The 267,263-nt window shown below is 35.8% G+C and overlaps 8 protein-coding genes and 3 non-coding genes across 21 annotated transcripts; 5 read left to right on the top strand and 6 right to left on the bottom strand.

Annotated features, from left to right (window-relative positions):
- The first annotated feature begins 2,311 nt into the window (after positions 1-2,311).
- LOC121430052 (monocarboxylate transporter 12-B-like) lies at positions 2,312-12,441 on the top strand. Its single transcript, XM_041627326.1, has 5 exons — positions 2,312-2,736; positions 6,893-7,140; positions 7,597-7,740; positions 8,798-9,784; positions 10,342-12,441. The coding sequence occupies exons 2-5, from the start codon at positions 6,933-6,935 to the stop codon at positions 10,656-10,658; spliced, it is 1,656 nt and encodes a 551-aa protein (XP_041483260.1). The 5' UTR covers positions 2,312-2,736; positions 6,893-6,932; the 3' UTR covers positions 10,659-12,441.
- A 5,697-nt stretch (positions 12,442-18,138) lies between these two features.
- LOC121430039 (ADP-ribosyl cyclase/cyclic ADP-ribose hydrolase-like) lies at positions 18,139-42,969 on the bottom strand. The gene is made up of 8 exons (XM_041627309.1): positions 42,792-42,969; positions 38,925-39,382; positions 27,379-27,508; positions 25,060-25,290; positions 24,136-24,215; positions 23,217-23,309; positions 20,355-20,441; positions 18,139-18,481 (listed from the first exon to the last, which is right to left on the bottom strand). Exons 2-8 carry the CDS (start codon positions 39,164-39,166, stop codon positions 18,277-18,279), a joined length of 1,068 nt encoding a protein of 355 aa, XP_041483243.1. The 5' UTR covers positions 39,167-39,382; positions 42,792-42,969; the 3' UTR covers positions 18,139-18,276.
- Positions 42,970-48,935: 5,966 nt separating this feature from the next.
- LOC121429819 (serine/Arginine-related protein 53-like) lies at positions 48,936-68,056 on the bottom strand. The gene is made up of 9 exons (XM_041627059.1): positions 67,950-68,056; positions 61,977-62,249; positions 61,165-61,323; positions 59,419-59,590; positions 58,364-58,415; positions 56,657-56,713; positions 55,876-55,982; positions 55,075-55,224; positions 48,936-49,973 (listed from the first exon to the last, which is right to left on the bottom strand). The coding sequence occupies exons 2-9, from the start codon at positions 62,231-62,233 to the stop codon at positions 49,851-49,853; spliced, it is 1,077 nt and encodes a 358-aa protein (XP_041482993.1). The 5' UTR covers positions 62,234-62,249; positions 67,950-68,056; the 3' UTR covers positions 48,936-49,850.
- A 2,952-nt stretch (positions 68,057-71,008) lies between these two features.
- Positions 71,009-75,693, top strand: LOC121430215 (peroxynitrite isomerase THAP4-like). The gene is made up of 6 exons (XM_041627493.1): positions 71,009-71,046; positions 71,558-71,620; positions 72,670-72,820; positions 73,210-73,319; positions 74,019-74,122; positions 74,710-75,693. Exons 1-6 carry the CDS (start codon positions 71,031-71,033, stop codon positions 74,830-74,832), a joined length of 567 nt encoding a protein of 188 aa, XP_041483427.1. The 5' UTR covers positions 71,009-71,030; the 3' UTR covers positions 74,833-75,693.
- Positions 75,694-78,566: 2,873 nt separating this feature from the next.
- On the top strand, positions 78,567-84,844 carry LOC121430048 (peroxynitrite isomerase THAP4-like). Its single transcript, XM_041627318.1, has 5 exons — positions 78,567-78,809; positions 80,202-80,352; positions 81,401-81,507; positions 82,690-82,793; positions 84,626-84,844. The coding sequence occupies exons 1-5, from the start codon at positions 78,803-78,805 to the stop codon at positions 84,752-84,754; spliced, it is 498 nt and encodes a 165-aa protein (XP_041483252.1). The 5' UTR covers positions 78,567-78,802; the 3' UTR covers positions 84,755-84,844.
- Positions 84,845-90,192: 5,348 nt separating this feature from the next.
- TRNAL-UAA lies at positions 90,193-90,266 on the bottom strand. The gene has a single exon. It is a non-coding gene; the product is annotated as a tRNA-Leu (tRNA).
- Positions 90,267-93,607: 3,341 nt separating this feature from the next.
- Positions 93,608-93,680, bottom strand: TRNAI-UAU. Its single transcript has one exon. It is a non-coding gene; the product is annotated as a tRNA-Ile (tRNA).
- A 4,362-nt stretch (positions 93,681-98,042) lies between these two features.
- Positions 98,043-98,116, top strand: TRNAI-UAU. The gene has a single exon. It is a non-coding gene; the product is annotated as a tRNA-Ile (tRNA).
- Positions 98,117-102,758: 4,642 nt separating this feature from the next.
- LOC121430098 (putative uncharacterized protein CXorf58) lies at positions 102,759-112,785 on the bottom strand. The gene is made up of 10 exons (XM_041627372.1): positions 112,520-112,785; positions 110,802-110,933; positions 110,111-110,210; positions 109,401-109,495; positions 108,581-108,692; positions 107,811-107,942; positions 107,174-107,249; positions 105,907-106,060; positions 104,512-104,650; positions 102,759-103,043 (listed from the first exon to the last, which is right to left on the bottom strand). Exons 2-10 carry the CDS (start codon positions 110,930-110,932, stop codon positions 102,828-102,830), a joined length of 1,155 nt encoding a protein of 384 aa, XP_041483306.1. The 5' UTR covers position 110,933; positions 112,520-112,785; the 3' UTR covers positions 102,759-102,827.
- A 157-nt stretch (positions 112,786-112,942) lies between these two features.
- Positions 112,943-129,383, top strand: LOC121429757 (intraflagellar transport protein 80 homolog). Its single transcript, XM_041626960.1, has 18 exons — positions 112,943-113,027; positions 115,358-115,469; positions 116,253-116,477; positions 117,008-117,187; positions 118,038-118,147; positions 118,629-118,856; positions 119,565-119,689; positions 120,887-121,060; positions 121,750-121,824; positions 122,321-122,369; positions 123,111-123,287; positions 124,034-124,169; positions 125,603-125,744; positions 126,163-126,334; positions 126,863-126,952; positions 127,477-127,649; positions 128,063-128,186; positions 128,517-129,383. The coding sequence occupies exons 2-18, from the start codon at positions 115,433-115,435 to the stop codon at positions 128,586-128,588; spliced, it is 2,289 nt and encodes a 762-aa protein (XP_041482894.1). The 5' UTR covers positions 112,943-113,027; positions 115,358-115,432; the 3' UTR covers positions 128,589-129,383.
- Positions 129,384-132,313: 2,930 nt separating this feature from the next.
- Positions 132,314-211,324, bottom strand: LOC121429542 (muscleblind-like protein 3). Of its 11 annotated transcripts, none has more exons than XM_041626604.1 (10): positions 211,146-211,324; positions 186,836-187,060; positions 178,508-178,681; positions 171,076-171,162; positions 162,850-163,068; positions 156,808-157,038; positions 150,973-151,150; positions 148,074-148,171; positions 147,093-147,180; positions 132,314-139,849 (listed from the first exon to the last, which is right to left on the bottom strand). In XM_041626604.1, exons 1-10 carry the CDS (start codon positions 211,209-211,211, stop codon positions 139,308-139,310), a joined length of 1,908 nt encoding a protein of 635 aa, XP_041482538.1. In that variant the 5' UTR covers positions 211,212-211,324; the 3' UTR covers positions 132,314-139,307. The 11 variants fall into 11 exon arrangements, with proteins under 11 accessions (XP_041482538.1, XP_041482536.1, XP_041482537.1 ...); XM_041626602.1 differs by lacking the exon at positions 211,146-211,324 and adding an exon at positions 201,841-202,089; XM_041626603.1 differs by lacking the exon at positions 211,146-211,324 and adding an exon at positions 201,841-202,089 and having other exon boundaries at positions 150,973-151,147.
- Between the last annotated feature and the right edge of the window lie 55,939 nt (positions 211,325-267,263).

The raw sequence follows: 267,263 nt of genomic DNA, 5'->3' as shown, positions 1-267,263 counted from the left end.
CTTGCACGATTTCCTGAGAACTTTTCTTTCCTTTCTTTCTTTTACTTTTCGAACTGACATAGATTGAACAAGAAATTATTTTATTTTGAAAAAAAAGGAAAGCAAATTTACAAGGCAACAATAGTCAAAAATGACTAGTTTGCCTATTCAAAATAACAACAACAACAACAACAACTCCTTTGGCAAGGCGTTAATCCACACTTTGCCACTCTCCACCCAGGTGTTAAATGGGTACCTGGTAGGATGTGAAAGCCTATATGTAGTATGCCTATAGCAATTGAGTCTTGGAACTCTTGTTGAAATGCTCCCCAGGGAGTAGAGAAGGTGCACACATTGTATGCGGGCATGCAAGGATCCGATGACCGGGGTAATGATATGTCTGTAAAGCGCTTAGAGACGTCGTTCCGATGTATTAAGCGCTATATAAATGCGGAATATTATTATTATTATTATACAAATTTATAACAACAATTTACTCAATAATAATCAATACGGATTCAGGAAATTTCACTTTACTAAATTTATGGACTTAATAAGGCTTTTGTCGCCGTTTATCATAATAAACTTTACCATGACGAGATTCGTGGTACTCCCTTGGACTGGTTCCGTAGTTATCTTTCCTTTAGAAGCCAATGTACACTTTTTGATGATACCAAATCAACTATATTGTCAATTACATGCGGTGTGCCACATGACTCCATTTTTGGCCCTCTTCTTTTTTTAAATAAATTTATGTCAATGATATATCTAATGTTTCAACTTAAAAAATATATATATATATATTGTTTGCAGATGACCCAAATATTTGTTTGCTCCCACTCCAACTTAAATAATCTTGTTTACAATAATGCAGAATTGCCCAAATTATCAAATTGATTTAAATGCAACAAATTGTCGCTGAATTTGGGTAAGACCAATTTCATTCATTTGATAGCCGTGCTCACATTGAAGAAATTAGCATTTCATTTCATTAAATATAGTCAGTATTATGATCCAACAAACTAAAAGTACAAAATTCTTAGGAATTCATATTGATGAGTGCCTTTCTTGGCAAGAGCATGATACATGACCTTCGTCAAGATTTGTCTTGATACATTGGTGTTATGTGCCGTTTGAACCACTTCGTATTTTGTTTCTAATCTACAATTCATTCATTCACTCGAGGATTTCATATTGCAATACAGCATGGGCCAACAAGAAAGTAACTGCAGATTGCATTTCAGACTACAATCCAAACTGGGTCTGGATATTTTGACCAAACTGATCCATCAGTTTGTAAATTGAAAACATTGGAAGTTACTGATATTCATAAAGTGCTAATTGCAATTTGTATGTATCATTCAAATAAAAACTAGTTACCTTTATCATTTTGTGATGATTTTACTTTGAATATATAGACATTCATAGCTATCCAACCTTACATTCATCTGGTTTTCATTTATCCACTCCCAGAAGTGTCTTAGCCCATAAATCAATAAATAATGCAGGACCTAACATTTGTAATTCACTACCTTTCAAAATACGAATTTGTAACAATATTTTATCATTCCAGAAGAATATGAAGGATTTTTAATCTCACCAAATGCTGTAAATGATATTTCTCTAATTACTCTAATTACTGAGTTGCATGGAAGATGTCCATATCTTATCATGCGATAGGGGCATTAATTTTAGTATTGGTATTCAGTTAATTTCTGTTGTGTTTTTGTGATGGCTTATTTCGAGCCATGTTTTCGTTACATACGATGTTATTTAAGAGACTCTGCACTTCAAACTTTTTTGTTGTTGATTGCTTATATATTTCCTACTGTGTAGGACCTATTGTTATCAATGTAGCATTATATTCTGTCAATTTATTTCTTGTTATGCATGGTGAAAAATAAAATAAAACAAACAAAAAACTTATTCTACTTCTACTTATTATGATATTAACAACATTAAAAAAAAAACAATACGATGAAACTAATTGGATGGGGGATAGGGGATTGCATGAGCAAGGCATGCATATCCTCCATTGCAACCTGGAAAATTTTGTCTCCTGGCCTTTGACTCTGCTGGTATCCAGCCAGCTAGTAGCGCAATACTCTATTCACAAATCAAAGCTCAAACGAATGCCGATTTATTGAATATAATATCATTATTATAAGACTGCTTCTTTTTATACCCTGAAATCGAAGTTCTGAAACGGAAAGTTTAACCCTGGCCTAACAGTGCATTTTATGTGTGAGTGCGCGTTTGTGTGTATGCCTACTTGTGTGCACACACACACACAAACTCACCCATCCCTACTTGCTGTCTGTGCTCTGTTGAACCATTCAAGGCGAATCGTGATCAGGCCACAGTGTCTGATTTTTTTTCGCTGAACGATAATGAATACATGCACCAGCAAGCATAGTTCACCAATAACTATTTCTGAAGTATCATCCATAGTGTGTGTTGAATATGTTTGAAACTAATCAACGTCTTCAAACATTTGGTGGTAGGCCTACTAAATGGTGGATCCGAAGCTACAAACCTCATCACGTGACCAGTAAAAAAAGCTGCATTTCGCGAACGTGAAATCTGCTTCATGAAATGTCGGCCTACAGTTTGAACTAATGCACCGAGTACATCACGCCGCATGTATCATAAACTGTGCACAGTCTATTCAGAAACGAATACTGCCGTTTTAAATCTATATAATATGCAGAAAGGACAGGAGCAGATTTTGGATGGCATCGTAGCTGGTTTGAAACGGTAAGTTCACAAGATGGTGGGAGTTGAAAGTCATTTACTACAGCTAGAGCTCAAATAATGTTTAGAAGTATAGGGAGTGTTGACCCTCTCTTTCTCTCTCCCTCATTAGCATGCATGCACAGCTATACGTACTATATACTCCGAAAAGACACGGATTTGTTTCGATTTAGCATTAATATACCGGCGGTTGATATATGCATGATGATGGATATAGTTTAATCCTCGTTCATATAAAATCAACCAATTTGTAGGTTAAACACATTCTGAATGTTTACTAAGTAATTGATCTAGAATTATCAAAGGTATGTCAGTGTAGCATATTAACACCGATAATACCAGACCCCTTGAACTTGTCCTTCGCTTCCGTTCCATTCTTTCTCCCACTATTTTACTGTCGCATCGTTACATATATTTCACATAAGCGAAACTATTACCAAGGAGCTTCAAACCATGGACCTATTACCTCGTAATAGGTCCATGTTCAAACAGAAGCTCCTTGCTATTACTATGCTTTCTGGCTAATGTTCTGCCTTGTGGCATGTTTGTTGCTGAAAATTTGTATTATTATTTTTTTTAAATTATATTTGGCAGAATATCAAAAAAGTCAAATACAATGATAACAAATAATTGTTACAATAATACAGTAACACAAAAATAATAAAACACCTGGATTCACCTGGATGAGCTGCCAGGCATTGGGCAAAGTTAACCAAATAACTATAGTCCGCGGACCGCCCTAACCCATACCCCATCATTTCATTCCTTTGTTAAATTCCGTCATTACATTTATTATTTTATCAGTGTTTAGGGGTTTTCATTTTAAACTTTTCATTTCGATTACATTTTTTTATTTCAATATTTTTTACTAACCTTTGATTTATTATAACTTTCAATTCATGAGTCATAACCTTTTTATGGCAAGGCTGTTTATGCCTTTGTGTTATTAAAAAACTGAGAATGAAATAAGAAAGCTACAGCCCTGTATTTCAAACACTTACTCATGTCATTCTCTCGATCCCTATCCTACCCCTCCCTAAATACATGAATAGAAACTTCATTTATTTTACTTCTAATGAAAAAAATGCCTTATTATCAAACGTTTATCCTGGATAAACAAGTGCATTAATATAGGTTCAAAATGGTACATCAAGACCTCACAGTCGACTTTCTGTCAGAATCGCTTTATTCACGATCGATACTCACCCAGCTTAATTTCCTCTCAGACACCTTCTCTATCTAACCGTCTGTCTTGTGATGACGTCACAAGAAAGCGAAAGAAATTAAAATTGTCTCTCACAAGCAGACGCAAAAAAAGACGGGGCAATAGAAAAAAGCTATACACATCTGGCAATGGACGAGGGTACTCGGATATACGAAACCGGTTTATTTGCTCAACTTTGGAAATGCATTATAATGAAGCGTACGTGTTGCCATGAATGGACGAATATCAGTAAAATATGTTCATCTTTCTATGTCTGCTCATTTTCCTTATGGCCATCAAATGCGACATCAAATGTATTCATTTTACCCAATTAATGAGTTCACCGAGTCTAACATTGATTTTGTGAACATTAATGGTAGCCTATGTAATTTCATGATATACATCTTTCCTCTTTTCACCTTCTTCAGCTAGTAGGAGAAGTCGAAAAGAGAGAGGACCGATGTATTGGTTGTGAGTGAGTGTAGGGGTCTCCAAATAAATAACTCCTGACGTCCAGATCTAGACTAGTTCTTGAGCGAAAACATCGTATTATGATGATTATTTTTTTATAGAACCATCAAATAATATATTTCAAAAAATATTGCCATCCATTTAAACCCGCCAGTGCTCTCATTGCTGGGCATGGCAAACAAGTAAGAATCGTGATATGATTATTTATTACAGGAACTAGACCAAGGGACGTCCACAAACGTTCGTCCATTGTGTAGCCTAAGGTGGTAAATATTGTATAAAGGGGCCTTGAATAGTCCGTGGTTGACATGTATGAATTGAAAATACAACGCAGCAGAATTCCAGACTTTATTATAACATGGCTTTGCATTATGCAGAGCAATAGGGAACGACCGAGCTGAGGGCAATGGACATTTAGAGAAATGACACATTTTGAAACTTTATTTGAATGCAGGCTATCAAATATGGCATACATGTATATACTTTTGATTCTGGGGCCATTCCAATAATTTATGGGGATAGGATATGGGTCCATTTCGTCAGGAAAAAGAAGGTTCTGACATACACAGTAAAGGGAAGCAAAGGCTATATCAACATTACTAAACCTTACAAATTAAAAAGAAGCGTCAACAGGGGAGCGAATCATGAAAGTTCCATATACATGGATGATCATGCATTTAAAATCAAGGAAAGTTGTCAGATCATATCTTACAAAGAGTTACGATTGATCCCACCAACCGCAAATAATCGAAATCCATCAATGACATTTTTTTTCTTTAGGAAATTTGCACAATGTCCTTTGAAAACAAAGAGAAGCATACTGAATTCATTTGTTTTGTCGACAAAACAGTAACTGTATGAATATACATCACATCTAGAAAATATTTTGAACAATCATGTATTTTAGATGTTGGCATTGCTGACATTCCATAGTTGTAGTTGATTGGATCAAATATAACTCTTTGTAAGCAGGGCTCTGACAGCTTGTTGAACAGAAATGTTGATGAAATTCTCCTATGGTCACCACCTCAGATAGAAGGGACGTACTTTTCACGAAAGCGAGATATTTACCATTTTAACAATGGAGGAGGCATATTCCCAGGTGTTCCCCGGTTCTTTCATGTATATAATTATGTCTTGCTTAGTTATACTCATTTTGCACAGTGAGTGTGCGATTGGTGTTCTGTTGACAATATCAAACACGCTCGGTTTTTTTAGGAGGAATTTGGATGACCTCGTACAAGAGGGCAATCTGTTTGACCTTTTCGTACAGTTGGTGCCCCTTCCAATTATGGAGCGTATACATCAAAGTCAAAGTCAGTTCTTAGTGGAAGAGTCATTATTTTTTACCAGCCCTGTCAATCTACCATTTGTTGGTGTAAAACCTAATTCCTATTTCGAATGAACTGTGTATCTCCATAGAAAGGATTGGTACAATAAATTGGTGTTTTCGCGGTGTTTTCGGGGAATACGTTCTAGCAGAAAATATTAGTAGTTGTTGAAAAAAAAATAATTCCAAACTTCAGTGCCAACCCTTTACCAAACGATGTCCGAAATCGTGTTTCTGATGATCATGATGTTTATATTTTCAAATTAAACAGCTTTCTTCTGAACACTATTGTTTTACCCAATCCAATATGATTTTATAGTAAGCTTGTTTAACCTTCATGATTTTTCTGGTTGTGTATTACTTCATTTCCTTTGTCTAGTATTCTTTTACCAAATGACTGTATTTTTTAAAATCTGTATAAATTATAATCCTATAGTTCATCATGACCAATTTTAGCAGCCTACAAAGTCTGTTCTTTTTTCATTTAGACCCCCTTTGCTGGCTTGTTTTTCATTCGGATCATGACCGCCATCGGCATAATATATTTATACATGAATGTCATTGTAAGTTGATTGAACCATGGAGGTAGTAAAAATAAAGAAGAAAGTTAGTAACGGGAGAGATGGCGCTTTGGTTGTTTAACTACGTTGTCAGCTGTAATGTTCATACGATCGTGAAATTAGAATTGATTCACCATTTATTGCTTGATTTTTATTTGATATCATTTTTTGTTCTCTTCTGCATAATATTCAAATAATTCGGATATCAAACTGTCATAGTATTATAAATTCGAATGGTTTTGGCATTAATCATAGATAAAGTGTACTAAATTATCATTCAACACACACACACAATGATCCACTACCAACATATTACAACATTTACAATTAGCAGGAGGATTGTCATCATAACCAGAATGCTTGAGGAAAAATGACAACACCAGAGCCAGCGTTGTGTCATTTAACACCGAGTTATCTGAGTCTGTGGCCAAATTTGACCATTATAATATTGCATACCTCTAGGACAAAAAATACTAAATTCGCCAGAATCCATGGAAGTGATATCCATCTAACACATCTTATGCCAGGCGATATGCCTTGTGAAGTTTATTCTCACCTATTCATGACTTGCTTTTAATCTGTCCCTATCCACAGACTGTGAAACCCGTCAGCTAAACAGCTACTAGCTACCATAATGGACCTGAAGTGTAGCGTATGTCGACCCTCCCTTACTCAATGGCGGTGGCTCATCTTGGTTGCAGCCCATCTTTGTCTCCTGTTCGTTGATGGTATCTCCAACTGCACGGGAATATTCATTGTCCACTGGCAACATCACTTCCAAGCATCCACGGCAGAGCTGAGCACGGTTCTTAGCATACAGATGGGAGCTTATCACTTTGCAGGTAATTCATCTTATTACCAAAAAGGAGATCGGTCCTCAATGAGTCATTTTGATTTTATGTGATCAATAAGAGGTGTGAATTCGGTTGTTTCAGCGATAAGTGATCCCTTTGAAAGTCTTCAAATTAACCCAACTAGAAAAATGTAACCTCGAACTTGCTAACGCTACAACATAATCCAAGCTCATCAGTGTTGGCACTTGCAAAAAAGGCCTGTTACGTCTCTGAATATTTTGACGATGGACGATGGCGATGAATATGGTGAATATGTTGTTCGTGCATTAGCAAATAGTCGAACTACCCTCGTCATCTCTCATCATATTCACCACAACTTACGGACTTGGTAGAATTGTGAATATTTCAGATGAAATTATTTGTCAAAACTAATGATCTTTCTTCCTGAAAGAACCAGCACATTTGGCACTGTAATTACAAAGAAACCATTATCTTTTTGTATAGGGGCAATTTCTGGAGCAGCCATTCACAAACTTGGTGCTCGTGCTGTTACTGTTATCAGCGGTGTCATCAGTACCACAGGTCTTATTCTGAGCAGTGTGGCGCCCTCTCCGTGGGTCCTATACGTGACCGCTGGACTTCTTGCAGGTGAGTTCTCGCTCCGTTCTTCTCAATCTACACGCTAATTTGCCCTATATCCAGTAAGTCAGTCATTCACTCCGTCGTCCGACCAATCAATCAATCGATGGATGAATCAATCAAGTCAGTTTGAAATCAGAATGTAGTCATTCAAGAATACTTAATATGTCGGACAACCAATCAGTCAATACATTAATCGCTCAATGAATCAACCAATTCATTACGCTGTTCTCATGGTATCTACATGTATAGAATATGACTTTAAATAGAAAACCAACCAATCAATCATTTCTGACATTCGGTCTCTTTTTTATCGTTAATTTTTCTTCATCAAGAAAGATTCAATTGATCGACCTACATAAACATCACAAAATATTGTTCATTGATTCATTTTCCATGTTGCATTTGATGATACCCTGGGGAGGATTTCACTAAACAAATTGTGATTTTCAGTGACCATTGATATTAGATTGCGAACTCCTTACATGTAGTCGACTTGATCAGAACATATTCATCACTGAAAATCATAGACATATTTTTAATTTCATGAAACTTTCGAGGTTGATCAGCTGACTCAGCTTGGACATAAATTGGCAGTGGATGTCACGATTTCAGGATAGCGTTTTATCAATATTTTTGTCCGACAAGATGCCGATCTGACTAGTCTACAAATGTAGAATCACATCTGCAGTGTGTGTACCACAGCTGATTTAAGGAGTCTGCATAGCAGACTAGGTCTACTGTGGCTGAAATAGCTCGCTTCGCTCGCCCTTTCAGGCTGGTTTGCAAACCAGCAACAGCGCGCTACGCGCGCTGAGATCCCGACTCACGAGCCATTCAGAGTCTGCATAGCAGACGAGATCTGACAACCTTCCACTTACAATGTTATCTGTCGGATAAAACAGGACTTATCGGATAAAACGTCTGACAAGCCCTTTCATGAAATGCTTCCCAGAGATCATCGTGCCAGTGTTCTATTGTCTCGCCTTGAATACAGCAGCAGCCAAAACTTTAATTTTCATTTAATTCATGCCCAACTTACCTCATGTTTCTACGTCCTTTACAGGTGTTGGTTACGGCTCTGCACTCAATGCTATCACAGTCTGCATCGCTGAATACTTCACCAAATACTACGGAATTGCTCAGAGCATTACGAGCGCAGGCTCAGCAGTGGGCATAGTTGTGATGCCACCCTTAACCCAGTACCTGACGACAGAATACGGCTGGAGAGGAGCGTATCTCGTGCTTGCTGGATTGCTGGCCAACTCTCTGGTCTGCGGCATGTTGCTTCGTCCCGTCTCGAGTTTCCCACTCGAAGTCGATAAGCATGACCGTATCCCAACAGAAGAGGGCGCTTTAAAGAAAGACGTAATGACTCAGTTTGAAGGAACTGATGACGAGGATGGTGATAAAGATGATGACGGCATTAACCGGGCGGATTTGGACAATTCATTATCACCACTCAAGCGAACTGAAAATGATAGCGAAATAACAGACAGGAGGCTTACGAGTCAGTCCCATCAGGACGAGTACCAAAGGTTGAACAAAAAACGCACTTCTCGTCTGCAGAGTCTGGGAGGAGTGACCGGAGCCTCGCTCTTGACCAAGAACTACCGCTTTAGTCTTGTTGTGTTCGTCACATTCTTCGCTGGTCTCTGCATGGCTGCCGTCATGACGCATCTTGTACTGAGCGTGGTGGATCGAGGGATCAGCGAACAAGCCGCATCCTTTTTGTTGTCTTTCTTTGGGATCGGAAATCTTATCGGGAAAATCATATCGGCTTTCGTACTGGGCAGAAAAGTGATCAGCGCCACCAAGTTATTTGGTATCGCCCTCTTTGGTTGGGGAATCTCGACCATGTTGCTTCGAGCTCCGACGACGTACTCTTGGTTTATCGTAGGAGCGCTATCAGTTGGAACCTTTAGCGGTATAGACATATGCACGGCAGCAATTGTCCTCAAGGAGGTAGTCGGAGTCGTAAAATTAGGTCGAGCCTTTGGAGTTTTGATGGTCTTCACTGGCACAGGATGTCTTATTGGGCCTGTCCTAGGAGGTAAGTTTAGATGTTGGCCCGTATTCTGATGTTAGGTTTAATCTAAACTCTGGCCTGAAGGTGTTGTTTAAGTATGGATAGCCACTTACTGTTACATTAATCTCGTAATACAGTAGAGGTGCAGTGTATCTGCCCATTTGATGCTCACATAATTCATAAAGGATGATTAACAAAGCCGTCTTGAAATAAATGAAAGAAACAAACTATGTTATGTGAACATAATTATTACTGACATTGTTGCCTTCCCATAATTTTAGCACAGAGTTAAACAAGGGTGTAGGTGAAACATGTCACTATCTTGAAATGCTTGTTAACATGTTTACAAATGTAGTCTTTACTTGAGATTTCGGGTTGGTATTTAAGTATCCATAATCATTCATTCATAGCAGTGTACTCGATTGCATTTGATACGTCATCGTGTTTGTTACTTTTTAAATAGATTCTCGAATGGGACTGTTATTTTGATAGATTTTAAATCTAAAAGAAAGAGTGATTTTAAATTTCCTGTTAGAGTCGGCGCATGCTGGGAACTCAATCAAATATTTCTTTTTTCCAAGGTTGGATATATGATCGCACCAAAAGCTTCGATATATCTTTCTTCTTGTTTGGAGCACTTCTCGCCACATCCTCATTTTCTCTCCTCCTGTTTGGAAAACTGAAGAAACTTGAAGAGCGCCATCAGCGGCGATTAGGGAATCGGACGATTTCTCCAGAGGGTGATGTTGAGTGCGATGAGGTTGAGAGGTTGAGGAGGAAGGACAGTAAGGTTCAGTGGAATGAAGGTTCAAAACCCGACAGAAACGTGGAGGTTGCTACTCTGAATGGAAATGTTGATGGAGATATTGACAAGAAGACGTGGGAATCCCAAATGTGACACGTTTTATCAATTACATGAACAGGGAGATCTTTATCTCCCCGACAGAAAATATTGAGTTGCTATATCATAAACCCATATGCATTCCAAATTCTACATTCTTTACGACCAAAATGTGCATGAGCAATATGACCAATGGCATAACGCTACTCGTTATTGAATTATATCAACATGATCATCAATAATTCTAACGTTTTTTTATTCGCACCTTTTGAGAAAACAATACAAAGTTTTGTTATCAAAACATAATTTACAAGACAAGTAAACTCAGAAATATATTTAAGAGAACAGGAAGATAATGATTAGGGAATATATTCAAATTAGCGATCAGAAAGAAGGATGATAGGACACAACATCCCGTGGCTAAATTGAAATGAGATTCAGTGAGGTCCATTTTTTTTTGTTAGACCCAAATGTACTGCAAATGTACAGATATATGGCGAAGTAAATTGGAAAATAAAAAAATATATATATACACAATTGTACATTTCTGAATGTAACCCATTATAGCATTGGTGGTGGTCCGCAAAGTCGGGGGGGGGGGGTGTCACTCTCCCAATTTTCGATTTTGTACAGAAGCGTATGGGAGAGGGTCGTTTTGCCACCCTCCCTCCCTCCCCCCCCCCCCCCCCCCCTCAAGATGAACAAAAAAATCTGACGATAATTTCCGGAATAATATGTTCGCATAAGGCGTGTTGACAGAAATCTCCAATGAAATAGCTGAAACGAACTGTAGTATGTCTTGTTGTCATTGTTGTGTCATGTTAATTCAACAATCGTATTTAATTTATAGATAAATGTAAACAAACACATAAATTAAAAAATCGGTGAAAGTATAAAACGAAAAGCTTAAATTTGTGAGTCATGATTATTCACTCAAACCCTAAGCACGTTTTTTATACTGGTCTGAACTAGCCCATGACCGGGGGTCCAGTCTCCTTGAAATGTCATGCATGTCTTTCTGTTTTGCGATGAAAAAAAATCATCCTATTCATTCATTCATCCATCCATCCATCTATTCATTCATTCATTTTCCTTTTTTAGTCATCCTCATTTCACGTCTTTATTCCCTTCGTCCTTCTTCATCCAAAACTCCATCTATAAATTCTGACGATTCTCTTCAACCCCTGTTCTTCGTATCTCTGATTCCTTTTCCACGCCACCCTAGATATGTCGCTTGTCGACTTGGATATTTTACTGGTAAGAAGGCATAAATGCTTGTTGGTACAAGACGAATGACTGAATGTCATCCACATGATCCAAGAGACCTGGTTCGTGAGATAAATGCCTTGCAAAGAACACCTCTAAGCCTACTTATTAGTAAGCAACCAGAGGACCCACGACTTAAGACCCTCCAAGGGACCATTATTATACAAAGACAAACGCCTTACCAACCGGGCGTATTAGCAACAATTCGATTTTCAGTTTGCTCAAATTCTCTTTATCTGTATCATTAATACTACAAAACATAAACTCAGCAAGCGAGACAACAGCAACATTCTACTGGCCCCTATAATTTTAATCTTTTCATAAATGATAAATATAGACATTTACGAACATAATAAAATGAATGGCCAGACAGAACTATATTTTAACAGAGTATATCTTGATAAAATCATTTAGCATTTAGGAACCCGACACCATAAATAGAGTAATTCATTCTAAATAATGATACAAATCGATTTCATATTTACATAATGATTACGTGCGATCCAGCTGCTTTGCGTTACCTGTAAACAAATACACAATCACGTTCAATAATCTTAAAACGTTAAAATATAAGCAGGCATTGGCACCCTGAGACCCACTTTTTTTTCGTTGAAATGTTCTTTGTCATTGTTGATTAACTTTTCTTTTTGATAGGAAACATTCCTCGTGGTTAATCCTAGGTCAGCCCTTTCCAGTTGGAGACAACACAGTGTGATCACAGTATGTTCACAGTGTGATGACAGTGTGTTCATAGTGTGTTCACAGGTGTTCATAGTGTGTTCACTGTGTGTTCATAGTGTGTTCATAGTGTGTTCACAGGTGTTCATAGTGTGTTCATAGTGTGTTCACAGTTGTGTTCATAGTGTGTTCACAGTGTGACCACAGTGTGTTCACATAGTGGACTATGTAAAATTTTTTACACTGTTACAATGCTCAAATTCAACAGTGTGGATGGTATTTTCCCACTGTGGACACCTCGTCAGTGTGACTGTTCAAAGCGTGTTCACGCGGTCGACTACGTGAATATGTGATTTACACTACTGAAATAATGCTGAAATCTAACAGCGTAAAGGTAATTTCACATTGTATTCCATACTGTGAACATACTATGGCACACGCTGTGAGACACTGTTCTTTCCAGTAGGGCTGGTGAGGCCATTTTTCAATGCAGAATACACAACTATATGAAGGTACAACAACTACTTTATCTAAAATTTCACTTAATGATATCAATAATAAAACCATACTAAAACACTGCAAAAACACCGGTGTTGATTTAACACCGGCCCGGTATCTTTATCGGTTCACACCAGAGAAACATTGGAACAACCCCTGTTAATAATCAGTTAAACAGTTAATAACCATATTCGTTTTACAATAATTGGTGTTGCTTATATATTGGTGTTAGCCTAACGCCAAACCGGTGTTGTTTGAACACCTCTCTGGTGTGGACCGAGATACCAGGTTGGTGTTAAATTAACACCGGAGTTTTTGCAGTGTACGAACGAAATGCGAACCATGCATTTAATTAACCTATTGTAAACTACCAATATAATATTAAAAAGTTAAAAGCCATAAAACCTTATAAAACTAACATTAAAATTATCATTGTCCACTTACAGGAAATATATATCTACTGTTTTACTTCCAAACTATATACAGTTAAAACTAAGAAAATTTATGATTCAATATTATTATTACTGTCCAGTTACAGGTAATTCATGCATTATTTTGCTTCCTAATTTTGTCCCGACGGTTTCACTATATAGGCCCAAAGTATGATTTTTCACCGGTGTTTAACACCTATTCAATGTAGCCGCATGAGCTAGTTGCCACGTGAGAGCTTCAACAATTTTCTACAAACTTCTATTCTTTGTAATGTTTTATGTTAAACATGATACTTTTCAGTCACCGAACTTCATGAGTATCCCGTCGGCCTGATTTTTAACATACCACATGCATGATTTAAAAAACACACTTTCCGGCTCATTACGTTCACCTCATAGATAATTCTTCTTAGAACTAATGCCCTTTTTTTAGTATTACACATACACTCAAAGATTAGCCTTCTATATCAATGACAACACATATGATCATTGGTCATGTATATCTGTAGATTGCTGAAATGAATATTTTCAATGTGTGAGTTTTTGGTAACTCCCGTATAGGAACTCGGCAGGACAGCATTTTTTTGCTGGTAAACGCCAAGCTGGTATATAACCAATTAACCTGGAAACATTTTACGTCTAGGTTAATCAGTCATAGTTGCTGATGTAATAGACGACAGATATCATCACTCTTGAGCCTTTTTATCAAAGTGGAGACAATGGCAGAGTTGGAATTCGAACTCACAACCTTGCGATTATGAGTCCAACGCTCTAACCACTGGACCACACGACCCGTGTGTGTGTTGTGCGTGTGTGGGGGGGAGGGGTGAATTAACAGTCGAATGAAATAATATGCTCTAATTTGTTGGAAAATATAATGTATGTGGTCATCATTGCTAGGCCTGGAATCATAAAATAACAAACCGTACAAAAATGGAAATACATACACATCATGTTGCAGAATACGAAAACGAATGATTCCTAAATACGATTTAATTTTCGTAGAAAGCTTATTTGTCAGAACATACAAAACATTTCACCTGAATGCTATAGTACGTCATTGTAACGTCATCGTTGTGTGTGTGTGTAAAATGTACAGACAATCACGGTAAATATTACCATTTAACGTTACATATATATAATACAAATTGAATCAAAAAAATTATCTAGATATTGACCTGGTTACCTAACATACGATATATATCACTCATAAAGACAGCCAATAACAGAATCACTAAAAATCAACAGACACTCAAATTGTGCAAAATAGATTTTTCTTTCACCTCAGAATTTTCGTGCATGTACAGTGCAAAAAACACCTGAAGTTCATGTTAAAAATGACATTTTATAAAAGGGCCTTTACCCAAAGGCCCTTTTTAAAATTCTAATTATATTTAATATAATTTCAAACAATTTTGCACGAAGAACTGTCGTCATTTAAGTTGAAACAATCAACAGCGAAGTCATGTATTATCATGATTATAGTGAATCAATTCAACAATGTTTGTCTTGTCCCGTTCACAAAGATGTGTATTATATACTTGTTTTAATCCCAAGCGAACAATTTTTATAACAAGTTGATTATCAGCCAGTAGAATCGAATAATTTCCGCAGTTTTAAACTGTCGTTACCCTGATGGAAAGAACAGAGTGTCGCACAGTCTGGCCACAATGGCCCGTATTCTGAAGAGTTAGACCATGGTCTAACTTTGCGCTAAAATTATGGAAAGCCAACAATATTTTTTAAATATTTTTTAACATGGCATGTTTCTCATTTTACTGTGCTCTTTCCTACTTCTTTCATGATGAAGATAATCTTATTTATCGTTCTCAGATAGTTAAGAATGAGTTAAGGGTCAAATGAGCTTGAGCCTTGATATTTATGCCACAGTTGGCCATCCATAGTTAGACCGCAACTTTAAGCCAGAGTTTAAATTAAACCCGACTTTAGAATATGGGCCATTGTGGTGGACTATGTAAAAATATTATTCACACTGTTAAACTGCTTGCTTTCCACACTGTGAAGATATTTTCACACAGTCGAAATATCACACTGTTAAAATGCTTGATTTCCACAGTGTGAAGATATTTTCACACAGTCGAAATATTATTCTCAGTGTTAAAATGCTTGATTTCCACAGTGTGAAGATATTTTCACACAGTCGAAATATTATTCTCAGTGTTAAAATGCTTGATTTCCACAGTGTGAAGATATTTTTACACAGTCGAAATATTATTCTCAGTGTTGAAATGCTTGATTTCCACAGTGTGAAGATATTTTCACACAGTCGAAATATTTTTCTCAGTGTTAAAATTCTTGATTTCCACAGTGTGAAGATATTTTCACACTGTGGACACCTCGACAGTGTGACTGTTCACAGCGCATTTACATGGCTGTTGAAATGCTCGGATTCAACAGTGTGAAAGTGATTTCACATTGGGTTTCACACCGTGAACACACTGTGGGGGGCAATGTTCTTTCCAGTAGGGCAACTTTGACTTGAAATAGAGTCAGTTGGGAGTCAAGACCATTCCGAGTTAAAGTGACTGGGATTCCAAAGTAATTTTGCTCTTAATGGCAAAAGGAAAATGACTCAACACATGTCAGAGTAACCTGGGACATCAGTCACTTTGACTCGAATCAGAATTGACTCCCTACTTGACTGTGCTCTATTTGACTCCGCAAAACTTGATTCTGTATCAAGAACTCGCTGAGCATACTGAAACAAAAAATCCCAATAGCTCAATCAAGATTATATTAGAAATATGATGAAATATGTCATTCTTACATCGAGTATTAATTAACATTTTGATACGATAGGCCTACTATTACACTGCGAAAACTCTGGTGTTGATTTAACACCAGCCCGGAATCTATATATGTCCACACCAGAGAAGTGTTAAACAACATTAGTTTCGTTTTGGTCTAACACCAGATAGGTGTTTGTACAACACCAATAAGTATTAAAACAGCATCGACTTTTTCCAAACTGGTGTCGTTTCAATATTTCTCTGGTGTGGACATAGATTCCGGGCTGGTGTCAAATCAACACCGGAGTTTCCGCAGTGTATGTTACATTGACTCGGTACATCGATGTGCGTATGTGTGTCAATGTGTTTGAGTTGTGAGGGTGGGGTGATAAAAAATCCTAATTCCATTTCATTAATGTCTGGTAGGATTTGGATTATCTACATTTTGTTTTGATGTAAAAGTCAATGAATATCATTTATGCAGGTATTAAACAGACAGTATAACATTCACAATGTCCGGTATATTGTCTAGTGATTCTGTTGACAAGCCTTTGCAACGTTACGACAAATGTCTACCAAATACCTAAAAAAATCACGTTATAATGTCTGAGCTATTTTGACGCCTAAGAAAACTGGGGAATCAGTTGAGTTTAATCAGTAAAAGTAAAAAAATATGATGATACATTTATGAATTTCAAAACAACAACAAAATGCATTGGATTTCTACAAGAATTCATGTTTTTAAGCCATTTGGGGTCTGGCATGCTCTAACGACATGTTCCGTAATTCAGAACAGCAAACACGGGGGTCGAAAAGTGGTCTCGTAATTCAGCTTTGAAAGGCTTGCTGAGAGAAAAAAAGTCACGGCCCTGTGTGTGGCGACCTTTCCGCGTTACAGATTTTTCGCGAAAATGTCGAGGGGGGCGGCGGTGCACCAGTTTCGTTTTGGTCTAACACCAGATAGGTGTTTATACAACATTAGTATTTGAACAGCATCGGGTTGATTCCAAACTGGTGTTGTTTCAATACTTCTCTGGTGTGGACTTATATAGATTCCGGGCTGGAGTTAAATCAACACTGGAGTTTTTGCAGAGTGGGGTTAATCTGCCCCAGTCTTATGGGATAAACAATCAATTAGATTTACTTGAACTTGCTTGCTTTAATACTGCCGATTTTATACTACACTACGAATCGAGGTGTTGATTGGTGTAGAGGGTAACACAGGTCATTCTACTCCAGTGTGAAGTTTTTGGTGTTATTTCAACACCAGTTTACTTTGACATACTTAGGTGCTAGATTCAATCTCTAGGGTGTAATACACCTTAAAGGAGAATGAAACCATTGGAACAAGATAGCTTGTGTGAAAACAGAAAAATCAAAGAAACAGATCAACAAAAGTTTGAGAAAAATCGGACAAATAATGAGAAAGTTATGAGCATTTGAATATTGCAATCACTAATGCTATGGAGATCCTCACATTGGCAATGCGACAAGGATGTGTGATGTCACTGATGAACAACTTTCCCTTTTGTGGACTATAAAATACCCTCAAAATGTCTCTTTTTGCTTTTTCTTACGATAATACAAACTCTTTATCCATTATGTATTCTTAAAAAATATGTATTACATGCCCTCATGTAGAAAGAACACATGATCTATGGATAGATGTGATAAAAGAGGCAATTCAAGTGAAATATATACTAAAGTAATGGGGAGAGTTGTTCATCAGTGACATCACACATCTTTGTCGCATTGCCAATTTGCTATCTCCATAGCAATAGTGATCGCAATATTCAAATGCTCATAACTTTCTCATTATTTGTCCGATTTTTCTCAAACTTTCTTTATTCCTATTCTTAGATTTTTCTGTTTCTACACAAGCCTATTTGTTCCAAAGGTTTCATTCCCCTTTAAGGTATGGTCAACAATGGGACACTTGACCGTGTTAACACCTCAGAATTTACAGTGTATAATCCAATAATGATCTGATACTCTACAGATTGGCACATCCTGTACAACCAATGACTAACAACCAATAAAATCAAATTAATGTTACGTGTAGTGTAAAATATTGTGTATAATATAAATAGAAATCACTATAAATGCATGGCAACCAACTCCTATCGTGCTCCGCGTTCGCGATGCTGAACCTGTGGTTAACGGGAGGGCGACATCTGTTGGCGATTCGAGGATATCTTTTTGGAGAAGGCACTCTTCCGATTCGATCTCATCTGTGCAGAGCAAATGCAGTACATCCCTATTCAAACAAACGAAGAGATAAAATACAGAGATGAATGATATGTTAATACATAAGGTTGTGTAGTTCCAAGATAAATGGAAATAGATTCAACAAGCGAGATGAGACAATATCTTGCAGGTCCATGATGCATTTAAATTACATTGCTACCATTGTACAATAGGCACACGTTATGTTATGATAAATAATAAAGAAATAAATTATGCACTGGATCTTTCCTAATGTCTAGAAGTAATCCTTTGAAAAGAAAACGAATGTAACTTTTTTTTATTTCTTACGAAGTTTGGAAGAATAAAAAAGCATAAAAAAGACACCGAGCGTTCACCCAGTTCACCAGTACATAAAATTTATGTCAAATAAAGGAAGATTTATACTTGATGGTTCATTGGTGATTTCATATCGAGATGGGAGGGATTTTTTTCACTTGTTCTACAATCTGTTGGTTTATTTATCAGATAGTCTAGTAGCCACATTTGCTAGACCCATAGAACTATGCTAGGACCCAATTGGTCTAAACGCCGCTTGGTTTACACTTAAGTCAGTCTTATAGTAACTTAAGCTCTCTCTCTCTCTATATATATATATGTCTATTGCATGATTTTATTTCTACATCGTCTACTAATTATGTTGTTCATGGCCGTACATAGATTATTTTTCCTGGCAGGGGAGGGGGACAAGACCCATATTTTTTTCGAAGAAATTCGGAAGCGAGGGAGCTAAGCAACTAAACTTGTCAGTGGGGCGCTTTTTTCATTTTCTAAAGTGAAAAATTGCAGGATTTCTTGCATACTTTGGAGAATTTTGTGAAAAGTTTCAGTAAAAAATGTACATATTTAAAGATATTTAAAATTTGGGGGGAGGGGCAACTGCCCCTTGCCCCCCCCCCTCCCGCTGCGTACGGCCATGATGTTGCACTCTGCCAAATGTAAATTATGTGTATTCATAAGCAGTCTTATATAGACCAACTGGATATATGAGACAAATGGTCATAGCCCATGGTATGGTAAATGGACCAAATAACGATCAGGCCAAATGTTAAGAAGACGAACTGGTTGTAGACGAACTCGAACTAGACCATGAAGAACGATAGAGGAGCGAATATATAGCAAGTGGAAATTCATTGAAAGGTCAAAATTCTATATAGGCAGCTGAATTTTACTTATTGAAAAGAATCGTATATACGAGCTTTAGGTTTGGTACGAAAATCCAACAGAAATGTCAAAATAAATCCTGATTATTTACAGCTGTAGTGAATCGAAAGAGTTGAGATTGTGCCTCCAGGAAAATTATCATCACTTTAAAGTAATTTCTTTCCATTATATTTCTGTTATGGAATCAATAATCGTGTATCCATGGCAACTAAGAAATCGATTGCACAACAGATGAGGATCCATTTACAATGGAAATAGGCAATCCTCACATGAAATATGAATACGTGTGCTGAATCGTACGAAGATCAATGCAAGTTTACACAGAGGTCATTGAAAATATATTGTTGACCAGATTTGGCAAGTACGTTCAGCAGATAAATAACTGTATAAATTATGAAACAGTTATCTCGCGCTTATTTAGTTCTTATTTTCATCATCATTTCTTCTCACCTTATTTCCTTGTAATTCGATTCGAATTCATCATATTTGAAATAGATCGCTACAGTTAAATTATTTCATTTTTCTCCTGATTTCGATGTTATTTAGCCACATTTCATTTTATATTCGTTCTAGTTTTTCTTCTTTTTTTTTGGAGCGATTCCACCTCTGAGTGTACGTGTGGGAGGGTTATTTCCGTTCTCTGAATGTATTCAAAGTCTTTATATTGACGACTTGACGTGACCGGAAATTTGTCTTAATGAAGTAATTGCGTAATAACTTACCTTGGTTGATCATGACATGTGTATGAAATACCACTCTGCGTTAAGATAGTAGTGAGTTGTTGAATAGACGATGAACTGCAATTATCCCTGTTTTGAAAAAAAAAAGAAACTATAAATTTGCTTGAAATTTATTTCTGCGTTCCACATGTTCAACATAATACAACATAATCAATTATTACATAGATTTTACATATATATACATTTTAGACACACGTATCATTTACAATCTCTTTCTGAATATAAAAAAGTATATGAAAAATATTCAGAACGCAGGAGACCGTCGTCATGAGCGACCTGCTTGATGTTGACGATCATTGAAAACTAAATTACTGATAAATCATCAGCCAAATTAATCAAGATCACCTGGAATATATCCATTTAATATACTTGTGAACAAAGAATACACAAAATAAGAATAACCTTTTCAGGCGTCCTTAAAAGATTCCTTAATGAAATTTGCGAACACTTGTGCAGATGAAATTGATGTTCCCAAAAGCCACCCTCCCCTTTTATAAAGGGGAACGATCTGACTAATAAGTATGTGAGTATTGGCTGTGTGCTACTCTAAAATGTGTCTTTAAATTCAATCTTAATGTGTATATTAATAATATTGAGGATGAATTGCCCATAATTGTACATATCTGTATATACTTTAAGATCACAAACGAAGTATGAATGTAAAACTAAACGGCTTCATTAAATATTTTTTAAGCTTCAACAAACCTTAATGATTACTTTGGGCTAAAAGTTATCAATGCCGTAGTTCTCTTCAATATTTTTATTAATCTTTTTAATAAAATGCAATCAATTTAATTTGTTTTACTCTTTGCAACCACTGCATGAAAACTTTCGAAGGAACTCGAAAGCGAAGCGACCGAGCTTGCCTGGGTGTACATTTTCAGTGAAACTGTAGGATACGGTGCACAACACTTTGGTGTTGATTTAACACCAGCCCGGAATCTATATATGTCCATACCAGAGAAGTGTTAAACAACACCTGTTTTGTTTTGGTCTAACACCAGAAAGGTGTTTATACATCACCAATAAGTATTAAAACAGCATCGGTTGATTCCAAACTGGTGTCGTTTTCAATCCTTCTCTGGTGTGGACAAATATAGATTCCGGGCTGTCGTTAAATCAACACCGAATTTTTTGCCGTGTGGTATATTTTATGAAAATTTTCACCCAAATATGGAAATTTTCATTTTTTCGGGGGGGGTGTAACTGCTCCTGCCCTGGTGAGTACGGCCATGGATTGAACCATTATTCTATTCTAATTCGATTTAAAACTAGCTATAAAATCTTCCGAATAGAATCATATCGTGATACCCGATACAAACTTGTTTGTCTCGCGGAGAAGACAATATCATGGAATGTAAATTCTCTTTAAATTCATGATTGTTTCCAATTATGGATCTCTTGTAAATATTGTGATTGTTTTGAGATTGATCTTATTCATCAATAAAACATAAATGTAAAGAAGATCATGGAAGCAAAAAACGTGATGCACGCGAACATAACTGAATATTCTGGGGGAAAATAAAAATGACTGCTTCCTTTATTGGGCAAGCGTTTGACTCCCCACATCAACAATTCTGATTGATCACTGATACAGGTCCGGGGAAATACAGTATTAATTATTCATATTTTCTTTAATCATATATAAATGTGTCTGTTTATCTACTTGACTATAATGGATGTTTTTACCCACAATGACCCATCTGGGAGTTATTATACATTGTATACGCTAAACGTCTCCTCTATATTCGATTTTGTTTTCAATTTTCATGCTAGCCCGAGGCACCTTTCATTAATTCTAATATATTCATCCAGACGATGCTCATCAGACTTAGAAATTCAAAGCTTTTCCACAGTGGTTTCTTCGAATTTGAAAAGGGTGATCGAAAAATAAAACAAAATCTGAACAGAAACGAAATGTGAAACGCGGAGAGGGAGAGGGACTAGACGGGAAGAGGGTTAGGAGAGGGGGGGGAATGGAGGAAAGGGAGGGGGGAAGGAAGAGGATCAGGGGCGCGTTTCATGAAAGGACTTGTCAAACGTTTTATCCGACAAGTCCCATTTTATCCGACAGTTACCATATGAACAGTGCCTCTCAGCCAATCAAAATCATGGAAAGATGTCAGATCTGACAACTTGTCGGACGAAAATGTTGATGAAACGCTCCCCTGATGGGGTAGAGGGGAGGCCGGGAGAGGGTAGAGGTGTAGGGCGGAAGGTATATATGATTTGGAGATAAGAGAGAAGAGGTGTAGAGAGAAGTGGGCGGTCATTATATTGAAAAAAGGACATTTTAAAAGACATAAACATGACCTACGACTGATCTTTACCAAAAAAAAATAATAAAAAACACACATGACGCTGCTGGGCTGATAAATCATCGTACTGCAAAAATTCCGGTGTTGATTTAACACCAGCCCGGAATCTAGTATGTTCACACCAGAGAAGTATTGAAACAACACAGGTTTGATATAAAACCGATGCTAACTAACTGGTGTTGTATAAACACCTATCTGGTGTTAGACCAAAAGGAAACAGGTGTTGTTAAACACTTCGCTGGTGAGGACATATATAGATTCCGGGCTGGTCTTAAATCAACACCAGAGTTTTTGCAGTGTATCCCAACATGGGTAGCAAAGTTATTTTGCTTCGAAAGAGTTCTTCACAGGTATCAGGACTCACATAATGTCCATGTATAATTACATCTCACATCTCTCAATATCTCGCATGTTTTAGCATTGATTTACATTCTTGGGTGATTCTAATCTTGGATGCTGTTGATCGATCCGTGGGCGATTTTCCAGGTGTCTATACTCTCATTAAAATACATTTCTCTTGACTTACCCTGGTTCTTGATTAACCATTGTTATGAGGTAAATGTTCACATTTTCCACGGCGTCTGGTCGCATGTTGTTTAGCTCGAACTGAGCAAAGTAGCTATAATTAAATAATGTATCAAGAAGAGGTGATTGAACGTTAAATCATTAAAAAAGATAATCCTATCACCTTACTCTTCCTATTTGCTATCCGGAAAGAGGCGCAAGGAACATAAATTATCCGTGATTTCAACTTCAAATTGCTCAAGCCATGGACGGATAAGCAGCAAATGGGGGGGGGGGGTGAACAGTTCGTTCGCTCTCTTGTCTTGTGCAGTCTTTTGTAAATTTAATGTATTTTTGTTCCACAAGAAAGAAAAACTCCCCGGGCCAAAAAAAATATATATAATGTAAGGGCATGACAAATAAATCGCCTCATGAAATATTCTTAAGGTTATCTGTTTTAATTGATCTTCATCTTTTACACATTACAGATAACTCCTGTTTTGCCCAATGTTAAGATGGAAAAGAAATTGTCAAATCTTAAACTACAAACATTAGTGTAGAGGCAATAAACTTTTTTCATAAAGTATTACCAATCAATAGATACCATAGAAATAATGCGTACTAAGTTAAGTAACTGGTTTTAACTGGTTGTGATTGTAGGGAAAAAGAGAGGGGGAGATAGAAAATAAGAGGAAGAAAAGGAAGAAGAAGAAAAAGAAGAAGAAAAATGAAGAAGAATTAAGAAGAAAAAGAAGAAGAAGAAGAATTAAGAAGAAGAAGAAAAAAAAAGAAGAAGAATTAAGAAGAAGAAGAAAAAGAAGAAGGATAACAAAAATAAAGAGGAGGAGGAGAAAGATGAAGGAGAAGAAGAAGAGGAAGGTGAACAATGAAATAGAACTATTTTTCATTGCCCCCCCCCCCGAAATAAGAACAATAATTACCTATTTTCATTTTGAAAGGCACCACCCTCACGGTTGCTGTCAAAGAGAACACGAACATGCCCCTTTGCTTGCTTTGCAAACTAGATCATGATAAGAAACAAACGATAATCAGGAATTAAATAGGGATAAGGTGTAGCATTTAAGAGGGTGAATAAATAGAATACGGAGAAGAGAAACAGTAGTGTTTGCCCTTTGACCAGAGATAGATAATTTATGGAGCACATTCAATTCATTTGAATTCTGTTCATTTATTTATACATGCTTCCATCTTCAACACAGAGATAAAGAAACCTGAAAATACGAATAATTGCAAACAATAGATGGGTGGATTTAAAGTAGGGTACACTTTTGTGAAAAAAAACTCCGGTGTTGATTTACCACTAGCCCGAACTCTATATAATTATGTCCAGACCAGAGAAGTATTGAAACAACACCAGGGGGTGTTTCATGAAAGGACTTGTCGGACGTTTTATCCGGCAAGCCCCATTTTATCCAACAATTACCACAGGAACAGTAACTCTCAGCCAATCAAAATCATGGAAAGATGTCAGATCTGACAACTGTCGGATGAAAATATTGATGAAACGCCCGCCTGGTTGGAATCACACTGATGCTGTTTTAAAACAAATTGGTGTTGTATAAATACCTATCTGGTGTTAGACCAAATTGGTGTTGTTTAACACTTTTCTGGCGTGGGCATACTCCGGGCTGCGTGGTGATAAATCAACACCGTATAGTTTTAGCAGTGTACATCAATCATAATATTGACCACGGGAAGGGAATGCTAAAACTAGACAAACGAGGGGAAAAATAATGGTATGATGAAAACACATCAAGGAATAAGAGAATTGTGAATATTTAAAAGTTTTAACAATAACATTTTTAAAAATGACAAAATCAGGTAATACTGGAAATTCAACTCACATATACAGAAGCCTCCGCCCAGAATGCATCAACACATCCGGTTGCGAACCCACATTCATCCGGTCCAGGACAAGAGTCGTACCTGAAACCCGTTTCATCCTCCTGCCCACAGAACTTCAGATTATTAATCAGGTATCCAACAAGTGTGTATTCCAGTGACCACGCCCTTCTTCCTTCTTTGGCATAGGCGTGTACGGTGTCGTAAATGCCCCAACCATCCCAGAAATTAGACTGTAAAAGAATGTTATATCAATTTGTAAAGATATGCATGCTTTAATAAATCACTTATTCAATGACATTCGGTCCGGCGACAATTGCTCCACTATATCAACACACTCATCGAATGAGTAACTCCATCCCAGGAACTCCAACACCATATCCGACCCTAAACTTACACAGCAAAAACTGTGGTGTTAACCGGTGTGCATAGAGGACCACACCAGTTATTCAACACCGGTGTTAAATTGGTGGTGTTAGTTTTACACCTATAGGTGTTATTACAACACCTATGGTAGTTCCATTTACACTCTTTGGTGTTATGTTCAATCTTTAGGGTGTTATTTTAACATCCCAGGGTGTGGTCCTCTATTAACACCAAGTGGTGTCAGTTTTAACACCGCAGTTTTTACAGTGTATGCAGGCTTTAATGAATCACTTATTCAATGACATTCGCTCCGCCGACAATTGCTCCGCTATATCAACACACTCATCGAATGAGTAACTCCAAACCAGGATTAACACCATACCCTACCCTAAACCTAACCCTAATATAAAATCCTATTGCAACACACACAAAACAAAGCCCGGAGCCATTGTCTCTGGAGCAAATGCACTGTAAAAACTGTGGTGTTAAAACTTACACCAATTGGTGTTAATAGAGGATCACACCCCGAGGTGTTAAAATTACACCCTAGAGATTGAACATAACACCAAAGAGTGTAAATGTAACAACCAAAGGTGTTGTAATAACACCTGTAGGTGTAAAACTAACACCACCAATTTAACACCGGTGAGAAATAACTGGTGTGGTCCTCTATGTACACCGGTTAACACCACAGTTTTTGCTGTGTGTCGTCTAACCGGGATGGACGATCCGAATGCACTTCCAAATTATACATGTATATATAGGATATCCATCCTAGTGTCTGAATATATTATTTTAATTCTCAAGAAGTCCTTAAAAGGTAATTATAATTCTATTCCGTTTCTTTCTACCGTAATCTAATTTGGATTTTTAGATAGAAAGGAACACTTTGGTCAGACATTGTTCTGTTATTCTATTTGGCTGAATTCCCCTGTTATACTGCATGCATATAACTCCAAACTGTATTCTGTAACAAAGAGAAGAGAATTGACGGATGTAATATTCTTCAAATAATGCTTGAAAGAATTATTCAGAATGCAAACAGGCTCTACCTTTCACTGAACTCAAAGTCATAGACCCGTATTCTGAAGCCGGGTTTAACTTAAACTCAGGTTTAAAGTTGTGGTTTAAGTATAGGAGGCCAAAAGTATCAACATTTTTATTAAGTTATATGCTTCTTATGTTTACTGTGCTCTTTCCTGATTCATCGATGGTGAATACAATCATCTATTTATACTTCCTACACATTTATGAATGATTTGAGTGCCAAATGAGCTGAAATATGATGTCTGTACCATGAGTTGGCTATCCATACTCAAACCACAATTTAAACCTGAGTTTAAGTAAAATCCGACTTCAGAATACGGGCCATGGGGTTGGGTTATGCTAAGTAGTGTGTTTGTGCATCCTGTGTACTGAGTTAAAATGATTTTACACTCATTTTTTTTTATTGTTTTTTGCCTATGTTATTGTATATAAGTCAAGACTTTGCTGCAAGACCGCAACGTCGCTGTAGACATTAATGATTAAATGTACAATCGAACCCTTTTACACCTAGTTTTTTGTGAAAATAAAACGTATATGTCATTCTATTTTTAATTGAATGCAATGCAATACGAAATAATATTTTCCTGATAGTTCTGAAAGCAACCAGTTCCACCAGTCGACCTTTAAACCAGTGCACATATACAAATTACCTTTCTCCAAAATTTCTTCAAATTATAACTGTCTCCAGGGGCCCGTTGCGGAAAGAGTTGCGTTTAAACGCAAGTCAAAAAATCAATCGCAAGTCCCAAATGCGCGCTGTTGATTGGTTGAATCTTTGGGTTGAATATCAAGTTGCGCATGATTTTTTAGAGTTGCGATTGATTGCACCTTTTTCTGCAACGGGCCCCAGTTGTTACTAATTTCAAGACGGTGTAATTTCAACGGTTATAATAATGACTATTCCATACCTTATTGGCGGGTATAGTAATGGCGGTTGCATTGACGAATTCTTCATACATCGTTTGATTCACATCACACGCTTCATGGTATTTGAAAGCTTGAGAAAACAGCTCCCATAGCTGTGTGCAGTTCTTCATCCTACGGTAAAAAAGAACATACATTTCTGTAAAGAGTAACAATGCACAATTTGAAAGTTTGAGAAAACAGCTCCCATAGCTGTGTGCAGTTCTTCATCCTACGGTAAAAAAGAACATACATTTCTGTAAAGAGTAACAATGCACAATTTGAAAGTTTGAGAAAACAGCTCCCATAGCTGTGTGCAGTTCTTCATCCTACGGTTAAAAACAAACATATGTAAATAGTAATGATGCACGAAAATAATTTGTTTGTTTGTTTGCATTTATTTCCGCGTTCAAAAACACAATACAAAATTATTTATAATTACAATATACAAAATAATTCACAATATAAACAATGTGGTAATATTATATAATAAATACAAAAAAGGATGTGAGTATAAATTATTCTTTTATAAATGTAAAGATATATATATAATGCAATAAATGAACGCAGGAGACCGTCATCGTGAGCGACTAGGCTTGAACTGATGGCGGCCTCAATAATGATAATAATAATAATATCAATAATAATAATAAATAATAACAATAATAACACTGAAAATAATAATAATGATAATAATAATAACAATAATAACAATAATAATAATAATTTCACTTCTCTTCATTTCATTTAATTTTACTTCACTTTATTCATGAAATAAAAATTAATTTAACAAGGATATCACACTGTCAAAGATGTTTGCAGTCTGCATACATAAAAATCGCTTACAAAGGTATCAAACTATAAAGGTAGAAATATTGAAAACAACAACAACGAAACAATTGTGATACTGAGGCATTGTTTCTTGTGAGGTGAAGTTGTCGTATTGCCATGATTGCATGATCTACAACACACCAATTCTTGTGAAAATGCGAGTCAAATCTTAATGGACAGTTTAAAGTTTTTTGTCTAAAGTAGATGGTCCGGGATAGCAGATCGTCCCAAGATTTGGACCGGACGAATAAATTGCAAATATGTTACTTGTCCTATTTTTTATCAAACATTCACCAATAATTTTCGAATGCTTCTGCTTTTTAAAGAACAAATCACCCAACAAAAAATAAAACGAGAAAAATCCAACAAGCATAACACTGAAAATGTCATCAAAATCGGATGTAAGCTAAAAGTTATGACACTTTAGAGTTTCGCTTGATTTTACAAAACAGTTGTATGCACATCCTGGTCGGTATGCAAATGAGGAGACTGATGACGTCATCCACTCCTATTTCTTTTGTATTTTATCATAATTATGAAATATTCAAATTTTCTCCTCGTTATCATGTGAAACAAAATTTTATTCCTCCCTGAACATGTGGTATTACCATTGTCTGAACGGTATTTTAGGGTTCAGTCAAGGCCCTTATTGTCAAATCTGCAGGAATTCTAAATAGTGTATAATTCAAACTATAAAAAGCAAACGAAATAGTAAGTGAAGGTCATCATCGACTCTCTCATTTGCATATCACTGAGTTGTGCATATAACTGTTTTGTTAAAAATACTGTCAATAATATCATGGGTTATTCTCCACAGGCAGCACCCCCCCCCCCTTACCCCCACCCTCAGGTATTCTGGAAGACTTGTAAAAATGGATAAATGTAACCAAAATTACCTTCATTTGGCATTTTGTAGGGAAACTTTTTTTTTGCTTTTCAACTTTACATCAGCTCCCGCAATGGAAAAATCGTCAGTCCTAGGGTCCTGTGTTGTTTAGAATTCGAATCCGTAAAATTTTATTCGTGCATGTGCCCGCATCGATAAAACAAGTGCTCACAAGAGATGGATGATTTTACGAGATGAGATAAAGGTTTGAATTTCAAGAGATAAATTTAACGGTCATATTTACTAAACTGACAAGTCATCAATTGAATAATCTTTCTCGGCGCCACGAATCACTACTTAAAGTGTGTGTGGGTATGGACCTGGTGTGGGTGAGTGTGAGTGTGTGGAGTGTGTGTATGCGTTGGTGTGTGTTCATGAGTTTAGGGAAGGGTTAGTATATATGTGAGTGGGCAAGGGCGAGTGTGCGTGCGTCGTGTGTGTGTCAGGGTGTGGGGGTGAGTGACGTGGTGCCATGGACATAGGTTTGGTAAATGCATTGTAGGCAACAATGGGAAACAACTTGAAACAACACACCATGGCGCATGTCACTTTAATTCTTCCTTGTTACTCATGTACTCACACCAAATACCAGTTTATGTTCATACTATCATTCAGAAATCCGTTTGTAATATACACGTATGGGCCCCACTCTTACGTATTTACGCATTTGCTTATGTTTACACCTCTACTGTGCTCTACAATGTGAATGTTCACAGTGTCTTCACACTCACAGTGGACTATGCGAAATTGTAACTCAAACTATTAAGATGCTCTAATTTAACATTATGAAGTGTTCACATTGTGCCTCACTGTGTCAACCCACCGTGGGCACAATACATTAGGTTGTTTTCACTACTACTTTGAGGAAACTCTCTAGAACGCATCGATTCCTATGAAAATACAATTAAAATCACAAATCATTGCTGAGAGGCTTTTGTTGTAATTTGTTGGACTGGGAGAGTAGATCACCCGAAGATTTGCGCCGGACGAACAACTGCAAATATGTCGTTGTCCAGAGTCAAGAGATTCCGATGCTGTCCCGGTCGCGTCCCGGTCCACCAACTATCGATAAAAGCCTCTCAGCCCTCCATAGTGATTTGACTTGCATTTTCAAAGAAATTGGTGCGTTGTAGAGAGTATCCCCGTAGTAAATGCGAAAAGTCCCGGATTCTTTCCAGCAGAATACGCCCACATGTTTTCCACAAAGTCACGTCTGCTCTTCGACCACGCCCTTATGTCAGATTGACTGAATGCGCAGACCTTATTCCTATTTCCGTAATCACCTTTGTCAAGAGAAATCTACGTACTTCATTCAGTATAAATTGTCAGATACAACATTTTATTGGTGTAGTTCTGCCTGGAAAGGGGTGAGCCAAATCGTGACAATTTATTGGAATCAAGCCCCAACAGGTAGCCTTTGGTCAAGTCCTCGCGCGCTGCTCGTCTGCCGATTCAGGGTTTGTACATACATTTACAAAGACAAATACTTAATTCAATTAGATTTTGTTGGCCGGCGATGTCATCATGGTTATCTCATTTAACTCATTTCAACATGTATAAAGAACGATCAAACTGAAATAGCTCAAGAAGTGTTTGAAATTCGCACCGGCACCATCTTTGCGAACGTTTATGAATTCAAAATCATAAATGTGTAATCACTTACAGGATATGGTCAGTGTTTTCGGGGGTTTTTTTAAACTTCTTTTGAATAATTATGGAAATGTGATATACTTTGAAATCTTATATTTACCATTTACTGAAATGTATCATCTGTCTGACAAACAATCATCGGAACAACAGCTCGTTTTTGTTCCACTTTCATAACTATAAACTGTGTGGTCAATACCGTGTTACTTATCCCTTTCCCAACACAATATGAATTATAATTACGTAAAAAAAAGAAGAAAATGAAGAAAAAAAATACCCATATAGGTCACATAAAGGTCACACATCCACTCACCAATCACTGAGACAATAACCGTTTTGAACCATATCCTATAAGTGTTACATAAATTAAGTTTTTTATAAAAAATGATGGAATAAAATTAATGAAAAGATTGAAAAAAAAGATAAAGTTTAAAAAAATATATATTGTAGAAAGTAATAAATAAACACAGAAGCATGTTATCTGAAATTCGACGTTTAAAGAGCAAATAATGTGTGCCGATAAATAAAATTTGAAATGGTATTTAAGGCGAAAATTGAACGATCAGTAAGTCGTCGCTAAATTAAATGTCAACTTTGGGCCATTCATTTGAACAAAATTCTCTCTAAAAAAATGGAATTTCTACCACATTTAAAGGAATGATATAAAACGGATTTGAATGCTGAATAAATGAAAATGAACCATGTGTGCAGAGGGTGGGCAAAAATCTTTCGAATCTGAACGTCCATTCATAAAGATTAGATGCAACTCTGATGAAATTGGACGGGAAAACCTATAATAAATCAATTGTGGAGAAAATAACCAGCCAATTTTATAGTCTCGACCCAACCTCAATTCTCTTTTGAAATTAGGTCGACCTTATAACAAAAGGGCAGCGAGTCGTAGTGGTGTGATAAGATACTACAACAGATCTTCAAAAATGAGTCCCAATGGTCGTTTTTGTAGACTTAATTTACTGCAGAAACCCTTGACGAAAATCTGTTTTAATCGTTTAGCCCACATTTGCAGTAACTTGAAGAGCAAACGACTGGGCGACATTATTTACGACAGATTGGAACCCACCGACAGCAGAAATGCTTTTCAATTTTGATCAGAATCGGACGATTTCTTTCAGAGGACAATTCTGATATGATGTATCATGTTTTGATGAATTTTTCTAGAAATTAGCAATATTTACTCTATTGTTTAGTAGGAGAATTATTTCCATATAAAACGAATAATTATTTTGATATGTTTTATCGTGTTTTTAATAAATTTAGCATAGCATTTACGGACACGTTGATCTCATATTGCTGATTTTATCAGAACTGTGTTGACGTCAGGTTTGGCTATCCCCTTTCTATTCAAAATGACATTGTCAAAGCGTATGCCCTTTAAAGACACAGCATATAAGCCGAACAAGTACATTTGGGACGTAGACAATATTAATTTTTTGCGGTCACTGGTTTGTAAATCAATTTCCTATAACTTGTCGTATCTTGTAAACGGAACACGAGAATGTCACCGAATATGGAATCGAATGCAACAAGATTGAGTGTTGTCCTGGCGATCATATAGGCCTACCCTATAAACAGGATACATACAATTACAAATAATTCCTCCCCTGAAGACCGTTACCCGTCTTTCTATCTATCTATCTATCTATCTATCTTTCTATCTTTCTATCTATCTATCTAAATATCTCTCTCTCTCTATCGATCTATCTATCATTCTATCTATCTATCTATCTCTCTATCTATCGATCTTTCTATCTATCTATCTATCTATCTTTATCTATCTATCTATCTATCTGTCTGTCTATCTATCTATCTATCTATCTATCTGTCTGTCTGTCTGTCTATCTATCTATCTATCTATCTATCATTTTAATGACAATGCTTATATTCGAGTGATTCAATATAATCGACCGCATTGCTTCTAATAAAATCGTTCTATTACCTTATTATACATGCAGTATTCCACACACAAAAACACTCACCCACTCTCTTATATTTCTCCCACCTACCCACCCACACATACACATGTACGCGTAGAGATAATAGTCCTCGAAATACACCATCCCGGTTCTCATGGGCTATCATGCGAAGAAATTTCGATACATTTATCGTATTTTCGTTAGTTACATCTGGCGAATAAAATCAATCAACCAATCAGGTTATCTCGACGTTCACATTTGCCAACCTCGATCATCTTCTTTTCTTATTCTCAGTGCTTTTCATTACCCATTTCTAAGGTTTCCTTTCCCTTAATTTTCCCTCTCTCGCTCCACTCTCTAAAATTCGAGTAAATAATTCACTCAAAGAAGGGAGTGAATTAATTCACTATATAGAGACTTGATGTTGAAGGATGTCACTTTAAAATCTTCTCCAAATTGAGTGATCCTGAGCGTCACTATCAAATGGAATGAGAATCGAGTGAAAATTCACAATTTTTTTTTAGAGGGAGTACACATATCTTAGCATTCAATATTTATTTCTAACATACAATTTAACAAGAGAATTTGGGGTGTTATTGCGCTCACTCTAAATTGAATGATCGATACCTATAACCATTTCTGGGGCCCGGGAATGATTTTCTAAAAAGTTGTGCTGTTTTGTGAAGGAAAAAATGACAAACTCCCCCCCCAAAAAAAAAAAATAATAATAATAATAATAATAATGATAATAGTAATAATAATAATAAGGGGAAAAATAAGGAAAATAAAAAATATGTAAAAATAAAAATAAAATAAAAATAAAGGGAAAAGTTTTACACTCCAGAAAATCGATAAAAAAGAGGTTTTCATTCCCAAATGGAGGTGATTTTTTCAACAAGATTTTGAAAAGCCCCAAAAAGTTTTTACTCCCAAATAAGGGGGATTTAGGAAATAAAGATTTGAATAAAGGTTGGTTTGGCAAACCCATTCAAAAAGGAATACATGATACCGGGCTATGTGTTAACTTGATATACGAAATGTAAATGATAGCGGATACCAACCAACTTTCCAGGTGGTGCTTCAGCGCTACCCCGACACCCCCCCCCCCCCTTTCCCCAGGGCCATGCTAAACAGGGGATTAGGTTTCTATATCCCTCCTATCCGACCGATACTATTTCGCCATGAGCCGGCCTTTTATCTTTAATTACTGCAGAGAACCCCTTGTGTAATATGCATACAATTACCTTAATAACAACAAGAAAAGTTATTCATCAAGCACACATGTATCCCCTAAATACCCTTTGTACAAATGCGAGCAATTCATTTTTTGGTGGATCTGATGTTTTGTTGACCTATTTCTTGTTGACGTTCTTACTCTTAGCTGGTAAAAGAAAAAAATATATATATTACCGGGGTACCCTTTCCTTTTGGAGAGAGAAAACACGAAAAACAAGTACAAAAAAGAGGGACCGCAATGTATTATTATGCTGGTAGTAATATAATACTCGAACTTGCCTGCAACGGTTTTCATCTGTGTAATAATAAATAACTGTTAGTATAACTGTATAGTTAACGACATTGACTGAGATGTAGAAGAGGGATTACAACAAATAACGGGGGATAATGTGTGGCAAAGTAGAGGAGGGGAGCAGGAGTTGTGAGGGAGGGGGGTAAGAAGGGGAGTATACTCTGTACAGAATGCAGGGGCCGCGAAACGTTTTTCAAAGTGGAGAGGGGGGCTAACCACGCAAAAAACCACAATCATATGATCATTTTCACGTTTTTGTACACGGTTGGGGGATGAAGCCCCCAGCCCCCCCCCCCCCCCATCCCCCCGCTTCTGCAGCCCCTAGGATGTTTCTGACGTGTTCATGATTATTGTATACCTATTCTCCTTCCCAGGTTATTAAAAATAACACATGAGCTATCTCATGTACAGATACAAGATATCATCATGTAAGCCAGGGTCACACCAAAACCGAATTCTCCCGAATAAATTCGAACCGATTTTAGCCAAATTTGACCTAATTTGAATGGTTTCGGTTGATTCGAATGTTCCCGAATCCTTCCTGAATTTTCTCGCATTTGCGGAGGGAGAACAGAATACTCCCGAAACCAACCGAACGTGTATTCGGATGGATTCGCAGCTGAATCGGTCCCGGTGTAACCCTAGCTTTACAACCAAAGTTTTAGGTTCTTTATTCCGAAACTTCCTTTGTCCGAATGTTTGCTAATCCTAATAGGTTTGTTGATTATAAAAGGAAATCAATATTTTACACCTCCTCTCCCAACACACACAAAGACATTTCCACTGAGTCATTCCACAAAAAATACATGAATCGATTGTGTAAAATGAATCATGCTCACCATTTACTTGTTAAATTCATTTTAGTTATAACAATAAGAATTCGGTGGACGTTAGTATTATGAGATGAGAGAGTACATTGACATCAACCTGCAGTTGGCCAAAGTAAAAGTTTGACCATGAATATTTCTTCATCCCTTATTTAACACTATCATGGTTAATAATTCTGAAAAGGGGGCAATGCTTGATATACAATTTTTACAACTTACGAATTTTTAAAAATCGAATTGAGATATTGTTTTCTTTTAAACTTGCAAAGAAATCAAATGTCGCTTTAACTCGTGTTATGAAAGGGGGAGGAAGTTTTCTTTGAAGCTACAAGAAAATCAGATGTTAAAGTTGTAACTTTTTAAAAATCTGAAAAAGAGGCCTAACGTTTAAGTTCTTTTTAAATTACGAGGAAACTGAATATTACGCCGTCGAAATTTTTCAACCGAGAATTAAGACAATGTTTCCTTTTCAATATACAAGGAAGTCAAATTTAACAACCATCGAAGAGTTTTATCTCATATTCTGAAATGAGGCATTGTTTCCTTTTTAAACTTACAAGGAAATCAACTTTTACAACCATGGAAAGTTTTGACTTAAATTCTAAACAGCGGATGAACATTTCTTCCCAAATTTACAAGTATATAAACTTTTACGACCATCGAAAGTTTCAGTTCAAATTCTGAAGACGCAACATTTCCTTTTAAATTTACAAGGATATCAAATTTTACATCACTCGGAAACCCTTTTAACTCAAATTCTGAAAAGAGGCAATGTTTCTTCCTCGATATACAAGGAAATTGTATTTTATCGATTTTCAGGTAAATACTGTATCTATCACTCACATTGACCCCTGAATATAAAAAAATAATACGCGGAACTGTTTTTGATAGTGGAAGGCTGAGCTAAAAGTAGGGGGGGGGGGGCTGGCCATGCCAAAACTGAAAATCACAGATGATAATTTTTACGGGGTTTTCGTACACGGTTTGGAAAAAAGGGGGCTGAAGTCCACCCAGCCCCCCCCCCCTCCGGTTCCGCGGCTCCTGCTCATAATTCATAAAAACTAGACGTTTTCAAATCCCTTAATAAGCAGGTGCCTCAATATTCTAATAATTGTTTGAACCTCTACACCCCTAGCTGGCTGGAATGTACGAGCCTCCAGTGACACATTCCGTATTAAATAAAACAAAACATGAAAAATGCCTGGAGACAGGACTTAACTGATTCAAAATATTGGAATAGGTAACCTCTGACCCGGGCCTCTGACACTCAGTTTATTACCATTTGTCTCTTGTTGTTTTTAAAAAGGGACTAAAAACATTTATATTTTCCGATCAAGATTTTAGGACTTGAAGATTTTATTCAGCATCGTATAAATACTTATGCCTAATTTCATGAATCAAACACGACTTTTGTAAGAATACAGGCATTTTGACGATCATTGATACATTTTGGATTTCAAATCAATAAAAATAACTTGAAACTTGATACACTCTACTGGTGATGTAATCATCAAAAATTTTGAGAGGCCGGACATGGCGAATGGGGCAAAATTTCTGCAAAATTTTATATTTCTAATGCAAACTCTAATTTTGTGAAAGATTTTTTATATAGTTTTCAGAAAAAAAATATTTCACCCTTTCCTCTTCTTTATTATTTTACTGGATATTTTTTCTCGGTCGTGAATAGTTTGGGGGTCCATAACCACAAGCTCCCCCCCCCCCCAGTACTGTTTACAATTTACAGTTTAAGTATGAAACAACTGTTTTAATAACACGTCCAAAAGTATAATTTAGAGGAAAACAAATAGTTATTGTAATTCAGTAATAGAGCATGCATATTGTGATATTAGGGATTCAAGGAATATTCAAGAAGATAAATATCCACTTGTTTAAAGTAAAAAGGGAAGTAATGGTGTCATATAAGCAATGGTTTTATTGGAACTTCCCTTCTATTCCGTCACGCTCATCATCAGTAAGGGTATTTATTTGTTCTAATGAGTCATACTATCATTACCTTATGTCCTTTTCTTTTCTGAAAAGTTACTTTTGTTCTTTGTTAGTGCCCAGTTTCCTTTATCAAATGTGTATCGCATTTTTTTTTTTTGGGGGGGATTATTGAGACATTCACTTGCATCGATCGCTCGCAAAATTATTAGATGACGTAATATTTAGAGACATTTTTAATCTCTTTATCCCCCTCCTCTTCCTTATAAAGACGTTATTCGACAGTATGCAATTTACAGTCTTTTGAGAATTAACCTTCCTGGCTTCGCTCGCTCTCACATCGGTTTATCAAGTTTGATGTGTTAATAGTACTTCATGCCATATCAAAATATCAATAAAGAAACGTAAATGGGCTTGATTTTGGCCCGGATGGGGGGTAGAATTTCAGCTCAATATTTTGCTCTCACTCGACCCCCTCCCGACTGAACGAACTCGAATGCCACTAATAGGACTAAGACCATGCTTTAAAATGTAATGAAGCCTATCAGATGTCCTCTTTTCATGCTTTTTTTTTTTTAATTATGTGTTTTATTGGTATTCAAAATCACATATAATCACAATATTTACAGGTAATTGGAATGATTTGAAACAGTTCAAAAGCAGTAAAATCACAAAACAAAGATGAAATAAAAAAATAAATGGAAAAATTATTCTCTCCTTTTTTCCCCTCTTTTTCGTGTTATTTTAATCTGTATAATCTTCCTGTTAAACTTACTCTCCTCATAGTTATACATCAATGATGATTAAGATTAATAGGTAGAATTGGGGTAGTCCCTCTTTTCATGCTTGTGGAGGCCCTAGCGGCTGCCTTTCGACAATTATGATAACGAGCGAAGCGAGGGATTCCCGAACTCGAAAAGCGAGCTAAAATGAAAAGGTGAAAGAAGTGACAGATATGAGCCGCGTCATATCTATAGTCAACCCTGACATTTTACAAGGAGCTATGGCGATCGCATTACTGAGATATATCAATATACTACTGGAAAAAATATGACATTAAAATTGCAGATATGATATCTAAAATCTGACTGCACTTTTATAAGTAAATCATAAGTTTCAGCTGACGATTTATACCACTAGATATAGAGGGGCCGGGTAGAGGAACAGTGGCGAGGATAGTGGCGAGGATGGAGGCGTATGGTCGTCATTCTAATCGTCCTCCCGCGTTTAAGGTAAATTTCTTTGCGTCTGTGTGTGCCTTAATCTATACTACTACTACTACTACTACTCAGTGGCGTACCTGGGATTTTCCACAGGGGGACAAAACCGGGGGGGGGGCAAAAAAGGTCTTCAATCAAAAAGCTCTTCTGTCGTACCCGAAAAAAAAAATTGACACGCAAAAAAAGAAAAGAAAAAAAAAGGTTTTGCATTCAAAAAGCTCTTCAATCGTAAGCGACCAAAATTGGACAAGCAAAAAAAGTCTTCAAGCTCGTCATGGAGGGGGGGGCAGGGATATGTCTTTTGTATGGGTTGTGACTCGTCAGGGGGCAGACTGCCCCCTCTGCCCCCCCCCCCCCCCCCCGTAGGTACGCTAGTGCTAGTACTACTTCTACTACTACTATTACTACTGCTGCTGCTGCTGTTACTACTACGACTACTACTATTACTACTACTACTACTACTACTATTACTACTACTACTACTACTACTACTACTACTACTACTACTACTACTATTACTACTACTACTACTGTTAAAGATCATCAGTGATGGCATATAAAATAGCATATATTATAACTAAAAGTAGGTTGAAAAGTTGAAAAAATCGGTCTATCACAAATTTCATGAAAATTATTATCTTCTTTTGCTAAGATACAAGTGCAAAACTTGACTTTTTACAAGAATAACAAAAACAACGTTCATATAATAAAACAAAAAGATTATCATTACAAACCTCAGTTCGTTGAGGTCGACTGTGGGGTTGACTTTCCCAGCCTTGAAATCCGCACATCTCCCGATGAATATCTCCCGCAAGTCAGGATCGGTTCCGGCGTCGCTATAGTTCACCCGTTGTACCGTGGTCGTACCTGCCGCCATCATCCTACCCGTGCCCGGGTATCCAATGATCGACATCATTACGACAACGGCCGCGATGTCGACCAAGATCACTCTCCCCGTGCGTTCCGTATATGTCATGTTGACAACTGTCTGAGAATAGCCGCGTCCGGTTAGTTTAGCCAGAGTAAGTCCGTAGAAGCGCTTGTACGCTAATCCCCTATAACCTATATTCCTTCGCTGATGATTAACCGATACAATTCTTCACAATGATTATTCTTTCCGTTCATTGAGTAATAGAAGGCTGAGGACACGGTTAGGACGACCAAGGTGTTTATCACTTCATCCTGATCAAAGCTTGAAGGATGAAAAGCAAATCCTTTATGAGTGAGAGAGAGAGAGAAGGAGCCGATTAATTCAATAAGTTCTTCTTCAAATCTGTGACAAGAGTGTGTTGAGATATATTTATCATGAAGTTCGTATGAAAAGCGGGAGAGTTGCTGGTAGCTGTAAACACGGTAGTTGACAAGCAAATCAATGGATAATGTTGACCTAAGCCTGAAGCAATCTTAAAAGATCATGAGGTTATATTTTCTACGGAAACTTTAAAGCGCGATTGTCTGCATGAAGAGATGGCCACGAAGGTGAATTATATTTTCATCTTGTCAAATACAGTTGCCTTGAATTTGTCAGGCCGACTTATAAATTTGCTGTTATTTTTTATTAGTATCATTGTTTGTATTTGTTGTAGGTACTAGGCGCTTCCCCGTCAGGCCGAAATAGCCTTAAATTGAATATCATGGATAATACAATGAACCCTAGGAACTACAACCTGCTAATCGCGTCGACTTAATAAGCAAATCAGCTTAGCTTAATAAAAGTTTTTTTTTAATGTATTTGTGTTTCGACTTGATAAGCTTATTTGTCGACACGATATATCTTGCCATGGCACCATAATTGAGCGCCTCGGGGTAGACTGATTTTGAATTTGATTGATAGATGGTGATATTAATGCCTATAATTATTATTATTATCATCATTATCATTATTATCATCATCATTATTATCATCATCATTATTATTATTATTATTATTGTGATTATCATCAGTAGTAGTAGTAATATTATATCATTATAATTTCAAAGATATGCAACCTTTTCGCATACGGCTGTTCAAAGTGGGGTATATACATCCCATGCACGAAGCAGGTTGATTTATAAAAAAAACTATTAATTAAGGACCCATTTCACAAAGAGTTATAGGCTACAATTTGTGTAGCTTTGCCATTATATTGCAACTACCATGGTAACAGGGCTCAGCAGCCAATCAAAATCAAGGTTACCATGATAGTTGCCATAATGGCAAAGTTACATTTGTATCTCTTTATGAAACGGGCCGCAGGTCAAGATGATACACTTTGACACTGATTTATCTCGCCTGCTTGAAGTATGGGTCTGGAATGGTGCTTGATTACATCCGTATCGCTGCCATCCTTCCGCATCTATGCCCATCCCGGGCGATAATGACCTATTTCCATCGATATTCCTTCTAAATGCTGATTGGGAAATGCCTTACCTTGACCGAACGTGCTTTTGGTTGTCTCATACCTATATCAGTGTTGGACGGCACTGTTGGACCTTATATTTTGTCCTTTACATTTTTTTTGTATCGGCCCCAAGTGTTTTCTCTTTAATGTTTGATATTTATACAGTATATTTCTTCAGACTCAACGACTTGGGGTCGCTAAAGGGGGGGGGGGGTGTAGGGGCAACCACCCCTGTCATCTTATTTTTTTATAGTAAAAAGGGAAAACATGAGAGAAAAAGATAGAGGATGAAAAAGAAGAAAGAGAAGGAAAATGTTTAAATGACCTTTGTAATTCAACTGAGATGAGTAACAAAAAAAATACCTTTGTGCATGCCGCCCCTGCCTACCAATATTGTAAAAGGAAGTCTTCAAGAGGAATGTGAGATCATAGTCAGGCGAAAAGGCTAATGGTCATATGATGATTGCAATGTTGATATTCACAATATAATTGGCATGATTGAAGGATTGCCGCCTTATGATAATAGTCCGCCCACTTAACATAAAAAGCACAGTGAATGATTGTGAGGCCGGGGGCCCCGGGGGGGGTGGGGGGCGGGGAACACTTCCATTGACGTGTGGGTACCATGCGCGACCATGCTGGGGTCTCGAAAAGCACCCTAACCAAGTATTTTCCATATTCTGAAAATGCACCCCTTAACAAGTATTGGCGTTTGAAACCCTACCCTTAACAAGTATTGGAAACAAAAGCATTCCCTGAATTAAACCCTAAACAAGTTCAGGGATATTTTAATATGTCACGGTCGTCGGTTTTACCCTGTATGGTTTTACCTTTACCTACATCATTGGGTTTAGTACGGCCCCACCTCCCACAAATCGGACTCTAAACACGTAGTGTTGACTGTTTGGGCAAGGGTACATCCTTTATAAAACATTTTAGTCTTAATTTTTTTTATACCCTCGCAAATTTGACCCCAAACACGTAAAGCTTTCCTAGCAAAATGGATACCTTTTTTTTTCAATATTTCAGTGTTTTTGCACGTTACGTACCCAACGTGCCCTATCTTGAAAAAGACATCCCTTTTACGTGTTTCTTTGGTCGTGCATGGTATCCACTCGTCAATGCAAGTGCCCCCCCCCCGGGTTGTGAGGCGGATTCCTACAATCATTGATCGCATTGATCATTGTGTATGATCAATCAAAAAAATTAGCCTTAGCGTCATGTTAAATGGTATGATGTTTGAAATTTTAAATAACTCTGAGTGAGCGAGGCGAGAGAGCAAAATCCTTTGACCTTTATGTTACAAAAAATATAAATTTAGGAATGATTTTGACGTAATATTCAGAGAATGATATGATCATGTTGTGCTAAGAGAACCAAGAATAAAGAAGGAACACGGAAGAGGAAGATGAATTTTGAGTGTGACCAGGAAGAAGGAAATGTCATTAACAAGACAATGGAGAATGATAATTGGAGACTGATAACAAGGACCGAACATAATGGACCGTCACGAACGGGACGGTCGTGGGTTCGATCCCCCAGCCGAGTCATGCCTAAAACTTTGGACCTTCCGTCTTCTTGTCTGGCGTTCAATGTTTTAGAATGGAGAAGGGTAACAGTAGCTTTTTTGTTATGCAGGACAGTTTCTTAGAGCTGAAGTGGCTACCCTGAGTATATAAGAATTGTTAATTAACAACTCGACTCTAGGACAAAGATCAAATGGGTATGATCAATGAATCACATGTGGACAAAAAAGGGCTCAAAGTTTAACCATCACTCTGGGCAACATATACACAATCTATTGGTTAAAATCTGTCCAATTTGGGTAATAAATTTACTATATATACATATATTTTACCCAACACAGTGGACAGTATGTTACCCAACATTTTAATTGTGCATTCTGAAGTTTTGAGAGATGAGGGAGTTCGATGGCAATACGATTATATAATCCTTTGGTTAAAAAGTGTTTTCTCGACCAAACTTAACAAGTGCACAAATTATATCAATGAAAGAAAAACAAGTGACGTCATAAACATGCATGCAAATTGATAATGTAAAAAAAAATATTAACGTGAATGATGAAAGGTGAAACCACATATATGATTGCGATTTCCAAGAAGATGAACTTGATATTTTCTTGACTTGTTGGTCATATGAATTAACATCATTCGTTTCGTGGTGTAGCTCGTATTTTAAGCAAACACAGTGCGTACTTACCTGAAGCAGTATGGTATCCGATATCAATAAAACATGAACAGAACATACAAGAATGTTTACATCTCTTGAAAACGTTGCTGCGCATCGAAAGTAGTAGTTTCGCAACGCCAAGTCTTTGCCTGAATCGTGAGAGAGCTAGCTACTTTTAAAAGCAACGAAAACTGGAGAGAGAAAAAATGAAGACAATCTGACTAATGTTTGAAAAACCGGGGGGCATGCAAATGTAGACAGTGTGTGTGTATTTGTGCAAGCATTTGTAAAGAATCAACCTTTCAACGTTGCCTTTGTACTTTGTAGTTTTGATTAATAATATCATGTTAGAATGTGGACTTCGCTTTTGTGTACATAATAAAGGCAGTGGTCTTCGGGGCTCGGTATATTTCACGTATAAGGACTTAAAGATTGCACGATTCAAAACATGAAACCCCCACCCCCATATTATTCTTATGCGTGCCGTTTTCTATAAGATAACTGTACCGAGTTTTAATAAAATCAAATGCACTTCCCATCATCCCGTTCCAAAGGTCTTCGATTTCAAAAGAGGGGGCACACCTCTGTTTTAATGACTTTTACATTACAAGTTTTAATTTTGCTTCTCAAAGGGGGGCTGTGCCCCCTCCCACCCTGGATCCGCCGGTGTTTATAACCCAGCCTCTTCCGTCCCTTTCTTTCCTTAAAGCATCCAGGTAACTGCATGGGGTTCTTTTTTGGCACTGTAACCTTCTTCCTGTTATATTGGTAGCTAGTAACTATTGCCTTTAATATTGTGTACTAGTGCCCCCCCCCCAGATTTAGCTTTCCTTCTGTATTGGACTTTTTCAAATGCAATAGCTCCCCCCTCCCCCTCATTTTCTCTCTCTCTTTCCCTCTCGATCTTGCCTCGATCCATATCCTCCCTCTCCTTTTCAGACTAAAGTATCCCCCCCAAAAAAAAAAATCTAAACAAAATATTATAATTTCTTCAATTTAGAATCACCATTATGCCCTTCGGCTTGGCAAATGTTGACCTAAATTTGCCATGTATATACTGTATAGTCTAGTCCCGTAATATTACTATTTTCCCAATTGTCTGAAAAGTTTCCAGATATAATTTTCAGAGAATAGTTACAAGGCACTCTTAAAAACACAAATAAAGCTTTTATTATCATTATTAATTTTGTAAAAGGTGAAAACGTGAATAAATCATGCATTATTATATTGTTCAATGAAATGACTGAAGCTATAAACCAGAATTTCCTTTTAATATCAGCTCTTAATTTATTCTAAAAATCCCTTCGTAAACTCAATCAATCTTTATTCATTCATTCAAAAGAAAAATTACAGTACAAAAACAATTCAATATTTCGTACCTTGCAAAATTAAAAGAAATAGTCACGGCTTACGAGGCATAATGCATGTTCGTCTATTCTTTTTACCCATCATAATATATACCCTTTCAGCGATACCATTAACTTACTGCCATATTTCTTCGTATTCATACACGCACAAAAACTTGTTTCTAGAAATTCGTAAAATATCGCGTCAAATTGGCTGTTAAAAGTTGCTTTAAGCCTATAACTGAGGCCCGCATCAGTGTGTCACGAAGACATTTGATTGATCTTCACCACTTCCAATTAAGTTCCAGTAAATTCCATTTAAGGACCGTTTTATAGTTCTGGTAAATCCCCCAACATTGATTGTCACTATTCAAATTAATGACTAGCTTAAAAGTGTGTTTCCTAAAACGGTTGTGTAATGATATAAAGTGAAAATGTATTTTTACTGAATATTTGGCAATTTGACATCAAATTGTTATCGGGAGCCCGATCAATATGGAATATTGGCATAAATTATGTTTTTTTTATAAACCCTGCTATAAAGCATACAGGCTGAACATTTCAGGATACAATCTTTGAAATTGCTTTCAAATATCAAATGTAAGGAATTTGTAAATTAAATGTTCGAAGAGTTTTTTTTAAACTGAAAATTAAAATTTTACAGAAAGGGGGCGCTAGATTACAAACGAGAAATATAACGGCTAAAACAAGAATTAAAATGACCATGACCACCTTACACGTTTAATGCAAGATGATGCCAGAGTACATTATTTATAATTAACCCTTTACAAAAGCTTTAAAGGGGCTAAACTTCGATGAGCCGAGTGGCACGAGAGCCCTTGTAATTCTTGATTTTCGAATCACCTATAACCAATCTTATAATCTTTTTTTATATCTATATAACGTGAATGAATTTCCATTAGACGGAGTGCACGTTTGCCTACTCTTTTAATATATTGCAGAATTCTTCTGAAACGTTATGAAAACTGATTTTCTGCCAATCACACTGAATAAATATTTTATAAGTAACGGAATATAAAGAAATATTAGCAAATATATACCATTCATGCAAGACACAGACAGGTGCAAAAAGTCAATATCGCCTCACACCCTTCCATCTTTTTTTTTAATTCTTTAAATTAAGTTAACACCTTCGAAGTGAAATATACAAATAGAAAGGTCATGATCTGATGATAGGGATAACAATGCACAACACGAATCTCCTTCTTGACCAAGGAATATGTCGAATTCTATCTCATGATGGGCACTATCTTCTCCTATTGTTCTGCGAAACGATTTTATAAAAAAAATAAATAACGCCATTGTTTGTCCATGATTGCTCAATAGAGTTGAGTAAGAATCAGAGCGAAAAGGCGATTATGCTACATATACCCTGATGGCGTCAGGAATTTCACAAGAGAAATGGTACCCCCTCCCCGTCATTGAGAGAATTACTCGACCCTATTTAATAAATAGCCCCCTTTCTCTGTAAAAGGCAGATTTTCCTGCACTAATTCCCATTTCTCTCTATTTTTCCCTCTTCTTATCTCCGAAAATTCTGATTTCTTCCCGCCATATCTGTCCTAGTTCCTTTTTCATTTCATAAAATTATTCTTCATGAAAAGCACTTCTGGTTCTACCGGTACTACGTTACACCCGGTATCCCCTCACATCTCCCTCTGTCACGATCGATGCATCTGTCCATCAACTATTTAATCTCTGACTCGACCTCATCTTCCTTTCTATCCTAATTTCTCCTACCAACCTTTTCTTTGAGATGAAATATGGCTTTCGTCCTACAAAGATTACATCCCATCCATTCTCTGTCATGTTTCATCCATCTTTTAAAGATCCATGTATTCATCTCCCCCCCCCTGTTCATTCTCGCTTCCTTGTTTTCGGCCTATCCCTATACCCCACCTACATATACTTCAGAAAAACATCTTTCTTCCTTTCTCTCTGGATCCATCTTCATCTTTCATTCCGCCATAATAAACCACCCCCCCCCCCCCTCCTCTCTCATTTTCATTTAAAAATTTCATTTCATTAAAATCTCATTTCTCTTACCCATCTCTCTCAATTTCATCTCAGAAATTTGACAATCGGCAATGTGGGGACGTGTGTGTTTGTCTCACACACAAAAAAAAATGGGATTTAATCCTCCCATTGGTCTCATTTTCAGATATCATAGGCATAGTTCACTAATTGGGGACTCTTTGCTACCATTCTACACACACACAACTTCAGTTTAAATTGGTTTACTTTCTATTCCTCTAATGCTAACTTATCTACTATCATTTGGTCTACCATCAGTTCGTCCAATATCCACAGCCACATGGTCTAATTGCCAATTTGTCCACTCACCATTTCATCTAATAACCAGTTGGTCCAATAGCCATTTAGTCCATATACCATTAAGTCTAATTGGACTCAGTGTTAATTGTGCAAATTGAATCAAAATGTAGTGGACATTAGACCAACTGGTCATGAGACGAAGTGGTCAAAGACGAAGTGATGATTGGACCAAACAGTAATATCGGACCAAATGTTTGTCAGACGAAATGTTGGACGGAATGGCATTAGACTAAATGAAAGTAGACCAAGTGGTGAGTGGACGAGTTGGGAGTAGAAGAGTTGGCAATTTACTGTTTAATAGACCGAACAGGGACTTTTACAAATCAATAGTTCACATGATGAGTTTAACTTCATAAAACTTTTTGAAAATCAAATGAAAAATTGATTGCCATGTTTATCTGGAACAGGAAAGTCTCCATTGAAGGGGGAAGTCCCTGTTGAAGGGTAAAATCAATGTAAGAAAATGTCGCCAGAATTAGGTAGCTACAAACTCACATACATCCCCAAACCCTTATGTTCTCTCTCTTTCTTTCTAACCCCCCCACACACACACCCACATACACCCTCACACCCACACACACGCATACACACAAATAACCTGCCCCCATTCCCCCTCTCTCATTCTGGAAATCCTAATGAAATGGGGAAAAAAAATCAAATTTTCCTAGATATCAACATTCATCACCAACACCAAATATTCTTTTTCACTTGACACAAAACCTGAAATAACATTTCAAATAAGACCTACGTAGCATGAGTTATTTTTATTTAATACACATTGGAGAATAACATCAGAGACAATGGAAACTGGCTTGCTGTTGAAAGAGTTGCAATTAAATTCAACCCTAGAAAACAAACGCAACTCGATTTATCTACTAATCATGGGTGGAAATAAGACTTGTGCTTGATATTTTTTAATGTCAAGTCCACAGAAAAAAAATGTTGATTGAATCAATACAGAAAATCAAAAAGGCATAATGCTGAAAATTTCAACAAAATCTAATGTACAATAGCAAAGTTATGACATTTCAAAGTTTTGTAAGTTCAAATTTTTCACAAAACAGGTATATGAACAACTCAGTGACAAGCAAATGAGAGTTGATGATGTCCCTCACTAATTCTTTTGTGTTTTAATGTTTGAATTATACAATATTTTAATTTTTCTATCTTCACTCAAATCATCTTTTCTTTGTGGTGGTCTTGTGGACTTGTCGTTTAAAGGTCAATTCCACCCCAGAAAAGTGTTGATTTGAATAAATAGAGAAACATCAAACAAGCATAACACTTAAAATTTCATCAAAAGGTATGTGAAATAAGAAAGTTATGGAATTTCAAAGTTTTGATTATTTTTCATAAAACAGTGATGCGCACAACTCAGTGACATGCAAATGAGCCAGTCGATGATGTCCCTCACTCCCTATTTCTTTTGTTTTTTATTGTTTGAATTGTATAATTTTTCATTTTTCAAATATTTGACAATAAGGACCGACTTGACTGAACCATATAGTATCAAACAATGCTAGTTACACATGTTCAGGGAGAAATTAATTGCTGTTTCACTTGACAATGAGAAAAATATTTCATATAATAAAATACAAAAGAAATAGTGAGTGGATGACGTCATCATTCTCCTCATTAGCAAACCGACCCAAATGTGAATAGAGCTGTTTTGTGAAATTAAGCAAAACTTTTAAATGTCATAACTTTCTTATTTTACATCCGATTTTGATGAAATTTTCAGTGTTATGCTATTTGGATTTTTCTCTTTTCATTCAAATCAACTTTTTGTTGGGGCGGACTTGTCCTTTAAGTTGTATTCAAACTCAAATTTTTCTACGATGAGTGAATTACATTTAGATTTTTCACATTGCGATTTAATGATGATCAAACACAGCTTAATCCACATGGGCCCGTATTCTGAAGTCGGGTTTAACTTAAAATCAGGTTTAAGTATGGAGAGCCAATTTTTACATAAATCATTAACAGTATAGACATAATATTTCACCTCATTTGGCTCTCAAATCATTCATAATTATAAAAACATGATTTTCTTCACCATCGATGAATCAGGAAAGAGCACAGCAAACATACAAAACATACAACTTGGTAAAATTTTTGACACTTTTGGCTTTCCATAATTTTAGCACAGAGTTATACCATAATCAAATTTAAACCTGACTTCAGAAAATGGGCTATGGTCTACTTCTAGATTAATTTAACGCCATCATGTTCTTGGTCTACTATCAAGCTGGTCCAATTGTCACTTAGTCCAGACAACACTTGATCTTGTGCTCCCATGGGCTAAATGTCATTTAGTCTAATGCCCAGACGGTCTAATTTAGACTTGTCTATTTACTTTTTGCATTTTGTCACTTAAAAAAATACATGATAGTATCTTCATGATGGTCACATGGTTTATTATGTCAATCCGACTATTTTTGTAACAACAAAACCATCTTTTTTAGAGAATTCAAGAAGCGATCTTCGTCACAGTCAAGAACCATCTCACTTACAAAAAACCCAGCCCATTAGGTTTTGAATTGTCTGACTTGTCAAACAGCGAGTTGAGTCATGCAGCAATCATCATAATTCACAGATAAATATTTCCCTCTATGAGCTATATATTGACATCACTAAATCCGCAGCGGTTTCAGTCTTCCGTCTAATGATGATGGATATACACTCCGTAAAACATAACCCAAACATTGCAGCTCATGTCATGGTAGGCCGAGTTTACTTTGACAGGTCATGATGTCCCTTTCAGTAGCTCATTATATCCTCCCGTCTAGTGACGACTGATTTACCATGTAGGATGTGCCCTTGAAACGATGCAGCACATCTCATAGCATGTTGATTCATAATCATATCATTTGAAAGCAGACAAGAGCAGTTGATAACTTTGACCTATTCTCTGACTGAGCTCCACTCTCTCTCTACTCAGATGTCACCTCTACGCAATGACCTCGAGCAGTTCTGATAGTCATTTTTGGTGGTTCCAGTGTTATAAATATGCACATCTAAAACTCTTTCATGGGTTCGCACAACCTGCCAATGTTCACGACACGAGGTGTTGTGGCTCAGTGGACAGGTCTCCAGACTTCTAACCACAAGGCCCGGGATTCAAATCCAACCACAGCAACTGCAACCTTTGTCGATGTATTTATCTACATTTGCCGCTCCCCTCCCATGTGTAGTACATGGGATTACAGTATGCATGCTCAAGCGTCCAATAACGGAACATGTAACTGCACTTAAATCCAGGGCAACAGCACGCAGTACTTACAAACTTTGTATTTGGCTGAAAGTGCTTCATGAATGTTGCATCTTATTATTTTTGTTAATAAAATGTTTTTAATATCCTGACCTTCCATCATTGAAGAAAAATATTTCAGGACCTTACAATGTTCAAGATATTCTTATACCGAGCTGGATTCGCCTGTAGCCGCTCTCTCCTCATCTCCTGAAGTTTTTTAATCCACCTTTCTTCCTTTTCTTCAGAACTTGCTGATATCTGTTGTTCAGAAGAAACAGATGTGTAACTTTTATATATGTCATCATTCATTATTTATCAGCTAATTTGTTTCTGTCATACAATCAATCATGGTCGTTATCATTAGTTTTACTGACAGTTGTGTCATCCTTATCATCATCACAATCCTTGTCATTATTATTTCCTTCTTTAATTACTCATCATCATCACCATCATCATCATCCCAGTCATCATCATCATCATAGTCATCATCACCATCATCATCATCATCATTATAATCATCACCATCATCATCACCACCATAATCACCACCATCACCATTATCATCATCATCATCATCACCACCACCATCATCACCACCATCAACATCCCAAGTATTATACAATTCTTTGTATCATTTGAATATTTTTTCGCATTCTTTATCTCTCTTCATCACAATTGTAATTTGCTATTTGTTGCTTCACTATTAAAGCAAAAAAAAATAGAGTGACTTGAAACCATAGTATTTCCCTTGGTAAATACAGTGAAACCTTTCTACAAAGACCACTCAAGACAGATGATAAAAGGGGTCATTAATGAAGCAGGTGGCCTTTATGAACTGGCTCCTTTAATGCACATTTCAATGGGAAATTCTACAAAGGAAACAAATTTGTGGTCTTTTTACACAGATGGTCCTACACAGATGATCCCTAAAGCAGGTTTGCATGTACAAACCACTGATTTTCCATATTTAAATGGCAACATAAACATGATTAAAAAATGCAGATATAAATTATAAAAAACAAACGATTAAATTAAACGCCTTTCAAATCATGATTCAGAAGGAAATCTAAACGTCGAAAAAGATGCGTCTGTAAACACAATCAACTATGATTTTATGACCTACAACATCGCAAATATAATATTAACACGATTGAGTTTTGAAACGTCTTTAAATTTGCTCTCGCAGTGAAAGCCTACACAGAAAGGTGACAGAAATGACCTCTCTTGTGATGGGTAAAATCGTGCATTAAAGCTGTGCTAACACAAGGGGAATATTTAAAGACAATTGAAAAATTAAACCAACTTTATATTTTGATACTGATCAGTTCACTTTTCAGGCACTTCCTATTCCATTTGTTGAATTTTTTTTAAATATGAAGAAAAAGAAAGGCAAGGAACAAGACAAAGAAATGGAAATGGGTAAAATATGATAGTACTAATAGTACTATGACAATAATTACTACAATGATATTACTATGTCAAATTCTAACACCAAATTAGATTTTCATCATAAAAATTCCAAAAATTTTGCAACATTTTATAAATTTGTCCACATACATTTATGCCATGTTATGCCCAGTGCCCCCTCAAAATTACTGACTCATAATGTCACTGATTTCCACTTCCAATTTGCAAACTCTTTCCCCTTCTATTTTTTTCTTTTAAAGATCAAAATTTTCAAAATCGTGCAACTGACATTTATTTACCAGCAAGAAAGTGACAGATTATCTCATTCATTTTGTTCAATACTTGATCTATGACATATTCTATGAAACTTTATAACAGTGTGACTTTTATTATCACTTCAGTATGCAGCAACAAAAAACTGTAAATAAATAATTGCTAGGGTCGTTTATAAAGGGTGCTAAAGTCAATGAATGCCATAATATGTTGATGTTTTACATATATGTTTTGGAGGTACATGTACCAGATATCCAAAACAAGAAACAAGGTTTTTGAGGTTTGCTTGTTTTTATTGTTGTGACAGTTTTTGTTGTTTTGTTTGGTTTTTATATCTTCTTTTTTGGGGGGGCGCTTTTAGTATTTTTCCCGCTATTACCCTTCTTTTGGTTAAAAATAACAATATGTGCACAGTAGAGAAGAACTGTAGGACTTTCAAGGGCAAAGGTATACCAGTTACTGATTGAGCCACCCTAGTATTAAAGGAAAATGAAAATCCATATTTTATTGTCAAAAATAGAAATCTGAAATAGAAATTTTCAAAAAATTGATTTTGCCCAATTGATTGTGGGACCAGCAGCCACTATGCACCACCAGATCAATGTTGCTCTATCACTGGGCTATAAAATATTGGTCAGATTTGCTTTTAAAAACGGTGCTTGCTTTAGAATGTAATGACATTTAATAATCTATTACGTCCACCTATTTCCCCTCTCCATGCTCTCTCTTTCTCTCATCTTTAAAATCAGATACGGATATGATAAACAGTTGTATTTGACAATGTGCTGACGCAAATATACCTCGTATTGATTTGTAATGGATATTTTTATTCTGTCTCTCTTATTGCTGAAACTGACAGACTTAATACACGTGGGAAGATGAATGAATGAACAGTGACTCACAATGAAACTATGAATCCATTTCAAAGTTCAAACACATCACACCCCTATTTGCACATCTTGCAATTCTTTACTTCTCAAATAATAAAAATAAATCACAGATAATGGTATACATGTAGAATAGATTAGTCATAATTTTGTGAATTCAAAAACAAATGCTGCAGCCACTGGAAAGATATCATATTTTCTCAAATTTTAAGACCGAACCAGAACTAAAAGTGAAATTTACCATGTATAAGAAAGGTTGTCATTACATACTGTAGGTCTGTACTCTGTATATCATATACATGTACAAGACTGATTGATAACTTTCCTGATTTCCAGATTAAGTTCAATCTTTTTTACTTCCTGAGGTCAAGAAAGAGCAGCTCAAAAGAAGCAGAACAGGAGTCCATGTACATGTACAATAGCATCGAACAAGACATGTTCAAATTCAAGCTTATTTTCATTTCCATTAAATGCATAACCAAGTACAAATCAAACGTAATTACAAATAAACTATAGCTGAATCATAAAAAAATTGTATTATACTAATAACAAAAGCTGGTATGGAAATGAGGGGATCCACTAAGAAATAGCTGTATTACAAAAAGTTGCAATTTATATGATCAATCCTGACGATGGTAAAACCAGTATAAACCTAGCACCTGTATGTAAAATGCATGTCTGTTCCATTTAGTAGAGGTGACACTGTGGATAAGCTAAGAAGCATGAGGTTCAGGGTTCAAATCCCACTGCAGCACCCATGATGTCTTTTGGCATTTTTCATTTTTATATTATCTTACTACTTTTACTTCTATTCTCTTTCTACTCCATTTTCTGGTAACTTGATGGCTTTTGATATATTTTGTGCATAACAATCTATGTCATAAATATTTATTCCATTCCACATTTTTCCACTCAAAGTAACAACTTTTTCACAATAGGAACCTAATTTTCTACAAGCTCTGCTTGTTATTTAAGCTCCTCAGTTTTATGACATTTTGTAGTGCACCTTGTTAAATACTTATGTTAGATAGTTAATTTGATCGTCATACACTATGTTTATGAATACATTTATGTTATTTGTTTTAAAAGAGGAATAAATGAAAATAAACATTTTTCTATATTTGCCACTACACATTCAGGTGAATGTTTCATAAAGCTGTTCATAAAGTTACACACAACTTGTGTATGACCGGAACATAATGTTAGGTGCTAAGTCTGCTACATAGGGATATTACGTGTGGCACAAGAAAGGGTCACCCGGGGCCCATTGCAGAAAGAGTTGCAATCAATCGCAACTCTAAAAATCATGCGCAACTTGATTTTCAACCAATCAACAGCGCGCATTTGGGACTTGCAATTGATTTTTTGGCTTGCGTTTAAACGCAACTCTTTCTGCAACGGGTCCCAGTAGTGTGTAAAATCTTTTGTAACCGGACAAACAGCTTTATGAAACACCCACCTAGTAAATGGATGGCCTATAGGAAGAAATTCCTTGAATGCTTGAGTGCCAGATCAGAGTAGACCTAAGAAGGGCCTCCTGGAAAGAGCTTCTGGGACTAAAGTAGCTACCCAGGGTAAAATATATTGATAACATCTATAAAATAAAATCTATATAACATCCATTCACACTTTCTTTTTTTTTGTCACTTTTTCTTTTCCTGCTTCACAAACATGCACATTCTTTCTCGATATCTTTCCACCCTCTCTCTCTCTCTCTCTCTCTAGATATATCTCTCCATCTCTTTCTCTACCTCTCTCTAACAAAACTATAAGCACTCTGACCAAACCAGTGGTCAGAGCAATGATCTCATAATCGCGAGGTTGTGGGTTTGAATCCCCTCTCTGCGATTGTCTCCACTTTTATAAAAATGCCTTGGAATAATTTCTGTTGTCAATAAGGTCAGCCATTATTAACCTAGACATAAAATATTTCCTAGGTTATAAACCAGCTTGGCATTTACCAGCAAAATGCTCTCCTGCCGAGTTCCTAAGGGAATTACCATAAACAGAAACAGAAACTTCTACACATGTTCGCTCTAACATGATATGACCATAACTGACGCGAAATCGCCATTGATTCCATTATTTGCGACAAATTCCAATCACCATTATCACCAACACCATCATTGCAATTATCTTCATAATAATCACCATCATCACCTGACAAAGAAAGAGCACAGCATCTTTTACTTCATTTTTCTAATCCTTGTTTTTTACTTCTCCCTCATCATCATTCATCATCATCATCGTAATCACCATCACCACCACCATCATCATCATCACCACCACCATCATCATCATCACCAGCACCATCATCACTATCATCATAATCACCATCATCATCACCACCACCAACACCACCATCACCATAATCATCATCATCACCACCACCATCATCCTCATCACCACCATTATCATCATCACCACCACCATCATCCTCATCACCATAATCATCATCATCACCACCACCATCATCCTCACCACCACCATCATCGTCATCACCCCACCACCATCATCATCATCATCACCACCACCATCATCATCATCACCACCACCACCATCATCATCATCACCACCATCATCATCATCACCACCACCACCATCATCGTCATCACCCCACCACCATCATCGTCATCACCCCACCACCATCATCGTCATCACCCCACCACCATCATCATCACCACCATCATCATCATCACCACGACCACCTGGACCACATCCATCACCATCATCATCGTCACCACCACCACCATCATCACCATCACAAATACAGATACATATTTTGTACTCACCGCTTGGCTAGTAAAGGTCTTTGTTTTGTAGCGAGGTCCTCTTGTAAAAGCTTGCTTGGATACCGTCACTTCTGTTCCATCCAATGAAGAACCAAATATAGCACTATCGTGTGATGCTTCAAACGTCATTCCTTGTGGAGTTTCTTTAGTCTGTAAAATATGCAAACACATATTGCTAAAAGTCAATGATTGATGAAAATCATGTACAACATTTATTGGTGCTCAATACAATGTTTCTAAGCATTGCAAACTATTACTTTAACCAAGCTATAATGCAGTAACCCTGATCAGGTGATCAAGCATTCAAGGAATTTACTTCATACCAGGTACCCACTTAGTACATTTGGCTGGAGAGTGGCAATGTTGATAAATGCCTTGCCAAGGATGCAAGTACTGTGGAGGGATTTGAACACGGGACCTCTACTGAGCTACATGCACAACACCCCTACACAAAACATGCCATAGATAAACGGAGGGGGGGGGGGGTCACCAGCATAAGACCTCGTCTACTCATATATGTAGTTCTTTGATTATTTAATACCAAAGGTGGAACATTGAATTTTAATTTATGATTTATTCATTCAATTTCTTTTTTTCTTTGGGGGGTGCAAAAAATATGTAAAATGCTCGGAATCAAACATGCATGAAACGGAAAGAGCAATTCAATTGAATTTTGGGCATTTTTAATTTTAAAGTGATGGTTAAGATGCACTATTTATATGAATTTTTTCATTTTATAAATAATATCATTAAACATTGCAAATCATTGAATGCTTCAAACATTGATGTACATGTACTTACCTTGACATCGCTGACAGATGAAGAAAAGTTCTTTGGATGAAAGCTATCCTTCTCCAACTTGTCAAGAATCTTTTGCCTCTTCAGTTCTTCTGCTGGCGTTAGGTTTTCTACAACATACAACACAATTGATACAATCATGATCATTCATCAATTTTTGTTAGAATTCTTGAGACACTGTTGGAAGAGTGAACTAAACAATTCAAAATTAATTCAAAATAGCATATGTCACCATGGCAACAAGCCAACCAGCAAAATTTTTTGTGCACTGTGACAAACGCGTGCATCAGCATTGGAAATTTTTTAATATACATCGTAAACAAGCGTAATTTATACAGCAAATCTGCATAAACCAAGGGTTCAACCGATGTTTTCAAAACCACCTTTGTGAATTTGGGCCAATGGGTTTAACCCATGTGATAGTAGACTATCCTAGAACACCTACTGGCTTGTAGACCAAGAAAATATATTCCCAATAAGCGGCAATCTTCTTGGTTCCATGACTTCAACCTTGAGTTTAACACTACACCCTACCCTACACCTGCTTTGCTCTAAATTCCACACACTTCAACCTTGAGTTTAACACTACACCCTACCCTACACCTGCTTTGCTCTAAATTCCACACACTAATCAAATTACCAACTTCAACCATGGGTTTAACACTATATCCTACCTTATTTCTAACATAAAACCCTATTGCCACCCTTACCCTAACCCTACATCTTAGATGAAATTAAGCCCAGAACAATTGTTGCAGGCAAAAATGTGTCAGTGTCTTCTTACCTGGTTTAGCAACCTGTGGAAGAACACCTTGTCCTCTTAGTTTGGCGTCAGCAGAAGCTGAAAATCAAGGAGATAAAAATATAAAAAACTCTTGGGAGCATGTCATGGAAGGACTTGTCGGACGTTTTTTCAGACAAGTCCTGTTTTGTGTGACAGTTACCCTAGCAATACAGATATTTAGCGAATCAAAATCAAGGAAAGTTGTCAGATCTGACAACTTGTCGGACAGAAATATTGGTGAAACGCTCCCCTGAATTCCAAGCCATTTGAAGTTGAAAATGTTACACGTTGTAGCTCAGCTGGCAGAAAGGCAGCAGGATGCATTTGGGCAGCAATTGGCAAGTCCTTTGCGGCTGGCATAAAAGCATGTGCTACACAGAATTTACAGTGCATGAGAGCGTTAACGCCTTTCTACCGGATCAAAAGGGACAGGAATTGATGCACTCACAAATCCTACATCCTTCTGTCAGGCAGGCAACAAAATTTTGTGATGATATTACTTTTGGAAGAAGCAAGAGGCGGAGATTACAAGAGTTTTATGGAGGATGGAGGGTGAACTGAATCATGTGAAGTGCAGGGAAGGGGTAGGGCCGAATGTGATTGTGAATCCACACACAGAGTAGGCAAGTGAGCGAGTTAATTATGATACAAACTATCTGACATAACATAACAGAATGCACAATGAGCCCATGGCATCAGCAGCTCACTCATTCACAAACGACTGTAATACAGTACGTCCCCCAAAAAAGGAAACCAGTTTTCAGAAATAGATATCACAATGATTAAATATGGTGTACCTATAAATTTGTTACTAGTGGGAAGAGTGGAATATCATCTCTCCTTTGAAACCAACAGCTTAGCAAATCGTTCCACGCATGGTAAATTACAAACAATAAATATTTAGGCATATCAGAAACGATTTGCACAGAAACTCATGAGTGAACCTGAATCCACTCTCATTTCAGGGATCACTGAGAGAATCCTAACAAAGAATACAAAAGAAATGCTAAAGAGCCAATTGTAGTATATAAGCACGGTCGTCATATTTTGAACCAAGCTTTTCCCATTTTTCTGCACAACCTGGTTTTGACATCAAAATTTCAAACTCGTCTTGCTCATCAATGCGTGAAGTGTTCGTCTCATGTTAGGTATCAAATTAAAGAGGAATAATTGAATTATATGATTATGTAAATGAAATATTAATTTGCCTTTGAAGAAAAAAAATATGGGAATCCTGGTTTCCTTTTTTCTGGGATGCACTGTACAACATTGGTTAAAGAATCACAAAGTATATGTACATTTGTCATATTTCCTCATTTCATATGTTACACACACTCCACAATAAAATCTCATAATTCACATTACACAAAAAACAGTGAGCGTATGACATCATCGTCTCACATTTGCATTCCAACCCTGTTGAGCCACAAATAACTTTTTGGTGAAATTGAAAAAATGAAAATATGCACTGTACGTCATAATTTCCTTTTCTTACATCAACATTTGATGAAATTTTCAGTGTTACAACTGCTTGCTCTTTCTCTATTTATTCAAATCAACTAGCTCTTGAAATTAATAGATCAAGCTTTTGATGAAGGCTGCCCGAAAGTGCATTTTAGAGTGCAGTTTTCAATTGCTTTCTGATGATGCGGATAACAAATATTGTACCAAGCAAAAGTGAATGCTGATGACAATATTTCCACATACCTGCAGCTTCAAGAGCCTTCTGCATCTTAACTTTAATGCTCTCTGCTGGGTTCTGAAAGGACATAAATATAAATTATATAAATACATATTTAACATAACATCTACAGGCATCCAACATCAACCCAGCTTTATGATTGGTAAAAAGTCTATCACATCACATGGTAATATTATTCTCTAAATGGTTTTTTTTTTTACCTATTCCGAGAGCATGTCTTTAACTCTAACTCTATTGACTTTATCAAATTACCGATAAAAATTTTCATTATTTAAAGAATGAGAGAAAATTGACATTTATTTTGAACAGGACTATCCCTCTGCTATAGTTTTACGAAGCGTCCTATAGCACACGTGGGTAAAAAACCAGAACTAGATGTTGCAAATATACATCAAGTGATTTCATGAACTGGCATAAACCGTGGTTTTATGATGCTTAAAACTACACGCATGATCCATACTCTTTCAGGAAGTGATCTGAGTCCACCTCCCCTTGTTTTTCATAAAAAATAATGTTACTGAACTGCCTAGGTGTGCTTCATTTCAAATATTGACAAAATAAATTTGAAATGTCAACCAAATTTTGCTTATTACAAAATTATAGAATTTATGCTTTAAGCTGGTAAAAATAAAGCTGTGATTTCCTTAAGAGCACAAAGTTATGAGCATTGGAAACACATCCAAACTTTGAACTAGATTATTTCAAAATCATGTTTGGAGACCAGCCAAGGTTTAATCTGGCTGGTAAAATCACTGAGGACATATAACACAATTTTGTCATCTTTAATTTGAAAAAAGAATGAACTCCAGTATGAATACAACTGGGGAGTGTTTCATCAAAACATTTTGTCCAACAAGTTGTCAGATCTGACAAACTTTCCTTGATGTTTATTGGCCGAGAAGTACAGTGACTATGGTCTCTGTCAGATAAAGTAGATGTTTTCGCATAAAACATCTTACAGGTCCCTGTATGAAATGCTCTAAAGAACCTGGCCGTTTAAATTTGTATTAGAAGAATTTTTGTCATTGATATGAACTGTTGAGAAGGAAAAAAACCTCACCATGCTTGTTGAAGCATCACCATTGCTTTCAGCAGAGCCCTTTGAAAGATCATCCTTCTTAGAATGGCTGGACCCACGGCTACTCCGTTTCTCCTTTGAGCGACTTCTTGAGCGTCTCCTATCTCCTGACCAAGATCTTGACCTTGACCTAGAATATGACCTTGATGACGACCTTCAGCAAGAAGTATACATCAAAATTTACATAAGTTTGTGTTTACATAAAAGTAAATCGAAGGCGAAAAATGGGTATTGTGGTAAACTTACATGCAACGTGAGGGTAAAAGGCATTTCTTACTGAACTGAGTTCTTATAATAATTTACTAATAATCAATTATATTTTGCATCTTTCTTTGGTTATGATTCAAAAGAAGACAAAATATACATCTCAATTACGGACATGATTTGCTAAACATAATTATAAAAGAAAATATACAACATGAACTGGTGAAAAAATCATTTTAAAGATATGATTTTTTTATTTCTCTCTTCGAATCAAACTTCATATATTTTAATACTGATATCACAAAGAATTTCTTTTATTATGGAAACAGTGCAATATTAACAGGAAAATATTGTAAACTTACAAAAATAAAATTCCACTTTTATTTAGCACTGAAATGAAGTCTTTATCATTTCCTCATCATCAGATTATGTTTAACCAATATTAATATTATACAATGAAAGTTGGGTAGGCCTGAATATTCAATTACGAGCCACCAAGCTCAAATGGCCAAAATAATAATAATATCCTCAAGGTAACCCACATCCAAGAGGCAATGTATTAATTGATGTCCACCCCACTAAGTCTAAGTCTGCCTTTTCTACAAATCGGTTGTATTCCAATAATTAAACCTTGTTTACCTCTGGTCTAATTAATAATATTAGCCCACATTTGTATGGAATGCTAGAATATATTATAATTCTCACATATTATACATTAGAAATTGTAACAAATAACTCATTAAAATTTAATGTATACTCATATAATCCCATTCTTCTCATTTTACAACTCATACTCTTTGATTTTTTTGTGGCAGAAATGAAATAGGTGTATTCGTAATTTGTGAATGACATAACAATTGGCATTTCATAGAAGTGGTGGCAGCTCTTCAAAAAGCTCTTTCACTTTTCTTGTTGCCTTCTCAATCTTTCCATAATTGTTACTTTGTATTTATTTTCTAATATTTTATGGAAAATGCCTAATAAGTAATTTAATCTAGGGTTACCTAACCAAGGATTAACTACACCGCCGTCATAATTACACTCCATATTCTAAAGTCCAATTTAACTTTGGCAAATTTTAGCAGTTTATGCCAAAATGATGGAAAGCCAATAATGCCAAAATTTTGTTTAAATGGTTTAATGGTTAAAGCATCGGAATCATAATCGCAAGGTTGTGAGTTCAAATCCCAGCTAGGCCATAGTCTCCATTTTGATAAAAAGGCCCAAGAGTGATATCTGTCGTCTATTACTTCAGCCACTATGACTGATTAACCTAGACGTAAAATGTTTCCAAGGTAATTGATTAGATACCAGCTTGGCGTTTACCAGCAAAAGTGCTGTCCTGCAGAGTTCTTACAAGAGTTACCATAAACAGAAACAGAAATATTTTGAAGGTCAAATGTGCTGAAAATTTTTCATCAGTTCTCCCCCATTTTTGTAATAATTGGCTTTCCATAGTTGAAGCACAACTTAGACCAGAGCTTAAATTAAACCAGAGTTTGATTAAAACTGATCATGGCTTACCTGTGCCTAGACCTACTTCTTGATCGACTTCTCCTGGACCTTTTCTTGCTCGATCTAGAATAGTCCCGATCTCTTGAGCGACTTCTTGATCGGGAGCTGGAGTAACGTCTTGAAGATTTATGGCTTCTTGAACTACGCTCACGAGATCTGCTGCGATTTCTAGAATATGATCAATTTGAAAGATAAAAATCTTGGCTTAATAAAAGTGTTAATCTAATACTCATGTAATCATTATAAATTCCGTAGAAGCTGTTATGTTTGCGAAGATTTTATTTTCACGGCTTTCATGATTTGCCAATCAGCCACAAATTTATACAACGCACAAAAATATTGACACATTTAGTAACAAGTGCCAATGTCCCCAAAAGCAAAGCTTTGCTATTGCAAACATCCTGTGCGGTGGAAAACTTCAGATATGCTCCTATATATGTACAGAAAATATGGTTGAAAAAGAAGTTAGTAATTCAAAAAGTTAGCAAGAATTTAACTTATTTATTTCTAAAACAAAATCAGAGTAAGCTGTTTCCTTTCAATATTTATTTACTCACTATAATATTACTATGTATTTCCATGAAATAATTTAATTGTATTGTCATCTGATTGGCTCAATACACAGGTTTATTGGCAGCTATTTGCATACTCATTGATATTCATAAGTCACATAACCATAATTTAGGGAACTTCTGTTCACATCATTCTACATTTTTGCACTGTGTTTTTGACCAATTAGATTATGGGTACAATTCATTTTGATCAATACACATCATTTATGTTACGAGGATCTCCCAATAGTTTACGTAAATTACACTAACCTTGATCTATCTTTATCCTTTGATTTCTTTTTGTCCTTATGCCTTCTTGAAGACTTTTCCCTTCTGTCATCATAGCGTGAACGGGACCTAGATCTAGACCTAGACCTTGAACGTCTGGATCTGGATCTAGACCTTGAACGTCTGGACCTTGAACGAGACCTGGACCTCCTGCGAGATCTACTGTAGTCGGTGTCTTCACTAGAAGACGATCTGGATCTTGATCGCCGTTCACGCTTGCGCTTCTTCTTGCTACCCATCGAGATGTCCTACAACCTGGATTTTAAAAAGAAAAAATATCATGATGGGAAATTTTCACGTTACATACAGATCAGATAGCAGCTGAATTTCATATCTATTGAAAGACTAAGCCCACCTGTACATAATATATTTCAACCTGAATCAACATTCTTTTAAAGAAGAAGTTTTAACTTGACATGTTGAATCGCAAAACACATATAAGACATGTTACTGTCTCTAGACTAGTCCTTTTGTTTTAAGAAACACTTGGAAAAAAAGAAATATGATACTTGATACTTGACTAGTATATAGTTAGTACACTGCATATCGAAAACCTCGTTTGAAACTAACCACTTTGCATCCATTAAGAATTATTAATCGTTACATGAGGGTAAGTACATGTAGACAAGATACTTGGCGTCATGAACCAAGCAGTCCTAAAATGGAATACTCATGTAAAAGAAATTATCAAAAAATTTAACAAAAAAATATTCATGCTACATAGATTAAAAACCTACAACGTACATGTGCCTGTTTTCAATTATCTCGATTTGATGATTGTCTATCGTAATTTTAGAATGTTAATTATTTTTTGTATGTACTTCAAATGTGATGTTACTATGCCAATTGTATCATAATTGTAAATATGAAATTGAAAGTGGAAAATAAAATAATTGAATTGAATTGATTACTGTTTATATTGGCTAAATGAATGAATGTAAACATCTGTAAGATACATCCCATCTTCTCATAATAAATATCTGGGTTTTGTAATGTACCGGTATATTGCTTAAAAATGTAATCAATAATGTATAAATGTAAGAAATGAAGTTCTAGCCAATTTACATAATTTGGGTTTAGAATTTTTTACAGGGAAAGTAGAAATCTCAGGAGTTTTGCCCATCCTATACGCAGGGCGTGACAAACCCGCTTGCCCGGGGCAAGTGAAAATGATGTGCGGGCAAGTATTTCTCAAAGTCAATTGCCCAGTCGGGCAAGTGGTTGTTTTGGAAATAAAATATCAGTAGACCCTCCAAATTTCAATATCTTTTGGATAATCACAACTATCTCTCAAAGTCAGACTATATCAAACAAGTAAAAAAACAGTTGAAACTGATGTAAAATCAGCGCCAATTACCAATAATTTATTGCCAGGTACCTTGTTCGAAAAAACCATGCCATCGCATCTTATACAAATAATGCATGCAGCCGAGTGCGTTAGTGGAAATGCAGAGCACGCAAGGTTTCTTTAGATAGGTGCCGTACTGTGCTTGAGCCACTGGCAGCGAGTGTCCAGTGTGCACCATCTGAAGAAACCGAGCTTTCTATGCATTTGCTTTTACGCACGACAGAGCAAGTGCATTATTTGTTTTATAAAATAGCAACACAGAAACAAATTCTTAAAAAGATACAGTACAGTTTTGTTGGACTTCTCCCGGGACTTCTACAGCACTTGTTTGCTTGAGCATGCAATGTCAATTTTCGTTGCGCACCTTTTGCACTGCCGTGTGCATGCAGTGCACAAAAAAGTTGGATGTCATGTGACGCGTATTGGCCAATCGCGATGCTTGAAATAATACACCTATTTTATAATACGTTCTATGTGTGGCTAAAATTTCACATTTTGCAAAAATTCATGAATTGGCCATCTACATGTATTTTCCATACTACCTTGAAATTGTTTGATTTAGTTGTAAACTACTGCAAAAAGGAAGAATATTCAGCTCTTTCTTGACTCTAATTTCTGATGTTACACTCGGTAAATGTTTTTTATTATTGTGGTCCCACATGTAGACTTTCATGATGACCAAGTGTAAAACGATCAAAACGATTAAACGATACGATCAATGATCAATGCTGCAACACCATGACAAAAAAAAACCCATGAAATTCTACATGCCGGACTACAATATAAAAGATATTGACCGAGTGTAACATCATAAAATGATGAAGAAAAGACAAGAGAGAGATGAATATTCTTAATTTTCTTGATAGTTTGTAATTAAAAAAAAAATTCAAGGAAATATGGAAAATAAATGACCATTTCATGATGTAAAATGTGAAATTTTGGCCACTCCCCTCTGAATTTTTTTTTTTTTACATCGTAAAATTATATTTTTCAGAGTCAATAAAGAGCTAAATATTTTTCACTGGCTGTCTTTATAGTTTCCAACTAAATCAAAACAATTCTAAGGAAATATGGCAAACAGATAACCATTTCATGGATTTAAAGATGCAAAATATGAAATTTTAGCAACTTTTGGTGAAGGTTTTTTTTTAACCTTAAATTAAGCCCCATTTATAAATAGCGAAAAAATTTCAAAATAAACGTAATGACTCAGGCCTATGTTGCTGAAAATATACTTTCAAATGTGTGTTCTTTTATACTACATGATTCTCAATTATTGTTATTTTGTATGACCTTTAAAAATAATAGTGCCGTCATAATAAAAAAAATTATACAAGTGGAATGCCTCTGGCCGTCTCACCTGCATCACGCGATTCCACATAGCAGCATTGCTGACTTTGAAAACTACTATAACTCGCACAAGATGTTCAGTGATACTTGGTTACTCTTATTTCCAAGTTTTATGAACTAGACCAACATACTTTCAAAGTTATGATGGTAATTCAACAAATACCCCCATTCGGCCAAAGTTTATTGACCCTAAATGACCTTTGACCTTGATCATGTGACCTGAAACTTGCACAGGATGTTCAGTGATACTTCATTACTATTATGTCCAAGTTTCATGAATCAGATCCAAAAACTTTTAAAGTTTTGATTGTAATTCAATAGATACCCCCAATTGGCCAAAGTTCATTGACCCCAAATGACCTTTGACCTTGGTCATGTGACGTGAAACTCATGCAGGATGTTTGGTGATACTTGATTAACATTATGTCCAAGTTTCATGAACTAGGTCCATATACTTTGTAAGTTATGATGTCATTTCAAAAAACTTAACCTCAGGTTAAGATTTGATGTTGACACCGTCACCGCCTCCGCCGCAGTCGGAAAAGCGGCGCCTATAGTCTCACTCTGCTACGCAGGTGAGACAAAAACAAATAGGGCAAGCGGTTTTTCTATCGGGCAAGCAATTTTTTTTTGTAAAGGCCTGCTATACTCACATAATAATGATAATAGCCAATTTTCATAGAGCGCTTTTCCCAGAATAGCTCAAAGATTACCCTGGTCATTGGATTCATTTCAATCCCGCACGAAAAATGCACAATTTCCCCTCCCCAGGGAGCATTCATCGCAACCTCAATATGGCGCTGGCAAAATCAAACATACAATATCTTTCGCATCTTACCGGATACAATCCCTGTACAGGTACAATCCCTGGCTAAGTGGAGGGTAAGCAGACATTGTGAATGATTTTACTCTCTAACTTAGGAGCCTCCTGGCTAGTCTAACCGTGATTGGTTCCATAGACATTGTTTTTCACAGCACCAGTAGAGGTGCTGGTCAGAAAAATGGGATCGTCCCAGTTTACAGGGACTGTCTCAGTTTTCAAAGATTTCTCCACACAAGAAATCTAGGAAAGTTCAGTCATCTGTCAAGTGCTGACACCAATCATAAGAATCCCTGTTCAATTACGAAAACTTTTCTAGGCTAAAAAATACCCATTAATTATTCCTGCATTCACACCACCCTGAAATTTCTGATCACAAAATACCTGGAACTGACTAACTTTGAGGCGGTCTGAAACCATCAAATGTAAACATATCAGGTTTCATAACAAGATTATTGGAAGACGGCAAGTTGTGAAAAATAGACGGTGAACTGGGGGGAATTGGGGATCACTGAGGCTATTTTCAGAGCTCTCCAAGACTCCATTCCCGTAGTTACTGTTTATGTCCTGCAGGGATAAGTGAAAATAAAAACTGTCCTCATAAACTAGGATAATCTCAATTTATCAAGACATATTTTGTCTTGGTTTATGACTCAGTAATTTCAAGTAATTTTCATTTTTTTTGAGGACTTGAAAATTATTTTCATGTGTTTTTAATGACAAAGAGCTTTCTAAATTTTGTGGTCCTAAATTGTATGGTGGTGGATCGTAAATACTTTTATGAATTCAATCATATCAAACACATTATTCTCATAAAATTCACCAAACTTTCACCATAAATACAAAATTAATCTAGGTCTACCTACAAAATAAAATTGTTAAAAAATTTTGCCGAAATCGTTTTTCCTTTTTAGCTTCTAATCAGACCCCTCTTCGCACATGAAATATTTTGGTCACTTGAAAAAGGTATTGTATTGCTGAACGTGTGTTTTCTATGGGAAAAGTGAGAAAACCAAAAAAAAATAACTGATGATGAGCTATTTTGACCATATTTTCTAATTTTTAAGAAAATACTTTTATTATTGAATTGAAAATGTGTTTTTGACCATTTTCATCATCCTACTAATCAAGTTCCTTTTGGAAGGAGGTTGCAAAGTTTTGAACATATGAAATTATTATTTATCTAATTTTTCAGACGCGTACGATGTGCACGTTCGGTAATCACAAGGCCGGTCGGTACAATGGCTGTGTTTGGTGTTGAGAACAAGAAATGTCTCCTGAACCGATCTCCAACAACGAGCGGAGTTCAGAGGAGCGATACCTATCACGTTATCGATAGCCTACATCTATGATGTCCCACCTGTGTGATTCACTGCTGATCATCTCAAATTTATGCGAGAAATTCTCGACGACGAAAGTGAAATCGGAAAGAAATTGCAATCAAATATCGTAGAGAATGCAAATATTAAAACAACTACAATAATCAGAAAGCATAAAGATTATTTTTCATCAAAATGTATAAAACTCAAATGATTCACGCTAATCTTAAATTTTACTGGGATGTTTTTCATCGTATTCGCTGCCTGTTCGTGAGCTACAGTTCATCAACGCCAACACCAAACTTGAAATCACGATTTTCCCAATCCTTAACGTTAGAGGTTGGTGTTGTTGAATATAGAAATTACACATAGATCGTCAACATGACAACACCAGCTGTATTGAATAGTATTGCTCGGTTCAGCAGACGACATTCATAGAAAATTTCAACACCAGCGTAAACACAAAACTTCCGGAAATATGTCATATTTTCCGAGGTAAATCCCAACACCAGCATGATTTCAAGTACGGCGATGTGGATGATGTTGGTGTTGTCACAACACCAACACCAGATTTCAACACTGTATACTATTATTGAAAGCACCCAGGCCAGGAGCTGATTACACGAAAGGGTCTTTGCAAGGACCGTCTTTCGTGTCGCCCATCTTTTATGATGCGCCATGTGAAACTCATTTTAGATAAATCATCTGCAAACATATTTCATTCGTCCGTTAAAATAAACAAAATATTTGTTTATAAAATGATGTGATACATCATGAAATTGTATAAAATTTGATTTAAAAGCAAGCTAACGAATCTTATTCTTTATCATAAATTTAAGAAACACCCCCGCTTATAGCGTATCATAAAAGATGGGCGACACGAAAGACGGTCCTTGGAAAGACCCTTTCGTGCAATCGGCCCCAGGCCCATTCACTCACTGGGCTCGGACTCCGAGCACTCACTCAATCATGATCACACCAAAACCTATGAATGGGACTGGGCTGAAGCATGAATTAGCATCGAGCCAAGCTAAACCCAAGTTACAAAACGTATCATGAGAAAAAAAAGAATAATGACACTCACTTTGGGTAAAGAACAGTAAAGCAAACAAACTTACAGTGTTACGTTGAAAGAGTGAAATTCCAGTTTTAACTTATTTCCAGTATCATCAGTCTCTCTCTCTGACTCTGATCTGTCCCTGTCTCTGACTCGACTCGGCGCTGCACAAAACATGCTTAAGCGCCATCTCCGACAAAAACAATTATGCGAAATTTAATATATGATTTTTTTCCATTTCTGGAAGTGATATCCCGAGTGAAATTCTTTTTTCGTATAATCTCACGTTATTATTCTGTCAGCGCATAGAAGTCACTAATTTCAATACATTTCAAAGTGAGAATTCCGGTTTTATCTCCTTTCAGTCCGATCATGTCTAACATAATAGTTCCATAAAAAGTTATGATATTTGGAGGGGGTCTGTTTTTATTTTTTTTTATTTATGTATTTATTGGTATAAAATCAATCTCAAATCAATCAAAATATTTACAAGTGATCCATAATTGGAAACAATCATATACATGTACATAATTATACAAAAAAGGGGGATGGTTGTGGCAGAATAAAAGAAGCATTACAAAATAAATATTGTTCAGGCATGAATGACATCAAGACATATAGTAAAAGTTATAATCAAGGGTATAGGGATAAACATACAAGTACATGTTACATTCTAGTATGATCAAAAGATGGTCCTATAAAATTACAAGGGGGTTCAAATCTCAAAACGCCATTTCTTAATATGAGTAGACAGTTTGTGATTCTTCTTTGCTAAAAAAATATTCTATTTCTTTCTGTTTCTTAACAAAGGATTTAAATTTAACAATATTAGGGAGACTATTATTGAATTTGCAGATATAAATATGATATTTCAATAACAAAAATTAATATGTAACAAACCTGTCAGTACAAATCCCAAATACTTTTTCGAAACTGGTTACATTGAAGGTAACATTACTTTTCTGGATTATCAAGGTAATGAGGTCCTGCCAGTGTTTTTATTTATTTTTTAGCATACGGTATTGAATGTTGCAAAACCAATTACCTTTCTTACCTTTTTCCCTTACCCCTTATTTTCTTTCCTTTTCCCCCTCCTCGATTTATTTTTCTTTAGTGAGCCCAAAATTCACCGGGGACAGGGGCCCTGCCTGCATGGAGCCTCACTTCTCAAAGTCATTATTATAAAGCGCCACAAAATTTGATGGAAATGTAGGGAACTAGTTTGTACATCATTCAAGTTTATTGCAGTTTTGTTTGTTCATATCAGTTTTGGTTACAAGTTCATTACTTTTAAGCCAAAGTTCACAGAGTTCTTTAACCCCTCTCATTTTCAGGTCATTTGCTCTCCTCCAGAATAACCCTAATTTACTTTCCCTTTTTCTTCAGTCTCCATCAGCATTCTTGCCTTTTATCCTCATTTATCTTTGTTATTCCCATCTCCTTTGTTAACCTCATCCATTATTCATTCCTTGCATCCCACACTTGACCATTCCTTTTGTTATATCAAATTCCTTTATCTCTTGGTCCTCTCAGCTATGTTAATTACTCCCCTCCTCTCTCTTGGTTGACTGAATCATGAATATTCATGTTGTAAGACTCCTTATGTGTGATTGGTTCTTATTCATGACGATGCGTTACTTCTGTTATTGTCATCTTCCAAGTTAATTAGAAAGAAATCTAGTACCTTGTGCAAAGAAATCCTAGAGAAGAAATGAAGAATAATTTATGCCCTGCCGTCCAAGCTCAGGCAGTTGAGCACAGACCTTCAAACCAGCAACATCTACCTCTTCATCTGTTCTTGTTCTGTGTTGGAAGAACCCGCGTATACTTAGAGCTAATAAAATATAAAATATAGCTCCTACAGAAATAATTCAACATCAATTATTTTAATAAACCTGATCTGATTCCATTGCCCATTGTCCCTAGCTACCTGGCTTTAGATTCTAGGTATAGGCCTATTTTCGGGTATTCACCTCACCAGAAACATGCATCTTGAACTGACATCGGCTGCGAAACAGTAAGTTGCACCATATACCGGAAGGGGAGACCACGAGAGTTTGTACGAGGGGAAATCCCCTTGCTCACGTGTGTAAGTACACGGTGTGTCATAAAAAAATACTCTGTTTTATACCATGGAGTGCGTCGAGAACTGTCATTACAAGAGGTCTCTACCTTATAATGGCAGTGACTCTTTATACCCCATTAATTTTCTATGTCTATATACAAGCTTTGTTTCGACTAAATTGCTACATTATCTTGCTTTCGAAAGTCGATCATCTCATGTAAAAAAAAAATAATAATGAAAATAAAAATGATAACGATAATAATGCACCCTTGTTTCATCATGATAGATAGTGTGGCATCAAAACACACCTTTATATGCCTATAATCTTTGTTTATCACTCTTGCTTAATCAGTTTATTTCTTTCCAAAATACGATAAACTTAAAATCATTTGAGACAGCAAAGTCAGCTAAGAAAATAAGTTTTTAGATATGGACCAAAATAATATAGGATGAGAGAACTGATACGAACTCAATCTTTGCCGAATTGTTATACTCTAAAATGTTTCCACTTTTTTTAAAAGTCTACTAAATCTAGTCTATGGCCAACAATAAAACCGGAAAGAAATTCAATTAAGGGAACACATTATTAAACCAACAGAAACATCACTTTTGTTAAAATACAATGTGTGAAAAATGCACAGAAAGTGAGAAAAGTTATAACTTCGCAGGTCAAATATAGTCACCCATTTTTTAATAGTTCTTTTTCATTTTCACTCACACGCCCCGGAACGGTTTTGAAAGTGGGGGGGGGGGGGCTGACCATGCCAAAAAAAAACACAGTCAGGTGGTCAATTTTTACGTTTTTGTACACGGTTTTGGAAAAAGAAAGTGGGGGCTGAAGACCCCCCCCCCCCAGCCCCTCAGTTCTGCGGCACTTGTATTAGAAACTATAAATGCCCCAAACTATAACAGACTCCATGCACTGGAGTCTGTCTGCAGAATATTGTCGAACTTTGTACTGTGAATCAATGTTTATCGGCCTGTTTAGTCTATACATGTTTGGATGTTCAAAGGCCTTATAATACTCAATGTATACTACTAGTGTCTCCCTATACTTTGACTGGTTGGATAAAGATCATGTCCACTGGAGTTAGTAAGTTGTGGTATAGTCTAATATGGTAATGATAGCATTAAGCTTTTTCATTGTGGGCTGTTGTTGTACTTGTTCTTGTTTTTGCTGTTGTTATTGTTGTTTAGCTTGTTTTGCCTTACATTTAATTTACAATTCAAATTTCTATATAAATTAGATATAAGCCTGCCTTTGTGTCAGGTACTTGTTGTAGTAGAAACTAAACAATGGGGTTTATTTGAATTAAAAAAACACTATACGATACGTTCTGCGGGGTCACAGTTCATATTAATCTCATTTAATTACCACATGAGTCTAGATATTAACACACAAAAAAATAGCTAATTTTACTCTCTGAAAATATTTTGTACAGACAGTACAATGTTCATAAGGATTAATTAGGCTCATCTTTAATTATTCTCCCAAAGATAGTAACTCTTTTCCAAGAAATGTGTTTGCCATTGATGATGTGAAGCACGTTCGCGGAGCAAGACTTGTTGTTATAGTTTTATTGTTTTGTTGCCTTTTTCTACAGGAGGAAAGGTTCTTCTGAAATATTTTCCTGGTAATTTCCTCCTAACAAGACGACATGGAACAGGTATGTACATACCAGGGTAGATCTAGCTGCCAGCGCCCCCCCCCCTGGATTTTTCACACCGTGAAATTAGGGGTAGAAATGGCAGCGTTTTAATGAAAATAAAAAAAAATTCACCCCCTTTTTGACATCTGATCATCGTTGACCTGGTTTTTATTCCTGTGTCATACCTTTATACACCATGACTACTTAAGAGGGAATTAAAGGGGACGTTCACCCTGAGAAAAAGTTTATTGTAAAAATAGCAGAAAAAATAATAAAAAATATTTCCGAAGGTTTGAGATAAATTCATCAAATAATTAAAAAGTTATTAGAATTTCAATTATTTGATTTGTGACGTCATATGCGAGCAGCATTCCTACATAGCGAATGGTAAAAAAAATCGATGTTATTCCATTTTTGCAGAAAATTGAGAATGGTTTTCACTGTACCTTTTGTATATCAATAGACAAATCATTTCACACCCGATCATGAATAGAAAACAAAATTAAGTTATCAGGAACCATAAAAAATTTAAAATTCATGCATTTTATATTACATAACACATGGGGCAGCTGCTCGTTATGACGTCACAAATCCAAAACTTTGAACTCTAATAACTTATTTACTCTTTAACGGATTTTCCTCAAACCTTCACCAATATTTTTCTGCTACTTTTACAACAAAGTTTTCTTCAGGGTGAACTTCCCCTTTAAATGGGTTCCATGACATTTGCTCCGCTCTACATTCCACATACTAATTGAATGGCCAACTTCAGGGGCCGCGGAACGGTTTTGAAATTGGAGGGGGGGGGGGGGCTGAGCCGAACGTGGTGGGCTGACCAGGCAAATAAATCACAATCGTTTTACTCTTTAATGTTTATTTGAATAAATATTAACCACACGCAGCCATTCCTGAATATTCCCAGTAATATAGCTTTCCTGATCTGCCGAACAGTATAAAGGTCGATCATTAATGTGAAATTTAATTACCTTTTTCATTTCTCTTGGGGGATTAACAAGTCGCAGCATTATAAAAAAATACATCATAGTATTCCGTTTAAATGTTTATAGTACCTCTTCATGGAGCCATCCAGCAGCTCTCGTGGTTACTAGGGATATGGGAGTCTGAGACAGCCAAGGGATTCTTTCCAACAATCAAACAATTTGAATACAAAGAGACATTGGAGTTTACTCATGTTGGACAACCTATTCTGAATTTCAGGTAACGCACAACTTGTTTATTTCTTTCATCAACTGTTTGAACATGCAATACAAAAGAAAGAAAGATGATATATATGCAGAGGCCGGAGAACGATTTAAAAAAATTAGAACATAAGCCAACTTAAATTTGAGACTGACTGTATAAAATGACAATTTGATGACCATTTTCACGAAGTCTTGTAGACGTTCACTGAAAACAGCAGGGAGTGAAGCCCCCACCTCTCTCATTCTTTGATTGTGTTCACAATTACAAAATAAGCTAAGACCATTCTTTGAGATCAGTATAAAATTTAGATTGCGCTACGCGCTCGGATTCTTCTATTTATATCGAGATAGGTATCCTGTTCACGAGTATACAAACAGTGCTTTTGTCCGTCTTTCTTTTTTCAGGTCGAGAGCTTTCAGTATACCTGAAAATGAACCAAAGCATGCAGAGAATGGTTTTCTGAGGATTAATATTGAGAAAAATCTTGTTTCTTTTATGGTAGCTATGAACATTGGTAAGCTTCATTGGTTCTTATTCTCATTTAGATTTTGATGTATTATGGAAAACCTCATATTAATACCAAAATCTCAAACTTCAATTCGAACATGGTATATTATCTTAACATTCTATGCCTATCCTTATAAATTAGAATTATTTCTTTTGATTGCCCTGATGCTCTTGATGTCAATTTCATGAGAAGGGTCATCTGTTAAAGGCAAGATATTCACAATTTCACTAAAATGAAAGAATTTAATGTCCTGTTTGATATAAACTGTCTTGTGTTGACCATAAATGCATGTATACGGGGTCCATAATTTGGTTTTCAACTTGTAAGAACTTTTTGGAAGCAGTTCCATCGTTGAAAAGTAAAAGATTAGAACCACCTCTTTCTTTTGAAAATGTAAATGTACTTTTATCGACACACCATCTCCTGATTTTATAGAATCTGTGATTTACCCCTGTCATGCAAGGTTATGGCATAGAAGAAATTGTGACACCAAAGAAAATTATTTTTATCTCAGTTATCATGTATTTATTTCCTCATGAGTAAAATCGACGGACATTCACGAAAAACATGACAATGTGTGTAAGAATATCCTTGATTAAAACCGAAAACGCAACAGCTCCAATATGACAGTGGATGATCCAAGGGTTGACATAATATTATATAAAAATGTGTACACAAAATAATTACAATTATTTTATCTTTCAGGCATTGTTGAGATATCGGAAGGGAAATTAGTTGACTCTGAGCTCCATCTTGAATCCATAGGACTGCATCACATGTCTCATACAAGTCTACCCATCACTACAAAGGTAGGTTAAAATTTTTCAAAGGGAGAGAGAGGGGGAGATAAATTCATGGCCAGGGACTTCAGAAATTACAATGAAATTTACCGTTTACCCCTCTCTCAAGGAGGGATGGGCGACGCTACTACAGGAGGGAACTGGCCTAATTGGCGCCCCCAGGTTCCTATGGTTATTTGTAATTTGTACAATGACATTGATTTGCACAAGGCCATGATGAAGTTGTTTGGGTTTGTGTGGTTGTTTGGTTTGTATCATTTTCAGCTTTTTGATTATTTATTCGCATTCAAATTTACCGTAGCCAAATCTCCTACTGACTAAATACTACTAGGCTCTAACTAAAAATATATATAAATACACTAATCTTGATTGAAGTTGCAGAGAAGGCCTGTATAAAGTGGATCATTGTAACGAGGAATATTTTGTAGATGAAAGCATAAGATATAATTGCTGTAGATATGGTAGAGAAGATGGCTTTAAATGAGTCGATTTAGATTATCATCACATTTTATTTGATAAAGAAGGTCTTGATGGGATATCATTGAAACTATATTGAAAATGCTCTATTGATAACTTTTATTCTTTTAATTTGTTAGGTAACTCGGACATTCAATCTGATTGATAACGCGACACTGGAACAAAACGTTTCCATGGCAACAGTCTCAACACCAACGTTGACACCTCACCTGAGCGTTAGATACAAAAAAGTACTGAAATAGGAATACTTTTAACAAAAACAATATCTATTGCGAGAACTATATAACTTGAGCTTGTGATGGATGGACTTTATCTGAGGCTACACACACACACCATTTGAACCCTAATGAATCACTTGTACCAACCTTTAGGGGTGTAATCTTGCACCCTAAGTGGCGAAAGGTGAAAAAATGCACCTTTTTATCATTAAATGCACCAAGAAATGCTCGCTCGCACCCTAATAGGTGCAAATGTGAACCTGTTAAGGTGCATAGTACCTGACATTAAAAAGGGTTCAAATTTGAACCTTTATCACATTGTTCAATTTCGCACCCTATAGGGTAATCTAAATGTACCTTCAAATGAGCATAATTACACTCATTAGCACCCCTTTGGGTGCAGCTATTGTACCAACCCGGAGGGTTCAAATTTGATTCCTATTTCTTAGTGTGCAAAATAACTTTAAGTTCTATAATCATTATCGTTATTACAATTATTATCTAAATTACTTCCATTTTGTTGTTGTTGCTTATTCGCTTTATTTTGGTATTTTGTAGATTATGTTTTTAAGTTCGTTTTCCGTCCGTCTCTTGTATATAGGTTATGTGAATTAGCATTGGAACTAAGTTTAGGGACTTGCCTTTTTTACAAGTTCTGTTTTCTTGGCAAGTCCCTCCGTTTATTTAATTTATCTTCAATATTTGTTATGAAATGTCATAGAACTGTGTGTATTATTTTGAGTTTGTATTATTTTGGACATGTATTTACACTGTTACTTCGATTATATCATTTTTTGAACTGAAATAGATAAATCTAAATCCCCGGGGGGCACTTCCATTCACGAGTGGATACCATGCGCGACCATGGGGTTTCGAAAAGCACCCTAAACATGTAATTTCCATATTCTGAAAATGCACCCCTTAACAAGTATTGGCGTGTGAAACCCTACCCTTAACAAGTATTGAAAACAAAACGATACTCTTGGCGAATGTTCCCTGAAATGAACCCCTAAACAAGTACAGGAATATTTTATTGTAACGGGTCCTTCGGTCGTCGGCTTTACCTTATTTGGTTTAGTACGATCCCACCTTCTACACCTCGCGCAAATCGGACTCTAAACACGAAGTGTTGGGGCAAAAATGACATCCTTTATAAAACATTTTAATTTTGTTTTATCATCCCCGCAAATTCGACCCTAAACACGTAATTTTCCGAGCGAAATAGATACCCTTTTTTCATTATTTTTGTGTTTTTGACACCCTTATCACGTTACGTACGTAACGTGCTCTATCGTGAAAAAGACATCCTTTTAAGTTACGTGTTTTTTTGGTCGCGCATGGTATCCACTCGTCAATGTAAGTGGCCCCCCCGGGTCTAAATCTAAATAAAATTCTTTACTGTTGATATCTCCTTACTCATTTTTTTTTTTTTTTTTTTTTGGGGGGGGGGGCTGTATCGTGCCTTCGCATGCCCCCCCCCCAACTATCATTACAAGTTAAGGTGAATGGAAAACATGCTCTCGTATGATCCTAAACAAGTAATCGCCCTTCGATATGTTAGATTGCCATAAACATGATAAACCAGTATGATATTATCTTTCCCTTCCCTTTAACGCCGTTTTAATGGGTACTCCGGGCTGAAACTATATCTAAATGATAAAGTAAAATTCACAGAGCGAAATGCTGAAAATTTAGTAAAATCTGATTACAATAACCAAGCTATCGTATTTTCAATTTTAGCAATATTTTATGAAAACAGTTATATCATGTATATGCACGTTGTCACGAATAATCATAAGGTGGGTTGATAATGTCACATCCCCACTTTCCCTTTTTATTTATATACATGAAATCAATTTCTCTACTTTGCATACATGACTGTGTAAATGATGTGTCTCCCTTATAATAAAACAAGTTGCAACAATGAATAAATAAAATCAGATGAATCCAATTGTTTTATTTTGGGGGGTGGTAAAAATGAATAAACATAATTTAATGTAACAAAATACAAAAAAAAGTGGGAATATGACATCAGTTTGCTCACTGAATATTCATGAAAACATGCATAGAATATTCATGAAAACATGCATAGAAATGTTTCACCAGAATAATGCAAATCTTTATAATGCCATAACTTTGTTATTCCCCGTCAGATATTGATCAAGCTTGTATTTGTCCGATTTGTTTTCATCTGTTCAAATCATTATTTGGAGAGCTTTATTCTTTCGACAAGTTGGCCTATACTTGTGCACCCTTTTTCTTACTAGTAGTTCGATCAGGTTATATATCCGATTTTTGTTCTGGGACTGCAGTAGTTTTTTTTATAGTTCTCATATATAATATAAGATTTGGTGTGTTATTCGCTTTATGTATTTGTTTACTTAATACATAAATACGTTGAAAATAATCATTTTTTTCTCAAGAACTTGTCATTAGTAGCTGTATAACTCAAGTTGAAATATGTTGCTTTTTTATGTACTCTCTTGCCATAATTTATGCAGAAATAAAACCACTATTTTATAAAAACTAAAGAAACTCAATACTGTAAGTTAGCCAGTCTATATGTCTTCATAATTATCCTTCCTAACACGTGCTTGGTTCGAAGTTTGTGTCCGAGGTGGCCGTTTCATAAAGGTGTTCGTCAGTTAAGAGTGACTTTATACGACTGGTTAATTTCTTACGCGCTAAATACTCGTCAATGACAATTTAGAGATAAAATCATCTATACCACAAGAAAGGATTACCAGTCATTCTTAAAGTCACAGCTTTATAAAACACCCACCTGTTTCCGAACGTGTAGGCCTATACTGCGCTTACCTTCTGAGTTCTGATTTATATTATTATTAATGCAAATATTTTGAACTACAAAAATCGACACTCCGAAGTGCAGTCACTATACATGCAGCTCTGTAAGTGCTTGATGGGCCCTTAATGGGATTTCACCCTTTTATTGAAATAGCAGAAACAAATATTGACGAAGGTTTGAGAAAAATCTATCAAAGAATAATATAGTCATCATTTTAATTATTTGATTTGTGACGTCATATGCGACGTCACAGCTTACATATCGTATGTTAAAAAAAAACAAATCAGTGGCATGTCATTTTCTCAGAAAATTTAAAATGCTTTTTACTGTACCATCAGTTTTTCAATAGACAAATTATTTCAGACCCGTTTCTAAAAAGAAAACAAAAACAAGTCATCACGAAATGTAAATTTATGCCATCAGCTGCTCGTTTATGACGTCAAAAATAAAAAAAAATGACATTCTAATAACTTTCTAAATTTTTAATATATTTTCCTCAAACCTTCATCTATCTTTTTACAACAAACTTTTCTTCAGGGTGAACTTCCCCTTTACTTAGCACTTCGTTATTTAGAGAAGGGTCTATAACCACCTCATCTCCTCATCCACATGACCCAGGCAAGTCCCCGCAAAAGAAACTTATGGAAGAAAAGAAAAAGGACATTAAAATCTGCCGAAAACCAATGACGCAACACAACGCTATTCCTCTCTGGTTCATTATAAGGCGAGAGAGAATTTAGGTTAATGTTTTTTTTTTTTACTCTCTTACGCCAAGCTATTACCCCCACTCCTGTCATTCAATTGAGGAAAAATAACACAAAATTTAGGTAATCTAGCTCCCACCATCGCACTCCGACCCCACCCAACCCCTCCCTCAGGACTACCCTGCCACCGCCGTTGAAACGAGTGTGTTACTAGTATTCAATCCTGTTGCTGACCTGGGAATCTAATACTAGTAAGCCACTTTGGGCGACAGGAACTCGGTGGGAAGCTCGCCGCGCCGCGCCGGCCGAGGCTCAGGGCGAGGTCGGTCTGTAGCTAGGCTTCGGTACATCGGTAAACAACGTGCAGCTCAGTCGAGATTCGAGGCGCAATACATTTGGATCGGTTAATTGCGTTGAACAACACAACTTTACAAGCATCGTTGCCTTAATTTGACATTTGGAAGTAATAATTTTTATTTTCATCATGTCTGGTAAGTTTATAGAAGGAAGTAAGACCGAAAATAAAAAGAAAACAATGGATGGATCATGATGGATCAGATGTCGGTGAGAGGTTTGAGACTGCCTTTTCTACGGTATGTGACGTAGAGAGATCGGCTGTAGATATGATATGAGTGTGTTCATGATGGATGGTGCAGGTGTTTGGTGTTTATTTGTACATAATGAACACTCATTCAAGGAACAAGGTTTTGATGTAACCTTGTTCTCAGTTACATCTCCATGTGTAGCAAAATAAGGGCAGCAATGTTTGGCTTATTTTCTCTTTTTCTTTGGGACAATTGCTTGATTTTTTTACACTGACTGAGTCTGTTTTCATTACAGCTATTCATCATATAACTTGGCTCTTAAGTAAATTTGGTTCTTTAAATTATTTTTTCTTAATTAAAAATAGAGATTGAAAAATGAAAATTTTCTTACTATATTACTTTCCACCAATAGAGGGCGTACACAAAAATATGCTCAAAATTCAAGTTTTTGAGCGCTCTGGTGAATACAAAAATTATTTCCTAGTTACTAATGAAAAATAAATTGCAACTGTATGGAAATTAGTCATTTTGGTCACAAAAGTGTTATTTTAATGATTTTTTAAAGTGTGTGCTGTGTACAGCATTGGCATACCGTCCATAGTCCTACCTGTAGATTCCCCCCAGGGAGGGTGGTTGCAGTGAACAAGTGCATATGAGAATGAACTGTGGAGCGTTTCATCAATATTTTTATCCGACAAGTTGTCAGATCTGACATCTTTCCATGATTTTGATTGGCTGAGAGGCGCTGTTGCTATAGTAACTGTCCGATAAAATAGGACTTGTCGGATAAAACGTCTGACAAGTCCTTTCATGAAACGCTCCCCAGATATAATTTTATTTTGCTGTACAAAATACAGACAAGTGTTCCTAGGTCCTCCCTAGGTCTACTGAAAATATTGAAGAAAATTCTTCAACATTTACAGACCTGATTGACATTTATAGCCTTATTTTGTTATTTCATTCAAGTTTTTTTTTGTCTAGATCAAACACTTTGTGAAATTTTCATCAAGAAATTTAAGTTATACAGTAATATAAATTTCCTTTTTTAGGGGGAGATTAAATCTGTTATTATTATCATCATTATTTCTTCTTCTCTATTCCTCCTCCCCTCCTAGCTCCCCCTCTTTCTCCTCCCCCCTCCTCCCTCTTCCCCTCCGCCTTCCCCTCCTCCCCCTTCTCCTCCTACTCCTACCCCTCCTCTCCCTCCTAGCTCCCCCTCGCCCCTCCCCCTCCTCCTCTTCCATTATTGAAGTTGAACTTTGTCACATTTATAATCTAAAATAAATTTTTCGTCTGTTTTGCATGCTGATATTTGTGTTGGGTATTTTATCCTTGTAGCGCCCCTTCACGATGCATTGCAGCAGCTCTCGTGGTTACTAGGGACATGGGAGTCCGAGACAGCAAAAGGATTCTTTCCAACAATCAAACCATTTGAGTACAAAGAAACCTTGGAGTTCACTCATGTTGGACAACCAGTACTGAATTTTAGGTAAGGTCCGGTCTTCGTGTAGAACCAGAGCTACCAAGTCTCACGCATTATGCGTGAGACTCAAGCATTTTGGACTCTTTTTCATCCCCTCATATCTCTGTCTCACGCAACTCTCACAGACTATCCCCATATACTTTGTACACAATGTCTGTGATCTCACTCAGATTCACAGAAAATCTCACGCATAGCTGGTCTTTGAACTTGGCATCTCTGTAGAACGTGTATGTAATATGCTATCTAGATGTGATATCGTCATTGTCCCGCTTCAAAAGACTTTCTATAATAACAAATGCACAAATTCAATAACATTAACAAGTTTACTATCGGCCAGTCAGGTTGAATAATTTCAGGAGCTATTTAACTGTTAATTGCAAACTTGTCATAACAAGTTTTATGCAACGGGCCACAGGCCTTGCAGACATACTCCACACGAAGAAGAGCAGGTGCATTGTGAAAAATGAATGATGAGGCTACGAAAGAGCATCTAATAGCGAGAATATGGTATTATACGTCTATATACGTTAAATTCAAGTCAATGTTCCATAGAGCTGTGTGTATACGGGTAGTTACAAAAATCCAATATCAGTATGATGCAATTTCTTTTCAATTGGGCTTACCTAGCAAAGCATTAATGCTCCATGTTGGTACCCCATTGAAACCAGGTTACCAAACTCTATCAATGGCTCTGCCCAAAACTATACAATTCTTTGGTTCTAAGTCAGCTGCATAGGGATACAACATTTAGAATGAAAAAGGATCACCAGTCTTACCTAAATTCACTCATGCAATTGTATAGTTTAATAACAGTACAGTGAAATCTGTCTATAGTGACCACCCATGGGAAATAAGATGTGGCCTTTATAGATTGGTGGCTGCTATAGACAGCTTCTTATACACACAATATGCCTCCATGGAAATCAGTTTTAGTGGTGACTAATAGGCAGGTGACTACTATCACAGGTTTGACTGTATTTTATCATAAATTAGAATATTAAGATATTCAAAATAGATGTTTCCTCAACCATATCCTCATTGTTTTATCTTTCAGATTCAGTTCCTTTACTCCTGATAATGTTCCAAAGCACCGAGACAGTGGTTTCTTAAGAGTGAAAATGGGAACCAATCAGGTTGCTTTTATTTCCGCTCAAAATGTTGGTAAGTTTTAATTGAATGAATTTATTGAATTTCCACAATCAAAATAAAAGTGTACAAAGTAAGCATATTATAATGCTTGGTTGGAGAGATTGAATTAAACCCTTGTTATAATGCTCCTTAGGGAGTAGAAAGTGGAGAAATTTGAAGACTATTGCTTCCTGAGAGTTACCATGGAAATTGATGATCATATTGATCAGGTTGCTTTTATTTCCGCTCAAAATGTTGTTAAGTGGTTGGAGAGATTGAATTAAACCCTTGTTATAATGTTCCCCGGGGAGTAGAAAGTGGATAAGGTTTAAGACTGTTGCTTCCTGAGAGTTACCATGGATATTGATAATCATATTGATCAGGTCTCTTTTATTTCCGTTCAAAATATTGCCTCCAAAACTTAGCAAGGTTTCTCGGAATGCTGTAAAATAAAATTTATTATGATATTGTCTGTTCACTTCCTTTCATTTTCATTGAAATAGACATTATAGTTCAAAGGATTATGTATTTTTTGTTGTTGTGCAAATTTAAACAATGAAGTCCTATTGTAAAAAATAGTTTATACCATCCTGGCATTTATTAATTTTTGTGTGTGGATCCTTTGGGCTAGAAGAGATCACTTATTTGAACATAAATTACATGAATTATATTCTCATTATTTTGAAAAATAACTTCACCTAGTTAATTATGATAATAATAATGGTTATTTATATGCGCTATACACAAAAAGTAGGACAAAGCTTATTAAATAACAAAAAAGTATAGAATTATTTACATGTATATTTTAGAAATGCCTTATTTGGTAAATATTTTTTACTTCATGCTTGCCACCAGAGCTATATTATTTTTATGCTTAAACTGGCTATATCCAGGCATGGACGCTAGACATAGCTGTCAATCGTATCTCATTTAATGGCAAGCTTTCGGCCAGTACGACCTTCATCTGGCCTATATGTATTGAAACAAACAGAACAAATAGAGTTGTAATAACAAAGTAAATAAAGGGTAACAAAAATACAGAATAGAAGGGTAACAGTAAAATAAAAAAAGAGAGGGTAATGAATTAAACGAGATGGTTGAGTACAATAGAAAACAATTTTGGTAACTTAAATTGTGAAGAAAGACAAGGTATTTACCGGCAAAGGAGATTAACTAGGGTTTCTTGGCATCTGTATTTATTTGATACCCATACAGGTATTGTAGAGATAGAGGAAGGTAGCGTAAATGGAAATGAACTTCAGCTTGAATCTACCGGTATCCTTCATGCATCCTTTGCCTCTTTACCCCATACAACAAAGGTAAGTGTATAACCAAGAGTACTATTCCACAGGTAGAGGGTGGCGAGGCCACACCCTCCCCACCTGATGATTTTTAAAGTAGTGAAGAAAAAATTAACAATCAAGAAAGGGAGGTAAAAGTGGAAGAGTATCAAAATGATTGGTCTTGGTCATAAAGTTCTATGATACCTGTTGAAAAAAACTCACCTATGGGTCATCTACCCCCCCCCCCCTGACCTCTCTATTAGGATACTGTGCCAGACTGGTTTTGTGAAGTCTGTTCTCAATTAGGTTTAAAAAATGTATTTTCTGATCATCTTTTAAAAAAACGTTTTTAGATAAAACTTAAGTTCTGTTATACTTATACATACTTATGAATTTCTGATAAGGAAATTCAGAATTTAGGAATAGCAGGTTCTAGACTTTAATGTAGTTCAAAGTCAGTTTCAATACTTATATTACTTGATATTTTTTAGAAAATTGATTTCGTGTATTGGTTTTTGTCTCACCTGCGAAGCAAAGTGAGACTATAGGCGCCGCTTTTCCGACGACGGCGGCGGCGGCGGCGTCAACATCAAATCTTAACCTGAGGTTAAGTTTTTGAAATGACGTCATAACTTAGAAAGTATATGGACCTAGTTAATAAAACTTGGCCATAACGTTAATCAAGTATTACTGAACATCCTATTAGAGTTTCATGTCACATGACCAAGGTCAAAGGTCATTTAGGGTCAATGAACTTAGACCATGTTGGAGGAATCAACATCGAAATCTTAACCTGAGGTTAAGTTTTTGAAATGTCATCATAACTTAGAAAATGTATGGACCTAGTTCATGAAACTTGGACATAAGGTTAATCAAGTATCACTGAACATCCTGCATGAGTTTCACGTCACATGACCAAGGTCAAAGGTCATTTAGGGTCAATGAACTTTGGCCGAATTGGGGATATCTGTTGAATTCCCATCATAACTTTGAAAGTTTATGGATCTGATTCATGAAACTTGGACATAATAGTAATTAAGCATCACTGAAAATTTTGTGCAAGTTTCAGGTCTCATGCTTAAGGTCAAAGGTCATTTAGGGTCAATGAACTTTGGCCGAATCGGGGTATCTGTTGAATTACCATCATAACTTTGAAAGTTTATTGGTCTAGTTCATTAAACTTGGACATTAGAGTAATCAAGTATCACTGAACATCCTGTGCGCGTTTCAGGTCACATGACCACGGTCAAAGGTCAATGAACTTTGGCCGAATTGGGTGTATCTGTTGAATTACCATCATAACTTTGAAAGTTTATGGATCTGATTCATGAAACTTGTACATAAGAGTAATCAAGTATCACTGAATATCCTGTTCGAGTTTCAGGTCACATGATCAAGGTCAAAGGTCATGTAAGGTCAATGAACTTTTGCCATGTTGGGGTTTTTTGTTGAATAACCATCATATCTCTGTAAGTTTATTGGTCTAGTTCATAAAAAGTGGACATAAGAGTTACCATGTATCACTGAACATCTTGTGCGAGTTAGAGTAGTATTCAAAGTCAGCACTGCTGCTATATTGAACCGCGTGATGCAGGTGAGACGGCCAGAGGCATTCCACTTGTTCCAGAGATCAGACCCTTTTTTTCATTTGTATCTATGATGACAGTTCTGGTCAAAGTCATGGATATGCAGATTGAATTTATTGAATTTAATAGAGTAACATGCCAAATGTGTATTGATTTCATGGAAAAAATGAAAACCTGTGTTGAATAAGCATTAGTTCTGTAATATAACATTACCTTAACTTTTCATTAATGTTAATAAGTTAATATGCATCTCATCGCGTGTGTGCGGTTCTTGCTTTCCAGATTGCAAGGACGTTCAAACTAATCGATCCGTCTACTTTGGAACAGACTGTTTCTATGGCAACAACTACCACTCCAGAAATGAAACCACATTTGAGTGTTCGATACAAAAAAATTTCAAGCAATCTTTGAGTTCAGAGAGAAACATCTGCTTATTAGCTTTTAAGAAACTAGTAAGAGTACATATATGTAATTCAAAGATTATAATATGCTTGTATGAAGTTCAATGTGCAAAAATCTTCAGAAAAGGAAGAAGCAGTTTAGCTCAAAGTAGGAAAAGAAGAATTAGTCATTAAACGCCAGTGTCCAATCAAGTTCATCATTATATGGGCACTTTGTTCAAAATACTGACCAGGGGCCCATTGCAGAAAATGTTGCAATCAAACGCAACTAAAAACAATCTTGCACTACTTGAGTTTTAGCCAATGAAGCACCTGTATTCATGACTCGTGCTTGATATTTTGACTTGCGTTTGAAGGCAACTCTTTCTGCAACAGGCCCCTTGAACCAATCGTTCTTTCATATTTGCAATTAATCGTAGACATTTATGTTACAAGGCCTAGTGGGTGTTTCGTAAAGCTGTTCGTAAGTTAAGAGCGATTTTAAGAATGACTGGTGATCCTTTCTTACGCGCTGAATAATCACCAACATATAATGGTGAAGATTATTCACCACAAGAAAGGATCGCAATTCGTTCTTAAAGTCGCTCTTAACTTACGAACAGCTTTATGAAACGGGCCCCTTATTTTAATCCCATGAATTGGGTTGTAACCAGTCTGGTCTATGATCATTATTCTGCTGGTGAGTGAGGGGAGATTAAAAAAGTAAACAGGGCGCAAAAAAAATTTTTTTTTTTTTTTGTTGAAATGGCAATCGTGTTGATCATGTTATGAAATGATATAAGAAATTTACACTGAATTTGTTTTTGGTATTTATGTCGGCACAATTTAGATTATAATTTTTTGTCTACACTGTGGTTGTCTTCTTAAAGGGTAGTTAATTAAGCATATATAGTAAAAGTATATATAGTAAAAGTAGTTAAAAATACATGTATTATAGTAAGAGTAGTTAAGAATGTAATTTTTGTCTATGTTCAACATTTGAAAATTTTGTTGGTATTGAGAGTAACACTATATTTTGTTTGAATCACAATTATATTTCTGCTATTTTTGTTCATCTTTTCTCACAATTGCCAATTTAATTTTTTCCCTGTATTAATGTGAATTCGTCATTTTGCCACTGCTCACTGTAAGGGGTACCTTGGACATTATTTTCTTCGATATACTGTGTGAGTAAAAAAAACTTGACAACTCACAAATCCACAATTTAAGGGGAAAATGTGTCATAAACACATAATTGTTGTGAATGAGAGTATGTTCTTTCAAACAATTTGATACCATAATATGTGCTAATATGTGTTAATGCTTAGATATTCTGTAGGTGTTCTTTGCAGCAATATACATTTTTTTGCGCCAAAGTGGGGCATGACTGCAATGAATGAATCCAGATGTCAATAATGCCATAATCCTACAAAGTTTGCATTTAAATCCCTTTCAAAACACCTTTCCAATAATTAACATCATATTTGGTTAATAAAAAGCCTTTTAGTATCAATTTTCAAGTTGATTTTATTGAAAAGGGATAATTTGCAAGTATGTTTACTAACTCATGTAGGATTATGACATCATTGGTACCTTGATTCATTCATTGCAGTCATGTCTGTCTTTGGCGCAAATCAAAATTTATATCACTGCAAAGAATAATTACTGATTATCCAAGCGTAAAGGCATACCACATAAATACAGTATCAAAATATTTGAGAAGATACTCTTTCCAGCCGCATATATTGAATATGCGTTAATGACATATTTTTCACTTAAACTGAGGATTTTTGAGGTGTCAAGTTTTTTTTTACTCACACGGTATATGTATTTCAAAACAGGCTGAAGTGGTTACATGAGTCTATCCTGAAATACCTATAACCTACATGTAATGTCTTCTCATAGGGCAACTATATGGGCTTCATGTTTCTGTCCATACATAATTGGTTAGAAATTAAGTATGTGTACCAGCTAAGACAGTTGGAACATTTCATTGTAATGACATGAAAATCTGTTCCCAATAATCACAAAAGGGTATTTCACTCTGAAATTAAATTGATGGTAAGAAATAATAGAATAACATTATACATGCAAGACAGTTGAAATACCATCAAAGTCAAATAAAAAATTATGAAAGTTATATTATTTTTGTGGAATGGGTTTATGTAATAATGCCTGTTAGTAACTAATTTGATGACACAGACTGACCTTTGTCTTAAAAATGTTTTAATTTTGAATGAAATATGCAATATTTTTCTTTATGTTTTCATATAGTTTTCATAGATGTGCATTAATAATCTCTTCCCCTCGCATCAGCAAGTAAGGCTTTAAACATTCCACGAAAATCAAGAATATTGTTTAAGCAGATAATCAAAACATTTTTATTTCATTTCATGGGATAGAAAAAGCGTGAGATTTGTTATCTAATGTAAATTAAATTTACTGTTTTGCTTGATTAATTTTTTCTTTATTTTTATTTTTTAATGAAATTGAAATCAATCTAACACACCCCCCCCCCCTCAATATAAATTTGTTTCTGTAAGCTGTTAGTATCATTTATTACTTGAATACATTAAGCATATTTGTTATGTTCTGATATGCAAGTGATGCTCTGTTGTGGAATCATAGATGCTTTGTCATATTCTGGGGGAAGGCGTAGACTTTGTGATCTGCCCACCATTTATTTACATGATCGATACACTCTTAAAAAAGGTTGGGCAAAAAAAACCCAGTTTTTAACCAGTCACTGGGCAACATACTGCCCACACAACTATTTGTTAAAATCTGTCAAATTTGGTAATAAAAGCTAACAATTCGGTAATAAATTTGCTCAATTCGATAATAATTACCAAGAATATATATATTTTTTAATAACATATATTACCCAACACAGTTCACAGTATGTTGTCCAATATTTTAAGTGTATATATGACTATTAAAGGGGAATCCAACCCAAATAAAAACTTGTTTTTATGAGGAAAAGAAAAATCAGACAATTTGATAGGTGAAAGTTTGAACAATATTGGACAAACAACAAGAAAGTTATGAATTTTTAAAAGTTGTAAATATTGGTAATCACTATACCCATGAAGACTTCAAATTTGCCGCATATAGGATGTCATAGTGATGTAAAGCAAGGACTACTCTTCCATGTACTCTAATACATGTTATGGCTAAAATGTCATTTTTCCCAAAAGTTTTATTTCAAATTGTATTTTTCTTTCATGAGGACATAAAACAATATACTACATGTGTTAAGATCACTGTCACAGGGGAATGGGTTCTTAAATGAAAACCACAAATCCCTGATAATAAAGTACATGGCCTATGAGAAAGTTGTCCTTGCCCCTTGTCATAATTTACTAACTCAGTTGCTAATTTGAAATCTACATAGTATTAGTGATCTCAATTTTAAAGCAGCTATAACTTTCTTATTGCTTGTTCGATTTCTTTCAAACTTTTACCATTCTGTTTGATCTATTTTTCTCCTGGCCAACACAACATTTTATGGCCATGGCTGGATTCCCCTTAAAACATATCATTATACATTACCTTATTTCCTTACTTTAATCTGGAAATTATGTCAAATACACACTGCTTTGTGCATTTACAATACAGCCGTATCTCTGCCATTGTATTAAATTTGCTGTAAAGTAATCAGATTACTGAAGTATTGACGTTTTTATGTTCTTTTGTCTTTTGGTGTAAATTCAGCTTCATGAATTTGATTGAAAGCCCTTTCAAAAAGAGATGAGACAAAGGCGAACAAGCGATGACAAAATGAATATGAGATTAAAAGGAGCAATGAGAGAAGCAATTTTTTTTTGTTGCAAAACTATTATCCACAAACGAATCGATCTCTTAATGAGCACTCCCCTGCAACATTCCCTGACAAGCGTCTTAAAAGAAATGAGGTATTCAAAATGGAGAGAGTGTTCTCCGCCCGCTTGCCATGCAGAATTTGTCTTTCAATATTCACTTTAAAAAATGAAGTGCTAATTCAGCTCTTAAAGAGCGTGTATAGTGACTGCACTTCGGAGTGCTGATTTTTCTAAAATCAGCACATTTTAGAAAAATCAGCACTCCGAAGTGCAGTCACCATAGTGACTATACACGCTCTTTAAGAGCTGAATTAGCACTTCATTTTTTAGAGTGTTGTTAGGTTTTCATTCAATATGTTTGTTTTATTTTCATTCTTTATAACTATGTAATGCACTTTGTACCTTTCCAAGAAAAGGCGGTATAGAAATGTTGTTGTTATTATCATTATTATTATTATTGATATCGTCATCATCGTCATCATCATCACCATCATTATTATCACCGGCGAGTTGATGGGAAGGAAGAGGAACGTGTGTGTATTTGTGTCCAAGAATATTATGCTGATGACCCCTACCCCCCCCCCCCTCCTCCTCGCCCAACCCTTTTTCCTGAAAAAGGACATGGAGGCACCGGGGATCGAACCCGAGACCATCCGATCTTCAGTCGAACGCTCTGCCTACTGAGCTATACCCCCAAATATTATTTATCACGTTTCTTATTGGTAACATTCATTGATTACATTACTATTTTCAAATGGGAACTATTTTAACCGCAGTTTGCTCAAAGGACAAGTCCACCCCAAAAAGCTGATTTTATGATAAAAAGAGAAAAATCCCAAAAGCATACAACACTGGAAATTTCATCAAAATCAAATGTAAAATACGAAAGTTGTGACATTTTTAGATTTCACTCAATTCCACACAACAGTTATATGCACAACCCAATCGGTATGAAAATGAGGGGACTGGTGACGTCATCAAATCACTATTTCTTTTGTGTTTTATTACATAAAAATATGAAATATATTTTTCCTCATTTGTCTTGTGAAACAAAGTTTTATTCCTCCCTGAACATGTGGAACTCCCACTGCTTTATCAGTTCATGTTTCAGTCAAGTTGGTTATTACTGTCTGTCAAATTTGTAAAAATTGAAATATTGTATAATTAAAAAAAAAGGAAATATTGAGTGAGGGACATAATCGACTCTCTGATTTGCATGTCTCTGAGTTGTGCAGATAACGGATTTGTTAAAAATAAGCAGAAATTTAAAATATCATAACTTTCGTATTTTACATCGGATTTTGATGACATTTTAGCGTTATATTTTTTTTATTTTTCTCTATTGATTTAAAATCAACATTTTGGGGTCGGGTTGACCTTTAAAATAAGATTTACACATGCGCAGTAATAAAAGAAGAAACAAAGCAAAAAATTGATAGCATTTTGGTGAGATCATGGACCCTAGAATATTCTTTCTCACCGCTTCAGTTTCAATTATTTTTTTTCCACGTCATCTACCAAGATGAGAATAAGATAAAATAGAAAGATACTATCCAAAAAGACCTCGGATCTAAACATCATTTTATCAGTATTATTGCCTTTTATTTTGGGGCAGGCGGTAATAATGTCTGGAAAAAAAATCTTAGTTTGGAGGTATTGGGATTCGAAACCCAAGACCTTTCGATTTTAAGTCGAACGCTCTACCAACTGAGCTATACCCCCTCAACACATTTTTATGAAGAATTAAGTCCATAATATTCCATGTGGGGCCGATGCATGGGTTTCAAAAAGAACATTTCGCAATATCCTCTGTTTCTATAGTAACATGATAGAAAGTTAGTAACAGTTTTCAACTTCGGGTAGGAAAGTTACGAGAAAGGTTAAAGGTATTGTTTAACTTTGTGAGCAGCCGATTTAAACAATTCTCAAACCAAGATGAAACATGTGTACAAGTGCATGTATTAGAACTAATAAACCCTGAAAACAACCATTATTGAGAATAAAAAGCTAAAACTACAAGGCAAACCCCGATTTTGTAAATAGGCGTCTAATAGACACCTAAATAGTACACATAAGTGTATGGGATGAAATTAAGATGGTGTTTCCGGTCACTTTATATTTCAATTTTTGAAGCACTAAATAATCATTTTCGAACGCAATTTTTTCTGGGCTTCATTTTTGTAACATATCACAGACACAGGTGACAAGTGTGACCTTCTAGCTCAGATTTTTTAAAAGTCAAACCAATGTTAACCAATCACTTTAAACCATGTTGGTAGGTAGGGGAGGGATTGTGACATGACATTTAGTTAGTAAATGTGATAAAAAGAAATAAAAGAAGATTGATTGATTATGACAAGCGACACCTCTTCTTCAATTACAGACAATGACACTTTCTGTCAATTATGTTGTAAACCATCTCATTCATAAAGGTGGAACGAAGGAAGCATGTAATTATAGGCCAATCTCAATCCTTCCAATTCTATCAAAGGTTTTAGAAAAAATAGTATTTAATCAACTTTATGAATATCTAAATAGTAATGGAATAATTAACAAGTATCAATCAGGATTTAGGCCTCTTCACTCTACAACCACGGCACTTTTAAATGTAACTGATGACTGGCTTAAAAGCATCGAAGATGGACATATCGTGATTGCTGTAATGCTGGATTTTAGAAAAGCTTTCGACACAGTAGATCACGATCTCCTCCTTCAAAAACTGAAAAACTATGGCATTCAAGATCGCCCTCTACGATGGTTTGCCAGTTATCTGGAAAATAGATCACAAGCAACGTGTATAAATGGCAAAGTATCTGAGTTTTCAGCTTTAAAATGCGGTATCCCTCAAGGGTCAATACTAGGCCCCCTAATGTTTGTACTTTATATTAACAGCCTACCCGAAGGACTCAGATATTGTAAGGTGAGCATGTATGCTGACGATACCGTCTTGTATCTGTCTGGTAGTAATGTTTCTGTCATGATAAATCAAATTAATAAAGATCTGGAATATGTAAGGCAATGGCTCGTCCTTAATAAATTAAGTTTGAATGTAAACAAAACCGAATATATTGTACTCGGTACAAGACAAAGATTACAAAAAATTGAAGATGAGAATATTGATATCAATATAAGTGGAAATTCTTTGAAACGAGTGCAATCATGTAAACATCTCGGAGTTATAATTGACGAAAATCTCACATGGCGAGGTCATATTGAACTATTGCAGAAAAAAACTAATTCAGGATTACATATGTTAAGAAGTATAAGAAATATAGTAGACAAAGAGTCACTAAAAATGGTTTACAATGCATTGGTATTTTCTCACCTAAACTACTGTAACGTAATATGGGCAAATTGTGGAAAAACGCTGTTAAACATCTTACAAAGAATTCAAAACCGAGGTGCCCGCTTAATAAACAACACTCCTTGGTTTTCATCAGGAAAGGAGAACCTTGACCTACTTAACTGGGAACCTATTGTTAAAAAGTTAGAAAATGATACTGCAATAATTATGTATAAAGTTATGACAAAACAAGTGCCTCCGTACATAAGTGAAAAGTTTAAATTTCGAACAACTATTTACAACACGAGACAAAGTAACATGTGTGTTGATGTGCCTCGCCCCAAAACTGAATCTGGTAAACGTAGGTTTTTGTATAGAGGTGCTCAGATATGGAATTCACTTACTGAGGATACTCAGAAGTCTTCAAGTATTGGTATTTTCAAGTCTAAATTAGCTAATTAGTAATATAGAATATGTTTCGAACTGAATCATGTCAAAGAAAGTTTATGAAACTGTTTAAATAAAAATGATATGGTGGCATTTTGTTGCAGTAAAATCATTTGAATGGCCTTTCAGATAACATTGAACATTCTATTGATTGTAATTCAGATGAAAACAACAACTCTGTGTATTGTAGAACGGGATGGAATATGTGCACTAACTTTTTACTATTTACTATTTACTATTTACTATTCATTAAAAATATTTAATATCCTTATAATATTATATTATTCCTCTCATATATATTTTCACCAGTCAAATCGTTTGTTTTTGTTATTTCATAAAGATTTATTTTATTCTGTTTTACATTACTTTCTATTTATTCGTATTATATTATTCATTTCATATATACGTTCATCAGTCAAACCGTCTGTTTTTGTTATTTTTTATAAGAATTCTTTTATTCTGTTTTTACATTACTTGCAATTTTGTCTTATTATATTATTTTTGAGTTTTTCATACATTTTAATCCGTATTATACCTCCTCTATTTTAATAATTTAATAAGTTTGTGCATCTCACTTTACTGCAGTAATTTGTTTTTATAACTTACATGTTATCATGGTATTAGGCATATTTAAGTAAGCCTTATATATTTATTTTATTGATGACATAAATTATAGTTCTATGCTTTTTATTTATTCATATTTCCTTAGATAATCTTAAATACGTTGCAATTTTGTAGCTTAACGAAATTTATAATTGTATGTTTTCATTTTACATATACATAATTTGATTTTACTTTTCATTTTTCCTTTATCATTGTGTCATCGGTAATTCCTATTTTCATTGGGTTCTGTATAATATGTATCTCTATTGTCATGCATGTTTTATGTATTTGTTATTTTGCACGGCCCCTTTGTAAACCAGCCTAGTAGCTGAACAGGGCTTTTACCGTCAATAAATAAATGAATCAAATCAAATCAAATCAAATTCAATTATAAATAGTGAACCTTTAGAATAGTGAACGTCATCACTATTGAACCTTTTTCTCATATTATGAATAGAGACACTTAACTTGGGTTATTGACCCCTTTCCCTTATTAATCATCAACGACCTTATTTTTTTATTATGAATAGTGGTTCTCATTTTAGTATTATGAATAGTGACCATTAATAGTCATTATGCCGAACAAGTGGATGATGTGGGGGGGGGGGAGGAGAGAGTATATGTGTGTGGGGGAAGGGGATTGTCCAAGAAAACTATTTCTGTGCCCCTCTACCAATTTCCAACACCCCCTCTCCCTTCCAGCCCGGCAACCCCTTTCTGAAAAAGGACATGGAGGCACCGGGGATCGAACCCGAGACCTTCCGATTATAAGTCGGACGCTCTGCCTACTGAGCCATACCCCCATTTATCAAAAGAATATTTCTAAATCGTAATATTCATAGATAAATTGACGTTACAATTTCCTGAGGGAAGTTTTCTTTGAAGCACGCATGCGCAGTGGATATTCATAGGGGATTTTCCTCTTTTTTTTCAAACGGCGGCAAGCTAATTGGGAAACACCCTCAATCCAGCTAAGCATAAGTATCACCCTTTCATTACCCTCTATTTTCCGTTCAATCTTATTCAATCAATCCATTCTTTGATATTGAATCATCATGAATCTATTAAATCTTTTTTTTTCAAACCTCGTGCGGTATCATGATCACCACTTCGTTAAAGGGGAATCCAGCCTTGACCATAAAATGTTATGTTGGGAAGGAGAAAAATAAACTAAACAGAATGGTGAAAGTTTGAAAGAAATCGGACAAGCAATGAGAAAGTTATAGCTGCTTTAAAATTGAGATCACTACTACTATGTAGATTTCAAATTGGCAACTATGTATGTAAATTATGACAAGGGGCAAGGACAACTTTCTCATAGGCCATGTACTTTATTATCAGGGATTTGTGGTTTTCTCCTAAGTACCCATTACCCTGGGGCAGTAATCTAAATATAACCCAGGTAGTATATTGTAGTATGTCCTCATGAAAGAAAAATATAATTTGAAATAAAACTTTTGGGAAAATGACATTTTAGCCATAATATGTATTGGAGTACATGGAAGAGTAGTCCTTGCCTTACATCACTATGACATCCCATATGCAGCCAATTTGAAGTCTCCATGGGTATAGTGATTACCAATATTTACAACTTTTAAAAATTCATAGCTTTCTTGTTGTTTGTCCAATTTTGTTCAAACTTTCACCCATCAACTTGTCTGATTTTTCTTTTCCTTATAAAAACAAGTTTTATTTGGGTTGGATTCCCCTTTAACATGTAGAGGAAGGCGGGGTAAGTTGTGACACTTTTTGCATTTTGCATGTTAGAATCGATATGACTAATAATATTGTAGAAATAAGTACCTTGCCTTTAAATTTGATTCTTGGGAAATATTTTTCACCTATATATAACTTTCTACCCCCACACTGAAATTCATTGTGACCTTTGAAAAAAACGATGTCAAATGGCTCAACTTGCCCCATATGTGGGGGTAAGTTTTGCCACCTTTCATGGGGTAAGTTGAGCCACAAAAACTATGTACAAAATGTATGCAGGAAAAAGCAGCATGTCAATTTTTTATTTCAAGTCTTTTCACTTGCTAATTCTCTATAAATACTAACATCCTCTAAAAGTAAAAGAACTGTCATGTGAATTTACACCTTTCTGCCTGCATATCAATGGCTTTTCAAGCTTTTTTTTTATACATATTTTTCATTCTTATTACCGTAAGAATTACCATGGCTCAACTTGCCCCATGTTGACTGGCTCAAAGTACCCCAGTCCGAACTTAATGCGATATTTTTCACATCCACACATTTCTTATGCATCCATCATTTAAAAGACTATGACAAGAATGAAGATCCATACCTGGACTAACAATATTGTTCTTATTTCTTTATTATATTTAAAGACGTGTGTGGGTAAAAAGCACTCCTCTATTTTACACCCTTTTTTACTTTTTGGCTGAAATTTGTATTTTCCGTCTAAAAAATATTTTTTGTTTCAAAGTCGAAAACAATATGGTTGGGTAAAGGGTTATGTAATGGGCAGGCGCGTACGCAGGATTTTTGAAAGGGGGGGGGGGGTTCGAGCTGATTTTTTTTTTAAATCTCCCGCCCAGTCTCTAAAAAGTGATGAGCGGGGGGGGGGTGGGGAATCCGCCCTCTTTTTTCCTTTTTCCTTACAATTTCTTGCGTCATACATTATTATGTAGGGGTACCAGACCGACCTCTGGGGAGACAAGCAAAAAAAAAAAAAAAAAAAAGGAAACGAAAGGGGGGGGGGTTGAACCCCCTAAACCCCCCTGCGTAAGCGCCTGGTAATGGGTAATCAATACATGACACCACCACAATGTCTGACTCATTCATTATAGGCCTGGGCTGGTGGCTCAACTTGCCCCTATGCTCAACTTACCCCGCCTTCCCCTATACCCATGATTGTTCACAATTTTGTACAAAATTGAAAGCATGCTTGCAAGCAAAAAATTATATACTATAGTATACGATTTTTAAGTTTACGCTTTTTGACCTTGTATTCAAAATATGACAAGGGATCTCCTTGTCATTTTAAGGGCATACATAATACATTCTGTTCCAACTGGTTCTAATGGACCATTAACATATTCGATCTAGTTTGAAATAAAATTGAAGATGGACAAACTTTTAAGAGACGATCGATAAATAGGAGTGAAATGCCGCAGATAGTGTAATAGAGAGGGGAAGAGAGTAACGAGGAAAAGGAAATAAAATTAAGAGAGAGGATATGAAATCAGATGAACTAAGACGAAGAGGGGAACGAGACTATATATCTAAAAGACACCAGATATAAAATTTCAATATTACCGGCAAATTAATTACTTTTAAAGGGGAAGTTCACCCTGAAGAAAACTTTGTTGTAAAAATAGCAGAAAAAATAGTAAAAAATATCGGTGAAGGTTTGAAGAAATCCGTTAAAGAGTAAGAAAGTTATTAGAGTTCAAAGTTTTGGATTTGTGACGTCATAAACGAGCAGCTGCCCCATGTGTTATGTAATATAAAATGCATGAATTTCAAATTTTGTATGGTTCCTGATGACTTAATTTTCTTTTCTATTCATGATCGGGTGTGAAATGATTTGTCTATTGATATACTAAAGGTACAGTGAAAACCGTTTTCAATTTTCTGAGAAAATGACATTTCATTGTTTTTTTTTACCATTCGCTATGTAGGAATGCTGCTCGCATATGACGTCACAAATCAAATAATTGAAATTCTAATAACTTTTTGATTATTTGATGAATGTTTCTCAAACCTTCGGCAATATTTTTTATTATTTTTTCTACTATTTTTACAATAAACTTTTTGTCAAGGTGAACTTCCCCTTTAAATTATCTTTAATTCCAGCGGGCAACTACCCGTATTTTCTTTTTTTCCTACAGTAAACCATAATAGCTTCATGGTACAACTGTTCTCCATTCCATATTCCTTTCATGTGCCTCTATTTGTATAATTTGCTTTATATTATAATGATTAATATTGTGAATTTTTGTCGTGAAACAACTAACTTTTTACATTTTATATAGAATGCAATTAATTATCTGTTCGTTCTTGTTTGGTTTATTTTCCTCCCTATGCTTCAACTTCTTTGCTTCAATAAAATTCTTTCATTTTCCTCAACTTTCTTCTACTGCTGTATATATCCTTTATTTTTCAAGCATACCTTTCTTTTACTTTTCTTACCTACTCACACTTTGCGTCTTTCTTCCAATTTCTTCTTATCCCTCATTCAAATCCTTCCCACCTCTCCACCTCTTTTTCTCATACTCTTTGTATTTATGCTATACTCTAGCAACCATTGGTTTTGAATTGTACTTGGTGTACATTAGTTATTTATTATCAATATTATCATTGATATGTAAGTGTGTACTCAAATTTGAGCCAATGTAAACTTCATGTATTTTAGCCTTTGGGTTGTGATTTTTTTTAATAAACACAATTGTACTACTAGAATCTACTACAATAGATGCTTGATAAATGATGATTTAAAAAAAAATCCTATTTTGGAGGTATTGGGATTCGAAACCCCAAAAATTTTGATCGCATTATACCTAAACTGAGATGGCCCTCAACACAATTGCATAGTCATAATGTACAATATCCGTTGTTGAGTCCGATGTGCGGGGTATTCAACAAAACATTTCGCAATATCCTCTGTTTCTATGGTAACATGATAATGAAAATTAGTAATAATTTCAGCTTTGGGTCTGAAAGTTATGAGAATGATTACACCAGGCTAGGGGATATGCGTGAAAATATGCAAGTATAGCTCGAATATCGAACTTCGAAGAGATGAGAAAAGAGAGAATAAAACAAAGCTCTATACCCCGCACCCCCCCCCCCTCTCTCTCTCCCTCTCTCCCTCTCACACCCTCACAAACACACCCTCTCTCCATCATTCATCTTCATTCATTTAATAATGAGTGTTGGAAAGAGAAAGATAAATATCCACACCAAACCCTCAATTTTTATTATGATTCTATCAAGAGAAGGGCGCAATTAATTTATCATTATCATAAAAGAAATATTGGTCTATTAATACTTCCTGGACAAAACAGACTTTATGTAACGCATGCGTAAAACTGCTTATGCAAAATACATTGTTCACTTCACGAAATAACAAAATTCCCCATCACCTTGTAATCGTGTATAAAGTTATAACTTTCTTCAGAAATCATTAACATGATTGTGGGGGTATAGCTCAGTGGCAGAGCGACTGACTTATAATCGGAAATGGTCTTGGGTTCGAATCCCAGTGCCTCCATGTGGGATTTTTTTCATGTAATTTCATGTATTTCTCGGTTGGCCTGCAAAGTGGAATTTCATTAATATTGTAAATAATGAAAAATTGAAAAACATCAAGAATAAAGCAAAGGTGTGATTCATGCGATCTAGCACAGTTAGCGCAATGAACAAAAGGGGGGGGGGCAGACATGGCGCATGGGGAAAAATTTAGGGACATTTCATGTAAATCCATAGTATAGGCCAAAATTAAAGTGACGGATACTGACCGCAATTCAATAGTATATATCACAACAAAACTATTCCAACAACCATCGAAATAATCGTAATATCCATTTGATTGTCAACACCAAAACTGATAGATGGTAGTATATATTGGATGCCCCCAATTTGTTAATTTTCATGTCGTTATATTGTTATCACCCTCCCCCTGCCGTGATCAGATTTATGCCTCTGATCGTAATATCAACTTCTGACAATTTGCATGGTTTTTTTTTTTGTAAAGTGACAATCTTATTTTGACCAATTTAACTTTATTTGCAAAGAATTCATTTGTCTTCTCCGGGCCTGCCTACTGGAACTCTCTGCCTCAAGATTTTAAAGAATCCCCTAATATACATATTTTTAAACGCAAACTGAAAAAAATGTTAATTTTGCAATACTCGTTGCAAGCAGGTCATGCTGAATAACTTTTTTTTTCTTTCTTTATATTCTCGGCGTTAATGTATATGTGTATTGTATGCTTTCATATTATGTACATATACATGTATAATTTGTTATTGCTTTTTTCTTTTTTAAATCGCAATTAGCCAAAGTACCTGCTCCTGCTGCCCGCTTTCTTTCTACGTCATGTGCACTGCACTTCTCTATCCCTCCCCTCTTCTTCCCCTAACCCCCCCCCCCCTTCCACCTTAATGCTGTTTGTATTTATTTGTAAACAAAAGCTCTACATATCATTACGACTCAGTGTTTTTTGTGTGTAATGAAACTAAGTTTATTTAGGGTCTTGCCTTTTGTACAAGCTTGGCTTTTTCGGCAAGACCCTCCGTTTTACTTTCAAATACAAATGTCATATTAGGTTTTTTTTTATTTGTTAAATCATGTTCCTTAAGTCTAAGATTATGTTATATATATTTATTATGTTTTGCAGTATTTTCGACCTTATCATGTTATATTTATCATTCTTATGTTGTGAAACGGAAATCAATAAAATCAAATCAAATCAAACTTATGATGTAAAAATTGACTTTTCATCTCTTCTCTTCTTTATCTGTCTATCTCTACATCCTCACGCCCTCCAACCCCTCTCTAGCTTCTACGCCTCTTTCCCTCTCCCTTCCCCAATCTTTCTCTATTTTCATCTCTTCTCTTCCTTCTTTGTCTATCTCTCCCCTCTCCCTCTCCCTCCAACTCCCCTCTCTAGCTTCTACACCTCTCCCTTTCTAAATTCCCCAAATCTAGGTCTTCTCTTGTTCTCTCTCCGCTATACCTTCTTTTTACCTCTTTCCAGTCACCCCAACTCTCCACCTTCGCCAAACTAGGTCTCCTCTCTTCTCTCTCCCTCTCTGAAGTCCCCAATCTAGGTCTTCTCTTGTTCTCTCTCCACTATACCTTCTTTTTACCTCTTTCCAGTCACCCCATCTCGACACCTTCGCCAAACTAGGTCTCCTCTCTTCTCCATCTCTTTCTATCTCTCCCTTCTCTCTCTCTCTCCCCCTCTCCGACACCCTCTCTAGCTTCTACACCTCTATCTCTCTAAATTCCCCAATCTAGGTCTTCTCTTGTTCTCTCTCCGCTATACCTTCTTTTTACCTCTTTCCATCAGTCAACCCATCTTTCCACTTTCGCCAAACTAGGTCTCCTCTTTTCTCCATCTCTTTTTATCTCTCCCTCTCCCTCCAACTCCCCTCTCTAGTTTCTACACCTCTCTCTCTCTAAATTCCCCAAACCTAGGTCTTCTCTTGTTCTCTCTCCGCTATACCTTCTTTTTACCTCTTTCCAGTCACCCCATCTCTCCACCTTCGCCAAACTAGGTCTCCTCTCTTCTCCGTCTCTTTTCATCTCTCTCTCTTTCTCCGACCCCATCTATAGCTTCTACATCTCTCTCACCCCCTTCCTTCAGCAATCTAGGCTTCTTCTCTCTGTATTTTCTCTTCTCCCTCTCTACACACACTCCCTTTCTTTAGCATATGGGCCATTTTTCAAAACGAAAATCTTGAACTATGGGATAGACTGACATAATATCATATTTCTACCCTCCCCCCTTTCTCCTTGTTTTGTTTTGTTTGCTTGTTTTGGGGTTTTGGGACTTATTTCATTTTTTTATTGGGGGGGGAGGGGAAGGAAAAGTGCTCTAACCCCCTCCCCAATGCCGATTACTGTGGCAAATCCTACCCATATATCCCAGTAAAATTCTATCAGCTCAGTATATTCAAGATCTTTCTGCCTTTAGTAATAAATGACATTTTCCTCACTAGTAAATGCTCAATTATTTCGGAAAAGGAAAATAACTGTTTGAATAAAATCTTTATTTTTTTTATTGTGTGGTATATGGTTTGATCTAGACCTTTTTCTCTTTCATCTTCTATTCAATAAGGCATCAAAACTCTTCTGCCAGGTTGCATAGATTCACATTGAAAAAACAGGTGTGATTTGCATTCATTTTAGTGAAAAAAGGAACAACAAAAGGCATTATCAAACATACATAATGAAAATATATAAAATATGAAAACAGATTTATGATATATGCTATATACAGAATATACATCATACACACTCATATAGAACTTCTGAATAAATTTGAATATGTATACAATGTACAAGTAATTGAATTTCAATAAGCAAACATAAAGTCAGCATTCGGTGTATCCGCTTATAGGACTGCATCTGCTTGTTCTCGATATATTTTAGAAAAATATTCCATGCCTCTGTTAATGATCACCTCTGTTATTGATCACTGTTCTGCTCTGAAATTGAATTTGATCATTCTTTGTATTTGTTTCAATTTTAAATTGATCAAGAGAGAAAATAAACAGTTAATTTCCTTTCACTTTTGATCCATGTGTTTAGCAAAACAAGTCGATCCTACCTACAAAAATCTATAAAAAAAAAAAAGGAAATGTATCTATATTGCTAAGGGATGTTTCTGCTATGATACCTGATTAAATTACACGCATACTTTCAAGTATTATACAAAAATGAGAACCAAGAGGTTGTTTCATAAATTTGTTCAATACATTACCACATCGGTGTTTTGGAATCATTTCTAATCATAATGGGTGACTTCAAGTTCAGTGTTGACCTTTTGGTGTTGGTGTTAGGTCAATTTTACATGAGTATAACACCAAACATAAAATGGAAATGGTCCTGAAAAGTTACTCACTAGGTGTTGAGGTGTTAATACAGTGATCTGGATTACTTCTGTAAACTAAGAATAGCTTTTGGAGCTAGGAAGCACAGATCTATCTATAAATTGTGCTTTCAACACCAACACCAAGACCGGACTTGAAATCAGTTATCACCCATTGTCTAAAGGTGAAATACAGTGATGTGGATTAACACTTAAACAATAAACTCACATCGCTAGTGAAACGTTATTTGCTACAATTTAACCCTTATTCAATAAAGAAGGGGCGGGGGGGGGGGGGGGGGTGGAATTCGACCCCCCTTCAACAAATTTCGTCACTACAACGTCACACAATCTATTTAGTTTTGGAGGTCGGGCTTTATGTTAGGCTCAACGTGCAGATTTTCCATGAGAGCAAATGTCATGATAGTGAACCCATGCATAACTTTATATTATGGAAAATCTACAAAAGAACCTCCCAAGTTTATACACTTTGAAACAGGGGGGTGTTTCACAAAGATTTAAGTATGACTTAGAGTCGCACTTAAATGTCTAGTTGCGCGCAGTATAAAAGGCATGACAGCATTGGTCAGATCATGCCAAGAGGACGCGCACTATACTGAGTATTGATCAATAAGATTGCGCGTTGCATATCATGTACGCGTCGTCATTTAAGTCATGCTTAAATCTTTGTGAAACACCCCCCAGGTCTGGTAATGTATGGTAATGTTATATTTTTTTTTCATTTTAAATACTTACAATTAGCACTGGAGATGTTGAAGGAATCAAAATGAGGGAGGGAAAAGGAGTCTTAATCATGCATATGAATGATAAGAAACAAAATAATCAAAAGAAATATACAGGGGGCAGGGGATCCAGATGCAGGCTTTTAGATTATATAACAGGTCCAACAAGCAATGAGGAACACCATCTCTCCTCCCCTTTAAAAACAAGTTCTGTCCTGTCACTTCATTTACATGTATGCCTCAAAAAAAAATAAAGAGAGGATAAACATACATAGCTCACTTTAATCATTCAGTTGGGCATATTAGTCCGTAATTTAGTCCTTCAGTCATTTTTTTTTCTAATGCATTCTATTCATTTATCAATCTAGCTTTTCAGTTCAGTTTTCAATTCAACATTACTCTAGAAGGGTACAGGAACAAAGTATCTACATAAACTGTCCAGTTTCATCTATCAGCAGTTTATTCATCAAAATCTACACACATTATTTGGTGGCCAAAGACTCGGCATGCATCAATCATATAGTACATTTTCAGGACATTCAAATATAGTATAGATCCCTTGTATCTTCTGCCCTTACAAGTAACATTGCTGATACTTCATATGATTCTCTCTAGGTCATTTTCATCTGAATATATCGCGGTCATGATGGCGTGAGACCTATATCGTCCACTGATAGATTCTGCGTCCAGGTATACAGCTTATCGGCTTCATCCTCCCACTCCTCTACCTCACCGTCAAAGGCATCTCCATAGTTGCCATGGTGATCAAGATGACGAGGAGTCGGAGAGGACTGATCGTTGTCTGGGCCGGGTAATCTCTCTGTGCGAGCGGTGTTCTGTGGTACCATGTCTGGATCCTGCAAGAGGTCATGTTAAATCATTACAATAATGTAATCTAATTCAATCTCTTGGACTATAAGGGACTATAGAAGAAAGTCAGGCCTCACTCATCATTTCAGCCCATTTCCAGTCAGATTATTTTGCCCTTTAACCTCTATGTCTTAGACCATTTACCTATATATAGTTAATAATCATAATAATATGCAACATTTATATAGCGCTTAATACAAATGTTTCTAATGTAGAGGTGCTGTGGATCAGTGGATAAGTCTCCGGACTTTGAATCACAAGATCCGGGTTCAAATCCAACCACAGCACTCGCATCCTTTGGCAAGGACTTTATCTACATTTGCCACTCTCTATTCTCCAGGTGTAGTAAATGTTCGAGCGTCTGATCAGGAAAGCCGTGCTAAAGCCGGGGTAATAGTATGCAGCGCTTAGAAACTTTTGTATAGTTCAACTCTCTTTCTAGATGTAATGGAAATGGACCATATGGAACAAATGGTAGAAAAGATGGCAATATGGCAAATAGGCAAGTTTTAGTGAAATGACGATCAGCCTGAGTGTGTATTTCACCAAGTAATGATCGGTCCAAACAGAAGTACACTAAAGTGATATCTGTATGCACATTGGTCTATGTGATCATTGAATAATGGATAAACTGTTTAAGGCTTGGTCCCACTGCACTTATGGATGCAGAGGATGTAAAACGGAAAAGATTCTTGCCATCCGTTGGAAAATGTTATGTATCCGTTGTGAATTCTTTGCATATACGTGTTTCATACGCTCTATATACATCGAGTATCCGTCCACTGTGATTTAATTGTTTGCCTATTTTGTTCATTGTCTGGAGCAGTTGATGATAGAGCCATCCCAAAAATTTTGCTTGTCCGCTGTATCCGTTATGATACCTCGAGCAAAGTTCATGCAGGCTCCACTGCACTTCACTACCGCTACACTACGCTCCACCTTCGTATTACTCACGGCCGATTTAAAAACATTGCATGCATACTCACGGCCGATTTCAAAACATCGCATGCGATCGGTTGCGCCGATCACATGCGATGTTTTGAAATCGGCCATGAGTAATACATGTGAGGAAATTGATACTGGCCCAAAGTCACCAATTTTGAGGATAACCGGAGGATGGACATGGAGTGAAATACAGGTGTAGAGTAAGATATTAAGTTATTTATCTTTCTCGTTATATTTTTTTCTTTAATTTTTACAATAAACATGACTTCCATCCCACCTTTGTGACTCAGAATATCCGATCGAGTTCACCGTCCCGAAGTTCGGGTAGGTGGAGCGTAGTGTAGCGGTAGTGAAGTGGAGTGGAGCCTGCACGAACTTTGAATGAGGTACCGTTATGAGTACTTTTTATGTCCGTCGGCCAGTGGGATTAGCCATATAAGCTGGACATTAGACCAAATGGCAATGGTCCAACTGGTATTGGACCGAACTCTATAAACCGATGTGACCCACCTCAGTAGGAGACATATACATCTTCCTCATCTTTGATGCCCGTTGTCTAGCCTGCCGAGAACGTCTTGAAGTCACTCCAGGAGATGGACCACGAGAGGGCGCTACACTCCCAGATGGGATGGGGCTCAAGAGAGGGGTCCTGGAATGACAAATAAATCATAATGGATGCATAGGAAAGTTATTGAATTGTTCATATCATATATTACAAGTTATTTAGAAATAAGAGGTGTATTGGCTAAGAGTCAATGCTGAAAGGTGTGAAAAACATAGCATCATTATCCTTATTTCACTGCAAATAATTGACTATTGGCTAATGTAGCGCTAAATCCCAACTCACTCGTACCAAGTATACACCCCCTTCTTACAAAGCTTTCTCCTTTAGAGGGTCACAAAGCCACTAATGCCCAACACCTAAATATTAAAGGTTGGTCTGTAGACATAAATATTCCTTTGTGATTGATAACGGTCTATAAAACCCCAAACGCTGACATGCACACATGCATACAAATGTCATACAGTAGTGTTTGAAAAACAAGGAAAACAAGTCACTATGATGACCTTACAACAATTCTCGTACTGACAAACCGAGTCTTACAAATAAGGTGCGAAACTCCCACATTAGGGACTCCTGCTCATCCCCCCAAAATCTCCTTCTCACGTCTGTATCCTCATATACAGTTGAGGCTAAAAGTTTACATGGAATCTAGTGAAATTTGTTCTCTTGCCAAACATCGTAAAATTTACTATATCTTCAGAAATATAAATACTACCATGACAAATTTGGTATCAAATGAAAGAGCATATTAAGCTCTTTCATATGATTGGGATGCTGTTGGGGTTAAAGTAGATTTCAGGTGGAATTTTCTTTGGAGAAAAAAAGTAATATTCGTGCCAAATGTATTCTATTGTTTGTTATCACATTTTCAAACATTGTTTCATAGAAATATATAAATTATGATTTATATTACATTTTCTATCATGATATGTAACCACAGAACAAATAGAATAATCTGAAATGTTTCTGTTGAGAAGTAACTAGCGCAAATATGAAATGTTTTTGTCAAGTTTTTATTTTAAATTTGTCTAAAATATGAAGCTATTGGGGGGAAAATGACACCTAAATATTTTTCAGCTCCTGATGACAAAGCAAAGTGATGAAGGGGCATGACATACTCATTTGTTTGATATCAAATTCATCATGATAGCACAAATATTCTATAAGATTCAGTAAATTTTATATTTGGCAAGGGTCAACTTTTCTTTGAATTTCCTGGCCTCAACTCTACATAATTAACAATACATGGTGATCTCACACAAGGTTCCCTTGCCTAAAATCTCATGCATCACTGCATTTTAACTTGGCATCTCTGATTCTTACAGAAGATTGATTCGTACCTTAGTTTTGAGATGAGCTTGATGTGTTTCAGCTGCTCCTCCTGAGTCAGAGGCCTGGTTGTAAGAAGAGGAATCTCAGGTCTCAAACGATCAGATATTGAACCACGATTCAGGTAATCAATGATGTCATAGAGAATGGTCGTCCTCGGAAGAACTGTAGAATGAGTGAGATAAGAATGAATGAAAATCTCACATAAAATCCACAAAAGGTTTAGCAATTCTGGCATGAAGGCTCAATGGGTGATTTCAAGTCCGGAGTTGGCATTGGTGTTGAAATTTTGATTGCTTCCCCTAGCTCCAAAATCTATTCTGAGTTTGTAAAACTGACCCAGACCACATTATTGACATCTCAAAAACTAGTGACTTTTCAGGACCATCTTCATTTTATGTTTGGTGTCATACTCGTGTAAAATTTGACCTAACACCAACACCAATACGTCAACACTGACCTTGAAATTACCCAATCAGATGACTGCTCGATCGTCTCATGAATGGGAGATAATGGGTTTGATCCCTGGACGAATCATGCTAATGACATTAAAATTGGGACCCACTGCCTTTTAACCGGCCACTCGGCATTTTCGAATGGAGAAGGGTAATAACAGACCTGCCAACCTCTGGGAATGAAATATTGTATTCTGTGATAAAAAAGTGTACTTTCCCCCAAAAAGTGTATTTCATAATAAAATGTGTGGCGCACCCGCCCATCGCGGCACTCAAGCTGCATGCAAGCTAAAATGCGCACTGCTCTTGCAGATGAAAAAAAAAACAAGTTACCTGAAATTACATTGATCTAATTACCATGTTTGTGTAAGTTTATGAAATAGAGACATATAGAGATGATTTTTCTCAATAAATTACGATTTTACAAAAAACATATTTTTTTAAAGAAAAAAAACCTACTGCCGTATTTGATTGGAAAAAACATACTAAATATGCCAAAAACATACTGGTTGGCAGGTCTGTAATAATAACACACTATGTTACACAGGGCCCACAGGGAGAACAGTTCATTATGTCTCCCCTTTGTCAATAAGGTTATTATCATATTAGTATTATTTGACAGCAATTGGAAACATGGACCTGGCCACAGAGGATTATCTATTGTTGCTGGGGGTGCTGTGACAATGCTCAGCACTCCCAAGTAACAATAGAATAATCTTCTGTGGACAATGCCCTGATTGGAACCCTGTGCACTTTGTCTAAAGACTTCTCCACAGGTCCGCAACCCATCTACAGGGTTATGAGGTTTTTATGAAACTCTTACCATTTAGATCCAACTTTCTCCACAGATTCTCTCTTCCTCCCATATATGCAGGCATCTCATCCAGGTTGCTAATATACTATAACATAAGAGAGAAAAACATTTCTAGGTGATCCGGATCATTTGTTACTACACACTAGCATGATAGGATCAGTAACAGTTTGGGACTCTTTAAAACTTGTTATTGCTTACTCAAACTACAAAAGGTTGTAAGATACCAAATTTATTGCATCTGAAGAAGGTAAAATTATCAGTATTTAATTATCAATCACTTCAAAATTACCAAATAGGGATTTTTAAGTAAGTATGCTGTCTTTAACTGAGATTAATATCAGAGTCTTAAGATGCAGCTCTTTGTGTTTAACAGACAATATGACCTGAGAAGTGCTAATGAAAACAAATAATATAAATTTAACATTTATTGGCATCCATATATAAAATATGTAGTTTCCACTTTTCTCCAATTTTTATTATTCATTCCTGTACATATTGTATACACATCATTTTTTTTATGCTGAAAGAATATAAAATTTAACTGAAATATGAAGTCCACAATGGCAGATGGTAGAAAGCAAGGAAAATCCCTACTCTTTACCCAATTTGTGCATCATTTCAAAGCAAAATATGGTAAGATTATTACCTGCATATAGTCTTTAACAGTAGTTACATCGATCTCATCTGTGATCTTATCTCTTTCGTGCTGACAAGTGTCTGCTATCATCTGATCATAAAATTTGCGATGACCCATCTCCCTGCATGCATCAACTGATGCCTGAAAAATAAAATATAAGATAAACATTTAAAAAAAATAACTACAAATAACAAAGAGGAAAATACCCCCCACCTGATAGAAATATAAAAAGGAATTAGAAATTAGGTTAAAGACTATAGGGTTCTATTGCCTTTGACATTAAAAATAACTTTAATCTTAGCATTGATTCTATATTCAGACTGGGGGAGACATTGCAATAAACTTGCAGTTACTTGCAGGTCAATACGTGCCACAATAAATAAACAAATCTTTAAATTGTGAATTGCAATTGATCGCTAGTCCCCCTTTTGCTATAGAAGAATAATTGACTTATCTACATAAAATTGTTCTATCCATTGATAATTTGAAATTAACAATCACAATTAATTACAAATATTTATCAATCAATTAAAAATTTCCAAAAACACTCCCTAAAGCACAGTCACAGAGTGCATGGGGCAATATAAATTATACCTTAAATGAGATGAAGTGTCATATTATTCATTGAGAAAATAATGAAAGATTGTTTGTTTAAAAATATAGTAAGCTTTCTTTTTTCAAAAAAATAAATCACATAAAAAAGAAATACTGTTGAATCTCGTGTTTCTTGATTTTAAGTGTCAGTGCATAAAAAAACCAAAGGTTAATCATTAACTTACATCTGATGCTGGCTTGATGATTTTCTTTCCACTGAAATACTTGAGTCCACGGCCTTCAGTGTGCGTGAAGATTTTGAATAAAATCACAGGTGGAAATTCTGAGCCTGCAAATCTTTAATAATCAAATGAAAAAAAAAACATTGGTTGATACTTGATTTGACAATAATGCTTTTATAATTCAAATGAGTGAGTTCAGACTTCAATGATAGTCCCTCATCAAGATAAAAGTTTCTGAACTTATGAATGTATGAATATGTGTATGATGAGGGGGGGGGGCATCAGCTACACTCTGCTGGAAGGCCAACTTTGTATATATATTCACAAGAGTAAAAAAAATATATATGCCTGTCCATTTTTTTTTCAAATTTAATGTACAAGTTATGAACATCTCAAAACAATAGTATTTTGTTTGGCTGAAAGAGGGGAGAAACATGTTTACATTTATAATTGAAATGATAACCTCATAAGAATCCTTGCATTATTTTAGTTGCTTCGCTTCAATTTAAGGCTGGTGCTAAGCCTAAATTGTTTACCTTTACAGCCAATCACAGCTTGTCGTGTCCATTGTCTCTTTCATTTCATTTATTGTTTTACTCTATCATTCTGGTCATTCATGCCATTTTACTCTGATGAGTGCATATCAAAAAGCTTAAGTACATGTATATCCGTTTTTTAAGGCTGTTTTACGAAATGATAACTTCTTCAACACAACCCAAAAAGCAACTGCAAGAAAAGATTGAACAATTCATTTGCAGTATAAATCAAAGGCAAAAATAATTCGTTTGAAGTATGACTTGGTCATCATTTCAGAGTTACTTACCTGAAACGCACCCTGGCTTTCATACTTTTGTCTTTCAGCAAGTGTGCTTCATTAGGAGCAACTTTCCTCAGAATTTCATACGTCATGGAATGTTCCTATATTGAAAAGGAGAAAATATATGAAGTAAAATTAAATGTGATACGGGGATAAACCTATTTGTTAAGCTATTCAAATGACAGATGTGATCAGTACCATTAAACCACAGAACAATTGCAATTTGGAACTCATCAACGTTTTTGTATCTATGAATTCATGTCACTTTACTTTACAAGTTTTATTCAGTTTCTGTCTGTGACACATATTTTCTCCAATAATCTTTCAAATATTTTTAATCAAACTGAATAACTGAGATTTAGGTCAGAATGGTAAAATGTCAGATTTTGTCTTTTATGTAAAGGAGTAATAGAATACTTTTGTCTGTTGAAATGTGGATGCACCACTCAATCTCAAAACAATATTTTTGTGGCTTACCAATAATTTGAAATAAGATTTAAAACTATATCTGCACTACATCCTTATCCAAATGTCGATTATGTACATGTATATTCTTTATCTAATTTCTCCTAAATTTTAAACACATTAGTTGTCTTATTAACATTGCAATTTACTGCTTTTAAACTGTTTATAAACTTTCAGAAAGTCATCACATTATATATGCTGGATATATAGCCCTTGAAAAAAATTACATCATGTATTTTATGTATACTTACTGCTGCACATACTGCATGTTTGAGAAGTTTGAACATCTGTTTATCCCTGTAGGAACACCAGCATCTTTCTATTGATCTTGCTGCTAATAGATGTGTCAACCTTTCATATAACATACAAACAAGAAAACAAACAAATTAACTATTTTCACTTGAGCATAGTGACAACGTACATACTGTATATGAAAAGAATAGCTGTATTAGTCTACTTTACTCAAGTACATTTCCATGACTTTGTGGAGATGGTGGGGATCAGTGGATTAGTCCATAGAATTTAAACCACAAGGTCAAGGATTCAAAGCATATCATGTCTTTTGGTTATACATTTGTCTATATTTGCCACTCTCTTGAGAGAGATCGGAAAGAGTTCCATACGCACCCCCACTAAAATTGAAAGAAAAATATGGAGATTTAAAATAATTTATCTCGCCCTAATCTACATCATGTAGAACACATATGATGATAGAGAGTACCCTGTAAAAAGATTTGCAGTATTTTGAGGGATAAGGATTTGGGGTACAAAAATAGTATTTTCAGCTTTCTCCAAGAATATAAAATGAATTTGAGAAAAAAAAACATTTTCCGTAAAACCTGCAGTATGGTTACCTTATAAAAAAAAAAAGTACTGCAAGAAGGTACAATATGCATCAAGGGAGCAATTAATGTATAGAGAACATACTCTTCTTAAACTTACTCTTCATTTTTTTCTGGTACTGCAGCTTGTTTATTTGCACGTTTCTCAGCTGATCCTGTGACACTGCCGCTGTGTTGACTCGGTAAGGTCACATTAATTGTTGATCGGCTTGAACTCCTGACAGGATCCATTCTGACAAAAGAACAAATAGAATAATACTTCATTTTATTGGATTTCATTTACCTACATGTAGCATCCATGAAAACACATGGACAGGACAAATTGCGCAATTTGCGTGCTGTCACCAAGCGAAAGACAATGAAATCAAGATGGTGACATACACCTGTCTTTTCCTAATATTTTTTTTTAAATAAATTATTTGAAAATGAAATGAATATCGTAGAAATGTCTGAAATGAAGTTGTATCTCATCTACTAGACCAAAAGCTTCAGTCTCTGTATTTTGGTTGTTCCGTTGAACTGCGTTGGCTCACTCACCAATACATGGGAATGATAATAAAATGTCAGAAATTGTTGAATAAATCCCCAGAAACGACGATTATTCCTGTCTACCCATCTACATGATATAGGGCTGGATCTTTTAAGGAAAGTAACAAGTTAGAAATCTTGGGGGCGAAAGTTTCAGGGTTTCGACGGTACACGCAGATGAATTGGAAGGAATCCCTGACCAAATTTTGATCATAACCGGAGGATGGACACGGAGTGAAATATGGGTGAAGACTGAAGAGTAGTAAACTTTCTATGAACAAGGTTATATAATAACCTTGTTCATAGAATGAGTGTCCCTGACCCCCGGTGGGGTCACTCAATATGACTTGGGGACCGCATGACCGTTACCAAAATCGCGGGAAAAGGGGTCAATTTCACGGAACGTCCGCGGACAGAACACTCCTCGAAGTAGTGAAAATAGGGGTGCTCACCGTCCCTCGATCTGATGGAAATAGGGGTCAGGAAAAAGGGGAGAACGATTACGGGAAGTAAAATCCGTCGCCGAGTCACATCATGCTCTGTATCTTTATATGGACAACTCTACATTTATTTTTACAAAGAATTCTACTTTTCTTATTTTTCAAGAAAAATAAAGTTCTTTTGGATTATTGTATCAGTATGACATGGCTCTTGGTCATGTTTAAGCACTGAGCACTCTGACGCCTGTGTTGCAATTTCCTCTGAGGAAAGGGTGTAAATGCCCTGTCCTTGAAATACGGTAAATAGGGGTAAATTTGCGAAATGGGCAAAAGTGTCCTTACAATCTTATAATTAGGGGTGTTTCAAGGTACCATTTTACCGCAATTTTGTCCTTGTTTTGCGTGAAAATAGGGGGGTAAATTTCACAAAATGTCCTTGAAATTGACTGCAATAGGGGGTCACTTGCATTTGTGGTAACGGTCATACGTGTCCCCCTCTGCGGCTGAGTGACCCCACCGGGCACTGACCCTGGCTCAGTTGAGAGTAAGCTGTCAGTTAGTAAGCATACGTTAGTATGCTTACTAGTCTCAGCAGATTGGGTGGCGGCATAGCCCTAATATAATTCAAATAGACCTAACGTTAGCATTAATACAGGTAAAGTTAGATCTCTAACTTAACCTTTGTCGTTAACGTTTATAATTAATACTAAAAAATAATAGGCCTAACTTAGGGCCTGAGCCTATTTCATCGGTCTACCACTTGGCTTAACTTAGTAAATACTAGTAATTATGATTGACTTCTTCTTTATCTTTGTTTAGTTTCTCATAAATATGACTAATGTCTAATTACCTTAAATTAATCACAGACTCGGTAACACTCCCAACTTGAGAATCTTAATAAAATTATGAATCAAAGAGACGGGAACTCGGGAAAGGAAGGAAAACACACCGCCGCGGCCACTGAGCTGCCCTTGATCTGGCTTCATCGGGTGTTTAGAATAGCGTGTCGGGGAAGCTCCCCGCTGCTCCACCTTCAATTCCCGCTGGGTCCCTCCAATTCGGGGCGCAATCGACCCAATCTTGTTGATATGTCAAGCATTGCAGCAATGTGTTAAGTTTCAGGATCATTTATATTGTTAAAATTTTCATTAGTAAGATACAAAAAATTAATAAATTTATTTAATTCAGATAAGATATTATTAAGAATAAAAATTTCAAATACAATCCAAAATTATATATTTTAGATGAAGTATTAAGAATAATAATTTAATTTGCACATGCGCAGTTAATGCATTCCATTTTCTGCTTCACTTTCGCCGTTTCTTGGGACGCTGTTTAATCTTTCTCACATAGAAACGGTAAGTTTACAAGGTCTTTTTTAATATTATTCGATTTGTATAGTTGTACAATAATATCATTAATGTAAAACAATTGGTTTTCGTTTAAAATTATATAGTTTGCTAAATATAAATAGATTAGATTTGAAGTTTGCCAGATCCGTCTATCCAATACATACAGCCAAGTACAGTCCCATTCGTTTATTTTGGTGTGTGGCGTATGACTGATAACTTTGCAATTGAAAAGGCAAATAGAACTACAATAGGTCTATTTGTAACTTGAACCCAAGCTAGATCTGAAAGAAATATATATCATTGTTATTTATTGATTGTGTCCCTTGTGGTCCCTTGCTGAAAAATTGTAACCTACCCGCTGCATTTGATTATATGGCAGTGAGTCCAAACTTTGCGCGTGTCCTAGAGGCTAGACCAAAAGCTTCAGTCTCTGTATTTTGGTTGTTCCGCTGAACTGCGTTGGCTCCACTCACCATACATAGACTGAAAAGCTGCGGGGTCCGTGGCTACAGACAACGTATAGTGAACTAGCGTTTTATAGATCGCGATTTAAAACTGTTTTTTGAGTGAAAATTATGACGTACATTAACAAGGAAATACAAACAATTTAAGTAATTGCATACCTTGGACCGGAGATATAAAAAAAAATCCACTGGATGATTGAGAAATCTGTCATCTAAGCCATTTTCTCCTGACCTGACGGTTTATCTTACAAGTTGCCATCTTGAATGACGTCATTATCGCTAATGTCTCGATATATCGCGATTATAACTATTATCGTTTGTCTTCGTGAGTGTATCATATCGTATTATTGCCTTGCTGGTGGAATGCAATATCGATATCACATTCGTACATTGTTGACGCCCTCTCCGTTCGTTTGTAAATATTTCATAGTTTGGCTGCCATTTCGACCTGTTTTCCTGGGTCGTACTCAACTAAACATCGGTAAAGTATCATTTTCATGCATTTTCATCTATATCGTTTAAATAATCTGAAAATATAAGAATAAAATATTTCGTATATTTAGTTTTCACATCCTTAGATTGTAACTTCGATGTGAAATATTACACCAAAGTTTGGACTCTGGTCGGACAAAGGTGCTGGTGTTATAACGAATGGGAGCCCACACGGACACTTTACCGTCGGTAAATGGGGATTACAGTAAAATGTCAGAAATTGTTGAATAAATCCCCAGAAACGACGGTTATTCCTGTCTACGCGTGTCCATACTTCGCGGACGGTCATTATCTAAAAAACTAGCCAATATCCTTAAAATCTGGCATCATCAACGTGAAAAGCAACCTAAAATTACCCTTTGGTGAAAGTTTCTTTAGGATGAGTTCAGTATTTATGAAAATATTGGCAAAAGATCGGCAAATTTGTCACCGCTAGCGCCCGTTTTGAACTAATCAACAAGCATCACGATATCACCATTTTGCAAGCAGAAATCATCAAAAATGTGAGTTAAATGTGGTACTAACCGATTCTATAGCATTTTGCCATCAATCTGATATAAATACTTCACTTTTTGAGCTTGAGTTTTTGTTTAAATCTCCACAAAAGCTTTGGTGCGCGAAGTTAGGTCACACTTTTTCTGAACGGTTTTCCAGCACAGCGCACATTCGCTGATCGGAATAGAATTTTGAGATCGCGATACCGGCGAGCCCCTTGACCTACTTTACATTTTCGTCCATGATTTTATAGTTAACGATATTGCCGTCAATGTGGTAACTATTTCTTTGATTGGTTTTGCATGAATTATGAATATTTTGTTAAAAAAAATAAGCCTGATGATTATTTTTGAAAAGTGCGTGAAGTTTGGACACCCCATCATACTACCTTCCCTTGGGCAATGTTTGTGCAGGCTCCACTCCACTACCGCTACACTATGCTTCACCTACCCGAACTTCAGGACGGTGAACTTGATCGGATATTCTGAGTGACAAAGGTGGGATCAAAAAGTGGTTTATTGTAAAAATTGAAAAAAAATACGAGAAAGAAAAAAAGCTTCATTTCTTACTCTTCACCTGTATATATTTCACTCCGTGTCCATCCTCAGGCTCTGGTTATCCTCAAAATTGGTGATTTTGGGCCAGTATCTTCACCTCACACGTATTATTCACGGCCGATTTCAAAACATCACATGCGATCGATCACACTTTATATAAATCGTTTTTTTCCTTATCGGTTATGTTTTTCATTTGTTTTTTTTTACTTTTTGAGATATGAGGGTTTAAGAGCCCACCAACAATATGGTAACATGCACTCAAAACAAAGAAACGTTGCAGATATTTATGTGATTGATGAATTAGCTGTTTTATTTTTTTTCTAAACAGATATCAAGAGCAGCCAACGAGAATCAGGATAGCAGGAGATAAATACTGGTATAAAGAGAAGAAGGGAATGCAGTCATGAGGCTAAAGACTTCACTTCCAAAAGAACCTAAGCATATCCTTTGTTATAAAACATGACATGATTACTATGCACTGGATAATTAATTTTTAGTAGGAACAATCCATCTGAAACATAGATAGAAAATTAAAATGTGAAATTAGATGAAGTAAAAAAGAAATACAAACACATTTTGTTATATTCTTTGTTTTCATATTTCTGTCATACTTTACCCTGTACATGTATATTAACATTATAGAAATACTCAGCATTGTATTACCAGTACTATCTTTGAACGGCTAAGATTGTAATGAGTGTTCTAATTTTTTTTAAGTTTTGATTAATGGTAGTTTTTGTCTGCGAGTGAATTAAAATTTCTCATTTGCCAAAATTATACCCTACACAAGTTTTTTGGTTAGAGATTGATTCTGATCTTTCCTTTTTAAAACTCATCTTTCCTATTCAAATCTCAGATCTGATTCTACAATTAAATGGATCATCACAGTTTATATTACAATGATACCCCCTTCAATTGCTGTATCACAGTCTCAAAAGGATAAGGTATCAATTTTTTTAATTTCAGCGCTATTGAATGAGTCACCCTTAATTCTTAATAACCATGTGGTCATATTCCATATCTAGGTAGAAATAAATATCTGAACAATTTACTCAGCTGATATTAACACTACTGTAAGATACTCTTTCATGATTAATGCAGTTGGTACATTACATGTAGATTATTCTAAACCCATTTTGATATCCAGAAAATGTGACATTGAGAAAATAAGGAAATGAAATCGAACAGTGATTTTCAAATGTTTTTCCTTGACGGCCCTGCACATTCTGAGCTGGTGAGTTGCGTTGCCTGGACAACATCCGAAGAGCTGTACTCGTGCAGTGATGACCATCAAATCTTACGCTGGAACCTCCTGTCTGATGAGACTAGCAGTCTAGCCAAACTACCCAATGATATCTATGCTACAGACATTCATTTCTTTCCCAGGGGACTGGGAGGAAAGACTAAGCAGTCCCAATCAGATGTGTTTGTGTTGACATCAACTGACGGTAAGTTGTGTTAATTTATAAGTTAAGAATAAACTCAACGTAAAAAAAATAGAAATGTTTTACATGGCTTTGCAGTCCATATTGCTCCTTACATATCTGTGATATAAGACAGGTTATTACAATGAAATGTGTCATACATCTTTTCCTTTGATTAATCTGTACACATAATATTGTGATTTTCTTCAAGACCAGAAATTCATGAGATTTTACAAACTCTGTTTACTGTTTATTCTTTTTGTACAAGAACAGTACATCAGAATGTAGATGTTTTGTGATTGTTAAATTGCAAAATTTACTAAATTATAAATGCAACAGAATATTCATTTTGAGTATATTAGTGCTTAATTCCCCCTCCATGAGAAGGAAACATCTTTTACTTTAAAATGTAATAATTTGGAAAATTGTCTAGTGATAATTCTTTTAATAATTATCTGTTAATTTAAGATACACTTTACATGAGTAATTATTTTCATAAAGGAACTAGCAGTATGTTCTAATGCTGACAAATCTCATACCATTTGTCCCACCAGGTAAATACCATTTGATATCCAAGTCTGGTAGAGTAGAGAAATCTGTAGATGCGCACAGAGGGGCTGTGCTGTCTGGGAGGTGGAGCTACGATGGTACTGCCATGGCAACAGCAGGTGAAGACGGTCAGGTCAAGATATGGTCTCGTAGTGGAATGTTGCGCTCAACTCTTGCACAAACAGGTTAGTCCGGCGACAATTGCTCCTGGCTTAAAATATGTCATCTAAGATATTAGGAAATGGTTGGGTTGCAATAGGGTATTATGTTAGGTTTAAGATAGAGTATAGTGTTAAATCAAGGGTTGAAATTGGTAATTTGGTTAGTGTGTGGAATTTACAGTGGATCAATTGTCACTGGAGCAGTGTGGATATTACAGATGTGGGCGAGAAGGAGGTTTATGCCAGATACCAATTCATCTTTTGTTGGGTATAAATTGTCCTACCAGGGGGCCATTTCATAAAGCTGTTCGTAGGTTAAGAGTGACTTTAAGAACAACTGGTGATCCTTTCTTACATGCTAAACCATCGCCTAGGGTGTATACCATTTACCAAAAGAGAGGATCACCAGTTGTTCTTAAAGTCGTTCTTACGAACAGCTTTATGAAACACCCAACAGATCTCATTTAATAATTACTGTATGAAAATAGTTTCACAACTCAAATTGGTCTATACTTGTATTGTTTAATTTGTCTCTGAATTCAACTTCATGTGGGGGAGTTGTGGTCTAGTGGTTATGACTATCGTTTTTCAATCAGAGGGACTTGAGATCGATTCCATGCCATGTCATGCTTTCCTTCCGCAAGAAATTTACCCACATTGTGCTGTACTCAACCCAGATGAGGTGAATGGGTACCCAGTATGAGGAAGTTCCTTGTGTGTCTAGGCAGCCTAGCTAAAGCTGGGTAATGATAATAGCAGGGTCTGCTTGGAGAACAGATTTTGGAACTGAAGTGGCTACCGTGTGTAAATATGCCTTTTTTATAATTATTATGTAAATGTAAAATGTTTTCAATATTTTTTCATTCATGAACAGGTTCAGCTGTATATTCAATATGCTGGTCACCTGACTCTGATCAGGTGCTAATAACCAATGGTAAACAGCTCATTATCAAGTCACTTCAGGCCAATGCTAAACCACTTCAGGTATGGTATCTTAAAAAGCTCTTTTCACTAAATTCCCAAAAGGTTGTTCACATTTGTACTTTGTTACTACATTATATGAATGTAGTTACGGTGTGGATGATATGAATATAAAAAAAAATGAAAAAGTTTATTATTAGATTTAGTTTGCTATTTTATATGGGTCAGATTCCTGACCGAACTAAAATAGTGACTGCATAATTTTCCATTTAGTATAAATTAAAAAACAATTTCTCATTCACGAAACAGGCTAAAAATTTCATGATATACCATTTTTTTAATAGTATTGGTATGATATGATATGCGATCACTGAATTTGTAAGATTTGTATTCGAATTGTTGTTTTTCTAAAAAAATGAAACCATTGCTTGTACATTGTACAACAAAACAATGATTATGTGAATAAAAGAGATTTATATTTGATTTCCTTGAATTCTACATTTGTATTTCTTATCTATATAAAATCTCTTTGTTTTTCTACCAGTGGAAAGCCCATGATGGTGTCATCCTAAAGGTTGATTGGAATCCAGTTAATAACCTTATCCTGTCCGGTGGTGAAGACTGCAAGTATCGTGTCTGGGATTCCTACGGTCGTCAGCTCTATAGCTCCCATGCTCATGACTATCCCATTGTGTCTGTAGCGTGGGCTCCAGATGGAGAGCTCTTTGCTGTCGGCTCTTTCAACACCCTGAGGTTGTGTGATAAGAGTGGGGTCAGTAGCTTTTTTAATTATACAATCGCCACCAAGCATCATAGATACAAACTGAAAATATGACTCAGAATGTCCTAATCTGAAGCACACTGCTCAATTTTAAGAAAATAGAGTTAAATGTCGTACCTTTTTTTCACATTTACCCCCCCCCCCCCTCCACACACGCTCTTTGTATGATCACAAGGTTTAGCACCACTGATGACAACACTATTAAACATTTTTTTGTTCTGTCAGAAAAAAACAAACTCTCAAGTTCTTAACTATATATCAACTTGAAATGAAGAATGGTATATTGAGAATAATTTGTGACGGAAGTAATATTTAACCTTTTTTCATCAGAGTAAGATACTGATGCAAATTTGATATAAAGAATGTAGAAAAAGTGTTAAAATTACTTACTTGTACACATAAAAAAAGTGGGGCTACATTCCTGAAGTTTCACTGAAATACTTTCTTGTTATTCTTACTCTTTGGCTGTGAGAACTTGACGACATATATGGGATTTACCCATTGGATTTGTCTTACAATTTGTGGAATTCCCTTTGGAATGAAAATCAGAAATGAGATGATATTGTGATAATTAAAAAAGAAACATTTGAAAATTATACACAGAGATGAATTATATCTACATGTATGCATTGAGTTCCTTTGTAAACATTTTGAACAAAATATAATGTCTTGTTTTATTCAATTGATTTACTGTTGCAGTGGTCTTACGCCTTGGAGAAACCCAACACTGGTAGTATCTTTCATATAGCATGGAGCGGAGATGGTACACAGGTTGCAGGGGCTTGTGGGAATGGTCATGTGATCTTCTCTCATGTTATCGAAAGGTTAGTCTCGCAAATTTCCTTTTATTAAAATTACACAGTGAAGTCATTTTAATGTGTGTTATCTGGACTGGGACCCATTTCAGAAAGAGTTACAATAAAATGCAACTCAAATATCAAATAATTCAATTTTCACCAAGTCAGAAGCTTTTTCTTCGGACGTGCATTATACCTCTTCCCACTGTCTTGCGATCCTTAAAGGTCAAGTCCACCTCAGAAAAATGCTGATTTGAATCAATAGAGAAAAATCAGACAAGCACAATGCTGAAAATTTCATCAAAATCGGATGTAAAATAAGAAAGTTTTGACATTTCAAAGTTTTGCTTATTTTCAACAAAATAGTTATATGAACGAGCCAGTTACATCCAAAAGAGAGAGTTGATGATGTCACTCACTATTTCTTTTGTTTTTTATTGTTTGAATTAAACAATATTTCAATTTTTACGAATTTGATGATTAGGACCTCCTTGCCTGAAGCACAAAATGTTAAAATAATGGAACTCCACGTGTTCAGGGAGGAATGAAACTTCATTTCATATGACAATGACGAGAAAATAAAAATATTTCAGATTTCATATAATAAAATACAAAAGAAATAGTGAGTGAGTGATGTCATCAACTCTCTCATTTGGATGTTACTGGCTCGTTCATATAGCTATTTTGTTGAAAATAAGCAAAACTTTAAAATGCCATAACTATTTTATCTTACATCCGATTTTGATGAAATTTTCAGTGATATGCTTGTTTAATTTTTCTCTTTTTATTCAAATCAAGTTTTTTGTTGGGGCGGACTTGTCCTTTAACGATACTCCCGATTGTCCTTTCATAACTTATCGCAAATATTTTTTAACTTTTCATAATTTTTGTATGATCAATACAATTGCAAATACTGATCTGATATGATCTGATTAATCACTAGGAATACTCTATGATTAAGATAGCTGTTTCAATCATGGCTAAAATCGTTACAGTGGGACTAGGTACAATGTATTAAATAGAAGTTCTTTTCGCAATGGGCCCCTGAGTTGATCCCTAGCTAGTTTTCTGAAAATATTTTCAGAGGAAAATGTCTGGGGACATGCTTGAAGAAGTAAGCTAGAGAATTTTCAAACTTCACATAATGTAAATGGATATTCTTGGTCAAAGGAATATCATTAACATGTCATAAATATCTATTCAATTATTTTACTTTCTATACAGGCGGTTGGAATGGAAGAACTTTGAGGTCGTTGTCACTTCAAATAAGTCGATCAGTGTCCGTAATGTCACAAATGATGCCAAAGAGAAGCTTGAATTCAGAGATCGTATCATCAAGACTGCCTTATCATATGAACACCTTGTGGTAGCCACTGCTTCACAGTGCTACGTTTACAGGTATGTTATTGTTAAATGAAAATTTACTTTTTTATATACATGTCATATATATGTAAAAAAAATGATTTACTTAAAAAAATCATTACAATGTAATGATTTTAGAAGATTATTTTCTGGTGACTAATGTTTTTCATTTCTTAAAAATGTATCTCATATCAGGGGCTCATTGCAGGAGGATTTGCAATCAAATGCAACTCTAAAAAAGAAACGTAACTTGATTTTTTGTTGCGATCAACTATTCAGAATCTCTTATTTTGGATCGGCGCTTGATTCTTTTGTTGCGATCAAATGTAACAGTTCCAGGAGATGTATAAGCCTGTTTTGTAGAGTATTGGATGCAATCAGGGCCCAACAATACAAAGGTTTGTGATTGATTGCAAATAATGAAAAAAATAATTCTGATTGGTTCCCAGTCACTTTTTTGAACATCAACAATTATTTTGATGGGCTATTGTCGTTTGGCAAATGATTGAAATCCTTTATGTAGCAGAGTCCTGGTAACCTGGGTTCAGAAACAAGTCAATGTGCTTCTGCTGTTTTATAGAAAGTTTACAAGAAATTTATCTTCTTGTGGTTCCCTCAGAAAGAACATAAAAGCTCTTGTTCCTCTGTTTGCCTTCTTAGCAGTCTGGTAAAACCGTCTCCGACCTTATAATAATTTTTTTTATCATTATATCTTCTCTCACCAGCACCAAGAATTGGAATACCCCAATGATATTTGATCTGAAGGAAGGCACTGTAACACTCATTGTACTAGCTGAGAAGTAAGTCAGACAATTAACTGTCAGGATGATTAATTTATCCTGTTTTGTTCATTAGTGTTTTACAAAAATCAGTCAGATATAAATAATACAACACATTTTGCAATGTCAACTTAATTACACTGATTGGAAATGTGTAAAAGAATATTCAAGTTCGACATAAGCCAACGGGAACTTCTTGCACTTAGAAGCATGTGCTTGCATTAAAGCAGAATTCTATCTGACATGAATTTGAATTTAGGTTTCATGTTTGATGTTTACCTCTTGGTGTTTGGCTGATATTTGCATCAGCGCAGCAATTGAAGTATTACTGATCTTGGGACAAGGCTCTCTTGATGATGAGCTATCAATGTTGTGATTTTTACCATGTTTGTAAACTCAGTTTGGAAGTTGAAGCTAGGGAAGGACAATCTGAATTGTGCATCCAACACCAACGCCAGTACCATCTTCAACCTTTAAATTAACCCCTGTCACAATGATTTCTATTATTTATCTTCAGGCATTTTGGAATCGTAGATGCTGCTGGACTTCATCTTTATACTTATGAGGTATGGTGAAAACTATGAGCTGTAGGGTTGCACTTAGATGGTTGTATGTACTGATACCTGATGACGTATTTCCAACATATACTCGCAAAAAAGGATATATAAAGTGATGTTGTAAATGATATAAACACACTATCTCTTTTTTTGGGGGGGGATGGCTTAAAGGTCACTAAGGTTTTTCTTAAAAATGCACTTTAGTGGGGATTACTTTTTGGGGTGATAATTCCCTTTTGGGGTTGCACAAGGTTGGCAGCTTTGCATGGGGATATAATTTCATAAAATTATCCACCTTTATGTCCATCTGACTTCTATTTTTCTCCAGTTTTACTTCACTTTATGAACTATTCAAGATATAATGTAAGAGCACTACACCTTTCATATGAAGCACAAAGCATAGACTAATCCATACAGACAGGTTCCACGTATATAGGGTGTCTGATATACATGTCATGGAATCACCCATTAGTAGTTCAAAAATCAATAAATGTCTGATATGAACAAGTTTCAGTACTCTTTAAGAAAGCAAATACACATAGGGAATGAGGGATCATGATTTCAAGCACAAAATGTAATTTGGCTGCATCCTCTCAATGTAATTTCCACAACGCTCTCAATTTTCGACCAATTACTCTCTGGCTCTTCGTTGATACAATGATTGGGATAGATCAGGATTTCAGATCATGATAGTGAAAAAGACCCTTTCAATTTATTGTAAAACATGTGCCTCATTTCTCTATTGCGTAGGGTCGACTGATCTCATCCCCCAAGTTTGCTGGGATGCGTGCAGACACATTGAGTTCATTGACATTGTCCATCTGCGCTGACACCGTAGCCATCAGGGATAAGACCGATGAGAAGTTGGTTCATCTGTTTGAAGCCAACACAGGCAAGCCACTGGAAAGCAAACCATTAGCACACAAGGTATGTCATGTAGCATTTCATAAGTAGAACATTGCAAACAATAGTACTGTGTTTGCCTCACCAGTGACTGACTAGAATACTCCCCAGGGAGTGGAGGATGTGCACAAATTGTGTGCGGGAATGACTGATTTAATCCGATGACCAGAGTAATAATATATTTGTAAAGCGCTTAGACACGTCTTTCCGATGTATTAAGCGCTATATTAAAGTGGATTGTTATTATTAGCACTTCATAATGCATTATTGATCATTGTAAATAAGGCAAATGTACCATCACTTCAGGCTTCTTCAGATAGTGCACAACAAAGCTCATCAACACATTTGTCTAAAAGTTGATGGGACGTGAGATTTCAGGGAAAATTGTCACTGGGGCAAAGAATTGTTGACTTATCCAATTCTTTTCAAATGTATTAAGCAAATATCAAAAATAAATTAGAGCAAAATGATCACTTCAGTATGAATCTGCTGCAATCATCATCTGCCACCATTCAAAAAATGATAATAGAATCATTCTGACATTGCAATCATTATGATGTCATGAGTTTTTCTTGCAAAATTGAACAGATCTTAGTATGTCTGTGTTTTTTAGCATAAGTGAGACTACATCTCACTATAAAAATGTTGCTGAACTTTTTCACATTATATCGGAAAAATGTTCAAAAATCAAATTGAGATGTGAGACTTTACGCCAATGGCATTATAAAAGTTGATTGCTCTGTTCATCATTGTGTTTGTTTTTGTTTCAGCTTGAGGTAATGGAGATAGCCCTTGACCAGCAAGGTCCAGCCGCTGACCGTCATCTGGCCATAGTGGACAAGAACAGAGATCTATATCTCGCAACTGTCCGCAACTTTGGCAAGCCAGCCAAGATCATCAAACTAGGTTTGTTTTATTCAATAGATACAACGTTTTTGTAAAATAAGATGTTTTTATGTTACTCTCATCATGACAGAGTTTCATAATGCTTTGGATGTATATAAAAAACCAAATTTGTTTCTCAGTTCTTCACAAAGAAATGAATCCAAAATATTCTTATGTTTTTGTCTCACCTGCGAAGCAGAGTGAGACTATAGGCGCCGCTTTTCCGACGGCGGCGGCGGCGTCAACATCAAATCTTAACCTGAGGTTAAGTTTTTGAAATGACGTCATAACTTATAAAGTATATGGACCTAGTTAATAAAACATGGCCATAAGGTTAATCAAGTATTACTGAACATCCTATTAGAGTTTCATGTCACATGACCAAGGTCAAAGGTCATTTAGGGTCAATGAACTTAGACCATGTTGGAGGGATCAACATCGAAATCTTAACCTGAGGTTAAGTTTTTGAAATGTCATCATAACTTAGAAAATATATGGACCTAGTTCATGAAACTTGGACATAAGGTTAATCAAGTATCGCTGAACATCCTGCACGAGTTTCACGTCACATGACCAAGGTCAAAGGTCATTTAGGGTCAATGAACTTTGGCCGAATTGCAGATATCTGTTGAATTCCCATCATAACTTTGAAATTTTATGGATCTGATTCATGAAACTTGGACATAATAGTAATCAAGCATCACTGAACATTTTGTGCAAGTTTCAGGTCTCATGATTAAGGTCAAAGGTCATTTAGGGTCAATGAACTTTGGCCGAATTGGGGGTATCTGTTGAATAACCATCATAACTTTGAAAGTTTATTGGTCTAGTTCATTAAACTTGGACATTATAGTAATCAAGTATCTCTGAACATCCTGTGCGCGTTTCAGGTCACATGACCAAGGTCAAAGGTCAATGAACTTTGGCCGAACTGGGTGTATCTGTTGAATTACCATCATAACTTTGAAAGTTTATGGATCTGATTCATGAAACTTGTACATAAGAGTAATCAAGTATCACTGAACATCCTGTGCGAGTTTCAGGTCACATGATCAAGGTCACAGGTCATGTAAGGTCAATGAACTTTGGACATGTTGGGGTTTTTTGTTGAATAACCATCATATCTCTGTAAGTTTATTGGTCTAGTTCATAAAAAGTGGACATAAGAGTAACCATGTATCGCTGAACATCTTGTGCCAGTTAGAGTAGTATTCAAAGTCAGCACTGCTGCTATATTGAACCGCGTGATGCAGGTGAGACGGCCAGAGGCATTCCACTTGTTTATGATTTTAATACAATTGTATATTTGACTTTATATATTCATGAATGATACAAGTGTTGAAGTCATCAAGGTTCAATTTTTGCCCATATTCTTAGGAACAACTTATCCCCTCAGCATTTTATACTTTTATTTTTTGCATTCATTTGTTTGATATTTTGTTATTTCTTTGTAGGTAACATGGTAACCAGCTTTGCCTGGAATGATACGACCAATGTGTTAGTGGCCCTCCAGGATGGTAAATTCACTATCTGGTATTATCCTAATGCTGTCTACGTTGATAAAGATCAGCTGCCATTCTTTGTCAAGGATGCTAGGTAAGGATGACCTCTGCAAACTCTGCCTTTCTTTTTTGTTCTATTCTATATTTGTTTTACTACACCTTGATGCAATTAATGATATTTCGAAACATACCCCCATTTATACACCTTATGCATTTGGTGTAGTAATCTCATAGCGCCCTCTCTCAGAGGCTATAGGAATATGTGTAAACAGAGTTGTCATGTATGCACCATCTGCAGATCACCAATGCACATAAGACAACGACTTCAGCCTCTAATGACGTGCAGCGCCTAGAGACGTTTTTATTAAAGGCTATATAAATTTTGCATATTTTTATCATACATACTGTAAATTAACACCTAATATTTCAGAGGAGTATCTTAATTATATCAATGTTAATTGATATATTGATATATGATATGACCCTAATTTCCTTCCATCTTTAATTTTCAGTGACTTTGGTAAGAATCCAACTATAGTAGACTTCATTGGTACCCATGTGACCATCAGGAGGGCAGATGGAGCGTTGATCGGTACCACGGTGTCCCCCTACCCCGCCATGATGCATGAACTGGTGGGAAGCAAGAGATGGGAGGATGCCGTCAGGCTTTGCAGATTTGTCAAGGTGAGATGAAGATCTAATGCTTGATTTGGTGATGACAGTGGTTGTGGTTCTAAATGGTGGTGATGATTGTTTCTGTGGTAGTTGTGGTGCCGGTCATGATGATGATGACGATGATACTTTGATGATGGTGATGGTTGTTGTGATGTCAGTGGAGTTAATGATAATGATGGTGATGATAATCATTACAAGATAATGATGAGGATGATTGTTATTATGAGATGATAAGAATGATTATGGTAAAGATGGCGGTGGTGATGATGTTGATAGTGATGGAGATAATGATGGTGGTAATGGTGATGGTAATAATGATGATGATGATGATGACATTGGAGTAAAAATACAATTAGAATGATAATGATTAGTGATGATAGAGTTAATGCTACTGCAGCATTTGCTGCTGGATAAGATGGTCATCATGATAGTGATAAAGTATTGACCTTTTTCTGAATGATTATCATATATATGCCATTGGCATATGATCCAGAATAACATTTTTTGTTTATTTTGTTATACTTTCCTTTCTACTAGGATGATGCCCTATGGAGTTGTCTTGCTACCATGGCAGCCTATGATAAAGAGCTTGGTACTGCTGAAATAGCATATGCTGCATTAGACGCTGTAAGTACAAAACAATTGTTTGATCAATTTTCTCTTTTTTGTAATTATTAGATGAAGCATATACAAATGTAATATCCTTGTGACTAATTACTCAGACTTCATCTTTTAAGCAAAATAGCAGTAGTGTATATAATTTTAATTTATGAATAATTATTATGTGTGCATCCTTCAATGCCACATCATTCTAAACCCCAGGTTTCACTTCTCCAATGTGAACTTCTGTGCTAGTCTGCAAAATGCCTTGTGTTCAGAATTGTGGCTCTAGACACTATCTCTAAAGCTGACAGGAATGAAACCATTATGTAATATTTCAATACTTGTGTGTGTACAAGATAAAGATCTAGCTTTAATACTTGGATGCAGCACTTAGCAACTATTATCGACCTTGCCAATACTGAGTGTTTGTTTGAGTGGATACCATCCAACTTTATTTCTAGTGCAATAGATGTAGAATCTAACGTTATAGTAAACACCAACTTCACTCATATGAATCTATGACCCTTCTTGACCTTTGTTAACCTCAGGTTGACAAGGTGCAGTACATCCAACACATCAAGGAGCTGCCTTTGAAGGATGTCCGCAATGCAGAGATGGCGTTGTTCTGTGGTAGCCCTCAAGATGCGGAAGGAATCCTCCTCCAGGCCAACCTCACCTTCAGAGCAATCCTCATGAACATTGAACTCTATAACTGGGATAGGTAAGAAGAATTTAGGTACCTTAGCAAAAGTGGCATCCACAGCCTTATAGCATTCAGGATTTTTCCAGATCCTGAACTTTTTTTTCCTATTCCAACATTAGAGGTTTGGAAGAGAAAAGATGTTGAATGGGAATCCCTCTACGAGACAGGTCATTAATCCCCATTTTAACAAATTTCTTACAGAGGCTGGGAATTCATCCATTGTTTGGGTTGATTAATAGATAAATTCCTGTTTTCTAAGCTTTCAAGTTCAATAACCTCTCTTGGACCATGAAATCCTTAAAAAAGGGAAAAGTCTTCAACAAAGAAGAAATTTCAAATATTGTTAAGTAATAATTTTCAGGTACATGTTATGAAAGTGTATCATGAGATTGTGCAAAATGTGATTGTTTTTCTTGTCTTTGTATGTTCAGAGCCTTGGAGTTGGCAGTCAAGTACAAGACTCATGTCGACACTGTCCTTGCATATCGCCAGCAGTTTCTTGATAGCTTTGAGAAGAAGGAAACTAGCAAGCGATTCTTGCAGTACTCTCAAGGGGTAAGTCTGTCATCTCAAACCAAGCCTGTAGGACAAGAGTTTTGTTTATGTACGCACGTAAAATGCAATGTTGGGGGTATTGCAAGAGACTTTGCAAGTTTGCAATCAGTCATAAATTTCTATTGCAACTTTGTTGTGGAAAGCTCAAATCAATATACAGCAAATGAATCCATACCTTGAATTGCATGAAGCAGCAACTAGTAGCAACTTTACAAGTTAACTGCTTGATTTATTACAAACTCTTTGGCACGAATTAGTTTATACAGATATCACTTATTTAAGCACTACAAATTGTTAAAGTATTATTTCCCTCTTTTTCTTTTGTTTTAGGTGGATGTAAACTGGGAAAACATCCAGGCCAAGATTGAGATGGAATATCAGAAAGAGAGAGGAGGAAAATAGACTTAATGAATATATTGCACAGATCCTTGGTTATCCTCAAGAGGCCTTGATTATTATAAGCTCTATTTATATCTTTATACATGAAGGTGAACATCTTGAACCAAACCTTGAAAAGCCTGTAGAATATGGCCAGCAACCCCCCCCCCCCCCTTATTTCTTTGATGAGAGGGGTAGTTTCACAAAGATTTATGTATGACTTCAATCTTTAATCACAATTAAATGTCAATGCGTATGTGATATGCAACACGCAATCTTATTGATTAATACACAGTAGTAGTCGTCCTCTTGACATGATCTGACCAATGCAGTCATGCCTTTTATACCGCATGCAACGCGGCATTTGAGTGCGACTTTAAGTCATACATAAATCTTTGTGAAACACCCCCCTGGAAATAGTGAAGGCTACATTTTGACTGCATGTTTTCAAAAATCCATCTAGTTTCATTTAATCATTAAGTGATGTAGTAGTGATTTACCTTACTGTTTAGAATAACTAGAATTTTGTGAAGAAACCAGAAGATCAATGGCTTTAGGGCCTCTGGAGGGACTTGGTGTAAGGGTGAGTAACCATTAAGAACATTGATGTGGCTTCAAAATGTGGTGCTTTAATATATCAAAGCTCTAAGGAGTCCCCCCCTGTGGAACAACCAGGGGGGGGGGGCTGTCCATAAAGCTCTTCGTAAGTGCAGAGTGATTTTAAGAACAACTGGTGATCCTTTCTTGTGGTAAATGATATTCTCCATCAAATTTCACTGGTGATTACTTAGCACGTAAGAAAGGTTCACCAGTCGTTCTTAAATTTAAATAAACTGGGCTTTTTCGACGCCTAAGAAGACTGGGGGGGGGGGCTGATTTGAAAGTAAAAAGTCTGTGAGCCACGGGGTCAAAAAAATTTGTGCGGCGGATTTATCGCGAAAAATGTCGAGGGGGGGCTGAATCAGCCCCCCCCCCAGTCTTTTTAGGGTTAACTTACAAACAGCTACATGAAACAACCACCAGAGTAAATTGGGAGTCTGAATTTGGAAGGGTGGAAGTGGAGGGGGGGTGAGCATCACAAGGATTGGTTGCGCCAACCAAATCTGATATATTACATGTACCATTGCACGGTATTTTACTTCCTGACTTACTGTTATTACTGGCACATACTGCTTTTAAAACTAAACATTTTGATGCATTACATACCGGTAATAATTAAATTCAAATTTGAATACCTCCACTACCCCCTTATACACACACACACAAAAGAAATCAATCAATCAAGTGGTTCTTTTAGAAAAAATAAAAATTTCCCCCAAAAAAGTCAGGAGTTGAAGGCTGAAAGGTCCTGATGGTAGTATCTTTTTTCCAAGTTGAGTCATGCTACTTGAATTTGTTTTAATTTTCAAAATGGTATTGAAACAAACTTGATCACCTAGTTTGTGACATATCGTCGCACGCACCACGAGCCGTCCTCTCTGCACAGATACAGTGCGCTATCGTGCCTCGCGATTTCACCACAAACCGTCCTCTCTGTTACGATGCCCACTGTGGCGTAAATATTTCACTTCAAGAAAATGTAAAGATACGGGATGAAACTTTGGAACCTGAATTTTTTAACGAAGACACTGGTAAATAATTTGCTCTCCTTGTAGGTGCACTTATTGCTGGTTTTGAAAAACCTTTTTTTTAAATGCATTTTCTGCAAAACTCAATTTTGCATTGAAGTGTGCAGAGAGGACGGTTTGTGGTGCGTGCGACAATGTTCTAATTCATGTGTGGTACTAATACAGTAGTACTCTCTTATTTTTCCTTTATTTATCTACTTCAGAAAATCTAAATCAAGTCATGTATGTGATTATACTAATACAAAGCTTCATATACATGTAATTACATTTTTATTTCTTGACTCCCAACGCAAAAGAGTATAAGGTTTGCATACTGTATTCATTCTCACAATGAAATAAATTCCATTCACTTATTAGTAGAGCTAAGAGCATAAAGTCAGATTTTTTATCTTACATATTTTGATGTATGTATATATATTTGTATTATATGTATTATATATGTGTGTATATGACAAAGAATAAATAATTACCGGTAGTCACAGCAAGATCTTCAAGAAAGATTATTTCCATATAACGTAGAGGATGATGATTTAAATGGTTGTTTTAATAGTGGTGGTAGTGAAGATAATGTTTGGATAAGAATGGTGGGAAAATTGATGGTTTGGATGGTGATGTTGGGCAAGTTGATGGGGATTGGTGATGGCAGGCTGGACGATGGTTTGGTTGGTGGTGATGGATGAGATGTTGGTTTGGGTAGTGATGGTGATTTGAATGATGGTTTAGGTAGTGATGGTGGTCAAAATGATGATGAAGATGGTGATGTTGGGCAAGTTGATGGTTTGGGTAGATCAGGTGATAGTGGTTTAGATGATGTTCTGGTTGGTGATGCCAGTCTGGATGGTTTAGGTGATGATGGTAATGGTGAAAACATTTTTTGGATAAGATGGTGGTTTAGATGATGGTCTGGTTTGGTGATGGCAGTCTGGACGATGGGTTGGTTGGTGGTAGATTAAATGTTGGTTTGGGTAGTGATGGTGGTCAAAATGATGATGAAGATGGTGATGTTGGGCAAGTTGATGGATTGGGTAGATCAGGGGATAGTGGTTTAGATGATGGTCTGGGTTGGTGATGACAGTCTGGATGATGGTTTGGGTGATGGTGATAATTTGTTGGATAAGATGGTGGTTTAGATGATGGTCTGGGTTGGTGATGGCAGTCTGGACGATGGGTTGGTTGGTGGTGGTGGATTAGATGTTGGTTTGGATGTGATGGTGGTCAACATGATGATTAGATGGTGATGGCAGTCTGGATGAGGGTTTGGGTGATGGGGGCAATTGTCTGAATTGGTGGTGTTGGTAAAGATGATGGTTTCTAGATGAGATGTTGGTTTAGATGATGGTTTTGGTGGTGCTGTTTGTTTAAATGATGGTTCGGGTGATAGGAATTTCAATGGAGGTCAGTTGGTTTGGATGGTGCTGGTGGTTAACACAATGGTGCAGATGGTATTGATTGTGGTTAATTTTGGAAGGTCATAGTAGTGGTTTTGGTGTTAGAATGATGCTTTGGGTGATAATAGCAGTATTGGTGGGAGGGTATGTTATGTCATCAATCACCCCTGCTCTTTGTCCCCCATATAACCTTATTCTTTTTTTTCAACATCTTGTTTCTCTTTCTCTCACACACACTCTCTCTCTTTCTCTTACCTATATTCCTCTCTTTATTTCTCAGTTTCTCTTCCCCTCTCTCTCCTTCCCTCTCTCACCCTCTCCCTCACATACGCAAGTACAAATATGCGCATACACTCTTTCTATTTCTTTCTATCTAATCAAATCAAGACATTAAGAAATAAACCTGGACAAGTGTTTTAATATTTTCATAGTATCTGATCGATGTCGTTTAATGTGGTATTAATTCTCAAAACCACAGTTCTTTACGGTGAAGACACACAGCAAAAAAGACGAAACACACACAAGCACTTCTGTAGGATTTTCTTTCATTCTTTCAGTTTGATTAATCATGATTTGGCAAAGCAGTTTTATGAGTGGGGAAAAAAAGAGGGGAAAAGACACAGTACACAAACAGCAGGCAACCTAAGATTTAGCGCGAACTGAGAATTGTTTCCCGGAACATTTCTCCCATTGTGAACCAAAGAAAGCAGGCATGCAAGATTTTTCGTGTAAGTCCGCATGTGAAATTGTTTTGAACATATTTCACAATTATTTACATTTGATAGAAGGAAAAAGCAGCGCAGATATGCAATCAGAAAGCAAAAGCGATTGTGTGTTGACCCGTCTGAGCATGAGCTGTGAGTGTTTTCACCAGACAGTTTCGTGCTTACAAAAAAAGTATTAAACCTTTGAGCTACATATTCCTGTAGTGGATCAAGACAAGTACTTCAAATACTACAAACTGGGTAAATATCAAACAATATTTCTTCTTCACTCTGTACCCATGAAGAATAATTTGGAATTCACTATTTTTCTACAAAAAAATGTAACGCTACTTACAATTAAAAATTGATGTTCCAAACTAGCAGTTTCTACATTGCAATTGAAAATTCCCCTAGGATTTCCATGTAGTAAAATGACAAGTAAATTAATAAATTCCGAGTTGATTATGTTGAATCGGTAAGTAAATTTCATTGAGCTTATGTGTTCTTATTATATTGCCAAAATGGTTCATATCCATGACAACCATTGAATCTTCCTGCTCTTATGTGATATAAGTTTCTAAACTGATATTCTTATTGAACATGAGAGAGATATTTTATAGTATCAAAATGAGGAGATTTCAACAAAACCACACTGACATTCAGCTAAGGTTACATAATCTTAAGAATTATATTAAGTACAATCATATCAATATACAATTAACACCATGATTCTTATAATTAAAAAATTCAAAAGGAAAAAAATGTCATATCTCACATAAAAATATATCCTCCGAAATTTAAATCCAGTTCATGACTTATGAATTTTATGATACAAAAATTGAATCTCGCTATACAGATTAGGGTAAAAAATCAGAATATTGAATTACATCAGTTTTGATTAAGTACAAGATTTAAACAAGTCAATAATCAAGTTATTAAAATTTGAAAAATAAAGTATTTCAACAGTATTTCAAACCGACTGAAGAGTTACTAATAATGATACTACTACATGTACAAAATTCAGAGTTCTCGTATATGTAAGTAAGTGAGAACTATACACTAAACTACCACTAGTGCTGTTACATCGGTGACACAATCACTGATTTATATATTCTATGGGAACATTTATTTTTAAAGGACTGTTAATTTGCCAAAATTTCACAATAATCAATGCCGATTGTAACAGTTTGAAAATCTCTGTTTGTCTTGTCTTTCCGTTAATGCCCACAATCATTATTATATTTATTATTATGGCATTTGACTCTCAAAATGTGGTATTTTTTGCTCTGGAAAATTATCCCCCACCTTTATTGGTGTCATTTGAATACCAACTCATTTACCTATAATTAACCAGAATCAAAGCTCATTCTGTGATGTTTATAAATGCTTGTTGTGATTTACGACTATATTTCAATATTGTTAAGTTTCCATGACAACCGTTCCATAGTACTGTTCTTCTTCCTAGATGTTTCTTCCTCTCGTTTCCTTGGGAAATATAACAATCTGCTTCCTGCTCGCAAAATTTCAGATGTCAATCAAGAAAATTACTTCAAGACTTTTGGCACAGTTGATCAATAACCTTTAATAATTTCATGATTAATATTTTTTTCAAAAGTAGAATTATGATTAATTTCTCTTAAAGTCACTTTGACATCATCAAGTTTTCCTATCCGGAATCCCACATGTATTACACTTTTAAATTACCAACATGAAATGAAGTACACTACCAACCTATCCATAATTCCCTATTATGGTTAACCAAACCTGTTTTCATTGTAAAAGGGGTTCTTTGACGATTCAGGCAAAAGCAGCAATAGCAGCAGCAGCAGATACTACAGGACGTTACAAAAAATGTGCCACACTTGTGTCAACACACAACATGGACATCACGACAGACACAAGATATAGAGGGTCACCATAGCCAAGATGTGATCTTATTCGATCGCGCGAATGGCATTCCTCTTTAAAAAACATTCAGGTTCATGATTGAATGGGATATTGAAGACCCTTCTACCACTTTATCGGCTTTCCAGCAAGTTTTGTTTTAATTCATTTCCATTTCCAAGAGGTAATTCAAAAGAAGCCCATTATTACCGCATGCTTGCGCTGATTTTTTTTTGTTTGCATCCTAAGTTTTCTTCTTTTTTTTTTTTAAATGTCTGGTCTTGGACCCATGCGCTAGCATACAATACTGAGGTTTGCTCCTTCCTCTTCATCTCATATAAAATGATGTACTACAAGAAAGTTGGTCTTGAAAATGGAAACTATCCATTCCTCTCCCCCATTCCCTCTCAGCGATGATCAGAGCGATGATCAGAGTTTGAGACGCAATGAGGGAGAGAATCGATCAGACTCTTTGTAACTCCTACTTTCCTAAAACATCGCTAAAATTTGGTTCTTTACGTGGAATAGTATTTTCCTGTATTCACAATTGATTTTTTTTAGTCTCTCTGAGACTTGTACATAATGAATCAAAAAACTTTTCAGATTTCATATACAATGTAAACATCACACATTAAAGACATCATATCTAGTATTCATAAAACTTCTTTAAAAGATACAACTTACCATAAGGATAACTACCATCATGATACAAATAACAATGTTTCTTATTATCATACAATAGATTTACCATTTAATAGACTACATAAACAGGATAATAAGAGTGTGTTCTCGCTACAGAATGGAAAAAAATAAAGACCAAGTGCTTTTCACAAAGGTTTGACCCTTTTTAACCTCTGACCTCATGTCAAAAGTCACTTCCTGTAAACAAGGTGATAAATGGAGTCCAAAGTGCACCATCTCTGCTATGTTCAATAGCCATCTTGGGGTGAAGACGATAACATCAAATCACACTTCTATTTAATTTCATTGTATACATAAATATGTGGCATAGAACAATGCATTATGGGTATAGTTTACTTTCTCTTTTCATCTTCTTTTCCTTTACTTTTGAATTAGACCATGGTTTGAGGAAAAGCTTCAAATTTCTGTCATCTTTAAACAGACTTCCCAAACAGCAGTGTATGAAAATACCTCCACAAATATTGAACACTTTAAATGCATTTATTTCTTCTTTTTTTTGCATCAATTCTACCTCCCACTTCCTTCATTCTCTTCCCATTTTCTCTACATAGTGCAAGTGCATAATATGGATCATATATTATCATCTCCTCAAACCCCAAGACACTATATAACATGGCATCCTATTGGCCAATCACTTACATGTAAAATTCCTATTAAATGTACATCGACTTGTCGGAATTCAACAAAACTTTTGAAAAGGTATGAGCTATATTGAATTTCATATAGGAAAAAAAATCACAATATTTTCTATACACACTAAGGGGAAATGTCAAAAATAAAAAACTTACACACAAAAATCAAAACTTTTCCAATAAAAAGAAGAAATGACCAAAAGAAAAAGGAAACTAAAAAATACCATCTCACAAAATGTACAATATTTTTGGAGAAAAAGAAATGAATCCGTGGAAATACAATTTCAATGACAACAAAATCATCTAAAAAAAAATCACTCAAAATTTGTTGTTCACTAAAAGAATATAAAAAGTCAACCATGTTTTCTTATAAACAGTACTTAAAATATAGAATCACAAATCTATTCGTAGGATAAAACATCCATTTAACAGCTAACATTTCAGACACTGATAATTTCAGTTTGAACATTTTTTTATATACTTTTTTTGTGGGTTTTCCTATTTTTTTTCAAACATTTTTTTGTTTTCATCATCACTTTGAAATTTCTGAGTACTTTGGTATGATTTATCTCTGATATACACACAAGCATTGCGTACTAGACTTTCAAAGCTACATATTATATGCTAATAAACTTCTCTATTGCCATACGGACCTCCAGTCCTATATGCTACATATATCCAAAGTGTTACCGTATATCAGCAATTGTGCCCAATTTAATCAACAGGCACATTTATCTATGAATACATTATGCTCTGCACCATGACTAGAGCAAGTTTGGTTTTTCACAAAAAACCTTTGCGTAGAACAGTGCATCAAGAAATGACATACATGACCATTATGTATGTACATTTTGCTTCCATAAAAATAATAACAATAACATAAGTAGTTCTATTGGATTGAGCTAAGGTTGACAAAAAGAGCCACTGATTGACAAGGGCTTTTCTTGGATAAATTGTTAAAATGGGTGAAATGTATAAGAAATAAAAAAACAAATGCAATTCATTATTATTATCATTATGAATGAAATATTAAAATGAACTTCTGTCCGATACCAGACAAATGTTAAAATTTGTGTTTGCATTAAAACGAAAAAAAAAACCTATTGAATTAAAAATTGTTTTAAATTATATTAAAGGGATCACTGGCAATCTTCTTCCATATCAGATAGGATTTGGTAAATGGGGGAATATTGTTCATTGCAAATTAATGTTTTCTGTAGAGGAAATAATAAAACACATATGAATCAAGACTTCCTGGAATGTTAGAGGAACTGTAAAAAGAAAATTCAAAAGGAAAAAAATGAGACCAGACTTTGTCTGCTTTGGGGGACAAAAGGGGGATATGCCTCCATTGCAATTTGGAAAATGAACTTCAAGCACAAAATAAAGTTGGGTTATGAAAGCTATATTTTATTTGAAAAGCTCATTTCATTGAACACCTTTTGGATTTTGGGGTTTTTTAAAGCAAAGCAAAAGTCATTTCATAAAACAAAGCTTAGAACTACTTTGTATGCATTCAAGCATAAGCTGCAAGCTTTAAGCAAACATTTTTTTTAAATATATATCATTCATTACCAAATTCAAGGCCTTAGTCTACTGATCCAACATGCACACCCACACCACTATCACTTTAACCTGAATTGAAAATGATTATCTATAAAGCCAGTTATTATATTCAAGCATTATATGTACTATAAATGCATTAGCATAGGAAGATCATGACTTGTATTTACCTTATTTCTTTTCTAATTGTCTCATCTAGGACACCTTAAGGCAAAAAATTGCTCCAGTGCAGCGGGTGCATTATTTCAGGTTATTCAGCAATAAAAAAAATATGGTACATTTTTAAACAATCTCTGACTGGTTTAGTTTGGCAAGATCTTTAAAATTTTAGTGTATTAAGTACAAATTACAATGTGAATAAAAAGAAGATGTAATTTCTGTGCATCTTTCTTGTAAGTAAAGTGCAAGCGGTAATATAAGGAAAATAAAACAATAAAAAATATGGATTGTCTGTTCTTCTGTGCAATAAGTATACATTGATTGATTAAACAAGGCAGATTGTCACTTTTAAAATGACAGAGAATATGCCAAACATGATATCTATTATCATATATTTACAAAAAATTAGTAATGAGTTGTACCATCAAGAACTATGAACATGTTTATGTAATTCAAGATTACCATCGCAAAAAAGTTTCAATACAATAAAAAAATGATACATCATTTATGTACAATACCACTTTATTTACAATTATCATTGTTGGAAATAGGAGAGCAATTTCAGAGATTATGAGATAATTGTTGATAATAAGGGGTGAGTTGATAATATTCAATATCAAATTGTGAGATGCAGATCCCGATTGGCAATTTGAAAAAAAAAATGGCAAATCAAATAACAGCATTGGCAGAATGTCGTAATCAAATATCTCAATTTAAAAATTCTGTCTGTTCTTCTCTTGAAAAGGGACTTTTACGACAATGAGACTTAAATTTCCAGTTTCTGACTCAACATTGAGAATTCTTTCAATTTCTAAAGGAAACGGAATAGTTGTTTAACAACCCACACAACACCGCATCTATCGATACCCATCTACCAGTACTCCTACTTCTATCATTTCTAAGCAGTTTATCTTCAATCAAAGCTCAAAGTAGGAGCAAGCTTGCTCATTGACATGCACATTTCATCTCTGACCACTAGCCGTCACCTACATTTACGATTCCATAATCACTCATTGGTCTTAACATTCCTAAAGCGAAATCAAACATCAATGCTTTTGATTTTCAGCTTGGATGCAGCTTTCATGGAAGCAAGTATTCGGCCAGCCATTTTGACTACACAGACGCGATCATGATTGCTTGCTACATTTAGATTGCAAAATAGGCTCTCAAGGAATGGTATTCGAGCATGAGTGCAGTTTGGATTTCGTTTCCAAGACTTTGATGAATGCAAACATATAAATGGACAAGCAAGCTTTATACCTTTTATATATATATATATATAAACTTCAAAGGTGCAAACACATACAGCCTTTTACCGTCACATCGATGTTACATGCCCCGTTTGACAAGCCTTCCTAAACATTCAACAGCTATGATGATGATGATATACGAGCAAAATTTGTGTGTAAATAAGATGTGATATAATGCCAGGCAAAAGAAAACATACAGCATGGAACACAACACATGGGACTATACAAAGAAAAGGGTGACAGAGAGAGAGAGGGGTGTGTACAGAGGATAGTTCTATCAAATAATAATACAAGGGATGTATCTTTTGAATATCCATCTCGGAAATTCTTTGGATTACCATAAGAAGTGTTTGAGGGTGTATTAAGTGCAGTATTACATCAAGAGTAATCGCAAAAAGGGAATATTTAAGTAATGTTCATATACTATAATATTTAGTAATATGTTATTTCTCTTAACAAATTTTAAGGGATATTCAAATTCAAATATATAGGAAGATAATTTAAATGTTGAGGATAGGATATAAACTTTTTTCAATAATACATCTGAAGTGCATTCAAATTCTCAACAGGAATATAGAGAAAGGGAGTTGAATGAACAGGATTTAAGAGAAGTAGAATGACAATTTTAAAAGTCAAATGTAGACAGGGGGATTTAGAATTGAACAAAAAAGAACAAGGATATTGGTTTCCCAGATTTTGGAATGATTGTGTAGAACAAAAGAAAAGAACAGAAAAGGAATTGATTGTCTAATTTTGATCATGCTCAACAGCTTTTGTACTCATTATCTGAGTCTACTTCATCTACGTTTTTGATCTTATGTCTTTTTTTCTTTTTAAGGCAAGACTTGTGCCGGGTAGCCATTGCTTAAAGCTATGGGCATGACTGTGGATGCGGGATGTTGGTGATGATGGTGGTGGTGGTGGAGGTATGGGTTGGTTGCGGCGTTGGCCGCGGCAGCTGCAGCAGCCGCCGCAGCCGAAGCCGCTGAGAAAGGGAGAGGTTGCGGCTGAAGTGGTTGTGGCGGCAAGACATTGGCGGCAGCGGTAGCGGCAGCAGCAGGAGCACTAGCATTTGTTGTAGCGGCGGCGGCTGTGCTGTTGATGGTGCCCGTGGGCGTGCTGGAAGCCGTGTAGTGGGGACCAGGAGGGGCTGCCGTGCTACCAGCCATGTAGGTGTTTGCTGATGAGGAGGAGGAGGAGCAAGCAGAAGATGCAGAGGAAGAGGTTGCCATGGTAACGTGCGTAGTAGCAGTAGTAGTAGTAGTAGCAGGAGGATGAGTAGGAGCGTGATAGTACTTGCAGGTGGCGCGGAGGCATTTCCCCCGTACCGCATCACGGCACATCGTGACCTTCCCGTCCACTACTTCTATATAATCTGTGAGAAATGGAGGAACGAATAGCTAATTATCACCACAATCTAATCATGAAGCAAGTTATGGGCATGATGGTATCTCTAAAGGGAAAAGAGGAATCTCAACTAAATGGTACAGAATGGGTGCAAAACAATGATTTTTTTTTTGCATTTTTTTTTCTTTTGCATTAACTCTAATGACGGATTGCTGCAAAGCAAAATGAAAAGATACATTCACTACAAACACATAGGATGATCATATTCAAAAATGGGATATAATCAGTATCCTAAAAATATATATTATTGTCTAAGGAAATGAGAATTACAAGTTGTTTAAAAATGTTTCTCACAACAAGCCAGGAAATATTCTTTTAATCTTTAAGCATTATTTGATGACAAAGAATTTGCAATTTAAGACATTGGAATTGGAATTAATCATGAATGAAATAAATACGAATTCCAAATGCTAACAAGAATGGAAGAAGACGTGCCAGAATCAATTTTAAAATTCTTCTTCTTAAAATTCTTCCGAGGGAGGAATACTCGTGCTTCAGTGCTGTGAAGTGAATTAATGGATTAAATATCAAGGTATAAGATGATTATTCATGTATTCTAGTGAGGTCTTGTCACAGATGGATAAATAATGAATTGGTAAGGTCATTAAATATAAATATATTAAAAAGACACACAAAAGTTCCATAGCAATTACCCAGGGTGCTTTTCATATTCAAATGAGAAATTAGCATAATTACATATCCTTTCATTGAATTTTCAAATGTCATCAACCATAAAACAGAGAGCTGCTCGATTTTGTTTAACATAAATTTAAGAAACTTTGTCATAGAAAGAGTCAGCTTCTCTGAATCTTGATAAATATCTAAAATTGACAAATGTAGTCAACGGGTTATGTAGGGATTTTGAAGAATAAAACCCAGGTAATAAGTTAAGGAACCTTCGCGAATACAAAGCTGAAAACTTAAATAACCTTTAGATATTATATTCAAAATATTATGATTGATCATTATGAATATAATCATGATTAGGAATAAATCGCTTCAGTGGTTAGTGCAGAAAGTAAAACAGAATACGGTCACACAAACAGGAGTTAATATGACGGCATTGATTTAAAGTACACAACAAAAACAATACAAGGTACAACAAAATCCTCAACCTGCACACGAATCATGGCAGAAAATAATAAAAAAAGAAAATTTTACAAATGAATAGAGAGGAATAAAATTGTTTTCTTGGTAAAAACACAGTCAGAACAGCTGCGATGAAGGAAGAGAAAAAAAAATCTAAAAGAATATATTTGGCAAATACAAACAGTGATGTCCCATATATCCAATACAGAGCTCCGTTAATACATTGCAAATCTACTGCCCCTCCCGCCCCCCTCCCCCCACCTCCCTGCAGCTACTATTTACACAAATGCACGTTAATAAACCGCTGCTTATGCTTGCTTCCGACATGAATGGCCACTAGATGATAAACCCATTAATAATCCATTTATCATATATGTTTTGAAATATTTCATTGACATCATACATTTAAAGTCTACATAGTGACAAGTTGTTGTATATAATTTTTTTTCTCATTCTTGGAACAATAAAAAACTAATTAAGATAAATTGTCATTCAATATCTCAAACAGTTCATGCTATCTAGTTAAAAATCAATTCAGGCTAATTCTATTGATGAGTCTTCCTTTTAAAATCCTTATTTGGCACAGTCATAATACAATAATGGACACTTTAAAAGGCATATCCTAATTCCTATTAACAAACAATATTCAATTCCTACTTCTTAACATTTTATATTAAAAACTCTACAACATGTTAAATACTGGTCCAACAACACTACATTTACAAATGATCTGTTTGGTTACCAACACAGATACACATTCAGCAAAAAAAAATATTCAGAGTTTTTTTTTATATTTCAGATCAATATTTCCAGACTATTTCAGATCTATTTCTACTTAGCAATGTCATGGCCAACAAACCCTTGATGTTGTAACTTTTACATTTCTGTTACATTTTAGTTACTATCACAAGTTTCGCATATGAATCTGACTGATATGGTTATCAAAAATTCATTGTTTCTTCGAGCTTTTATACATCTGTCATAGATTTCTCAACAAGAGATTGTTTAAAGGGGATCTTGCCATCATATAATTGTTAAAAAGAAAGCTCGTAAGTTAAGTGTTTCCATGGCAAGATTTTTTGCAATCTATTTCTTTTATTCACAGGGCTGAAATATAAAACCATTTTCAAACAAGTTCAAATCAGTCTTTACAATCTTTATATAAATATATGTTGTGTTTTAATCATTTGTTTAAAATGGTGAATATTTAGCAAGACGTTGTTGTTCTAATATACCACAATTATTAACCTCAACATATAAACAACAGAAGGTACTTTGTCTTGCTGTTGTTAAAGAATATTCTCAAGAATATATGGATTTTTTTTTATTTTGAGACTAATAAGATACAGATGAAATAATATTCAAGAACTTTGTTGACTGGGATAAGACTATAGCAGCATTTCCTTGCATAAAAGTGTATGTTTACAGTGAGGGTGAAAATGACATTACTCGGTAACAAAATAAGAATGGCAAATTGTAAGTAAATTTAAAATGCGCACATTTTTTTCTTTTTTATCTATTTCATGCACATATGCTTGTAGTCATGCAAAGCAATTTTCAAAATAAAACGCTGTGATATAAAAACATAAAAAAAATCAGCTTTGTTCCTAGAACCACTTTCAAAAGCGTGTTTATGTTTTTGCGAGCGTGATTGCTGTTTTCATTTATGCTTAATGCAGGCAAAAAAAAATTGATTTCAAAGAATGTTTAGAATACTGTGCTTTTAAAAATCATCCTCATAAACCTGAACAGAAATTGGTCCATCATTTTTGAAAGTGACAATTAAAAATCACCCATAGCTTAAGATAAAATGTATTTTCCCATCTGCATGGGAACCATTCATTTACCAAACCAATTTACATGATGCCAAATTTTTTACTATGTGTCACAGAAACACTGCAGTTGCTTTATGGTTGAAGGAGGAAAGCTACACATTTCGCTGCACGGTATCTGCAAAGTTTTAAAACAAATCATTCAGCATTTTTTCTTTCTAAAGCAGCTACCAGCCGAGGCCAAATATGATAGCGCTACATTTCTGTTAAATACTGACATCCATATTCATTGAAATACTTGAAATACTTTGCATAAATACCAATACAGAATTTTGAATGACATCATCTTCAACAAAGTATGAAATATTATATCACACACTTTAAATCTTTCTTCCTTGTAATACCACAATTTGGCTGCATTCGTGTTCAGGTTATTAGCCGAACATGAACTGGGGTGTAAAAAAAATCTCCCTTTCCAACAATCTTTGAGAAGAGAGCTTGTAGTAGATACATGTACTAAGAATAATACCTTGTTTCGTTCATACATATACAGTATAATAATTAGACCGACCCAAGTCTTGACATAGTAAACACAGGACAGGTATGAAAGATTCATCAGACTATGACCATATCACATGACCCTAATGTAGAACAGAATTTAAAAATCTCACACATCTCGTGGCTATGAATTCGTTGTGTCTATCTGGTGGTTTATGTCTTCCAGACAATGCAGATGGGACTGTTGCACGACGATTCATCCAAACTATTTCCCATCTGCAAGCCTGATAAGAGACTAAGATTAGAGAGGAATACCTCGGATTCTTCTTTCTCTCTCCCTCTCTTTGTCTCTGGAAGCGCTGACATCATTTGGTTTGTTTCATCTTTGCTTTTTTCAAAGAAATTCCTGTTTCATCTCTGAGAAGGGAACGAACCGTCTTGGTTACCCTTGTAAAGTCAGTTTCTGATGATGGTGCTCAGTATCACTGCGTATATGAAAGCACCACACGAAATGAGAGATACTTTGGTTTCAAAAGACTTCCCGTCTCAATGAATATATCTGTAATCTTTCGTTCCCATTGAAAAACGGTTTGGAACCGCGGCTGAGGATATGAAGAACAGCACAGAGTGTCCGTTCAACAGGTGGGTTTCACCGAGTCTGTCCTCGTGATCGATGTCCAATGCATGGCTTTCAAGTTCTCATCAGTTGCCGTGACAACTGAAATTCTCTCCTCGACACACAAGTAACCAAGGTAACTAAAAACCATCACGACATGAATATATGTATAAGGTGATGAAAATGAAAAGAATATGGTGTACTACTAAGATCCATGTTCTATCCAGTCCCGCTCGTCTCCTCGATGCAGCTTTCTAGAGTTTGTCGGAGTGGTCAAATCCACTCCTTATTTGGCACGGTAATAACGAGATGACAATCAGAACGGACGGCAAATTCAGTTTCTCACCAAGAATGACTAAAATCTATTAAAAAAAACTCTTTCTCCACTGCCAGATTTGTCCTTTTTAGTTTCTGCTCAATCTTGCTTCCAGTGTCCATTTCAACCTTGGCACTTGATCATCACAATTGCACTTAATGTATTTTTTCATTATCTTGTTTTCCATTTGGTAACATTGAAAAAATCAGAAGCTGCTATATAAAGTGCATCACTTTCAATTCAAACCTATTCATCTCCATAGTAACAAACAAACAAAAATATAGAATAAGACAGAGATAAATACATTCAGCAACAGTAGCTCCCGAATCATTGACCAGGCTAAAACTTTGCTACTTGTAACACTTGTCTTTCTTTCAATATATGACTTTCCTATATCTTTCATACATGATCTCTTTACATCATTAGCCATCCTGGCATCTACAAAGAATCCTTATTTCTTACATTTCTTCTTAAAGAAGAAAAAAAAATAACAATGACATTAATATGTTTTTTGGAATGAAATACTTTGCACTCGTCTTAAAAACATCATCCCAAGATGGAAATCACTTCCATCAAAAATCCTACGACAAACTTTGGACTACTTTGAGGTTGTTCCGCAATGTGACATCGTGGAACAACCTGGCTCTACATTTTTTTGGCTGGTGGCATCTTTGGAGCAATTCTGTTGTCAAATACTGGAGATCCCCTGTGGGGGGAGGTTGGGCAGCTGCACCGCCGGTGATACCATGGCTGCCAGCGCAGACGATGCGGGCGGCGGATGGTAGAATTTACATCGTTGCCGCGTGCATCTGTTCTGAACTGCGTAGCGACATAAGGTGACTTTGCCGTCTATGATTTCAACGTAATCTATTGGGACCGGACGGAATTTTAACGCAGACAGGAAGGGATGGGAAGGAGAGAAGTAACAACAAGTCGTAGAGATTAATCAAAACAGAAATCAACTCAAAACATAATAGACAATCCAATTAACTGAATGAGAAATAACTAGTTTGAAAAGATATGAAAAAGGAAAAATAAAATGTGAAATCATATCATAAACAAATGATAGTTTGTTACACAAGTCTAAGTTAAAAATAGAACAAAACAAGAAATATTAAAGATACATGCAGTATTGCAGAGGCGAAGATTAAAATTGACATGAAAATATCTGAATGATTATTAACAAATGGTATATACTCATTAAATAGAAAAAAGAATATAAATATTAGGTTCCAACGTAGAGAGAGAGAGAGAGATGAATTTTGAAATATCACCAAAGAATAAAAAGATAAGAGAGTTACAAATATCAAATGAATCCAACTTCACAGTAACAAATTGTCATGATAACTCTCAATGTATAGATTAAATTGATTGAATGGAAGGATAGGAAAGACCATAGTGGAATGAACAATTTAAAACTGAATTTGGAAGGCCTCCATTCATTTTGTTTATGAGATATTTTCATCTTGAAAACAGTAGAATTTATATATATGTAGGTATAGAAAGAGAAGAAAGGGACAAAGGACACAAAAAGACACTCCATTGTGCTAAAATGCACATAACAACATAATCACAAAAACACAGTACACACAGGGTTTAAGAAACAAATTCAGACTCAGAGGAAAGAATTTCTAAACATAATTTAAGATCAAATTAATAGTAAATGATAAACAACCGTTTTGAACACTAAACATTGTCAGTTACAAAGTATGTATTTTGGGTTAGGTGATGTGGCATAAATGATACATAATTAATATTTCAGTTTTTCTTATAAACAACTTTAACATGGGAAGGAATAAAAATTTGATCCGAATTTTTCCTAAATGGATCACAGTGTTGAGTTTTGACGACCGATTCGTTCAAATGTTTGATCAAAGAATGTTGTACCAGTAATCAAAATAAATCACTACAATCAAAGAGAACAATCTCCTTAACCTAATGATTTGTGTTTACCATTCCAAACCAGTACAAAAATGGGTACATGACAAAATGATTGGACGTATGTGTACCCATTTTCAGTAAACATGATATTCCTTTATATCTATGAAGAATCCTCCAACTAGCTTCAGAGCAAAACACATATTCTATCATAATTAGCAAGTTTCCTATGGGTTAAGAGTATTTTATGTGTAAAAAAATGCCAATTTTACGATGATATTTATCATTATAATCCCCAATGAAGTAAGATGATTGAAAATCTGAGAAATGACTGTTTTGCTATGAATATTGCATCTGGTCAAACTGCCCCGTATGGTCCTTAGTATGAACATGTGTTCTTTTGTGAGTTGTTTCTGCTCAATTCGACTTGAGAATACATATTAATTAACATAGCCCTTAGTAGGAAAATGTCTTCTTTTATGAGTTTTATCTGGTCAAAATGCCTCTATAATACATATTAATTAATGAATATTTTATCTTTTATGAGTTGTATTTGGTAAAGATACTGTGAGAATATGCATCATGATTAATTAATATGGTAGTAGTATGAATATGTGTTAATGCGATCATGCACTGGTACTAGTAACCCAATGATAACACCAAAGGTGTTGATTTACGACATCTGAGGTGTAAACCTATAAGACCAAAGGTGTAAACCTATGGCAACATAAGAGGTGTAAACTTATGGTAATACCAGAGGTGTAAACATATGACAAGACCAAAGGTGTAAACCTATGGTAACACCAGAGGTATAAATCTATGAAAACACCAGAGGTATAAAGCTATGAAAACACCAAAGATATAAACTTATAGATAAAAACACCAGAGGTATAAACCTATGGTATGACCAGATCTATGAAAAAAAAAACAAAGGTGTAAACCTATGATGACACCAGAGGTGTAAACGTATGAAAACACCAGAAGTCCAGACCAATAACACCTAAGTTGTAAACCTATGATAAGACCAGAGGTGTCGACCTACCTTCTGTAACGTGAGCATACTTGCAACTTGGTCTTTTGCAGCTACCTGACTTGAAGTCTCTGCAGACTGGAATGGTCTCATTAGATTGCTGCAAGGAGGAACGAATGAATGAAGTGATAGAACGTAGGAAAGGACAGAGTGAAAGGAATCAGATTGAGAAGAAAAATAATGAGGTAGGCAATTATGTAAGAAGAAAGGATACAATAGCAGTGAATGATATAAAGTTTAAAGAAATAGGAAATGAGGTGAAAGGAAAAAAAATGTTGTTTAAGAACATGCTTATGACTTTGACTCCTTGGTATTTTAAACAGTTAAAGTAATGATGCACAAAGTGTCTTTTTCTGCGAGACAAAATAAATGAAATGGTATTTGGAATAAAATTGGAAGACAATTTTATTTAAAATGTTTTTTTTTAATAATCAAATCAAGAAAACAAATCTACGAGTAAATTTCCCAAGATGATAGGCAAGATATACTACAAGTATCTCATGAAATTCTAGGCTATCATATAAATATTCCTTCCTTTATACTGTACATGTGGATTTTTTTTGAAAGACTTATTGGGCACTTCAATAAGGACATTGATTTAATCACTAACCAACAACAAAATTTAATAAACAATCAATTTCATCAACATAAAAGAATAGTTTAATAATGTCCACTAAATACCATATATCTTATATATTTTCAAAATTGCATCAGTATGATAATCTTTGCAAATAGCAGCTTTCAGCAAGTGAATGTACAGTTTTTTTTTTAATGTAGCAAGAAAATAAAATTATTTTGGATGCAGCCACAGCCAATTATACTTTGTCTTCAGAGATTCAACAAAAAAATAATATCAATAATAGGAAACTACAGGAACTCTGCTTTTTCTAAAATTACTTCCAGAATTTGGAGATGTGTTTGTTGGAAAAGTAAGGGAGAATAGGAATAGAAAAGGACAAATTGCTGTTACATCGGATGCAACATATACTCAACTGGATGTCTGGTGGGATGTACCTGCGTTGGCATTATGGGAGCGAAGAGCGGGATACTTTGTCCGGGGCCTGGCGGAGCCATGGAAGGCATGACTGGGACTGTATAGCAGCAGGTACACACAATACAGCAGTAATATGAACCATACATAGTGAAGGATGCAGTAGGTACCATCATTATCAATGACAATGGAGACAATAGTGGGCAACAGTGGGATGGTACCAGTGGATGCATAGTTTCAATGGTGGTGGCAGCAGTGGGATAATACCAGTAGTGGTGGTTGCATAGTTTCAGTGGTGGTGGCAGCAGTGGGATAACACCAGTAGTGGTGGTGTAGTTTCAATGGTGGTGGCGGCAGTGGGATAATACCAGTAGTGGTGGTTCCAGAGTTTCAATGGTGGTGGCAGCAGTGGGATAATACCAGTAGTGGTGGTATTCGTGGTGGTGGTTGCATAATTTCAGTGGTGGTGACAGCGGTAGGATAATATCAGCAGTGGTGGTGTTGGAGGTTGCATAGTTTCAATGGTGGTGGCAATAGTAGGATTGAAACGATGGTAGAGTTTGCACCATACCAATAATGGTGGCAGCAGTGGGATAGTCCAGCAGTGGTGGAGGTGGTTGTATAGTTTCAATAGTGGTGGCAGCAGTGGGATTTTACCAGTGGTGATGGTGGTGGTTGCATGGCACCAACAGTGGTGGCAGCAGTGGAATGTGACCGGGAGTGCCCAACATAGTTGCGATGATAGAGAGTCAGCAGCAGTTTTGTGGTAGCATTCATACAACAGCCACATTGCGGTAGCAGCAGCCAGATGTCCACAATTTTTGTGAGGGCAAACAATGCAGAACAGATTATTTTTTAGTTGATTGGTTGGTTCATGGCAGCCATTTTGTAGCATTCACCACAGCAATTTCATTTAGGCAGGAACAACAGGACCAAACAGATCAACATACATGAGAGGAAAAGAGGAGAATTGAATGGAACAAAATTAGAGAAAATTCATTCAAAATGAGTACCAGAATTTTAATCCATTTTAGAAAAGAGAAAAGAGGTAACCCCAAAAAAGAAAAGGAGATCGATAGAAAAAATTGACCATGATCGGAATGGAAATGGAATAAGTTAAGGATTGCCACTTTGATAATTTTGTAAAGATCATCATTTCAATAGTTTGATATTCCCAGTGCAAAGAGCAAATATTCTTTAAGTTTGGCAATGGAAATGATGCTATCATTTTAGCCAGAAAATTCAATTTTTATAATGAGAAACATATCATTCAAAGATTAGCAAATTGGCAGCATTCATGCATTTCATTTTATGCAAATTTGAATGTGCATATATATATATATTAATAGCAAAAAGGCAAGAGCATTATGTTGCTGATATGAAATATACCTCAAATATATGTGTTGATTTGAAAAGAATAACAGATAAACAAGAAGAGTTCATCGGGTAAGGAATAAGATTTTATTAAAAAAAAATCAAATGGCCAAATCATTGGATAGGAATAAGGTTGGGGGCAAATATGAAAGGTAAAGAAAACAAATAAAACAACAAAGTCAGCAACAATTGTATAACATTAAACAGCTTTCTAATATTTACGCATATAAAAGAGACTAATCATTTATGAGAATACAGAAGAATATATTTAAAAATGACCAATGCAAAGTAGATGATCATAATAGACATATTGATTTATCCTCTGTGTAAAGTTAATCTCATGTTATAATGATTTCAAAGTAAGAATCAATGAGATATATTTTGAACTAACATTGTTGACTGAGGGCTAGGGTCATTCAAATCAAATCAGGTCAACAGATAATCATCTTGAACACCAGAAAAGATAAAAAACAAAAAACAAATTTCAATGTCATACTCATATTTCAGTCTTCCCCAATAGGAGAAATAAAATGAATACGGTAACTATAGCTGAAGTTGAAGTTCATTATGATAGTGGCATTTTCAAAATAGCTGCTAGGAGATAAATTAATGTATGAGATTGTGCATTTTCTATCATACATTTTGAAATTGCCGATTTAAAAAAATAACATCCACTCATTAATTCATATTATTTTGAGTATCTGTTCTGGTTAACCCTTGTGGGCGAGCTTTGAGTATTTTTTAATGAATTCATATATATATATTTTCATTTTTGGGAGGGTGCACTTTTTACCGTCGATAGATCTTCTCCTATGATGAAGGCCAGGTATGTATGACTCATTGCACAAAAGATTTAACAAGTGAAGTAAATACAGCATTCAGCTGACAAAAAAGCTTGGCATTTTACATCTTCTTGCAGCTTTGATTTGATTTTGGCACAGTGGGTACTACATTAAGCATGCTTAGTTAGTGTAACTACCAGCCATAACAATAATTCAACACTGCTTTTCAAATTCTTTACTTTCATTTCGATTATTTTTAAAATGCGCATTTATAAAACTATGAAAACCCCAATGGGGATAGCACCTAAAATGTTTCCAGAAGAATTTCAGACCAGGGTAGAATATGATTTGATGACCAATCAAAGATAAAAATCCATACGACAAATGAAAAATGTATTGAATGTGGTTTTGCATTCAGAAGGCACTGGATACATGCAATTACAAACACTAATCTAAAGGGGGAAAATTTGAATTTTGATACTAAGACATCTGGAACAGATTTAATTTTTTTAAGAGGGGGGGATCAGCGTTAATCTAAAATTATTTCCTATTTCTTGTCATGACTGGATAACATAAGCTCTATCTTGGCTTCTCTGTACCACTGAATCTTTCACTATCACCAACCAGTTTGTATTTTCTAAGGGGAATAATTACTGGAGCTTGCCAAAGACCAGGATCATGCAGAGTGTGTTTGAACCTACATCCTACTAGACGATGATGTACCTGACCACATGGCCATACTTACATGGCGTTGGCACTACTGGTGTGGGTTGATGTGATGTCATCATAGCTGGTCCAAGCTGGGGGTGGTATGGGAACTGTGAAGGCGAGAAGATATTCATCATGTGCCCCGTCCCTTGGTGACCTAAGCTACCGGCAGTTATCTTCTTTGGAGGAGGTGGAGCCAGCCCGGATAGAGTCTGCTGGATGGTGAGAAAACAAAACAGAAAATAGGGGGGCGATGGGGGCAGGGATGAGGGTGGCCATAACAAATGGGAGGGGGAGGAGGGGATTGTTTATATTTGGAAGGGGATTCAAAGGTAGAGTTAATGTAGAGGTCAGCCAAGGAGATTTTCATGGGATGTGTACGTACGTGTGAGCCAAGGAAAAAGAGATAATTGAAGTAAAAAGAAGGGAATATATGGAAGTAAAGTGCCATTATATGTATGGCAAGTTTGATAGAGGATAGAGAAGGGGGGGGAGCGGTAATTGGTTGGGAAGGGTGTGGTTCATTATTGGAATAGGGGTGCATTATTGGGGAAGGGAGGACAAGTACAGGAGGGTCATCAAATCATAAAAGCAGAGTATGGGGTAACAGGTAGACAGAGGTAAGACATTGGAAGGATTTATTGGAGGGGATAACAAAGGATCGCGGAGGATAAGGGAAGGAAAGAAAAAAATACAATACAATCAGAAAATTGCAAATCTACATAGCATGACAATCAAATACCTTATCTACCTCCTAACTAAATGATCACATCTCGTTTAAATTTACATTGGGATCATGAAAAGACTAGTGCTAAGTATTATTCAGCTGCTTACAATTTGATATACTTGTACAGCATACAAGGTGCACCTAGTTTGGTAAGTGAATAAAGTATTTGCATAGATATTTTGCTCAATTTTCAATTGCCATCTAACATTTGAAATAGACAAGGGAAATGAATCGAAAGGGTGTCGTCATAATGAAAGAGTAATTCAGTCAAGTGTTGGATATATTTGATATTCATCTAACCCTGCTAGCCAACAGAGCTTCGTGATTGATTTCAAAGGTGGATATTTTTTACTATAAAACTTTAAAAGCAGATATCTACCATGCACATACTTGGGAATAAAAACAAATAAAAGCAATATATTGAGTGAATAAGGCCATTAAGAGAGTTAGCGATATCATAAATAACAAACAAACGAAGACTATGACTTTACTCTAAGCTGATGAAGGATTTGAAATGATTAAAAATACATGGTACACATTCTTATCTTAAAATCTAGGCAAATCTACTGCATTCTACAATAATTGTTTCAGTTACAAATATGCCCTTAACTATTGATCTCAAATACAAAGAATCAATTACATTTGTTTTCTTCTAAAAATGACTTTAATACGGGAGAATGCATTTAAATCTGATAGCATGCATTTAAAACTATAACATTTACAAAGAATATGTTTAGTCCAATTGTTTTCTTCATTTTCATTTTACAAAGCAAGATGGATGAAACTCTTGCCTTTTTTGAGTGAATTTCTTTTTTGCCCCTTTCTAATGCTCAAATTACTTAGCATGATAAGTTTCTTTTTTTGAACCCTATGCAGCATTCCCAGTTTTAGACAATTTGGAATCTCTAAAAAGCGTGAAGATTTGAGGAAAAACATTTCCCAGGCATACTGCTTTATCGGAAGCGTGCAAATATCAGATGGAAGGAAAAAAATCATAAAACGCACCATTCACCGTGTGATATAGGACAACTATGACAGAGATACAAATTTTCTCACCATGCTAGATATTTATATGCTGAACTAATAAAAATAGAAATTGAACACATACAGGCATCATAAATGGTCAATCTTGGTTTGATTTCTTGCTTGTTTTGGTGATCCGAAAATTGACTAAATGACAGAAAACAATTGGGCCATGCCTTCAAAATTGTTTGTAAAATGCATAAGCAAACAAACAACACAGTAGTGAAAATAGAAGGTACCAGTATTGCGTCGTCAGCGGGGTCCCGCGGACGCTTCAGGCTCGGTGTATCGGGCGTGGTCGGAAGCTTATTAGTATGCGCAGCACATGATGGTTTTGGGCCAATGGGAGAGTGTGTAGCAATGGCCATGGGTACAGGCAGTCAATAACATAAACAGCAAGCACAGCAGCATTGCATTGTGGGTGGAAAAAAACAAAAGAAGCAAGAAGGGTGGAAATCAGTAAAAAATGTCGTCTCATGCAAGAAATACATTTCCTCCTCATAGCTCTTCATTTTTATTTCATTTTGATCTTTTTTTTAAAAAAGATGGCTCCAGACGGCTAGCTAAAGAAAGATTGGAAATAATCATACTGTGAGGGGGGCACACAACTAAAAATGGTGTGCACTTCATTCACTGCCATCTAGGCACTCAAACCTACAGATCTAAATGTCAAGGATGATGGATAGAAAGAAAGAAAAAAAAGAGAATAGATAGAAAGAAGATGAAAGGAAGAAAGAAGAGGTAGAGAAAGAAAGAAAGAATAAAAGGAAGAATACAAAAGAAAGAATGATAGATAGAGAGAAGATGAAAGGAAGAAAGAAGAGATAGAGAAAGAATAAAAGGAAGAAACCAAAAAAGAAAGAAAGACAAAAGAAAGAAAGAAAAAAAAAGAAAGACAGAAGGGAAATAATAAAATGGAAGATAAGAAAACAGAGATGGATAGAATGAAGGCAGGAAGAAAATCAGGTAATGGCACAAAGAATATTCAGAACGTCAAGATCTTTATCAAGACGAAGAAGTAAATACAGAATAAGAACTAGGGCAATGTTTAGTTTACACAAGAGGGTAGGAATAGAGAAAGATCGAATGAGAAATGTACAGAGTGACTCAGAAAAATGAGAAAAGTTTGAACTACAGGTAGACCATCGAGTGTATGTGTCACATGACCATGCTTAACAGGGTGCTCCATAACAAATGCGATTCGATGCAATGGTAGTGTGTTGTTTATGAAATGAGAATATAGATATGAGCTAAACCACATTGACTACACATGAATGTCACAAAGTTTTATTATTAAAATGCTGCAATATGTATTCATAATGACCAAGCCGGTTCTGCTTTGTTAGATCTGGCACTTATAATGTGCTGCAACTAATTCACATTTTTCTCTCGACTAACTTTTCGCCACAACTATATATTCTAATCCTTTAATAACTTGAGTTATTTCTTCTTCTTTTACCCCTCCCCCTTTCTCTCTTACCCCAAGTTTTTGCCTCATTCACCTCTCTGTAATCCTTAACATCTCTTAACCCACGTCATATCCATCTCTCTTTATCTTTTGCTATTCCCTCCTTCATTTCACCACTTCCCCCCTTTTTTCTCTCTCAATCTTTTTCCCCCCCCCCCCCCAACTTCCTCAATAATTTACAACTTCTTCCTCAAGTGGGCGAGCCATTAGGCTAAATACATCCATTTAATGAATTAGTATATAATTTATTCATGTATTTGCAGTGCACTTTGGTGTCCTTTCCCTCATACCTATCATACTAAACACTATCCTCTTTCACAATCAGAAAGGCACTATTATATTATATTGCCCTTTTGACAATGCAGATATAACACTCCCATGCCCTGTCCCTTTAATATATAAAGCAGAAGCATAACCCAGTGTGGGTGACAGAGAAATACAGTGAGGAATTTCTTTTCTTAATTTCACCTTAGCTATATTTTGATGAAACTGCATGCATAAATACAGGGGGGAAATCAATTTTGATATCTAAATAAGAAGACTGAGATTTTATGTAATTTTTTTTAAATTGCTCTTTTTCCTTTTTTTCCAAATAGGGTTTCATTTCTTTGTCAAAATACTGTATATTGCAAAATAATGGCCAGTCAATAATTGTGTACTGCATTTCTGTCAAACAGTTCAATTTTAAAATTTGTTAAATCAAGGAATGAGATGATTTAAATTTTCTGAATGTAATTCTGATAGATTGCAATGTTATAGCAAAATTTTCAAAGGAGTTAGAAACTCCTAAAGCATAATATGCTCACCAGTCGATACCAAATTTTGATATAGATGCTTGAATACCCCACGTTGCCAAACTCGCAGCTCATACACATAATCTACGCCACCAGCTTACAGTTACAGGCAATTTGAATTTGCAGCAATACGCAGAATGAAACATATAGAATGAAAGAATTTTAGCAGGAATTTGGCGCACTTTAAGATCCCATATAGTCTGTTAGCTGTCCATAAGATATCATAAAGGCAACCCCAAATGCCAGTAAGATGCCTAGATGTTAAATGACTTTATTTCCAAGTGTTAGAATTTGCTTATTTATAATGTTAAGAGGGAAGGAAGCGGTGATGATCCACAAATCATATATCAAAGAACTACATGTATATAGATTGATACGGTGTTAATTAGAACAAGGAAAACCTAGTTAAAATGTATTTTCAGTAATAAATATCTACTAAAAAAAATGATATTTAAGTAACGAATTAACATTTAGATATTTCACGATTACCCAATGATTATTGCGAATAATCAACTACCGTGATGATATCATATTAAAAACATATCTAAGAGAAATTTAATGAAAATATTTCAATGATAACAATAACTTTATTTCAAAACTATCACTCATAACATTGATTTAAAACTAGGTGCTTCCTCTTATAATCAGAGGTATTCCTTTATAAGCAGAGCTGATATTTAAGCTATTTAAAGTCTACTGTTAATTTTTTTCTAACGAATATGAAATGATCATGGACTCAGCGTACATAGGTCATCATCTTGCAAACAGTACTCAATCAATGTTATAAGCACACACACCTACAAACAACATAACTCAATCAATCTCACTCGCACGACTCTTTTCAAGAGTCACTTCATTAAATAGAGATTCGAGCGGTGGATGACAACAAATATATATATATAACTGGGTGCCTTCATTTCAACAGCTTATACCTTTTGTAACATAATATTTCACTGGTTTCCATGAGGAATGCTTTCCACTTTTCATGCAATGACAAAGAGTTGACAGTGTCAGACTTTCACGATCATATGAAGATTTGTTGACAGTCAGGTAGTCCCTCTGAACAGGAGCGGCTTTTGATCATGCAATCCCTCTATGATGTCAGTTAATGGAATGGTCCAGTCTAGTTTCATGCATAGGGAGGTATACAGTGGGATGAATATCCGACTGTACCACTGTTACTAGAAGGGGGAGTGAAATCTTTTTTTTTTCTTTGTTTTTTTTTAGAGTGGACTTTATTTGTTTTTAGGGAGAGGACGCAATGAGACTAAAGATTTGAGACTAATCTTACAAATGCAAGCCAACAAATACCTAAAAATATGTGAAGCGAGGCATTCCTTTTTTAATTTCCTTATATGGTGTGATGTTTGGAAATATCACATGACTATGGTTTAACTCAACTAATCACATGACATCTTTGTTTTAGTTTTTCTTTGATATTAAGTTCTTTAGTGTGTAGTAACAGCCTGCCATCATGCACAAACAGGAAGACAATTTGCGAGCCATTGAAGTTTTTATACATTTGTAACGAATATGAAGAGGATTATTTGAGGGTTGAAGACAAAGAACTTTGAGAACATGAACAACAAAAAAAAGGACAAACATAAGGGGTTTTGATGACGGGCTGCTTGAAAAAAAAAATACTAAAACAAGAGCAGTAATAAAAGACAAGTAAATTATAGGAACGGTTGCAAGTGCATGTACATACATGTAGCATCAAATCATATTTTTTTTCCAAAAACAAAATAGCTCTAATTTTATTTTTCAAAAAAAGTTTGTTGGAAGGAAGGTAAATGATATTTTGATTAAAAAAAAGGGTAGGGCGCCCGCCTTTTTGTAAAATAGGGATTGGAGACTTACCACGGCGGCCATGTTGTTGCCTTGTTGTTGGGCGGCTTTGATTTTGGCCTGAAGGTGTAGCGGTGGATGGAAATATTTGCATTTTTCACGCGAGCAGCGCCCTTTGACGTGGTCCATGCAGACAGTAACTGTGTTGTCGGTGGTGTCTAGAGTGATATGCTCGTCGGGGTGCGCGAATTTACACTCCGCCTCACCCCGCGAGCAGCTGCCCCGCTGGTATTCCCTGCACACCTGGGTAAGGGGGAATTAATGGACAGGACGTATCTTTCTGGATTTCCTTTATCTTCTCCCCTTCCGTTTCATTCCTCAGGAGGGGAATCGAAACGGGATTGCTTGGGGAGGCCTCCAAACCTGGCTACAAACCGTTCCCATTCTTTTTTTTATATCTTTCTATACTCCACATGTATGTACATGGTGTGTGCACTGCAACCATCCTAAACGATACCAACCTTTACCTCCGATACCCTGCTAATGCTTTCACCGCCACTTGACAACAACAAGGTGCATGCATGGTATTCACAAACAAAATCACTTTCAAAGTGTGAAAAAGCTTTGCTCAATGCATTTTTTATACGTCAACTGCAAAAATATAAAAATCCAGCCTTGGTATTATAACAGTGGCTATTTTGCACGAAAATGCTCCTGCTTTTGCTCAAAATCAAAGAAGCTTTTCAAGTGGTATACAACTGCCATTTTTTTTTATTCATTTGCAGGACAAGTCTAAAAAAATGTTCTAATGCATCTATTGTGTTGTCAGATGGCTATCAGCATGGATATATTAAAAAGAAGAGATAATTGCAGATAATGGTACTTACAAATTTGTTGTTTTCATGCACCAACTTGGTATGAGACTGGATACTGTCACCAAATAAACACTAGAGTGATTTCAAGAGGAAGTTGTATTGGGTACGTGGGTGGAATCGACACATTAGGGCCGTCTGCACCATCCCGAGTTTTCAAAATTAGAGCGCTATTTCTGATCGGGCAAATTATCCCGATCTGAACAATCTCAAGATTATTCGTAATGGAGACGCAATTATCGCGCTAGTTCGTAGGATTAATCTCAAAATTGCAATCCCAAGTCAACTTGGGATTATTTGCAAAATAGCGCGCTATTTCATGAATTATCACGCTTATTCGCAGGTGCAGACGCACTTGGGATAATTTATTCAAGGCGTCAGACCATAATGCAATGATGCCTCGCTCGAGCAGGAACAGCTATTTTTGCGATGGTGGAGACAGGGTTTCTTGAATCTCGAAATTAATCGCGAAGAGGGCCGATCGGACTAAAATCTCGAGATTGAGCAAACTCGGGATGGTGCAGCACCGCTTATTGACTGGTGTGTGTGAGGATGAGGGGGGGGGGGGGGTGGACAGGTCATATACATCAACACACGAACAAACTTCAATGGCCACAATAATGTCCCATGATATCAGGCTACTATCGATAGCAAATTATCTGTAAATTAATTGTTCTTGTAGTTTGGGGCGAACAACTTTAAATAAAAAGTGTATATTGAAACTTACAAAAGTGAGTGATTACATGTTTATGAAGGTGAAAAGAAAGTGACTAAAACCATATAATTAGTATAATCTTATCTCGTACATTTCTTCAAATGTAGAATATATGGATATTATTTCTGCAAGTATATTAATATCTAATTTACATTACAGCTAACACCACAAAACATTTATTTTTCATATTTTATAATTTATTCAATTATTCAAAAATCTCTATATTTTGATGGCAGGAGTGGGATGTAAAATTTAACCCTGTCGGTACTGATTTCTGTAATTCCTAAAGATGTTTTACAGGAACCTAGTATGCAATAGGTCAAGTTCCCAGTATTCATAGGCTGTGAAGTCCTGAATGAATATCTTAACTGGATAAAGATATGATGATGTCAATTTGTTTGATATTCTCATACTGGTAATGACCTGCTTTGATTCCATCTAATGGATGTATCTATAAGTTCAAGTTTAGATTAATTACAGATTGCATTTTATGTTTATTGTACTTAATAATCTCTTCAACCTTAACTGAATACTGTTATTGTTTAAGATATTTTGTAGAATTATGCAAACCCTGCATGCTTCACTAATGAAATAGAATATTCCCTGAATTTTCAATTTCAATTCATTACATTTTATATTCATCATCTTCATGAGATACGCATTTGAGAAAATATTTTTTTGAAGGAAAGTCTTATATCCAGCTCAGTTCAGGCAAGTCAGGAAAGACTATTGTCATTGAAAATATGAATTTTAAGTATGATGTTCCTCTGTTTGAATTTCCTTATGAGAGGAAATGCATCGATCATAATTAGCAAGATACTGTAGGTCTTAATGCATGATTAAATGAAGTCATAATACCACAACCACACTGGGCAAAATGCTTAGATTTACCACCACTAAAAAGACCTGAATTATTTAATTATCAAAGTTGTTTTCTTACCAATTAAGATCTGCAAAAAACTTACTCTCTAACCTATCATACAATTCTAGAGAAAGGAAATGTGTTATTTTGTAGGAGTAAGAAAAGAGGACAAAGAAAAAGAAGAAGAGGGGGAACTTAGGAATTCATTAGGTGACAGTATCCAGATACCAAGAAGCAAGGGAAAACATTTCATGAAACCAAGATATATCTATTAACTTCTATGGAAAGATTGAAATGTACAGTATTTGTCTCTAAAGTAATAAATCTATAAAGGCAACGAGTGCCACCAGAGGGGGAGAGGTAAAAATTAAAATGGTGATAAAAAGGCCGAAGGCTTAATCTGATAAAAAGTATAGTATTCATTGGCATCAAAGTTGATATAGGGCCCAATATGTACAGCATGAGCACTCATGTGTTGCTTTTCCTACAGATGTGAATGTCTCATAAAGGGGCTTCGGGAGTGGACTTCAGACAGGTTCATCAAATGAACATCAACGAAAACGAAAATGAAGAAAAATAAAAGCCTACCAAGTGGGGGTCTCTCACCAAATTTCTATTTCACAACATAGAAACCACAAAAAAGTGGAATTAATGGTTTGTAGACCATTTTATAAAGGTAAAGACAAATTTGAGGAATAATTCACAGTATCTTTTCCCCTTAAAGATCTAATGTTTCCTCTATTATAATTCAGAATTTTTAGAGGGTGTTTCATCAAAATCATATTATTATAATTATAATCAAATTATAGATGGGTCATCAGTTGAAAGCAAAATCCTATCAATTCTTAGCTTTGAACACATCACAAGTATACCACTGAAATGTGAGATTGTCAAGAGTGGTTACATTTAACCCCCCCCCCCCCTCTCCCATTGAAGAAACATGTAACATAATCCCGGAAAAATGCCATCGACAAATGAGCATAAAATGATTACTGTTCGAATTCAAACATTCCCCGACAGCCATGTCCATCAACTTTCACGAAATGCAAGGAACCAACTCCTCGTACCCTTTTGGATAGATGTTCTAGTTATTAGATGGTCCTGTCTGTTCCTATGTTTCAAACAGCAGCGAGTGTGCCGTCCATTATTAATGCCATCTTATGAACGCTCTTTCTCATTCTTCACAGACAATTGAAGATAATGGATGAAAGTACACTGCCTCTGGATGGAGGAGAGTGCATCATCGTCATGGTAACCAAGTTCCACCTTTCTGAAGTAGCCTCTCTTTATTCTTTCAGTCACATCATACCAAATTCCAAACAATGGAGATATAATGGAGAAGGATAATCTCATGATATTTGTATAAATATCATGTAATGATATATTTTTATATCAAGTGGATTATAGTTTTTATTTCCTTGTCGTCCTTAACTCTTGCTTCAGAAGAAGGCATGTCTAATTGTAATTTCCTTAAATCCTGCCTATGAAACTGTTGTCCCTTACAACAACTGCTAATTTCTAGTGTATGGAATATCAAATATTACATCTATTTCTCTGTCTCTCTCTGTCTTTCCTACCTACCTTACAAATGTTCTCTCCTTCCCTTCATTCCCCTTCTCTCTCTCCATTAACATCCTTTTCTCTCCCTCCATCCCCCTTCCTATCCCCCTCTCTCCCTCTTTCTGTCCCCCTCTCTCTCCTCTGCCTATTCTCTGTATCCCTTTCGCTCCTCTCTTCCCCCTCATTTTATTTCTCTCTCTATCTCTATTTTGTTTTCCTCGCTTCACCTTATTTATTCACACATTCCTGTCTAATTCAGCAGTTTTCATAATTAAAAAAAAAAAGATCTCTACAACTATAAGTCCATCACTTCATAGCAACCTTGCACTATATGCTTACACTACATAATATGCCTTCTGAAACTTCTATATCTAATTTCCAATTTCTTAAAAGGATTCTAATGAGCTTATAATGTACATTGTCATGTCTGTTGATATCTTAAAAATTTGGTCACCATGCCTCCCCCCTTCCCCCCATGTATTCCTACAGTATATTTGTTGTACTTGAATAGATCAATTCCCTCTCTGATGAATAAACATTCAACGATAATTGGCTGAAGTAATATAAATGTCTATGGTGTCTCTAATATGATACATCAATCTCAACGCAAAATCAAAACAAACCAAACCCTGACTGCAAAGGGGAAGAATGATTTCAGAATACCAACATTTAGCCAAACGTGCTGGTGTATAATGTAGAATTTTGTGGGGGAAGGATAGATGCAGGTTATTCTCTAATTAAGCCTAAAGAATACATATCAATTCTTTGTGTATCAAAAAGGAAAGGAAATTACTGATATCAATATGTAAATACATATGTTTGAATTAATTAGCTTAATAATTTTTAGAGAAGGACAAATATGGATCCGAAAATACCATGTACCAATGATTAACTTGGAAAATCAAACAATGACATGGAGATTACATATCCGATGAGAAGATTAGCCTCTAAACTCAATAAAATTAAAAAAAAACTGCATACAAGAAAAGTTATGTTACAAGAACCCTTTAAGAATGAAACTAAATAATCATAGATCTTGTTCATATTCATGTATGTAATAATGAAGAATATAATTATTTCTTATCGCTGTTAACCCTGAAGCCCCCATGCTATATACACTGCTATGTCATAACAGAGAGAACTATAGGACAGAATAGTGATTAAAGAATAATGAAGATGAAAAACAGTACCTTCTACAAAAAGAGAAACATAGAGTGAATAAAAAAAAACAGAGGGATACAGCTGAAAATCAGATCAGATGAAAGAAATCATAGCTTAAATAGGAGAAATGAATCAAAGGAATTGATAAAAAAAACAACAGATTGAACATTCATAGTGTATCAAACAAGCATAGAGATCATTCCATAAATACATTGGATGTTGACATAAGAGTTAGCATCAGCAATTATTAAAGAAAAGCATTTTCAAAAACTACGATTTTACTGTACTCAATACGGAGAAGTTTTTGAAACCATGAAACAATTATAAACACATCACAAAAGAACCATTGATGATTGAACTTAGGTAAATATTATACATAACTGACAGGTGAAAATGAATATAGGAATGGTAGCAATAACTGTTTTTCCAATTCAAATTATTTCTCTTTGCAACATTTAATTTCTAGGTTAAATGGATATTGCATCCATTAACCCACTTCGATCCAGTGACTCAAGATATCTCCTTTTCTGAACGAGGATTTTCAATTTTCAAAATGCTACCATCACAAGCACAAGAATAAATAATGAATACTAATTTTGTGCTAAACATATATATCAAAGTATAATAATCTACCATGAATAACTTGCAATAGTTGTGGTTGGGTGCATTCTTTCTTGGATGCCTTTCGACATAATGGAATCACCTATTATCCAAAATTGAAATATCACTGCTATGGTTGCAGGAAATCTTCCATAAAAAAAGTATGTATTGATGTGACAGGCAAAGAGAATATTGTGAATGAAAAAAAAAATCTTTTTTAAATGAAAAATTATTTTGCCCTCTTCCACCCAAGATGATGTTTTGTGTTTTTTTTTCTTTCATTTTTTATTTTTTATTTTTGTGTACTGCCTAATCTAAAATGAGTGATATGTGAAGTAAAATACCTCCAGCTTGTCATTCTTCTTCATCGACGGTATGATGGGCAAACCTTGGCTGGTGTGACTGGGTATCATCTGGGCTGGTAGCCCCGGTATCTCTGGTACTAGCCCCATAGAGGATGCCTGGCTGGGTGTGAGTTGTCCTATATTGGGGCTGGGGAAGGGCATGAAGTACGACCCATAGGGGTTGGTGGAGGAGTGGGTCCCCACTGACATCGTTGGTCCCTGTAGTAGTAGCATTGATGGGGGAGACAGAGGGGTGCGGTTACGGGCGTGGTGGTGGTAGGGGGTATGGTAGTAAGGTGGGTGGTGGTTAAGGATTGATGGGTGGGTGGGGTTGAAATGGGGGTTAGATATAGAGAAAAGAGATGAAGGGATCACATAGAGGTGGAAGAGAAGGGCAGGAGAGGGGGTAACATAATTAAATATCAGGAAAAGTGAGAAAGTTGTGATTGGTAGAAAAATGGGTAAAAGAGGAGGTGGGAAGTAGAGGAAATATCAGTAGTAATGAATGGTATCAGACAGGAAGGTTGGCGGGAAAGGAATGGGAGAAGAAGCAAGTTTGAGGCAGGAAGATGTGATGTATGTGTATTAAGTGGGTAGGATTGGTAGGTGGAGTAATAAGATTGTAGAAAGGAGTTAGGGGTAATAGATGGGTATAACCCAATGGTAGAAGGGGGTGTGGTACATAGGAATGGAGGATACAGGTGTATGAGTTAATGAATGATAACAGAAGAGGACATTGAATGGGGGCAGATGTGGTGGGGTATATTGAAGAAATAACCAGAGATATACAGGATAGAAGGAGAGAAATGGTTGAAAAGACAAAATAAGTACGATGAAAAGGAACAGATTGAGTCAAATTTAGAATGTTGAAGAACACGATATAAAAAGATTTTGGGAAGAATATAGAGAAAAGGGAGACAACAGTTACATAATAAAAATATATACACATTGGATATGAAATGATTGGCAAATTGAGAATATACTGAAAGAAATATAATAAATGAATATTCTAGAAACATACATATTTTCCTTTTTGCAAAAGTGACAGATAGAAATTGCTGGATTTGAATGAAAATGTTAGAAGTTAATAGCCCTCTTTTTCCATTATCAAAACCATCATATGTTCATCTTCCCTGATACACAATGTATGTCAGCCAGACAAGTATCTCAAATTGCAATAGCCCCCTCTCTTGTTCAGCCTGTCGATCTTATCATCGATGTTGCAGCCAAGCCAATTGATCTATCTACCCCTGTGCTCATCATTCTGACGTAGTCGGGATTGCACAATTTTCCTCCTGTCGACAAGGCAAACTCGACAAGTACGTACAAAGGGCATTGAATAGGTAAGAACAAATGAAGAAAAAGCCTGGAGACTGCCCTCGGGGGATCGCAGACGAAACAATCATGGCCAATTTGTGTTTCCCTGCTTTGATTTGGTAGGGTCTGCTCAAGTCATTTCAAATCTTGCTCTAGAAGAGAGACTGGTTTGCCTATCTGAAATTACATTACCACCTCGTGTCAATTCATCTCAAATCTATCGCCGCGGCACATCTCTATATCCAGCCGAGGTGAATATAGTGGATAATCCTCCAGCTAAAATTCATTCTTATTTCAAATTAATCTATGACGGATGAATATACAGGAGTAAACAACACGTTAGTATCCTGAATAGCAGGCAAAATACATTTTTGTGTCCTTTTTTTTTTGGGGGGGGGGAGAATTCAGAAAGGTATCACTTTCTGAAGCCCTACAGTATATTGTTAATATATACATTAAATTAAGGGTAAAGCTTTCTAGATTGTCTCTGAATTCAAAGTAATTACACCTGTACTAGCATAACTTGTTTAATTGTTCTTTCATTCATGCATGTAGGCTTATAATTCATTCTATTTCTAATAATGCAGTTCACTTGGATCAAAAAAGCTTATGAAATACTTTTAAAATATAAAGCTGAAATATGGTGGCGTATAGTTTTACAACAAAATAATTTGTTTCGGGCCATAGCTATAAATGAAAGTAATTGAAAATGACCTCTTACACATAAGAAATACATTCATTTGGCAAAAAGCTTTGACTGAAACAACTAGAAAAATTCATGGCAATGCATCTTGATCAATCTGTATTAAATATGAACTTGGAATTATTTCATAAGACAAGGTATTTGTCTATATTACATACAAGCATCTCTGTGGATCAAGCTTTGACATCTCGGTGAAAGAAAGACGACCGAGGAAGACGACTATCCAGGAAGGAGATCACAGATGGCGCTCTCATCATCACATCATGATTAGGTTACCAAAGAAATCACATCACCAATGGGAAAGGTTTTCAATGCAGTAACTGACATCATCACCCAGTAACTTTCATTTCATTCACAAACTTATGGAAGGGCATCACTCATGAAAATTGAAGCTAGATATATGATCAGTCGGTGAGCCCACTAGGAATGCATGTTCTAAATACAATGTGTTATTTCATTCCATAGCCTTCATTTCTTTCCGAGACCTGAAAGGATTTAACCCTGAGAAATTGTAGCTATGAATAAGCTCAACTGGAGAAGTTCTCAATTCACTGTCTTTACCTATGACTAGATACCATTTCATTCACAAACATCTTGTGCAATCTTTTTACTGTATTCCTATAAGGTCATGACCAAGGTCACCAAAAGCCTGGAATACACCCCTGGCAATATCAATATCATCTAGAGAAACTTAACCATTCTATGGTAATCCAGGATTTTATCCTATGCCAATTGCTCCTGTCTTAAAATCTTTGTCAGTGTAAGGTTGAATATTAGTTAAGAATTATTTGAGTATTTATAGGATTACATTTAAAGGATGAGTTTTATTTTTTGTGCTTTTTGTTGTATATTTCCCTTCGGAAAAATTGTCAATGGAGGAAAAGTCATGGAATCCATTTTGTCTTTCATGTTTTCACTTATTGTTTACTTATACAAATTTGGTTTGAACCCGCATTGTTTCAGAAATATACAAGTATAATTATAGCATGAATTTGATGATCAGAAACACTGGTTGTTTGGAAGACTACACTGAATAGCACAAATGAGATATGTCTGCACCCCTTCTCCTCTCCCCATCCCTCCTCTTGCTCCCCTTCCCCTCCTCCTTTCCATCCCCTCCCCTTTCTGTACAAAAAAAATCAGGCATAGCAACAAAGCTGGTAGCAACCACATAAAGACAAACCAGAGTCAGCGGAGAACATTCTCAGACCGGTCTGCATCCATGATGGATGTGGCTGACACTTCTGATTAATACCCCAACTATGTTCTGTTTGACCAAACAGGACACCCTCACTGTCTGGGTACATGTTGACACAGACGCAACCAATGGATCTATTACTCCTGCTCAGACACGGATACCATAGCACACAGCTTCTCATCGCTGGTATGGTATAGACCCAGTAGAGATATAGCACGGTGTGCTCATTGTCAAGTTAACCCGCTGACCGCTTCATTCGGTGATTCTTACAGATTTCGTATATGAACCACCAAGTCCCGATAGGCTATGGGCAACAAAAATACATCCCTTTGCTGGTATAGACCTTGCTATCGATGTTACATGGTGTACTCATATTAAAGTGATTGGTTAACATTGGTTTGACTTTTAAAAAATCAGAGCTAGAAGGTCACACTTGTCACCTGTGTCTGTGATATGTTCCAAAAATGAAGCCCAGAAAAAATTGCGTTCGAAAATGATTATTTAGTGCTTCAAAAATTGAAATATAAAGTGACCGGAAACACCATCTTAAGTTCATCCCATACACTTATGTGTACTATTTAGGTGTCTATAAGACGCCTATTTACAAAATCGGGTTTGTCTTGTAGTTTTAGCTTTTTATTCTCAATAATGGTTGTTTTCAGGGTTTATTAGTTCTAATACATGCACTTGTACACATGTTTCATCGTGGTTTGAGAATTTTTTAAATCGGCTGCTCACAAAGTTAAACAATACCTTTAAGTTAACTTGTTGACCACTTAATTCTATCATTCCCATAGAGTTTGTACATTGACCATCCAGTTCCAGTACGCAATGGGTTAAGGAAATAATTGTCCATTGACCAGAACAGGGAGAATGGGAACACATTCTAGATAACATAATCTAATGCAGAAATGGTCAGTACTAATGAATTCGTCGCTTCAACTTTAGAACTTCAAGATAATAATAAGCCATATTTGCTCCATAGTGACAAATATAATGGCCAAATTGATGACCAGTAAAGATAGGGTGTACTATATTGGGTAACCATTCAACAAGCATGCACACCACTAAGTATTTTAGTACTTAGGCACTATGTCAGGACTCGGGAAAAATCTGAATTCTGCCAAGAAGCTGAGAATCCCATACTGATCAGACAATGATAACACCAACTACGGTGATGACTGCAGCAACTGCTACGACGAAAAAGAGCACGTAGTAATATTATTTCCACCACTCCTACTTCTACAACGTGACGTTCCTTTCGAACATCCAGGACCCAATCCAAACTAAGGGAAAGCATGAAAACCTTTCTTAGAAACATGAAACAAAATGGTTCCCAGCAGATGCCAGTACGAATTTCATTCCAGACATAATCTGACGCTATGAGCATAAAATGCAGTTAACGCCATTGTAAAATCGTCTAAACAACATAAGCTAAATGCTGTCACAGAAATGCCAGCCTCCTAGCCCCTTCTTCTTGCAATTAATGTCAAGAGCAATTTACAGCTCTGTTCTTGAAGAAAACATTCTCAGTCGTCACCAAGTGAGTTCCGCAGGATGATATATCATGGTATACGATGCAAGGAAATATTCATTGGTACAGAGGTGATACCAGCTGTTTTGAGATGGAAAGAAAGTCATCTTCCCTGTTAACATCTTCTCTGTTCATTTGGTTTCTTGGAGAAGGGCAGACCATGTATGGCATGAACATCCAAAATCATACTCAAGTCATAAAGTTAAGCATGGTCCTGTACCCGATGTGGGGTGAATGGGGGGGGGGGCGGGCATGGGGTTTTTGTTGTACAGGTGCATGAGACAGAGTTGAAACCAACATGAAATGTATGATACAAGGAATCTCCGGAATCTTGCCCCTTAGTTCTTGTCCCTCGGGGAGCCCGCCTTATGCTGAACATTGTCTGCATAACTCGTGCCGAAGCCAAACCCCAAAAATGTTTGTCAATATTTCATGAAGACGATTAAATCATAACTCATGCTCAAAAAGAAGTGCAATGATTACCAGCAAAAGTTATCCCATTTTATTGCTCTTTAATCATTTCTTTTTAAAATTATATGCCAGAGCTGTTTTTTATTCTTTTATCAAAGGAAGTGCCTAATGCTTTGTAATGACTGTCTGATCTAAAGCTGATATTAATACCTTGAATGTCTGTTAAGATCTAATGAAGGAGAAATACATATTGAAATATAACTCATAAGTTCACAGAATTCCATTACCAGCAAACAATTTTATTTACTCCTTTTATTCTTCCATCAAAATTTATCACCTCATCTTCTCTATTAGTATTATTATTATTATTATTCCAAGGATGTGAAATATGCGGGAATGTGTCTGGGTATAAACAGAGAATAAATCAAGACGTTTCATCAGGGAGTTTAGCTATCGGCTAAATGTTATGATATAAATTGTATATCTTCTTCCAAAATCATATGCTTTACAAAAAACCTTTAAAATTTCTGATATTACTAAATTCAATTCATTTTCATGATAGGAATATAAAAAATATCAATCAATTAATTTGCTCCTTTGTAGAGAGAAAAAAAAATCGGACAGTAAAATGAAGTACACATAATTTCGTCAGGTTTCTGAAACAGTGCAAAAGCAGATATGATGGTTTGGGGTTAGATTTCAAGGAGTTCCCTATTCTAAAATCTTACATTTCAACTGAAAAAAAAAACATATCTCGAGGACAAAATTCTAAATACTATATCCTGTATCTCAGTAAAACCATAAGGAAATGGTCTAGCCTGAAATTATGAAATGGTTTGAAATCACTGAATTGAACTCCTAGAATCCATCCATGACCTCCAGAAATAAACACTCCCTATTGAAGAGGAAACGCATCCTTGTTTGAGAAGAGAAATCTGTCTTCACCATTTTCCAACAAAGAAACAGTTAAGAGATATTAATTTGGAATATCCACATTCTCCAAGAACTTTTGAAAAGATATGCATGTGATCATCACAGACAACGATCAGAATAATTATCTTCATCTTATATCTTTCTCTGAAGGGTTAAAGATAGTTGCAGGTACATCCAATAAGCTGAGAGAGATGACTATCTCGGGGCATGGAAGACTTTCAGGTGTAAAATATGGACCCTGCTTCACGAAAATCGTCATCAATAACAACTCATAAAATGATCTAAAAAAGCAAAAAAATCCTAGCCAATAAAGCCGGCATAGTTTTAGAATCTTATGACAATGGCGTTCGACTTGTAATCATTATACAGGATCATAGTTCAGTGGCTATTTATCAAAGGTCTTTTAAGTCCTGCACTCTTGGATCGGTTTCATAAAACTTGTTATCGCTTGTTAAGTTCCACTTTAAGGCCATTAAAATGGTAAAGTTTAAGTGATTACGTGGAATTAAAATTGAACTCAAGCACCTGTGATTGATTCAGAAGTTTTATGAAACAAAACTCTGGTAGAGACAGTAAACACTGATATTGGAAGTTCACTTTTAATTAGCTAGTCCTTGGAAAGTTTTATTTCCAGTAATTCACTAATAATACAAAGCAAAACGTTTAACTGAAGTACATGTGTAAGTGCATAATAAATTATAGAATATAAAACAATAAATATTATAAATTTTATAAAAATTATAACAATAGATTACAAATACAATCAAAATCAAAATCAAGCCATCCTGTTTAGATTGAGAATCTGATTTCATCATATTCTCAATCATTTAACTCACTCTTTACTCTGAAAGAAGAAGTTATTCAATAAACAATAAGAATGAATAAACAAAATATAAGTTCATGTACCTGGTATGATTTTACATAATTGACTTCATAACAAAATAGACCTGCTATTAATACATACCCCCAAAACATTACTTATTACAAAAATTTTACAAAATGAACTTTCAAAAAATTACTGATAGAAATTAATGTTTTAATTTCAATATAAAGTGAAATAAAGAGAAAGGAGGGTGACACATCCGTAAAATGTAGTGCAGTCCCTCCTTTCCCCAACCTGTTTAAAAGAATAATGATTTTAAAGATAACTGAATGTGCGATTGATCTTCGACATGGCTACGTACTGGTATGTATTATAATAACCCAGCACTTGATTACACCATGCATAAACCTTCACACGAAATAAACAAAAATAATTACAAGTGTGGGGCTTTGGTAGGAAACCTTTCATGCATCACAGGTCAGAATAAATAACAGGCATGCAGAACCTAAAAAATGCTTTTATTATACCCACAATGCAACTTGATTAAAAAAAAGAAACACTCATAATGTTTCAAACGCAGAAATCAATGCAGTGGGACTACGGGTGTTTTAGCTCTTTATAGGGTAATGAATGGGGAAACTACTGAAATAATAAGGGGATAATATCACATACATTAAATGAAGATTCTAGGTAGGTGCCCATTACCATATTCTAAATGGATAAATGATTTCACTTCCACTGGGAAAGGCTGGAAACCATTTTGTTGAGGAAGTGATGCGCTCATTACTATTTTTGCAAAATATTAAAATGAATATAAGATATTGTAAAACTTGTCAAACTCCCCAAAAAGGCCATCGGAAAAAAACTATTTTAGTCAATCTTGGCTTGTTTGTTGATATAAATAGAGGAAATAGAAGGCAGAAGAATTGCAGAAAACAAAATGAATGTAAATGGATTTTAAGTTAGTTGATTTTATTATTTTTTTCCCAAAGAAATTACACTTTAATAAACTTTTGTCATCCAATCTGCTGAAACAATTCCGAGTCACAAACTCTCAAGTCGAACTTGAAATTGTATTCCTCAAATCTCTCTGGCTTTTTCGCAGATACCATGAATTTGCAGTGTAAAATGATAAAATAAAACCTTTCACAATGAAGTTTCATTCATTTTGCTTTGAAATTAGTCGGGTTAGAAACCAATATACATCTTATTTGGCAAAGAAAAAAATAGAGCAGTTTTCAAAATTGTTTGTTTTAATTTCTTTTTTTTTCTTTTTTTGTTTGTTGATTTTTGTTTATGGTACGCACCATGGACACTGCAACGGGCAAGTAAAAAGGACTGTACATTGCGTTGATGTCTGTAGCAGCCTGGCTCGTATGCACTTGGGCTTGACCCTGGAGATGAGACAAAATGACATTCATGTTGACCAAAAAAAGCATATAAAAAGCATACTATAAAAGCAAATTTAAGAGCATTTTGGATTGATAAGGGGGGTAAGCAGGTGGTGGTGGGAGGAGGGGGGGGGGGGTAAGTGGGTGGTAGAAAAGCATTGGAGGAGCCGGGGAGGGGTATGGAAGGAGGAGTCAATTAGACCTTTAAATAAATGAGAAGCATTTTTTGAATGAAAAGGAACGTATGTGATAGTTAATGGAGAATTTGAAGCAAGAGGTGGTTATGTGTAGTAAAAAGAAATTTTTGTTTTATTCTAACATAACCAAAACATATATTGATCATTCTAAAAAAAAATTGATTGGGTGAAGTACAATACTAGTGGGGGTGTGAAAGGGATGAGAAAATGAGGGTGCACGGAAACTGATATGTGAATATTGCTAGGAAATAAACCCCTTTCAGATGTGTACTTCAGCTGAAAAAAACTTTGATGATGATAGCTTAAGAGTGGAACCGGTAGCTATTGGGATGCAAGGGTGTGGCAGAGGAATAGGCATGACACTCAGGGGGTGGGGGGGGGGGGCTGGGGGTAAGAGAGGTGTAGAAAATTATAGGCAAGGGTTTGCTATATAAAAGATTAAAGGATTGTTGGTTTCGTTGGGGAGGCTAGGTTGATATTAAGTTTGTGAAATGCAGACAATTAAAACTACTAAAAATTATGGCAGAGATGGAATACATGGTTAAGGCTAAAATGATTTTAGTGCTATACATGTAAGTGGCAATCATTAATAACAGTGATATAAGACAAAAATTGTATTACTGAAAATATGACAGATGCAATGGGCATTTTACTTCTTTAACACTCCAATTTCTACATTTATCACATTCAAGCAAATATGCATATCATTCGAATTTGCAAAACAGCTTTTCAACAATAATTCAGCAAAAGCAAAGCAGCACCAAATATGTTTTCTTATGGAAAGGATAGCAAAACTAAGAAAATAAGCATTAGGCTTCTTATACTGACAAGTGGAAGCAATGTAGAAATAACAATAAAAAGAAATGACAATCATATAAATGATACATTTCATTAGTTATGAAGAATATTTGGAACAATATACTAATGTAAAAGGTTTGCATGATGCATCAAATATAGACAGATCACAATTTTGGTATTGACATGCTTATGAAAAAGTGATGAAAATCTAACTGGAAAAATGTAAACATTTTCATGGATTATTAGTTCAAGTGAGGTTGGGTCAATATTATTTTACAGATAGGTGAAAGAATGAGATCAAATCAAATCCTTTTGAAATTTACAACGAAATTGGTCTGTCTATCTTAATATAAAGAAATGAAAGATTTCTTCAAAGCCCCCACCCCGCCTTAACTCCTCACCCTCCCAAAAGAAGGTCAGGAAACAATGCACAGATTGAATGGATTATTTCTTTGCATGGGGTATTATGTTGAGAATAATGTTCCATTGCTGAATGTTTTTCATGTTCCCCATGTTGACAGCTTAAAGGGACTCAAGATAACTACAACAAAATACAAAATACTAAATTAATTTGTGGTGTTATTTTATATAATTTTATACATATTTTTTTCGGGGGGGGGGGTGTTATTTGATTTTACCTTTAAAGATTTTGAGTTTGTTGTAATCATATCTTTATTTCAATCAAGAGCAGTGAACAAATGAAATACAGATTTTTTAGCCATAAAAAATTATTACTTTTTTAAAGGATTTGTCTTAAAAAATAAAGTATGTTATGTCCTCAGAATAAGTCACTGAGCTTTTAATAAAATGAAACATTTCATTTTGGTGTGCTCTTAAATGATTTCTTTCAGATATTTATTTGTGATTCAATTAAAGAAATTGTGAAGCACAGCCGCACAAATACAATGGACGCAGTTTATAATATCATTAAAGACATCAGCACAGTATACATAAGCCTACAAAACATTGTGAGTGATGCTGGTATGTATATTATACAGATCTGTGAACTTTTATTCACTCCTGGCTAATGGTTTACAAAAAGCCATGAAGAAAACTATGTTACTATAAAATATTCACAAAGCCCTTACAAGAACTGATCAATAAACCATGAATTTCAAGCTTCGATTTTACTGGCACACTTTCGAAATTCCACTCTCGCGCTGACACTCGGGCAAAGTTCTCAGCGCGTGGAATGCTCAATATTTAAACGCGGTGCTAGGATACCGGAGAAGCTGATCGCAATGGTCGAACAGTGATTCACAGTTGGAATATGTATGTGGAGATATCTTATGAATACTGGATGAAGGTTGTAGGGGAAAGAGGTGTTTTATTTAACAAAATCTATCATCATGAAATCTGTATAAGAGTGAGCTAAGATTGTAACACAACACTCAGTATGATTTTAAAAATTGATGACCAAAATTTGAACAGGGGGGGATGTGTCTGTAATATACTTCTACAAGGGATACAATAGTCCCATCGTAAGTAATTTGCCAATAGACGATTTTCTTTAGACATCTTGAATAGTAAGCAACTACATCTCCTCATAATTTTGATGATTCTCCAGATATATTAACCCTGTAACTGCGGTGCATTTCATTAGATCATCCCCTTCAAGCAGCTCCAAAACTATTAATAAAAAAAACTGTCATATTTTTACTGCATAGACCTATAAAGAGATGTTAAGAGGTGTAAGGTGGCACCAGTTTTTCAGCAATTATCCACCAAAACATGATGAAAATATTGAACAAGTGATATCTTCTTGAGAGTACCTGTACTTTATATTCAATACAGTTCGCTTATATTGGGTTTTAACAAATGTAGATCTGTATCATTTGTCGTGGAACTGTAAAGAACTAATTATTAATCAAAGAGGAAGTGAAATAAGAACATTTATATAAGACAGATATAATACTGTAACTAGGCCTATATAACAACCCAGTCCCATCATATTAACTTCCGTGTCTGGTTAAGGAAATGTGTTCTTGTTATGAATGCTTACGATGTAATCATACCCCCATCGATCATCTAGCCACACATTTTCAAGCTAGTCCCACATTATGTATACAGCAGAGTCAGACATCTTGATGGAGTTAACTCAATTTCAAGAACCGCTGCAAAAATTGAGGCTCAAAGCCTTAGGGTATCACTTCATTATGATAAAAAAGGGAAGAAAAATCGCTTTATGAGACAGAATTTGCTAAAAATGAAGGCAAATTTTGTGGAAAGGAGATAAAAAAATATGTCTTGTTTATTCAAAGTGGAGGAAATAAAGGAAATTATGCTTGAGGAAAAGGAATCTATTGCATTTTTGGTTTTCCGTTTCCCATTGTCCATCAACACTGGACCCTATTTGGCATTTAAATTTCTGATCAAATTGCATATGATCCAAAGAAATGGTTCAAAAGCTGTCATCAATTACCAGTCGACTAAAGGGCATACACTACAATACTCAATTAATGGCACTTGACAACTCATACTTTTATGAGGTTTTATCTGTTTTGTTTCTTGGCATTTAGATAAAAATATCTACAAGACCTTGTCACACCTTATGCACCAGCTCCAAGCTTGAGATCATCACACCAGCAACTTCTTAAGACTCCCAAGACACGTGTAGCATATGGTGCACGGGCTTTCTCTGCCTCAGCACCTTCTCTTTGGAATAATTTGCCGTTAAATTTAAGAATTATACCATCACTGGAGACCTTCAAATCCAAACTGAAGTCTTATCTTTTCTAACAGTATTAGTTTTTGGCACTTTCACACTCATCCAAACTTTCTCATTCTTTTCTTGTGCGCCTCGGAATCGAATATTTCTAGATAGATGGCGCTATATAAATGCCTATTATTAAAAACAATTCCAGTATTCTGTCAAATTATCTAAAAGGTCCCCATCCCTATCATAATATATATTCCAAAGACTAAACTGAAATTCTAACTGAAGCACATTCTACTACTTAGATTAAAGTATCCACATACTGAAGATGAATCTATTGGAAAAAAAAACTTCCATTGTAATTAACTAGCCTCTACATCATATACAAATTAAAATCAATACTATTACACTAAAAATATGATTGGAAATGGAACAAAATTAATTCATTTATATCATCTAACTTTCATGATGAAATAGGAATCAAGTAAATGCAAAAAATTATGCAATAAATAACATTTAAAAAATCCTTTTATACTTGGTTCAAAAGTCTACCTAAAATTGTCAAAATAAGTCCTGAAATATTGTCCTTAAAGCATGATCATGAAACTTCCTTAATGAAGAAAAATTGGGAAAATGCTGTTCCTAAACATTGTGTATTACATTCTTGTCTATATTACTTTTCATAATCAGCAAAAAAAAAGGGAGACACGAAGCAAGATTTATGATTTTGCAGTGGCTAATCAAAATTTCTTGGAAAAAAATGACACATAATGTCAGACTAGGAAGAACCAAATCAGCCCAATTTAACATTTTCCTGAGTATAATGAATATGATTGTTCATGGTAATTATTATCACCATGGTTACGGGTGAAATTCAATGCATCTACTTGAAATGATCAAAATCAGCTGTATTTTATTTTAAAGAATCCCTTTAAAAATCATGGCATAACAAAAAATCAAATGCATCTACTTGAAATGATCAAAATCAGCTGTATTTTATTTTAAAGAATCCCTAAAAATCATGGCATAACAAAAAATCAAATGCATCTACTTGAAATGATCAAAATCTGCTGTATTTTATTTTAAAGAATCCCTAAAAATCATGGCATAACAAAAAATGAACTTTTAACAGGTTTTTCTTTTTTGGTATACAGGTCTGATACTCTCAACTTTATACCCCTGCTAGTTACTAGGGGAACAATGATAGGGCTTCACTATACCAGTCAGAATCAATAACTATAAATGATTTTATCTTCAGCAATTTCATCTTAGGAAAATAAGGACTTATAATGAAGATAAAGTCAGTTTCTAAAGCTACAGATTTTTATGGTCAAATGATCTTATTTTTTAAAAAGAAAATGAGCTTATTCCTTCAACAAATATCAACTAATACTAAATTCTAATTTGAATACATCATTCTAATCTCAATATACTCAAGACAATAACACACAATCTGATGCGAAATTATTTCTAGTTCCGGTTTTGACAGGCATTGATTTTCTCTTTTATTGCTTATTTTATTGTTTGTAACAAAAGGAGGGTTTTCAAAGATTCTTTTTTTAAAGGTGTAACTATTCTTGCTGGGTAATAAAAATCATTCTGTAGTAAAGAGCAAGTCAACCATTAAAAGTGTGAACCGTAAATGCCAATTTCTGTCAAGTTCGGACAATCATCAATATTTTTGACAAATGGTATTATAGTTTTTATCAATAAAAGGTCATTTAGCTGAGGTGCTTATTGAATAGTTTATACAAATATACATTTTGAAACAAGCTAGGTGAAAAAAATACAAACAAATACATAAAGTCATAGAATATTCAATGTTAGAAGTCCTTTGGGATGCTATTGACTGAACAAAATAAGTTAATGTACTTTTATTACATAAATGTTGAATATGTATCATTTATATGATGTCAGAACAAATGATTTAATTATTCAGAATGAATTCTACTCTAATGCAGAAAGGAGAAAGTTAAATGTGATTAATTTATTTCAAAATTGTATGGGATGAGTAATAAACATGATGGAAAAATGTAAAGGAGTGATGCAGTGAACATTAGTGAAGCATATTATTGCAAGAAAATTGTTCCATTAAATACTTTTGCACAAAGAAATTGAATGAATAATTTTATCTAAAGACATTCAGCTGAACAAGTTGCCCAAAAATCAATATATTCCCTGCTACTTGGCTTAAAAGTGTTAAGAATAATAAATATGTGTAAGTCCTTGCAAATATTTTCATTGGGGAGGGTAATCTCAACTGATACTGTAAAGGGCAGGCATAGAGAGTAAAAATAATAAGCTGCCATTTCAGTGTATTGTGAATTAGTTATATTAACTTGCAAACCTAATCAATTATATTTATGTAAACGAGGTAAAATGAAGAGGAGCTGGACATTATGCTGCTAAGAAAGATTGAAGCAAAAATGCATTACATTTCCAAAATGCAGACAAAGAGATATACATATATGACAAAATGCATGATATTTGCCTTGGCATAAAAATATTGCAATAAACAGTACTCTCAAAATAGACATGTGCAATAAAGACTGAGCGATGCATGCATACCCAATAAATTCATAAAACACAACACATAGAGCAAATATAACATTGAGAGGATTTTTGTTTGTTTAGTGGAGGATAAAAATAAAAAAGCAAATGATAAATTAATGTCATATCACACGGCATGAATGTCATATGATATATCTCGCAACAAAAACTCTCTTACAGTCTGTCTGAAATATCAAACCATTCCTTTGAGGTAGCAGGAGACCCTTTAGTGAACATTTGAGAATTAATAATAAGATGATTTAGAAAGTGTCCATGTTCCAACTTTAGCAACTACGTGAATTCTACATTCACTAAACTTCAGACCAAAATGAAACATAAGATATTTTTAATACAAGAGAATGCAAGATATCAAAGTTTACTAATTTTCAACTGGATGGCTACCATGTTTCAAATTTGGTTTTATTATACATTATTTTGTTGCAATTTGGAAGGATTTAACTCAAAGACTGCCCATTCTCTAAGTTCTGGTGAGAATCATATAGGGGTTAAAGGTCCTCGGTTGCAATGGCTTGATAATCAAAACAGATTGTACGTGTTTCACCTGCATACACCAAACTAACGAAACCATTCATCAACTTGTTAAGGAATTAATTATTATGCTCTTGATTTCTGTTTAGCCTCTGCTTTACTGTAGGCTATGCTGTGAGCAAGAAGGACATTAAACCAACATACTTTGATGTGGGATTTATGGCCTTTTAGTTCCACCCTACACAAGAATGAACTATTATTCATTGTTTAGCGACATTGCTTTATAGCACAGCCCTGATAGGGGATGGTAGAAATGAATTTTTTTTGCTTCTCACTGCAAATATTAGCCAATCACCGTCAAACAAAATGCACATAATAAATGTGTAGGCCATGCACAAAAGCTAGATGCAATTTGGTGTTAATTAATCCTAGCTCTTCAAAACAGCCAGGACGCATTAATTTATAATGAAAAATGAAAGCAGCATCCACATGCACAGTTAAACTAAAACGTGTGCCGTCTAAATGTTTTTGTACACTCACTCCATAGGATGGAAATCAAATCAAATCACCCCCTCTCTCACTCTAACTTTCACTTAATTTTTCAATCTTTCTTTTTCTTTTTTTTCTTTTTTGATTTGTGTGTTGTAAGTGATCTTACCTGCCCGCTGGCAGGTATACTGTAGGGCGATTGGGGCACAATTTGCAGGCCGTTGTACTGTATTTGAGGGGGCGCATGCTGGTGGTAAAGGGAAGATGATGCAGGTACCGAGGCAGCGGTAGAATCCTTTCCCGGGTATGGAGAGGACGTTGGGATCACAAGCTGATGGTTACTCTGCGGGAAAAAAAAGTCAAGTTGGAAGAGGAACAACAATAGGGGGCGGCATTCAATATTGAGATATACAGATATAAACACAGGTGATTTTTTTTTCTTTTTTCGTTTGATTTGCCATACCGTACAGTAAAACTTTTACACAGCATAGATATACATATATATATATTTGCTTTCATAATATATTCAAACTTTGTGATATAGTGGAATTGCAGATAAAGCGGTTTGGGAGGGAAGTATTACGAGTGAGGTGTTTGATCATTTAACAGCAGGTAATGAGAACATGGAATGCAAGAATGGGAATTTACAAATGACACTTTCAACAATTGCACTTCTCCTGAAAATGCGACATGATAGCATCATTATCATACCATATTTACTTTTATATCGATTTAAGTACAATGCCTCTAGAACTCCCTCTTTTCGTGTTGTAAAACTTTTTGCCTTGAATTGATTAGAAAGCATGTTTTCTTTACTCTGGGTGCAAAGGTGGAAATAAAATGAAGTAATGATCTCTTGAAAATCATTAAAGTCATGACGCCAATAGAGGGGTGAGCCACTCTTTGTTATCATCAAACAATGTTTAATGCTCATTGGTGATAGGGTAGTTGATACATGTTTTATCTACCCCCGCCCCCACTCTCTCTCTATCACTCTCTTGTACTGTTTGAAGCCATTCAGCAAGGTTGAAGCCATTTTCTCAATATAAATTTCGTTTCCATTTTGTTCCTTCAATCACACCAGAGGAATTTTCTTAATGGATGGGTTGGGTGTAAAAAGAGAATTTTACTCATGATGAATTCTTGAAATGTGTATGATTGCATAGGCTACATTTTTATTCAATATTTGTTTCGGTTTCTTTAATAAACACAAATGTAGATGTTCATAGAAGGTATGATTGATGTAATATTTGCACATCACTGGGTTTGTTTAATCTTCTCATGAGGAAATAAAAATAGAATTTAGATGACATGCTGAAAGCTCATATCATTCTCATTTATATCGAATTTATCACTTCTGTTTTCTTCTCTCTATTTTTTTCTTTCTCTTCAGATCACTTGCTCTCCCTCCATCTCTACCTGTCTCTCTCCTCCTCCCCTTACTCCCCTTTCTCCTCATCCTTGTCAACCTTCTCTCAATTCTCCTCCTATCCTATCTATTGCACCCCTACCCCTACCCCCCTCCTCCACCCCCCCCCCTCTACATCTAAGCATTTCCTAATAATCACTACATATATTTCAAAACATCTGTACGGCCTTTGTTATCCACCAAAGTTAGCTGTATTAAACCAAACACTCATACTTCTCGGATTATCATGATCAAGGTCGCCGTGAAGCCCTTTTCTTTACCGTTCTATTCATTCCATCCTCGTATATGACAAGTCATATTCCAATTTAAAGAGAGTGGTGTATTACATCAATCACATTAAAGGCCCGTCTACCGTTGGCATTCACATTCTAATGACCGTCATTGCCAATGCACAATGCTAACGGGCATGTTCAAACTGTTCAGATGGATACGAAAATGAAAGAGAATTGTATAAAGGATCATTACTGTTGAGTAAAGGGAGTGTTCATACTAATGATATCCTACATGCATGAACAAGGAATTTTTTTTTTTTTGAGAAGATGGCAGATCAACATGGCAGGTGGCGATCCTAGACAAAAAAATTTTCAAAGTAAAAAATAACATAGTATTGCAATCTTCACTGAAGCATATTTCAAATGAATCTTTAAAACATAATAGAAATAAAGATTTTGTGACAACCTAACAGTGTGACAAAGAACTGCCTGATATAGCAACAACTAATGTAGCCTTTGTAAACTTGTTCCAAGTAGTGAATCATAATTCATAACTATTTATCAACAAAAGAAATAACTTTAACATACCTAGGTCCATGCAGAAACTTCTACATCGGTAGGCCTATATTGCTCTTTTATGGGATTTGTTCCATAAAACATAAACAAAAAATTGATTTAAATAAATGTACCTTATTTTTTATTCCTTCAAACAATTTTGTAATATAATTATATCCTGTTAAACATTAAACCAGCAAGCCATTTAAAGTGATTAGAATATGATGGAATGGTATAACGAAGAGTGCTGTAGACCTATTCTCTATCATTTGTCTCTAGAGGAATCATTGGTAGCCTGACAGCCTAAACAAAGGGCTAGCTGATTCCGTAGAATTGCATGCATGTATGCTTATGAAACATGAAACATTTTTCAATAACAACCCACGCTCTGGCAATTCTTGTGAAAAAATAAACGATAGATGGATGTGAAGTATGTATCATATTGCAGTATTACAATATCATTGAGAATTTTATTCATCATATAGCCAACATGATTAAAAAGGAAAATGGAACGACAATTCCTTGTACGTAATTCTTCAAATTGATTTGACAATTTTAGAATTGTAATGGAAAGCTATACTTTATATATTTATGTGGGCTTAGGTTTCTCGAGATGAAAATATTAGACAGTATTTTTCTTTTTCTTTTTTTTTTTGGAGGGGGGGGGCATTGTTACTTTGAGAATTTTTTGCTGGAGGCAAAATTTAAACTTCAAATCCTAAGAAAGGGGGGAAACAGTATTCAACCTTCCAATATAACCCTATGTGGTGATGATATGTAGGCATATAGGCCTATATGGAAAAGTGCCACTTTAATGCTCACTTAACTCTGTTTTGAGAAGGTCCTTTGAAGTGATGTCAATATGTTGATAGTATGCATTCAATTAAAATTATCAACAAAAACTTTGATATTTTGGGGGGTCTGTCAACTATTCACTACTAAATCACTTTTAAAAATGAAATGGTCTAAATTACAGAATTATTTCTGATAATTTTCCAATGGATGCATACACAATACCCCTCTTTATTTCTTTTATCTTGCCTGGTGTTACATACTTTTTACAATAATGTTTGTCAATGTTTTTTATTTGAATTTTAATAATGTGCAATTTTATATATTGAATGTGCAATATTCTCTCAACGGTTTTTCCATGAGGGCTCGCATGCCTCTGGGCAATAGTACTGAATTTCACTTTTGTGAGCCCTTGCCCATGGAAAAACCGTTTTCTTACTCCTTTCTTCTTCTCATTCATTTCTACTTTATCCATATTTAATTACTCAATTTCAAATTGTATTTAATTAAAAACATTGTACAATTTTTGCATGATTTTTATGGCAAAATAAAAATAATGATAATAACAACCTTACAGAGTAGAGAACTGTACAGGCTTACAATTTTTTTGAGATCTCTCCCATCCAACCCCCTCCCCATGACTACAACTCGGACCTTTAAGATGTAATTGAGCTTGCAGCCAAAATGGTATTCAACGTGACATTTTCTTTCATTAACTACCGGTCCTGGCCGGGTACTGTGATTACATTGTCTGCAGATGACGAAAAGAGCATGCAAGAGAGAGAGCAATTTCAAATATCTACAAAATACGCTAGGAATACATGTCCGTGTTCTAACCCTCAAAAGTAATATATTTTACGTATATCTTCTCCTCCCCGTCACATCATAAATCTGTCTGGTGTATCGGCAATGCCCCCCATTTCTCAGAATTTAATGTATTTTGTTTTCAAGGGGAGACACAACTGCTTAACTTAAAGTCACGCTCACAGATGCAGTAAGCCCTGAAGAGTCATTTGTGAGCTTTCTCAGGTTTCTTGAGAAAACTTGGGATGGTCTCAATCAAACTGGGAATATATTACTCTACAAAAGCAGGGTAATTACAAATGAAAAGGATGCATAATAATTCCCATTAGAGCTAAGATTAACATTAACCTTTCCTTTCTTCTCACAAATAAAAAAACTTTTCCTTTCTTCCTTTTGTTTCTTTCTTCTTTTCTGAGAGGCAATTATGCATACACTCCAATCACAGACCGATTTAAAATTTCTCGACATTTCAACCTCTTCATATCTATCATCTCAAAACTGAAATGATTTTTATTCTGCCTCTGAAAAGAGATGATAAATGCATCCGACGGTGAACATTGAACAGGATTCTAATTTACAGCCTAATTTGCAACCAGTGTTAAATGAAAACATTGCAATGGATGCATCAATACAGATGAGTCAGTATACTTCATGAATCTGTAACCACCCCACCCCCCTTCCCTTCCAGTCCAAAGGATAATACTGAGAGATTTTGTAAATAAAATTCCTATTTTAAAGATTCGGTAAGGGACCAAACCTTTCCTGTAAATGCAATCAATAATCCCAAAAAATAATAGCAAGATTCAGTTTTAAAGGTCAAGTCCACCTCAGCAAAATGTTGATTTGAATCAATAGAGAAAAATCAGACAAGCACAATGCTGAAAATTTCATCAAAATCGGATGTAAAATAAGAAAGTTATGACATTTTAAAGTTTCGCTTATTTTTAACAAAAAAGTTATATGAACGAGCCAGTTACATCCAAATGAGAGAGTTGATGATGTCACTCACTCACTATTTCTTTTGTTTTTTATTGTTCGAATTATACAATATTTCATTTTTTACGAATTTGACGATTGGGACTTCCTTGCCTGAAGCACAAAATGTTAAAATAATGGAATTCCATATGTTCAGGGAGGAATGAAACTTCCTTTCACATGGCAATGACGAGAAAATCAAAATAATTCATTTTTCAAACAATAAAAAACAAAAGAAATAGTGAGTGAATGACATCATCGACTCTCTCATTTGGATGTAGCTGGCTCGTTCATATAACTGTTTTTGTGAAATGAAGCGAAACTTTGTAATGTCATAACTTTCTTATTTTACATCCGATTTTGATGAAATTTTCAGTGTTATGCTTGTTGAATTTTTCTCTTTTTATTCAAATCAAGTTTTTGTTGGGGTGGACTTGTCCTTTAAAATAGTTTTAAATTCCCCCAAAATAATCTTTTTTTCAATTGTCCTGGATCATTTTCATCTTCCTCTACCATCCAATACTTTCACCCTACTCTTTGCTTCTAGTTTATTTAACCTTCTTCCTCCACAGCAAAAACTGTGGTGTTAACCGGTGTACATAGAGGACCACACCAGTTATTTTACACCGGTGTTAAATTGGTGGTGTAAGTTTTACACCTATAGGTGTTAGTACAACACCTACGGTTGTTACATTTACACTCTTTGGTGTTATGTTCAATCTCTAGGGTGTTATTTTAACACCTCAGGGTGTGGTCCTCTATTAACACCAATTGGTGTCAGTTTTAACACCACAGTTTTTACAGTGTCTCTTCTTTATATCCCTCTCCATTTTTCATCCTTCTTTTCTCTTTAGTATTTGCATCACACTTACTCTCTATTTATATCTCCCTCATATCCACCACCTTACAAATCATCCATCTCTTTTTAGTTTGTGGCAGGGACTTTCCATCTTTCGTCTAATTTCGTTTGAATGTAAATGATGCGCATACCCTCATTTTAAATGCCTCTTCTTTCTTTAGGGTAAACTGTTTTTTGTAACGAGTAGTATGTCATTCTTATAGGCCCCAATACTCTTCCTTTTGCAAAGAAAATAATTTAAAATGTAAAATAAATTATGATGATGGTGGTAGTGGTGGTGGTGATGATGGTGGTGATGATGATGATGATGATGATGATGATGATGATGATGAAAACGATGGTGATGATGATGATAATGATGATGAAAATGATGGTGATGATGATATAAAATTATTAATTTTCATGTTTTGAAACAGAGTTTATGATAGACAGTGCAAAAGGAAAGAAAATGTATGTATGAGCGTTAAAACGATTGTTATCGAGTCAATAGATGTAACAGGGAGTGAATTCAGACAATAAAAGAATCAATTATTTGAAGTTTGTTCACAACTAACATACATCATTCTTCATAAATGTAATATTGGTCGATATATTCTTTTGGATCAACGCCTCGACAGACGACCTATGTTCAAAGCAAACTTTAGAATTGTAGCGGGCAGAAACTTTTGTGAAAAGGGGTCGAAGGTTGAATAAATAGAATGTTCTCAGAGTTCCAAAAGTCTAATCTCTATAGCAAATGTGAGAATGATTTGACATCAAATTATCGCTACTTGCTTTACCCTTAACAATAGGAAATCAAGGCAAATGTCAAATAGGTTTTATCTTCCATTTAAAGCTACAACTGTTTCATGCTCCATGTAAAAATGTTGTTCATACAAGTGAAATTATGGCACTATGTAGAAAATGTAATTCCTTTTTCATTTGTTTATAGGATGATAAATAAATAAATCCATTATGATGATGTTGATGATAATGATGATGGTGGTGGTGGTGGTGGTGGTGGTGATGATGATGATGATGATGATGATGATGATGATAGTGATGATGGTGATGATGATGGTGGTGATGATGATGATGATAAAGCTGATAATGATGATGATGAGAATGATGATGAAAACGATGAGGGTGATAATAATGATAAAGATGGTGATGATGGTAATGATAGTAGTATTAGTAGTAAATGTGGCAGTGGCGACGGTGGTAGTTGTGGTGATGGTAAAAAATGAGGTAGTGGTAGCAGTAACAAGATGATGATGAGATAATATTTATGAGCTGACAAAACTTATTTATAACAAAAACATTGAAGATGGTGATGATAATGATATGAAATAATATTAATCGAATATAATGAGAAACTTCATCAATAGTATGAAAATCCAGAAAGCTTTCAGAATCACTCAGTTGGTATTTGACTGGTATATTGGTATAGGCTGTGACAAAAAAAGTTATGTTTTTTATCAGTATCAATCGTTTTCCCTTTGTTTGCATTTAAATGTGATATTGTGAACAATGCAATGTAAAAGTGAGCCTCTGGAATGTTATAATAAACTTCTATGGTGTGAGAATGTTCATATATGTGCTTATGTGTGGGAGCACATGATGGTATAATCTTAACACAAGTTTCTCTATACAGATGCCGAACAATGAAAGCAAATGGGCTCAGGGTTAGTGTGCAGAAGATTGCAAGAAACACACATATTTTCGCAAATATACGCTCCAACCATTTTCAAAATGCATTTTATTTTCTAACATTGCAGCTAAAATCTTTATGAAGAGTTTGCCGTTTGGAGTAACTTTATGCAGGTTTGTGCTTGACGTTGCGACATGCATGCCATCAATATGAACGATGCAATGAGAAAAATGCATATCATACCGGACAATGCACCAAGATAGTTATATAGTGCATGAAAAATGCATCATAATTGTTATAGGCAACTGCACAAAACAATTTCATGAATACTAAGGAATGAGGATAGTAAATATATAACAAGGCAAGTAAGTACATCAGTTTGTTATGAAGAAACATACTGCAAATATTTGAATTTCATTGCAATTGTGGGAAGGAATATTGGCAGGCCCATATTCTTTTGAGAATTAAAGTCAACAAAACAGCTGATCTTAATAATTAAAAATAATGTTTGCAACTGAATGATTCTATTTTGGTAATTTATATTTCATTTCAATTCTAGTTGCCACAAAACTGAAGTATATTAAATCTGGGATTTTATTTATATATTAATCTTGGTGTCAATTCATAGACATTAAATCTTTGCTCGATAGAGTTTTAGTTAAAAAAAAGCAAAGCACAAATGTACATTTTACTGAAATATTTTGTACTTTCATACATGAAGTGACTATTTTTAAAATTGCCATATTATTCAATTTTGATTCACAATAATAAAATGTCATTTTTTATTGAAAATAACTCTGAAACAATCTATCACTTTTTTCCTGCTTTGAATGTAAATCACTGCAGTTTAACCATGGCACTGAATAATTGTTCCTGAAATGCATTAATATCTAAAAAAAAATTGCTCTTTTTGTAGCAACAAAATCATAAAGTTGTTTGCTCTTTAATAAATATTCAGAGCATAGGCATTAATTCATCCACTGTGCTGAGGCATGGATGGCAATCACAAACTAGTTCTCAAGTTATTAAAATATAGATTCTCTGGTTTGATATACAAAACTGCTTCAAGAAATAGTTTAAAAAGAACAAAATCAACAGCGAGGATAATACCAAAAAAAAAAAACAAGGAAACAAACTGCTATTTAAAAATGGGGGAATAGCACAACTAAAATACGCAAAGCATGACTGGGATTTTGTTTCTTTTTGAGGATGGGGGGTGGTATAAGGCGTTCGGTACTCACCCCAGGGCCTGCCTGAAGACCTTGGCTACCCGTCAGAAGGGTGGTGGAGCTGGGCGAGGGTTGGAGCTGGAGGTTGGTCATGCCGACTACTTGCTGGAGCTGCTGGTTCTGGAGGTTCTGCAGCATCTTCTGGGTGGCGAGCGTATTACGCCCGTTGATCTCCAGCTGGGTCTTGAGGTGTGGGGGCGGGTGCAAGTACTTGCAGTTCTCCCTTGTACAGCGACCCTGTGAGCGGGGCGGGAAAAATCAGAAAAACATGAAGACGGAATGGGTAAACATGGATGTACGTGATCGACAAAGGAAGGCATTATCACATTATTGCCAGCGAGGAGGCTCCAATTTTCTCATGGTTAATAACTGTGAATAGGCTAATAGAAATGTGCTAACTTGTAAATCCATTGTGAACAAACCTGTAGAGAAATGATAATACAATCTGAATACTGGATTGATATAAAATCCTAAGTTCCTTGATGAAGAAACTGACATTGGAGGCAGCAATAACACAACATGCAGAAAACTCTGATATTCTTCAATGCGGGCCTATAACTGATTGACCACGGAAAACAGTGACGAAAGAAAAAGGAAAATGAAACAGAAATAAACAAGAGATGATAAATGGCTGGCCGACCAAGTTGCACTCTGCATGCCATGTGTATATTGAAAATATATTTCTTCCTTCCTCAAACAGTCAGCTGATAAATAGAGGAAAAAGGAGTTGATGTGAGAATTTTACTTCCTCCATTAGAACAAGTGTATCACTACTAAATCATTGCACATGACCCAATCTCATACTCTTTTTAAACTGCATTATCTACACAGATTTAATACACCATTCTTCACCATTCAGCAATGATTGGGGATAGTGTGACGATTCACCTATATATCCATGGTGATATATCAAATTATGGAAATCAGAACATGAATTTCTATTAGATTCAATGTGACAAAAGGCTTTTGGCAAAGAGCACGTTATAATGTACTTCAATTCAATTTAAATAATTTTTTACTTGTAAACAAATCAATGGACAATGTCATTTTCGGTAGCATTATGGAAAATTTTCCCGATATTCTGCGTATAAAGGTCAGTATCTTCATTGTCAATATCTTCACCATCACTATCTGCATCATCGTCGTCGTCGTCGTCGTCGTCGTCGTCGTCGTCATCATCATCATCATCATCATCATCATCACCATCACCATCATCTTCATCATCATCTTCATCATCATCATCACCATCACCATCATCTTCATCATCATCATCATCACCATCATCATCATCACCATCATCATCATCACCATCATCATCATCATCATCATCACCACCACCATCATCATACATAATCATCATCATAAGCATTAATACTGCCCATACTGTCTTTTCTACTTCTGCTGCTGCTATTTCCAATTATATTAGAGTTGTACAGCTTCTGTTATTAATATTTCTCAATGCTAATCATTCATCCCTATTTTCTCTATAATCATCATCAAAGCTAAAATGAAATCGTTATCGACACCCCCATTATATCTCAGCTGGTAATATGTCCTACTGCAAGTTTAATGATATTCCGACCACTTCTTGGTCTTTCGCTTTTGATTATTTACAGGTATTCTTCAATTTGGCGGGCTCCTGGTAGCTTTGTTTGCTCCCGTAATGCCAGCACACCCTTCCTCTGTTTGCCCCCATCAACGACCCAACATGTGAGCATACATTATACGTGTCAGACAGGCATCTTGAAATCAGACGCTGAGCGGCAGAAGGATGTTAGCTCCATAGAGAAGCAGGGCGTTAGGAGCCTTTTAGCTCTCAAGAAACCATGGTACCATGCCACTACCATCTTGCAAGGCTCTTGGTTCATTTAATGGTGAAAGAGTGACATGTTAATGAGGAAATGCAGTAAGATAATACTCTTATTATACTACTTGATATTAGCGACTAGTGGCTTCTATGAACACATTACTTTAAATGTGGTGTTTAATATCAAAAGTAATGGCCTATATCAAATGAGGAAACAATTGATATTTTATTGCATATTTAAAAGTTGATGAAAAAAATAAAAGAAAGCTGTTTTGCCTAATTCTCCCATACCAGAATATGAGAATATTTCAAATTGTACAGAGTTTATTTCCCCTCTTTAGGAAACAATTCATGGATTATTTAAGAGTGCATACTGAATTTAAGTTAATTATTTTCTATCTGGCGTGTCTCAGTGCGTTAGTTCCCTGTAAAAGGGGGTTCTGGAAATAAAGCATTTACATACTTATGCTGAATGAGGATTTTAGCAGATTTGCAACATAATGGAACATAAACCTGGGATTTATAGCTTTGATACGACAAAGATTCAAACAAATAAAAGTTGATAAAAGACTACAATGCGGTTGAGCTAATAAAAAGAATGAATGCCATTGATTCTAGAAAGCCTCCCCCAGCTAGCTCGTCAATAAATAACGAGATCACAGACTAGAACATGATACGGGAGCAAAGATCAAGACTACTTTGGAACTTTGGACTTTAAACAATTAGCAAGAGGCAATAATAATCTCATTAAATGTTAACGCAGGTGCATGCATGTGGGGTTCTTTCGGTCTCTGGTTCTGTTCAATGTTTGAGTGGGGTAATGAGACCAGAACCGGGAACGACAGTAAATAAGGTGAGTAGTAGAGGGGTGGGGGTGCAGACATGAAAAGAAGAACAGAGAGAGAAGAAAAAAAAACAGAGAAAAAGAAGAATTTAGAAAAGGGGAAGGTAAAAATGCAGCGAGATAGAGGGAATGGAAGGGGAGAAACGGAAACACAGATGGGGATGAGGATAGGACGGAAACAGGGAGAGAAAGGGAATGGAATTGAAGCAAGTTCAGAAGGGGAACATCAGGTATAGAAGAGTCCATTACAAACTACAAAATAAAGAGCAAGATTAAAAATTGAGGATTATTATGGGTATACAACCAAGACCATAAAGAAAATCATCCTAATACCAGATGAGGAAGATAAAAAGATCATACTAGAGAGATTTACGAAGATGGATAGGCGATAGAGAGGAAAACTTTAGTGTCTGGGTTAGAAAAATTTATCTATATAGATTGATAGCTTGCCGAAGCGTTTGCTATAGTATGAGAATACAATGCGGCACGTAGCGGAGTCTAACCCGCCATAGTTGAGTAAATATGAACAGAAGTACAACATGAACGTGAAAAGACAGCTAAATTGGCAATGCTGTATTCTCCCATGTATGGCACAGACATATTATGACATAGGGGGATTTTTTTTTGGAAAGATTTTGCAAAGAAAATGCAAACGGTGTTAGCGTTATGTTTGCTTAGTGTTGAGTTTGCCAAAGGGGGTGTGAAGGCGTATACATATATAGTCTGCAATGTTGCATCCGCCTTAAAGACAGTACAATTGCAGCTTCATGTAACAAATTCATTAAACTGACAGATTTCAATCAGTAAATTATTAAAAGTATACATCATTTGTATCGGCTTTCAAATGGTTAGGAAAATAGATGAGGTGACAGTCATAATTTTCTACAAATATTTGTGGCATCAGGAATTTTATATTTTTATGTCATCACTTTTTACAGCACTGAGTGGACCTATTTCAACAAGAATATGAAATTAACATCAATATTCAGTACAAACCCAAATTCTAGAAATAATAAGATTTACATTTGAGGGAAAATGGGGGGGGGGGTAAGAGAAACGACATTTGGCCTCTTTATTCACAAATATTATTAGAGAAGCCTTCATATTCTGAATGCATGTGTACAAAGTTAATAAGATGAGGAAATAAGATTTTTTTTAACGTTTTATTTCATATCTTCTTGGCCGTACTGCGTACTGTAACACTGCACTTTGGCAACAATTCAAGAACAATATTTTCACATCAACCTATGCCATCTCTTCTTTTCTCTCTCCAATATGCTGAGCCAATAGAAGAAATATTTCTCTCACAGATTCATGGTCATAAAGAAAATCAATTGGTTTATCAAACTATCAACATCTTCAAAATTAGTATACCAGAGAGTTACAGAAATAGAAATACAGAGACAAAAATATAGCATAAATCAATTTGGTTCTCAGAAGCAATCAAGATCAATTAAACACAAAAGAAACCATAACCACTATCAAGGAGAAACAAAATACAGATCTTTGGGCTGAAATAGCTTTGAAATGAAAATACAACATATATCCTGGATTAAACCAACATAGCGCCAATAATTCTGAAGAGTTTTTTGAGGTTTTAATTTTTACAACATGGATGAAGTTCAGAGGTTGTTAATTGTGGGAAAGCTGGACTTGTTTGCGATATATTTCTTTGTTTCATTCCTCCTTTGTATGTTCACTGATATGTGAAAACACTTTATAAGCCAGCCAAGCATGTCTGCATGATCAATTTCATGAAAGGTGTGTATTTGCTCTATACAGACATACATTGCTTGGTTCAAATAATGCGGTTTTGATGTTAATGCGTACATCAGACACTATAAGGAGACTGGGGCTTCATGGATACTTAAAATCAGTTTAAGTACTGAAATAGGAACTCACTAGTTCATTGCATGAGGATTTTCTTCTTTGGCAACAAGCACACACTACTTTCCATTTACAGCCGATTTACAGGCCTACTCATTTCTTTTGGAAACAGGATGGGACCTATGCAAATTCTAAGGTCATTTACAAAAAAACTTATTGAAAACAGATTAAAATGAAATCAGTCTGAATCCACCTTTCAAATGCGGTCATAATTGCATATTCTGGTACTAGTTCATTCACACCTTTCAAAAGCTTAGAGAGATATCATTTGCCTTGCATTCGCAATTAGGAAAAACATGATAAGGAAATACAAATCATCACATGGTTTATATAGACCTTCAACAAAGGGATAATAAATAAATCACTTTTTACAAATTAAAACGAGAAAGGGTTGAAAGGGTGATTTATGTGACAAACATTATTATTGAACACTCTAAATTTTAAATACTCATAGAAAAAAAAGACATGTCTGAATAGTTCTAAATTTACCCCACAAGAATAGTGTGAAATGAATTCCAATAATAGGCATCTATTGTTCGCTTAAAATTGGAAGGTACTTTACACAAACCAAGCCATTTTGGTTCCAAATTATTGATATCGTGCTTGTTTACTTTCAAATGCTTTAATTACATATTCTTTTACCTCATGGCATGCAGGTATTTCCTTGTAAGATATTGAAGTACCCTAAAAAATGGTTGCTTTACATAGAACAATGGAAATGAAAGGTCCTGTAGATATCATGGAAAATTATTCAAGATATCAAAGTATCAATTATCTGCCTTTCTTTATAAAAAAATTACCCTCATTTTTCATGCAGCTGTTATTTCCTTTAAGCTGAAACTACAGCCTAAAAAAATACTACAATAAATGCCAAGATTCCAAGAAATCACAAAGAAAAAGGTCATGAACATCGAGTAGGTCTATAAAATATTCAACAAAATTACTTGGATAATGCTTTTTATTCCTCTTCCAATTATTTGTGGAAATTGCTTACTTTCACCACAGAATAGAACATAATACTATTTTTAACTCTTTAGGTCCATTACAGCCTATCTTAATTGATTTGTTTATTCAAGCTCAACTGAAGTGTGAAAATAGCCATTAATTTACGTATGTTAACTGCAGCTTTGAAGTTCAGATCTATTTTTGGTATGTGTGTATGTCATATTGACGTATAATTGTGTGTGCTTCATCAATTACATGTAGTGTCAGATTATATGTGCGCAAACTAAAGGCACTGCTACTATGTGGCAACATATCATCCTGGCACATATATCCCTTGGAATAATTTGTTGGATATCTGTTGCATTTCCATAGATGAAATAAACACTCAAAACCACTAAAATCTAAGTTGGTAAAGATTTGATTTAATTCTATGTCTAGTAATCATTAAATTGTTCTTTAACAATATTTTTTTTTTAAAGAACACAAAAAAATATATATAGGCCCTTTATACAATAGGGGCTTGACAAGATACCTATCAACAAATAAAAAACGCAATAGGGTGAAGACATTATTATTAGAAGGTGAAAAAGGAAAAAGTGGGAAGGAGAGAGAAAAAGAGGGTAGGAGAAAGAAAAAGAGGGTAGGAGAAAGAAAAAGAGGGTAGGAGAAAGAAAAAAGAGGGTAGGAGAAAGAAAGAGGGGAGGAGAAAGAAAAAGAGGGTATGAGAAAGGAAAAAGAGAGGAGAAAGAAATTGAGGGGAGGATGTGAGGGATAAAAGGGGGCTTTTCATTAGGGGAAGGGGGGCAGGGTTCCCATCTCAATATCCTCCATCTTCCTATCAATTCCAATAGAAGAAAATACCCCCAAACTCCCCATCTACCCACTCCCAATCTTAAACTCATTTCACAAACGACATCACTCACGACCAATTTTCTTCTTTTCTCCCATCGGCTGACCTCCTCACCTTACCTTCTCCTGCACTCTGCAAATTGGCAATCCAACTTCAACTCTCACGTTGCAATAACCGTCCGCAGACTGTCAACAGCCTATAGCATTACTCCGCTATGGTTCTCACCAGATTCGGTTTCTCACTAGACATAACAACCAAGACAAAACATCTTCCAAACAGACTCCCGATGTACCCTAATACCCCTCTAACCACCAATCCAGCGACCCAACCGACGGAAAACTGAAAGTGAAAATTCGTCATCGGAGCTCAATTTCAGAGTCAAGCTTTACTGGTTAGAGCATTCACCGCTCAAACACGAAAGCAGTTTCCCTGTCCTATATGCCCCTTACTGGATAAAGGTGGAAAGGTTTATTGAGTGTTTTAGCGACGACCAACGCGAGAATAAATAATGATTTATGGGTCCCGGCCAACAGATCAGAACAATAAAATGAGCAGGTATCGCCTTTGATAAGCTTAGGATGATGTTATCTCAATAGAGCCATCTATTTACCAACTACATAGCATACAGATTTTGGTTCATAACAAAATGTATTTTTCTTTAAAACTAACTACTAGGTGTATAAATGTTCTTAGCTTTAGAATCAATTACACGTGTAAGCCCATTTTTCCATTATAATGATAAATATAACCCCCCCATTCCCTGATTGTTAAAAGCATTGTCTTCAAATTGTTAACATTTCACAAGCGATTTTTAAAGATCAGGGTCTAAGGTAGAATTCATAAATATTAATATCAAAATTGGGTTGGGAAGAGGGAAAGACATGGGCACTTCAGGGGAAAATATCTATTTCCCTTTAAAAGTTGGTTGCATTAATTGTTGCCATTAACGGATCAGTAAGGAAATTCCACACGCTCACCTGAAGACTTTTGCATCCTGAATTATACAGAACTTTCTGTCTTAAAATAGTCACAAAAACCAGCAAATTCAGGGAAGAGAAACCATGTCCTGCGTTCCCATGAATTTAACTACTCTTGGTTTCTATTTCAAAGAATAGTAGTTCTAGGGAGCAATGGAACGGTATCCATCCCTTGATTTAAGTCGTAAATGTTCACAATTTTCTCATCTTTATCTAAGGTAAAAGATTTCCCCTTGTGCACACAGGCCTATATTAGTTTCCTCATTATTTTGTTTGAAATGAAATTTCTATTGTTGAAATTAGATATTAACAAATTAAAGAAACTAATCATCCCCCACACACACACACCCAGAAAAAAGTGAAATAATAAAATAAATGAACAAAAATAAGAGAGAGAGGAGGGTGAATGAAAAGAAGAAACTAAAATAAAAATGTTACTCATAATTTTTAAGTGTTTGTGAGTTATAGGAATATTGCTGAGTTCATAACCTAATAGCAAGTTGAGAATGTCAGCAGTTGCCTTTAAAATACGGGGTCACGAAAAGTAGCACCGGTGCATGGAAAATGGGTTAGCCCATTACGAAAAAAAAAACACACACTGAAAGATCAGCCTAATGAGATAATCAGTAATGTTTTTACTACGATTAGGGAGACTTCAAATACAGGGCACTAGCCGAGCTAACGCGGGAGGAAATTCACATTTCTGCGGTAATGTTGCCCCCTATGTCTTGCCTCGTCTCGACGGCAAACGTGAAGAGGAAGTGCCTGTTAGCTGCCCATTAGGGGTACTAACTCCTGCTCATCGAGTGGATTTTAAACACTTTTTAGTTTATGAATGTGAAGGTGTAAATTATCGGAAATGAGAGATTAACCTACAAAAGCAAATGATATCCAATGGCCGGGCCCTGCAATGGCTATTGATATTCAATAGATATCATGATGATAAGTCACTCTGCCAACAGGCGAGAAGTCAGCATCAAATGGTCTATGTTTTATCCTTCGTTATCATTTACTTGAGATTAAGCAGATGCATTACTGTATAATCCTAGAAATTTTGTGACATTGTCAATTGGGAAGTTGGAAATTGAAGCCCACTTTGTAATAAATACCAAATATTTTCATACTTAGTTGTCTTTCGTTGCTTTCATCATATTGAATCATAGTAGTTCTTTAAATATCTGTAATTAATGAACTTTGACCTTCAATGAAAGTGCTATCGCAGTACCATCGCTTACTATAATGTAAATGCCCAGAATGAATGAAGATAAAACACTAAGGCCCTTATTCATATTACCTGTTTAACCTAAATCACAGTCTAAGTCTGGGCTAAATTTAATGGAAGCTTTTAGCATCAAACATTTGTTTCCAACTTATGCTAAATTGGAATTCAGTGGGATCTTTCCCCATGTTTCAATGGTGAAGAAAACTTTTGCATCTCTTCTTTCAAGATGGCTTGCAATGCCTTGAGCGCCAAGATGAAAAACACTGGATATCGAGTGGGAGTAGCGCTCTTACTTCCATACATGCCTCCAAGTCAAAGAACTCTGAAGATTTGTCATAAAATGAAGAAGGATACAAAATAACACAAACAGCTATCAAATGACAGGATTAAGTTTGCCATTTAAACAAATCTGAAGTTTCAGGACATCACTGACAGCGCGATTATATCCCTCGCAGTTCTAAATTTGGCATTAATTTGTAGGTCACACAAAAACACCAACACCCAATCGGCATCCAGATTGAAGCCCTAATGAAATCAAACACCTCCAGTTCCCAACAGAATGGTATCATTTATCTGCCATTCTCCCTGGGGCCATTCACCTGCAACCTGTTGCTTGCTACAGCCAGAGAAAGGATCACTCTCTCTTGTGCTTGTATATTTTCTCTTCTCAGCTGGCAGCAGAGTCCATGCTGACCCAAGTCAGGTCACGTTTTGTCTAGACGTTTAATTAGCAGTGGAGTGACCTTGGCTACCAGGTCTGGCTGTTGGTACTACTACCAAGGGTTTAGGGAAGCTTGAGGGGCTTTACGGATCCATCTCTACTGGTCATGCTTCATTGCTTCTCTACCACATTCTCTCATCCCAAGATGGCATGAGGTTTGCATATGTGTGCTCAACTCCTCCTTTCCCTAATAAACTACATGTAATTTTTTCATGCCATGAGATTTAAGAGCACATTCTTCATTCTTCTTTCTTGTTTTGCCTCCGTTACCTAGATGTGAGATGTTGATAGCTTAACATTAATTACCTTAACAATTATCTTTTCTTTTCTCCTTCTCCTCCTTCCTTTATAGGGCCTACCATCATTATGCTTCTTTCTTTTAATTTAAATTTACATCTTTGTTTCCTTCCTTAGTTGTATCACCCCAGCATTCTTTCTCATCTTCTTTGCCTCATCTTTTTTCTTCTTTTTTAAACTTTTACCTTTATTCAAGTTTTCTTTAATGTTATTTTAAAATAAGCCTTTTATCTGTCTATTTTTCCTTCCACCTTATGACCCTTAATAGTCTTGTAACTATCAGGTAAGTCTATCCAAATGGCACCCAAAATTTTCTTGATTGACCCATAATTTATCTGAACTCTTCACCACAAAACAAACTCAACTCCAGTGCCTTTCTACCAATTTTATACCAAAATCTTCTGAAAGAACAAAAAAAAGATAATTCTTAAGAGAACCTCCTGACTCAAAGACCACAACAACTGCTTCCTCTAACATAGCTACATGCTAGTAATTAGGGGAAACAAAACCACCCAACATATTCCTTTACAGGTGGGATTAAGGATAAGAAACCAAAAAAATTGTCTTACAAACCACCATGATTTCATCCTTAAACTAATTTACTAATTATTTCACAGGCAAGCAAAATTGCATGCAGTTCGATCTTTTTTAAGGCATCACCATACTTTGGTGTTTTGCAAGCCACCTACTTAAAGTGATTGGTTAACATTGGTTTGACTTTTGAAAAATCTGAGCTAGAAGGTCACACTTGTCACCTGTGTCTGTGATATGTTCCAAAAATGAAGCCCAGAAAAAATTGCGTTCGAAAATGATTATTTAGTGCTTCAAAAATTGAAATATAAAGTGACCGGAAACACCATCTTAATTTCATCCTATACACTTATGTGTACTATTTAGGTGTCTATAAGACGCCTATTTACAAAATCGGGGTTTGCCCCTTAGTTTTAGCTTTTCATTCTCAATAATGGTTGTTTTCAGGGTTTATTAGTTCTAATACATGCACTTGTACACATGTTTCATCTTGGTTTGAGAATTTTTTAAATCGGCTGCTCACAAAGTTAAATAATACCTTTAATCAATACTGCACAGTAAGTTGACTGTATAAATAACAATTATGCCTATTCTATCGTTAAAGTTTATTGTGGGTTCATCATACATTGTTTCTTTATAGATTCTACAATTTGCAACATTTGAATCATATCAGTTGCAATAAAAATTCAATATCTAGAATAAAGATCGTTTCCATGTTAGGCCTGGGTGCCATCGTTGACACTTCATTGAAAACTTTTCAGATCACCCTCCTTACTCGCTTTTAATGAAATATTAGATACTTCCTGAAAATGCCTGACAACTTTATTCAGCCCAGTTTTATACCTGACACAATCAATGCGTTATTATCCTCCATCAAATAATAATGTATTCATAGATCCTTGGAATTGAGTGCACATACCTCAATCACTCTACTACCACTCCCTCGACAACACTCCTTAAAATATTCAATCTTTCCAAAACCTCTTTTCCATTATTTTATCCGACCAAAAACCCTGTGAGTCAGCTATGATTATTATTATTTCCTAGGTCTTTCAAGATGTTCAACAAAGCTTGAATATTTTTGTAAGAAAAAATACTTTGCTTTTGAAACAGGTTACCGAAGCCGCCCTAATCTGCATTGTAAATACAACTCTTCACCATGTTCCAGGGACAACATCCATGTGCAATAAGCTTGACAGATTAAACTTTGGATGTAAATCAAATTAATCCTGTCACTCCCAAGGGAGGTTTATAACACATTTTGTCTCCAGTAGAATGAGTCTGCTGGTAAAAGGAGGGTTAAGCTCGTCAAGAGTAAATGGGAATGTGACGGATCGAGCATGACATTGATTTTGTATGTTGTGAGTATGTTTTGTCTTGGTGGGTGGTTAGGGTATGGCTAGGGGCAGGTGCTAGGAGGGGTGGTGGGGTGGGGACTTGACCGAGACTTCATCAACAGGTGGAAATATCAACACTAATGATTTCAATTGAAAGCCTGCGTTTCCACAATACAAAAACAGAAATACAGATAAAAGTTCACTTCCCCAAACAGAATAATTTGATTTCAATGTTATTCAATTTTCACAACACCCCCTTCAAAACAGAAACACAGTATGCCTACATCTTTCATTGAAATCAAATGTTCATATAACAATAAATTATTTTGTGAAACAGGGCCCAAGAGGGGTTCAGGCCTAACTGATCACTCAATAGGGAGTATTTGATGATTTTCTGAAAGAAAGAGTGGAAATAAAGATGAAGCACATAAAATTATAAGTAAAGCAGCGTAACTTACAAAAAATTGATTGAAGGTAATAAAGGTAATATATTTGTAAATGTTAATAATAGCAACTATGGCAGATCTATTATTTAACTTTAAAAGGTAATCATGGTACCGAGGTTGTACTATCTTTTGTATTTTACTTGAATGACATTTATACCAGGTTGTTAGGAGTATACTGTAAAGGAAGAGTCTGTCAATTCTAATCAACCAGACTGTAAAATCATCCGAAATGTTAAGAACGGCTTTTATCAAGATACACCATTGTTGAAGGAATTGATATTTCATCAAGAACAATGGCATCCACGTAAAGCTTACAGCAACATTACATGGAGATATAAACCTTGTGATCTGCTAACTAGATCTTTAAGGAAATGGCTTTTAAAAGATATTGACATTTCAACAGAAATAGCTTATTTTTTGTTCAGAACAAACAAGGAAGTATTAACAATATACGATTAAAAAATGGTAAGGCAATGATCATTTAAATTTGCTTTCCAGATCCTTATAGATATATATATTCCAGACACTAACATCTCTGCATTTGTATCTTTGTCAAGATTTGTTTTGGCAAAAAGATAAATTGCACTAGCATAACAATTAGACAATACACAAAACTGTATTTTTAATATTACCTTATGCTTATCAAAGACAAAATAACTAAGTATGAATTGTCCTGTAACTAAGTATGAATTGTCCTGTAACTAAGCATTAATTTTATTCTGAATAATATATTCAAGCCAATATATCATGGACTTTATTCCAATACCTAATTAATATAATACTGAAAATATATTCCCATTTAGTAAAATTTGCCAGGCATGCAAACAATGGATCTCCCATTATATGCAGTGTATAAATTGTAAAAATTGTAATCTTAATGTTATAAGGGGAAAGGTGGGCAAGAATCTCTCCCATTATCGAGATTACACCAATGAAGGAGTGAATTGAAAATGACTGATTCATCTGATGCACTCAGTTATTTGTATTTTTAGATTTAAATAAAATGATCTGATGCAAACTTTTAGTGGAATATTGTGACAATTTGTAACAAAAAGGTAGGGTAAAGACTAGGGCTAGGGGCTCTCAAAAAGGCTAGGGAAGGGGCTATTAAGTGTACTCCCCATCCTATGCATGTATACAGCCATATACAAATACAATTACCTATAAAAGTATTTGCACCTCAAAATTGCTTAGCTTCACCAGCCACATTATTAATTTAAATGTTTCGAAGCACCAAAGCTAATTAATTTCTTTTAACCTTGACAGTGGGAAAGATCCAGCATGGTTTTTCCAATTCATCTGACACGAAGCTACAGCCTTGTCTGGGTTTTTAATCCTACCCGTTATTAATCTCTATGCAAATTGGCAACACACTGCTTGATTACTAAGAGCGATATTCGCAATTAAGATATTACATTATCATGATGGCAAATTTAACAGATGAAAACATTTTTTTTCAATATTTATCAATGATATTCTACATTGGTATTATCTTGTGAACTTGAAGAGGAAGGTTTTTACAGTAGACAATATCAATTTTCATTTAAGAAATTATTATTTTTAAACTTTGGTTCTTTTGAAGCCAATTTCATTTGTCTGTTCTGTTCATTATTTTAGGCTTCTAATATAATTCATGAAAATGAAATATGTATAATTTATTTGACTTTGTTTGGGTGTAAGATAGGAATTATCAAATGAAATGTAACTTCAATATAAGAATGGTCAGAAGTTTTGTAATTGCAAAACCTATCTAATTTATGAATAATCCAATTATAAAAACAGTAAAAGTTATCATACCAATAACACCTTAACTACCTAAGATAAAAAGCATTTTTAACATGCCATTCCTAGTAAAAATATGAGATAAAATGTACAACTTGTATGAGTCAGCATTTTTATATTTTTTCATACCTCTTAGAATCTTACACTGATGATTTCCAATTTGTAAGAATTTACAATTCCCTTTTTGAAACCAATCTGTTTTCATGAAGACATGATTTCCCCATCCTCTTGAATTACTACATGAAATGAAAATCATTTTCGCAATAATCCGGTACATTCCTGCAAACACAAAAACACTAATCCATGAACAAACCACATATTTATCAACCAGAAAAATTCATCTACAAGCAGAGCTTTGTGTTGTGTGCATCATATCGGCAATGAATAGCACTACGCCATATTCTCCAATACTATAAATATGCCTTTAACTATGTAAGATGGACGTTTCTATAACATTATATTATACGAATGTCAATTTTAATAGCACTTGAATATGACAAGCTACAGAATGAAAGCAAAATAGAAACAATGCGCTATAGACAAGGCTCGACTCTCAATATTTTAGTGAGATTAGGTTTAGAATAGAAGAGAGTCCTGGACTCAATAGTCAGATTTATAGGTTCATAGATCTCACATTCTAACCCGTCCCAACCTACATATGCAGTATAGAGCAAACGTAAGCAGTGCTCAGTGTCAATATACAAATAAACCTTTCTATCGCTCCTAACTTCACAGCGCATTGAATATTTTATTGCTTTACAACAAGACGTTTACAGCTCGAATGTTACCTGCATGGAGGCCCCCGACTCTTCGTCTTTAAGGTGTCCTTCTTCTTCCTCAGCCTAGCTCTTCTCTCAAAAGTCAAACTCGTCAATCCCGCTAAAGCAAATGACGCAAATCTTTCAGTAATCAAATCCTCAAGAAGAGAGGCTTTGTCAGTGTGGCTGTCGTCCACCGATTCTCATTTTGTGGACGGAAGCTCGGGCACAGGCGACGTTGACTACAACCCGACAGGTAAGAAACCATGCGCTTTGCCTCGGGTCGATCATGTACTCGATTTCATGCACAAAGAATGCAACGCTTTACCCAGACAACATGCAAGGTGCCCACGTGAAGGCTGCGTCCATCGAGAGATAAGCAAAAATCGAATACCACTTCCTCATAGGTGTTTGGAGTCCATGTGAAAAAAAAAACCTTACACAGCGAGAGCCAAGCTCACGCAAACCAGACAGAGAGACAGAACGAGATATTCAATCAAACTAAGCTTGCATGGGTTTTGTCTTCTCTTACAACTCAATGGCCCGTCTGAAGCATAATTACACAGAGACAAGAGACAACATGGAATTTGGTCAATAAAAGAGGAACATTTACCGGTGTGCTATTCCTGCAGGCTGATATAAAAAAGCTGATTGGGTGAACTGGCTCTTTGACTTGGCTGTACACGGAACGAACGAGAGCGAGAGGTATGGTGGTGGTGATGACTCCAATGTGCAGACACACTGCACACATACTTCAGATCATTCATGTATGCAATGCTATACTTGGGAACCAGTCACTCATTGGGGTTCATAGTCTAGTCACCAGAGACCCTGCATGGGGTGGGTGTATTCGCGGAAAATGCAAATACAGGCCTTCGTGTTATCTATATCAATTTGGATGGGAATGAACAACTATTCAATAAATCTATAAAAAGGGAAAACATGAACTTTGCCTCTCCAGATAAACAAATTTGTTTTTTATCACATCAAAAGAAAATCTTTCACAGTTATATATTTTTTACAGTTTGATTTCTATTTTAGTTACCTATGGTTTCCAAGAAAACCCACAAACAATTTTTACACAACTAGAAAAAAAGGCTCAATTAAATATGGAATACATTTCCTGAACATGATATACACCTACTTGATTAGTTCATAATCCTCATCAGATTTCACTATAAAAACTTGTTGGTACTCTTCATTTTATAAAAGAAATCAGTAGATTCTAAATTTCAAGTAAAATATACATGAAAACTATTATCTATCATTATGCAACACATTCATACAAATCTTCACTCATGGGAATAAAAAAATTTAGGGGAACTTGTTGATGATGTTGAAAGGTTAGAAGTCTATTACAGGTATATTTAGAAAGATTTGTTGCAAGATTCAAATGCCTGTATCTTTGCAATGAATTTTGAAATATTGAAACCCATAGTATGGGGAGTTTAAATGGCAATGATAGATTTAACAAGGTCAATGTCCTTCTAATGCCATGAAACTGATATTTTCTTGTCTACTTTCGTTATCCTATCCATGAAAACAAACTCATACCAAATACAACCTAGAAATTTGTATCAAACCTGGATCCCTCAAGACTAATATAACACACGGAAGCAAACGAAGCAGGCTATATACATTCCTATCACAATATAAAGAAACCGGTACCAACAAATCTCTCAATGTTTATACTGCAAAACACCCACACAACCAAGACTACGTATGCTAAGGGGGTGCCGAAAATGCTCCCCCAAATTGAGAAACAAACATGCTCCCCGATAGAGCTACGAGACCAGAGAGTAAACATCCCTTCCACAGGAGTTTCAGCCGACAGTGACCTTCGACCCCTCGTACAACCCACGATTCCATGATGTCGAAGAAGCCCAGGAGATGGGGACATGCAGGGCAGGCAATGCCAAGGTGTGGTCGGCACGTTCTACTTTGATCATGAATTACTGTTAAAACCCGAGCAGTGATCAACTACCCATGTTTTTCCCCAAGTTTGTTAATTGTAACCGCAATTGATTGGAACCATCTTGCTTGATCTGCATACCGGCCAGGTAATGTTATTTATTCCGTTGTGATGTAATAATGAAGATTCATTTGCATATCATTGCTTTGGGAGATGCAAGACACTTAAAAATGTTCAGTTGGATTTCTTTCTGGAAAAAAAGAATATTCTACTTAGATTTAGTTTTTAGGCCAGTAGGTATTTCTGTAAGTGAACTTGGTTTCATATGACGCAGGATGCTAGGGGGTAGAAATGTGTTTTCTCATGTTTACTTTCAAAATTAAAGGTTAAAACCTTTTATTCAAAGACCTTTGTAGTCTTATTGTTTTGGTTTCTCTTAACCTATATATATATATAACCATTTTCGGTTTACAACTAAGTTTCGAACTGAAAGATTGAAAATTTGGACCCAACATGACTATATCAGGAGGGTTCTTCTTTATTTCTAATTATACAGGTAATCTGCCTACATCCAATCTCTTGGTACCAGTGCTCATTCGACTTAGGAAAAACCCGACTTAGAAGAGGTATAGAACATGTTTTTCAATAATCAGGTCTAAAAATTTATTTTGTCTTAAGCGATTATTTGACTGATGGAAGGTCAACTTAGGCAGAGTTACCTGTAGGCCTATATGATTATATTGGAATAATCGATTCAAGATTGGTTACTTCCTACATGAATAAAAGTCTGAATTCAAGAATCAATTCTCATCAATAGTGGAATTACTACCTCCTGGAAGCAAGATATATTTCTGGCTGCAAAGTTAAACTAGTGAAGAACCCCTCAAAAGTGCGTAATTCAAGCATTAGTAGGGGGAGTTATAACCCCATCGCTCGGTACACAAAGGAGAGAGTGGAGAATAGAACGAAGGACAAAGAGACGAATCACAAAACAGAGGCCAGACATTGTGTTTACTTTAAGATTATCAGATTGCACTCACTTGACAAGAGAGTGAGAAATGGAGAGGGAGGAGAGAATGTTAAAGAGGTAAAAGACAGTAGTAGCAGCAAACAATGATTTCATGAGAAATTCTTTAAAATCAAGGTTAATTGCCATAATATTATCATAGATCTAGATCTGGTACATTGAAATAAACTTATCTTTTGCCCTTTCATAAACCTATCCTCCAATTAGCCGCCTAAGAATAATGCGTATAATTCAATAAAAATTGCCTTCACAAACTCCGAAAATAATCCGCACTATTTTTACCAGCGCCCGTCCTGAAAAAGGATAATCGTCATGGCAACCGCACACATCCCCTCCGATGCTGTTGCGTTGGAAAAGGGTGACCTTGTGACCGCTCCATGGCAATTATCCGCAATACTTTCGAAATGCGTTCATACAGTCAAAATCTGGTCCTGATGCTGCTATAATGCGGATAATTGCAGCATCAAAATAATGCGGATAACTCTGGTCCTCCTCCGATTTTACGACTAAATTATGCTGCTATTAGCCGCATAATTGGGTTCATGAAAAGGGTATTAGAGGTAAAAGACAGTAGTTGCAGCAAACAATTATTTCATGAGAAATTCTTTCAAATCAAGGTTAATTGCCATAATATTATCATAGATCTAGATCTGGTACATTGAAATATACTCATCTTTGTGAAATCACGACATATAAGCAGAAAACCGATAATTGTGATGATCACTAATACAGGAAAACCTATGTGGTACAGTGTAGTAATATTGCTCGGAAAAATACCCGACATTTGATGGAATTCCGTGCTTATTTTGCTAATTTCTCAGGAATGACGCATTTTCTTCCAGAGCCACTTGGACAAATACTTTTTATTCATACATACAAACACTTGGGTAATAATTCTATTGGATTCTGTTCGAACTCATTTTGAGATCATTACAAAAAGTGGTATTTATCTTTAATAGACTACACAAGAGAAAGTGAGAAGAAGACAAAGAAAGACGCAGCTAAAATCAAAGATGTGTTTGTAAAAATATATATATATATCAAGGCCTAAATGACAAATCAAATCCAGTTAATGCTTTTACAATCATATGTTTATTATAAGCCTCAAATTTGTTATGAGCCTTCATCTTCCTCAGGATAAAACAGAGTAAAGGCCTACATCAGGGCTCGACATTAGCAGTGGCCCGGTGGCCCGGGGCAACCAAAAATGAGAGTCGGGCCACCAAAATTCTGTAAAAGCCAACACTTGGTGGCCCGGTTGGGCTACCAAAGTTTTGATAAATTGTAATGTTTTCTATTGTTTTAGGGCCACCAAAAATATGAAATTGATGATTTTGGTAGATTGTTTGGGCCACCAAGAAAAAAAGTTAGTGTGGAGCCTTGCCTACATGTAGACCTATATCTTTCCCATAACGATAAAACAGTAGGAAGCTTGAATAACTCATGTTGAGCTGCAATTCTACGAACAAATGGACAAACAAAAAATTCACGTGTATACAGGTATTTGTACATCATCCCGATTACAAAAACTCCCATAAATACACCAATTCACGAAGTTCAACTAACGCTTAGCTAACGTCCTTCTTCATCAGAAAGCTTGATAATTCTAACCTTCTTCTTGAGGGCTGTGGAATCTGGCTCTATTAGTGTTTCATTTCATCAATCGGTCGTTCAACAGGTTTTCATTAAACATGCTTTTTAGTCATTTATTTCGGCCTTCCCCATCACAGAGAAGCAATACAGCACGAGAGGGGAAGAGTATATCATAGATCGAGATAGGAAAGGAAAACCTATTGATACACAGGAGTAATTCACTTGTGAGTCATAGAAAGTTGATCACTAAGATGCCTATTTCTGAAGCAATAAGCTGGGCCTGTTTCACGAAGCTTAGCAATTGACTGTGAGGATGATTTATACGACTGATCACACACAATAATCAATGCAATCAATCGTAGAAAACAGTGCCACGATCAATTGCTAAGCTGTTTGTAACAGGGTCCTGATCTAGATAAGTTGCTTCTTATTTTATTTCTTGCATCCTGAGGTTTATCGAGTTATCTTATTCATTGTCTGCTGCACTCGCAAGGACTATTCCATTTGAACGATCTCAAGTGAATAAAAGTGCAAGATTCAAACGATTCATCCCCTTCGCCTAGAGCATCCCTATCCCATGATCCTCCATGTTACCATGGTAACCATCCCATCGAGAGCACCCCTTCATATCCAACAAGGAATAGAGAACGGGGGCGGGGAGGGGTACGCTCTGGAAATTAATTGAAAACAGCTGGTCCCATTTGTCAAGAAATTTGAAAACAAAAAGCATGACAGGGGGTTCTTGTATTTCCATTTTGAGTTTTAAAAGAATTGCAACATGAATTGCGTTTTGGTTCCGCTGGGGCAGATAGGCACGTAACAAACATTCTAGCATGTACCATGCTGCTCTCCTTGGAGTATTATAAATGGCAAAGATATGGCATATTAATCATATCTAATCAATCCCCTGCAACTTCAAGGGTGATGGGAACAATCAGGGTTAAGAAAGTTTTTTTCTACAACTTCAAACAGTTTTATATCCGGTCCTAATTTGAAGGACAAAATGGACGGTACATCGGTTTTCCTGTCTTTCTCTTTGAAACAAAGCATGACAATAGTGCCAGTAGTTTTGCTGGTATGAATTAAACTGTGGCAAAACATACCTGCATTGAAATCAAATGAAATAGAACTATGGCAGGAATTCACTTGATTTAACATTCGAAAGAACATTTGATTACAATGAGAATGTTGATCAACATCTTAATTTCTCTAAATATCAAATTTGAATACTATCTAAAACTCAAAGATGATAAATTGTGCTTGCGCAACTCAAGTCAATCCTAAAGCCATACGTAACTGTAAATATATCTTCGGAAACACCCTCGGTCTTTTCCTGAAAGTCATTCCTAAAGCCATACGTAACTGTAAAGATATCTTAAGAAATATCCTTGGTCTGTTACCTTTTTTAGCCATGATACTTCTTTGTGACTACTCTCGGTACAACCAATAGCAACAACACACCTCACGATTAAAAGAAATAAAATAGGCTTGTTAATTCTTCCTTGTTTTGCTTTCGTTTTATACACCTTGTACAACCAAGATATCACGATGTATGAAACTGATCCCTAACTAGTAGCATCTTTTGTCTCAAAAGTTCCTGTTTCTAAAAATACCTATAAAAACTACCGTAATATCAACAAAATCAGTTGCTACAGTCATTCTTACATACAATTCTTCAAAAGAGGGAACAATAGCTGTGTTTGATTCCTCTTTTACAACATCTCCCCATCACTCCATTTTCAAGAGCGATGGACACGTCTCTGTTATTACAGTGAAATCACTATTGAGTCGCGTTGCTAGGCAACAGACACAAGCTAAATGCGGATGACAAGTGTGTGAAAAGTTTGGAGAGGAACCTGTTAAAAACAAGCCCATTTCCACCCCCTCTCTGAGCCGACACTGATCAATCAAGTCTCTAACTGTCAACACGAGACCAAACCATAAGAAAAAGCCTGATGAAAGAGAAACTAAAGAGAAAGGGAAACAACAAGTCTTCCGCGTCCATCCTCCAACTATTTTTTCCAATATTCCATCAATAATTTAATATCCTCGTTAAACATCGCCTCGTGAGGGCACCAGATAATTATGATATTTACACATATGGATTCAAACTTCAACCTAAAAGATGATACAAAATCAATTCAACAATTTTTTTTATCTTTGTAATTCATTTTGTGGCAAAAATGTTCGTTGTAGTGTCCAATAGCCTTTTCCAATAATTTGTCATATGTTTTAAAAAAGCACAATGCTGCAGATATAGATTCAGTAATATCTAGTACATTCTGTAACACTCTCAAAATGAAATAACTCTTTCCAATGCTGTAAATATATACAAAAAATAAATATATTTAAACAGTGATTTGAAGGAATATCATATGAGATCAGTGTAGAAAAGAACCACTGAGAAAGTTCAGATTATATTCTACATGTTCGGTGTAAAAATGTGATACAGAATAAAAGCAAAACAACAAAACAAAAAGGATTTGTGAATATGCGCACGATCGAACTAACATACGGTAAAATGCGCACATGGGGTGTGTATTTTTACGTTTTCACAACCCGTTTCTTTCTGGATAATGTGAGGTATTTTTTTGCTGGGTCATTTTCCCCATGGAGGAAAAGTTTTAACCTTGGGACCCATCACTTTTACATTCAGTCTTTACTCAAATTTATTTAGTTGTAGTTTTATTCATACAAGGTAGCAAATTCAGTTTAAAAACTGCTTTCCACAACCACCCTGTCTGCATGACATACAATTTGATATAATTAATATAATTGAATCGGTAATATTTACTTATTCCACCAATAATAGACCCAGGTTCAGTAACTTGGAAATGATAGGTCAAACATCACTCCTTACTAAACATTCCCCTCCCTCCCTCCATCCCCCCTACCCATCTCCAGATCTCACTGTTCCTCTCACCAAGTCCTGTCTACATTTTTTCTTCTGGTCAACTTTCTCACAAAAAAAAAGCTTTAACCTTGAATCTGCCCTCGTTACATTCCGTCTCTTCTCAAATTACTCCACAAGAATGATCAATAACCATGGTAACACAAAATGACATCACCAACAACGTGAGCAAATGTGAGCAGAGCATATACGACAAACCTCATTTAAGAAATAAAAAAATATCCAAATCTAGAATACAAGATGTCTCCTCAATTACTATCCGACAATCTGGAAAATTTACAACTATGAAAATCAAATTCACTTGTTTTCCAAGCATGTCTACAGGAGTTGAAATATAAGATGGTGAAGCAAGGCAAGCGAAAGGTCAAGAAATGGAAATGTTCATATGTGGCGGTCATGTTACACATCTCGACGGGGGAACAGCCATAAAATGGAACTGTACGTATGTCATGGGCCATCGCTGCAGCCGAGAAACAAACAACCACTGGTTGCATGTATGGGAGCATTAAAAGGCAGAACGATCTAAGCAAAGTACTTGGAAATGACAGAAGAATTCCCATGTTCCGTTTAAACTTGAACTTCAATAACATAGATCTCTATCCAAGTCAATACCCGCCCCCATCTTGGGTACATGATTGATGAATGTAAAAGGAGAATTTCCGGAACTGACAAAAATGCACTCAAACCTTTTTTCTGTGTTGTCCTTCATTTTCCATGACAACAACAAAAAACATATATGTTAATTCAAAATTGCTTTTGAAGAAAGACAAAGAGAGCAGAGAGGTCCCTTTCAGAACTATGGTCATGAATAAGTTGTTTTAAATAAATGTCACAATAATTAAAACATAAAATTGTAAAGGGAAATAGACATTCCTAAATAAATTATATTTCCAGAGAAATAGAAAATATGATGTTAAAAAAAAGATGACAGATAATAGGTAGGGCCTAATTATAAGCATTAGTTTTTTTAATAAAGCTATTTTTATCCCATATACAAGAATGATGGTACATAATGAAGTCAATTAGAAACTGAGAGAACAAGATAGCATTTTATTAAACATCAATGCACATGATATTTCACCCCCCCCCCATCCCATCCCCACCACATCATGCTCTACCCATGCTCTTCTAGACCCCACCCTCACATCAATCTCCAAAAATCACTACAGTCTTGCATTGCTCAGTTCCATCAACCTAGAACGGGACACTCCTGTTCTTCTGAGGTCTAAAACCATGGGAAAACACATTTTAGACACGTTCCTTTCCTCTTTTTATTTCTTATTCCTCAGCCCCCCTGATGTTATTGCTGTGTTTCCCAATCGGGAGACTATCAAAACAAGGCCAAGGATTCCTGCTCTCGCCTTAGCCCCAATTCTTTCTTCGTTTTTTTAGAAAAGGGCGCAAGACAGGACTGTCAAATATTTTCAAAGTTACTCACTCCGAATTGAATTGCCTCACCTTGTCTTTTTGTGTGCTGTATTTTCTTTAGGATAATTCACTTTTAGTGGTTCGACAGTCGCTTTGCCTGTGAGCGGGACATGCTTTTTGGGTACGTGATTTAAATTCTACGTCAACACCGTTAAAAAGAGGAAGCTCCTGCGCAAAGTGCAATTTGTGACAAGATGAGGTGTTTCATGTAATCTGATCTATCTTCGTTTCTGAGATTGCTACATTGCATGGGAACCTTTTATTCATTACAAGCTACTGACAATTGGATTGCAACATACTGTATTTCACAGCCTAGGCCTATATGCTCCAAGTTGTTCTGCCAATGACATCAAGAAAGATTTATTATTTTTCTTTCAAAATAAGTCTTAATTCAATATTTCTCCAAAAACAATATAGGGCTAACACAAATGCAAAATGTAAATGATACACAAAGTGTAAAAAATATAGATAAAATGTATAGACTTCAAATAAGTTAGATGTGCCTCTGATCGTCAAGATATGAAATGAACTTACCAAGATAAATGTAACCTTGTAGTACTTAACCTAAAGTAAAAATTACTTTTACACAATGTTTCTTCTCATTATTGACAAGAGGCTTTCAGGGGGGTGTTTCAAAAAGATTTGTTAAGTATGACTTAAGTCGCACTTAAATACCGATGCATACATGATATGCAACGCGTGATCTTATTGATAGATACGCATTAGTGCGCGTCCTCATGACACAATCTGACCAATGCGGTCAAGCCTTTCATACCGTATGTAACTCGGCATTTAAGTGCGACTCTAAATCCTACTTAAATCTTTGTGAAACACCCCCCTGAAAGCCTCTTGTCAATAATGAAAAGAAACATTGTGTAAAAGTAATTTTTACTTTTAGGCTAAGTACTACATATATTAATATTGATTGTGGACTGGAGCATATGTTGCAGTGCTACATTTAAAGTGATCACAGGAACAATGGCTTACAACGAGCATACAATCAGTTTAATGAAAAGAACAAATCCCTTACGTCCTTCTGCTACTCACCTTACACTGCTTTGCATGAGACAGGGCAAGACCTAGAACGATCTGCGACATCAATTCCTGATTCATCGTCAAAAACTCAAACTTGGCTTCCTAAAACACCAAGATGGAGTCTCTTACAATGGTCATTAACCAAAACAGTACCAATATAGCAGTGCATCTCACGTTAACACCACGCATTGCCTGTTTACTAAACACACATCGCTCTTAGGGATTTTTCTGGGTCTAAAACTGTGTGTACAAATCATTAGGCTAGCCTTGCCTCAAGGAATGATTTAAAAATGCTTATTTGTCACAATAAAAATATCTTATAATTTATAGTAATGATAATCATATATTAAAAAAAAAGAAATAAGCCGAAATTGAAAAACAATATCTCACAATAATGCATAACACATTCATATCAGTAAAGCAATCTTATTCATTTTCTATCATATGAGATAAGATTTTGATTATAACATAGTCTAGCAGTACGGTAAATGAGATCAAACAGCCCCTCCCCCCACCCCCTCCCAGGTGTTTATAAAATACACTATTGTTGCTTGGGAATTGAAACCACACTTTATCTATATAGTATATTTATATTATAATGAAATATTGTATAATCAATACACTGTTCCAGAAAATATCTATCAATTGAAAATGAAATTGAAAATTCAGCATCTTTCAAGGACTGTTCTTGGTATATTCAAGAAGCACCTTGTCCATGAGATTCAATCTAAAATCTGTTCCTAAATAATCAATACAGTCATTTCAGAAGCTTTTAACAGCTGCCAGCGATAACAATTGTCAAATCACAAGTAAAACACTCTTAAACTCTAGATTCTATTCTCAGTGGGCAAAGCTGTGCAAAAAATGACAAAATTTGCCGTTTTTTGCTTACTTTCATTTACAAATCCCAATGGAGAAATCCAAATGGACACACTTGACAACTTTCTAGCTACTTTGCAACAGGGCTAACAATAATAATAATATTGCATTTATAGAGCGCTTAATATCAAGATATCTTAATATCAATTAGAAGACTTATTGAATTACGATTATTTTACAAATTCTATTGAATTAAACTACACTACATTATTAAACTACATCAAATACAACAAAAACTACAAAAGTGAGAATAGATAGGTTTTGACAGATTTCTTGAAATTGGCTATTGAGGTTGCTACACGGTGGCTACAAAAAAAAGTTAAAAATACCTACAAAGTGGCAAGTTGCTCGCTGTGATTCTGTATTCACCAGTTGGCATGAAATGGCTGAGCAAGCAGACTACTGACCCACAAGCTCAGATTGAGAGATCTCTACCCAGTAATAACAGCTGACAGTTATATTAATCCTCTCTATGAATAGCCCTAATCAGATTAGTAATGAGTGTAAACAGATAATCAGATAATCTTATCTGCTTGAGTGTTTAACTTATCAACAATGTGGTGACCAGTCCATCCAATACAGTGGTCAGTCATGACTGACCATTAACAGTGGAAGGCTAATCTTATTCAGGATCTTTCTGAATTAAGTAGCTTTGTTTAATAGGTAACTGTTTCATTCTATAAGGATATTGAATAGGATTGGGCAATTGGATGATGACTTCATTATCATGTATCAAAGGCAAGCTTCGAGATTGGATAAACTTTGTACTGATGTTCCTCTTGTAAATATACAGTAGGAGGAATGCAAAATGTGAAATTAACTTTGATTATTTTTACTTTTAAGAATGTTTAAAGTGATTGGTTAACATTGGTTTGAATTTTAAAAAATCTGAGCTAGAAGGTCACACTTGTCACCTGTGTCTGTGATATGTTCCAAAAATGAAGCCCAGAAAAAATTGCGTTCGAAAATGATTATTTAGTGCTTCAAGAATTGAAATATAAAGTGACCGGAAACACAATCTTAATTTCATCCCAAACACTTATGCGTACTATTTAGGTGTCTATAAGATGCCTATTTACAAAATCGGGGTTTGCCCCTTAGTTTTAGCTTTTCATTCTCAATAATGGTTGTTTTCAGGGTTTATTAGTTCTAATACATGCACTTGTTTCATCTTGGTTTGAGAATTTTTTAAATCGGCTGCTCACAAAGTTAAATAATACCTTTAATTGTAACCTGGTAACTGTAAGCCCATCGCTGTACAAGAACAAACGTTACTATAAATTGTTAAAACCGATTGTATCTCTTTAAGTGGCAATAGAAAATGTTAAAGCTGAAATTACACCCCATAAAGATCCTTTAGTAATTGACAATGTACTTATTTTTTCAACAAATTGGGATAACACTCAAAAAATTGATATGCTTCTTAACTGAAATATAATATTCAGTAATTAATAAATAAACAATGTGAAATAATTTCTTTCAAAATTAATATTTCTCAGACTTATAAAATCACTGAATAGGTGTAAAATTTCTTGTGTCAAATTGTTATGCCCAATACCATCCATATCTCACACCTCCAAGTTGCAGTAGAAACGTCCGCTTGGGGTGTAGGCTTCCACAGACAACCTCAATGCAACAAACTTTGTCCGCTCCGCACTCATTCAAACAATATCATATTTTTCGCCTGAAGAAGTCTGGAGCTGTCAGTCAAGACATTCCTATGGTTCCTTAGACTCCCTTAAGACCCCCCTTGGAGGTAGCAACATCACTCTCGCAGGGGTAGCTGTCAATGATTTCATCTTCTAAAGAGGAGGGGTTACCATGGAGAAGGGGAGGACTAGGGTGGGTGGGGTGGAATGGAGCTACTTGGCCCCACTGGGATTGGTGGGGGTGGATGAAAGGGTGTTTCCTGGCCCCACTCCCAGATTGGCAAGCAGCAACATCCCTGTTATGACTGGATTAGCTGTCAATGATTTCAGCTTCAAGAGGAGGGGTTACCATGGTGATGTTGATGATTGGCAAATAATTGGTAAGGGGTGGGTGGAAGGGTGATTTACAGCCCCATCTTGGATGGCATCAACACTCCTTCCTGGGCTATGGCTGTTTAACAAGATGGGTTGCCATAATGAAAGTGCCAATGGTGAATGGGATTGGGTGAGATGACTGAGATCTGAATGTTTTAATGACCCTCCAAGCTGAACCATCGAATACCCGTCATATCCTGATACCTAACCTCTCACCCATCGATCCCTTCCACCATCACCCCCACCCCCCTTTGATCCCTTTTCAATCAAGCTCTCTACATTTATCCTCACCTTTCTATCCCCTTTCATTTCTTTTCCATCTTCCTCATGACAATCTATTTTTTTATTTCCTTATCAACATCCTCTCTCCATCCCTCCTCACCCCCCCCCTTCCCCCTTCTTCCTCCACCCTTAGAATCCTCTCCCGTCTTCATACGTCCCTCTAACACTAATTCCCCACCCCTCCAATCTTGCCCCCCTCCCATCTCGCCCCCTCTCCACACCTCATCTCCATACCAGCATCTACCGTTACACCTGGTCTTTCAAGCTGTTTCTATCAGGGTTATGAGGTGCGAAGATCACCATGATCATCACAGGGGGGTTGGTGTATTCCACCCATGCCCTATCATCCACTCCTCAATGGATTTGACATTATAAATAACTCCTGCACAGTGAGACCCATTATTAGCCTTTGGACGTATTATAAGCCTTCAGACATGTTTAAAAACCCTATGAGGTGAATCTACGCAGGGCCTCCATGGCAATCTGCTTGCTATTTCATATTTATGTTGGATCATGGTGTAGATTATGTACACAAACACAGAGACACATGTATCCAACTTGCCAATGGCAAATACATGCTCGTCTTTACATCGAATATGAAATATATTGAGATAATCTGTATGATCATATTATTTAAAGAACATTATGAACACATGCCTTAGATATAGAATTCAAATCATACAGGCACTACAGGTCCAAATACCAATTTCCTTCCAAACTTAGGGGCACTTGTATGGTGATATCAACCATGCATATTTATGAAAAAAAAAACAATATGAAAATATACCATAAATAATTTTTAAAATTATAAAGACATAACAAGAAATATATATATAAGAAATAGAGCCTCCTCCCAGATCCTTTAATACAAGAAAAGACGTCAGTACACTAACAAACAAGATTTACTAAGCTTATGAGATTTGACACTTAGTTATTGCAATTACGCAAATGACTTTACACCAAGAAGCCTATTAAATACAAAGTATATAGTGCAAATGAAGTTGCTTTGCAGTTAGAAATAGAAATCTTAAAGATTACTTTAACTTCAATTTATAAAAAAAAAATTTTGAGCAATTACAAAAGAAAACAGTGTTAAGTATATACTATAGGCCTCTAAAATTCCACTTCTGACCATCAAATGTAACAGTACGAACTGTTATATTGTTTTTAGTTTTATGGGAATCATGATTCTCCTCCAAATCATATTTTCAAATATTAATGGCAATCTCAATTCCTTCAAAACCCTCACCAGCGAATCAATATATACCACATGTATACTTTTTGACAACTAGTACACTGCAGAGTGAAGTAGAACATTAAAACACATCTCAATATCACCCCATCTTCTCATCCCACTTTCCTTTGAGCTTATTACCATGGCAACCAAGCATCTTTCTAAATACCTGAGCATAAAAAGCAAGAGATTATCATCTACTCGATGCCCTGTAATACAAATCTGAGCAGACCATTAAGATTTTAAGAAGCATAAGTTCCAGCAGGGAATTTTCCTATAAATAAGTTTGGAAAAGAAAAATATGAAATAGAAGATGGAGAGGATTACGGGAGGGAGAGAGAGAGGGGGGCAAACATCCATCCTTCGCTTCATGGAGGTACCTGCCTCGCTACCAAGACTACGATCATATGTCAGGGGTCACTGATGCGTGAACTTACCGAGATTGAAGATGCGACTAGGAGGAGGAGGAAGGGTTGGTACCACAGAACTCATTAACTGGTCCACTAACTAGCTAACGGACCATGTCTCGCTTCGTACTACTTCTCTCTAATCAACTCAAGATGACTTCTACACTTTCCTCACTTCATCCAACAACTCTCATCTTAATCTATACTCACATTTTTCCCTGTTTCAGAATCTTATGGATGAAAGTTTATTTTATTCAACATTATAGGCCTTTATTCATATGAATAAAATCCATAATAAAATTAAGAAAAGATGTACATGTAATTGGTTATGATTCAATGTTTTCATATATCAAGGTTTAGGGTATCAATGTTTGTTAAGTATTTTTATTTAAGGCCGGGGTTTGGTCACCTTATAATTATTTTTCGATTCTTTCTTGAAATTTCAATATATGTATTTTAGAAAATATTACGAGTAACTTGGTTTCCAATCTATATTCTTTGTTACAGACCAATTTTATTTCAATTATCTTATTCATATCAAGTCTAAAAATATATTATTTTTCAAGCTTTATCACTACGATGACTATTGAGAGGTCTGTAAATTTTGAAAAAAATATAATTTTCAGAGAAGCTGATTTCATATTATAGCTCTCTTCTTTTATGTGCATATTTTTGTATTCATCTATTTTATCCCATTTTTGGGGGTGGTAATAAAGAAACAGAAAATGATACACACTTTGAGGCATTTTTCCCCACACATAATAATCCACATTGATCAGACTTACTAACTGAAATTCAAAGCAATGGCTTTCTCCATTCTGTCAAATTTCTTTTTGTCTGAAGTAACAGAATATTCTTTTTGTGAAAAAAAATTGCCATATTACTCATGTTTTGTAGGCGTGACTCACTGTGTTAGTAATCATTCCATGAGCTCCACATTAGCTTATCAAGATGATCGATTTCAAGCTAAATATATTTCATCCATAACTGAAGGGAAAGAGACAAAGGAAGGACAGACACTCAGAGATGGAATATGAAAGTGGAGACAATGCAAGAGACAGATGTAGAATACAAAAAGACTTGGAGAAAGTGATGGATGGATGGACAGAAAGAAAGACAGATAGACAAACAGACATCGAGTGAGATAGATAGATAGATAGAAAGATAGATAGATAAGATAGTTAGATAAATAGATAGATAGATAAAAGGATGGCTGGATGGATAGATAGATAGATAGATAGCTAAAAGGATGGCTGGATGGATATATATAAATCAAAGATTAACAGAGACAGAGACATAAAAACATGCAGGTAGGAAGGCAGACAGACAGAGAGAGAGATACTAGATAGAAATAAAGATGGGGGCGAGGGGGGGGGAATTGGAAGGTTAAAAAAAAGAACAAGAGAGAGGTAGGTACAATTGCTAGCAAACACATGGGCAAAAAGTTATCAAAGAAAAGGGAAAATGAAAACAGAAAGATAAAGGCACTCTACCTCTCCTTCCCTGGTCACCCTCATATTTTTCATATTATTATTATCTAAAATTCATTAGATTCTGATACCTCCGTAAAAAGTGGTTGGTCAGTGTAATTTTTCTTTAACAATATAGTATTCTTTTTTTTTTACCTTTTAAGTTTTTCTGTCACTTATTGATCAAACAAAGTTTCATTTAAACAATCAAATGAGACTTGTCCCATAACAATTCTAACATACCATACAGCTGAGATGATTTTCATGCTTTACACATGTTTTAATACAATAGGCCTATACGGGCTTCAATCAAAATCCATGGAAGAAAAAACCTGAAACATCTGCTTAGATACTCTGCTGCCCTCAAGTGATGTAAACCTTATAGTTCTGTGATCATTCACTCCATATTTTAATTGATGACAGCAACATGTTCTTCTTTAGAGCGATAAAGTTGTTAATTCCTGTACTTTGCACATCAGTAATGACCTTGTTGCTCTGAATATGAATGAATGTGTTGGGTTGTGAGTCATTCATTATCACAGAAAGTACATTCTTCTTCTTCAGAGGTGTGAAGGAGAAATGGGGCATCATTATGCTAAAATATGTCCCGGTCTTGGTGATTTCTTCCTTGAAATTGATTGATATGTGTCTAGACCTTAGAATAATAGTCATGCTATGTTCAAATCTTTCAATTAAGCCATTGAACATGAATGCATCAGTGGTGGAACACTCCCTTGAGAGCCAATTAGGTGTTAGATCAAATTGGTACACATTCCTCGTAGATTCTCAGTAAAAGTATCTCTTAAAAAAAAAAACATTACTCTATATTTCAAGATATTTCTTTCTCAAAGCATAAGACAGATTTGTTTTCAAAGTGCTACATATGATTCCAAAGACCCTTTTACATGAGACTGTGGAAAATCAAACCATGATCCACACGTTAATAATGGCTGATCAAATTATAAGATGGAAAGAAATTATCTTCATGATTGTACATTTACTATTGATGCTATGCCTACCAATGTTTACATCAATATCAAATAGCATCACCTTTGGTGATTAATGAATTCTAAATTGGTTTCGATTTAAACCATCATGCAATACGTTTGGTTTTAAAGGCTCTTACTCTAATCCTTGTAACTATACACTTTCTTTTTAATCCTATTTTGAAAACCATATAAAGTGTTGGGAAATTCCAGTATCCTGATTTTCTGTGACCATCACAATATCCCCTGTTTGCGTCAAAAATGCAGAAATTGAGCACCACATAATTCACAGCAACGGATGGAAACAGCATTACTGAATAAACCTGGTTTGGGAAATAATCATATTTGCATTGAAATCCTCATTTCTCCCACTGCTTTTCATTTTGAAATGATGAATTTGAGATGCCCTGGGGGCCCAAAAGAAGCTAATATCAGGTAGCGCACGATTCAAGATGCAGCTCCCAACACGGGCTACGAACATCGTGGCAGGAAAGCGAGAAAAAATTACAAATAGGAGAAAAAATGGCGATGAAGCAAGAAAACTAATCGAAGACAGGTGAAGGCTCTCTTGTAAAATTATCCTTCCTTTTGGGAGAAAGGAAAAAAGCTTGGAACATGGTTCTTGGTGTAAAAACTCCTGCTTTTTATTAGAGGAATCGCTTCTGGCAATACGTTCCATCTTCTTGTTTACCAAAATGTCTTAATCAGGCCCAGGTAGAGATGGGAAAAAGGGTACAGAAAAGGAAAAAAAATAGGATTGGGATTTTACAAGGATGGCAAAAATGCATAAAACATGAGGGAAATGGAAGAAAAGAAAGGTATGACAAAGTTTGTGGCTATCCAATAACTATTTCAGTAATAAACAGAAATGTAATGTTACCTGTAAAATGGGTTGCCATTCACCACATTTACCAGTAAAAACCAATGATAATTACTGTCGAAAATAATATAGTCAATATGAATATGGTTCTATTTTCACAGAATTGATTGGAAAGACGGAATTGTCAGTGCAAACTGATAGTTATAAGAAATAAATAAACTATATATTGATAAGAATATGAATATGGTAGAATAATTATCATATACAATACAAAAACATATTAAAATCTGAAAACACTGATCATATAAAATTACAGATTTACAAAATATGATATGCCATGATACGTAAAGATATGAAACTAAAATAATGTTTTCATCTCTTGTCTCTCTCTATCTCCCCCCCCCCCTCTCTCTCTCTCTCTCCATCTTATATACACTTTCCCTTTTCTCCCTCACCTCTACCAGTCTCTCCCTTTCAAGTAGACATCACGTTCTATCTCTGGTATTCAAAGACATTGACATTGACTGACAGGAACAAGAAAGGGGCGTGGCAGTGGAAAGGGGTATAATGAGATGGTTGGCATAACTGAGGAAGAAGAACATAATGAGGACCGCATCATGTGGAGATATCATCATCATCATCATCCCATCTTCTCTCACACACGCGGATGGGAGTAATGGTTGCAGATGAAGCCAGAGGTTAAATAGTCTGGCCTAATACGTGGATAATCAGTTTTCATTTGTTTTGTTTCATTTTAAATGTTTTAATCATAGAAGTTCCTTGTGTGCCTTGTCTATTTTTTTTTCAGTTTAAGGCATAATGACATTCTCTATATCAAGACAGTTGAATGACATATTTTCACTATAGAAAGTTACTGCAACTTCTCACCATATCAATGCTAAGATTAGATGGATCAAGCTCATTACTTGTCAGCACTCTCATTCCAATTGTACCAAAAGCTCTGAAATTTTGGCCCTGCCATTCGATAGGAACCCCCCATCCCCCCCCCCACACACCTTTCCTTCCTTTTTGTCTTCTTTGACACAATATTGGTTAAGCTCCCAGAAACATAATTTCATTTTTGGTGCGACCATTTCAAAATCTGAAACACTTGATTTCCATTCCAATCCTTAAACTGGATAAACTAAAATTCTTGACAAAAACTTTGCTTCAAATGTCAGAGCATTATAATGAGACAGTATGAAATGATGACCATCTCCTTTATCTACTCCATATTTATTTTATTCATGAGTTTCTATTGTACAACGAAGATGGACAGCAGCCAACAAGACTTAAAAGAAAAGCCCATGGGGCCAATCTGTGGTTCGCTTCAAGTGAAGTTCAACTCAAGATGAAATTGGGACAATGTTGAACTCAGAAATCAATTAGTACATCCTCGGTATTCACATCAGTCATTAGTCAAATCCAAATGATGGGGGCCAGAGTTAATGAGAGGCTAGTCTATCATAGCACTCTAATATTCTGAAGTTGATATGAAAGAACAATCAGCGATGAGAGAAGTATATTAAGATGTTTTTGAAAATTAATATTCACAAGTGAACAGATAATGAAGCATTTTTTTTCTAAAATAAGAAGAGGCTCTGTCTGTTTTAAAACATGTTAAATAAAAATGAAACATAATACCAATCCATAATCTTAAAAATCATAACAATTTTTTTCCCTAAATGTGTAAGCCTACATTTCTATAAATTATGCATGGCTACATCATACAATGAGTGCTATATATTCATCAAAATTGTACAGTCAATCTATCATATCGAGGAGCTTCTAATATTCTTTACATGATTCTACATGATCTGCTGAACAGTACTTGAACCTCATAACACGAAGCTTAGCGATTGATCTCAATTCGGATTTCTGCGATTGATTGAACTGATTATTGTGTATGATCAATCATAAAGTCAGCTCTACAATTAATTGTTAATCTTTATGTAACAGGGCCCTGAACAGCATGTTATTTCTCTCATTAGGGTGAAATTACACAGCTTTGGAGCGATGTGGAATACAATAAATCCCGACCTTGGAAGTACCAATTATAATGAAATGATGCAAAACCATTCCCATTAGATTTCTTTTCATCACAACCCAGGAATAGTAGGCATTACCATGCTTGCTCCCTTTAGGAGGGAGGGGGGGGGGTAATAGAGCAAGGTATGGTGGTGGTAATAGAGTAAGGTGGGTAAGAAAAAGTATGGGAGCTAAGGCTAATAACCAACCTTGGTATTCGCACAGTAGCCTCACCTAATTACTTTGGATTCAATATCAAAAAGAGAAATAACCCTGAACAAGAAAATATTGTAACTTGTAAGATATTTTTTTCCAACTTTTCAATGCTAACAAATAATTAGTTCTGGTAGAGTATGGGTCTTTATCTTCCTCATGAAGCATGGGCATACAGGTGGGGGGGGGGGGCTTTCACGACCAAGAAAAATAAGAGAAAAGGAAAGCAATAAGGGTGAAATATAATATTTTTCAAATATTTGTCAAAAATCTATCACAAACTTGGATTTTTCTGTCGACATTTGTGCTTGCTCACTCGCAATTAATTTTACGCGATATGCAATATCGAGCCCCCTCAAAATTTTTGGCTCTTTACGCCACGGTCATGAGGTTATGTCGAAATAACAGTTAACTGGCTAATTCTGAAATATGGGGGAATTGAGCAAGATGTGCAACTAACCCCCATTTAATTCACCAACTGCATATACTATTCAACACTCAAGAATGCTATCGATGACTCACCAGAAATACAACAGAAACATAAGAAAAGTTTCTGGTTACGGGAAACCATAGGGTACAAGAGAAACAGAATAGAATAAAGAAACTTGCTCCCAAGTTCAAACAATCTATTCAGAGTGAATTTTCTTTCATCACTCATGTATACCCCCTGATGTCGATTCCCTTGCTTCAGCTGTACCCTAACAACAACAAGCCGCATGTATTTCTTCGTGTGGGACTACATAATGGACATTTCAATACAGTTATTGTCCCATCTCAGCATTTTTCCCACTTCCCCGGGGCTATAAACACATAGTAGCTAAGTAAGCAGCACGCTACAAAAGGAATAAAACATATTAATGAGAATGACTTCTAATGCCATGGTTGATAAATCATACATGAAATGTATTTAAGAGTTATTCAGAGTGTAGGAGCTTCATCTGCCACCTGAACAATAATTACTTGGTTGATGATGACGTCGACATATTAAAATAGCTTTCTGATTGCAATGAGGAAGCTGGTGCAAAACTTTTAACTATATACACCATTTAAGCTCTTGCCATTTTTCAACACAAATAAATGAGGGGTTATGCTTTTTTTATTATTAAATCATCACTTTAGCCTCTGGTCTTGTGAATTCATAGGTAAAGAGCAATAGCAAAGAGATCCCCCCAGTACTAAATGCTTTACATCACATTGGTGACAGTTTCAAAGACTAATTTCATAGGGGTATATGCTAACCACGACAGAGAGAAAGACAATATTAATAACCTTGACGGCATTCCCCAAATGGCAACTATCCTATTTATTTTTTAGCATGGTTTTATTTAGTATATATGTATACATAGAAAGAAAAGTGTGAAGCATTGTGGCCCAGTGGATTAGTCTTTGTACTTTGAAACAGAGGGTCGTGGATTCGAATCCCAGCAATGGCGTAATTTCCTTCGACAAGAAATTTATCCATTGTGCTGCACTCGACCCAGGTGAGGTAAATGGGTATCTGGCAGGATTAATTCCTTGAATGCTTGAGCGCCTAGGCAGCCCAGCTAAAGCCGGGGTAATGATAGCAGGGCCCGCTGGGAGAACAGTTTTCGGAACCGAAGTGGCTACCCTGGGTAAATATACCACTATTATTTTTATTATTGTAAAAGTAACAAATCTTTCACAAAAGCATTAGGCACAAGAGTCACTTTCAAATAAGGTACAAGGGTGCAACAGGATTCTACAACATTCTACTGTTGTGCCTCTTTATGTGTTCAAATCGCAAGAACCACGAGAGTGAAATCAAATTACCTTGAATACATTCTTTACAAAAAGATTATTTCATACTTCATCTATGACAATACAATGCAAATATAGGGACTATCACCTACTCCGAGAATGCAGATGATAACCAAAAGTGGCTCAACATGCCAAACATTCAAGATTGGTGTATGTCCTGTCTTGGGAAGAATGTCGATACGGGTGATATGATTGAGCCTAGTTTTATATCGATGGGAAAATATGCAAATCAATTCTAGATTTGGCAGAGGTCCCTGCCATTGCTCATCCCATAATCTTGGTTATAATTATCATCCATCAATTTCATTTTCCCCAGTTCATCAATGCTCCACTTTTACAAATTGATTTTGAAATATCTAACCCCCCCCATCTCTCTCTCTCTGCAAACATATCTGATAAAATATCTTGTTTCCATCAACCTTTTTTCACTAACGAATCTCTTATTTCTCCACAATTCAACTAACTACAGAAAGAAAACACAAAACAAAGAGAAATAAAGATCATTTCTAAATTCCTGCAAATGATATTCTGGCATTGCAAAAGCAAGCACTATCCCTGAAATTAAAAGAAATTCCAATAATATGATGCTCAAAATTATTCTACACATGGTGCCAATTAAATCAGTGCATATGTATTTGTGTCTGGATTGTTAATTATTGCAGACAATGTGCATGCTTATTTGTCTTTCCTTCATGTTATCCCTTATTCCAACCGGTTGATTCTTAATCAGTTGATCTCGCTCAGGTTGGGTGTCTCCGCCCTGAACCGTCTCTCCCCAGTCCACCGGTCATTGGCATTCATAAGGTGGCATGCAAATCAACCCGACCAGCCAACCTGCCCACACTCTTGCTAGGAGATGCGGGGGTTGGATGCTCCGTGTTACCATGGCAACGGGGAGAAACAATCCTTGACAACGGTGCAAGGAATATGCACAGGCTTCCCAGGTGACTATCCCGCAAACATCTTCACTTCTTTTCTTTTTTTTTTCTTTTTGCATACTGGGTTTTTCGTCTTGGCTTGGCTTGCCTCGGACGGACTTAACATAATCAGGAAGAGTAGTCTGGAGGGGCTGGAAGGAGCAGAGGAGGAGAGGATGAAAGGAACGTAGAATGTAACGGAATCCAGGAGAAACTGACGATAGGGAAACTGGTGAAAGACATGACAATGACAGGAAATGAAGGATACAATGGACTGAACGTTGATGGCGATAATCACAACATTGATATGATTATTCAAACTTTTTTTTATACAGCAACTGATAAATAGGTAAAAATTTAGAGGGATTTCACAGGATACATGTATATATCAATTTCTTGGTCACTGAATTTTGACCCGCATGCAACAAAATGTATGTATTCCTCCACCCCCTGGGGAGCTTGATGAATAATTCCTTTGGATGCTTTACTCAAATTCAAACCGGATTATCTAAACTACATGAGGAGTAAATGGTAATGAATGTGACCCAGAGGCTGTATCAATTTAATTGTCTAACCTTTATCAAATCCAAATGCAATATTTATCAGGAGAGTTTACTGAAATATCATTTTGCAATACTGAAGTGTGGTAGCTTTAAGGTGAAACATCCCACGGGACTACTTTTAACCCAAACAATCTTTGACATTACAATAGGTAAGCCTACTTGTTTGGGGGCTATTTCACCATCACACCCTTGTTGGAACCAATTCAAGAAAGCCTAAGCCTACCCCTCCCCTCCCCCTACCCGAATTAGGTCTTCAAATATATCTTTGATTTAATAAAATGCTGATTTTGATCAAATTCTTTTATACTTGAAATAGGGCGAATCAAAGATGATTAAAATCAATCCAAGTATATTAAAGGGATGCTCCAGGCTGAAAATATTTTTATCTAAATAAATAGAGTAAAATTCACAGAGCAAATTGCTGAAAATTTGATCAGAGTCGGATAACAAATAGTGAAGTTATTGAATTTTAAAGTTAAGCAATATTTTGTGAAAATAGTGATATGCACATCGTAATGAATATTCATTAGGTCAGCTGATGATGTCACATCCCCACCTTCCATTTTCTTATGCTATTACTTGAAATCATAATTGTTTCATTATTTCATACATGTGTGAATGATATGTCTCCCTTCTAATGAAATAAGTTGCAGCAATGAATATCTAATGCACTTAATCAGTTTTCAATCTGATGTTTTAAGTGTTTGAATGAAAACATTTTAATAAACCTTATTTCAAATAATAAAATACAAAAGAACAAGTGGGGATATGACATCATCAATTAGCTCATTAAATATTCTTGAAGATAAGCCTAGATTTATTTCACCAGAATAATGCAAAACTTTAGAAATGTCATAACTTTGTCATTCCTTGTCAGATTTTGATAAAATTTTCAGTGTTTTGTTTGTCTGCTTTTTCTTTATCTGTTCAAATCATATTATCCTCACCCTAGAGTACCCCTTTAAAAAGCAAGATTCATTTCAATCAAATTCCCACCCTACCCCATCGTACACCAGAGGGGATTCTGTTGGTTAATGAAAAGAGCATAGCAATGAATAAATCTTGACAAAGGTGTAGCCTTTGAAAGAGTAAAAAAGAAATCTTTGCCAGGTCAATCAGGCTTTTGGGAGAGAGCATGATAGATGGAGAACTATAGAAAGAGTAGGAAAGAAAGAAGTATGTCTAGACACGCAGCATATGGTCGCAGCTTTTCAGCAATACCACGATAAAGATTGTTGGTCACGCTCCATTCGCTGCACCCATTGTTCTCAGATTCAAGGGTGTGCCACAAGACCTTTTGGATGGCGAAGACTGGGGTCTTTAGCGGTTTAACAGCAAAATGTGCCGGTCTACAATGCCCGATGTCAGTCTCATCAAACGGTAGAAAAGAAACCGTTCATGAAACTACCGAATTTCGCTCTGCGGCTTTTGATAAGAAGTGTACGAGCGCTGGTGCATGTGACAAAAATATGCGCTGTATTTTACAAGAAAAGGGTCGGGTAGCGCTATTCAGGTAGCGCAGCGTATGGCTCATAGCATGGAGAGAAGCGATAAGGTTACACGTTGGATTAAGAATCCACATTGAGCGCCTAAAACTTACAGCGACGGAATGAGATTGATCAAGAGAAGATAAGCATAAGAAAAATCCATCGCTGCAGCGCTTTACTGGTGACATATCGCTATCATCGAAGCAATATCTAAACAAAAGAATCACAGGATGGTCAATGAAAGCAGTACTGATCACTGTCTAATAAATTACAGAGAATCTTCACTCAACCCAATGTTTCCTATATCCTCTGATATTCTCTCCTTCTTACATAGAGACTAGTGGTTCCTTAGGTCGATGGGTTAAGGCTTGATATGGATAGTTAGAATGGGAAGTTTGGGCAACCCCATATCATACTGAATTGTTACGATCACATTTATCTTGGAATATTAAAACATGGTTTCTCATATTGATCAAAATAAATGACAGGTGAATTTTCCCTAAATCTTATCATAATAGCTAGTATAAAATTTGTAGAAATTGGGAGACCGTTATGCTCCAATTTCAAACATATCCCTATCATTATTGTCATTTTCTACAACACTCCCACATAATAAGCTCAGTTCTCGAGCACATAGTCACATTGCATAGCCCCCTCAACCACGAGGCATATTATAACATTCAGAGAGTTTGGAGAGAGAGAAAAAAGCGGGAAAATGACAAATGAGTTTGTCTGGAATCAAACACCGGGGATAAAACTACTCAAATGTTGCAATAATGCTTCACCGCCTCAATCTATTTACCATTCTTATTCTTGTGGCTGGGGAGTGGGAATTGGAGAAGAAAGAACATGAAATAATTGGGGTAAGAAAGTGTGAAAAGCTTTTGTGGTTTATGTGTGTGTAAACCGCATTAGGGAGATGAAAAGAATTTGATTTTTTCCCAAAAAATTTATAACAATCGTGGAGCATTGAAATTCTATTCAATAGGTTCAATACAGTTGAAAAAAAGGGTAAGGTTGCTTCAAATAGACAGATACAAGAGCAAATTTTGTCATTTTTTTCAACATATTAAATTTCAATCAGAGTGTATGAGCAATAACCTTTACATTCCCCAAATATAAATCTCTGCATTTCGATATTCACAAATAATAAATGATTATAGGAATATTATGTTGTCAAATAAGACATTAGAGCTTGCCCTACTAAAAAGCTTGACCAGTTGTCAACTGGTACCAATTAAGGGTCTTTATTTCAATCCTATGTGATCTATAGGTTTCTATTCATATTAATTATTTCTTTTTGTTTTATTTATCTTATACTGCAGAGTTATCACTCGGTAATAGGATAATCTTCATTCAAAGTTGTGTATTATCTATAACAATGTAATAATTCTATTAATCTGCTGATTACTAAATGCCATGATTCCCAAACACTTTTTGCGGGGACCATATGGTTCCTATTGGAAACAATTAGGGTTAAAGCCTGTGTATAGCTTTGGTCATGTTGGTAAAGGGTCAATAATGTGATTGATAATCGAATATCATCTAATATGACAGTCTTACCGAAGCGTAGAGACCGTTAGATATTTTTCCAACTGCACTTCTCTGAGAAAATTTCAAATATTCAAATTTTGGATATATAGCGCCCTCTCTCGGCGATGCTTGTTTTAAATTAAAAAATGGGCATTCAAGCACTTATCTTATAAATTTAGTGATTAGATATCCAAAAGTTACAGACAAAGAACATATCTTGAAAGTTTCAGCCCATTCCATGATTTGGAATAGGATTTAATTGAAAGACAAAAACACAGATATTTTAATTTGATCGGGTGACCCGATCAAGTTAAATTTCCATGTAAAATCGCAAAATTTATCCTGTAAAACACATCTTCATTTCATATCCTCCACATCATAACTGTTATAGGGCATATCCATTCATATTAGCTAGCAATGAATTGGAATAGTGATAGGTGCATTTTGGTGGATTTACCAAAACTATACACAACCTTTAATATTCCTCACAAAAGCAGAAATTCTCAAAATATCTTTTCTAAAAATGAACTTATTTTACAAGGCCGAATTCATCATTTCTTCAGCGGCCTAAATATAATGAATTATACATACGGTTCAATTAAAAAAATGTCATCAAACAGGGCAAAAACGTTAATGCACAAGCAGAATTATAAGGGTATGTTTCTGACAAAAGACAAATGGATATAAATCCATATGATAAAGAACTGCAACCCTTCTAGTTCTGAAAACATCATTTCTACACTTGAAAGTATCTTCCAAAAAATTGGAACTAATATAGGCCTATATCAAAAAATTCTGAACACAACTAAGTCTTTTCTTCCTCGTTGAATACTGATGAGCCCTAATCCTATTCTAACTTCTTCTCTTAATTTCTTTTTTAATATGAAATTTTCTAATAAGCAATATTCAATTTAGTTTCGAATATAATGTTTCATTTAAGTAGTTCATTTTAATTGTCTAGCCGAGGGATTTACAGTTTATCAGTGCCATACTCCAAAAATTGTTGCATTTTTAAACAATGAACTTTGCTCACAAAAAACAAAACAAATAGGAGAATACATGAACATGCATAAAAATAAATATAGAGAAATGTTTATGTGCTTGCCTTTGGGAATTAGATCAAGTTTATCTTCTATCACTCTAAAGTGAGTCTATTTTTGTTATGCCCTGTCTACGGATTGGCCTTGGCCTTGACTCCTTTCTTGCCTACCACAAAGGGATTTCCACCAAGCGCGTCATTCTACCGACAAAAAACAACATGATAAACACAAAGGTGATAAGGACGGCCGGCATACCACCGTCTCAAACAAATGAAATACACCGGCCACCTTAGAGACAAAATGCCCTCATAAAGCACCCATCCCTTCAAATAAAAAGGCCAACTTCATCATCACCAAACCACAGAAGTTTCCTCCGGTTATTGGACGTATGAAATGCACGGAGTGATCCGAAGACATCTGGGCTCAAGATTAGGAAGACGGATCTAGGTGGAGAGATGAGAAAACAGCAGTCGTGATTGATCAAAATTCTCATATTTGTTCATTGTGAGCTCGTCACAACTGGTTATTATAGATCTCCATATCAACCAGATATTGCACTATAGGCTTGCACCAAGGCAAGGTTAGATTTATATTAGCCATCAAAACTGGCAAATATATCTCTTCTGCTATGTTGTGTCATCGATAAGGGATACCAAGGCATGATCCTGCATGCTCAAGTCCTTTGGATAGGTTGAAAAGCTATACATCTTCAATGGCTTTCCATCTCTTAAAGGCTCGTATAAAAGTTCCAATGATATCACCATAAGTGAAAGAAAACACCATTCAAATAACAGAAAAGCTCTCAGGAAGATGTGCTGTTGGATATCAATCCAAAATATTACAAATACCTGCATGTACATCATATGGTTTGATATGATATAAAATTAAACCAAAAGCATATAAAACATGTTTTTATCCAAATACTGTAAAAAATAACTCAAAATCATACTATCAGTCACAAAGTCAAGGTTTATCATTCTCCTTCTGGTAGAAACATTAAAGTATTGTAAACAACAGCAAACATGATATTTGAAAGATTGTACGGTGAAGGCCAAAATTCAAAGAATAAAAATGGAATCCAATTTCAAAGGGCTTCAAGTTTCGATGGTGATGGATATCCAGAATTGTGGGATAGACACGCCAGAGGGTTTGCGCCAAGGCTAACTGTATATATAGACGAGACCTTGAAATTGAACTGGGAGGAAAAATCTACATCAGACGTAATAAATCAAAAGCCATAAATAGTTCCATCTCCGATATTCCTTCTCTCCCCCCTTTGGCGCTGCATGTCTCCTATCTTGAATGTCTATTGGCGTGATATGCCTCCATCTTCTTTCTCTTTCTCATCTTCTGTTACACATGTCTGGACTCTGTTTGCCATGTTCATTTCTCGTATACATTTCATAAAATTTGCACGAGTCTGCATGGGATAGGCCCCAAATGAATATAATTTAGCATTTTTTTTCAGGTTTTGCTCTGAACTAATCCCTCCTGATCCCCCTTTGTTATCCCCTCACTCTCTTGGTCTCTTTCTCCCCATCCTCTTCTGATTTAAACTTTGATATTTTCATATTAAACCATGTTAAGAAATCTCACAATCATCATTAATAATATACAGTTCTTGTACAGCGCATATCACATCATGAATAATGTCTCTACGGGCTTCCAAAGGACTTGGATATTATTGCCCAGCTGTAGCTTTTTCAAGTTATTTTCATTTTCACGTTATAAGTTTTAGATTTGCTTTTGTTAGTCATCTGTTTCTTCTATTGGAGACAAATTCTCTCATACCCTTTTTACACAGGCTAAAATTTCCTTAACCCCATACTATAGGTGGGGCTAAATTGCCATTTAGCCCCACCTATAGTACGGGGTTAAGCTTAGCCCACTTTCTTTTTACACAGCATTTTTGCAAAGTGGGCTTTAGTACAGGATTATTTGGCCCTGCAAAAAAGCAGGGTTATCCCAGCAATTGTGGTGCTAAGAGCGATAGTATGGGGTTAAGAAAATCCTGTGTAAAAAGGGTCTCAGTAGTCTTGGACTTATCCTTTGACTGATTCCTCACCCCCATACCCCCCTCCCCCTCCTCCTCACTCATCCCAACCCCCCCCCATCCCTCCCTATCTATCTCATAGCAGAAGATTTCTCATTTCACTTGAATTGGTTAGCTCCTCTCATCACTGATGGGAGAATCTATTCCGCCGTCGACATCCCGTCTCGCACTTGACTCGAGATTTGGGCAATATCCCTCACAAAATGGTTTAACTTTTCCTGGAACCCTTATTTCCCTCTTTATTCCCCACCATAATCATCATCAATTTCAGTCCTTTCCTTCGTCTTCAACTGGTTATTGTTTAAATAGAATCTGTTAAGGTATCTGTTTTCTCTCTGCAATAACTTCTTACTGAGAAGAATCTTCAATGGTTAGAGACTTAATGGAGAAGGGTGGGGAATGAGGGAGAACATCAGTGTCTTCTCAAACGTTTTCTCAATATCAATGTCCAAAAATCAAACATTTCTTTAATTCTGGGATGAAGAGAACCTCAAATGAAGTTTGAATTTAACATGCTGCATGATTTATCAATTTTTCAGATTTGTGTCCTTTCATGATTTCTTTTTACTAACTTTTGATTTGAATCAACTACATTCAAAACACAAGGTTATCGATGACACAAAAATAAGAAAAATGCCCAAATCTGAGTTAAATTAACATATTAAAATCTGCTTTCCTAAAAAAATTACAAAAATACGAATCACTTCACTACCAATTTTTTTATATACATTCTATATTCTACATTGAAAGTCTATAAGGTATTTCTGATTGTTAATGTTAAACAACAACCAAATGTAAATAAAAATGTACCCAACTTGCTTTGAAAATGTAATAGCCTGTTCTTCAACAAAGACATGCAGGCGTTCCTAACATTACCTATCATCGAACTATGAATAACTGAAAGGCGAGTATCAATCGAGTCGCTCACTACAGTATGTACACATTAGGCACATAACGTGCCAATGTTGCATCTCCACCTAGCACCGGTACCATGTGTAATAAGTAATCAATTACAATTAAATTTTGAACGACCGAAGACGGCGTTCATGTATTAATGGTGGCGTAGAGCGAGGGCGCCAGATTCGCACCTGTCTGTCAGCAAATCAGAAGGAAAAGGAGATGCTTTTGGGCGAGCCATTAGTGCAATCAGCTACTTATAACAAATGTACAAATATTGGAAAGGGGGGGAAGTAAGGAGTCTGGTAGAAGAAGGGGTAAGGGAGTGTGGAAGGAGGGGTAAAGGAATGGAGGAAGGGGTAGATGGGGTGGGGGTGAATGGATAGAAATAGGATGGAGATGAGAGAATTATGAAGATTGACATACTGATGAAGAATAAAAGGGAGTGGTAGAAAGAAAGTTTTCTTTCAATTTGCATAATCTTAACAACAAATCAGCAATCCAATTTGACATTTAGGGAACATTATGAACTATTATACTTTGGCAAACATATGTATATATATTAGAATAGGATACACACTGTATGTGATTTGAATTTGAAATATAGGAATGATGGAAGGACGGATAGAAAGAAGAATATGAAGTGGGTGAGAGAGTGACAGAGAAGGAACGAGAGAAGAGAAAAACTTATTATGCTAATATGCTCGGGCAGATGGGTCTGTATTTGCAAGCAAACGGCTTGAAAATTTGGAGTGTTTACTGACATTATGGAGGGGTAGTTGGGAAGCCGAATATTTGATTGCTGTTCAACGTCCAATCTAGCTGGGACTAGAGGAGGTATGAAGTGGTTTAAAAGCAAACCAAACTCGACGAAAGGTTCGTAATCAGTAAAGAGACATGGCTTACCAATACTATCGCAGGTAATGGCGGCAATTTCGACGTTCCGTTAAGGAAGGGGTGAAAAGTCCCAACATCAAAATGAATTAAAAGGTAACCAATTTTTATTCCAGTTTTGGTTTGAGGTGGTCCGACTATTCCCCCAATGAATGACAAACATCTTGCAAATTATACTTTTTATTCAAAAGTTTCCCTTTAAAAAAAATCACACCTTTTAATAGATTTCTTCACTTGTATGAAACATGAGAAGAAACCATATCTAAATCTCTTTTTAAAGATACCATTGCTACTTTACCTAGGGTGTAGTATAGAAGCCATCAGGTTGAGCGTTCACCCTTCTTGTCTTTGTTTTATCAAAACATTATTTCATAAAATCATTCCAAGATGAGCTATAGTCTCTCTTTCTTCAACAATTAAAAAAAAATTCCAACTAAGATTGATGATCATACCTATAATGCGCTTACAATCGTAAAAATATATTATGTATTTGAAAAGCAGGACAAACTTAAATTTTTTTAGCTTCAGTCCCCCCTTTTTTTACAGGGACACAAGCATTAATACCTTATTTACTTTTCTTGCTTTACACCTTCCTTCTTCTTTCTCCATTGCTCTCTCTCTCTCTCTCTCATTCATGATCTATTCTAAGCTCTCTTTGTCTAATCACAACCTTTAAACATCCATCTCCTACAAATATATGAAATTAACATTTTAACTCTATCACATTTCCCCCATTAGAAGTAATCAACCTAAATCCACCATTCTATACAACATGCGATGCTACGTTCATTTCTAAAAATATCCCTATACATGTATAATAAAACTCAGAGACCTTCGCGTTCACCAATATGAAAGCATTTCAACAATAGCCCTTACAAACCTTCATAGAACGCAAAACACATAAAAATTACAATAGAATATGCAACAGCCAAAGAGACCCACGTAGCAGCCACCCCACCCCCTTAATCGACAATCAGCGTATGATAACAAGTTGGTCCTTTCCCAGGCATTTTGAATGAAGGTCAAGTCAACAAAAGGACAAGGAAAAGATACTAACGAGGAAAAATAGATACTATACTATGAAAGACAAAAGATTTCAATGTCTCCCTCGTTGTTCAAGTACTGTCATGGTCAAATGTTCTCTGCATGAATGGTAAACGGAACTATCTGACCAAATGAATCTCTTTGACCGGTGTCAAGTCTTATTTACGTAAACTCTTGCTCCCAATCCATATCCTACACATGGTAATATATGGTATTTATCCGTAGACCACTTTTGAATGGCATGCTGTTTTTTTTTATAGGGCTAACAAAAGACATTTATGAATCACTGTCAATACTAACAAACCCTTTTCATATTGGTTTAACACTGTTGGTCAGTACAGGCAGCAGAGTCACACGAGTACAGGAAATATTTTGCAGTAATATTTACAAATACAAAGTATATGTAAATGTATAATGATGAAACTTTTTAAGTTTAAAACCAGTTGGAGGAACACAAAAATACACCATTCAATGTATCCCTTAGCAATTGTACCAATATTTTTTTTAAAAGATAATACTGTTACTTCTTTTAAAGTTAATACCTCTAATTCTAACTATTACTCCCCAAACTAGGTAGCAGGGAAAGATTAACTTCAGAAGAAGTAAAGTTTACAAAGATGCACCGTAAGTTAAAGAACCCAAACTAGCTAGCAGGGAAAGATTAACTTCAGTAGAGGTAAAGTTACAAAGATCCACCATATGTTAAAGAACCAAACTTGAACTCACCGAATGTTGGCAATGTCTGCGGCTCCTTGGTTCCTTCATGTTTTATCACTTTCTAGGCGTGCTCAAAAGGAAGGAGAATTTCCCCTCGATATTTTCCAATAGTTTATGAGGTCGAGTGAAAATGGCACGGTTCCTAGCTTACAAACCAACCGTTAGGGTCTTGATAAGTTTCTTTTTTTACAGTAATTTCCCAAACTGGAAATGTGTCAGCAGAAACAATCTATGATGAGAAAGACAGATTTTCTTGAGCAACTCGAACAAAACATTAGAGCTGATACAGAATTTGCTCTGTCTGACATTAACAAGTTGATAAAATAATTATATTACTTTTTTACATAATTATTAAACTACAAAGCACATATATCTTATATAATTATATTAATCATTACTTTATATAAATAACTATGATTTATCTCACTATTCCCCCTTTCTAAGATCATGGTGAATGTATTAGCATTTTGGCCAAGGTGATTTCCCCAAATATATTTCATGAAATCAAATATTTTATATGCATAAAACTTAGCAAGAATATGTATTTCACATGTGTAACTATTGATGTGTTCATAGTAATTCGCAGAATATCCAGACAATCAACCAGTATAAACATATTAATACAAGTAAATCATGGATCTGTTCTTGAATGTAGTGTGTTGAATATTATCATCTTGTCACACCAACAAAATGAAGAAGTATAATTTGGAGGGAGCAAAACCGAGAAAAAGTAACAATGAAACACAAGATATATGACGAGAATCATATCTTTGTAAGTTCTTATGAGTGCAATATTAGATTATATGATCCATTCCCCCCCCCATTAATTACCACGGACCTACTATACCATATTCTTACTTATCCTGGGGTGATCATTGTTTTAAAGGTATAAACAAGGAAATCATATATTGGATCTATGCTTTGAAATTAGACTGATTTTTCTAATTCATTCACCCCATGCATTGCAAAATACATGTATACAAATCATTATGTCGTGTGAGACGTGTAGTTTTAAGGAAATCTATTGCAAATTGCACGACTAGCTAGGCCACATAAACATTGATTGCCAAGAATTCATAAATGTTTATGTCCTAATTATCTGTTTCCTCTACAGGAGAAACTAAGTTTTTTTCCAGTGCTACTTTCAAAAGGGATACTCTACACTGCCCTCTCATATTACTTCTCTCTTGATTCACAGAAATGTACATGTTTACTATAAAACCTCCATAATATTTCCTTCCACTTTTTCCTCATTTAGAAAAAAAGTTTGAAAATGCTGGTTATAATTTGATTCAGTCCGGCACCGAATTCAAATTGATATACAATGTATGTTTGAAGAAAATGCTTCTCATAAAATCCATATCATTATACCAATATGCTGATTGTTATATAAAAGTCCTTTTCAAATGAAAGGTGTATATGTGAAGTAATCAAAAGAAAGAAATAATATGGGGAAGAGATAATTACAAAACATATATGCAGGGAAACATTTCCAGATACCATTAAACAAAACACTGGCCATGGGTTGCTTTCACAGAGCTTTTCAATCAACTGCAAAATTAGCATTCATTCTCATCGGTCTAATTAGAACGATACAACAGGACAATGATGCGCATGATTAGCGATTGCTATTTTATGATTGATTGCGAACCTCTGTATTATTGTGACAAGGTATCAACACTATCAAGTCTGAAGCAAAGAGAAGACTCTAGCTCTCATACACTCCTATGGGCTATCAAGCACCTTTCAGGTATTCTGGAATCCAACAGGAATTATTCAAAGTGGCCATGAACGATAAACTATGATGCTCAAGTGAAAACAGTGAGAACTCAGCGAGTCCAGTTCCAAATATATAGACCTGTAGGCTGTATACCAGAGAGTTTCTTAATGGCAAATCAGAAGACAGAAATGCATCAAAAGACAATCCCAAATTAATCCAACCTCATGCTGTGAGGCGCACCAAGACCTGGTCCATGTCCAGTTCACTTGGATCTCTACATCAGAATGAAGTGGAACCAATCTTTACATCTTCATGTACACACCTAAGTACCCATAAATCAGAGGTATATCCTGATTCCAGAGATTGGTAATCTTATCATCATAATCTCCATTTTGATTTACTAAAGTAAAAACAATAAAAGATTAATCCTTTAACTTCCTTCTACCATACATGATACACCATAACATCCTGGATCTGAGTTTCTTCTACTTCCTTCGGGTATATCCTCCCAATTTTTTGTTTGATAACTAAAAAACAAAAATTCTGGCCAAATTTAGGGGCTATAAATCTGTTTAGACGGAAGTTCAATCTGGCAATTTTTAATGTTGTTCTTTCATTCCTGGTCTACAAACATCAATATGTAAATTGCTTTCGATTAATTTATTATCTGATAAAAAAATTTAAATGAAGGACTGCAGAAGCGACTTGAGCAGATGACCTTTAAACCTAACAATTTATCTTTCATGTTAGTGCCTTATTTAGCATCTTCTCTAATGTAATAATAATAAAGGAGTTATCTTTTATGAAATTCATATCACCTAATCTGTAATTCAGTAAATGTTTTCCTCTCACAATGATATTCAATACAATCTGATTACAAACTATATTCACACATTGGAATAGAAAGTTTTCATTTAGAGACTTTGTGTGTATTGTGTACTTTCAGATTTTTCTAAAGCACTTGAGTTTTAAGCAAGTAGTTACCTCTTTGTTCTAAATTAATTGCAGAGCTCCCAAGATAGTGACTTGTCTGTGTAGCAATAGAACAATTCCTTTTCAAAACAGCAGAGCTTTAATAACTGAATGTAGTTATTCAATGTTTACAATGAATATTTGCTCTTATATAAATATGAATAATTAATGATACAGAAAATTTGACAGTGACAAGCATACATCCCGCAATGAGAGTATACCGGAAAGGGAAGGGCGCATCCCAATAGGGATGGCACCAGAATCTGAATCGAAGAGTGACATCTTATGATATCAGGTAATGCGACAGGGAAAATTCTTTTTCACTTGAGAGATACCATAGAAAGATTCCAAAGCCAAGTCCACCAACTCTCCTCTCCTTTGCCCACAAACATCCGCTGTTGGTCTCACTCTCACCTATCATATCACCTCCAGATCCGATATACCTCTCATTTAAAGATAGCCTCTTTCTCTCCCTTTATAAGGAAGTTTGGAGGATCGTTTTCACCTATCATATTGGCAGGAAACAGCCTAGAATTCAAAGTGCTTCCTGCTTGCCAGATAATTTTGCATTGACTTTCCAGATTGTGTCATAAATATTTATCATCATTGATATTGCTTTCTAAGGAGGTCTATCCGCCTTTCACATGGTAAAAAAATAAATAGTAATTTGAATAATGATTCCAGTGAAAAATAAGGCTAATGACGAACTTTTAGCACAAATTCTACCCCAGAGGTGAATTCCAGTTAGGTTTCACTCAAATTACGGTACAAATTTTATGTGTGCAAGGCTTGACATCCAAAACATCTTTTGGGGGCGGGGCTTACCGGTCCTTTCATGCGCTCATCATATCGATGCAGTGCTTTGATTGACAAGTCACCAAGGACACATAACGCCTTTGCTTGGGAAGTCAAATTCAAATCACAGTTTTCAAGTGAGCGTGTGAAAGGTCCGATGATTCTAAAGACGAATTGCAATCATCAATACAATGATGATTCAAGATTCACGTGTGAAAAGGCCCTATTTGGCATCATTCTTATTTAGATTTTATTGGAAAACATAGAATAGTATTTGAGCCGAACCAATTATATGAATAAAGATTTCATTCAACTGTGATATTCTGAAGGAAATTAAAGAACTGGTGAGCATTTCATCAACATTTGTTTGACAAGTTTCCTTTATTTCTGATTGGCTAAACCCAGGTTAGTTTGTGTGGTAACTGTTGGATAAAACATCCGACAAGCTCACAAAATGTTACCCCAGGTTGTCTCGTGGCATAAAATTTATAGGCCCGTAATCTGAAGTCGAGTTTAACTTAGACCATGGTCTAACTCTGTGCTAAAATTATGGGAAGCCAAATGTTTCAAAATTTTGTTTACAGTGAATGCTTCTCATGTTAACTGTGCTCTTCACCAATTATTTAATGGTGAAGACAATTGTCATACTTATCCTTCCCAGGCAGTTAATAAGGTTTTGGGAGTCAAATGAGCTGATACATTGAACCTCTCCTGTTATAGATTTATATAACAACTGGCTTTCCATAGTTAAACCACAACTTGAAACCAGAGTTTAAAGTAAACCCGACTTCAGAATACGGGCCGGTATGTTTTAATCCCCAATGTTAGTACTCAAGAGATTTTGCAATCACTACAATTATCAAGCAGTGAAAAGTTCCTTTTTTATGATACCTGTGGTTAATCAAGTATCCTTTTACGAGCATGCATACTTCCTTCACATAGGGATCTCACATTTGTTTGTTGTTTTATACATATAAGCTACTAAATACAGCAAGGTATGCTTTATGCATTTTCACCGCTTCCCAGCTGAGTATTTTGCTTAAGAATATTCCAATTATCGGGCTTCGAACCCCGCTTAGAAAATAGGCTTTATTGTGCTTTTCATCTGCCTCGAGACCGTGACGTCACGTTGTGTAAGAGGCTTCGTGATTCCATAGGTTTGTACACAGAAAAACTGGGTGATTTTTTTGCTTTCCAGATAACGCATTTCATTCTCTTCACTTCTATCACAGAGGGATATCACATATATTTTTTCCCACAAGCTTGAATTTATGAAATCTACAGTTTTGAACTAGTTTTTGCCATATTTTATTTCCTGCTTATTTGGTGCAGATTTCAATTCTATCTGCATTTAGATTATGAATAACAACTTTTCCTGACATAGCAATTTAGGCCCAATAAGAGCCAAACAAAGAAATCCCCAAAAGGTAGTGAATAGTTGTAGGTTTACAACAATTTTAACAATGAATAATTTTGAGTGCCATTTTCATCTGAAAACGAAGAAAAAAAATGGATTCATAACATGGAAATGGAAGAAAATACCCAATGCTTTTGTACACAAACCTATGGAATCACAACCCTCCAGACACAACGTGACGTCATCATTTCCAGGCGACGTGGGGGTGCTCAATCGAAGCGTACTTTGGAGGAGCAGTTTCTTTGATTTTTATTTAATATTTTTAACTATTGGTAGAAAATATATGTAATATTTTGGTATAAACTCATTACCTTTATTTTAATATATGATTGTTTTACACCGGTCAGGGTCTCTTAAAGTGATTGGTTAACATTGGTTTGACTTTTAAAAAATCTTAGCTAGAAGGTCACACTTGTCACCTGTGTCTGTGATATGTTACAAAAATGAAGCCCAGAAAAAATTGCGTTCGAAAATCATTATTTAGTGCTTCAAAAATTGAAATATAAAGTGACCGGAAACACCATCTTAATTTCATCCCATACACTTATGTGAACTATTTAGGCGTCTATAAGACGCCTATTTACAAAATCGGGGTTTGCCTTGTAGTCTTAGCTTTTCATTCTCAATAATGGTTGTTTTCAGGGTTTATTAGTTCTAATACGTGCACTTGTACACATGTTTCATCTTGGTTTGAAAATTTTTTAAATCGGCTGCTCACAAAGTTAAACAATACCTTTAATTCTTATTGACAAACAGAATTTCTGATTTCACTTCAAGCGCATTTTTAATCAGGAAATACAAAGCATAAGTTGGGGTTTCCTTCGATAATCAATTTGCAAGATAAATGACTTTTTGCAATATTATGTACAAGCATTCTATAATTGATGCATCAGCTCGTACTTTGTGTTAACAAATATAATTTAAAGAACATTATGTGATCCTTAAGTGTAATCAAATTAATGACATGATGAAGAATTTCAAGAGGAAAGCAATCTTAATGGTTTTTATTGTAGTCTTAAAGGGCTATTCTAGTTTTGTAAGGCAAGGAGACTTAAAAAAGAGGTCTATTTTATGTTAAAAGCCAGTAAGTAACAAAACTCAAAGCCAATTGAGAATCCCCATGTTCCCAAAAGTGCATGCTTTGGGGAAATAGGGCCTTTTAGCAATACTCTCATCAAAAGAGATCCATTAGCTATTATTACAATCTTAAAGGCCTAATGTAATATTGGTAAACCCTTAAATTAAAATTCATCAGTTTTTTGTTCTCAATGGATCAATAACAAGAAATGAAATGTCCATGTTCTCTAAGCTCATTCTTGATGCTTAAACCCTTTTGCAGTTATGCCACATATTGCATCATTTGAGTTTTACATAAAGAAAGGCTCTTGACAACTGATGCCTCGCAGTTTTTTTTTTTTAAGGCATTTTCTCACCTAAGCCAATTGAAGAAAAAAAACATAAATGGGGATGACACTTGATTACGAAAGTCAAACAAAACTTTGACAATCAGCTTTATAAAATGCCTCCATCTTGCCAACTATCTGAAACTCTTTCACAACCCACGACCTTATCGAGATAAACATTGAAACACTCCAAATGAACTGAAAAATGATCCAAAAACAAGGATCAAATAGTTGAATGTGACATCAATCAAACTTGCCAAGTTGCTTCGTTTTCTCTTCCTCACACATAGAATAAAACATCAACGGCTGAGGACTCAATTTCACCGGGATTAACTTCTTCGCAGCTATGCTTTCCGGAAGACAATGTTTGACGTTTTCGTTCCTGCTCCCTTAACGGATCACATCCATACTCTCTGCATAAGATGCCTGACTGACAGAGATTAGTGCTAGAGACGATTTTAATCCATCAATGATGGGCTATCCAATATCACTTCTGACTCTGTCTCAAAATTTCTGAAATTCAGATATCTCTATCAGACTTCAATTCCTTCATAGACAGGTTTAGTACCGAATGCCAAAAATGGATGAAATTCAAGGACAAGAGAAAAATAAAATTCAGAAGTCAATTCAAAGAGAACTCCTGCATTTCCTTGTAAATGTGTATATATCCAGAACTTCCATTTTTTAAGATAATATGAAACTGGAAGTAGGCATACAAACTGAACAAAAATAACTATAATTCTATGTTTCGTGCTGTGCGTGAGCAAAATGTATTACATAAATAGATAAATGCATATAATTATCATCATCATAATCATTTTCATTTTTTGTCTCTGAATACATAAATACTTACTAAATTGGGGACAGTGTTGTAGGAAATTAATCAATAAAATATAAATTATATAAATATGTTATTATTATCATTAATCAATAAGCATGTAAAAGGTTACTTTGTAAGGAGAAATTCTAGTGTTTTTCCATAATCCACTGCAGAAAATGCTCTTTTCCATCCAGTCTCATGCATAAACTTCTATTTTAGGAGGCTCATTATAATTGTTAAACAAACCTTATAATCTCCCAATTGTGCTTCGAACAAACTTTAATTGATTTTTAGTGACTGAACAGATTATGTATTTCATATTTTATGAGAACACACAAGAATCATTCACAGTTAAATCACTGTGTGTTTTTCCATTGAAATCTAATCAAGCTGTGACAGGGTTGTCTGTGACAATAGGTGGTTTCAGACCGGCTCAAAGTTTGTCAGTTCCAGATATTTCTGATAGGGAAATTTACTCTGATCAGTAAATACCAGGTAATATGGGTAGTGTGAAAGCATATTACGCTTAATATCCACGAAACAAAATACCTGCTAGGTAGGTACTTCTCAAAATTATGAAAACTTTCACAGGGATTTTTCCAAGGTAGCAGGTATTTTGGCAGGGTGAAAGCAAATTATGGGAACTTTCTTAGTCCAGTGTATAGTCTGGCATAGGTGCGGTGGATGGCTGCTAAGCTAGTGATTTGGAATATCATGCCTTGCTTGCTAATCAGACTGCACATACTCATAATTTTGAGAACTTTCACCAAAGGGTATGTTTCAGGGCAGTGTGAATATGACAATCAGATATTTTTGAGTCTGAAAAAGTTCTTGTAATGTAACAGGGATTCTTACAATCAAGGTGGTATGAAACTACCTCAGATAGATCTTTAGAAGAGCAGAGGGAATTCCTTACAAACAGGTGAAATGCGATCAGAGTATTTTGAAAGGTTTTGGTCCATTAAGTGTAATCCTAAACCCATTAACTCATCATCAGTGTCAGGTCTTTCCAAGTCGTTACATCACTTGACACCTGTATCATAGACACCGTTTTCACTACCGTCCTAAAACTAGTTTACTGGAAACTAGTTTATTGGAAACTAGTTAAACGTGTAATGAGGACGGTCAAAGCGGTCTTGGAAGCGATCTTCCAAACCGGTACAGAAAACCACCTGGCAATGGAGTTTTGAAGATCACTTTGCATCGTTAAATGTTTAGTGTTGAGGACACAACCGTTCAGGAAGCGATCTTCGCACATTTCGATCCATACTGTATGTGGAATACCTACGCTGTGATTTCAAATTTCGCGAGAAGCATGTCACCACCCCACTGAGAGTGTTACCATAGCAACAAGACTGCTTTATGTGAAGTGGTTTTGAAAACCACTTTCAGCTGATCAAATGGGAACGCTAGCAAATCGATCTCCCAAACTGGTTTCCTGAACCGGTTTACGGTATACTATTTTAGAAAGTATAGTGAGAACGGTGCCATAGAGTGTCTTTGATTTAGAACAGTCTTGGTGCAGGATTTTATAATGGAATTAAAAACATAATGCTCTTCAAATCAGCAACTATCATAATCATATCATTGCAACATTCTTGGAATGCATTGTCAGATCTCCTCAATCTACACAATATATCTTTCAATCAATTTCAAAATTTTGAAATTCAATAAATTGCTTGCCAATTTAAAGATTTTATAGAGATTAGACAGTACAGGTAGAAATTTATGCTTCCTAATAATGAATGTTGTGTGGTTGAGGGCTCTGAATAAACATCACGATATCAATATAAATTGAATTAAATTAAAACATGATTTGATCTATAGCAATGTCATGCATATATTTTTCTTATTTATGATTTCGAACAGCAATATTTTGAGGTGTTTTTTTTATTTGATGTAGGCATTGCTGGAAAGATGCATCACTTAGCTATTAATTCACCTTCTACAACGTACAAGAGTGTCACATTGAAATTTCAACTAGAACCCTTCCCATTAGGCCTAATACTTTTGAAAAATCAAAAATTAAACACACTATGTAAATTCGATAAAGCTTCAATCCTCTTCTTGCAAATGGAACTAATCCTGTTTCACATCAGAAAACAATGTTCAAGAGGCTTATAGGGTTAGCGTTACGTACTAATGAATGAAAATAATGATCAGTTCTTGCATATCAGGTATAATAACTTGTCCATATGAAAAAGCAATCAAATACCCTTTTTAGACAGGCTAAAATTTCCTTAACCCCGTACTATTGGTGGGGCTAAATGGCAATTTAGCCCCACCTATAGTACGGGGTTAAGCTTAGCCCACTTTCGTTTTACACAGCGTTTTTGCAAAGTGGGCTAACCCCACCTATAGTACGGGATTATTTGGCCCTGCAAAAAAGCAGGGTTATCCCACCAATTGCGGTGCTAAGAGCAATAGTACGGGGTTAAGATCGCATGTGTAAAACGAAAGTGGGCTAAGCTTAACCCCGTACTATAGGTGGGGCTAAATGGCAATTTGGCCCTACCTATAGTACGGGGTTAAGGAAATTGTAGCGTGTGTAAAAAGTGTACGAGTGAAGCACTTGTACTACGAATGATCGACAAAAACCAATAGTCCGGGGTTAGCGAGTTTCGTGTGTAAAAAGCAAGCATTCCTTATCCGGGGTTAGCAATAACAATTTGGCATGTGTGAAAAGGAAAAAAAATAGTACGGGGTTAAGGATAGTACGGGGTTAGCGATAGTCCGGGGTTAAGAAAATCCTGTGTAAAAAGCCTAAAAGAGCAATGGCTATCAAAGCATAAATTGGGGAAACCCCTGCTGCTACAAATTCTTTCACACCACCAAACCTATCTGGACAACTTGGTATGTCACGGACATAACTGATCACCGTACTACGATGGATACGTCTTAATCAACATTGTGTATAACTACCTATGTCCCATATGTTTGTTAGATTGATATGTCATTACTACCTCATCATACGGACATTCTGCCCCTCCCTGTTACTTCTCATAGTAGTCTAATGAGTAGTCTTGAAACAAAGACAGGCAACTTTTAAACCTCTCAAATATTTTAATCATTTAAAGGTCAAGTCCACCCCAGAGAAATGTTGATTTTGATAAATAGAGAAAAATCAAACTCGCATAACGGTGAAAATTTCATCGGAATTGGATGTAAAACATGAAAGTTATGACTTTTAAAGTTTTGTGCAAAACTCAGTGACGTGCAAATGAGCCAGTCGATTATGTCCCTCACTCACTATTTCTTTTGTTTTTTATTGCTTGAATAGTGCAATATTCGTCTTTTACGGATTTGACAATAAGGATCAAGCTGACTGAACCATATGGTATTAAACAATGCTAATTCCACATGTCCAGAGAGGAATTAATCTTTTTTCACTTGACAATGAGGGGAAAATTAGAATACTTCATATAAAGAGATACAAGAGGAATAGTGAGTGGATGATGTGATCAGTCTGCTCATTTGCACACCGAACAGGAGGTACATATACCTGATTTGTGAAAATAAGCTTACCTTTAAAATGTCACAACTTTCTTATTTCACATCTGATTCTGATGAAATTTTCAGTGTTATGCTTGTTGGATTTTTCTCTTTTTATTCAAATCAACTTTTTGTTGCGATGGACTTATCCTTTAAGGAGACTACCAGTAAGGGGGTGGTGGGGTTTGAAATTAATATGTCATTTTGTAGGCCTATATATGTAAACATTATCTATAAAATTGTTTCATTTATGGTTTATAACTTGGTAAGAATTAAGCCCATATTTCATTGTATTACAATGGTTTCATCAGAACCAAAAGATTAAATAAAAAATACAAGTGTACCTAACAAGTCTAGGTTCAATTGAATATCTTAATTAGAAGATAACACATATTTTTAGAACATATATATTGTTTTTCCATCCTTTCGCTCACTTTTATATTTTTTTCTGCAATAATTTCAGAGAGGATAAATATACACTTAAAATTAAAAATATCTTAAACCTCCATCTGCAATATAAACAGATGGAATTGGGACAAGCAAATATATTTCAAGAGTGAGGATAGGATACCATAGGACAGACGAAAGATAATCAGTCTGTTGTTGCAATGCAAAAACAACTTGAGAAAATTCAATAAGAAGTCAATGCTCAGATTCCTGTGGTGTTGTATTGAGAAGGTCAAAGAAGAGTTAAAGGTCATTGTCAAGGGAGTTATCTGTAGAATAAATACATACAGGGATTGACAGTGTCAGAGCAATGGTGGAGGCTAGAGACAATAACAACAAATTATTATAGAAAATTCAATTGAAGGAAGAAGGGGAGTACTCTCAGTGAACATATAAAAGGAGAGGAAGAAATTGGTTCAGGAGTAGTTATGTCAAATTCATTGTAGAAATGGCAATAATAGTAACTTATTAGAAATAGGAGTAGTAGATGTAGCAGAACAGCAATAGAACATTAAAAACTTCAAGATATGAAAGAGAAAAACAAAACAAGTATATCAGGAAGAATAATTGTGAACAATAATGTGAAAAGATTAATTAGAAGAAAAAAACAGAAAGATGAATACATGATTTATTCCAGAAGTAATGAATAAATTAATCTAAATGGATAGAATTTACTAGAAGAGCAAAAAGAAGGAGGAGTCAAAACTAGTATTCAAAGAGGATCACTTCCAGTTCAACGAAACAACCAACTGCATTATACCAAAAGCATGCAAGGAAAACAGTGTTATGTAAACAGAAGTAGTAGCAAAAGTAAAAACAGTAGATCAGAACAAGAATAATAATAGAAATGAAAGAAGTTTTCCAAATAAAAACACAACACTGGACACCGCCACCCACTTGTCCTATAAAAACAGAACCCGAGCTTCTATCTATACCTTAGTATGGTTGGCATTCCGGCCTATAGTTTCATTTGCCAATACAAACACAACGCTCTAATGAAATATAATATGATGTGTATCTATCATTCTTTGATATCTTCCTACACAGGCCACCTCCTCCACATCTTCTCCTGTCCATCAACGAGGCGGAAACAGAAACAGCACCAATTTCTTATAAATCTGATGACAGGCCCCACCCCAAATTTGGTTCATCCCCCCCCCCAAGAAATATTCCCACTTCAAAAGGTGGGTGGGGTACAGAACAATATCTAGAGCAAGAGGAGTAATACACTTGGATAATATACGGAAAAAAGAAAAATAATAATTTCGTTCTTGTTTTCCGACAAGCCCTGCCCAAAAATTAGTTCTTGCACCCCATCTAGTGCCTCCCCCAAAAGGTTACCACTGCAAAAAAAGGGTGGTTACCCTGCACCGTCTACAGCATAAGGGGGTTACACACCCTTCTGGGTCTGTACCTGTCAACAATATTCCTTGAAGGTTCTACCTGATAATCTCTAAAACCTTTTTTGACACCACTTTCCAGCAAACCCCACTACGCCTATTTCTTTCCCAGGCCGGGCCACCGATGGGAAGAAATGAAAATACTGGTCTGTTTTGTGCATCGTCAGGGGGTATGGCTCAAGTTTCGGGATCAAATTATCCATTCAATGACTTTGACCATGGCAGAGTGAAGTCTGGGAAGGTGGAGTAAGATAGGAAAAGTTCAAATGGGACGTTCCCTTCTGGTTTCGGATCCTAGATGTTCCCACGTCTTCAAAGATGACTGACATATCACTGACCAGAACTTTTTCACAGTTAACATGTACTTTGATAGGTTTCATAACTTTTGTAATTGAATGGGCTTTCTTTCATCTTAGACTAATATTCATAGATCAGTCTTTCTTCATGAATATCTTTCTTGAAATAAAAAAAAAATAAATACACAAATAAAGTTTCATAAGATGGATGTACGGATGCCAGTTTGAATTGATCAGAGGGCCTGAAAATATATTGCCAGAGCCTGAATTCAGGCTTTTGCCTGAAAACTGGCATCCCTGATGGATGGTTCTACTCAAAAGTACTCTTGTAATTTGCAAACCTTGATCTGAAAAGGTATAAAAAGCATTTTGAATATATGACCAAGAAACTTATTTCCAAGGTTGGGTAACCTTATCATATCCTCACTGAAATGATATATAAATCAGTCTAAACCTTTTAAAATGAAATCCTTTGATTTTTTTTCCAGGCAATCATGTAAATGACAGTCACATTTGCATTTAGAATATCTCACACCAGCTCGCGGAATACTGATACACGATCTCATGAGATTCCAAGGGAGGAAGCGTGAAATACGGCAAAAAACCTATACAAACCGAGTTTACAACGACTATTTGGCCAAGATTTGAGGAAGGAGTGGAGACGGTAATTAGATTGGCAAGGAGAAAAGCAGGCTGTGTTACCGGAGAAAGTTACAAGAGTAGAAAAAGTAGAAGTGGATCGCACCTTGGGAAACCCAGCAGCATATCGGAGCAGATATGATTAACACCAAACCTATTCTCACAGGTGGAGAGACGCTGATTAGAAAATAACCAAACGTTAATTGGCCGCGGGATCGGCTCGGAAAATGATGATCGCACACGGGCAGGGCCGGTGTTTGCAGCAAGGTGCAGGGAGATACTGACGGTAGGCAAAGTCATCGAGACATCGGCAAAACCACGGAGAAAAAAATTAACAAAACGGTGCAATTTTAACTAAACATGTTGAAACCACAGAATGAATCAAATCCCTTCTGTGGTGATTAAAGACTTGATGACATGCAATTGATCATTTACATGCATACACAGCAATTTTGTGACATTTTCAGACTGTCTATACAGACGAAGACTACCCTCTCACGGGCTGTTGTACAAAATTCAAGGAAGGACACATCCCCATCCCCCCCCCTCCCCCGGATTCTCCACACTTGTTCATAGTATGAACATGTTAATTGCTATATGGGAGTCTAGGAATTAGGTACTCTATGTGTATACAAATAAGTCGGGTAGAAAACAAACCCATTATGCAAGGGCAAGGTCCTGTGGTTAAGGGGACTGAAGGCTCATAAGGTACAAGGTTCATATCTTATTGCTTAATTTCAAGTCCTTTGGTACAGCGATATTCCCAATTAGCCGCACACAACCCAGGGGAGTTCCAAAGATCCTGAGGAACCAATTCCTTTGAAAACTAAAGCTATAATAGGTAATAACAAGAACAGAAAACCAGGAGAGCTTTTCATGAAATTAGGTTACTGTAACTACTGACACAAACCAAAATTTCAAAATAAGGAGGTTCTTCAAATAAATTCTCTGAAACTTTCACTACATTTACTAAACAAGGAAAAAATATAATCCACTTTTTTAACCATTTCCTTCCTTTTAATGCCTAGAAAACAGAAGTACTTAACCTAGGGTGTATGTTTTAAAAAGTAAAGTTTGCTTTGACTTCCTTGATACTCAAATTATGGTTGAACAAATGAAGGTAAAGGCTGATCTGGCACCAATTATCTCCATAACCATTGACATTTCAAAGAGATCCTTCAGAGACATGTATCAGGTGCAACACAAAATTTAAGGTGGCATTAACAAAATATGGAGGAACTTCCCCCTATACATATAATATATCAATATGGCAATTTGAATTATGGTTGAAAAATATGGCAATACTATTTCATATTGGTCTATTATAATAATATCTTCATAGGAGGCTGCACTCTACAAGGGTGGGCTCTGAGCAGTCTCCTTCGTTATCAACCTGTTGCATAATTAACTTGTGTAGGTTACAAAGTATATTTGATTTCATTGATTACTTATACATCAAGATGTAAGACATTAAACAACATATTGTAATTGTTGTAAATGGAAATAATCAAAATGGAAAGAATGAAATATAAAAAAGGTTAGAAGGTAATAGAAATATTTGTATGAGAGATGAAAGTTATTTATTTCTTTGACTAAGAGAACACTATTTTGAGGAATATCTGGCCCTTTCAAATTTTAATAAAAAGTACATTGATAAATTTTACGGAAAGTTACATTCTAGTCACTGTGGTTTAATACAAGGGTAGGTAAAATGGAGACAACCCGTCTTAAAAGTCATCTGACTGAGAACCTCCGCACCTTCTAGATTTATACAAAGATAATGGCATTTTGAGACTTGGCAGGATGGCCAATTCCACGGGGTTGAGAAAAGATTGCGACAAAAAGGAGAAAACGAATGGCATATGGAAGAAAAGAGGTCTCCATCTTAGCAGATGCCGTGGGCAATTCCAGACATTACTGAAAATGAACGATGGACCCCATTTTCCTATCCCCTTTCGTTTTCTTTTCGCTCGTTCACGGGGTGAACACATTTTGTTCCGAGTATCACCAAAGGCTGCTGGCTGTCATGGAGCCATTAGTAGCAAGTTTTGCGACAAACAAGCGAGAATAAGAAGACGGGGGAAAGGCGCGGGCAAGGAAAATGTTTTCTCGCTTACACAGAAAGAAAAAGGCAATGAAATGGGGTTGAATAAGCTTGAAAGAGAGAGGTAACAAAAGGGTTTGAAAGTCCCTTAGGGGGTAATATACAATGCAATACTATTCAACATGCTGATTTCAATCACACTGACTTGTAAAATCAAGGTGTTGTTCCCATAATTTTGATAGATGCGAGTAGGGTAAAGAAAATGCAAAATTTCAGAATAACGGCACCTTGGATATTGGGGAAAAGGAATACAAAAGACAAGATTATTCAAAAGCTTGCTGTTTATCATTCCCTTTTGGCTTTAAAGCAGCGACTGTTATGTCTTTTTAATCAATCACCGGGCATGGCTTGCCCTACAAGCAACAATTTCATATCCATCATGTGTGTGTGTTACACAAGCTTTATTGATTGCCACACAGCCTGTTTAATGGCAGAAGGGTATAAAGGCCAAGTAAAAATTATGGAGTTTAAGTCCTTTGGCTTTTAAAAGACATAATCTACGTTGGAACCGATCCAGCTGGGTATTGTTTCCAAGGAACTGCTGAAAAAATACATATTTCATGAAATGATAGGTTCATTGAAAGAGCAACTTAGAGTTCTGCCTGTATTTCTTGCTCTATCTCTCTCACAATCACACATACCTCCTCCCCCCGAACACACACACTCACCATTTCACAAGGTTTTATGAAAAGTGCCTTGTAATTCTTTTGAACACACAGATAGCAAACAGCTTTCTGGCTATCTATACACTATGAATTACAAATGTGGATTTAAATGACAAAATTTTCCATATATAGTGGTAAAAGGGAGATATCTTCACCTCTCCACATCAAACATACACAAAGGAATACAAATACATACAATTGTGCAAGTTTTTTAACATTTACAAAAGAATACAGGGTATGCGTGGGACTAATACAAACATACATTGGGCAGTTCAAGATATGGAACGGCATGGCATATAATTTTAAACTGAACCATCTTCTTGTCTATAGCAATTAATTTTCCTTTTTAGCATCATCCATTTCATTCACAGATAATAATCATTAGGCAAAAATATTTTGTACAGATCATTGCTTAGCAGATATGCAATATATTCACTGAAGAGAAAAAGGGGAGAGAAAAAGTCTCGCCCAAGGATCACTGCATAGTGATTTCCAGGGCAACGTACGATGCATTTGCACAGAACCATCAAATATTAAAACATACACCATCCATATCACATATCTGAAATCAAAAATAAATCTGATACAAAGAAATTATCAACAATATACATGTAGGGGAGAAGCAGAAAGGTAAGATGAATTGTATGCCGGCTGCACGTTATTACAGCAACATACAGGGCGCCGTTTTGCCAGCTTTTATCAACAAGCAAGGTTTGCGATTCTGCAAAGACGAACGTTGATAGACAGGTCTATCTGTGTAGAAGGAGGGAAAATTATTAACTTTAACCTCCACTTCATGACATTGTTATTTCCTCCCTACTGCAAAATCCTGTTTTCGGTACGATAAAATAAAATTACAATTACAGAAACAAAAACGACCGAGCACATATAACCTCCATGCATTGCAAGAAACAGCCAGAAGCTTACGTTTCATATTTCAAAAGAGAGAAAGAAAGAGGAAGAGGGGGGGGCATAAATACAATGATAAAAAATCACCAAACAATAGGTATGGAAATGTACAATTGTTTTCAGCAGGCGATGGAAAAAAAATGCTGATAATTCATGCAAATGAATAGCACCACTCTAGCTGAAGCTATAGGGGAATAAAAAAGTAAAAAAACTCTCTAGATTCATCTTGACAGATTTCAGCATGTGTTATCTAGTCCAAGCCAGTCAGTCACTTATTATCAAGTCCAATTACACAATGCATTGCTATGAAAAGAAAAATGAAAATTTCTGCCCAGCCTGATTTGATGAAATGATATGCATGGGACTCAATCTATAAATGACCTTCACTAAATATAACTAGCTAATCGGCATAGAAGGACTCTGCAAAAATTGGAGCTTATGGGATAAAATAATAAACAAATAATGAACAATATAAAACAAAAAGATTGTAGTTGGGCCAATATATAAACCCTTTAATTATGTAAGTCACCCTTTTTTATTTAGATAATAGGATTGATATTTTTATCCATTAATGTTATATATCTAAAGAGAAAATCATTGTTATACTAGTAAATGTAAATTAAAGGTATAGGACATTCAATAAAGATAATATCCTTTTATATGCTATCATATTTTCATATCAAACATAAAAAGCATTCCTTTACCTTTTTTCTAATTTTAAATAGATTACAACAGAATCAACTGATTATTTCAATTAAAAGTTCTTTGAAAGGTAGTCATCAGTGTTTTAATAGTATTTTATCTTTGCTTAAAATTGCATTAAAGTTTAAATGTTCTTATCACTAACTAAAAGCTAAAATACAATTTCAAAATTGTATTATTGTCCTTAATACTGTTTCGTTGTTTAAAAATAATATTACTAATATAATTTCTGTGTACTTTTTTTCTCCAAAAACAGGACTTGATTTAAATTTAGAAATTCTCAAATCATTGAAAGAATACTGCAATGGTACTAAAGATCAATGAAATGCTATGATCCCCACCCCAAGTGGTCAATAACAAATAAATTAGTCTAAAACAAAATAATTCATAAAAACAAGAACTTTACATCAGCAAAGCAAATAAACAATAGATAATAAGATAATAAGAAATTCATACCAAATAAAGAAATTGGGAATGAATAAAATAGAAGCAGCATGACAGGAAATTTTTCATGTCACTTTTTTTTTAGCCCTCACCTTTAGCGAATCAAAGCAGGCGGTAACACGGCCGTTTTCTACGGTAACAGAGGAGCTGGGATGGGCGTACTTGCACTCCGTGTCCGACCGCTTGCAGGTCCCGCGCTGGAATTCTCGACACGCTTCAATCATTAACCACTGGGTGTCTCGATAGGCCATTATTGTCATGTGGTCCCCCTTTATCTTTAAAAACCCACGACGAAAAAAATAAGGATATTGGATGGATATGCTAAAGGAGTTGTATCTCCGGATAGTCCTGAGGACAGAATTGGCAAGATTATTCTTAACGCCAATACGGCGGGGGTATCTTAGAAATATTTCAGTTTGGTGTTCGATTTGATCGTTTGATGTGTGCTACATTAACTGAGTTGGGTGAAGCAGGGAGCTAAAATGATTGCATTGCACATTCATCTGCAAGTAAATAAAGGGATCTAAACAGCTACCATGGATCCTGCTACACGATGAGAGGTTTGAACCACCGTCCTTTCTCTATGGTTTGTTTCCCGCGCTATCACCGCACAGCAAAGCCACTAGAGGTATTTTCATTGGTTGTTTGAAAAAACGGTGAACAGAGAATGCAAGCAAGAGACGAGAGAGAGAAAAATAACAGGCTTTGGAAGAAGTGAATGGCAAATGGTAAAGCGCTTGCAATCCCAAGATATAAATCAATCAAAGTCTCTGGCTAAAAAAAAAATGGAGAAAGGGGGGAAAATTATTCTTCAAAATTCAGCGTTGTAACTTTCTAAAAATCATGTAAGTTTTTTTTTAAGGATTTTATTTGCAGAAAGCGGTGATTTTGGAAGCGAAGAGCGATGCGGAGAGGCTGCGGGGTTGAGTGCTCGACGAAGATTGACTCACGGATGAGGAACATGAGTGCGAGTCAGTGGATGATGTCGCCGTCGATGGCGGGACCGATCTGAACTCGGAGGGAGAATCCGAAATTAGTAGAGTGCTATCCTTCCACTGGGACATTGAGGTGACGACGAAACGAACCACGACATCAAGTCAACACAGAACACCTTACACGTCAAGAAGAACCATAGAACGATACAAAGCAGCTATGATGGTGACGACTCCAAGCAGAATTCTCAAGACGCTGGTTGCGATTGTAGCACTGTTTTTGCTCCTTTTTTACAAGCTCTCTACGCTATTTTTTTTACGGCTGCACCTGCAGAGGACGAAAGAATGAGAAAAATGGTGGGATGAGCATCATGTTACCCGTAACGTGAACACACCGTCTTTAAATCACTACTCACATCCATCCAACACATGTAATACGGAGAACAGCTAACACAGTATGTAATCCAGGCTTATGGCAACAAGTGGTTATGTGATTAAATCACTCTCTTAATATTCAATGACAGGATGATAGCCATGATATGGTGGAGAAGATACAGATACTATGATGGTACCAACACAATTCAATGTAGAGACACTTTATTCACCTGTGCTTTATCTTATTTGAAGAGCCTTTTGCGCCGCTCCTAAGCTAGAATGGTGGCCAGTCTCTTGCCAGCAATGCAAAGAGCGCGGCAGCCAGCTAGCTGGAGATAGAGAGAGCAGGCGAGGAGCGAGAGAACGTGAAAGAGAGAGCAAGGGGGCATACACAACGCACACGACACAGCTGTGTTTCTTGAGCCAAGTTCAACGTCGCTATACAGAACAAGGGCGCTTGATGCCAAGCAACGGACCGTCTCTGCTCGCTAGCCGTCCATAGCATGCATACACACACACAGCACACACTCTCTCTCTAGCTCTCTCTCACTGCTGCCAAATCGAAACTCAGCACAAAAAAAGGCACTTGACACACGACTAGACATGCTGGGTCAAAGGTCAACGAATGTGGACTTCCGCCCGCCCGCCTGGTACAGACGAAACCTTACCAACTCATGATGACGACGATCAAATTAATACTCACACAAACCAAGACACACCGCTATATGTTTTCAAATCCCAAACTGCATGCCTATTATAATAATACCAACGCATTATAAGCCACTGGCCAGTTAAACCTCTATTCATACAGCAAGCACACATAGAAAAAAAATCATATTTCTGCTTCTATTATACATCTCCCCTCAATGGGACCTTTGGAACAAATACGGTAGTCTTTACCAAACAGCCAGTCAGGAACTGTAAGAAAATTATAACTGCTTTCGAACAAAGAATGAAACATAGTGTGACGATAACTGCTCTAAATCATAATTGGAGCATGCCTGTCGACCTCTTTTATATCCGATCAATCACTAGCTTCTTAATAATTTATTCAAAATGAAAATTACGGATTAGTTATCGATAAAAGGTTTTGAAGAAGAGACTACAGCTACTTTCATGGGAGAGAAAACATAACCTTGTATATGTATTGAATAGTGTTAAGAATAATAGAATGGTCCAATCAGCATGGACGGTTTACTGGCATTGGATGCCAAGTTCACTGGTCTTTGGCCCTTACACACTACCCCATGATAGTCTATTTAAACAGACCTATCATTAGCAAACAAACCTTGGCACAAAAGTTCTAATTGCATTTGCATGTGCGGAAACCAATGACCATATAAAAATGGAATATGATTATTATGAGCTATTCTTTACTTCTTCGTACATATATATGAATAAATATGAATTATACTCTCATAAAAAAATTTGAATACTTGTGAAAAGGAAAATCCTTATGGTTTGTCCCTGACAAGGATGTCTACACACCAGAATATTAGAATCCCATAGTATTCCGGTCAAAGTACAGAATTATCAATTGGTTAATAATATAGGCCTATAGTATGTCTGAAATGGTCTGATGTGACATCCCTATTCCAGTGAAAGCCGAAAGTGGGGATTACCTATTGGCAACAAGTTCTGATTTCTTAATTTCCTGTTAAAAATATTTTACTTTCACTTTGAACAGTTGTTTATAACTTGATTTCACACCAGGATAATCAACCAATTCAATGATGATGATGATGATGACAATGATGATACTGATAATGATGATGATCATCATCATGATTTTAATGAAGTATATGGGTTGTATTTTGGTAATGATTATGTCAAGCATTTTGTAGGACTAACATAAATTGAAGCATTTATTCTGGGATAACTCCAACTCCTTTTACAAAGTAATGTACCCCCCCCCCCCTTCGTTCATTTAGGATGCAATCTACATAAATGAAACAAATAATAGAATAAAAAATTAAATAAAGATGAAATAGAGAATAACATTTAAAAAGTACAGGGGAAAAAAAGATATACGGGAACTGATATTTGAAAAAGGAGATTAAGAAATGAAAGACGGATGAATAACATTTACTGCAAAACAGTGGTGTTCAAACTTCAGACAGTTATGTTCTGAGAGTTACACCACATCAATCACTTTACAACAGTGTTAAATTCACTGGTGTTATCTCAACACCCATAAATTTGTGTTACTATCATTATTTGATATTTGAATACTATTCAGTGTTATCTTCAAACTCCAGTGTATTTGTAACACCCGAGGGTGTGGCCCTTTCCAAACACTTTTAACATCATAGTTTTAAAATGAAGGGAAAGAGAGAAACAGAGAGAGGGAAATGGAAATGGAGGAAGAGCAAAAGAAAATGGAGGAAGAGAAAAAGAAATGGAGGAAGAGAAAAAGAAAATGGAGGAAGAGAAAAAGAAATGGAGAAAGAGAATTAGAAATGGAGAGAGAGAGAGAGAAAGAGAAATGGTAAAAGAGAAACAAAGGAAAGGAGAGGAGGAAAATAAAAAGCCATTAACTTAATAAAAAAAAAAATATTCATAAAGTAGAAAACATAAGTTGTAAGCCTGCATGTCTTGGGGGGAAATAATGCATCATCGATCATGTATTTCTCCTTTTATCTATTCACTAACCTTTTTGCAACCTATAATTCATTCTACAATATGATCTTAAAACTGATAGAAAAATAAATTTTATATGCATTCTGCCTGTAGGTGGGAAATAAAAGCAAGCAATACAATATAAAATCAAGCAGATAAAATGTGACATGACAGATATACCTTGAAATCAATTTCAAAGCTGATCTTAAAATCTAGCAATGGATATTAACCCTTCAAGTCCTGTATTTTCTCATTCTCACTGACTTTATGATGATGATTATTTGGATTCAATGACTAATGTGTCAACCTTTTAAGCACGTGTCTTGGATGAATTGTGATTTCTTTTACCCTTTCCTCAATAGAAATGTAATGTCACTAAAAGTGCTAGAAACTAACAAGCTAATAGCCGATGACTAGAGGTATGGTTAGGAGCTATAAATTTAGTCCAAAGTTCGATATTTTTGTTTCATGAGCAGTTGGCAAGCTAGCAGTCATCTATCCAGCTAGCTGCAAACTAGTATCAAGCTAATCTCTTGATTCCAACATGCTTTAATGGTGCTATGACCATCACATCCCTTCTCTTAAAGTGTGCTGCAAGCATGCAACTGGATAGTGACTAGCTCCATCCCTTCTCCCCCCCCCCCAAAAAAAAGGGGGGAAACTTGCACTGTAAGAGAACCAAATTATCTTTGTGCTGACAGCTGACAAATGTTTATCAAGCTAACCACTAACATGCCAGCCGATGGTCACTAACTGATCTCTTGATGATCATCAGATTGTGACTACTTGGACACTAGCTCTTTTCTAGCAGGTTTACAGCTGGTCACTAGCTGTTTTCTAGCTGGTCACTAGCTGTTTTCTACTTGGTCACTTGCTGGTCCCTGCCTGGTCACTACTTTGCTAGATGGTCACTACCCTGGGCCCGTAACACAAAGCTTAGCAATGATCGTAGAACATTTCCCTACGATTGATTCCATTGACTACAATGTACAATCAATCATGAAAATCAAGCGTATCGCTAACCTTTGTGTTATACAGGGCCCTGGTCACCACCTAGTCACTACCTGGTCACTACCTAGTCACTACCTAGTCACTACCTAGTCACTACCTAGTCACTACCTAGTCACCACCTAGTCACTACCTAGTCACTACCTAGTCACTACCTGGTCACTAGCTGGTTAATATCTATTCACTAACTGGTCACTAGATGGTCACTAACTGGTCACAAGATGCTTACTAGCTGATGACTTACTGGTCATCAGAACCACTGATCAAGCATAACAAAGATCTCAACCATTATTTTTCTGGTTTAGACATGTATTGCATGAACTCTGTAGTTAACCTTTACTTTTTAAGTCAAACTTACTGATCTGGGATATGTAGTGGATGGTCTTACTACGAGGGGGAAATGGTGCAGTTATATGCTCTCCCAAAATGAACATGATTTGCATATTTGTTTTTAATTTGTTAACCTTGTTTGTGATTCTAGCCAAATGAATTTCAGGTGGAACAACGGGGCACAAAACTAAAACTAAACTTGAGATCGTGAACAAACAAAGAGATAATAAATTGATGTGGAATACAAACAAACTAATGTAAATGAATGAGCTTGAAAGATAAGACATGAATATGAATTTCATAGGCACAAGAGATAGGGAGGTTATATTAAGATGGATAATCTAAGGATTTGAAATTAATCCAGAGCAGTTGTGATCAGTTGAAAATTAGAATCAGATTTAAATTTTGTGGATTTGAATATAAAACTTAGAATGTGAATTGAAATTTTGATGTAAAAATATAATCCCTTAGGCCCGTATTCTGAAGTTGGGTTTAACTTAAACTCAGGTTTAAAGTTGTAGTTTATGGATAGTATGGATAGCCAATTGTTACATAAATCACTAACAGTATAAAATCATTCGTAATTGTCTTGGAAGTATAAATAGATGATTTTCTTCACCATCAAAAAATCAGGAAAGTGGACAGTAAATATAAGAAACATCAAATCAAATTTAATGAAAAATTTAAACACTTTTGGCTTCCCATAATTTTAGCACAGAGTTAAACAATGGTCTAAGTTAAACCTGACGTCAGAATACAGGCCTTAGGATTCAAGAAAAATCTCATGTTCAACTGGTCACACTATTCACGTCCAATCTGAATCTATTTCAAAACTTGAAAATTTAAAACGCAGAAAGAGAGACAATGCGAGAGAAGGGGAGGAATGAGTGGAAATGAAGGAAAGAATATAAAGAGGAGCTGGCAAGAGGGATGATGGGAAAAGAGCAAAGATGGAAGGAGAACGAGAAGAGAGAATGAAGGGAAATGAAGGAAAGAGCTGAGAAAGAGATGGATAAATTGAGTACAGATGAAGGAAGAACAAGAAGGAAATGAAGAAAAGAACAGATAAAAGAGGAAAGAGATGAAGGATGAATGGACAAATAGATTTGAAAAAGGAATGAATGGAAGAGGGAAAGGATGGAAAAATAGAATGGGAAAAGGAATGGAATAGGAGGAGTCTGGACTCAAAGGATAACATACTAAGGGGCTGCAATTCCATAAAATACGTATGTCCCACCCCCGGGGGGGGGCACTTCCACTGACGAGTGGATACCATGTGCGACCATGGGGTCTCGAAAAAGCACCCTATACATGTATTTTCCATATTCTGAAAATGCACCCCCTGACAAGTATAGGCGTGTGAAACCCTACCCTTAACAAGTATTGGAAACAAAACGATACTCTTGGCAAGTATTCCCTGAATTGAACCCCTAAACAAGTATAGCGATATTTAAATTGTTATGCCACGGACGATGTCGGTCATCGGTTTTACGTTTACCTACATCATTGGGTTTAGTACAGCCCGGCTACCTCCCCACTCTTCGTGCAAATCGTACTCTAAACACGGAGTGTTGACTCTTGGGCAAAAAGTACATCTTTATTTATTAAACATTTTAGTCTTAATTTTTTGTACCCTTGCAAATTGCTTGCGGCAAGCGTGCGACTAGCTTGCGGCATGCTAGTAACTAGCATGCGGCTAGCTTAATAAGCGTGTAATATGCGTGCAGAGTAATAGCGATCTTTTAGCGAGCAGGGACTGTTCGCTAGCATGTACTCGCTTATTAAGCGAGCGCCCTGCTAGTGCATGCTAGTTACTAGCAAGCGGCATGCTTAAATTTCTGTAGGGGATAAACACGTAGCTTTCTTATCGAAAATAGATACCCTTTGGTGTTTTTGACACCCTTATCACGTTACGTACGTAACATGCCCTATCTTGAAAAAGACATCCTTTTTACGTGTTTTTTGGTCGCGCATGGTATCAACTCATCAATGTAAGTGGCCCCCCTCCCCCCCGGTCCCACCCCTTATATGTGGGACCTTCATTAGATATTCTGTCTATGATTTCTGGTTCTTTTGACAGTCAGTAAAGCTCTCAAATGACCATGACGTGGTCAGTTTATGAATTGAAGTAAAACTTGAGAAAAACAGGGGAGGGGGGGGGACCGATGTAAAAGGTTGATTATTTTACAGCATGGCCCTAACACAAAGATATATAAAGAGAGCGCATGAGGAGAGAGAAACTTACTGATGATTTGAAACGTTCATCGGACAAAACCAGAATGTGACTAATGGCTAATGAGTTCTACTTCAAAAATCATGATTTCTAGCTCCATGTTTATTCTAGATTTACGATGCATGCAGTCTCTGCCTTATTTCATATGGACCCAAGCAATCTACTACCCCAGCTTTTTGTTTTTAATCTTTCCTACAGCATGCGACAAATCTATTTAGGTCAGACACTAAATCCATTGTCCCATTTTATCATAACGACTTTTTAATTATTACTTTACTGCTACCATTCAAAGAGCAAAGTTCACATTGAATTAGAGTCGTCTAGATCCAAACGACAATCTAGACTTCCATAAGTGGGTGATTTGCTTCAGAAGTGGCTTTTCAAAAAAGAGTACAGCTAGCTTGCTATGAATATTATTCTTCTGTATTAAATTGTTCAAATCAACATTCCTTGTACATTTGTACTTTTCTGGCCTATCGGAACTCAAAGGATCTAGATTTATAATTAAACCAACATTAAGAAAACAACAGCAATTACTGAAGAAGATGAAGAAGAAAAATGAGAAAGCAACACCTGGGATACTTAAATATTCAGTTGACTTTGGCATATTCTCCATTGTGTTATAATTCCTGAGAACTGAGAAAAATAGCTTATCTCCAATTATCACAAATCAGCTTTGGAAAAAAATGCATTTGAAAAAAAGTAATTGGACCTTTGAAGGCAATTATGAAATAATTTTTAAAAGTAAAAAAAAATGCCAACAAAATCTTGTAGCTTTAAAAAATTAATACATTTTCTTCAGTTGAATACCTAATATTATCCTTTGTTTTGGAAATTCTTTATTAAACTGACACATTATAATCTAATAATAGATTACCTTGTAATAACTGAATGAAAAAAATACTATGCCAATTATGAAATTATGAATGTATGATTCTGTGATACATTTTTGAACTAATATTTGAATTTATTTTTTTTTGTATTATCATGTTTATGTAATAAAAAAAATTGTATTTTCTTGGGCTACTTTCCACGACTTACTAAGCTTTAAAATTGCAATAAATGGGGATTTTTCAGGGCCCTCTTTTGGTTTACAGGTCTCTTTTGAGCTTTTGGGGGGTTGAAATTGCCCCGAGTCCCTTGAAATTTTTCCCCTGCATGAAACATATCATCAGAAGAAAGATAGCTATAAGGAGACAAGAAAACTTTGATTTTTAAAATCTATTTTTGATATTGCATATGACACATACCCCAATACCAACATGTATATGATGATATATATGTATCTGCCTATTAAAATGCAATCATACATAAACCAAAGTCTATCTTCTTTGATTTTATTCTATTTTAGGTTCAGTACCTTCAAATACTGAATACTTAAGGCAAGACGAGCTATTTGAATCTTGGAAGGATAGACTACATCTCAAAATCTACATTCAATAACAAAGTAAATCATATTTCCAAGAAACATTTAAGGAGCCGACACAGCTGTTCCCTTTTCAGACACCTGCTGAATTTATAAAGGGAGAATAATTACACCATCATGTTTTTGCTCTCTCTTACGGTGACCCCTTCACCTAGCACATCTTGATAATTTCTTATCAATAATCATATTTTTGCTCTCTGCCCCAAATCGGAATCCTCTGCTCCAGATAGCCGAGGGTTCCCAAACTTGTTTTTTTGGACAGTCAGAGCATTGCCAGGGACACACAAGTGCTTGTTACCATGGTGATGGTTGCTAGGGACTAAGATGGTTGTGGGTTGAGAGGCAAGGTGGTTATCTGTCAACCCATGGGTTGATAAGAGGCGGAGACAGGGTGAAAACAAGATGGCCGCCGCCAGGCAAGGTAAGCTCAGGCAATCACCTACCGCTCCAGGCCATTCACCTTTCGTATGACATTTGAAACATGCTTAGGTGTGGGCGGAGATCCGCTACCCATTATTCACCTTCATTTCTTTTCAAACCGAATGTTTCTAACAAAAATTTTGTAGATGTATCATTGTCTCAGTCTGTCAGCCTAATTCTCTTTCTAATCACCATAGCTTATACATTAAAATTTCTTTTATTTACATTTAGTATTCCCCTTTCCCATTAACAAAATCAGTCATTAGCAACCTCTGCTGTGTATGCTGTAATAACTCATAATCTTCTTCCTCTTTGTATTCCTAATAAGGTGTATATAGACCCTTGCAAGTTGTTTGCTTTCAAATAATCATGTATTGATTAAGAATGGCCTCTTTCTGTTTATCATCCATGAATTACGATCTCACTTATTTTCAAAGGTTCTACAAACCTATCATTCCCCGGCATGCAAACCTACATGATTTGTTTCAATGTTGCATTCCAATTTAGCATATCTATACTTTTTTATTTGATTTTTGACTTTTTTTTCAATTTTTAAAATTCAATCACAGCTGTCACATTTAATGCTGTCTTATGTGTATTGTCCAAAAAATGCAGAAACTACACAAAAGACAAGACATTCTGACTCCCATCCTCTCTCGATATATATCGCCCTCCCCAACTCACCGTCTCTCCCCTCCCCTCGATCCCCTCCCCCTTCCACCGCCTCCCCCTCTCTCTTTTCTTTTTCTCCCCCCCCCCCCTCATCTATCTGTCTCTGTAAAGATGAACTTGAGACAATCATGATCCTACACTTCACAAATATGTCATGTTGTAAATATTGTCTGACCTTAGTCACAAGCTGCATAAACATTTCTGATACTGAAACAAGTCGATTTCACACCAATCCGAAAAGAGCTTCAGAAGCACCGATACTACTTCACATCCTCATCGAATTAACCCATGGAAAACTGAATTCTGCAACTCCATAGGATTTACACAGGGACAATCAGGTTCCAGTAGGCAATGCGTTAACAAAACAGGTAATTCATACTTGATTAAAAGTAAAGACAGCTGTAGTTTGACAAATAGCAAAATATCTGTATTACAGTAATTACCTTTATCAAGTATTAAAAACGAAAAATTAATAGTCTTTTTATGTTTGCTATTAGGCCCACCTCCAATCCATTTTGGCAAAATAATAAATATTCATAAGATGTGCGTTAGTCCCGGTTAAGGCGTTAACCCCAGCTAAGCAAACAGTTTGAGGTTAAGAAAGACAGCATGAAACCAATAGCAGATAGTATGGGGTTAAGGATATTCAGTGCGAATAGCCTAAAAGAGTTCTTGTCCCTTGTCATGTTCAGAACCAGCTCATGCACTTATTAAAGGGGAATGAAACCTTGGGAATGAAAGCTTTTGAACAAATTGGCTTGTGTAGAAACAGAAAAATCAAAGAATAAGAATAAAGAAAGTTTGAGAAAAATCGGACAAATAGTGAGAAAGTTATGAGCATTTGAATATTGCATTCACTAATGCTATGGAGATCCTCACATTGGCAATGCGACAAGGATGTGTGATGTCACTGATGAACAACTTTCCCTTTGGTGGACTATAAAATACCCTCAAAATGTCTCTTTTTGCTTTTTCTTATGATGATACAAACTCTTTATCCATGATGTATTCTTAAAAAATATGTATTACATGCCCTCATGTACACAGAACACATGATTTATGGATAGATGTGATAAAAGAGGCAATTCTAGTGAAATATATACTAAAGTAATCAGGAGAGTTGTTCACAAGTGACTTTGTCGCATTGCCAATTTGCTATCTCCGTAGCATTAGTGATCGCAATATTCAAATGCTCATAACTTTCTCATTATTTGTCCGATTTTTCTCAAACTTTCGTTGATCTGTTTCTTTGATTTTTCTGTTTTCACACAAGCTATCTTGTTCCAATGGTTTCATTCTCCTTTAATGACCCAACCCCAATCCCTGCCACACCCTATCCATGGTTACTTCGATTGCTAAACTGAAACTTTACTCTCCCGAAAAGCAATAACTTTTCAGGACTTGGGTTACGTGTAGAAACATCCTTTGACATCATGGAGTAATGAGCAGTATAGCTTGGCTACATGATGCTATTTCTGATGATTAATCTTCAAGACAGTTTCTTCTCAACCTTCTCAAAATAATTCTACCAAACCCGGTATCCGGTAGCCATTTGTCATCTATTTATAATACCACACCCAAATACAATCTTTACTGCTGTCTAAACCAGACAGTGACTGATACAACGGGATGATACCGGTACCACCATATCCCAACAATGACACCCCCCCACTGCCTCTGAATTCTCTGCCCCACCCTTAGACCTTCTCAATAGGTGATTTCAGACCGCCTCGAAGTTCATCAGGGTATTTTCTGATCGGGAAATTTACCCCCATCAGAAAATACCAGGTAATATTGGCAATATGAAAGCAAATTACACGTAATCTCCCCGAAAGAAAACACCCACTAAATAGTAGGTACTCATCAAAATTATGAGAACTTTCGCGGGAATTTTTCCAAGGTAGCAGGTATATTGGCAATGTGATAGCAATGTACAGGAACTTTTGGGCCAGCGTGTAGTTGGTTGCGAGCGCCGTGGGTGGCTGCTGATCTAGTGATTTTGAATCTTGCACATTGTTTGCTTATCATACTATACTGCGCATGCTTGTAACTTCAGGAACATATCCCGAAGGGTATGTTTCAAGGCGGTGTGAATACAGGAATAATGGGTATTTTGTAGCCTAAAAAATTTCTCGTAATTTAACGGGGATTCTTATGATCGAGGCGGTTTGAAACCACCTCTTGTGAAATCATGAAATATTAGCAGAAAACAGATAATTGTGATGATCACTAATACAGGAAAGCCTACGTGGAACAGTGTAGTAATATTGCTCCAAAAAATACCTGACATTTCATGGAATTCCGTGCTTATTTTGCTGTTTTCTCAGGAGTTACCTATTCAGTGTCTGCTCTATGTGATTATGCAGGTATCTCCATCTTTCTTCAAACATTTCCTTCCTAGGCTCACCCCCCCCCCCTCCACACACTTAATGTTAAGGTCAAAGAAAAGAAAAACAATGTGGGTAAACATGCTGTCTCAAACTTCTCCCTATTTCATTCTGATACATCACCATTGTAGACAACATGTTTTGGATCTCAAGAAAATGTTTCCCAGAAATGATACCAAAACAGAATGCCAAGGAATGTCAAAATGTCACATCCCCGTAAATAACCAGAACCACTTGTTGATTCAAGACTGGTTATGATCCATTCCTGTCAAGAAATCATGTCAAAATGCTAGAAGACTTGTCAACTGGGGGGTGTTTCACAAAGATTTAAGTATGACTTAAGTCGCACTTAAATGCCGACGCGTACATGATATGCAACGCGCAATCTTATTGATAGATACGCGGTAGTGCGCGTCCTCATGGCACGATCTGACCAATGCGGTCAAGCCTTTCATACCGTACGCAACTCGGCATTTAAGTGCGACTCTAAGTCATACTTAAATCTTTGTGAAACACCCCCCAGGTTTTCATAATTCCACTGCCCCTACCATTTGGAACCAGGATGCACATGCACTTGAACTTGTCGGTTCCCCATCAGCCTGACCTTGATTAATTTCAAGATTCTAAATCAAGATTATCAAAATATTGAGACGAAACCCATGAAATCATCAATAAACTGTGTCCTAACTACAAACAATCTTGTGATTGTTTTCATTGAGAGAGTTTGCCAGCTCAAATACAGTGCGTCCCAGAAAAAAGGAAACCAGGATTCTCATGTCTTTTTTCTTTAAAGGAAAATGAATTGTGATATTTCATTTACATCATCATACAATTCAATTATTTCTCTATATTTTGTTACCTAATATGAGACGAACACTTCACGCATTAATGAGATCATTAACAAGATCATGCTTATTCGACGATTGACTCATTAGCATTTCTTTTGTATTCTTTGTTAAGATTCTCTCAGTGATCCCTGAAATGAGAGTCGATTCAGATTCACACGTGAGTTTCTGTGCCAATCATTTCTGACACGCCTCACTCTTCATAGTTTGTCATCTACCATGCGCGAACAATTTGCTAAGATGTTGTTCTCGTATTAAAGATGAGTTTCAACTCTTGCCATAAATATCACATTTATAGTAAAAACATATTTAACAATTGTGAAATTTGTCTCTGAAAGTGGGTTTCCTTTTTTGTGGGATGCACTGTTTAGGGGGTAGTTTGAAAACTTAGACTAATGGAGATGGGAGTGTAATTTGCCATTGGTTATGTGATGTTTATTCAAGGTTTGTCACGATCCACCTTGACAATGATGTTATGTAGTTGACGAATAAATTGCCCAGGGCAAGCACTGTAATTGTGCTTTTAAAAAAAAATCAGACACCAGATTAAGGTGCTAAAACTGCGTCCCTTCCCAATTTCGAATGCTAAGGGTCTTCTTCGATTGTTCATTTAGATGAAACATTCCAATTTTTTGTGGCCACTAAAATTGGCATCCGGGGCATCCCCCTCCCCCATAGTGCTAGCATTTCATCTGGTCAGCCATGGCTGACAACTGCTTTCAGCCAAAAATTTATCGACAGTGCGCTGCACTCAACCCGGGGAAGTCAATGGGTACCGGTCGGCAGGAAGTAATTGAAAAATAGTGTTGAATTTGCTCAACAATAGGAAAGAAATTGTATTTCCATGAAGTGTGCACAAGAAGGCTATTAAAAAATAGGAAAATTTTCTTTAAACGAGAGCTCTGAATCGTAAAAATTCAGATTCTTTCATCCAAATTCAAAATGGCGGAGAAGGTCTACATGAAACAACATAAGCAGGAAGTCATTTGGGTATCATTCTGGTATGTTCTTAAAAACCTTTCCCTTTTCGATTGGAATCATCTTGAAAAGGTGTGAGTCATTCTCGGATCTCATCATGGCTTCTTGTCCATATTCTAGAATGCTTCTCTTTGGTCTTAAGTGGGATTTCCTTGGTATAATGGTAGAATAGCTCAAGGCATGTAGGCTCAATGCCTGTGACCACTCCTACACTCTGATGAGGAGGACAAGCACGGGAGACGGTGTCAACCTCTCCACCGTGTATCATTCCAATCCCTGCGAGCAAGAATTGAACTTTTCTCATCAATTCAGCATTTTCCCGCTGATTCTGCCAAACGTTTGGCGGTCTCGCCATGAATATTCATGAGAAGAGCCACGGGGCAAGGAGTAAGGTGGATCGGTTGATAGTGGATG

This window comes from Lytechinus variegatus, chromosome 16 (genome assembly GCF_018143015.1).
Source record: "Lytechinus variegatus isolate NC3 chromosome 16, Lvar_3.0, whole genome shotgun sequence".
Taxonomy (NCBI): domain Eukaryota; kingdom Metazoa; phylum Echinodermata; class Echinoidea; order Temnopleuroida; family Toxopneustidae; genus Lytechinus; species Lytechinus variegatus.
The sequence above is the reverse complement of the archived record's forward strand: the minus strand, read 5'-3'. Positions and strand labels throughout refer to the sequence as shown.

What these genes read in the sequence shown, in the direction of transcription:
- LOC121429757 (XM_041626960.1), top strand. Translation starts at nt 115,433, where the DNA reads ATGAGGCTAAAGACTTCACTTCCAAAAGAACCTAAGC. An exon ending in ACTTCCAAAAGAACCTAAGC is followed by an intron (nt 115,470 to 116,252) that starts ATATCCTTTGTT and finishes ACGGCCCTGCAC; the next exon opens with ATTCTGAGCTGGTGAGTTGC. An exon ending in TCTTGCAGTACTCTCAAGGG is followed by an intron (nt 128,187 to 128,516) that starts GTAAGTCTGTCA and finishes CTTTTGTTTTAG; the next exon opens with GTGGATGTAAACTGGGAAAA.
- LOC121430098 (XM_041627372.1), bottom strand. Translation starts at nt 110,932, where the DNA reads ATGGATCCTGTCAGGAGTTCAAGCCGATCAACAATTAATGTGACCTTA. An exon ending in GTACCAGAAAAAAATGAAGA is followed by an intron (nt 110,211 to 110,801) that starts GTAAGTTTAAGA and finishes GTTATATGAAAG; the next exon opens with GTTGACACATCTATTAGCAG. An exon ending in AAAGCCAGGGTGCGTTTCAG is followed by an intron (nt 108,693 to 109,400) that starts GTAAGTAACTCT and finishes TGATTATTAAAG; the next exon opens with ATTTGCAGGCTCAGAATTTC.
- LOC121430215 (XM_041627493.1), top strand. An exon ending in CAACCTATTCTGAATTTCAG is followed by an intron (nt 72,821 to 73,209) that starts GTAACGCACAAC and finishes TTCTTTTTTCAG; the next exon opens with GTCGAGAGCTTTCAGTATAC. An exon ending in GTCTACCCATCACTACAAAG is followed by an intron (nt 74,123 to 74,709) that starts GTAGGTTAAAAT and finishes TTAATTTGTTAG; the next exon opens with GTAACTCGGACATTCAATCT.
- LOC121429542 (XM_041626602.1), bottom strand. Translation starts at nt 201,978, where the DNA reads ATGTGTGCAGTGTGTCTGCACATTGGAGTCATCACCACCACCATACCT. An exon ending in GTCTTCAGGCAGGCCCTGGG is followed by an intron (nt 178,682 to 186,835) that starts GTGAGTACCGAA and finishes TTTTTCCCGCAG; the next exon opens with AGTAACCATCAGCTTGTGAT. An exon ending in ACCAGTAGTGCCAACGCCAT is followed by an intron (nt 148,172 to 150,972) that starts GTAAGTATGGCC and finishes GCTGCTATACAG; the next exon opens with TCCCAGTCATGCCTTCCATG.
- LOC121429819 (XM_041627059.1), bottom strand. Translation starts at nt 62,233, where the DNA reads ATGGGTAGCAAGAAGAAGCGCAAGCGTGAACGGCGATCAAGATCCAGA. An exon ending in GAAGGCTCTTGAAGCTGCAG is followed by an intron (nt 56,714 to 58,363) that starts GTATGTGGAAAT and finishes CTTGATTTTCAG; the next exon opens with CTTCTGCTGACGCCAAACTA. An exon ending in TCCACAGGTTGCTAAACCAG is followed by an intron (nt 55,983 to 56,656) that starts GTAAGAAGACAC and finishes TGTATGTTGTAG; the next exon opens with AAAACCTAACGCCAGCAGAA.
- LOC121430052 (XM_041627326.1), top strand. Translation starts at nt 6,933, where the DNA reads ATGGACCTGAAGTGTAGCGTATGTCGACCCTCCCTTACTCAATGGCGG. An exon ending in GACCGCTGGACTTCTTGCAG is followed by an intron (nt 7,741 to 8,797) that starts GTGAGTTCTCGC and finishes CGTCCTTTACAG; the next exon opens with GTGTTGGTTACGGCTCTGCA. An exon ending in TATTGGGCCTGTCCTAGGAG is followed by an intron (nt 9,785 to 10,341) that starts GTAAGTTTAGAT and finishes CTTTTTTCCAAG; the next exon opens with GTTGGATATATGATCGCACC.
- LOC121430039 (XM_041627309.1), bottom strand. Translation starts at nt 39,166, where the DNA reads ATGACATATACGGAACGCACGGGGAGAGTGATCTTGGTCGACATCGCG. An exon ending in TTACTATACCCGCCAATAAG is followed by an intron (nt 25,291 to 27,378) that starts GTATGGAATAGT and finishes ATTCTTTTACAG; the next exon opens with TCTAATTTCTGGGATGGTTG. An exon ending in GGGCGGAGGCTTCTGTATAT is followed by an intron (nt 24,216 to 25,059) that starts GTGAGTTGAATT and finishes ATCATGATCTAG; the next exon opens with TTTGCAAAGCAAGCAAAGGG.
- LOC121430048 (XM_041627318.1), top strand. An exon ending in CAACCAGTACTGAATTTTAG is followed by an intron (nt 80,353 to 81,400) that starts GTAAGGTCCGGT and finishes TTTATCTTTCAG; the next exon opens with ATTCAGTTCCTTTACTCCTG. An exon ending in TATTTCCGCTCAAAATGTTG is followed by an intron (nt 81,508 to 82,689) that starts GTAAGTTTTAAT and finishes ATACCCATACAG; the next exon opens with GTATTGTAGAGATAGAGGAA.